At 39.1% G+C, this 288,358-nt stretch overlaps 2 protein-coding genes, 1 non-coding gene and 1 pseudogene across 3 annotated transcripts; 3 read left to right on the forward strand and 1 right to left on the reverse strand.

The window, feature by feature from the left end:
• Positions 1-8,253: 8,253 nt before the first annotated feature.
• On the reverse strand, positions 8,254-60,899 carry CERK (ceramide kinase). The gene is made up of 13 exons (XM_060777813.2): positions 60,533-60,899; positions 43,160-43,273; positions 42,550-42,672; positions 38,384-38,509; positions 36,265-36,328; positions 28,900-29,045; positions 24,692-24,766; positions 22,913-23,065; positions 21,880-21,985; positions 20,369-20,439; positions 19,583-19,791; positions 14,777-14,985; positions 8,254-13,347 (listed from the first exon to the last, which is right to left on the reverse strand). Exons 1-13 carry the CDS (start codon positions 60,723-60,725, stop codon positions 13,266-13,268), a joined length of 1,671 nt encoding a protein of 556 aa, XP_060633796.2. The 5' UTR covers positions 60,726-60,899; the 3' UTR covers positions 8,254-13,265.
• On the forward strand, positions 28,144-28,324 carry LOC137097221 (U2 spliceosomal RNA; annotated as a pseudogene).
• A 7,456-nt stretch (positions 60,900-68,355) lies between the features above and the next one.
• On the forward strand, positions 68,356-238,553 carry TBC1D22A (TBC1 domain family member 22A). The gene is made up of 13 exons (XM_060777812.2): positions 68,356-68,640; positions 101,625-101,681; positions 109,494-109,828; positions 110,911-111,090; positions 129,376-129,446; positions 135,364-135,492; positions 137,538-137,600; positions 141,709-141,823; positions 174,461-174,567; positions 176,659-176,734; positions 189,967-190,094; positions 203,659-203,754; positions 234,977-238,553. Exons 1-13 carry the CDS (start codon positions 68,579-68,581, stop codon positions 235,103-235,105), a joined length of 1,548 nt encoding a protein of 515 aa, XP_060633795.2. The 5' UTR covers positions 68,356-68,578; the 3' UTR covers positions 235,106-238,553.
• LOC132777412 (U6atac minor spliceosomal RNA) lies at positions 220,671-220,799 on the forward strand. The gene has a single exon (XR_009631693.2). It is a non-coding gene; the product is annotated as a U6atac minor spliceosomal RNA (small nuclear RNA).
• Positions 238,554-288,358: the final 49,805 nt, after the last annotated feature.

The following is a 288,358-nucleotide window of genomic DNA, read 5'->3' on the forward strand; positions in this document are numbered from 1 at the left end:
AAAACAAACAAACAAACAAAAACAGAACATTGAACATTGGTACTTCCTGTAAAGTTTCCCTTTGAGCATTTGTGGGAAGAGAATGCTTCAAGCTGAACTTGGCATTGCTTTTCACAGGCATGACATGTTATCTGTCAATCAATATTACCATTTCAAAGTGGAGAACCAGTTCCACTTGTTTGTAGAATGACAAACAAAACAAAAATATATTGGACAGTGTGGGAGCAATCTTTAAAGGATAGAATTAGACAAGCCATCACCACACTTAGGGTGGGCATTAATCTACTAGAAAAGCACAACCTATTGTAGAATATAGTTACCGAAGGATATGTCTGCTGAAGCAAATTTGTCAATCTAGCAGTGTCTGACAAAAAGACACAAGTGTCTGCTTTGCAAATCTCCAACAATGAAGTTGCCAAGCTCAAAGCACCTAAATGGCAGCACTACAAATGAAATATTCCCAAATCCTTCTGAAACCAGGTTGGGGCTATGCACATACACCAACTTAATACATTTATTGCAACCTACAAGACAAGGTAAAGGAAGATACTGATTGGCTCTTAGTTGACTCTTGAAAAGAGACAAAGTTATAGTCAGGTTCAGAAAACTCTTTAGTTCTGTCTAGCTAGAATTTCAAAGCCCTACAAACATCCAATCTGTGCCATTTTTTCTCCTGCGATGCCTTTGCAAGCTGGCAAAAACAAGACCAAACAATCTCCTGAGAATGATGGAAAACAAAACTCACTTTGGGAATATATGAAGGATCCAAACAAAGAACAACTGAATCTTTATGAAAAATATATAACTGACAGAGCCATCAATTTAGAAACTCTGCAAGCTGAAGAAAAAACTTAAACACCAAAGGAAATAAATTTCAAATCTACTCATCTCAGGGGTTCATAAGGAGCCTTCAATAAGGCATACAAAATCACATTTAGATTCCATGGAATATGATGGATAGTTCTCAGTTTAAACTGGGCTACACCCTTAAAAAAATGAACATGTGGATAAGAAGAAAGCCACTTACCTTGCTGACCCTTAAAGAAAGACTAGGGCCAACACATGTCTCTTAAGATTATTGAGGACCAGCCTGCAGAAAAGCCAAAGCAGACCCCACCAAAACTATTTTAGCGGCTGAACTGACATCATGTACAAAATTTCCTCCATGCAGTCATATACAAACATTTGGTATAAAATTTAATCACCAAAATGGTCTCAATGACATCATTCTTGTATCCTTCTGCAACTAACCTCTTCTGCCAATCCTCCAGCCATTTAACTAGCTTAGATTAAAATGTGACAGCCCTTTATGGTGGACTGTGTCTGACCAGAGTGGTAAAAGCCGATTCGCCTGAACCTGCGTGCTCAATATCTTGGAAAGCCATTGCTCATGAGGTCATCTGGGTGTTCTCAGAATTACCTCCACCCTGTCCATCTTTATCTTCCATAATACCTTGGACAACCTCATCAGCAGAGGAGAAGTGTAGCACAACACCCTGGGCCAGTTTATTGTGAGAGCAATGAAAGCCAATGGCCACTTTTGCCAAAATCTGGCCACAAATAGAGGCTATTTCTGGTTCTCATGAGAAGCAAAAAGATCCATCCATGGAGGGCTTTTGAATGAAATATGTTGTATAGCTCAAGTATCAGAGGATGCTATCTGACAGCAATTGACAAAATAAAGTGTCTCGTGTAAGAATGCTTGACTGGACTTTCCATCTGGTGTCAAGTGTAGTATTTCTATTGTCTGAGGACTGATGTGGCAGGGTGCTATTTTGATGAACTCCAATGTGATCTAAAGGCCTACAATTTCTCTGCTGAAATATGGGTCTATATCTATGAAAGAACTGAGCATTGTTCTGAAAGGACTCCCACTCCCTTTTTTGGCCAAATAAGGCAACACTTTTTAAACTCTTGTTATTATTTTATTGTATTATTTTGTTATTGTTTAGCATTTTATTTGATGCTGTATGGTTTTTGTTTTTTTTGTGTGGTCTTTTTGTAATTCTTGGGCTTGGCCTCTGGTTAGCCGCCCCATGTTCCTTCAGGAAGATGATGGTGGGATATAAATAAAGATTATTATTATTATTATTATTATTATTATTATTATTATTATTATTATCTCTTGACTTCCACCAACTCTGCAAACAAGTTATAGAGTAACATACAGCCAAATTACCTTTGGATTGTTACCTGCGTTCCAATTTTTTAAACATAACTGATATCCGGAAGCCTTATCAGCTGCCACTGCACATGAATAAAATCCAAACTGGTATCTGCCTTATCTAATTTATTAACCCCTTGGTGGAGATTAGTCTCTTCTTTAATAGTAAGTATTAGAAGATCCTTAAATGAACAAATCAAAGCTGTAGCAAACAGAAAAAATGGCAAAAGCTGATACCTCATGAACCCTCTCAGTTCTCTTATCTTCTGGATTCTTAATAGAATCACCTCAATTTCTTGGAAATAAAAAATCTAATCCAGTGATGAGAGCACAGATAAATGAGAGCTTTCATTTTACCATCGCATCTGGAGGCAATGATTAAAAGTACTCAGTAACAGTGGTGCCATCCTTGCCACCCTTGGATGAGACAACTGTCTTTCCATAACCCCATAAGCATTACAGGATGATCTTTTTTTAGCCTTTCACATTATCTTGGCCAACATTTCATTAGTTGGGCCAGCAGTTTTATTGTTAACTGACAACTCCAGTATCTTTTCCACCTTCCTAAGGATAGGGAACTTGAGTCCAGACTCAAGAAACCACGGAGTAGTATATTCAGAGAGAGAATCCCATCATTATGAGAAAATTCCCCCTCTTTAATTTGTCAGATGTATCAGGAGATACAAAGGACTCCACTCCGCCACAGCAGTGATAGTAGATATGTGTTTGGTCTTTCTTTTTCACTTTATTAGGGGAAGACAACACAGAATACAACTGATTGACACAGTCCACCCAACCCCTCCTGAGGGGAAGAGGACTTTGACAAATGACATATTTTACTGTTTTTTTTTTGCTTCTGACCACTAGAGTACATGAGTGACAGAAAGCTGTGAACTGTGTCTCTTTTCCTGCCTTTTTTATTGGCACACTGAATGTCTGCTTGGATAAGATCTCTCCAAAATAAGTCACAATTAGTGAAGCAAAAAAAGATTTAGCTGGAAAGCTAAAGCCCTTTTCTGAAATGAGCAGAAGTAGGACAGAACTGGGAAGGTAGTGCAAAATTGATCAAGAGATAATATGCCCTGTCTGTTGAGCACGAGGGAGGAGCCAGATCCAACTTGAAAGATTGCCTCTCCACAATAATTGTGCTTCTGATTTGTCCAAACATTTCTGTCTTTATTCTTCCTATTGTGCTCTTGCCATCAGCAGTTGTGCTCATCTTCCAACATTTAATGGTTAGTACAGTTGTTATACTGTGTCAAGTGTATGAACGAACACAATCATGATCACTCTATTTTTGTTCTGGAGTTCCAGATGGAAGCTTATTAGTACTGAGGGCTTGGCTAAATAGGTATGTATCAGTGCCAGAGGCAGCTCTTGCCACCAACTAAACCGAGGGCAGAGAGACAGAAAATTGAAAGCCGAACACAAATGGATCTGGATATACCTTAGAACATCAAAAGATCTTCTATGCAAGTCAGGCAACACAGTAAAAAGAAACATTAAGTAACTGCCTCAGCTAGATCTTATTCTTTTTGTAAGGAGGACTTGCTTTTTTGCTGCCAGAGACTCATGTGATGTGTACAGAAGGATATCAGGATTCACACTTGCACATGGCTTAATTTAGGTGAAGACCAACCGAAGTTATGCCTAATCCAGTGTTCCTGAACTCTGATCTTCTGGGTGTCTTAGAGTTCAACTTCCAAAATCCCCGATCATTGGCCAAGGCAGTTGAAGTTTCAAAGGATTCAAAACAGTTAGAGGACTAGAGTTGGTAAGGGAATGAGCTGTACAATTATTACATGTGAAACATCAACAATCCTCTACTAAAGGGATGGGGAAGTCCAGATGCTTTGGATTGTAAATCCCATATTTTTCTTCCAGCATGGGTGACAGTATAAGGGGTTGTAGATCTGCAGTCCAAAACATCTTGAAGGTCAATCCTTATTTTTTTTCTCTTTTGTGAGCCTTCCCAGACCTGTGTATCTCCCATCTATCCATTCTTCTTAGTTTCTTTTAAATTATATCTTAGGCTAGCTCCACATATTAAAACCCATTCAACCATTTTTCACTTAATGGGTTATCTTTTGTTCCATTATAATTCTACAGAATGGAATGTTATCAGGTTTCATTTTAGTACAGCTGATATTATACATCATTATATTAACCATTGAGTTCTGAACATGTGTAAAGCAGAGGTGAGCAACCTTGGATAGTCAATTTCTAACACTCAAAACCCTAATGGTTCTTTGGTCTAAACCTCCCACTGCCCCAAAACATGTTGTGCCAAGTATACATGTTTAAAGGCACACTGTGCCTTTAAACATGCAATTCTATATATTTTAACATTGGTTGTGTGTGGGAGGGCTCTGAAGACCAAAGAAATGGTTAGAAATTCCATGTGTGTATCCACTTAAGATACAGATATTGGACAGTATTCTAATCAGCTACTTATTTCAGTGGTGATCATGAATATGGAGCCATTATCTAGAGTTACTCATCTTCTGTTCTTTTCTGTGACAACCAGTATGATGTAGTGGTTTGAGTACTGGTTTACGGGTTCATCTAGGTCAGTGGTTCTCAACTTGTGGGTCCTCGGGGTTTTTGGCCAAAAACTCCCAGAAATCCGAGCAGATTACCAGCTGTTAGGATTTCTGGGAGTTGAAGGCCAAAACATCTGAGGACCCACAGGTTGAGAACCACAGATCTAGATTGTAGAATCAATGCAGTTTGATATCACTTTAACTGGAATAGTTCAATGTGATGGATTCATGGTATTAGTGATTTTCCAAAATCTTTAACCTTTCTGCCAATAAATGCTGGTGCCTCACCAAATTACAAATTTCAAGAGCTGATCAGGGCAAAAGCAGTATACTAAGTAGCTGTTGTAGAATATTTTCCCACCTTCTGGTTAACCTACGTCAGAATCCAGTGGACACTTACCTAAGAGCAAGGTCCAGTATGAGCCTTCTTTCAGAAGACATTTTCTTTCCTAAATATTTAATGAGGCAAAGTTGTTTTTTTCAGAGATTGTCAATCAATTACATATTTTCCTCTTAGAAATTAAATACTTTGTCTCTAGATGGGCTGGATACAGGAATGAATGAATGAGGTTATTTTTAGAGTGCCTTTATAACAATACATTCATGCTGCTCTGCCATCAAGTTTTCAGTTTTTCAAAATTATAGTGAAAGCTGATTTTAAAATATCTACGTTTCTAAATGAATTTTCATTCAAAAATACACATTTTAAAACTGAACTCAGCATATATTTTTAATGCAAAATTATTGATTGGTTGCTTTAATATGCCACCTTTTTCCTGGTATAAAACACCTTTATAATTACAAAATTTAGCAATAAATTAAGTTGTGGTTTCAGCTTTAATCCAGGAGTTGAAGATCAGGCCAGTAAGTATTATAGCGTGTAAAGATGGAATTGCTCAAACATCACAATGAGGAAATCTAGTTGCAATTGTGGTTACCTTGCTTGAGAAAAAGATTTCTCAAGCACTCATGTGTATTATGTCTATATTTCCACCCAAATGTTGTTTTCCATTCATACTGAAAAGACGATGGCCAAGAAACAATTTGGAGATCTATGTGTGCAAAGCCCTTCAAGGTGGATCCTCTAAACTCAATTTTAGTCACAATTAGGACAAAACCATCAAAATAATGAGGTTTACATAAGTGTTGGTATATTGTACAGCAGTTAAATGAGTGGGTCTAGTCTAGATAGGACTAGTAATTTGATGGACTGTTGTTCTCAACAAAATGTGATACTGGTTTCTGTGAATTACAAGACTGCTTGCCTATTTGAAGAATGAGTTTCCAGATAGTGAAGCAAAAACGCTGCAGGAAGGAAACCTAGTTAAAGACCTCCATGGTCAGAGACCAGGGAACCTTGTGTTACAGCACTAAGTGCCAAAAATGGGACTGCAGGTAACTTAAGGATTTCACATTTTGAATGCATCGCTTCGCCAGATCACCAGCTGTGATTTGTATTGATCTTTTTAAAGGGCTGGAGCCCAATGGACCATTGAATTGGCAGCATTGCGGGAGGCAGGTTACTCTTTATGGATTGGGTCAGGTGTTAGGAACCTGCGGCCTTTTGACTGGATCCACATTTTACAGAACAATTCCTTCCATTTCTGTTAATACATTTTTGCTCAACTTTTATGTTGTTTTATTTTTAAAATAAATGTATTCCAAATACCAAAGAATAAAATAAGTTTCAGATTGATCAGCACAATTAAAAACTTTAATATGCCACAAGGGCTAAATTGGCAGCTACTACGCTCATGACTTAGTTCTAACTTTCCCCGTCTACACAAGGGTTTATGGGGATTGAATACGTGGGTCTATTGGTCAGCTTTTGACAACAGTACACTGTGTTTTGATTTGAAGTGGAATTAGTGAATAGTAGTTCTGTCTGCTTAACAGCCCATCATGTCTAAAGAAAACCAAGAGAAAGCTGAAGGAAGAAAACAGATTGTTCTAATGAGGATTTGGAATTGAAATATTATCTTGTTTCTGCTAAAAAATGAGATGATTTGCTTGCTTTGTGATACTGCAAGATCATTTGCCTTGATGGGAAGGGCCATGGCCTTGTGGATCATGTGATTTTCATATTTATACTAGGTTGATTTTAATGCCTTGTCTGAATGTTTAAATTTTGTTTATGAGTTATGTTTAAATGGTTGTAATGATTTTAAGTTTTAGTTATATGTAGTAATTAGTTATTATGATTTTTTTAACTTTCTGTTGGCATTGAATTTTTGCCATTAGTATGCTGTAGACTGCCTTGAGTTGTTCCCCCCCCCCCCCCCCCCGGGTGAGAAAGGCGGCATATAAATACAGTAAATAAATAAATAAATAAATAAATAAATAAATAAATGGCTTGCTATGCACTATCCAGTTCACACTGACAGCTGGTTTCATGTCATTGTGACACATCACAATTTTGCACACCAGTCCAAATCCAATTCTCACCAGTATCACATGATTCACAGAGGAAGGGGCTCCTTTACCCAAATTAAGCTGGGATGACCATTGTAGGAAAGGGACAAAGTAGATGCATAGCAGGTAATAGGGAGAGAAGGGTTCAGTGTTAACTTTGGCAATAATTTTGGTGTAGGTGTATGGTAAGGCTCTGGAACAGAGGTGGTTGATTTTGAGGAACAGGGTACTTAAGGCAAACCTTGGAATTTGCTCCAATTTAGAAGCAGCTTTGGTGAGAGCTCATAAGGTTTACTTTCCAGTATGTGATTTGTCGGGGAGCAACTCAAATATTTCTCTGTTGATTCATCCAAGGGAAGTCTCCAACGGTTGTCTCAAAGTAAACAACTGATTCCATTTGGACCTGCATTAAGTTGCTTCCCCTTTTTGTTCCTTTCAGATCCTTCAAAATTTTCTCTTGTAATGTAGTTACAAAACATGTTTTAAAATTGAAGATTTTTTTAAAAAAACCCTCTCGTTCCTGTTTGTTTTGGACAGAAGCGGGAGGCAGTGGTTGAAATTTCAAGTGGCTCTCTATCATGGCTATGCGGGAAGCTTTAAATCCCAAGATATATGTACCCAACACTATCAATGCATCTAGGCAAGTGGTTTCCATCCTTTTCCTTTTACCAGGAACCACTTGACCAGGGATCACTCTCCTATATTAGTACCAAAAGCATTACAAATCAGTTTTTGATCAACTTTAGATTTGATTTGGTTATTTGGGGTACTGATTCATCAGATAGACCACATCAGCTCTAGTTTCTGATACAGAACATATGCCATCCAGTAGTTGCCATCTGCGCACCCACAGAAAACCATATTTACTAATCTAGAGATAATGTGGTAATAGTAATCTTTTGTGGGTAGTCAGCCTCTCCCCTCCCAACATCCCAGTTGCCTCGGCACTATAAGAGGGTTTTGCAAGACCAGTCACTCTTGTTGCCACGTGGTTTCAAGGCAACAATGTAGTAATGTTGAGGCCATGGACCACATTTTTGCTCTTGCGGACCACAAGATGAGAACCACTGATCTAGACCAATGTTATAAGCCAGGAGAGCATTCTGACCAAGAAAAACTTACGAGACAAATGCATTGCATCTGCAACATAATTTAAATGTTTATTTTTCAGAAGAATTCAGCACATAAGAATAAAACATTGCTTTTCAACCTTGAAGCCAGCAAGATTGATAAAAGAAAATAACCCCTTACAACAAGCGATCATAGAGCCCCCCACTGACAGTGTTCATGTTCAGGAGGTTCATTCTAGTTTCTCATTAAGCCTTTAGCATTCAGATGCAGTCTATCCTTTACACATTTCCTTGATAGCAAACCCCACTGAGTTCAAGGGGACAAACTCCCAAATAATCATGCAGCAGATTCCACAGCCTATAGTAAACAAAAAAAGGGAACGGACCAGTATAGTCTGTTCAATAAAAAGCAAATCTGATAAATACAAGTTTGAGAAAAGAGCATTCATTCTCAGGTGGCAAATTTTAGCCTTGCTTGCAGGAATGTGCTAAAGACAGAATGCTATTTAAAAGCTTACCTCCTGCTGGTTTTGATGAAATGTTTGGAAAGAGTTGAGGCTGCCTGATGTGTTTTTCTGGCTGCTTTATTTTATTTTACTGACCTTCTGCTTCACTTCCAGATAACTGGCCATGTGAAATGTGCTTAATTTTATATAGGCTGACATATGTGCAAGTCGGACTGATTTGTTCCTATTTCAGGGCACAATTACTTTTTGGGCTACAATTCACAGCTGTGCAGGGATTCTCAAAGTTGTTATCTAAAAAGTAACTTTTTAAAACTCAATTCCTGGGAAATCTCAAAACCTGTCAAACAAGCTCTACTTGATTTATTTCTTAATTAAAGGTCTTCTCCTGGGATATTTCACACCTTGTTAAATAAGCTCTTATTAATCAATACATTAATTTAATTAAACAAGGTCTATTCCTGGGATTGGCAACGACTTTTAAAACAAGCCCTTTCTGATTACCAGTTGATTTAAGTATGGCCAGTAGTATTTCTTAACATTTTTTGGGGTGGGGGGGAATGAGATATAGTGGATTTTTGCAATAGTAGAATTGCAAAAAACCCACTGGATAGTATAATGTGGTTTAACATTTAGAAACATATCTGAGAAGCTTGAAGAAATCACAATTTTATATCATAAAATAATTTAATTTAAAATTTTAACTGCAAATGTGGGGGCGGGGAAATACCTTCCAAATTCTCAACACACACATTCTGCAGTAAAACACATGTTATTCAGGGATTGTAGTTCATTTCATGGTCTCCTTATTCACAAGATTTCCTTATTCATCTTAAGCAATGGTTCCCAACCTTTTTTTGACCAGGGACCACTTTGACCTGGGACCACTCTCCAACTTTAGTACCAAAAGGGTTACAAAACAGTCTTTGGTCAACTTTAGATTTGGTTTGGTTATCTGGCATGCTGATTCAGAAAATTGCATTGGATAGTCCACATCAGCTCTAGTTTCAGATACAGAACATATGCCATCCAGTAGTCGCCCCACAGAAAACTGTATCTAATAATCTAGGGCTGATGTGGTAGTAGTAATATTTCATGGGTAGTCAGCCTCTCCTCTTCTGACATTCCCGTTGCCTCGGCACTATAAGAGGGTTTTGAAAGACCAGTTGCTCTTGTTGCCACGTGATTTCGAGGCAACGGTGTAATAATGGTGAGGCCATAGACATATTTTCATTCTTGTGGACCACTGGTGGTCCATGGACCACAGGTTGGGAACCACCAATCTTAAGGGAAGTGCCAGATAAGACCATGGAAACATCCCAAGGGGGTTTTGCCCCCAAATGTCTTCTAGGCTCAATGTGATTTGGGGGCTTTCTATGTACCTGAGGAGCATTTTTTAGCTTTTCTGGGGGGGGGGGATTGACTTGTCCTGGGGGAGCATAAAAACATTTGTGGAGGGGGTACAAGAAATTGTTTCAGTGTGAATACCGTTCTATACTAAATGGGATCTAGTTAATCACTGACTTGAAGTTATCTGCTTAGCACACAACAAACTTATCAAGCATTTGAATGTGTTTGGATGCAACAGAACTTTAAGGAAATATAAGAAAACTTAGGTCTGCTGCAGCATGTTTTTATGTATTTATCTGGAAGACAGGTCCAACTGAGTTCAATAGGTCTTGTTTTCTAGGAAATGTGTTTAAGGTTACAGCATGCTTGGAAAGGATGAAAGAGAACATTCTCAGGAAAAGCAGAAACTCAACATAGAAATAACGAATAAATATTACTAAATTAATTTCTAAGCCATACAAATTAAAGTCAAGACTAACAAAGCAGCATTTCCTCCAAACTCTATATGTGGGAATTAGTCCATTTCCGTTATAAATACAAGTCTTTAAAAGGAGCTGTAATTGCAAAAGGAAAAGATTCTGATCCACTGCTAATTTCATCCCACATTGTCATCTATCAAAATAAATATCCTCTTATTTATTTCTACACAGTTTCAGTAGTTACTAAACAGGCTGCGCTGGATAGCCAAGCCATGTCACTGGGTGATTGAATCTTGTTGTTCATTCGTTCAGTCATTTCCAACTCTTCATGACCTCATGGATTGAATTGACACATTCACAAACATACACTTTTTTCTGAACAGACATCACCTCCTACAAACAAATCTAGATGCAGATGCCATTGTCAATTTGAATGATCAGAAAATTTGAGAACCTACATTTTTCTTGGATAGTAGCTTTACAGGCCACGGGTGACAGATCGTATGTTTGAAAACTGGTATTTTGCTGCTGTCATTTCTACCATTCTATCAACATAAATTTGACAACATTCAGTGCATTTAAATAAAACTGCTGGTGCCTTGTTAATTTAACACATATATCCATATATCCTCCCTGACCTTCTCAGATACTATGTAATCTGAGCAGATCTGGGAAAGTTCCTTTTTGGACTACAATTCCCAGAATCCCCCAGCCAGCATGGCTATTTCCAAATAGCTGGCTGGGGAATTTGAAAAGTGTATTGTCAAAGGCTTTCATGGCCAGAATCACTGGGTTGTTGTAGGTTTTTTGGGCTGTATGGCCATGTTCTAGAAGTATTCTCTAGACCTCTGAGGATGCCTGCCATAGATGTAGGCAAAACGTCAGGAGAGAATACTTCTAGAACATAGCCATACAGCCCGAAAAACCTACAACAACCCAATCTGAGAAGTTGTATACAACAAAGTAATTTCAACAGGCTTTATCTGAGTTGCTCCAGCATTTATTAGGGATTGCTTTGGCCAAACGCACATGATGCTACATGTCGCTTTTGTATTGATACGTGCTCCAGAATATGCAGCTGTATTCCAGGAATGCTTGTTTTGATTGCATTGTTAAGTTGCAGAATGAAGTCAAGCTCAATTAACGAGTTATTTTTTTGGGGGAAGACTAAATGAATTATGCCATGACTCCAAATCGGGAGGAAGACAGGTTCAGAATCCTAAGTGCCCTTAACAAATTAGAGAGCTGGGCCAAAACTAACAAAATGAATTTCAACAAGGAACAATGTAGGATACTACACCTAGGTAGAAAAATGAAATGCACAGATGTAGGATGGGTGACGCCTGGCTCAACAATGCTCTATGTGAAAAATATCTTGGAGTCTTCATGGACAAGTTCAACATGAAGCACCAATGTGATGCAGCAACTAAAAAGGCCAATGGGATTTAGGGCTGCATCAAAATATGAATAATGTCTAGATCAAGGGAAGGAATGGTGCTTGTCTATTCTGCTTTGGTCAGACCTCACCTGGAATAATAGTGTGTCCACTTCTGGGCACCATAATTCAAGAGGGATATTGACAAGCTGAAACGTGCCCAGGGCAACTAAAATTATCAAAAGTCTAGAAACCATGCCCTATAAGGAACGGTTAAAAGAGCTGGGAATGTGTAGCCTGCAGAAGAGAAGGTTGAGAGGCTACATCCATGTCCAAATATTTTAAAGGCTTCATAAGGAAGAGGGAGTAGGCTTGTTTTCTGTTGCTCTGGAAACTATGACTTAGAGCAAAAAGTTCAAATGACAGGAAACAAAGATTCCACCTGAACATTAGGAAGAATCTCCTGACTGTAAAAGCTGTTCAACAGTGGAACTCTCTGTCTTGGAGTCTGGTGGAAACTCCTTCCTTGGAGGTTTTTAAACAGGCTGGATGGTCATCTGTCGGGGGTGCTTTGATTCCGTCTTTCCTGCATTGTAGACAGTTGGACTGGATGACTCATATGGTCTCTTCCAACTTTATGATTCTATGAGGACTTTATTATTGTAGAGTCTTCAAACCACAAGAGGATGCCAAGCAATCTTAATGAAATAGCACTTCTGAATATCAAGGTGTGAGATTAAAAGTTCAGTTTGCTTGATTATATCAAATATTCAAAACCACATTCCGTGGAAATCATTTACAATAGTCTATTAATTTTATTATAGTGATATTTTAACAAATTGCCACTAACCCAGTAGGTACTGGCAAGGAATGCATTTTATGACAATGAGTGCATGAAGTTGACTGAAGGCAAAGCTGGTGCAAGAGAGAAAGCCTTCCCCATCTCTCCTTTGCCAATTCACCTGATTTCCATACTGGCTGCAAAGCCATTCTCATCCTCTAATTCCAACTTGTTTGGTAGAAGGATTTTTAAATAAAAAAACGTATGAAAAGTCTGGTGTCACAGCTGTACAAGAAGAGGCTTCCTCTTCTCCAGGGCCAGCATGGAAATACAGAAAACTAGTCTCTTACTAAACAAAAAAAAGGGAAAAGGCATTATGCTCTAAGGAGTTACAAGTCTAGCTGAGTTTCCTAGAACTGCATGCTGAGTTGTCACTGCAAGACAGCTATAAAATTAGCTTGAAGGAAAGAAATGCGATCCAATTGCCATTCTTTGTAGCACACATTAAATTTCTGTAAAAAATAATGGTCTGATTTGCATAAAATCTAAACTCTTGCAAGACATTCACACAAAAGTAATATTACCATGATTCCATTTGAAAACATTTATTAATGTGCCCGAAATACTTATTTGTTGAGCCAGCTGTAATCTGTTGTTCTGTTTTCAGGGAGAGTTGACTTCAGTGAATTACTTCGCTTGCTTGTGAGCTGCTTCATGTTTGGATTTTTCGATTCCTCTTGCAAAGAGTTTTATTAATTGACAGTGAACCCTGCAAGATAAAGGAATGCTCCATGTGTTTAACAAGAAAGAGCCACATTAATTGTCAACTGCCTGCCACCAATGGGAGTGACCCCTCTAACAACAGCAGTCACCCTAGGAAAACCTGGTCAGGATCAGGACAGCATATGGAGCTCATTAAGGTTGCATGAATTGCATGCAGAAGGCCCCATCCTCACTATCTGGCATCTCCCCACCACAACTGGAAAGAGTGGAGAGACAATTCAGGTTCGCCAGAGATTACTGAATTAGAGTTGTTATCTGTCTTCACCAGCATTATCAATAGAGAGGGATGAAGGGAGACAGCCAATAGAAGGAGGCTACTGTAGAGTCAATGGCCACTCAGTGTTAATACTACTGGACTAATGATTTGACTAAATGTAGGGCAAACTTCTGCACACCATACATAATGACAATCCTGAGGGGGGGGGGGGGGAACTATTTTTTACAGCTGTTACCATTTGGAAAGACAGATGATATGAACGTTCTCTCTTGTGAAATGCATTGCAAAGGGATTTAAAATATCCTACTTTAGACATTTTCTGACTCTATACAAGGAAGCAAAGAAGAAAGGAACCAGGAAGGAAGCAAGGAGGGAGGAAGGAAATTGATGGTCTGATTACAAGACCAGTGTTCGAAATTAGTAAATTATTTATTATATAATCTACTAATTCTTTAATTCTATCTGATACTAACTTACCCAAACATTCATAATAATAATTATTTTAGTGCTTGAATGTATTTTAAATATGCTTTTGCAAGGTTGTTTTTAAGCTGACACATTGGGCTCAGTCTGGTATGAAAAACAAAAAGGTTGAAAGATTTTGGGTGTAACCACTACCATGGTGTTGTGCTTTGAGTGCTGGACTAAGACTCTGGAGACCAGGGCTTGAATCCCTACTCAGCCATGAAAAACCAATTGGGTGACGTTGGGTTAGCCGTACTTTCTCAGCCCCAGAAGAAGCCGAAGACAATCCCCTCTGAACAAAACTTGCAAAAAAACAAACAAACCAAAAACCCACATCTGTGAGAGTAACATTAGCGTTGCCATAAGTTAGAAATACACCCAATAGCAACAAAATATTGACTGCTGGCAAAAATGTTCAGCTGCACCTGGTCTTTGCTTTATTGAAGGCTTCTTTAGATCTGCTGCCACTAACCTTTTACAGTTATAGGTTCATGCCCAATTAATTTCCACATCTATTATGACTTCAGTGCTATAAAACTGGTTTTCTTGTACATTATTTATTAAAAATTTGGTAGATATATCAGAAATTGATTTTAAAAATGTATTTATTAATGCATGTGTGCACTCAAGTCTTTAGCTCCTGTGAATGTCCTTTTGCCAGTTTTGAACCCGTCAATGAGAGCTGTTATCAAACATATTATATCAATTCATCTCTCAAAAGAGTAATACTCACTTGAATTCAATTGCTGAGCTATCTAGAGTCTCTCCATCACAGTTCCAGGTGCTGTTAGGAAGGATGCAGCAACAAGCAGGATGGTCTCTGCAGAACTGGCCAAAGTGTTTTTTCTGCATATCATTGACATCGTTGTCCCCATCTTCAAAATGCTTTGATGTGAACTGGAAGTTTTTGATCCGATAAACTTCCACAAAGGAAAAATCAAACTGCAGACGAATGAGAGAAGGAAATTCTTAAAAGGTAAAAGTAAATGTTTCCCCGTGACATTAAGTCTAGTCATGTCTGACTCCGGTGGTGCTCATCTCCATTTCTAAGCCGAAGAGCCAGCGTTGGCCATAGATACCTCCAAAGTCATGTGGCCAGCATGACTGAATGGAGTACCATTACCTTCCTGCACATTGTGATCTATTCACATTTGCATGTTACTCACATTTGCATGTTTTCGAACTACTAGGTTGGCAGAAGCTGGGGCTAACAATAGGAGCTCACCCCATCTGCAGATTTGAACTGCTGACCTTCTGATAAGCAAATTCTGCAGCTTAGCGGATTAATCTGCTGTGCCACCATGACCCCTATTGTGTAATGTTTACACTTTTCTATCTGAAGAGATCAGGCAAGACACAGTATTATCTGTAACAGTTCTTGTTACATGCACATATTTCACATTCCAAGTTACAATCCTGCATAAAATGACATGCACTTAGACACTGGCTTTGAAGCCCAAGTCTGTACTGGATTTTGACAATTACCTTTAAAATACAAGCAACTTCATAGTCTTTTACGTTTCTGTAACAACCCCCCACCCCCCAAAAAACCAAAACAAAAACAAAACAAAAAACCCAAGAACGAATGCCAATAGAGTAGTGGTTCTCAACTTGTAGGTCCCCAGGTGTTTTAGCCTACAACTCCCAGAAATCCCAGCAAGTTTACCAGCTGTTAGGATTTCTGGGAGTTGAAGGCCAAAACATCTGGGGACCCACCAGTTGAGAACCACTGCAATAGAGGTTGTTAACTAGTTATGTATACACTTTGACCTGTGCCTTCCTCAAGGATTCAAAAAGGAGATCAATATTATCCCCATTTTAGATGGCAAGCTGCCTAACAGTACCCAGTGAGATTCATGTCAGGCTAAATCAGCTACTAAGTGATGTCATTATGGTATCTGCTTATATTCCCCAAGTCATTTAGAATGGTCATGATTTCCTAGTTTGTGTCAGTTTGCAGCCTAAATATCTTAAAGATGCCACCTGATCTTGAAAGCTAAGAAAAGTTAGGTGTGTTTAGGACTTAGGGCCCTTCCACACAGCCATATAACCCAGAATATCAAGGCAGAAAATCCCAGAATATCTGCTTAGAACTGGGATATATGGCAGTGTGGACTCAAATAATCCAGTTAAAAGCAGATATTGTGGGATTTTCTGCCTTGATATTCTGGGTTATATGGCTGTGTGGAAAGGCCTTAATCATTCTTAGGTAAAGGTTTTCCCGTGACATTAAGTCTGATTCTGGGGGTTGGGGCTCATCTCCATTTCTAAGCCGAAGAGCCAGCGTTGTCCGTAGACACCTCCAAGGTCATGTGGCCAGCATGACTTCATGGAGCGCTGTTACCTTCCTGCCGGAGCAGTACCTATTGATCTACTCATATTTGCATGTTTTCAAACTTCTAGGTTGGCAGAAGCTGGGGCTAAGAGCGGGAGATCACGCTGCTTCTCGGATTTGAACCTGCGACCTTTCGGTCTGCAAGTTCAGCAGTTCAGCGCTTTAAACCACTGTTAATCATTCTTGATTAACAACATTTCAGGATTTTTCACAAACTTCTACAGACGAAAAACAAAGTTAAAAGAAGGGAACTATAGTAAAAAACCAAATATATCACAAAATTAAGAATTAAATCTAGCAAGCACATGGTGAAACAAGTTTTTAAAAGGTGCTGGGAATGATCAAGATTTGTATTCAACTATGCTGCAGTGCAGAGGGAATTTCATAAGCAGAATGCCACAAGAGAAAAGCTCTCCCTTGTTTGCTGACACATGTATTTTCTAGGCAACTGAAGAGTCAGAAAGCAAAGAAGGGGGATGGAGACAACTGGCTTGGGGATCCAATAGATATTGGACTTCTTTTTAATTAATGTTAGAAAAGTGGGATGCAAAATGTATGCTGAGGGGTGATAGTCCTTTTCAGAGTTGTTTGACAAGGAAAGTGCAGCTCCCTTCTCGTACCAATGTAGTGGAGCGAGAAGAGAACTGTAAGGGTTAGGAGCCTGAGGGCCCTTCCACACAGCCCTATATCCTAGAATATCAAGGCAGGAAATCCCACATTATCTGAGTGTGGACTCAGATAACCCAGTTCAAAGTATATATTATGGGATTTTCTACCTTGATATTCTGGGATAAAGGGCTGGGTGGAAGGACTCTGAGACCTGTATGCAATGACCAAGCAGGGAGATGAGAAACAACAACAACAAAGAGATCGCTAGACAGATGGCAGTAAAGCTGGTCAGAAAGGACAGGTGTTTAGTAATCAGAGCTTGGAAAAGTTTTAGAATGCAGGCCTCACAATGTATTAGTACAAATGGCCAGTAGCCATGTTGGCCGAGGAGGGGGTGATCTGGAGATGCCATCCATTTTTTTAAAAAAAAGTTTCCAAGCTCTGCTAGTACCTTTGCCATGAACCGCTCCAAGTGAGGACTCAAGCCAAAGTCAGGAGCTTTTACTGGCCAGATGGAACTCAACCCTTCAGTTCTAGGATTCCTGCTGGGTAGCTAATATTGCCCTTTCAATATTCAAAGTGGTGGTACTAGAGCTGTATGCAAGCCACCTGCTTCCACTGGCCAACCACTGTGATTGAAGATAGTCAATGAAGCACTTGGTTCCCATTGCTAGAATTCCAGCTTTGAGACCGCCTGCATTTTACAAGAGCATTCACTTGCTATTTTTCCCTTTCTATGTGACTACTGATGTAGGATAAATGAGCTGCTGGCAACTCAGATGCTAAAGTGAGATGCTGGGCAAGCTGGGAACAACAAGCCAATCACAGCTTAAGGAATGCTGAGCTGGCGGGATGTAGTTGGACAAATATAGAAGCATAAAAAGTGGAGAGGTCCAGTTAAAAAAAGAGATAGGGCCAGGTAGAAGTGCAAAGTGTTTCAAAATGATGGACCCAATTTGAAATCGCTATATCTCTGCAACCCTGAACCACCCATGAATGAAACTATTCCCCTTGAAAGGGTAGAGCATAGGGTTTCAAATGATTCTCTCAGTGCACAAACAGCCCCTGTCTCAGTCATTTGCAAGATGGCAACCGTGATGGAATTGTATAACTCCCAGTTCCTTTTGTTACACTGACTCACCAACAGCTTGAGAGTAGCTATTTTTCTGTTAGCTTATGAGGGTAGAGTTTAAGGAAACCCTTCTGGTTTGGTTCAGTAAGTTTGCCCACCCCTTTGCCTGGGGAAAGGGAGTCATTTTAGATTAGAGTTGTTACCACCAGGGAATCTTGGAAGTAAGACGTGTCTATACTTGGTCACAGCAAGATCCAGGTTTGGCCAGGCCATTTCAAACCAATACTGATCACCACTATTCTGGGAACTCATTCAACTGTACTGATCTACCGCTGGTCAGTGGCAGCCTGTGGAGTTTCCAGCGCCTTCAGCAAGGTGCCAGGCCTCAATAGGAGAGACCTGCTCTCTCAGACTCCAGCCTGATTACCTTGGACATTGGGTGTTCCAGAGGTCCCTTTACTAGAAAAAGTGAGATGAAAACTTTCATATGTCCCTTGTTTCCAGAATCATCCACTAGCAATGACTTCAAGAACAACCAGTTAGCTTTAAACTTTAAGTATGGACTTTGTTGTGGGGAAACCATGATAGTGCCTTAGTGGAAATAGGTCCAAGACCAATTAAGAAATCATTGCAATTTCTTTAAAGCAATAGCGGGGATATTGGTTCTGTGGGATTCCTTGCTCAAACAGGAAGGCAAACCAGCATCCCCCGAGCTGATAGATAGTTAAGACCCGTTAGCACTAAAGACATTTTAAGTAGCTTGGGTGCGACAGCATAGCAACCCTGCAACATGAGGCCTAATGAGATATTCTCCATTTGGGGGGTTATTTTTAAAAGTTGTTTCTGGCTCAAAACTTGATAACTTGTTAACCTGTTTATAACTATTTCTGTAAATATAACATGCTGCCATTATGAAATATACTGCTTTGAAATTGGGTCCATCATTTTGAAACACCCTGTGAATACCAGTGCAAGCAGGAATGGGTTAAATGATCAGGATGGAGAGGACCAATTAGGAAGAAGAGAATGGTGGAAGGTTTTGGGAGCTGAGAGGGTGGGCAGAGATCTGTGAAATGGAGGTATTACTGTGTGTGGAACCAGCATAAAGCTAGATGTTTGTCATACAACGAACCTTTACTGTTTTATTTCCTGTCAGTCTGCCAGAAGATATAAAATTTAATAAGGAAGACCATACTGAACCCACTGGTCAACACATCCACTTTGTCCTTTACAGAGGTCACAGAGGGGCCTGAGAACCAAAACTAGGAAGGCATTTTAGGAGGAAAAGAGCAAGGTGTTCAAAGCTTCAGTGCTAAAAGCTGTAAGGGCTGGAAGTGCAGAATGAACACGAATGGGTGATTTGTCACAGTGCTATTATTAGAAAAGCATCCCATTAAAATGGAAATGTTAAAGTTTCCAAAAAGCTGTTACCAGAACATCTTGTCCATTTTACAAGAACATTAATCTACATTGGGTTGTACCATCCCACATACCCTTGAAAATATCACCAAGACAATACACACCTGGTCATCCTGGTTAGTATGCCTTACGAGGTACCTTAGAAAATTTAACCGAGAGCATTTCCGGACTAGAATGAGGTCTGCAGAGCCATCTGCCAAGTGAGCAGCTGGTGAAAGGCCTTTCGGGCTCCGTGGACAAGCACAACTGATGTTTGCGGCATTGATGGCTAGAAACTTTCCTCTAATAACCTTCCATTCTCCTTCTTCTTTCCCTTAAAACATAAGGAGATACACTTAAGAAGGTGGGGGACAAAAAGATGCTTCCTACAGTTTTCAACAGATGTTAAAACATTTCTGGTTTGATGAGATATGTACAGGAACTGGGTATATCACGTATAGTCATTACTGAGATACTAAAATTGAAAATATTTCACATTTGCAAACACTGACTCTCCTCAGTGTTGCTGTGTGATTTCAGTTTTCTTATTGAAAACAAAGCATTGATAGAAAGGAGCTGTTTTGTCACTTCAGTACATAGAGAAAACAATTTTATGGTGGAATTATCACACATTTCCTGTCTAGACAAGGAAGTGCTGAAAGATGGTTTGCTTCACAATCCCATACTTGTCCATTCAGTTTAAAGAAGAATCCACCAGTTTAAAGAAGAACCCACTGCAATGTTTTGTAGATTGGAAAAGCAGAACAAAGAAAACTGGTGAGACATTAAAACCAAACATCTTTAACATGTTCTATCATTCCCATTCATTGACAACTTCAAAGGGTGAAGGAAAATTTTGAAGGAGGTCTTTTTGTTACCTAGGGCTGGATTTGCATAAACTCTAAATTTACCTTTAATCCCCTTTTCATGGTTTCGCTGCTCCTTCTCCAGCCGTTGTTTACTTTGCTTGCAAATACGGCACCTGAAAGACACGAATTAACATGAATTTTCCACACCAGTCAGACTAGAATGCAGAATGGATAATGGAGTTAATGCAATGGTATATTAACATTTCATTCCTTTGGCTGCTACTGTTTGCAATATTGCAAACTGCTGCAAACAAGATAAATAAACAGGAAACCTCATGTCTCAATGAATTTTGTTTTAGAATCGACTGAGTTTGAGGACTGCATTTTTTGAATACTTAAGATTTTCCATTGGGGGGTCAACTAGAAAATTAACAACCTTTCTCTTTGTACTAGTTGCATTCAAGAATCTCAACTGCACACTGTGCTTAATCCTGCCAGTGTTATAAAGGGAGCATACCTTTATTTACAAAGGGCTTTGCAGATTTTGAGGAGACTCTCATGGCTGCCTAGGGCAAAATAAGAGTAGAATGGAGGTAGAGCTAAGTAGGGCAAGTCTGCAACCTTAAATGAATCTCCTCTACATTGTGTGGGATCCAAAAGGGGAATAGCATGCTCCATAATGGGAATCCATTAAACATGCCTGGGTAGAAGTCTAGACATAGAATTATACCATTGACCACAGGGGTTTAAATGTAATCAAATACCTAGAGATCGTGTTGCCTCTGTCACTTTAGGCCATAACAGGATCCTGTTGAAGATGCATTCCCAATCCCCTCAACTGAGAAGTGAAATTTGGAAGCCTCAGAAGAGGTCTTGCAGATTAATCCATTTTCTCATATTCTCCAGAAGAGGGGATCCTTACCATAAATAATAGTATACATATCTAAATAGCTGGATGAAATATTAAGATGGCTTGGGAACCACACACATTTATATATTCAAGAAACTCCAAGAGAATGTTGCTTGCTGGTTTTGTCTTATAAGGAGAGAGGCTAGCAGTGGTTCTCAACCTGTGGGTCCCCAGGTGTTTTGGCCTACAACTCCCAGAAATCCCAACCAGTTTACCAGCTGTTAGGATTTCTGGGAGTTGAAGGCCAAAACATCTGGGAAGCCACATGTTGAGAACCACTGGGCTAAAATATATTGCATGTCCCTGTCTCCAATACAGAGAAAGGATCCCTCAAAGTACACTGGCAAGAGGCTCCTATAAACAAAAATATAATCCAATAATCTAAACCATAAGAATGTTATTTATATATATGCTTTGGTCATAGAACATTCAATGTACAAACAATGCTTATTGAAGTTCATAGTATCCTTAACAAGGAATCAAAATACAAGTTCATAACCAAAAATTTTCTTACATGGGAAAGACAGATGATTCCTAAAGCAGAATCCAAAGGAATATGATCAATGTATTACAAACATACTCATAGAAATCATCTTTCTTAAATCAAGGTTTGTGAGTCCAATATCATGCAAAGTTCATGTTCAGAGGCATGAGGCAGCCATCCCTGCTTGTGAAAAAATATACCAAGTGTTACTTAGCCTACCCTGTTCTGCAGTATTTCTTATCTCTTGGAGACCCCACAGCGTGTGTTGCTGGTAGAAGGGAAACTGTTCCTTCATAGTAATGATGAGATAGAAAGGTCTTGAAACCTTTAAAAGAGAGAAAAATATTCAAAAATTAATTAGGTCTTGTAATTATTATTATTATTATTATTATTATTATTATTATTATTTCTAGACCACCCTCTCCCCACAGGTGGGTGGGCCGGGAGGGAGGGGGTTCTCCCCAAGTCTTCTCCCTGCGCTTTCCTCCCCTTCCTCTTCTCTTTCGGAGGCAGAAAGTGAAGGAAAGGAGGGAAATGTTTGGATCCCAAAAGGGTTGGCCTCGGTCAGGATGAGATGGTGGACAGGAGAGAAAATGTGTATATATTAGACCTCATATTGCCTACTCCTGATATTGAATCCTAGAATTCTAGAGCTGGAAGAGACCCCCAAGGGCTATCCACTCCAACCCCCTGCCAAGCAAGAAGGTACAATCAAAGCACTCCCGATAGACAGCCTCTGCGGAAAAGCCTCCAGAGAAGGAGACTCATCACACTCCGAGGCAGCCTATGACATTTTCCAGTAGCGATTACTCTCAGGAAGTTCTTCCTAATCTTTCAATTGAATGTCTTTTCTTTCAATTTGAAACCATTGCTCCTTTGTGCCCTGGCTCTAGGGCAGCAGACAATCTGATTTTCCCCACCCTCCTCAATGGGACACCCTTTTAAATCTTGAAACATGATTCTCGTGTTCCCTCTCTATCTTCTTTTCTCTCAGCTAAATATCCAGGAGGAAAGGAGGAAGGAAAAGGAGAAGGAAGAAAGGAAGAGGGGGAAGGGAGGGAGGGAGGAAGGAAGGAAGAGAAGGATGGAAGGAAGGGTGGGAGAGAGAATGGAGGGAGGGAGGAAAGAGAGAAGGAAGAGAAGACAAAAGGAATGAAGGAAGGAGAAAGAGAGGGAAGGAGGGAGGAAAGAGGGAAGGAAGGAAATATGGTTTGTATAGCAGAAGGCTGAAATAAACTTTCAAAAACTTTACCTGAGTAGTCATATCTGGCAGGGCCCATCCAGCGCTTTTCTTCGCTGTCTTTTAAAACGTCTCCATAAAAACCATAACCCAATAATGATACACAGTATTTCAGAAATGCATTATTGCGATGTACTGAAGAGACATCCAAAGGTTGTGTGTCTCCTGTTGACAAGAGACATGTGTGATGATGGGACCGCTTACATATTTTAAGCTGTAAATGCAGCAATCATTTGTGAAATGAAACTCTTCATAGCATGCATCTGTATCTGTAAAAATGCAAGAACAGTTTCTACACTAACTGAAAATAGGTTTCTACAGTATAGTTTTCAAGCAGATGCTGGAAACAGCAGATTAAGTACTAAACTAGCAAAGCTGATGTTTATCCGTACCGTGCCATGAATGTCAAAATGCGGAGTCCTATGCTCTGGTTATGCTTAGAGTGAAGCTATGGCACTGTTAAGATGCCAACTGTTTGTATTCTACATGAACCTGGACTAGGGAGGGGAAAGCAAAAAGCCACTGAGAAAATGCAAACTTAATAAAGAAAAATAAGAGGCATCCCTGGAATCTGTGCCAGAGGCCAGCAATCAATGATGATGGTTACAGGCCATTCTCATGTAGAAGGGGTCAATATATTTGCTATAGGGCAGCATTTCTCAACCTGGGGTTCAGGACCCCCAGGATGGGGGGGGGGGTCACGAGGGGGTGTCAGAGAGGTCGCCAAAGACCTCTCTTAATGTTTTCTGTTGGTCATGGGGGTTCTATGTGGGAAGTTTGGCCCAATTCCATCACTGGTGTGGTTCACAACGCTGTTTGATTGGAGGTGAACTATAAATCCAAGCAACTTCAACTCCCAAATATCAAGGTCTATTTTCCCCAAAGTCCACCAGTGTTCACATAGAAGTGGTGCTTATAGAATTTTTAATTTTATATTTTTATGGATAACCTGAGCCTGAGGCCCAGGACATTTTTAACAGTAAATGACCTATTTATTAAGCTTGTTTATATGGTTTATGTAATGGGGTATTTGTTTTATCTGTTTTATTTGAGGTCATGTTGTTGTGCTTTTGTGTCATGTAATTTTTATTCTTTTAACCACTGGGTTGGTTTGAGTTTTCTGGGCTGTATGGCCATATTCCAGAAGCATTCTCTCCTGACGTTTCACCCACATCTATGGCAGGCTTCCTTAGAGGTTGTGAGGTCTGTCAAAAACTAGGTAAGTGAGGCTTATATATCTATGGAATATCCAGGGTGGGAGAAAGAACTCTTGTCTGCTAGAGGCAGATGTGAATGTGACAACTGGCTGCCTTGATTAGCATTGAATGGCCTTGCAGCTTCAAAGACTGGCTGCTTCCTGCCTGGGGGAATCCTTTGTTGGGAGATGTTGGACAATTTCAACAGAAAGGAGGAAACCATGAAAATGAACAAAATCTGGCTACCAGTATTAGAAAACTCAAAAATCAAATAAAGAGGAAAACTAAAAAAACAGGGGAATTCCAGACAGGAAAAAATCAGGGCCAGCTAATATCTCCCAATAAAGGATTCCCCTGGGCATTGTTCGCTGCTTTGAATGCCATCCATGGGAGAAAAACAGGATATAAATAAATAAATAAATATAGATTCTGTCTTAGATAGAAGTACCATAAGTTTAGGTCAGCATGTCTCCTCCTTCACCCCAAACCCTCCTTCTGACAGTTCAGACTCTTCCAAATAAGGTTATTTAACAGCTATTGGAGCTCACAGGCTTCCAGCTCTGTCCTGCACTAACATCACATTCTGACAACTTACCAATGATGATATGTAATGTGGATGTTACTGGATCATTGATGCCAACTGTTGCATAGCATATGCAGTCTGTCGAACCTGGCAAAATGAGTAAATTTGTTACTTCTCCCACCTTAACAATATTGTGAAAATATATAAAAGGGAACAATGTAAAGCCTATTTCAAAGAGCTCAAATGCACTTCCTGAGCTACAACTTCTTACAACATTTCTAAGTATGTTATAAATTTTTAATCCCAGTATTTCAATAGGAAAAAGACACAGAAACAGTATGAAATGCTATGGCTATACAGTGAGTGCAGTTACCCTTAGAATTGTTTTAAGTGCTCAGATAGAAAATAAGTATTTTTTTTTACCTTTTCAGGCAAAAATTAATCCCATGGGCAGGCACACAATTGTTTATGCAGTCTAATAATCTAATCATCTAACAGTTTGTCTAGGCTTCTCTGCAGGGCTGGTACACTTCCCTTCAGCCTCTAACTTATTAACTGGCAATTCACAAGCTGACCTTGCATTTTGTATGATTTGAAAAACACCAAATTTAGCTGCCTGGTGTTGGAATCCTACACTGCAAAAACATAAAAAGGTAAACCAAGAAATAAAGAGATACCAATTTCTGAAATAGAAGTGGCAAGAAGACATGTATATTGTAATGAATATTTAGACTTATTGAATGTTGACATTCCTAGGAAATAGTTTGCTATCTTCAATCAATGTTATGAATGCCTGAAAACAGATGTATAGTCCTCCTCACGCCTTGAACATATATCAGAAAAGAGTGATTGTTATTAACATCATTGGTTGGCACTTCCTGAGAGCTTTCAGTGTTTCTGATAATTTATGACTCTGACTTAGGACTTTTGGCAACGGTATGTGTATGTGAACATTTCATATATAAATATTAGCATTGTCAAATTTGTGCCATTCAAAAACAAGGTGTTATGAACTAACAAATTTATTTTGACATTATGCTTTCTTTAAATGATCTTTCTTTCTTTCGTTCTTTCCTTTCCATCAGACAAGGACCCAAGGTGGCTTTCTCTTCTGATGCAAAATAATAATAATAATAATAATAATAATAATAATAATACTTTATTTATATTCTGCCCTTCTCACCCCAAAGGGGACGCAAAGCGGATCACAACACACATATACGGCAAACATTCAATGCTGCTTTGTATAGACAATACACAGACAGACAGCAAAAAGCATTGTCCCCAACTGGCAGAAATATATGTACAGTACTTGGTTAATGTTGAAAATTGCTGATGAAATAATTGTGAATCATAACATCACATAGAACTGTAATGCCTTGGGTTTAGATAGTGATAATTATTTTAATAGCATCCATGCACAAAACAGTATGTTGGATGGTGACATGGGCATTCCTTCATTGCTGCTTTTGTATGTGGTGTAGTAGACTCAGTCTAAGAAAGGTTAAGCCACAAATTACATATTTTAAGTTGGCAAGTTGTTACAAGACTTTGTCTTTGCTGCAGACCAAGATAGCTTTCTGTCAGGGTCTTCAAAGTAATATGCTGAAAATTGCTCAGGGCATGATAATAAGCTTGACAGAGCCAAACATAGATGGTTACTTTCAATCCAGCAAGAGACACACACTTTCCCTTCTCTTTCTCTAACCATTTTATGCAGCATGACAGGCAGAAGTAGTGGTGTTTGCTTTCCTCTAGTCCATTTGATAACAAAGGCAGAAGGGTCAGTGCAATGTTTCTAGAGAGGTGTAGAGAGAGATTGATCCATTGTTACAGAGACTGCAGTGAAAATCCTTTTGTCAAGCTGCTGCTATTTGCCAAGAGTGGAACAAAAGAATTAGACTTAGTGTGTGTTTAAGCAAAATTTTGATTTGCTTGGCAGACTGGAGAGATGAGTGCAGCTAAATGAGGAGTGTAGATTGAACCATTTGGGCCACTCTTTACACAGCACACCACTGAATCCTCTGCAAGTTAATTAACGGCAAAGTAGAGTCAAGCTGATGCTTTGAGCCCTGGTGGGACATGTTACTGGTACAGCATTACACCCCATCAAAAAGGCCATTAGTCTCTAATAAAAGCAATAATTCATGGCAGGGAACTGAACAATGTTTTCAGCATTTTGGAAAAGTTGTTTTTTGGATCGCAAAATGCATTTCCTTCCCTATATTGGGGAATAATATAAAGGGCCGGGCTTTAGCACAGCAGGTTAACTACCAGCTGAAATAAATCTTGCTAACCAGAAGGTTGACAGTTCGAAGCCCGGGTAAGAGTGAGCTCCTGATCTTAGCCCAGCTCTCTGCCAACCTAGCAGATTGAAAACAAATGTGAGCAGATAAATAGGTACAGTGTTAAAGTGGGTAGGTATTAAGGTACATTGTTTTGATCAGAAAAAGGAGGAAATTATGAATAAAATAAAGCTCTTTGGCAGGGAGATGGAGTCACAGCATCCCCCCCCCCTCCCGTGGCGGGAACCAAGCACAGCCTCCAAGATGCTGAAAGATGGGAAAGCCTATATATACCTCTACCTGTTGTCTGTCTTGTCACTGTATAATTAGGATTGAATGTTTGTCGTATATGTGTCCTGTGATCCGCCCTCAGTCCCTTCGGGGTGAGAAGGGAAGAATATAAATACTGTAAATAAAATAAATAAATATACTATCTACATTTGACAGTCTCCAGATTCCCAGTGTGTTTTATGAACAAATGACACATGAATCCAACTGCTAGTAACACCCCTGTCATTGGGGAACAAATGTATTCTAAGTTTTGGATTCTTTAAAGGAGCTGAAGATAAAATGTTTAGCAGGTTGGAGAGCCCTGCAAAGCTTGCAGTAAAACTTGGGAGACTCACCCCCTTATTTCCATCATTCCAATGCAGGACACATGAACCCAAGATGTACATGATTGCAACTACATAGGTGTGTCTGTACAACGGCATAGGTGTGTGTCTGTGGGCAACCAAATGTAGATATATGTATGAAAATAAATGTATGTGCATCAGATTGTAGAATTTGGGTGTTGAGCTATTTATATATTGATACATCCCCCACACCCTCTTTATTGTGGGAAAAAGAAAGGCTTCTTCCTGGAGAAATCATCTTCTGGTTCTCTGTAAAAAATACTTTGCTTCTATTATAACTCCTTATAGCCCCTTACTCATCAGGTAAGAAAAGTATTTCTTTTGTTAAACCTCTTGGGGGGGGGGGGGGGGAGTTACAGCGCTACCATTCGCTTATGTTTTGAAACTTGTTAATTAGTGGATGTAATCTTCTGTAAATTATTGGCTTGTGTTTGTTTTTCTTGCTCCCGACTGCTTTTAGACTGTTCTTCCATAGCATTGTGTGCTTTAATGTGTTTGTTTTCATTGGTCTTATCATAATTTAAATTGATTCAGTAAGACGTGTGAAGGACCTATTGAAATCCCAACCAGGGTTAAGTATCAGTACAATCCAGTATATGTCTGGATCGCTTCTCGGCCTTTTGGCTAAGATCAAGTGTATTAAGTATGTTTTCCAGTAAGCAGTTTTTACAAAAGGATCGCAACCTAAGTAAATTTAGGTTTAGACGGGCCCCTTTGAAGGATTTTTCTTCCTGTTTAGACGGGCCCCTTTGAAGGATTTTTCTTTCTGTTGAAAGGGAAATTGCCTAAATGTGTCAAAGGTTCATACTAGAGGAGTGAGGAAGTAGCAAAACAGTGTAAAATGTCACGTCAACATCCCAAGTTCTTTCTTTAGAGAAGTCCAACTGATGTTTAATTTCTTAAAACTGCATTTACTATATGCAAAAGTTTACATTCCCTAACTATAAACAGGTTCTTTTAAAAAGATATCACTGAAAGGGGCAAGGCATGTAGACAGAATGGATAGTTCTGGGAAATGTGTTTCATGGATGCTAACAAGGCATGAAAAATATGACATTCAGTTTTCATGAAAGGACAAAACAGAGAGCTTTTGGACAACAACCCGCATCAACCCTAGCCAACAGTGTTAATCAGAATATACAAAATGCAGCCCAAAATGTCTGGAAAGCTACTATTTTCACATATGCATTTCTAATGATACCAGTATTAGGATTCTATGTTTGTTGTTTTAATATTGGTTATGGTTCCTGTATAAATATGGTTGGTACTTTTTTCAAGAGGTCCATTTTGGCTCAAAGTTGATTAAGGAGTAACAATAACAACAATGGACAAATGACATTCATTGTGTTGCAATTCTTACCAGCAGGAATTATGCCAATCCTGATATTGCATTGGGCTAATGATGCTTTGGGATTATTTTGATCGATGGCAAAATCCTTCTGCGTTCTTCCAATCAGGCCATGCATCACTTCACTGAACATCCCATCCCCACCAACACAAACAACACTGCCAGAAAAACACATAAATTAAAACTCACGTTGACAGTAAATAAATGAATGTGTCAAAAGCTCCAATGTGTAAAAGACATTATTAATTTGATTAAGTCTTTGCTTTACATTGCTCTATCAACTTCCTCAGATTGGTTTAATGCAGATAATGTATCTTGGAAATATAATTCAAAATATAATTTCAAAAAATTAAATGGGGGAGAACGGCGCTTCTTGTTGCAATTTTAAATTATTATGTCTAGCTTCAATGGTTCTTATGCGAGGAGCATCACAAACATCAGGTGAAACAAACTGAGGAAGACAAGGCAAATACCCACTGTGCAATACTTTCTCTTTTAATGGGAGATTTTAAACAAATAGTTGTAATTGTCTCCAAATTCAGACAGCAGATGGAAACTTATATAGAGACCAAGACACTAAGACCCCTTCCACACTGTCATATAAAATCCAGATTATTTGCGTTGAACTGAATTATATGGCAATGTAGAGTCATACAATCCAGTTCAAAGCAGATAATATTATCTACTTTGATAATCAAGATTAGGTGGCAGTGTAAAAGGGGCCTAAACTAAAGGTAAATGTTTCCCCTTGACATTAAGTCTATTGTCCAACTATTGTCCAAATCTGGGGGGTGGTGCTCATCTCCATTTCTAAGCTAAAGAGTTACTGTTGTCCGTAGACACCTCCTAGGTCATGTGGCCAGCATAACTGCATGGAGAATGTTACCTTCCTGCTGAAGTACCTATTGATCTACTTACACTTGTGTGTTTTGAAACTGCTAGACTGGCAGAAGCTGGAGCTAACAGTGGGAGTTCACCCTGCCCCGTGGATTTGAACCACCAACCTTCTGATCAGCAAATTCAGCAGCTCAGCAGTTTAACCCACTGCAGCCCCTAAGAGGACTACAAAACTAGGATTACATAGGTCAGATCCTATATAGTATTAAATCATAAAACAAGCAAAATAAATTTCTTGGTGCCTTGGTTTTTAGGCCTGTTCCTGGAGTTATTTGGGGCACTGATTCAGAAAACTACATTGGATAGACCACATCAGTTCTAGTTTCTTAGATGCGGTTATCACAATTTTCTATGGATGAGCACATGAAGACTGATAAATGGCTATGTTCTGTATCTCAAAAATAGAGTGGAGAGGGGAAAAGTTGTGCCATTTTTGGAATCAGTAGATCAAATATACCCAGAAACAGGTCTAATATTTGATGCACCAAAAGGTGTGTTGGCCAGTGCAATAATTGTATATAATGGCTATTCCCATTCTTAGTATTCTTCATAAAAGCCTAGTTGCATATTTATGTACCTGTTTTACTATGCACAACTGGCAAATAAATAAATGTCACGTGCTGGGAACACAACACAATGGAGAAAAAGAAAGACATTTTCAATATTTCTCTAAAGGCAATGTTTGAGCTCGGCGGTGATCAATTACTAAGAGACGAGCACAAGAAAGTTGTGTTAGGTCTTAACATTCAATTCAGAGGGGATCCTAACTGCTCACTGAAAGCAGAAACCACGAGAAATGCCTTTCACAGGATAAAATCCCTCTGGGACTGTTTTTATTAAAGAGATATCACTTTCATTAAAGAGATACTAGGGGACAAGTGGGAAAGGGAGAAAATTTATCACCAGTAAAAAGAAAATCCCTCTACAATGGAGAAGTTATCATTTCTGAAACCTTTCAAGGAATGCTGAGCGGACAGGTTTACTTGGATCCATTTGAAAGCTGAGCACACTTGCTCTTCTTCAAACAGAAACTGGCTTGCTTTTCTGCTAGAGACTGCTGAATTCAGGAATTTGATAACCAGGCAAAGTATGTTGCCTTGAGAAGCAGTGATAAGAATATAGCTAATGTTTGGGGAAATTCCTTTTTGAAATAACAGCTACCAGAATTTCACATCCAGCATAGCCAATGACCATGCTGTTTGGGGTATTCCAGGAAACATGTTACAAAAATAAAACCTTTGGAATAATGTGTATCTTTGATTCTAAGATGCCATCAAGGGTAACTTGGTAGCAATGGTAGTAACTAGTTTGCAGTTATAGGTCCTGCAGACTACTTCAACCAGAGAAGTTAGCCACAGCAGAGCACTTGACGAACCAACCTGCAAACAGCATATTATTTGAGAACACAGAAATGATGGACCACTCTAACAACTACCATGCCAGACTACACAGAGAAGCAACTGAAATCCACAAGCATGTGGACAATTTCAACAGAAAGGAACCATGAAAATGAACAAAATCTGACTACCAGTATTAAAAAACTCAAAAATCAGGACAGTAAATAAATAACAACACTAAAAAATGGGAATTCCAGACAAGAAACAATCAGGACCAACTAATCACTTCTCAACAAAGGATTCCCCCAGGCAGTAAGAAGCCAGACCTTGAAACTGCTAGGCCATTAAATGCTAATCAAGGTGGCCAACTGAAACATTCACAGCTGCCTCAAACAGACAAGAGTTCTTTCTCCCACCTGGGACATTGCACAGATATATAAACCCATTTTTTTCTAGTTTCCTAACGACCTCACAACCTCTGAGGATGCCAGGCGAAACGTCAGGAGAAAATTCTTCTGGAACATGGTCATACAGCCCAGGAAACTCACAACAACCCAATGGTAACATGTACGCTAATTTTGGTACTACAAACAGAAAAAAAATTATATAAGAAAAGCACGTGTGATTCTAAGATGTACCCCAAATTCAGAGATTTTTATATGTGGGATGGGGATAGAATCAAAGAAATAGTGCACTGCTATAGGCTATATTCAGCTGGAGAAATCCCTCAGCTCTGGATACACAGCCTTATCTTCTAGTCTGAGGTCAGCCTGTCTGAAGGAGATAAACTGAAAGCCTTTTCCCAAATGTTGCTTGGAACCACCAGCCAATCTGTCTATAGCAACTACAGCATCTATATATTCTCTACCTCCGGAATGATACAAGATACCTGTCCCTTCCTGGACCATCTTTATACCAAGGGTAATTGGAATCTCAATACTATTTGACTCCCTGTTGTAGTAATTAGAGAAGGATTAATGGCCAAAGAACTGTGACTGTTAGAAACCTTTACATGAGCAGAGTAACTCAAGAGTTTAATTCATTCTGCACAAACAGACCTGCAGAAGTACATGAATTAACAAGTGTGGGTTTACTTCAGTGGTTCCAAACTTTTGGTCTTCCAGGTTTTTTGGATTTCAGCTCCCAGATTTTCTGACAATTGGCCAATCTGGCTGAAGTTTCTGGGAGTTGAAGTCCAAAATACTGGGAGGACCAACCATACTGGTTTAGAGTGTGGAATAAGAACTTTAGGCTTTAGGAGATTATTTGCTTTTTCATTCAAATGACAGGTGAGATTTGCTATACAGAAGGCTGTCCGGACCTTTCTGGCGAAATAATTACCGTATATTCTGGCATATAAGATGCCTGGGTGTATAAGACAACCCCCAACTTTTCAGTTAAAATAAAGAGTTTGGGATATACTCGCTGTATAAGACTACCCCTCTTCCAACACACACCAAATGAAAATTTTAAAAGCATCAGATTTTATTTCCTATTACTGTACCTCCTTCTCTGCCTCTCAGATCTTGCACCTGTGCACCTGCACCACTTCACTGCAGTCTTCAGGAGCGAGAACTGAGAGGCAGAGGAGGAGGTATGGTAACAGGATACAAGGGCAGGCCAGACAGGTAAAAGAGGTGTGTTTGTCTGGGCCCAGAGCCACTCTATCTCTTTTTTCCATACCCCGGGCACTCTGGAGGCCTGCAGCTTGCTCCACCCTTCACTTACACCATCCCAGTGAGGCACCTCTTCACCTCACCATCGGGATCGCATTAAGTCGATGAATCCTGATGAATTGATTTTTTTCTACCATACTTGTACAGCGTCACCCTTAATGCTTTCATAAAGTCGCTGCATACGGCAGGGATGCAGCCACTGCCATTTTTGAGCTACCCCACAATATGCAACAACCACAGATTCTCCAATCCGGATTGGAAGTTTCAGCACCCGCTCTATAAGATGACTCCCGGCGTATAAGACTACTCCCGTGTATAAGACGACCCCTGACTTTTGAGAAGATTTTCTTGGGTTAAAAAGTAGCTTTATATGCCAGAATATACGGGTACCTCACAAACAAAGTTGGAAATATTTAATTCAAAAACATGCAGTAGCAAACGCAACAAAGTTACAACTGACAGTTTATTTCCTCAAACCTCACTCTGGCCCCTCCCCTGCATTGCTCCCGTTTCCATGGCAACCTTCTCACAGATTTCAAATATACACTGGAAAGGTTATGTCATGGCCTTATTTCCCGGCTTCACACCAAACTAGGAAATAAGGTCATGACAAAGGCTCGGTTCAGATGATTAACATGTAGTTCTGGCAGTTTAGAAAAGTTGATGTTGGGTTCATGACTCCCAGAATTGGGGATGGTAGTTCGGGATTCTGGAAACTGTCATACAAGCAACTTTTCAAAGCTCCAAGAAGTTATAAACAGTATCAACACACTCGGATCAGAATGTAAATTAGTCTAAATGTCAGTTTGTGCAAGGTATATTATTTTTTCCTTTAAAAGAATATTTAAAAATTAATACATTTACTGAAAGTATACTACTGCATACTATAAACATGCAAATATTTCCTAACAGTAAGGAATTGACAGACATTGTACAGTTTTACTTTATTGGCTGAGAGAAACTTCTATTATTTTGTATTATTGTTGTTGTTGTTGTTGTTGTTGTTGTTGTTGTTGTTATTAAGCAATAATGAAGCCACCACTGTTTCACATAAATCTACCAAACAAGCAATGGCAGGATACATTTAACATAGCAGAAATGAAACTTTCACTCAATTTAGCTGTGCCTACTTTTGGCAGGTGTCTCAATGTCAACTCTAATGTGCAGGCTATAATTCTGGCTTTCAGCTTGGTTGGCTTTGTTTCCATTTTCTTTGCTTGCCCATTTGTTATATTTCTAGCCCACCCTGCTTCCCCCAAAACTTAAAAGTTCACATCTTTCCCATTTCCTTGCAACTATTCTGTGAAATTAATTAGGGCATGCTAATTTAACTACATCAAGGTGAATTTTGTGGCAAAGTGTGGATTTCATCCTGAGGCTCCTTTGGATAATTCTGAGGCTGAATCTACACTGTCATATAAAATACAGATTGTCTGCTTTGAATTGGATTATATGGCAGTGTAAACACATGTAATCCAGTTCAAATCAGATAATTTGAAATCAGATCTTGGAAAATAGGGTAGCGTAGATCTAGTCAATGGCTTAGCACTTTTGATGCTTCAATGATGATTCAGTGGTGGCCACAGATTTTCTTGAGAGGACCATCAAAACATAACACAATTGAAACAGCCCTCAATGATGCAGAAGGGTGCCAGAGTGTTCCTCTTGCTTGATGGTTTGTGCTACAATTGATTTTCAGCAATGTAGCTTTATAGTTGAAAATGTCAGGAAGTGAGGGGCTTAAAAAGGTGGCTGAGATATATGCTGTGGTATTGACTAATCTCACTATGTGACTACTATGACCTGTGAATGGCTTTCATCAACTTAGATAGAAGAGAGGATGGGAGAAATCAGGCAGTCAAGCAGATGTGTGGAGCTCTTGCTAATGCTAGTCCACTAGTCTTCTTGCTTTTGCCAGGGCCTCCCCTTGATATTTGTGGTTCCGACTTTTACAAATTTGATTATTCACAGATTGGATTAAAATGGTCTCTCTAGAAATCCCTAGGTTCCTCAGTATGACTCTATAGTCAACTTCTTCCAGCCATCTGGAGGATCTGGAGATTTTCAGAAAGAACAACTCTGTAGGAAGGTCTAGATCAGTGGTTCCCAACTTTTTTTTTGATCAGGGACAACTTTGATCAGGGGCCACTCTCCAACATTAGTACCAAAAGGGTTACAAATCAGTTTTTGGTCAACTTTAGATTCAGTTTGGTTATTTGATTCAGAAAATTGCATTGGATAGACCACATCAGCTCTAGTTTCTGAACATATGCCATCCAGTAGTCGCCATCTGCTCACCCACAGAAATCCATATTTAATAATCTAAAGTGGATGTGGTAATAGTAATCTTTCATGGGTAGTCAGCCTCTCCCCTCCCAACATCCCTGTTGCCTCGACACTATGATAGGTTTTGCAAGTCCAATCGCTCTCATTGCTTCATAATAGTGAGGCCATGGACCATATTTTTGTTCCTGCAGACCACTGCTGGTCTATGGACAACAGATTGGGCATTCACTCTGGCATGTTGCCATGCACTTCACAAGACCAGGACACATAGAGACAACAGAATATGTGCTTCTTCAATGCCTGTTATATAGAGATATTCAGTCCTGTGTCATTACGCCATGGCTATACAGGATGCTCTGGACAATTTTACATATCCCTGCTGCTTTCAGATACAAACTCGGCTATAACTTACAATGTCGCCAAGTTCTGCACAGCAGTTGATGAGTAATAACACCAGCTAGTACAAGTCAAGATTTCATACTAGCAGAAAATTGGGATTATAGTCTTTTAATTATAGTCTTTTAATTACAGTATGGATGCTGCTCCCTCCTCTGTCTGCCTGTCTGCCTGGATTTCCCTTCTCTGTGTCACATGAGCACCCCAATCCCCTCACTTCAGACTCCTTTCCCTTTAAATTTTATTAATTGTGTTGGGCTTTGATATACTCCTGTATATGGCTTTTGCCTTAGATTCTTGGCAAAAATTGATGTCCTGGCAATGATAAACTTATTTTAAAGTTTTAGAGTTTTAAAGTTTTAAATCTCTCAACCCTTAGACCTGATGTGTTTGTGTGGGACTGTGTTCTTTTTCTCATCAACTGGTCAATGACCATAATAAAGTGAACTTGAACACAGGTTGGAAACCACTGGTCTATATCCTCCAGTGCAATCCTATGCCCAGCTTTCAGCAGAAGTCAATCACAGAGTCATGCTGAAAGACTTAGAGATTCCTAGAGAGAGATAGTCTCTCAGGTAAAAAAAAAAATCAATTTCTTTATTCAAGTTTTTTCACTTTTATTTCAGCTTCTGCAAATGTCGAGGACCGACTATACTAGTCTGCTTGTATGGCCCATGACATAAATGAACTTGTCTTTATGGAGGGGAACACCCTCTTTTATATAATAAAAAACAGAGCACCTGCAATCTTTGTGTTCTCTCTGAAAGAAAGAAATTAAAACTTACCCATCATATTTATTTAGATTGACTTCAAATAAATCATCCTTAGCATGATTGGCATGTTCAGTAACTATGAGGGAGGAAAAGAAAATGAAGATAGAATATTCAATAAGCCGAAGTACTAAAATAACTATCAGATAGAGAATGATTTCCCCTCATTATCACGGGTTCAGTTCTTGTTGCCTTTTTTCAGAAAGTGTGGGTGCTCAAGGAAGAAAGCACATTAAGTAAATGGGCAATTATTGTGAGTTGGAAGCAGTCTGAAAAACCAAGGGCTCGTGTTGGATTGGATCATAGTCTTATTCAAGATGTAGTCACCTTATTCAATGTAGATATAATTTATCTATTTAATGGGCAACACAGAATCATACTCACATCCCATGGAAAACTATACTTATTATTCATTTAGCCAGAAATGTGGGGTGAGAGATGGTATTACAATTTTGGCTTTAATGAGCAGTGGGAAAGCTTTGGTCCTAGAGCTGCTCCAGCCCACAAGGCTCATCAGTTTCACCCAGCAAAACATGGACTAAAAGATGGTGGGAATTATAATTCCAATTACACTATGTAACATGATTTTTGTTCCTGCGTTATAAATGTCATTTCCAATGGTTCTATAATAAAAAACATGGAAAAAAGTTTATTAAATTGCAAAAGCTTTGTTCTTGCAAGACATCCTGCAGCACATTTTGCTATAGTTTTTCAATGAATATCTCATCAACCAATTCAACAAAGTTTGTGGCAACCACAAAAAACCCAAGTTTGTGGAATATAACAACTACTTTCAAAGTAAGTGCCGCGCAATTAAATAGGAATAACACCAGTTACTAAATGACAATCCATCCATTTATCCAAAGGATAAAACTACAACAACACTTGGATAGAGAGTGCACAATTGACTTGGAAAGTATTCAAGTGCCAAATATGAGAATTGGAATTTTTGCAGCTGCTTTCTAAAAGTAACCTCCTTTGTGCATAAATATAACTTGCTGGAAGCCCTTCAGTTATTTAATCTTTTAGCAACGTTTCTCAGCACAGTGAGAAAACAATAGGATTTGCATGAGAGAAGGAAAGACTGAAGTGCTGATCAGCCATGCTGAGTATTGTTTTGCATTGCATGAGCTTTAGTTTATGTCCAAATACAGACAAGGAAAACCACTCAAGTGGTGTTTTAAGGAAGATACTTATTGGACACACAACTGAGAAAGCATGATTTGTCCAAGATCATTCAGTGGGTTTTCATGATAAAGTGAGAATTTGAACCCTAGTCTTTAAAGCCCTAGTCCAACACCCAAACCCCTATACTATACTGGCTCCCCAGTTACAGATCAGTGAATCCTATTCACATATTCAGAATCAACACATTTAACATAAAGTGTGTGTGAAGAATTCTTAAAATGGTTTAAGGAACAACTTCAAAATACAGGTGTTCGTGTGAAGGAGGTGCAAGTTTGCAAGCTGTGTGGCACCATCTTACAAGCTCCCATGCAGACTGAATGGGAAATCATAGTAAAAACCCATGTTTGTATTACAGGGATGGAAAATGTGTGGGTCTCCAGTTTTCATTACATTATAACTCATTTCAATCTCTCCCCTCTTGGCACCAATATTATTTAAAGGTGCATGAGGTCTCTATGTTCCTCATCCTTGCTCTGTAATGTGTTGTGAATGCTCTGTGTAAATGGGAGCAGGTTCCCTTCCAAAAGCTGATAGTAATGGGAATTGGCTACAAGTGTCTGACCCTCAAGAGAATATTTGCCCTTCTTTTACAAGAGAAAATAACAGAATTTAAACTCTGTAAATGTATAGGCCACCATCTAGTACATGTATGCCCAATTTCATGCCAATGGATTCTTCCACGAAAAGGAACATGGGTTTACGCATATGTAAAGCAGACCCACTCAAGTTCATGTGACTTCCTTGATTTCAGTGGTCTTATTCTCCATCTTTATCCAGCCTTTACAGGTTCAATATATACATCTGGACATCACTTCCACAAACATTTTAATACAGTAAAATTATAAAGCTGACTTCAAGGCTGTTCCTTCTAAAGTACATACAGCATAAAGCTATATTAAATGCACTGTCTGCTATAAAGAAAAGTGAATCATTCCACACAACTCACCTGTGACATCAGTGGTGATGGAAGCCAGACTAAAGAGGGGAGCCACTTTTTCTTCATAAATCTTTTCTCCTTGTTTTTTCCCACCGAATGGATTAATATATACAAGCAAGTGCTTTGGTCTAGAGGCTGTCAAAGCAAAAAAGGGTACAACGCTTGCTTAAAATTGTATAGAATTTATTCACTTGCTATATACCAGAATTATAACATGATCAGAGCAATAACATGATCATTACAAATTAGACTTGGGCTTGAATCACTGTTAGCGAAAAGATTTGTTGTTTTTAGATGGCCGTTTTTGTTTAATTCCCAGAAACAGAAAGGGGAAGAGAGAGATGAAAAGACCAGTGAAATGGATTCAGAGAGACAATGTTTTCAGAAAGTGTTTAGTTCACAAAATACCTGAGGCAGGGAGATCTGTGGTGTCTCTTTCTCTCCCCGGCAGAAAACGCCTCCTCCATTTTTTCTTGGAAAGTTACCTCTTCCTCCAGAGAGGGCCCATAGAACTCACTTTCCCAGTGGCACTAGCATAGGGTGGCCACTAAAAGATCCTCTCTGAGCATGATGGGAGTTGAAGTTTTTCTCTCTATGTGTCTCTCAGCCAGTAAAAAGCCTGATGGAGTCCATGCTCTGATTGGCTGAGAATGGATACAAGCGGCGACTACAATTCCCAAATGTTATGGTTAAAACTTAAAATAATTCTAAAAACTTAGTAGTTCGGTTAATTGTTTTGAAACTTGGCAGGCCTGCAGTTGTAAATGAGATCTACAACTAAGGTAGGTTTCATGCAGATAGAACTTAAAATGGCTGCGGATTGAGCCTTTAAAGATTCCAGTTGTAGCCAATGGGCCGAATCTCTGCTGAATGAAACAGAAAACACCCCTCCCTCCCCTTTTGAGTAACCTTCTGGTAAACAAAATGAGGGGTCAGGTGGAAACGGATCTGAAAATGACATGCCTTTTGGCCCAAATGCACATGCCTATTACAAATGTTGTTAATATTTTGAGCAATTGCTTACATGGGATAAAAGCTGTTATTATGGGTACAAAATATTTATCACAAACTCTCTACCAGAGTTAAATCTTCTTGCATTTCAGTTTAGGGCCACCTCCAACTTTATGGCACAAGTTTTTGCCACCACCATTTGTAAACTAAATTCCTTCCTTGCTTTTGTTTCCAATGTAGTCCATTGCAATTTTCTCACCTAAGATTCAATATGTGGTCTTCTGATTTCTTCCTGCTGCTTTTGGGGACTTTATCTTGAATATTTGTAGTTCTGGCCTGTTTTTGATCTGAATTAATGATTCCTAGGCCTGGGTAACAACGGAAAAATTTGTTTCTAATATCGTTTCATTTTTAGGGTGCCTCAGCATTTTGTATTTAAAAATATATCCGAAATTTTCCATAAAAAAAAGTTTGGTATTTACGAAATTTTGTTAATATTTACAAAATGTTTTGTAAAGATGGCACCCGCGGTTGCACATGCGTAAAGCATAAAGCATCAACGAAATTTTTTTCCAATATTTTTTCAATATTTTTTTAATTTAATTATTAATTTTTTTAATAATAAAAAAATATTTGGCAGAAAATGCTTGCCAAAAAGAGCCACAGGGCAAACAGACTGAGCCTCCCCGCTGCTCCCAGCTCCGTCCCACCCTCCTGAGTCCTGCGGGCTCTCTCTTTCTCTCTTTCTCTCTCCACCAAGAGGAGGGAAAGGAGAAGAAAGAAAAGAGGAAGGGAAAGGAGGGAAGGCAGGCACTCACTCTGGCGGGCCCTCAAGCGCTGCCGCCGAGTCGGGCCCGGCTCCTCCGAAGCACACCCACCGCAAAGGTGAGGAAGGAGGGACGGGGCCGCCTTCCCGCTGAGGGTCGCTCGCCCTCTCGCTCGCTTGCTCAGCCGGCGCCTTCCCCACCCTCTCCTCCTCCTCCTCCTCTTTCAGGCTCTGACTGGCTAAGGAGAGGAGAGAGAGGAGAGCCAGCCTAATAATCCTCAGCAGGAGGCACTGCGGGCCCAATCAGGAGAACCCACAGGGCAATCAGCTCCGTGGGTTCTTCTGATTGGCTCCCGGAGCTCCCAGCAAGCATCTAGCCATCTTACGTATTTCCGAAATGGACGGAAATACAAAAATATTTGGCGCATGCTGTTTCGATTTTGAAAATACACTTCCGGGTTTGGAAAAAAGTTTGATATCGTTTCGTATATGGGAAATTAACGGAAAAAAAAGATATACAAAATTAACGAATGAAACCGCCCAGCCCTAATGATTCCCTATTCTGATCTTAGCATCGCTGTAGTTACTAATGACTCTCCTCCAGCTTTATATTCTTTTCAGAATGTAGAAAATTCTAGAGTAATGAAATTTACAGAAAGGTCCAATGCCCTACTTAGTAAAAAGATTAATCATAGTAGATGTAATGCACCAACACTTTCCAGGATGCTAATTGCAGAGCAGAATGAGGGAAAAATAGAAGTTTAATAATTCCCTGAATTATACTCTTGCTACTTTGTAAAAGTACTGATCATCACATCTACTAACTGCAATTGTAAAAACCCTAAGAACTCGTGGTTTCTGTTTTCTATACCTGTTACTGAAATTGCATGAAAAAAAACTCTGCAAGATTAAAAACTAAATCTCTCTAAAAGCACTTTATCTTTTATTGTTTTATTTAATGCTCGCAGCAAAAGGATTCCTTTTAGGTAGAAAAATGCATATAGGAAACAGTCAAAATATCATTGTGTATACAAGTGGGATTAATTTATACCAGTTATCTTGATATCAGTTTAGAACCAATGTTTTGAGCTATTGGTTGAAGAATCAGAGTTGGAGGAAGGCTGATAGAACATTTAGCCAGAAAGTGGTGAAGTGCAGAAAACAGTGGGCTGTCAGATCCTCCAGTTGTGGCCTCTTGTCCCTGATTTTCTAACCATATTAAACAGGTTTAAAATAACCCATGCTTCTTAGGTGTCCTTTCCTTTTTTCGGCATTTTAAATGGTATTTCCATGGCTCCATCAAGAGAGATGGAAGGGATAAATGTGGCAAACGGTCCACTCTATACTTTGTTGGGGACTCTTGGGTTTCTAAAAAACAGCCTTGGGAGTATATAGAACCTATATTTGCCCACCCCTGATTCGATTGAGCTCCATGCTCAGTGTAGTAAATCCAGAACTAAAGTATCTTGAATGGCTAAGAAGTAGAGCAAAACGGTAAATCTGAAAATCATAGCTTTTTATTATGAATTACAACCAGAGCAACAGCCATTCATGATGGAAATTTTGCAAATAAGCCTTTTTCTCTGAATTTTCTTACTCATATAAACATAATGGAGTTTAGTCTAATTTTAGTACATAACTGGCATTGTAGTAATTGTCCTGCACATGTTTTCCCCCCCTCTATATTATTAAAGCTATTTTGTGAACATGCTCCAGAGACTCTGACATGTAGAGTTTGGTTTTCCTTGTCTAAATGTTTAGTAGTAACGTTACAGCTGGTACTCTTAAGTTGTAGAGTCATATGGGGAGGAAACCAGAATGCATTTCTAAAATTTACTTTATCTGAGCTTGGTGTGTCTGGTCCTTCAGTAAAAAAGAAAAGAGGCTTCAGCTTGCTGAAAAGAAATTCCCCCCTTTCCCTGGAGCTGCTACTTGTAAGGCCCTAACTTAGGGGTGGCCCACCAGCCCTGAAAGTTACTGGTCCCATTAAACTTCTCTTGCTATCAAGATGGTTCACCTAAAATTCAGGCAAAATCTCCTTCTGTAATTTAGGCCATATCTACTCTGTCACATAATCCAGTTTCTGAATCCAAATTATCTGCTTAGAACTGGATTATATGGCAGTGTAAATCCAGCTATAGTTAAGACTAAAGAATATTAAGAATTGTACTTTCTGTATAGGGGAAGCCATAGGACAGAAATGATTTTCTTGGATATTCTAGCAAAGTGCATTCCTGGTAGAGTAGAAATTAATGAACACGTCTCACCGTGGAGAAATGTATATTGTTTCTTCCACTTTCCAACTTACATACCCCACCACATGTAGGCAGAAATGGTGTAAAGGTTTTGATGCTCTTGGTTGGTAATAGCCACATGGATTGAATACACCAACCTACTCCCGACCCTTTGTTGGCAAAGATTTATAAGCAGAAAAACCAATTCTGTTCCCTGATCTTACTCTGTAAATCAAGTAATTCTTTTAGTGCCAGGATCCACTGATTACAAAGATGTTCATCAATGCACCAGAATGTTATGTCATTGCACCGCCAGCGGTGATTTTGTGCCCTCTTCACGTGGTACACTGTAGTAAAAAGAAAAATTATGAACACAAAAGTGTCAGAGTTCTCTTTACAAAGGATTTTAAACACACTGTGAAATTAGCTCATAAAGACAATAGTACTTTGAATTTACACAAGATCTGACATTGTTCAAAGAACTTCTTATATATTAACTCAATAGTACATACACTCAGATATAAATTACACTGAATTAATTGAAACCTTTCCCCATCTCAATGGACTCAACCTTCTACCACTTCCAGAATATTATTTTTTAAATATTTTAATATAGTTTTCTCTGTAAAGTTTCTCTGTAATGCTAAACCATGGTGCGACTTGCTTACAACATTAAACGATACTGTAGTACTACATTTTAACTCGGCCAATTGGGCTGAGGTTTGTTTTGAACCATGCTGTACACATATTTTGCACCACATTGTACGCACCACCTTCTTTGTAAGCAATTAAAATCCTTTTGTAAAAAAAAAAATGATGGTGGAATTGTATTACCTGTGAATGCATGTGGTTTTGTCATTTTTTGCCATTTCACTGTTTTAGATTGTTTCGTATTGATTTCTGTTTCCTCGACAGCAATGATTTCAGATATGGGCACAGCACAACTCTCTGCAAAAGGACATCAACATTGTCAGAAAGGGATGTATATAGTATCAGTTGTTCCTTTCCTCTGACTCAGGAGTGGACAACTTTTGAGAATCCAGGAACCATTTCTACCCTTCCATGGATCTCAGCTAGTTTCCCTAACCAAAAAGTGATAGATCACATTCCTATTTCATGGGATACAATCTGACATTTACAGTTTGCCTTCTTCATTGCAGATCAGAAAAAAGCCTTTATTTTAAAGATGTAGAAGATTAACAAGATTTTTTTCAGATCCGGGGAGTTAAGAGTCGAACTATAGGATTACTGGTGGTCGAAAGGCTACTCTTTGTCCATTCCTGCTCTTAATGTGAAAGAAAATGTGAATAAGATGGATCATTTCAGAAACAATTTGGAAATCTGAAGTTTTCCAAATACATCAATATTTTGAAGTAGGTTCTCTCTTGTACCTTATACATTTAGAATAATGTTCTCAGAGGACTCTGTAAAAATGTTTAAAAAGTTTCCTAACATCATAATAATGAAATCTATCATAGATAAATATGTAATGCTAACTTAATCTTTCCTTTCTTTCCTCCCCTAAATGATTTTTACCATCTGTGTCACATGAGGATGCCATCTGGCACAACTAATGGAATACATTTTGCATCTTTTATTTGACCTAATAAAGGTATCATGATGTTGATTTTGTATTTTGCTGTAGGTCCAATGTGGTTATCACGAACAAAACAAAAACATGAGTTCTTTTACTTTTGGATTTAGGATTCTACATTCCAACCACTAGAAAGGAGGACTACTACCCTAAAGAGAGCTAACTGACTAGGACTTACCCTCTGAGGCTTTTACCTCCAACGTTAGGTAAAGCAATTTGAAACTGATTTTAACTGACATGTTTTAACACCGAATTAATCTCAAGAAATGGAAAGCAGAAGCAATTACAGTTGTCTCCACATATCTGCAGTTTTGACTTGTGGATTTGATCGCTCATGGATTTGATTAACAAACGTTCTCTCTAAAAACATCTAGATTCTCTGGTACAATGGTTCTTAACCTGCGGGTTCCCAGGTATTTTGGCCTACAATTTCCAGAAATCCCAGCCAATTTACCAGTTGCTAGGATTTCTGGAAGTTGAAGGCCAAAACATCTGGGCATCCACAGGCTGAGAATCACTGCTCTAGTATGACTTTGAGGTCACCTTCCTCCAATAATGGTGGAGGACCTAGAAATTTTTTTAGAGAGAACACCTCTCTAGAAATCTCAACATCCTCCAATAAGATTCTACATTCAGCTTCCGGAGAAAGTTGACCAAGAAGACCTAGAAATTCTTAGAGAGGTTTTCTCTCAGATCAAAAAATCGATGTCTCTTTATTGACTTTCACAGTGGTCATATGCCCTTAATTCCAGCAATTTTGGAGGTCTGACTGTACAGAAGTTCATTGTACTCTGCCTACAAAGTGGTTTTTGGTGCTGATAATTGAGATTTGATGCGGCTAATGGCAAAGGAAATTTTATATTTCTTTTACTGCCTTTCTTTCAAGTCTTTTTAAGCCAAGAAGGGCTGTGTTCTCTATCTGCGATAATCCTCTCTCATCTTAAGCAGCACCTGAATCAAACAAGTAAGAGGGAGTTATGAGAGACTGACATTGCAATGATTTTTACAGTCTATGCCTGATAAAGAACTCACTGTGCTATGAAAGCCTTTAAGCAGAGGCTGGATGGCTATCTGTCGAGAGTGCTTTGAATGTGATTTTCCTATTTCTTGGCAGGAAGTTGGACTGGATGGCCCACGAGGTCTCTTCCAACTGTATGGTTCTATGAGTCTCTGATTGTTACCTACAGGATAGTCTTCTGGGTTGTCACTTGTTTTACAAGTTATTTTCTGCAATGCAAAAGTGTGTTAACATGGGATGTGTGGTAACAAAGGGCCTTTTTTCATTCTTGGGAAATAATGCACTGTAGAGTCTTTAAATTAATCATTCATGGATCAAGCAGGGGTTTTTTTTCTCAGGCGTAATACACTGGTTGTTCACCATGCTAATGAAATCTGGGTTTTGTGAAACAGGACTTCTCTGTGTGCTTTCACTTCATCATCAGTTTTGAAATAAATAAATGGAGTGTAGCTAAATGCATTTTTTTTCTCCTTGAAAAGTTCAGCATTTGATTGCCATGCTGCATGCTTTTTGTACTGTATTCTGCTGGTATTAAGAAGTAAATTCATATTCCAAGATTTATTTGCCAAGACAGAAAAAGTAGGGGTTATCAATAGATATCCACTATTTACATCTTCTCGCTTCTTTGATGAAACCCATATCCAAATGAGCTTCTCAAATACAATAGTATTCTCACCAGTAATGATTTTCATTTTTCCCACAGCATATTTTTTCTCTTGGCATTACTATTAATTTGGCAGTAATAAACTTTTCCCTTGCAGTCAATAAACAAAATGTTTCCAACTATGGCCATGTAAAGATTATATTATGTGAATATATTTATGGATCCTCAGATATTTTTTTTCTCTTGGCCAACCCCACTAAACCCTTATGGTAAGCCTTAGACAAACCAGGCATGGGCAAAATTGGGCCTTCTAGGTGTTTTGAACTGCAACTCCCACAATTCCTAACAGCCTACTGACTGTTAGGAATTGTGGGAGTTGCAGTCCAAAGCACCTGGAGGGCCCAAGTTTCCTCTCCAGCATCAGTAGTATTAGTTGTGACACATTACAACCACTCTAGAGTTTTCAAATTGCTCCATAGGGCACATCTCACATGAAGCAGCTTCCTGAGTCACCACAAAACCACTCGAAGCAGCTTCTGCAAGGAAAGGTTTCAGTCTGGAAAAGCTGAAACTGTAGACACTGATCTCTTCTCCTCTTACGCAATACATTTTCCTTTCAAGTTGCTTACTACAGTTCTAAGAACAGCAATTTCTGTTGCATCTCAGTTGTTTTCTATAAGACTTGTCAAAAATTAAATTGGTTATGCTAGTGATCTTGCTTTTAGTTGTTTTCAATGTAAAAGACACTTAGGAATAGTTGCCACTGCCGGCTTCTGAGTACTACTAACGTATCCAGAATTAGCTAAATGGGTTGCTGCTGTTGTCTCTGAGAGATCTCTCTTGGTGTCACCACCCACTACTGTTGCTAGAACTAGGTAAGATCCTCAAGTGCAAATATATATCAGTAGATGCTAAAATCAAACTTCTACAGTACATGTTTCAAACTCAAGGCACATGGGACAAATCCAACCCACCATATCATTTTCTGTGGCCCTCCGGATGCCAGACTACAATTCTCGTATTCCTTGTCATTAGACATAATGACTAGAGCTGATGGCAGTTGTGATACAGGGACATTTGGATGGGTATCACTTGTTCTACTTAGTCAGGATAATGGGGTTCGAATTTACATACAAGGCTTGTAGATATGATGTCTGACTTAAAAATGCCCTTTAACCTTTCCCTAATTTCAGAGTTACAAGTGCTGTTGGGCTGCAATTTCCATTCCCAGTCTGCATGTCAGATAATCAAAAGTGATGGGAACTGTCATTCAATAACATTTGGGCAACAAATTAGATAAAAACTAAAGAGCACCAACCACTATATATATATATATATATATATATATATATATATATATATATATATATAGTGGACTCAATGGTCCTTTGAAGGCAACCTTAAAGTAGATGCAACCCTTGATAAAATGAATATGATACTCCATTCTATGCCATAACAAGTACGATTTGTATACTGCACAACATCCTAGTCCAGCAATTTGATATCCAGTTTCACTTATCAACATTTCAGAAATATTTTCTCTCTCCAATGTCATTCTATGGTATGCTTTCAACCCAGTATAGTCAAAATTGATGGTTCACTATTTTCCATGGTTTCATGTATCCACATTTGTATGTGATGCCAGAGAAGAGTGCTACAGATATCATGAACTGCCAAAAACAAACAAATGGATCATAAGGTAAGTCAAACCAGAACTGTTTCTAAAAGCCAATATTGACTATGCTGAGGCTATTGTAATTTGAATATATCATGAAATGATGTGACTTACTCCAAAAAATGATAAATTTCAGTGGAAGGCAGCAGTAAAAGTGGTAGATTGCATTATATGGGGATTGCATCAGACAAGAAAGTTACAGTCCTGAGTTTGCAAGACATGTTGCGAGGCAGTTGATGACTGGGGTTCTTGGAAGTCATTACAGACTGGAGTCCTTGGAAGTCGTTATAGATGACTGGCATTTTTGGAAATTGATATAGAATCATAGAATCTTTGTAAGTCATACCTTACAGAAAATAACAACACAAGCTCCCCTTTACTTTTGTTTTGCATCATTTTATATAGAGAGCATTAGTCTTAATGATTAACATGTAATTTAAGGTTGAAAAAAGTAAAACGTTGCTAATTAATGACAAAATTTTCACAAGTAAGACATATAGAAGTCCAAAGCAGGAAGGATGCTAAAATTATTATAGGGCAAGGCATAAAAACAAAGAGAAGAAATGATTGAGTGTGACTGAAAACAATGAGCCTAGAAAAAAAGCTCTCAAAATGCACTGGATTTTTTAAAAAACCAACTGCTTTCCAGCACCTCTATCTGTGGAACCAGAGAAGAAAGATTGGGAACCCGGGACTTTCCAGATATTAATGGATTATTACTCTCTTCATTCCTGATCACTGGTCATGAAGGCTAGGAAAGCAGGGGGGCAGCCTTTCCTCAATATAGAGCAAACTATTGAAATCACCAGAATTCACAATAATCAAATTAGCTCCAGTCAGTTTTTGCATCAAAAGTCTCTAAAGTGAACCTATACTATACAGCAGTGGTTCTCAACCTGTGGGTCCCCAGGTATTTTGGCCCAGAATTACCAACTATTTTACCAACTTGGCCCAGAATTACCAACTATTTTACCATCTGTTAGGATTTCTGGGAGTTGAAGGCCAAAACATATGGGGATCCACAGGTTGAGAACTACTGCCACAGAGACAAAAGTAAAGCTGAGCATTAGGTAGATGGGAAAAATTGGCAGACAAAGCACTCTAATTATAGTGTGGGGTCCTGATTATTATTAGCATAAAGCAACAATTTCACATCTAGCACTTTAGGAATGAACCGACCAAGCTGTTTCCCTCCTTTTTTTTTTCTCCTACCATGGCTGCAAAGAGAGGTCTCAAAATCTCAGTTTCCAACTAGAGTAACTACCTGGTTAGTCATTATATCGTAACTGGGTCAAACATTGCCTAGCAGGGATTATGAATATTGAAGCAAGCCAAGGTAAAACTATAAGTTCTGATCCTATCTTTTTTTTTAATAAACTGTAAACTAAATTGAGCAGTTTCTAGTCCATTTATAACAGGAAGCTATGGCCAGTTTGTGAAAGGAAGTATTTGAACGCAAACTCTGTATCAGACATTCTTTTAGACCTGAAAGCAATAATCTTTGTCCCTTTTGCATTCAATCCCAGGTTACGTGTTGATCTGGTCTGCAAGGTAAGAGGGTACACCTGGCACCAGACTCTCAGCCTGCTCTTTGGTGGGTAGCTGAATTTTGCTTTCAGAAGTTGAGATTTCTAATCTCCTCTTTGAAGCTTGCTGAAGTGGAGGGGAAGCAAAATGTGTGAGCTCAAGTCCTACCTAGTTTGTGGAGTGCTAACATTAGCATTAACAACCAAACTTAACCAATGTCTCACAGTGTGGCTATCTAACTTTGATAGGTTTCCCTGCCTGGGAACACTTAACCCCGTAGCAGTGACACAGAGGTTAATAGCAGCCGTGGTCTCTTACAACCGTCTTGACCTTCCATTTTGCTACCTGCCCAGATCTGTCTGTAACCAGAGACAAGAGCAAGGGCTTTATTGCCTGAAGATTCCCTGAAGTATCTGTACTTCTATGTCCCTCTCTCAGAGATCAAATAGAAGTGGAATAGAAGTTGAAGCTTTATGTTTGCTGATTCATCATATTTCATTCTGCAGATGGAAGACTAGATGTTTGAAATTCCTCTTGTATGAAATATTCTCTTTCATAAATAACCATTCACATGCCAGTTTTCTGAATAAGCTTGTTCTTCAAACAAACTGGCAAGGAAGCATTGTGTTTTCTTCCTTTCTCTGATGCCAGATATTACTGGGAAGCATAAGAAGAAGCAAAACTGGATACTCTCAGCCAGCGTTTGCTATCGCTCTTCCTTCCCGCAGTGGAAAAAGGAGCAAAGCCAAATTCCCAACTGAAGTACCAGTGGTATGAGGTTTTTCTAAGTCTTAAGAAGGAATCCAATGACATCAAAGGTCATGGCCATAGTCTCTGATGTCCTCTGACTTCCAAGAAGGCTGGGGAAGGAGAAATCTAGCCCTCCCTGTGATATGCTGCTTGGAAGCAACATACTGTATTAAAACGGATTTTGATCCTGATTTGTTGACACAGCTACATTTTATCACTTCATCTGTTTAACTTGTACATAAAACTACCCTATGTAAAGCAGGATTAGACTCAGAGGAAGGAAGCATGAAAATTGCAGGAAGCAACACCAAGAATTTAAGATATGCTGATGGCATCATACTCCTAGCAGAAAATCGCAAAGACTTGGAATGATTACTGAAGTAAGTCAAGGAACAGAGTGCAAAGGTAAGTTTAAGTTAAATATTAAGACAACAAAAATGATGACCATGAGTGATTTTACATAAGCTTAAAAGTAGGCAATAAAGACATTGAAATAGTCGAAGATTTTCCATACTTTGGCTCAATTATTAATCCAAATGGAGATAGCAGTCATGAAATGAGAAGGAGACTAGCACTTGGAAGGATAGCTATGAAAGAAACAGCTAGGATCCTGAAATGTAAAGATATATAATTAAAGTTAGGATTGTCCATGCCATACATCGTATTTCAATGTATGGCTGTGAAAGCTGAACAGTGAAGAAAGCTTTTAGGATCAAACCACTTGACACTTTTTAAAAGAGTCCAATGGATACTGTGTACTGCTGAAAAGACAAATAATAGGTATTAAAGCTATTATGGCATAGTGGTTTGAATACTGGACAAGAATCTTGGAAACCAGAGTTCAGATTCCCATGGAAAATCAGCAGGTGACTCTGGGCAAGTCACTCTCTCTGAGCTTCGAGGAATGCAAAGGCAAACTGCCTCTGAACAGATCTTACAAAGAAAACTCCATAGTAGGCTCATCTTAGGGTTGTCATAAATGGAAAATGACTTGATGGCAGCTAACAACAAGAAGAACGAATCGAGTCTGAAATCTTGCTAAAATCTAAGATGACTAAACTGAAACTGTAATACTTTGGATATATAAGAGATATCGTGACTCACAAAGACAGCAATGCTTGCTAAGAACACAGTAAAAAAAGAGGAAGACTGCTTTATGGATGGATAGACTCAAACAAGGCAACCATAACACTGAGTCAAAAGGACCTAAGAAGGGCTGTTGATAATACAGTAACTCAGATGTCTCATTTATAGGATTGCTATACATCAAAGTCAACTTGATGATAGTCTACAATAACAAAAACATTTCAAGAAAAATATTCTTCTTCATCATCTACTCTCCATTCGACCTCATAAGTAACTAACTACTTCCTTACACACTCATCATGTAATCATGGAATTTCAAGAACCAAGTTGTAGCCCAGTTTATTGTAGGACAAATTACAATCTTTCAAGATGGACCGATAATCCAACCTAACCCCCAACCCCAACCCCAACCCCCCCCCCCCCCGCATTTTTTCTTGGTGTCTTGATTTTTAGGCCTACTCTTTGGGGCACGGATTAGGAAAATTGCATTGGACAGACTGCATCAGCTCTGGTTTCTCAGAAATTGCTATCATGATTTTCTGTGGGTGAGCAGATAATGTAATGACTGATACATGGCATACATTCTGTACCTCAAAAACTAGAGCTGATAGGAGAAAATTGGTGCCATCTTTGTAATAAGCATGCCAAATGCATCCAGAAACACTTCTAACATTTGAGGCATCAAAATGTGTTGGCCAGTGAATACACTGAAAAACATTGGAAGTGAATTCAACATCCTTTGAGAGAAAACCAAGCATACAATCAAAAAGTGGGTGGATACTCCTTAATTACAGTTGAGATTTCTGCTGAAACTCTATGCTAGCATGATGATCCATTTTGCTTGTGGCTGCACTTTTGTCCAGGCTGTGAAGGAAGTAAGGCAGAGTCATCACTGGCTTCAAGAGAAGGCAAATGTCTGCTCTGAGTAGTCTGTCTCTTCAGTGGATGGTGGTTACTAAGTGCATCCTCAAAGCTAAAGGTGCTTTGGAATGGCTGGCTTGGAAAATACTCTGTTCTGTGGATTCTGTATTTCAGGAAAATATTTTTTAAAGTTTTAGCTTGACTTGGTTTGCTATTAGAGAAACTTCATATTTACTTCAAATATAGTCATGCTGGCTTTGAGAGTTTTGGTTCAAGAAGTAACCTTTCTAACTTCTAGGTAAAACTGTGTAATTAACAGTTTTTTCTTAGTAAAGAGGTGGTTAGTGTGTAATTCAGCTGTTCTACATACTAGGTAGCGTTGAAGGTGGAGAAGTTGTGCCAGGAAAAAAATACGTAGATCAAATAGGATAGTATTGCAACTAGTATTATGTTTCTTAATTGCACGTACCAAGCACAAAATATATCTCATTCCTAACCACATTAGTAACCTTTCTGCTCAAACCGTGATAACGCTACTGACATTTACATGACACCAAATATCCCAAATGTGCCTGATCCCTTCTTGGAAGCAAAGCAGGGTCAACACTTGGATGGGCAGCTACTAACAAATACTCGGTCTGGTAGAGTATACTTCAAAGGAAGGAATGGGCAAACCCACCTCTGAATAATCCATGCCTAAGAATACCCTATGAAATTCATGGGGGTCAACATAAGATGAGAGGCAACTTGAAGGTAGACACAAAGTTGAATTAATTCTGTGTAAATGTGCAAAGAACTTTTGATGGAAAAGCTGTGTTTATTTGATTGTGGGGAATCTGTAAGTTTTCCTTGGCTACATCTAATCCTTTATTTTATGGAAACTCTCACCAACTGGCGCTAGTCCACATACCAGCACTTTGAGTAGCATTACTGTAAAACATTATTACACACTTTTCTATCAGAGATGAATACACCCTCCCCCCTCTCATAAATAAGTAACTACTTCCTTACACACTCATCTTCTTCAAGTAAACAATAACCCAGTCTTGGAAATACAGGCAGTCCCCAAGTTACAAACAAGACAGGTTCTGTAGGTTTGTTCTTAAGTTGAATTTGTTTGCATATTTATTTTAGTCTTGGATAGCATAAGGAATACCCCTGAGTTCTTTGTTTTGCTGTCTGCACCCCCTGTTCAGAAGATTTCACCTCACTTTCTGTCCCTGTGATCATTGGATTTCAAGAAATTTGGCTTGAGATAGATAGACAGACAGACAGATATCAGTCAATGATCAGCACCAAAATTTTGGCTTGTGCAAACAAGGATTGGTGATAAAGCTTCAGTGGAGACATCTTCTCCCCATGATAACTTTCATTTCCCTTCCTTGGGGTAATTTCTCTCACTTCCTGTTGTCTCACCTGCTTTTAACTCTGAGTCATTTGTAAGTCAGATGTTTATAACTCGGGGACTGATTATAAGCATAACATTAAGCAGATTGTTTTACTGTTTTCAGATTTTGTCCTATCCTCAAACACAATGGAATTAGAGTTCTGCTTAAATAGCTATATTGCAAAATAAAAGCTACTTGTTTGCCACAATAGTTGGAGCAAATTGTTTGAGAAAAGCATCATGAACCCAGTTTAAAATATTTGGTTAAAAAACTTGAAGAATGGGTCAGATTTTGAACTGAATTGCCTTTTCAATAGTCTTGAAAACTTTAAATAAGGTTTGCAAGTATTTATATAGTGAGATAGTGAAGAGAACTGTAATTTGCAAGGAAGTTCTAGTGCAGAAAGATCAGAAATTAAGAAATTAGAAATTAAGAAAAACTACATAGAACAACCTGGTTCCCTTGCTTTTTTGAATTTTACTTTTCAAAAGTGTAGACTGTCTTTCAAAAGGTGTCATACAAATTTAATCTCTATTCTGACAACTTTAATGTTATATTATATTTCAGCATCAGTGTGGGTCTTGGGGGCAGTGAAGCCAAACAAGAGCCTCTTTTAAAAATACCATTATTGTGGCTAAAAGTCTATAGACAATAACACAATTCTGTAGAGCTGTCTTTAAATGCTTTTAAAGGTAGGAAGACTATAAGGAATCTTCAAATGAGTTTATCTATGGCCCTAAACAAGTTTGTCTAGAAACTAGTCTAGTATTTTCAATGGGACTTAGATCAAGGTAAATATGTTTAGCTTTGGAGCTGAGGCAAACCAGTTCTGCACCTCAATTCAGTCCACTAAACTATGCATACAGTAGACTTCACAGAGCTATCATGTATATGGTACTTTCCTTTGGAAAATCTACTTGAAATTCTAGTAGATTTAGTGGAATGGGTGTAAGTGGGCCCTCAGTATCCACTGGGGTTTGGGTTCCAGGGACTAGAAGGTAAAAACATAATCCAAGGAAGCTCAAATTATTTATCATTTTATGTCCTTACATAAAATGATAAAATTATTGACAATATTTCTATCCTGCCTTTCTCAAACCCGAAGGCAACTCAAGGCGGCTCACAAACTGGCAGCAATTTTAATGCTATAACAATTCACGATATAGATAAAATCCATACAAAAACCATTAAAATATATAATAACGAATTTCTTCCTATTAATCTCATTTTCCAGTAGCTTCGTCTAAGCTGTTCCATGTTTCAACCTTACATAATTCTGTGTTCAAAGTTTGCTTTTTGGATTTTTGAAAATAACATTTTCAAACCATGGATGGTGAAATCTGTGGATATAAAGGGCTGATTGTAATCACCTAGGTAGTGGTTCCCAACCTTTGGGCCTCCAGGTGTTTTGGACTTCAACTCCCAGAAATCCCAGCCACCTTACCAGCTGTTAGGAATTGTGGGAGCTGAGGTCCAAAACACCTAGAGGCCCAAAGGTTGGGAACCACTGAATCCTAGTAAAAAGCTAATTTATGATAAAAAGATCTGTCTCCAACATCAATAGTGATATCTGTAATGAGAAGAAATATCAGTATAGCAGATATGAGTGCTATAAAAAGACTCAGCTGTTTGCTTTCCTATTAAATTCTAGAAATTCCCCTGAACAAATATCTCCAATAGTTGGAAAGTAGGCCAGGATTTATCATTCTTTAGAATTATGCAGTAATTTTTAGAGTGGTTTATAATAGCTGCAATACTAAAATGGCAGCAAAGCATCAGCATGCCTATTATTTGCTAATAAAAAGGAAAAAGAAAGAAGGAGGGAGAAAAGGAATATAGGATCACTTTTAAGCCTGTTTTTTTTGTATTGGAATAGAATAGATCTGTATGTGGATATAAAACTACTTTTTCAGATGTAATACAAATTTCTGTTATCACAGAATTGAAATTTAATTAAAGATTGTATATCTCTTATCTAGAAATCTGAAATGCTCCAATATTATCCACACGGTTGTCTGAGATATTGATAACATTGCTTTTTGCTGGCTTAATGTATACAAACTCGTTTTCATGCTCGAAATTGTTTTTTTTAAATACTGTGTATAAGGTTTATTTGAAATTTAGATTCCATCTTCTAAGATATCTCAGTATGTATATGCAAATACTCCAAAATTAATTTATAAAACCACAACATTGAAAACATTTCTGGTCCCAAGTGTTTCAGATAGGGATATTCAACCTGTATCTATCTTTTATTATTCTTTATAATCAGGGGAGAACTACACACAATGTGAGCTGAGATGTAGAGTGTTTCCAGACAGACCCTTCCTAGCACTACCAGTCAAAAGACTCTCAGCCAATGTTGAGGACATAGGTAAGTGTTATAAATTGAAGATGACCCTGTTCCCCATTATTCCATGTCTAAGACATGGCATTTACAGAATAGATCCCTTCTGGAAGGGTGGGATCTGTAGTTTCATCTGATATTAATTCCGAAGGAAGACAATGGGTAAAGAGTACAGTTAAATTTGAGGTTATAGTTTCTCTAAAGTACATTCAAAATGACAAGACTCACTTCATCCAGTTTCAATCAATGGTGATGAATAATTGGCTCTCCAAATAACTTGGAGTACATTTCCCTATAATTTGCCACAGGTAAAGGACAGAGGTGATTGTAGTCCACAGAATTGGATGGGGGATAGTTTCTCCATTCCTAAGTCTGGTGCACTTCAAGCCAAGTCTACTGCTAGATAAAATAAATCAGAGGTAAAGTTGAGTTGGAATCTGCATAATAGCAGTCCTAATGGCTTAGAGCAGGAGTTCTCAGTAGTTGTTTTTGCTGGGTCTACACCAGTGGTTTAACCCACAACTCCCAGAAATCCTAGCCAGTTTACCAGCTGTTAGGATTTCTGGGAGTTGAAGACAACCCACAGGTTGAGAACCACTGATCTATACCATAGTCACAGATCAATGGACAGAAAATCCATCTCTGTGCTTATCAGAAGTACCTGAGTCCATCTATGCCATAGAATTAATGCTGATTGGCATCACTTTAACTGCCATGGCTCAATCCTATGGAATCATATGATACGATCTGAAGAGGGATCATGGGAGCTGTAGTTTTATATAGTTTCTTTTCTGCCCAAAAGCATTGGTGCCTGATCACACTACAAATCTCAGTATTCCTTTGTATAGAGCCAAGGCAGTTAAAGTAGTGACAAACTGCATTAATTTACAACGTAGATGGCTGTATCTAGTAAAACCTGATTCACAAACATAATCCTACGCACTAGCAATCATAGATACAGTCACCAGAAATCAGTTGCTGGTTCTGTAAGTAAATACTTGGTTTAAACTGGTTTCTCCAGGAATTATCAATGAAATTAACATAGATACAAACTTATGTTGCATGAAAAGTCGCTCAAAAAATCAGGCAGAAAAAGGTGGGATTTTCCTTATGTTCAGTATGTTTAAGGGACAGACTGAAAGGCCATTTCTGAAACTTATGTTGACCTTTTGTAAAAGACAAAAAATGATTCACTGCTGAAGATTGACTTAATCATAAAACTTTTATTAGCCGTTGTCCAAACATGCCACCTGTAGCAACGATTACAGAAATCTAATGTGTAGTTACATGCCCCTTTCTCTCTCTTTTCTTTTAAAACTATTAACACTTTGCAGGGGGAGGAGAACTAAACATGTGGTTTTCCTAATGGGCTTTGGAGCTGATAAGCTTGTAAAAGAGCTTTCAGGATGGTGGCAACTGATCTTATAGAACTCTAGACAAGGCTCCCCTGCTGTCAAAACCAGCAAAGAATATTTCACTGCAAGCCAGACAAACAAAGTTAAATAGACCGTAATATTGACAAAACACGACGGAGAAGGAAATGAAGGTGGCTTCCACCCACACACAGGGCTCTGCAAAAGAAAGACGTAGAAGAAAACAAAATTATGCTCCTAATTAATAATCTAGTTTGGCCTTAGAAAAGTGGTGGACACTGTGCATTTGGCCAGCAGACAAGAGGCCTTTGTATTAGTTGAGCATTTAAACAACTTTTTATGTAGACGCAGAGAGAGGCATACTGACAATACTTCTCTGATGGTTCTGTATTCGCTACCAGGGAGTTACTTTGTAAGAGCGAGATATCTTGATTTACCTGTTCATTGAGAGCTTTCCAAGCATTTCATGTGGGTGACATATTTGTTACACATGCATCATTTTGTGACACAGTAACTCAGCTTTGTAGCAAACCGGAAATTAAACCACTCCCTTATAAGATATATGGATTGGATACATTACATAAACTGTAATAATGAAAATGTATGGGAACATAGCTCATGAAAACATTTCAATTATATATATTTAAAATACATGATTTATTGCTTATTTTACAGTTTGGGCAAAACACCTAAAATGTTGCAACACAATTTGCAAAGCTCTGTTTTAGAGCTGTTTGGACTAAAGCTGCTGTCTGAATGCCAGATGTTCACTCTGCTCTTCTTGAACATAGAAAAAGAAATGTTTTCTCAATATAAGTCCTGCTTAACTTGAAAAGAAATGAGCCTCAAACCCCATTGAGGGCAAACCTGTTGACATGAGGGAGAAGATGATATAGGTTGGACATCCTTTATCTGGAATTCTGAAATCCAAAATACTCCAAAATATACATGGGCGGCTGAGATGCTTTCTGATGTACACAAACATGGTACACTGCACAACATTATTAAAAAAATATTGTATACAATGACCTTCGGGCCATGTGTGTAAGGCATGTATGAAACACCAATGAATGTCATGTTTTGATTTGGATCAACTATATTGTATATTGCATTGCTTTTACCACTGTTCACTACTTTGAGATTCTTTAAGAAACATGGTATAATAATAATAATATTAATAACAACAATATTCCAAGATATTTCATTGTGTATATGTAAGCAGTGTTGGATTGAGGACAAAATAGGTCATGTGCTAGTTAAGGCTCCTTCCACACAGCCATATAACCCAAAATATCAAGGCAGAAAATTCCACATTATCTGCTTTGAACTGGGTTATCTGAGTCCACACTGCCATACTGTATATTCCAGTTCAAAGCAGAAAATGTAGGATTTTATTCAGCTGTGTGGAAGGGGCCCAAGTGATGAGGCTCCTTCTTGGGCCATGAAAGGGGTAGGCCTGATAGGCCTACAGGCCTGCTTTGTAGTACAGTCCCATAGACTATCAACTCTGTCATCATGTCTGCAATTGCTCTGAAACAGAACACTTTCAAATTTGGAACTGCACCACATACTGTAAAGAAAATCCATTATGAAAAAATTATTTTGGCCATTATGAAAAAATTATTTTGGCAGGAAGATTAATGGGGCCCTGTGGTTAAACATACCTAAGTACAATGGTAAATCAGGCACTGTATTAGGCAAGTGTTCCAAAATCCAGGAAAAAAATCCAAAAATTGTCCACATGGATGGCTGAGAGAATGACACCTTTGCTTTCAATGACTCAGGCTGGATTTGCACTGCTCTATACATCAGGATTTGATCCCAAATATTCTGGTTATCCCACACAGCTCCCAATGCCATATCAGTGCAAAACCATAGAGTTCAACATAGCCAGCTCTGGCACTGTAGACTCATACAATCTAGTTCAAAGCAAATAATCTGGATCAGATCCTAGGTATAGAGTAATGTAGATCCGACATCATACTTCATACTTTAAATGTATGAAGTGAGGTTTATGCTACGTGGCGCAGCAGGTTAAAAACACTGATCTGCTGAACTTGCTGACCAAAAGGGCAGCGGTTTGAATCCAGGCAGCAGGGTGTGCTCCCACTGTTAGCCTCAGCTTCTGCCAACCTAGCAGTTTGAAAACATGCAAATGTGAGTAGATCAATAGGTACCGCTTCGGAGGGGAAGGTAATGGTGCTCCGTGCAGTCATGCTGGCCAAATGACCTTGGAGGCGTCTATGGACAATACCAGCTCTTTGGCATTTGAAACACCAATGAATTTCACATCAGTAATTGATTTTATTGAATATATGCTTTTACCATGTTTTTACTTTTGTATTTGTATTTTTAATGTTTGGGTTGTGCATTTACATGTTGTAAGACACCTTGGGTCAGCTTGCAGAGAAAGCCTTAAATAAATACCTTAAATAAATAAATAGATTTGGATCGCCAGTTTATCTTCTTCTGTAGATACGAGTTTTCTCAAATTTGGGGTGTGTGTGTGTGTGGGGGGGGGGGTGGATTTGAAACTTGGTACATTGCACAACATTATAGAAAAACATGGTAAAAGGTAAAGGTTGCCCCTTGACATTAAGTCTAGTCAAGTCCAACTCTGGGGGGTAATGTTCATCTCCATTTCTAAGCCGAAGAGCCAGCCTTGTCTGTAGACACCTCCAAGGTCATGTGGCCAACATGACCGCATGGAGTGCCGTTACCTTCCCACCGAAGCAGTACCTATTGATCTACTAACATTTGCATGTTTTTGAACTGCTAGGTTGGCAGAAGCTGAGGCTAACAGTGGGCGCACACCCTGGAGATGGTGGTAGGGTATAAATAAAGTTTATTATTATTATTAACCTTAATAAATGGGGCTACAAAGTGGAGAAGAGCAAACCACAGATCACCTACTGCAATGCAACCTGAGCCCTGCCACATGCACAATGGAGGACCTTCTTATAGCAACACCAGAGGCACTCCAGAGTGGCCAGTTACTGGTCAAAGGGCATTTAATCAACTACCAAGTCTGCAAACTTTGTGTTTTGTTTGTTTGTTTTTAATGCAATGCAACAATAAATAATAATATTAATCTACTCACATCTGCATGTTTTCAAACTGCTAGGTTGGCAGAAGCTAGGGCTAACAGCGGGAGCTCATCCCATCCATGGTTTCGAAACACTAGCCTTTCAGTCAGGAAGTTCAGCAGCTCAGTGGTTTAACCCGCTGTGCCACCAGGGAGCCCAAAACATGGTACAAAATGACTTTCTTTGCTATGTGCCTAGGCCGCATAGGAAACACCAACAAATTGAGTGTCTAGATGTGGATCCCCAAGTCGTCTCAGTACACTTTTTGTTCCTGGATCATAAATATCATTTCCTAATTGGTTCTATCATTAAAACATGGGGGGAAAGTGTATTAACCTGCAAAAAACGTTTTTGGGGAACATCCTGTGGAACGTTCTGTAATAGTTTTTCAATGAATATATCACTGAGCTTCAACCGATTCTATATAGTTGTCACCCACTAAAAAAAAGAGAAGTTCTTGGAGTATAACAAGTCACCTTCAAAGGAAGTACCGCACAATTAAACAGGAAATAACACTTTCAAACCAGGCACAGAACTTTTTGTTGAATTTTTGTTGTTATGTAGAGCAAGCATGGGCCAACTTGGGCCCTCTAGGTGTTTTGGACTTCAACTCCCACCATTCCTAACAGCCTCAGGCCCTTTCCTTTTCACCCTCAGCCGCTTAAGCGGCTGAGGGTGAAAAGGAAAGGGCCTGAGGCTGTTAGGAATGGTGGGAGTTGAAGTCCAAAACACCTAGAGGGCCCAAGCTGGCCCATACTTGATGAAGATGCAAGACTCCTGGATGCTTGGCCTGTTGGGGAAGGGAAAGCACTCTGCACATGCTCAGAGGCACGCTTTGTAGGCGATCGCCTTGGGCAGACAATGTCCCTGGGAAGCCAGCCATCCCGCCGCTTCTCACCTCTGCTGGCGGCCCGTCGCGGGCAGGGCTCCGGGTCCCTCCAGGACAAGAGGCCCCGCTCTCGGTCTAGGGCGACCTCCCAGAGGCGCTGCCCCAGGACCAGCCGGGAGGAGAGGCGCTCCCGCCGGCCAGCCGGGGGGGTTCCCCCGCCCCTGGCGGGCGCGCTCCCTTCAGAGGACCCGCGGCTGCTCATCCTGGGGCGGCATGGTCGGGGCCGGGCGGGCGGGCGGGCCCCGGGAGCCGGAGCGGTGGGCGGCCCAGCGGCAGCGCCCACGGAGCCCGTCCGGCTGCTGATGGGGATGGCTCCGAATCGGTTATCCTTCAGAATAGTGCAGCTCCGCTCCCAGGGCGCATGCGCGGGGAAGGCTCCCCGCGCATGCGCCCTGGGAGCGGGGCTGCCAATTCAGGGTGCCTTCCTTCTCTGCCCTCCTCTCTGGCAAGGAAAGGCATCTTCGCATGAAGACACTGGGCCCTTCCACACACCTATATAACCCAGAATATCAAGGCAGATCATCCACAATGTCTGCTTTGAATTATCTGAGGGCCCTTCCAGACACCTCTATATCCCAGAATATCAAGGCAAAAAATCCCACATTATCTGAGTGTGGAGTCAAATAACCCAGTTCAAAGCAGATATTGTGGGATTTTCTGCCTTGATATTCTGGGATATAGGGCTGTGTGGAAAGGTCCTCAGATAACTTAGGGCCCTTCCAACAGCCCTATAGCCCAGAATATCAAGGCAGAAAATCCCACAATATATGTTTTGAACTGGGTCATCTGAGAGACCTTTTACACAGCCCTATATCCCAGAATATCAAGGCAGAAAATCCCACAATATATGTTTTGAACTGGGTCATCTGAGAGACCTTTCACACAGCCCTATATCCCAGAATATCAAGGCAGAAAATCCCACATTATCTGCTTTGAATTGGGTTATGTGAGGGCCCTTCCAGACCGCCCCATAACCCAGAATATCAAGACAGATCATCCACAATGTCTGCTTTGAACTGGGTTATCTGAGGGCCCTTCCAGACAGCCCTATATCCCAGAATATCAAGGCAAAAAATCCCACATTATCTGAGTGTGGAGTCAAATAACCCAGTTCAAAGCAGATATTGTGGGATTTTCTGCCTTGATATTCTGGGATATAGGGCTGTGTGGAAAGGTCCTCAGATAACTTAGGGCCCTTCCAACAGCCCTATAGCCCAGAATATCAAGGCAGAAAATCCCACAATATATGTTTTGAACTGGGTCATCTGAGAGACCTTTTACACAGCCCTATATCCCAGAATATCAAGGCAGAAAATCCCACAATATATGTTTTGAACTGGGTCATCTGAGAGACCTTTCACACAGCCCTATATCCCAGAATATCAAGGCAGAAAATCCCACATTATCTGCTTTGAACTGGGTGATCTATGGTCCCTTCCACACAGCCCTATATCCCAGAATATCAAGGCAGACAATCCCACAATATCTGGTTTGAACTGGGTTATGTGAGTCCACACACAGTTAATGTGGAGATTTCTGCCTTGATATTCTGGGATATAGGACTGTCTGGAACAGGGGCAGCTCAATCCATTATGCAAAGTAAGCATTCGTAGTATAGTTGATTTTGCCCAGGGGCACTCTTGAGGCGCTCTTGGGGGAAATAGACCTTGACATATGCGAGTTGTAGTTACTGGGATGTATAGTTCACCTACAATCAAAGAGCATTCTGAACTCCACCAATGATGGAATTGAACCAAATATGGCACACAGAACTCCCATGACAAACAGAAAATATATATCAGTGATTTTTTTTGGGGGGGGGGGCGCCAAAATACTGTTTGCTTACCACTGAAAATTACCTAGGGCCGCCTCTGGTCTGGAAGGGCCCTATGTCTACACTGCCATATAATCCAGATCAATGTGGATTTTATACAGCTCTGCGGAAGGGGCCTTTGTTGCCGAGACCTTTCCCTCATTGGAGTCCTACTGCATGGAAAGGGGTTAGACTCAGGGCCCTTCCACACAGCCATATATCCCCAAATATCAAGGCAGATCACCCACAATATCTGCTTTGAACCGGGTTATCTGAGTCAACATTGTCATTTATTCCAGTTTAAAGCAGAAAATGTGAGAATTTATTCAGGTGTGTTGAAGGGGCCTCAGATAACCTAGTTCCCTTCCAGACAGGCCCTATATCCCAGGATCTGATCCCAGGCTTTCTGTTTATCCCAGATTATCTGGCAGTATGGACTGGGGGCTCTTCAACACAGCCCTATATCCCAGAATATCAAGGCAGGAAATCCCACATTATCCAAGTGTGGACTCAGATAACACAGTTCAAAGTAGATATTGTGGGATTTTCTGCCTTTATATTCTGGGATATAGGGCTGTGTGGAAGTGCCCTCATATCCAATTGGGATTACCTTGGATCAGATCCTGGGTTATAGGACTTTTCTGGAAGGGCCACCAGTTCAAATCAGATATTATGGATTATCTGCCTTGATATTCTAGGGCTCCTTCCACACAGCTGAATAAAACACCACATTTTCTGCTTTGAGCTGGAATATATGGCAGTGTGGACTCAGATAAGCCAGTTCAAAGCAGATATTGGGCAGGTTTCTGCCTTGATATTTCTGGGTTATGTGGCTGTATGGAAAGACCCAAAGGCCCCATCCACGTCATGAAAGCTGAATCTGCAGCCCCATCTACACTGCACGATAAACTCCGGATTATCTGCTTTGAACTAGATTATATGGCATTGTAGATTCATATAATCCAGTTCAAAGTGGATAATCTGGATTTTATCTTGCAGTGTAGATGTGGCCCGCATTACACCATATAACACGATTTTGTTCCCTGGGGTAATAAAAGTCATTTTCCTAATTGGTTCTGTCATAACAATCATGGAAAAGTTTTGTTAAACTGCATATTGTGCAGTCTGCAGATTAAAGGGTTTAAAATGGCATTATTTTCATTCAGGTGAATTCCAAACTTTTGCATTTTCAAGTAAAAGAAGGATACAAATTACCATTATATATCTAACCAACCCTATATTTGAACCCAAATGCTACAAATGGATAAAAAATAACCCAGTAATGTGTCGTTTTTGCGAGATATGCAAGTCTATGTCAGATCACTATCACAAATTAGTCCCCAAATGTGATCCTCCATCATGTTTTCATTGTCAGTTTCCCTGATGGCGACCATTGAAATGAAAGGATGTCTTGATGAAAGCACTGTCCTTGGTCCTCTGAACAGGCACCCTTGTTCTCTTTAAATCTGCCAAGATGAGCATCAAGGATATGTATTTTTAAAGACATTCTGCAGTCCATTTTGCTATAATCTTTTACCAGAGTCAGAAAAACAAAGTTTCTGGAGTATAATAACTACTTTCAAAGTAAGGATTGCACAATTAAGCAGGAATTAACACTTTCAAACCAATAATATTTTTCAGATTTTTTTAACGTTGTGTTATTATATGGTCAGAATCTGTACTGAACATATAATGCATTCAAACTGCATCATAAGATAGTGTAGATGGGGGCCAAGTCTCCCTTGTCTGAAATGCTCAGGACCGAAAATGTTTTGGATATAGATACTGTAGATATAAGGAGAATATCTTGGATATGGGACCCAAGTCCGAACTCAAAATTTATTTATGTTTCATATATATATATATATATATATACACACACATATAATGAAATAGCTAATCCATGTATTGTGAAAAAAGCTCTAAATTCACCCTTAGCCTAAAGTTCACTAGATATGTTTAAAATGCACATATATTGGGCTCTTGAATCTCCTGGGGTTTAGTTTGTGGACCATCTGTGGACGATCAAGTACCGTGATACACAATGGTGTAGTAACCACTGTCTATTACACTATGTAACAAAATTTGAAAAACAAATTCCTGGTTTGAAAGTATTATCTCCTGCTTAATTATGCAGAACTCACTTTAAGAGTAGTTGTTCTACTCCAGGAACTTCATTTTTGTGGTTGCCACAAACTATGTTGAATTGATTGAGACTCTATGAGATATTCATTGAAAAACTATATTATTATTATTATTATTATTATTATTATTATTATTATTAGTTTATTTATATCCCACTTTTTCTCTCCATAGAGAGACTCAAAGTGGCTTACAAGTAAAAGGATTTCAATACAACTTAAAATACACAAGTATACACATATTAAAACAGTATTAAAGGTAAAGGTAGTCCCCTGACATTAAGTCCAGTCATGTCTGACTCTGGGGTGTGGTGCTCATCTCCATTTCTAAGCCGAAGAGCCAGCGTTGTCCGTAGACACTTCCAAGGTCATGTGGCCGGCATGACTGCATGGAGCGCCGTTATTAAACAACATTAATATTAAAACATTCCAGGTTAAAACCATAAAAGCACATAAAGTCACATCACAAAGTCACAGCAGCCCTTGATGGTCTTAAATATCTTCATTTTTAAAAGCCTGCCTAAATAAAAAGGTTTTAGCCTTCAGCTGGAAGGACAGCAGGGAGGGGGCTATTCAGGCTTCTCCAGGCTGGGAGTTACAGAGTCGAGGGGCAGCCACTGAGAAGGCCCTCTCTCTCATTCCCATGAACTGAGCTTAAGATAGAGATAGGACTGAGTGAAGGGTCTCTCCTGAAAATCTCTGAGCCCGGGCAGGTTCGTACAAGGAGACAGGGGCAGGCATGTTGTCTGGACCCAGGCCTTATAGGGCTTTAAAGGTTATAATCAGCACTTTGAATTGTGCCTGGCAACAGACTGACAGCCAGTGGAGCTGCTGCAATTTGGGGGGGGGGGGTGTCCACTCCCTGTAGCCAGCCCTAGTTAGCAACCTGGCTGCAGCTCTTTGGACCAGCTGAAGTTTGTGAACACTCTTCAGAGGCAGTCTCACATACAGCAGGGGTCCCCTAGCAGCACCTTCTGGGTATAAAGCCCTAAACGGTTCCGGCACAGCTTACCTTTCTGTACTTATCTCCTCCTATGAACCATCATGGAGATTTAGATCTTCTGGGGAGGCTCTGATCCTGGTCCTGCCTCCTTCACAGGTGCATGTGATGGGAACGAGATAGGGCCTTCTCAGTGGTAGCCCCTCAGCTGCAAAACAGCCCCCCCTCAGTGATATTAGACCAGCTTCCTCCCTCCTGGCCTTCAGAAAGAAAGTGAAAATCAGGCTCTAGGGTCAAGCCTTTGGAGATTAATCTATAGTGCAATAGTAGCCTCAAAATATGTGCAATTGATCTTTGGAGCAGTCCCGGATTATTATTGAGAATTGTGTGATTTTAATATTGAATAATGAATGGTTTATATGTTTTAATGTGCATTTATTTTTAATTTTTAACTTAAGTGTATTCTAAATGTTTGTTGTCCAAATGCATTGAACAGCTGTCATATGTAAAACCGCCTTGAGTCCCCTTCAGTGTAGAGATAGGCGGGATACAAATAGAGTAAATAAATAAATCAATCAATAAATAATGTGGGATGCCATTCAGATGCCTCTGATCCATTGCCAGGCCTGAAACCAGATTGAAATGGCTCTAGAAAATCTGTCTTATTCAGAAATTCCTGGAGTTGGGAGCAAAATATCTTGCAGTTTGTCCCGTAAAAACAAAGTTTGTGCAGTTTAATAAACATTTCCCATGTTTTAATGTTAGAACCAATTAGGAAACAACATTTCTATCCCAGGAACAAAAAGCGTGTTACATAATGTTATGCAAAGTGGCAAAATCAAAGATAATATCAAAAATAGCCTGGTGATAGTATGATAGCTGGGTCCAGAAGCTCCGAGCGTTATGGAGAAGCCGCAAAGGTGGCTGTGAATAAGGGAAGCGAGGGGGCAGAGAGAGAGCGAGGAGAGTGAAGGAAGGATAGAAAGAAGGGGACGCTTAAGGTAAGGGTTAGGGCATGGGTTAGGGTTAGGATAAAGGTTAGGGGTTACGGTTAGGGTACGGTTTCGGTTTAGGATAAGGGTTAGGGTAAGGGGTTAGGCTTAGGCTTACGGTACGGTTCAGGGTTAGGGTTTCACCATTAAAGAACTCTTACATTCCTTCTATATTATCTGTCTCCGGCTTGTCTCTCTTGTGCAAACAGCGCTCCCGAAGGAGCGATGCAGCATCTCCATAATGCCTGGAGCTTCTGGACCCAGCTATCATACTATTACCAGTAGCAGTTCCAGGGCCAGAGAAGCAGATGGTGGAAACAGAAGAACGGCCTGCCTCAGGGGAGCGTGCTCGCTCCATCCATGTTCAACATCTACACAAATGACCAGCCACTGCCAGAGGGGACAGAGAGTTTCATCTATGCTGATGATTGTGCCATTACCGCTCAAGCAGGGAGCTTTGAGATGGTTGAACAGAAGCTCTCCGAAGCTCTAGGTGCTCTAACTGTCTATTACAGGGAAAACCAACTGATCCCTAATCCATTTAAAACACAGACATGTGTCTTTCACCTTAAGAACAGACAAGCATCCCTAGCTCTGAGGATTACCTGGGAAGGAATCCCACTGTAGCATTGCAGCGCACCCAAATACCTGGGAGTCACTCTGGACCGTTCACTGACCTAAAAGAAGCACTGCCTGAAAATCAAACAAAAAGTGGGTGCTAGAAACAATATCATACGAAAGCTGACTGGCACAACCTGGGGATCACAACCAGATACAGTGAAGACATCTGCCCTTGCGCTATGCTACTCTGCTGCTGAGTACGCATGCCCAGTGTGGAACACATCTCACCACACTAAAACAGTGGATGTGGCTCTTAATGAGACATGCCGCATTATCACAGGGTGTCTGCGCCCTACACCACTGGAGCAATTACACTGCTTAGCCGGTATTGCACCACCTGACATCCGCCGGGAAGTTGCAGCCAATAGTGAAAGGACCAAGACAGAGACATCTCCAGCTCATCCCTTGTTTGGGTATCAGCCAGCACGTCAACGACTTAAATCAAGAAAGAGTTTTCTTAGATCTACAGAGACACTCTCTGGAACACCTCAGCAAGCGAGAGCTCAAAAGTGGCAGGCTCAAACCCAGCACCTCAATCCGTGGGTGATACCAGATGAAAGACTCCCCCCTGGGCACACAGAAGACTGGGCGACTTGGAAGGCGCTGAACAGACTGTGCTCTGGCACCAATCTTAAGAAATGGGGTTACAGGGTGGAATTCTCAGCATGCGAGTGTGGAGAAGAGCAAACGACTGATCACCTGCTGCAATGCACCCTGAGCCCTGCCACATGCACAATGGAGGACCTTCTTGCGGCAACACCAGAGGCACTCCAAGTGGCCAGATACTGGTCAAAGGACATTTAATCAGCTACCAAGTTTGCAAAATTTGTGTTGTTGTTGTTTTTAATCTGTTGGTTTGTTTTGTTCGGTTAGAAATGTTATACAATGTTCTGGTTGTGAATGACACGATAAATAAAACCAGTAGCAGTTTCAGAATTTGGAAGGAATGTTTTCAAGTTGTGGGTAGTGGAATCCGTGTATGTAGAATCGGTGGATACGGAGGGCCGACTGTTCCTTGGACTGTCAAAAAGCAAAGGTGTCACTATCAGCGCCTATGTCGACAATATCGAAATCCGGAGTTCTTTTGGTTTGTTTATAACAGCGATTCCCTAACTTTCCCCCTTTTGGACTCCATCTCCCATAATTCCTGACTGTTGGACTCACTGGCCGGCGCTTCTGGGAGTTGAAGTCCAAAAATGTCTTAAGTGGCACAATCATGATGAAGCCTACTTCACCTTTAACTCGCCGGTCCTGATTGGGCCGCTTGTGGAATCCCTTCCGCAGTGTTCCCGTTTCCTATTGGCTGCAAGTCGCAGCCGAGTCTAGGCAGCCAATGGGGAGAGGGAGTGTTCGGGAGGTGCCAAGATGGCAGCGCGCTGCTCTCTGAGAGAGTGAAAGCAAGCCGAAGGGAGTAAATCCCTCCAAGTTCGGCCTCGGAGGGGAAGGAAGGGCGGCCTAGCTGCCTGAGGCGTCGGCCTCGTCGTCCTCCCCGCCCCGGACGGTGGCAGCTCCGCTTTGGGGAAGGAAGAGCGATGAAGTGATGGGAAGATGGCGAGCGAGAGCGGGAGGAAGCAGTTCTGGAAGCGGAATGCCTCCCGGGTACCGGGCAGGTAAGTGAGAGGAAAGGAAGGAAGTCACACTCTCTCAGCCTCAGAGGAGGCGATGGCAAACCTCTCCTGATCAATTCTTGCCAAGGAACCCTGTGGCAACGTCGTCATTCTCCAGAAATACCTCGATGGCAGGCCATAACAAATAAGAAGGGTGTTTCTGTGCGTGACACTGGCTTCTGTTAAGACTGGAGTTCTTTTTATCTAAACTCCATCTGATCATGGGGAGCATTCTAAGTATGAACTCACAGTTGTGGCATTTAACATTCCTCAGGTTGAATAAGGGTGGTTGGAAGCAGCTGGAAGGGTTGCTCATACTTTTGAAAGTGCTTCTTAACTTTTAACTGGCCTGATTTGATATGTACAGGTTGAACACTCCTTATCTCCACTCCCAGCATCACATAGGTGGCTGATAATCATTTTGCTTTCTGATGGTTCAGTGTACAAAATTATTGGAAATATTTTGTGATATTATCGATGAATTTAATCTTTAGACCCAGGCTCCATCTCCAAGATTTTCTTATTATAAACATGTATACAAATGCAAGTATTCCAAAAGCTAAAATAACTTTGATCCCACTTTGATAATGGTATAAATAGGTACAAAGTTCAATAAAGGGCAGTTTTTGCTGATCGTGTTTCTTTACTAGCCACTATTATTATTTGTGCGGGCTGTGGTGACACAGTGGATTAAACCACTAAGCTGCAAAACTTGCTGACTGGAAGGTAGGCAGTTTGAATTCGCAGGACAGGGTGAGCTTCCCGTTAGCCCCAGCGTCTGCCAACCTAGTGGTTCGAAACATGCAAATGTGAGTAGAGTAATAGGTACCGCTTTGGCAGGAAGGTAACGTCACTCCATGCAGTCATGCCAGCCACATGACCTAGGAGGTGTCTATGGACAACGCCGGCCCTTTGGCTTAGAAATGGAGGTGTGCACCACCCCCAGAGTCAGACTCAACTAGACTTAATGTCAAGGGGAAACCTTTACCCATGATTATTACTGAGATTAATTTTGTTATGAGTTAAAGAAAACCAGGTTGTGCTGTTGAAGGCTGTCATGGCCAGAATCACTTGGTTGCTTTGAGTTTTTTGGGATGTATGGCCATGTTCCAGTAGCATTCTCTCCTGACAGTTCACCAACATCTGTGGCTGACATCTTCAGCCTTCTAAACATGCTGGCCACAGATGCAGGTGAAATTTCAGGAGAGGGCATGCTACTGGAATATGGCCATACAGCCCGAAAAACTCACAGCAACCCATAATACAGGTTGCTTCAAAACGATGAACCCAATTTCAAAGCAGTATAATTCACCATGGCAACTGTTACAGTTACACAAGAAGTTACAAAGAATTTAATGAGTTATCAACTTTTACTATCCATTTTGAGCAATAAACAAATCTTAAAATTAACTCTGCAAATAGAGGATATCTCACTGGGCCTTATGTTGTGAGATCACCATCTCATGAATGACTTAGGCTAGGGGCAGTTTGTGTGCTGGAAGAAGCATCTAGTGGAAACCATTTGAAATCCCCCCCTTTCAAGATGTAATAGTTTCATTCATGGGCAATTTGTGGTTACAGAGAAATAGCTTTTTCAAGTTGAGTCCATCTTTTTGAAACACCCTGTAATGATCTGCGCCATGTGACAAATAAGTAGGGTGTGCTGCTGTTGTCAAGTAAACACTCAATTCCTGTTCTTATTTACTTCCACCTTCAACTCTAAACCACCACATTACACGCACTTCTTTGCCATTTAGGCAAAGTTCTTTTCTGCGTTATGAGTTTGGTTTTCTTCCAAGAGTCAGGGTTATCTGTTTTTAATAAGCTGAAGTTAGAGGAGAACTTTCATTTCTTGTATTTATCATATTTACTTCATGATTCATTGTTCAGATATTTAGTTGCCCTACAAGGTGTCGCAGGATTCCTTGTTCAGTCTGTTGGTATCCCCAAAAAATTGCCAATGTGTATTTCCATTAATCATGTCGAAAACAGTGCAATTAACAGAGTAATTCTAAAAACTAGTCCTGTCCTATCTTGCTAAATCAGAAGGCAGGTCTAGTATATTATCTCAGTGTTTGTGTGGACCTTCATAGTCTAATTTTACAGTGTTGTATTTCCCAGCTAATTATTCATATTTCTTTGTAAAATCTCTTTGTGTGGTCATACCATCTTCATTGGAGAAATGCAATAATTTTTGTTAACATAGAGCATGTTTAATGTATTGTCGAAGGCTTTCATGGCCGGAATTACTGGGTTGTTGTAGGTTTTTCGGGCTATATGGCCAAGCATTCTCTCTTGATGTTTCGCCTGTATCTATGGCAGGCAACCCCCAGTGGTTCAGTGGGTTAAACTGCTGGGCTGTTGAACTTGCTGATGAAAAGATCAGCAGTTCGAATCCAGGGAGTGGGTGAACTTTCACTGTTAGGCCCTGCTTCTGCCAACCTAGCAGTTCAAAAACATGCAAAGGTGAGTAGATCCATAAGTACCACTTCTATGGGAAAGTGACCGCTCTCCATGCAGTCATGCTGGCCACATGACCTTGTAGGCATCTATGGATGCCAGCTCTTTGGCTTAGAAATGGAGATGAGCACCCCCCCCCCCCCCCCGAGTCAGAAATGGCTAGACTTTATGATAAGGGGAAACCTTTATGTCTTATAAATGCATATAGGACCCTGCACTATAATGTCTTTTAAATCAGTGCTTTTCAGGCAATCTGATGATGAGCTGTTTTATTTCCTGATTTGTTTGTGCATGCTTTCCAAGCTTCCTGTTGACTTACGGTAACCCTACAATTTTCATACGGTTTTCTTAGGCAAGGTGTATTCAGAGATATGCAGTCTAGAGCACCTTATTTTCTCTGGCATTCCTCCCTCCAAGTACTAACTAAGCCTGACTGTTATCTTTTAAAATTAAATTGGATAAAGTTCTCTTCAGGCACTGGTAACAAGTTTGTGTCCACTGGCTACAAGTGTTTCTTTCTTTCCTGGTCCATGCAGTCCTGAAGTAATCAACTCCACTCCAAACACTATTTTTATGGTTATGTGCCTTCAAGTCCTTTCCAAGTTATGCTGAACTGAAGGCAAACTGATCACAGGCTTTCCTTGGCAAGATTATACTTAATGGTTTACCCACTGGCCTTTCACCAGGGATATACGTAAAATTGATGCTAAGGCTGTAATTTCATACCTGGGTGTTAGCTCCATTCAGAACAGTACACATGCTTCTATTTAAACATTTTTGGTATAGGATTGTTTTGCAAGTCTACGTCAATGATTACAGCTCAAATTCTTTCCCCTCACCAACTATCACACACCTGTAGAGCGGTTTAGTATAATTTTAAAATACAGTACAACATGGGCTGTATTAGGAGTTGGAAGTAAAATGAAGTACGCATGCCCCTTTTGAGGGATATATGTGTTGTGCACACTCATATAAATATACAGTATATTTCTGTTTAATAAAATTCAGATTTCACTATATGGTATTGGAATACTGTAAGTTTACAATTTAAATTTGAGGCTTTATAAGTTTTTCCATGATATCAAATTCAAGTTTGGGCAGACGGTGTTGCATAATAATTATGCCAGCCTGTTATTTATCATAGTGATTTATGTGTTCTTGAAATTCTGCCCAAATGCAAAAAACAAAAAACAAAAAACAAACAAAAAAAGAAAAAAGAAAAAAAAAAAGAAAAAAAGGCATTTTTATTAAGGCATATAGCAGGGCTCAAGGCAACAAAACTTCTGAAAGAGCAATCTTCATTTCACCTTTTGCAGGACATATTTTGGTAGGATGTTTTTGGCAGGATGTAGTTGGGAAATGTGTGATCCTCCAATATTGTTGACTTGCATCTTCCATTATCTCTCCATGTTGACTATACTGATGAGAATTGATGGGTGTTTCTGCCAGAAGGTGCCCATCCCTGCCTTCAAATATGATGCTCAACACAAATATTGATACATTGTCTAGCCCGGCGTGTTTGTTTGTGTCTTTATTTATTTATTTATTTATTTATGTCATTTCTACCCCGCCTTTCTTTACCCCGGAGGTAACTCAAGGCAGCTTACAAGTAGACAACCATATGAAGCCATAGAATATATACAATTACAAATATATAAACAGAATTATAAAATACATTAAAACAGTTTAAAAACGTATAAAACAATACATTAAGAGTTAATCACATGATCCATTAAACATAGTCCGGCCGTTCCAGATAGTCAGTGCACATCAGTTCCATATCTTTCTATTTCTCAAGTTCTCCCAATGCTTGGTCACAAATCAAGGTTTTTACTTTCTTATGGAAGGTCAGGAGAGAGGAGGCTAATCTGATGTCCCTGGGGAGGGAATTCCACAGCTGGGAGGAGGGCACTACTGAGAAGGCCCTGTCTCTCCTGCGAAGAAGGCGGGACCGAGAGCAGGGCCTCCCCAGGCAATCTTAAACTCTGAGATGGTTCATAGGATGAGATACGTTCAGACAGGTACACTGGGCCAGAACTGTTTAGGGCTTTATAGGCGGAAGCCAGCACTTTGAATTGTGCTCGGTAGCAGACCGGCAGCCAGTGGAGCTGACGTAACAGGGAGGTGGTTTGCTCCCAGTACGCCGCTCCAGTGAGCAACCTGGCTGCCACCGTTGGACCAATTGAAGCTTCAAACAGTCTTCAAAGGCAGCCCCACATAGAGTGCATTTTGCTTTTGCTGAGAACCCATTTACCTCTTTTGTGGTGCTTCTGTTTCTTGAGTCATGGCAAAATAACAGCAATTATTAATACCAAACTGCATTATAAGGAAATTCTTCGGTGGCACATCTTGGGTCAATAAAATATTTTAACTTGATCTCTCATAGACCAAACCACATTCCTTTTCTTCCACCTACACTTTGTGCTATTACTTACCTTAATGTTCTGGACATTTTCTCCTCAGCTCTGTCCAGGCTACAGCTATTGTTAGGATTGTGTGTATATAGAAAGTTCTTACTCTGTACTGATGATATTGTTATGATTATTTATCTATTATGTCTGTTCAGTTGGCCTTCCATATCCATGGATTCTGCATTCACTGATTCAATCATCCACCGCTTGAAAACACTCCCCCTAAAAATATACCACTTGATTTTGTCATTTGATATAAGAGACACCATTTTACTATGCCACTCTATGAATTGAACTTGCAGATCCCTGGATTTTGGTATCTACAGGGGATCCTTGAACCAAAGCCAAGCAGATATGAAGTGCCTCCTGTACTCTGTTTTTCCACCAAGTTGGCATATGTGGGTCTCCTCTTCACTAGATTATCTTCTGAACAGAATCTCTGTGAGGTAGATCAGACTGGAAGAGTGAGTTTGGGCCAAGGTCATTCAGTAGTTTTATAGATGAGCAGGGGAATTCAAAGCTGAATTTAAATCCCTAGTCCCACGTTCTATCCATTTGCCACAGTGTTCCTCCAGTGCTAAATTATTGTTTCTTTCTACAAATAATAGATGCACACTTCCTGCCCCTTTCAGAGTTGAGAGGGCAGCCCTAGACAACTGTTAAGAGTTCCATTAAAGTGAATTGTGGATATCTGTCCCATTTAGCAGGAAAATTCTTAGAAGTGTAGTCCAAAGATAGTAGTTTTCTTTTTCTCTGCTCTTTTAACTATTCCATGTTGGTATTCAGATGAATGATCAGTAGGTGGGTCTTGGTGCAGATATTTAAATTTCCAGTTTTTTTTCTTCATGTCAGGAGCGACTTGAGAAACTGCAAGTCACTTCTGGTGTGAGAGAATTGGCTGTCTGCGAGGACATTGCCCAGGGGATGCCCAGATATTTTGATGTTTTACCATCCTCGTGGGAGGCTTCTCTCATGTCCCCACATGAAGAGTTGGAGTTGTGCTGCATCAGGATGAATTATTGGAAGTTAGTCTTTTGAGTTTCCATCTGGAACAAACTGCTCTTCTTAGTTGCAGAGACAACCACTAGCTAAGGTCCTTGGGGCCCATTTTTAGGTTTTGTGCCTACCATTGACAATTCATATCTGCTTGATCAAACCCTAGACTGTGAGTCATACTTCTTATATGTTTAGCTTTTTTTAGAAGTAGATCTTCTGCAAATGGTGAAAAGACATATATTTGCCATAGGACATGGTTTTGCTTACATATGCATATTGTATTTAATATGCTTAGTTTTGCGATTGGTTCCTGTAGAGGAAACACAGACTTAAATAACAATTAGGCTTGTTCATTATCTCTCAGTGCACCTCATTGTGAGAAGGAAACGGCATTAATTTGAGGGAACACACATTCTCATAAATATGTTGGAATGAAACCCTCATCAAGCCTTCTAGCAATCTGTTTGCATATGATTTCATTGCTTACTGTTTCCTGTATGTATGGTCTGGTGTGCAGCTTCCTTTACTCTGTGGTTTCTGAGAAGTTATAAAAGGGGCTGCAGACCACGTGCTCTCTCTCTCTCTCCTTTTCATGATGTGAACTGCTGATAGCTATTTTGTTACAAGAGAGATGCCCCAGCCAGCTGGCACAGGGAACAACCTCAAATATATTTGAAACTGGACTAATAAGTTTTTGTACCTTTGTATGCTGAACACATGAAAGTTGTGAGCAAACCAAACATGTTATTTCCATCAAAGTGTACTTCATTTTTGTCTCTTTAGTGCATGATATGAAACAAGTTGTTTTATGGGACTTTTTGGGCGCTGATTAAAAAAAGATTCTAAAACTCTGCTGTTTTTATGCACTGGCAAATCTCTGTTTTCTAGACACATCGGAGATTGCCCGTTATTCAGTCTAACAACTGAAACCATTGCCTAGCATAATTATATTATAAATATATACAAGAGGAGATTCTGCTCTACGGGGTTTTTGATTCTTCTCTAAAAGGCTATATTCTCTAATAGAATATCTAGTTTGATGTTGATTCTGCCCATCTAGGCTTGGTACTGGATGTTATTGGTCAGAAAGGAGCATAAAGGATTTCTAGTTCAATTACTCGTGGCTCAGGGAACATGGTTTTCCTGAGTTCTGGTATAGTCTTCCATAGTTTTATCTTCACTGTTTACTTCTTTTATCCTGTTTCCTCATTCAGTCCTGAGTTCTGATATGTCCCATGATCTCTTTGCATATGGCACATGTGGACAGAGCAGTGCTTATTTATGTAAAAGTGGCACTTCGATGGGACTTTTACTCCTGTAATTGGCCTAGATACTTCCACCCCCTGAGTTTCTACACATGCCACTTGGCCTCATTTTTGGGTGCAATCAAGTTTAGAGAAATGACTCATAGAGAGAGATGATTGATGACATCCTCAGATATCAGCAATACATTGCAATATCCAGTTCAGATGTTTACAGGTCCAGTCTTATTATTTGGCCGGGTAAGACAATGGCCTCAAGCAGCACATGTGGATACATCAACTTGCACATCACCCCTTCCACTTGAGTCCTGCCACTCTTACCTGGTTTTGGAGGAGAGAGTTTTTGTACCACACTATTTGTGCTAACCTTTGGTTATGGTGAAGCATGCCATCCATTATTAAAGTCAAGATCATTTGACAGTCCAGTTGACCTCTGTGACTGGAATACAAGAGAACACCATATTGCTCATTGCTTCCAGTAGCAAAATGTATTTAGGTAGCCCTGGATGGAGAGGTGCTGGAGACTGTTCCTTCCCTAATAGATACTAAAACAGTGGTTTTTGGCCTACAACTCCCAGAAATCCCAGCCAGTTTACCAGCTGTTAGGATTTCTGGGAGTTGAAGGCCAAAAACACTGTACTAAAACAAGGCAAATCAGTGAATTATACAAGGACACAAAATAATACTCTTTTGGGAAATTGACATATTGGTCTCATAGGATCCTTGGCTCTATTATAATGAATTTTTGACTTTCAACATTTTAGTGTGAGGAGTTGCTGGGTTAGGTTATTGGTAGGGTTTCTCCAGCCTTGGCAGAAAAAGTATAAAATGAAAGAATGCTGGTGGTTCGCAACAGACACTTAGGAAGACTGCAGAGAGAAATTCATATTGTCTTCATATATTGAAAACAATTCTCAGTCCCTTCCTGCTGATCAACAGGCAGAAAATGTAAGTGCCTAAGAAAAATCCTTGGAGCAAGGAATGGCATCTTTCATACCGAAAGCTCTTTAGAACCATTTTTTTAGCCTTCCTTTAAAATAACATGATGATTATTGGAAATGGTCTCATCTAGGGAGGTGGAAAGCCCCTAAACACATTCTGATGGCTTGTCAAGAGGGATTCTTGGCTCCCAGCTTCTTATTTGTGCCATTCTCATTTTAAGTGAAAGGCAATTGAGGGAAAGTTATTGACATAACAGAGGTCTGGGAATGAATCCAGGAGATAATTTGCTTTCCTGTGGATGCAAATATCACACTCTGATATGATCCCCTGAGATTTAAGCAACAGCCTTTTTTCCTTTTCAAAGCATGCAAGTGCTCTAAAGAGGCAGAATGTAAAGGGAATCAATACAGAAGTAACTGCTTATGGATTTAACAGGACTTTTTTATTAGAATCAGATGCTGTTTTTTCAGTCTTCAAGAAGCCAAGTGCATCTAAATTAATGTAGCCATACAACTATTTCAGACTTACATTCAGAAATGTTTAATAGCCCATCTGTCTAACACATGCTTTAGCCCAACTTACCTATGTTGTCTGTTTGTGGATCCAAATAAAGAAAAGAGAAACAATAAACTTATGTGAAACTTACTTGGTCTGGCAGCCTGGAGATTATTCCCTGTTGACACACTTCTAACAACAACAACAACAACAACAACAACAACAACAACAAGCTTTATATTCTGCCCTTCTCCCCTAGGGGACTCAGAGTGAATTGCAACATTTACATACATAGGCAAACATTCAATGCCTTTACAATAATATACAATGAGACACACAAACCCAAACAAAGGCAGAGGCTTCTCCTTGCATTTCCGGCTTCTGAAGGCGATGCTCATCTTTGGCGCTGGGGAGGTGCTTTCTCCATTTTCAAGCCAAGGAGCCTACTGTCACCTCCAGGTTGTGTAGCTGGCAAGATTCTTTGGAGCGTCTCCTTACCTTTTTCTGCTGGAGTGATACTTATTTATCTACTCACATTTGCATGTTTTCAAACTGCAGGTTGGCAGGATCTGGAGCTGACAGATGAGAGTTCACTCTGTCTTGTGGATTTGAACTATCAACCTTCAGGCCAGTAGTTCAGCAGTACAAGGGTTTAACTCATTGTGCCACAGCAATAAAATGCCTTGAATTGCTGTGTCTATTGCTGCTACCTTTGTATCAATATATGTAAAAATAAAACCTTTAGAGGATATTATGCTGGAATTTGCTTCCATTATTTATAGGGCATTGCTTTTCTTCTATTAATACTTTGGAGATTCTTTACAATACCATAATAGAGCACTATGGTGTCCAACAAAGACTGTCTACACAGCTAAGATTATTCTGCATTGTATTTGCATGCCCTTTGACTATCCTGGGATGGCAAAGGCTGTCTGAATTAAAAATCTATTCTTCCCCTTGGTCAGCTATTTTTAAAATGTCCCAATTTCTCGTTCTTCTCCCCAACTTCCCTCTTTAACTCCAGCATGCTTCAGAGGCTGCAGGCTGAATTCAAAATGCAAAAATAGTTTGGTTTCAATCTGGGGAGGGAGGAGGGCAGGAAAAAGGAAATATGCCCTTCCCAGTAGGCATAGACAAAGGTAAACTGCTGCAGTCTGTCTTGGTTCTTCCTTGTTAATAACTTTAGCTATCTTGATCACACCCTGCTCTTACCTATGAATTGCTGAAGGTTTTGTGTTTGTCTATGGAAGGGTCATTCAGCAGACATGCTTTCCAGGAATTATTAAAATATTCCAATAGCCAGGAACCATTTGTTTTATTACTTCCTTTTGATTGTGGCAGAGCAATTTTGGAGATGTTGCCTCCAAATTGTTTTTGGCATAGTTTCTCTTGCAGCGCAATTCAAAAGTAAATCACAGTGTAGTCAGCAAAGCCGAGCCCTTGATAAGTACAGTACAACCTCTGCATGTGTAGGACTAGTGTCCACAGTTTTATGTATCCATATCCGACAAATATATATCCTTTCTAGGTACTTTCTAGGACCTCCAGCATGTCTGTATGGTATTATTAGCCCAGAGGCCATTCTTTCCAGTAGGGTTCACTATTATTTGTGGTTTCACATATCCATGGGAAGTTCAGGAACATATCCTCTGCAGATACAGAGGTAAGATTGTATCTCCAGGACTGCGGTCTTAATTGTTTCAGAGTAAGTTTGTATGAAGAATGAGAAAGCATTGGCTTCCTTTCATTTTTTTGTTTTGTACCACTATACAATTATTATAAAATTAAAAGAGGTGGAGAGAAAGAGGGAATGAATAATTTTAAAGCTTCTGCCCTCCTATCCCATCCCGAAAACTGATATTGGGATACTGAAGAAACACTGTTCAGAAGCCATGAAGAGGTTGTCACAAATTCTCCAGCCATGGAAATACGTTATATATTTTTAGTTCTCTACAGAACTGCATGAAATCATTAATGCAAATTTTGATAACAAGATTGATCTTGACATATTCTTAATGCCTCTAATTTTTTACATCAACAGCTGATTGGATTCAAATGTATTCTTCAAGTATCTCACCAGTATCAATTTACTGAAAGAATATATGATTAAATTCTCTTTTTAAAAATGCACTATGTAGAATTTGAGTGTCTTTGGGAAAGTATAAGAATCTAGGCTTCTCTTTGCTCACAGAAGGTTAGTTTGTTGTTACCTTGTTTTTAAAGACTGAAAAACTGAGTATGTATGTAGGAAGCATTGTTTGTTTCTATTTTCAGCAATCCTATTAGTCATGCAGCATTTGAAAAGCAATCTGAAAAATTACCTGATTGCTAAATGAATGGCATTCAAGGGAAATGCACATTTTCATGATTAAATTGTGATATATTTCAAACCAAAGGGAGGAATTGCAAGGCACTTTGGATGTTGTTGAATGAGAACTCCCATCAGACTTAGCCAGCATAGCCAATAATGAGACCTACTAGTTCACCATCATAGGGAGGGTGACAAAATCCCCATTCCTGATTTAAATGTTTTACCTTGCTGATGAAATGCAGAAAGAAAATGGAGTATTTTATCTCTTCGATGTCAAGTAACGATTGAGGTTGCAGGAATTATTATGTCTAGAATATGATTACAAGTAAAGTTGAACCTAAATGTTTTGAACGCATGCTGCTTACGCTAGAAATGAAGTACTGATGATTAAGTAGATCTCTTCACAGGATTAAAGAGCTAATCAATTGATCTTCGCGGGCTTTAGGTTTTCTGTGTGATTTGAGGTTGTACTAGAGGTGGCTAGTAAATATAGAGAAGATGCTAATGCTATTATCCATGGCTAATTCATACAATTTAATCCATTTATTCTATCTTTGCTTAGTCTGAGAATGTGCTTAATCTATTAGAGGCCTGTTTCTTTTCTCATTATTTTTTCTAGAATAAGCAACTTGATTAGGATTCAAGGGGATATCACTGAAGGTGTGAAGTGGCTGTGGTTCTGACAGCCCAGTGATAAACTAAATGCTTTACATTCTATGCAATTGATAATACAGGTAGGCTACTTACTTTCCTATCTAGACTTTATTGCTGCTTGTTATTTTCTTTCCAGTTAGGAGCTAAATATATGGGGAGACCAAGTATGGTCAAGTACACCAACATCTAAAATGTTGAAAACAATACATTCTGTAAAACAATGATTGAAACTCAGTGTCAAAACTTCAAACAGATTGTACATGCCTTCTTTTTATTTATTTTTTAAATAATGTGCCCGTTTCTGCTGTACTGAACTGTTAAATGTGTATTCTTTTGAAATTACATTCTTATAACCCATTCTATGTGTATTTGCTTTGATCTATACACGCATTATAATGTGAGTGGCTCACTGTAAACTTTGGTGATAAGTTGCAGTCATTTTCTAGAGAGATGAGATGTAGTTTATTGAGATATACCAGCCGTGCATTGCTTTTCTAAACAATATCTCTTATCTCTCAGTTCTTGTGGGTTTTTTCGGGCTATATGGCCATGTTCTAGAGGCATTTCTCCTGACATTTCGCCTGCATCTGTGGCAAGCTTCCTCAGAGGTGAGGTCTGCTGGAGCTGGGAAAAAGGGGTTTATATATCTGTGGAATGACCAGGGTGAGACAAAAGGCTTTTGTAAGTTGGGCTACATGTGAATCTTTTCAACTTGGACAATACAATATCTCTTATATCTCTGGGAATTCAGCATAAGGCTAAATAGTATTTCACCCTTGAGATACTAAAAAATCAGGACTATTCACTGGAAATGAAGAAAAGGATAATATATCTAGACTGTACAGGAAAATAGACTGTACAGGAAAACTGGTAATATTTTGGGGTTTTCTTAGAATATAATCTTTGTTGCCCTATGGTAGTGTATTTATATTTAGCATTTTGTATTGTTATTTTTGTTGAAGTAAAGTAATAAAAATAAGTATCAAGTTGACTATATTACTTACTCCCAATTGGTAAACATTTTATGCATTGGGACCCAATGGCTATTATGGTAGGTTTCCCTTCTGTTGCAATGTAACCATTGGTGTGGTGTTCTTGCCTTGTAGCTCGGCTTAAGCACTGTATCCATAGTTGCAGCGGAAAATAGATTGGCAGTGACAATATGGACCTCTGAGGCAAGATATTAGAGAACGGTAGAGCCTTATCCCCATGTGAGGACTGTGCCTTTCATGACTGACAGATACTCCATGAAAGTCTTGCACTGATTAGTTCATTATTTTTATTCCTTATACAGTGATAAGTGTATATTCGATTGTGATCAAGATTTGAAGGGATAAGTTGAGGGCAGGTTTTGGAATCAAAATGTCAGATTTGGATATGACCCCTGTATTAGTCTCCTTGTGGAGAGAAAAAGCAGGGTATAAATAAACATACATACATACATACATACTACTACTACTACTACTACTAATAATAATAATAATAATATGTTGAGGATCATTTTGTAAAGAGTGGACAGCTGCTTCAGGCATGTTACCACCACTGTCATTACCCTGTTCAGGCACATATAGACCAGAAGCAGTACTGCAGCAGAGATGAGGCAGGGGATGGGTGGGTGTGGGCTGGGTTCTGTGCTTTTTAAGGGTTTTTCAGGATGGAGTAAACTCTTGCCTTTCATCTCTCTATTCATAGAAGGCTATTGTTCCTTTTTTATAAGAGTTAAAGTATAGTACTTACATTTTTATTTTTTTATTTTTTATAATAATTCAAAATATTTGTTATACAGCAGACACGTAATCTTCAATAAAATCTACAATACATTTTTTTACATCTACTGTTATTTTCGCACTTATACATACTCTCTATCCCTTACCCCTGTGCTCCCCTCCCTTGAGCCATACATACTTACATAGACTCATGATAAGTCAACACAATTTTTGGGCTTGATTTTTTTTAACTAAAATTTCTAGATTTATGCATGGGGTAACATGTTTCAGCACTATTGACTTGTAACTTTATTACTTGTCTGTTAAATAAGTAAAAATAAGAATACATTCCCAGAACAGGCAAACCCTGTCATGTGAGACTGCCAGGTCCAACTCTGTGTTAAAGGGAAAGGGACCCTAAAGTGCCTCCTTTGTGTGCTTGTTCTCCCATTGGAGAGCCAGCATTATATTGTGGCAGATTAGGCTTGATAGTGCTGCAGCAGGAAGGGGGTATCCTTATCTCCCCCTCTCTCACGTTCAAGGGAGGAAGAGTGTGCATCATCTCATTCCCTCAACTTTCCTAGCATGGCTGAGTCTGGAGTCTCCAAGACAGCAACCACAGTGTGCCACCTGCTCAGTTGTTTACTCAATAACTTTACAGTTACCCTGGATGGAGGGTAACTAGTGATGCATTAATGCAAGGTTCTGGAATAAATGTGCCACCTTATCATTAGTTTGACCCTGCTAAAGTCATGCAAAACTTTTACTGTGTCTATTCTAAGGCTTTGAAACTCCTTACCACAGAAGGCTAGACTAGTTTGCTCTCTGGTGTCTTTCTGCCAGCTAGTCAAGATCTATTTTATTCACCGCTGGGGACTGTCCTTCCTTGCAGCAGAATTGGCTGGTAACTGGATAGGTGCTTTCTCTTATTCATTTTTAAATTGTGTGTTACATTTTTAATGCTTTTCTCATTTTATATTTTGGACTATTTATTGTAAGCTACCTGTTCATGAGAGAAGGGTAGGATACAAAATGAATTCATGAAGGAATAAAATGAGCAGTTAGTCATTTAGTACTCCCAAAGCTATATTAACATGTTGATTACAGAAATCTCTTTGGTTTTATATTATCATTTATGGTTTCATAATATATCCGATATCACAGCCTAAATGTTTGGACCATCAGTGATTTAGATTTTGTCCAAGAATCAAGGGACCAGTGAAGTATTGTCAGATAATGTGACACTTTCCAAGTAGGGCTGGGCAACCATGGAAAAATTTGTTTCTAAACTCGATTCGTTTTTTGGGGTTTTTTGCGTTTCGATATTTAAAAGAATTCCAAAATTTTTCTTTAAAAAAGTTCGATATTTACGAAATTTCGTAAATTACGAAGCAATTACGAAACGATTTTGAAACAAATACGAATCGATTCGTTAATGGCGGATGCGACCGCGCAATACGCTAAAAAACCTCCATATGGGACAGGGGGAACTTCTGAAGCTTCCCTCTCCCTCTGTTGTTGACTGTTGGTGTGATATTTATAATTTTTTTTCACTGATTAAACAAACAACAGCTATAAAACTTGCCCCAGACATGCGGAAATAATAACGAAACGATTTCGAAACGATTTCGAAACGAATACGAAACGAATACGAAGCAATTACGAAACAAATTGAAAAATTCGTTTCGTTTTTTAGATGCTCCTGAATAATTCAAAATCGCTTCGTTATAAAAAAATAACGAATTTTTAACGAATTACGAAATTACGAAACGAAACCGCCCAGCCCTATTTCCAAGCATTGACACTGTTTGCAGTTATGCTGTTCAGCTCTTGTCTATAATGATATCATTCATACGTTTTTTCAAGTTTGTTTGGATTATTAATGTTTTTGTAGGCATAATAATTCATTTGCATGAAAGTTGGATAATTTTATCTCACTCTTTCCATCTTCCCTGATGGGGATGAAAGGGGGATTAAAATTGGTTATAAATGCAATGAATGAATAATTATAGACAGTCGGATGTGGATATGAAGAAAAATACTTTAGTTGATAAATGTAACATAATAACCATGATCTCAGATGATGTTTATGAGAAATTTGTCTTTTGTTTCATTTGTTGAGCAAATGGGACCTGTAGAATGAAGAGTAACAATACACAAAAGTGCCCAGATTTTAAAATGGACACTAAACAGTTCATGGCTGCTGACAATTGAATGCTATGACTTTTCAAAGTTTTAAAAAGTCTAAGTGTTCTATCCTGGGGCTGGCGTAGTGTGGTGTATGCTAGATCGGCCTTAGGATGGATAACGCAGGCACCCCCTGCTGCAGTGGTGGGATGTATCCTTGATTGCTCTCCATGCTGAATGTGGTTCGACACTTCCAGATTACTACCCTTACTGTCTCCTCTCAATGTCGCTGTGGTCTCCAGGTATGACATGGGTCCTACTGCTCAACTGTCACCTGCAGTGATGTTGGGCAGAGAATTAGTTAGTGGGAAGAGGAGGAGTCACTCCCTCCTCTCCCTGTCCCTTCCCTGATCACCTTGTTCCCAGACCAACATCACTGTAGGCGAGGCCCAACTAGCAGGACTCATATCATGCCTAGAAACAGCAGTGACAGAGAGGATGGGAGGGGATGGTAAATGTTATCCTGTGTCCGCAGGCTGTTCAAACAGGCAAAACACTGCATGGCAGTGAAAACAGTTGCAACCAATTCTATCTCGGTATTGGCCCAAATATTTACATAGGCCCAAAGTAGGGGGATACTCCATATTCTCGCCCAGAATTGGAGTATCCTCCGACTTTGGTTAACATGGGTCAAGAGTGTGTTAATGTCGTGTTGCTCCACATTACCCTGGATCAACTTTCTGCAGTGTTTGGCTGCCACAGAGATGATCTGGGAGCCCCTTTGCATTAAAGGGTTAGTGTGGATCTGCTCTATTTTTTTTCTCCCTTGCAAATCTAATGAAGGCTTGAAATGAATAATCAGTACAGTGTAACTAACATACTGTAGTTATATCTTCCAGCTATGCTATCTATATGCTAACAGTGAACTTTTTCTTCATTGCTTATGCCTTCAAATTGGGCTGGGAGAAATATCTTAACTGAAACAAAGTTAAGTCAAAATTTATTTCTAAATTAATTGATTAAACTACTGATTAGTAGTTGTCAAATCCAAGTAATATGCTCTGTACTAATTTTCACCTTTTGCAGCTTGAACAGTCAGGTATTATAGAAATTAATAGAAATCATGTCGGAACTGAGTAACTTTCACTTTGATTATTGTTCAGTTCATATTGAAATAAAGAAGATGACAGCTGGCTATGAAGTTGTCGGAATGGCTGATACAAGAATGCAAATGAATTCAGTTTTGCATAAAATCTGCAGAGCTAGGCTATTTCTACCCTCTGCCTTTTGACATCTTAGCAGTATGCATGTTAGGCTGGTTTTCTTTCTAATTTCTTATAACAATCAGATGGATGTCTGAGGGCATTGGGTAGAGCATACACAATTAGCTGCAGTCAATTAAACTTACCTCAGAAGGATGAAGGGATGGAAGCATGTTGCAACTTGCCCTGAAAAAAGAATGGCCCTTCAGTTTGCTATTTCCTACTGGAGCCAGTCAACTTGATTTGGAAGGACAGAAGCCCAGCAGGAGGTCTTCTGTCATGTTATCTGTCACTAGCATCAGTATTCACAGGTATACTTTCCTGGAACATGGACATTTTGCTAAGCTTTGGGCACCTGCCCTGCTTTACAAACGAGAGACCTCTGTTTGAAGAGTTGTCAGAGGACAGACATGTTTGAAAAGTTGCACAGTCCTTGTATATCCTTCTTAAAATGAAGTACCCAAGATTGAATACTCCGGATGAAGCTTGACCAGTGCAGACAACAGTTGAACTATTACTTCCCTCAACTTGGAAATGATGATTCTACTAATGCTGGCATCTGCTGTCTTCATTATAGCATCACACTGCTGTTCAGTTTATAGTTACCAGTAATCCCAAGGTCATTTTCACATGTATGTCTGTTCATTTTATGGTCTAAATGGTTTATATTGAATATCAGTTTATTTATTTTTGCCCAAGTTTCCTGTTTATCTAGATATTCTAAAATAATAGTAAATAATAATAATAATAATAATAATAATAATAATACTTTATTTCTATACCTCCCTATCACCCCAAGGTAACTTAGGGTGGTTAACAATATGTAACAGCAGTCATTCAATGCCATAAATGGTAAACAACAAACAGATAAAACTTATTTCGACAGGGGAAAATAGAAATTTAAAAAATCTCATGAATACTAAAATCAAATAAATATAACTATACAAACACATATACCCAAAAAATTAGAGGACAAAATACATTAAAAGTGTCTACCAGTAATAATTTAAAATGAACCATGGCAGCCCAATGAGTAGTTTTGCCAGCGTGCATAAAGTATGCTAATCCTCCTTCTCTCCATATCCTAAAGTGCATAAGTGTGTCTTCAAAAGTTTTTTTTAAAGGAGATGAGGGTGGGAGCCATTTTTTTTCTTTGGGAAGGGAGTTCCAGAGGTGGGAAGCGATCACGGAGAAGACCCCCTCTCGTTCCAACCAACTGTGCTTGAGATGGGGGTGGGACTGAGAGCAGGGCCTCCTCCGCTGACCGCAGTGGGCAAGGTGGTCTATATAGGGAGATGCGATTTGACAGGTAGCCTAGACCTGAACCATTTAGGGCTCTATAGGTAACGACCAGTACTTTGTATTTTGCCCAGAAGCAGATGGATAGCCAGTGGAGCTTCTGCAACTTGGGAGTGATTCTCTCCCTGTAAAGAGCCCCAGTTACTAACCTGGCTGCAGATCGCTGAACTAGGAAAATTATCTTCCTATCTTCCAATGTTTTAGCCACCCCTCCCAGTTCTGTATCATCTGTGAACTTGATATAGATTCTCCCACTTTGTCATCTAAATCATTAATAAAACTGTTGAAGAGGAATGGATTTAGGACAGAAACCAGAGAAACACCACTCAAGACTGTTTCCAGTTTGCAGTGCGACCATTAATAATTTGAGCATGGTTTTTCACCCAATTGTGGAAGAATCTGATGGTGTTTCTTTCTATTCCATATTTAATCAGTTTAGTTAGCAAATTAAAATATTGCAGGAAACTTGTTGAATACTTTGCTGAAATATAGATAAATGATGTACAAAGCATTCCCATTCCCTACAAACTTGTGGTCTGCTCTAAAGCGATACAAGTTTGGCAAGATTTGTTCTTGACAAGGCCAATGTGGCTCCTACTGATCACTGAATTGTCATTAAGCTACTTACATCTGTATATCAGTTTTTGTGCAATATAAACAGGAAAGCACTATTTGCATTCACGGTATGCTTTGCTTACAGGCTTTTCATAAGCATCTGACTAGGCTAGATAAATATTTTGCTTGTCCCTGTACGACATTTCTTATATTCTGTTCCTGCAAACTCTGTCTCATATGGAATCACAGAAGAGGAACTCCTCAGAGATCAGTTAGTTCTTATTTTTAGAAACTACCTTCATGGCTATAAGTATGTTGTAAAAGTATTCTTTCTTAATTCAGAGAGTTAAAAGTGTGCTCTGTTTATCAGACCTTGTATCAGATTAAGTTATTTTGTTTCTGCTGCTAATTAGTTTTAGCCTTTCCAAAATGATAAAGATGCAGCAGTTCTCAGCCACAAGTGAATCTTATTAGTATCCCACTTACTTTAAAAGTTAGTGGAATGTCCACTGCCATTGCCATTTCAACTCTGGGTAAACCTGGAAAGGAATTTAGATGTATAGTTTGGATTTTTCCTACCAGAAGGATTGCAGTACTTTCTCCACTATTTTTATGTCTCCTCTTGTGTCTTAAAATTGCTTAGTAAAAGTGCTTCTGGTGGCTCCAGACAAAGCTTTTATCACCCTATTACCTTGCTTCATTCACTGAATTTTACTGGGACTCTAGGCAACATTGTCCTCTGTAATCCTTCCTTGTTTTTTCCACTATCTCTGTCTTTTTCTGGTACGCGAAAGGCCCATTAAAGAGAGAAAGATGGAATAGCTGCACAGTGCCTCCTAATTGCTTGCGTGTGGAGTCCTCCATCTGGAGCTACCTCTGTCACTGTAAATGACTCGAGAGAGCTTTTGTGGAGTTGGGGTAGTCATCAGCTCTCTACTGTAAAGTCTAGCACAAAAGACTGAACTGAAAACAGATAGTAATATAATAATGATGCAGATACCCTGTGAGTAAGTTCAAATCTAAGTACAACAGAAAGAAAAGGCCAGGGCACGTATGTTGCTCCTGTGTAGGAAAAGCACCCAAGAACATTTCAGATTTTTTTATATGAAAGGATGGGTCCTGTCTAGCAATATGATAGTAGGTGAGAATATAGGTGAGCTGTTCTGCAATATTTTATCAAGTGGCTGATAGTTAGATATCAGCTTATTGATTTTTCTTTAATTAGGCCTTTCTGAGCAAGTTGCCTTACTTTGCCTTATCTCACGTCTTACACTGTCTGCCTGTTTCCTAGTTTTTGCCATACACTGTATTTTGTATTTTTATTCACACTATTGCCATGATGAGGAATTTATGTTGCTATGGCTATTCAAATCTAAAGAGAGCAGTAGAGTCTTTCCCAAGCAAAGCTTCACTTGGAAGTGATTGAATAGGTACATTTGCAGCTACTTTCTCAACCAGTAGTACTTTGCTCCTGCAGTAACTTCTGCAAGAAAATATTGTACTGTCTGCTCTGCCAGCGCAGTAGGGAGTAACAGATGAGCTTGGTGCCTCAGCTCCTACTGAGATGGAAGTATTTTACTCTTGAACTTAGTGCTAGGTAAATTGTCAGGTGTGCCATGATAGGTATGAATGTAACATCTCCTTAGAGCGATGTCTAGTTTTTCTATGGCCTCATACTGTTGCCAGAAACTCTGAGTTTTGTGCATATCAGTGAACTTTTCACAGTTCCAAGTTAGAGATTATTGAACAGTGGTTGGATGGCCCCCTCACAGATTTTTAAGCTATGGATTTCTAGACTGGCAGGGAGTTGCACTAGATGATTCTGTGATTCACCAGTGTCCCAAAATCTAAATGTATTCAGAGGAACTAGCTCCAGCCCATAGAGTGCAAAGAAAAATTACAAGAAAAATTCATTTTGATTATTTACTTGAAGATTATTCTGAATTACGATGTTGTAATAAGCCTTTCTCTTTCAGAGTTTTCTCTAGCATACAAAGGGAACATGGCTGTTGCAAGCTCCCTTGGCCATTCTTCTGCTCTAGGAGACTTAATTGAATAACAAAGGAGCCTAGGTACTTCCTTGAATTGTTCAAAGCATGAGCATCTGATTCTTTCTGTGCTGTTGTTTATTCGTTCAGTCATTTCCTACTCTTTGTGACCTCATGGACCAGCCCACGCCAGAGAACCCTGTCAGCTGTCCACACCCAGCTCCTTCAAGATCAAGCCAGTCACTTGAAGGATAACATCCATCCATCTTTCCCTTGATTGGTTCCTCTTCCTTTGTTCATTTTCCCCAACATCACCGGCTTCTCCAATCTTTCCTGTCTTCATTCCAATTTATTTGTTGGTTATTAGTTTACCAAGAAATAAATTGACTTACAATAGAGGCTTGTCGCACTGTGCTGTAAGATACAGTTGAAGGACAGCAAATCTTCCCTTCCTGCATTGTCATTCCATTGTTCTAAATTATACATGCCCTTATAAGCTCAACGTATACTCAGAAATCCCCTTTGTATATTTATTGTAGCCTACATAGACTACATGTTTATAGAATAAATGGCACGCAGCCTCTGTTATTACAATCTGTTAGTTCAGTGAATGAATGAATCCACGTTCACATGCACAAATATACATACACACAATACAAATAGTGGAAGGCACAACATATCTATGCCTCCATTGCATATATATGGGTGAACGAAAACAGTGCTTCTTAATCTTACTGATGTGAGGGACTGGCAATTTTTCCCCAACTATCCCAGGGATGGTATCATATTTGTGCCAATTGACAATAGTTATTTCTTTCTTCCTTGGAATTTCTCCAGGGACCAGCAGCTGCTGGGTTGTATACTGGCACCATTCCGTGGGATACCATTTTGAATAAGTGAGCTAGACCAAACCATCTTCAAGGAATCGAAACTTAACCCACTTATGTAGTCAAGATACATTGTTGACAGCATTACTATTTGGAGAAGCAGGAGAGATGTTTGGGATTTTAAACATTTTTGCTGATGAAGAAGCCAGTGCACTTTCAAACACTTGCCTGATGCACTTTCTGCATTGTGATTGGCCAATATTACTCTTTTGTGTGTTTTGGATTATGCTGCATAGCCAACACAGCTACCTCTGAATATGTTCCCCAAGCTCTGTTCATCTCAGTATTACATTAACCTAATACATCACCCTTGAAGATCCACAAATCACTGTCTTGGATGATCTTCTAACCACCAGGCATAACAACATTGTTATAGATTTGTTTCGTAAACAAACATACTCATTTGCATTTGAACTGGAATTCTTATCATCCCAATCATATTGAAAAAATCAAAGTCATAGCCTCAGGACTCAATGCACATGCAAGAATGAGACTACTTTGCTAACAAAGAATCCAGGACAGGGGTCCCCAAACTCAGGCTGGGGGGGCTGGATGTGGCCCTCCAAGGTCATTTACCCGGCCCTCGCTCAGGGTCAACCTAAGTCTGAAACGACTTGAAAGCACACAACAACAACAATCCCATCTCATCAGCCAAAAGAGGCCCACACTTCCCATTGACATACTAATAAGTTTATATTAGTTAAAATTGTTCTTCATTTTAATTATTGTATTGTTTTTAAGTGTTTTGCACTACAAATAAGACATGAATAAATTCCTATGCACACTGCACACAATAAGATATGTGCAGTGTGCATAGGAATTTATTCATGTCTTTTTCAAATTATAATCCGGCCCTCCAACATTTTGAGGGTCCACAGATTCCATGCATCATAGTAACTATCTGGATTGTGAAAAATATTGAAATGTTTACAAAACTTCTAAAAGGAGCATGTGGCTCTGTAGAGATTGTTGGACATAATTTTCATAGTCTCCCAATTTGCTAAAGTTGATGCGAGTTGTCATCCACCAGTATCTGAAGATCCACACTACCCCCCCCCCCCCCCACACACACACCTCTGCTCCAAAATATTCAGATTATTCTGAGCTGGGCATTTTGGTGGCATGATATCTATAGACAACCAAATGTCCCAGAGCATACATTTGTACTATTTGATTACCATCCTATTTCTGTAAATAATTAGCATTCCTGTTTTTGTTTGGAGAATCCAATTCTGGTTTTGCAGTACTGGAAAGTGGCAAGACATGCTACCCAAATAAGGCTTCTGATTTCCAAGGAGGAGATTACTGAGATACTGCTTAGAAGTCCCATCTGCTGCTTCTTGTCAGCTGTCTGCTAGGAATCTCTATGAGCATCCCTCATTAGGATTTCATAATGAAGTAATAAGACTCTGGGGAAACCATTTGCTATTCTTTCTTCAAGAGGTAATCAAACCAACAACAGGCTCAAAGGAGTTTTTTTTTTTTTTTTGCCTTACTGCTAGATCAGCACCAGCTCATGTAAGAACACAAATAATTAATCATCTCCTCCATGGTTGCTAGGACTAAAGGGAAAGGTTTTTCTGGGGTCTTTTTCAGGCTGATGCTTCTTTGTCACACACCTTGCCACCTTTGCTGCCCCTTTGCCAACTTTAACAAGGAAAGCACTTGTTTCTATAAAATCTCTGTGAGCAGACATTGGTATACATGAAGAGTTTATTCCTCATTGCTTTGTCCAGGTTGCAATATCAAGAAGAGGAGAAAAGGAACATAGGACAAACATTAGCTAGGATTGTCAGTTTACAATGTCATAGTGTATTTACACATCTCAAATAGCAACAGTTGATACCAGCATTAAAGTATTTCATCTTGCTGGCTATGGGTGTACTCAAATGAAAAGATTAGCTGACTCCTGTTTAACTGGCAATGCAGACAAAACAGAATGGAAATGCTGCAGTGCTATTCTTTTGTATCAGTAGGTAACGTGACAAATGGCAACTGAAATGTGAGGAACCCGCACCTGCTCCCTTAACTGTGGGAAGCACCACACCATATGTTTCCTGTATATGGTCAGTGTTTGGAAGTAATGTTTTTGGACCACATAATCTAGAATTCCCCCAATCACTACCAAATGTTAGAATTAAACACTTTGAAGAAAATAGCAGATACTTGCAGGAACTGTGTTGGGTCTTTGGAGTTACAGGGACAAGAAAAAAAAATCAAGGAAGCAGCTAGAGCAGTGGTCCTCAACCTTTCTAATCCTGCAACCCCTCATGTTGTGGTGACCCCCAACCATAACATTTTCGTTGTGACTTCATAACTGTAATTTTGATACTGTAATTTTGATACTGTTATGAATCCGGTGGCGCAGTGGGTTAAAGCACTGAGCTGCTGAGCTTGTTGATCGAAAGGTCGCAGGTTCAATTCCGGGGAGCGGCATGAGCTTCCGCTGTCAGCCCTAGCTTCTTCCAACCTAGCAGTTCGAAAACATGCAAATGTGAGTAGATCAATAGGTACCACTCCGGCGGGAAGGTAACAGCACTCCATGCAGTCATGCTGGCCACATGACCTTGGAGGTGTCTATGGACAATGCTGGCTCTTCGGCTTAGAAATGGAGATGAGCACCACACCCCAGAGTCAGACATGAGTGGACTTAATGTCAGGGGACTACCTTTACCTTTTTACTATAAATCCTAATGTAAATATCTAATATGTAGGATGTATTTTCATTCAGTGGACCAAATTTGGCACAAATTCCCCAATATGCTCAAATTTGCGGGGAGGGTCAATTTTGGCATTTGGGAGTTATAGTTGCTGGGATTTATAGTTAACCTACAATCAAAGAGCATTCTGAACTCCACCAATTGTGAAATTGAACCAAACTTGACACACAGAACTCGCATGATGAACAGAAAATACTGCAAGGGTTTGGTGGGCATTGACCTTGAGTTTTGGAGTTGTGGTTCACCTACATACAGAGAGGACTGTGGACTCAAACAATGATGGATCTGGGCCAAGCTTGACACAAATATTCAATATGCCCAGATGTGAACACTGGTGGAAGTTGGGGAAAATAGCCCTTGACATTTGGGAGTTGTAGTTGCTGGGATTTATAGTTCACCTACAATCAAAGAGCATTCTGAACCCCACCAATGATAGAATTGGGCCACACTTCCCACACAGAACCCCCAAGACCAACAGAAAATACTGTTTTCTGATGGTCTTTGGTGACCCCTCTGACAGCCCTTCGCGACTCCACCAGGGGTCCCAACCCCCAGGTTGAGAAACGCTGAGCTAGAGTGAATGATCCCTGGATGTGCTTGTTTACATTTTTTGTTCCCAAGGAGGAGAAATAACACTTTCACTTTCCAGTGTCAACTTTCTGTCAGTTTCTTCATTTGTATCTGAATGTGGGAATGCATTGCTGGCAAAGGAAGGCATGTATCACATTGGAAGATGAGCACGTGAATGAGTTCCTGACAATATTAGATCCTATAATAGTTTTGTTAGTGTAGGCACAGGAGATAAAATTGCCTTCCAGATCTTGCAGCAGAAAGGATCTGGTCCCATATTAGGTTATATGTTGTAGTTTTATATCCTGAATTAAAGGTAATTCCCTGGAACTAAAGAAAAAATTGTGCCTATGGTAGTTGGAAGTAGACATTGCTGAGTAGGACTTTACTATAAGGCAAGGTCAGTCATTGTTTAAAGTATTGGACCAACATTAAAATATTATCTGATGATGAGGCACAAATTAGCACAGGGCTAGGAAACATGCAACCCTTTAAATGTTGAACTGGAACTCCCATTGCCTTGAGCCTTCACTGCAAATAGCAAGGGACCCTGCGTGTTATAATCCAACAACAGCTGGAAGGCCACATCTTTGCCCATTTTAATATAGCAGGAAATGCCTCTGTGTATTCTAAGAAAGAGTTGCACAGGAACACCTCAGAGTTTTTGAAGGGAAACCATGTATTTTTCATAGGTTTTGAACTAGAGAATGTCCTGTTGTTGTGCTTTATGTTGATCAGTGGAGCATCTGTTAAATTCTCCAACATGGACACTAAAGTATTTTGGACTGTCTACATCAAGATGCAGCCAAACCCCCAAATCCTTACCCCTGGAAAAGTTAGGGTTTTTTTTTTTTTAAAACTACATCTGTAAGGATTATGCTGTCTCATGGGATGGTAGTTGTTTTCCAAAAAAGTCATTTTGCTTAGCTGCTGACCAACAATAACTTCCCTGCAGCAATTGTTTCCCTTCCTGGCTACAACAAATGGAAATTGTGCTGTACTGCAAGGACAAATATGTAAGGAATGAGACTAAAGTGTTTAATATTTTGCAGACACTTCAGGAAGCAAATGGTGGGTCAGAAAAGAAAAAGAACTAAAGAACAGTGATATAAAATCCTTATTTGTATTTCGGCTATATCTCACTTCTCTGTTGCACTTTAGAGAAGTTTCTCAAAGATGATGATGAATGACACATTCATATCCTCTGGCTACTTGCAAAATCTCATTTTAATAATCATATATGCTGGAAACAGATTTACAGTACTTCAGTGTCTCACTCAAAAGGATTAATCCTTTGAGCCTTTTCCATTTAGAATGGTTCTGACTTCTGAGATATCCTGGTTGCCCCATCATTCCTCTGGCAGGAAGCGCAGACTCTCTGGTGGTCTTCTGTCAGTTTTCTAAGGACATTGCTTGTAATAAAATAGAAAGACCCTGAAGCAATTGTCAGGACCTTCCAAGTGGACTTGAAATTGAATTTTTCTGCAATTTAGAAACCAAGCTGATTTTGTATTTGCATTCTTTCCAGGCTGTGTTGGCAAGGGTATAAGGAAAGTTACCAAGTATCATATCTTTCAGTTCAGTTGCCTTCCCTCTGATGCTATCATGAGTTCCATTGCTTGCAGCATCTCATCGAGTAGAATTCAATGTTCAGGAGCAAAGCAGAAATGAAAACAATGAGGAGCTTAAATAACTAGGCCGATTATTCTTGGATTTGCTGTATAATCTCTCTTCACAGTATTGCATCTTGAAAGGGTCATCCTGTGTGCTGGAGGCCTCTTGGTTCCTCTTGAAAGAAAAATGGCCTTGTTCAGTACTAGCAATCTGATATTTTTTGTGTATGTCAGGAGCGACTTGAGAAACTGCAAGTCGCTTCTGGTGTGAGAGAATTGGCCATCTGCAAGGATGTTGCTCAGGGGTGCCTGGATGTTCTACCATCCTTGTGGGAGGCTTCTTATGTCCCCGCATGGGATGCTAGAGCTGAGATGGGAGCTCACCCCGTTCCTTGGATTCGAACCACCAACCTGTTGGTCAGCAGTCCTGCCAGCACAAGGGTTTAACCCACTGTACCACCAGGGGCTCCTAGCAATCTGATGTGGAGCTTTTATTTCCCACTGTGCCAGGTGCTGGTGCCAGCCCCTGAGCAATTGACTATGATTGTTTCCTTCCTTCCTTCCTTCCTTCCTTCCTTCCTTCCTTCCTTCCTTCCTTCGCTGTAATATGATACAGGAATCACCACTTCATTTGGCCTAGCACTCATTTTTGAGAAATCCTAAAGAATACATGTGTCACAGGACTTGACACATTCCACACTTTCCCTAGCTTTCCAAAAGAGGGGAAAGTACAGACTTGCACTGTGGCCTGGCTTAGTTTCACTCTGATACCAGGAAAGGGAGGAAAATAGAATTGATTATAGCTGGTGGGTTCTTTTGCAGCTATTCCTCTCTCCTGATTTTTCCCCTAGTAAGCAAAAGAAAAATATGCCCACCATGGGTAATACAATAAGAATGTAACATTCAATAGAGACAAAACTAAAGTTCTGCCTTTAGGCTTAAAACAAAGTACAAAGGAATAGTATATGAGATAGCTACTTTGGCAGGGCTACAAGCATTGTAACCAACTGCAAGTTGAATGTAAGTCACAAAGTGATGTGGCTGCAATAAAAAGTTAAGGTGATTTTCAGATGAACAAATACAAAACTTTATTTTATATTTGTCGATAGAATCACAGGCTTTGTAGTCAGATGAGGCGCTTGAATTCTCTGGCTGAAAATTCTCAATACTCGTCTCTAAAATGCAAGTCTCAGGATTCCACAGGATGCAACCATGGCGCTTGACACGGAATCATACTGCTATAATGTAATATGGCTGGTGGATTGAAAGTACATAAATGAAAATCCAATAATAAAAATATAAAAACTTAAATAAACTGCCAGATGAAAATATCACTTTTTAAAGAACAGTATTGAATAATGTAAAAACATGACAAGAACAATAAACATACATCTTACACACCCAGTTAAATGCCTTTTTGCACAGCTGCTTAGTTTAGCAAATGCTTGTTCACTTAAAAAGACTTTACCTTCTGTCAGGAGAGAAGAGAGGAGCAAACCTTCCTGTGCTTGTGATATAGGATCCCTGTCCTACTGCTGTTTTGGAAGCTGGTGTTACTTACAACTGAAAACTGTAAAAAAAAAAAATTAGAACCTGCTGTAACTTGTTGGCGTGCATTTAAATACATTTTAAAGGCTTCTGTTTCCAACAGGACTAGGAGATCCTTCTTTCTCTCCTTGTTTGAGTATCTATTGGATTAACTTCACAGTCCTCTAAAGGGTATGTAGTATGACATTGTAAGGGCCCTTCCACACTTCTCCTATATCCCAGGATCTGATTCCAGATTATCCGTTTATCTCAGGTTATCTGACAGTATGGGCTCATATATTCCAGTTTAAAGCAGATAATCTGGGATCCGATTCTGGGTTAAAGGGCAGTGTGGACGGCCCCTAACTTTCACTAAAAGGTTAATAATAAAAAGGCATATAAAAAAGATCTATAGCAGTGGTTCTCAACCTGTGGCTCCCCAGGTGTTTTGGCCCACAATTCCCAGAAATCCTTGCCAGTTTACCAGCTGTTAGGATTTCTAGGAGTTGAAAGCCAAGACATCTGGGGACCCACCGGTTGAGAACTACTGATCTATAGGAACACTTATAGTCTATATGGTCTGGGTCCATTTCCTTTTTTGTTATCTTTCAGTCCCTTGCACACAGTTTCTGTAGTGATTAAGAGAAAAGACTGCTTCATTGCAGTAATGCTCTTTAGAACATAATGGGCTACTATAGGCTACTATTAAAAATGATGTGTCAGCCATGCCACTTATCCATTGCAACAATATGAGTGAAATCATGAATCCTTTCCATGAAAAAAACAAACAAAACATGAACTGTGCTGTTCTTTTTAGGGACCATATTTTGGGGAAATTACTTGCTTTGATTACTTGTGTAAGGAGGACAACATGAAGCATTAATAGGCATTTGGCTAAAGGACAGCTCTTGTTTAAATGCTCATTCCCACTAGATTTTCCCTGTCCCACTTTTAAGAAAGGTAGAGTAAAATCCTGTACAGTTGGCTGATGGGTAAGGCAGGGCCTGGAGTGGCTTTGCTTTAACTTTTGTAGTGTATTTGTGTTGTCTCCTTTACTCAGAAGTAGCAACATCGCTGCATTAAAAAAACAAAAAACTCTTAGACTTGTGCTTTAGGGGAATTTTGCAGCCGTTGCCCCACTTTAGGAGATTCTCTTCAAAGCATTTGTCAGAAGAAAACCTCTAAGAATCCAGCATCTTCTTCCAGGAAAGTTGGAACTTCAACAAAGCTTTGAGAAACAACAAATTGATACTATTTTACGCCCACAAATTGCTGTAATATGATCTGCAGCTTGGAGCTGGGTTGAAATTCGTATGATGCTTCTGTGTTGCACTATTTTGGGAAGTTTACTCTGGGATTATAAAACAATTAACAATTCTTTCCCTTAACTTCTAGCACTAGGGTCTCCTTTGCTTCTCCATTTTTTTGTATCACCTAGTCTGATGAAGCAATGCATAATACAGAAGCTTGCACATCTTTGTTGCATTGTAGTTGATTGTGATAAAGGTATTCTCCAGATGAGAATCTTTAATTCAAATGAGAATCTTTAAAGGAGTTTTGTAAAGTTTTTAATCTATTTTGTGGGAAGGGTTTAGTCCCTTGGATACCTCCTCACATACTTAAGTTAAAAACAATAAAGGGGAAACAGGGTTTTTTTAAGGAATAGGGAAATGGGAAACCACATCTGTGCCCATCTTCTTGGATATAGGCCTGCGAATCATCTCTAATATTTTAGCCCATATGAATTATTTTATGTCATGACCCACAATAAAGGTATTAAATGAATGGGATCCCTATGGCAGAACCACACAATTTACCCAAGTCACAGTACATAATGTGACAGCCTTCTTACATTGATAACATCACAAATCAAAATGCAGTGTGTTTTATGAAAGTAGCATATACGAAATGAATATTTTATGTATTATTCTTTTACTGTCACTGTTTACTGTCAAATGTAGTTCAGGTCTTTGTGGATAGTGACACCTCCGGACTTAATTTCAATTTATCTAGTAAGACTCGATAACGATTTGTTCATGACCTTGTCACTCACTCTTAGTTACGTTCCCGCTTCTGTTACTGGAGGCAGTTCATATTTTATTAAACCTCTTGAATAACTCCTGTGAATCTGCTAATCGCAAAGGTCAGTAAACATTACAGTGAGCCTACAGAGCCAGAACAATAACTGAATATTCTGCTTGAAGGACAAAGGTGTAAACCACTGGATTTACCCGAGTTATGTGAAAATAACTCGGGTCTTAAGAGTCCCTTTCAGAAGAGACTCTAGCATTTGAACTCCCCACCAGTTTGTTCCTTCCCCCCAATACTCCAATATAGTTTTGTTCTGGCAAAATTGTACTAATTAATTATACTTTTAGGCTACCTAATAGCCACAGTTCCGTGGTTGGTTTTTAAGTTTGTTACTAATATAGTGAATAAAATTACACACAATAAAACAGGAAAGAAATAAGAACATGGCACCATGCTTCAAAATCACAATGCCATCAGCAAAGACATTTTTAAAAAGTAAAGATACCTAAGAAGGCTAGAATGATTTTTTAAAAAACAAACAAACTCCTGAGTGAATAAAATGAGATGACCACAATCCATCGGTATAAGATGCACTATTTTGGATGGAATTCCATCAATTTGATGGGGCAACTGGAAAGGCCCTTTCAGTACCCAATATCTACGATCATAGAGAGAGGCATTACAAATGGGTCACACCTAGAATTCTTACATTTGTTATGTTTTCTCTCTTGGTAACATTGCTTATCCCCCTTCTTTCATTGCTTATACTATTTCTAAATGTTCAACTGAAATTTCAAGTTATTGTAATGCTAGAAATATGATGACTGCAGGAAAATCTAATCGGGGGGGGGGGGCATCCATCTTGTTGGGGGAAGGATTGTATCATGATCCCAGCCACCCAAACTCTGTAGCTACACTCCAGCTGCTAGTTTCTAGGAAAGACAGAAAAGGCCATAGCCAGTTCCCAGGATATTGGATTAAAACACCACCCCAAACACCCCCCCCCCCCATACACACATTCTGCATGTCAACTAGCTAAGAAACCCTGACTTAAAACTTTATTGCCCAATAATCAATCAATACAGAGCACCCTGGGAGCCAAATTCAATTGCCGCTTTTCTATCTAGGAAAGCCAGCTGACAGGGTTTTTTTTTTAAATCTGGTGAGTAGATACAAGTTGTTTCTTCATTCATGTTGTGTCATTCATTGTTTTCTTGTAGTTTATATAAATAAAAATGTAATGTTTGTTTGTGGGATTACCATAACTCAATATTCACTGGACGAATTGACACCAAATTTGGACAGTATACACCTAACAAACCAATAAGTGATTATCACTTAATCCCCCCCCCCCAAAAAAAACAGTGAAAGGGGCTTTGAAACCCAAACAGTGCATGTGTGAAAATGACCCACTGCCCCCCCCCCCCTGCACAAGGGGAAAAAAACAAACAGCTGCAGGGAGTATTGACTGCTCCGGTGGGCTGGACAGGCAAACCCTTGGCTTTCCCAGGCCCCCAGTTTGGTGTCTCCCCCTCTCTCTTCCACTCACCACCCCCACGGGGTCCCTACCATCCTCGCCTTTGGGCCTACCCTCCCCCACCACGCTGGGGCCTCACATGGTCCTCCTTCCCCCCCTCCCAGTCTCCTTCCTCTCTTTGTCAGCCTCACCAACCATGGACCCCTCCTCCTTCTTTTCCCCCTGGTGAGGCAGGTGGGTGGCTACTCTGTGTGGGTGCTGCTTGCCAGGCTTCGCCTTTCCTTGCCTGGGTGCCGACTTGAAGGGAGCCTTGTAGCCCTCAGCCTTGCTGGGCCCGGTGGGGGCGGGAGGCATTTTAAGAGGTGGGCCTTGCTCACCCAGCACTGGCCTCTTCTTTCTGCTGCAGCCACATGGCACCTTTCATGTGACCCTGCCTGCTTGCCCATCCAGCCAACAGGTTCATTCAGATGAGTGGCTAGGGGATATTTCCCTTTCCAAATATTGGCAAATGTGTTTACTTGGATAAGTGTGTGAAGAAGGGGCCATATGTTTGGTCTGCGGTGATAAGAAGTCTTCATCGGTGTTCACATGGAAAAAAGGTTATCACTTGCAGCCTACAATGCTAGTGTCTAACTTTTGAAGACAAACTGTGAAGTATACATAGCTATTTTTGTCAATTTTGCTATTTTGTGGTGCAAATGTTGGAAACTTTGTAAGATTTGCTTTGGGTTATTGATCATCTAGATATCACACATTTATATCTTTAATCCTTAAAAGTCCATAGCTTGGTTTCGTAATTGATCCTCTCTTCACATTAGGAAAGCTTTTTATTTGTCTGATTTCTTTCTCTCATCCTCACAAGTGTCTTATCTTACAAGGAGGTGCAGAGGGAAGTAGTGCAGAATAAGAAGTTGGGATCTAGTTAGGATCTAAGCCAGTGTCTCATCTTGTAGTTTTGAAGAACAGATGTTGTCCTTTTTTGCCCAGCCTTGCTAGGAGATCTTGAAGGGTTGCACCTGCTCCTGTGCAAACAAGCAAGCAAGCAAAGAAACAAACAAACTCCTCTGTGGAGAGCATTACATTTTCTCCTTTAAATAATCCTCTCCTGGCCCTAAATTCACCTGGGGAACCAATCAGTGATGTGAAAACTGACTCCACCCTCGATCGCCAAATGGACAGTTTGAAGCATTTGGGAGCAAAAACTATTTTTTTTTTTAAAAAATGTGGAAACATTATTATTGAGCCTGTGGGGACTTCCAAAAGTGGTGGAAATGCTCTCTACACTGTCTAGAGTTAATTTGGGGACATTTATATATGCGTGTTTGTGTGTGCACGTATATGTGTATATGCATATATGCCCTACCCCATTAATAAAAGTACAGATTTTTTTTAAAAAAAAACCAAGAACAGTGAAACAACTGGAATGAGACCGTGCATTTGTCTTTCATTGTAAGAACAAAAGGCCAAGCAAATTAATATGGTCTTTGCATTCCATTGGATTCTCAGGAGAGATATAACCATTGTCTCACCTCCATTGGGAGAGACTTCCATAGGTGGGGTGCTGTGATGAATGCCAGCAGATCATCCATGTCTTAGATTTCAGGCAGGCACTGTGTGGGGAAGTCATCTTGATATTCTTGTCCCAAACTATTTTGGATTGTACTAAACATTATATTTCTCCTTCTGTTTTTTAGTATTCAACATGTATATGGAGCTCAGCATCCTCCTTTTGACCCGCTGTTGCATGGAACGTAAGTTTTTAAAAATGTGCAGGAAATGAAGAACTCTTGCCTAACATTTACTTGCTCCTGTTTATTTCGTGAAATCATGTTTTCGTTATTTTTCCTTTCTGATTCTTACCATGTCACTCTATTTTTCCTTATTCCTCCCCTAGTCCTGTCTTTCTGAATAATGTGACAAAATAATATGGAAAATATACCGTTAGCTGGGATTTTTTTCTTTCCAAAATGAGACCAAAGCCATAAGCAATGTTATGGAAAAATGTCTATGGACACAAGATGAGTGAGAGGAAAGCAGGAGACAGTGGGGGACAGTGGAGGGAACCGTCTTGCTCTGTTCTATCCCATTGAGGTCTTCTCCCTTCTGATGTCCTTTCCCTGTAGAGGTCAGTCTTTCCCCTACTTCTCAAAAGGCACTCTGAGCTCCATTTCTCTACGCTGCTGAAACAGAACCCACCTGAGTACTGCTGGAAGTTGCCTTGTTTCATGTGATGGACTTCATGGGATTCCATTTCAGCAGCATAGAAACATGGGGAGAAGATGTAGAGAAGATGGCATCTAATGAGGTCATATGTGACTCAATTCAAGTTTTCTGCCTTAATGATTTCAGTGAGTTGTTGTGGGTTTTTTCAGGCTATATGGCCATGTTCTAGAAGCATTCTCTCCTGACATTTCACCTGCATCTATGGCAGGCATCCTCAGAGGTTGTGAGATTTCACAACCTCTCAGGATGCCTGCCATAGATGGAGGCGAAACATCAGGAGAGAATGCTTCTAGAACAGTGGTTCTCAACCTGGGGTCCCCAGATGTTTTTGGCCTACAATTCCCAGAAATCCCAGCCAGTTTAACAGGTGTTAAGGATTTCAGGGGTCCCCAGGATGAGAACCACTGTTCTAGAACATGGGCACATAGCCTGAAAAACCTACAACAACCCAGTGATTCCGGCCATGAAAGCCTTTGACAATACATTAAGTGATTTCAGTTATCATATAGACATTTAGAAAATTATCAGTTTTCATTATCTTTTTGCGTGCTGATTGTCAATTATTTTGGGAGCAATAATTATTATGAATTACATATTTATGTAATGCTTATTGAAAGTTCCTTCTTTTTATTTGGCTTGCTGTGAATGAACAGAATGCTGCTGCATGCTGTCAATTAGTGATCAGTGATGTTGCATATCTAAATCTGGTTCTTTGATTGCTGTTTTTAAAGAAATGAGGATTATACAACAGCAAAAGACACAAAAACCACGCTATATAAAGTTAATAGTATAAGATGCATGAGTTCTATAAGCTTTCTGAAGAACTTAAGGAAGAATACTGTAAGCATTGTCAGATGTATAAGAAAGATGGAGTCCTGCTGGTAAACTGCTAGTCGGTTTCACTAGCCCTTGAACTCTTTGTGCGGGATTTTGAAGCATCAATATAACCAAACAGAGAAAGTTGTCATTGAAAGCAAAGAAAGGTGCTGGCATAGAGCAGCTTATTTTTTCAATATCTAGCCTCCTGATGGATTCTCAAAGCCAGGATGTTCTGGGAGGTGATTTTCCAAGTGAAATTTTCCAAGAAGTACTTGGCATTGAGGGCCACCACAAAAGCCAAGCATTGAAGGAAAGGGCTGTTTGAAGCTATAAGCTTCAAATGAGCAAAGTGAGCTGTTGGCAAAGCTCCAAAGGTTGCTGGTCCATATCTGGACCTTATTCCAGTGCAGGTTATGACTCCAAAGGTCCTAGATTATATGGGGACCAGGCGGTCTGAAGGATTGTACCTCCTTCTGTGACCCCATTAGAGCTCTAGGGTCTTCATGTGAAATTTGTTTGGTGGGAACAAGGAAAAGTTTTTCTCAGTGGCTGCTACCTAGCTTTGGAAGTCACTTTTGGAAGTCTCCTTTCATTGATAAGTCAAAGTTTTCTTATGCCACCAGGCTTTGAGAAACTGACTGGGATACACTTTTCAATGAGATGTTATCCCATTTTTGTTTGTTTGTTTATGGTTTTTAAAATAAATTTAAGTGGTTTAATGTTATTATTTGTGTATCTTTCAAATAACGTTCGTATTTATGCTTTTTAATTGACGTTTTCATATAGTTTTTTCATGGAATCATAGAATCCTAGAATTGGAAGAGACTGCAAGGAATGTCCAGTTCAACCCCTGTATTGTTTTTGATGTGTTGTAATTATCCTTGAATCCTATTGTCAAAACAAAGGCAGGATATAAATAAATACTTTACAAAATGATTTTGATTTTTGTTAAAGGGGAAAAAAGCAGCAACAAAAAGCTTTATTTTCCCCATCCTCCAGAAACTTTAAGGAGGAAACTTTTTTTCAGACTTGTATTGGTAAGGAGGAGTGACATTTTGCAGCGCTTTCTCTATAACAATGTTAAGTGATTATAGAACAAGCAGCTTCCAATTATAATGTCATTTAGTTGCTTACCAGGAATTTCAAATTAGTCTTTTCTCTATTGATGCCCAACATTGCTCATGCTTTTCATTCAACAAAACTGGTTTAAGTAGATGCAAATTGAGAAATAGCAGTAAGAGAATTATCCGAAAGATTTGTTTTTCATCATCTTGAGCAGAGAGCTCATTTTTAAGATGTCAAGAATATAACCTGTAAATGCAGTCTCAAGAATGTATATAGGGATGAAACCTCTTCCTCTTTATGATTTTGAACTATTAGAACTGACAATTAAACCATAAAATAATGTAAACCATAAAGCATGTGCACATTTGGATCAATTCAATTAGGTCCCAAAGGCTTTAATGAAATAAAATGTATTGGTTGGTTCTACAATGACAGCTGTGTTGGTGCCAATTGGGATCTAAGATATCAATTTTCTATAACAAGGTGTTACAGTAGAAAAAGCCCTCTTCTTTGTCCTCTCAATCTTGTCTCCACCAGTGGAACACAAAGGAGGGCATTCTCAGTAGTACACTTCATACAAGTTTCTTCAAGTGCTGAGATCACAAGCTCTTTAGATCTTTAAATGTTGTCACCAGCACCTTGAATTAAGACTTTTTTTTGTGTTGGGAGCGACTTGAGAAACTGCAAGCCACTTCTGGTGTGAGACAGTTGGCTGTCTGCAAGGATGTTGACCAGGAGATATCCAGATGTTTTACCATCCTGTGGGAGGCTTCTCGAATGTCACCGCATGAGAAGCTGGAGCTGACAGACAGGAGCTCACCCTGCTCCCCAGATTTGAACTACTGACCTTTCGATCAGCAGCCCTGCCGGTACAAGTCCACATAGTTCCACTGGCCCTACACCCCAAACCCCTCATCATCATCAGCAGCAGCTGGCTGAACTACAACAGATAGTTAAGTGATAGTTAACCCTTCTCCTTCCTCTTTCCTTTCCCATAAGAATACCATTATTTTATGAAGACACTCTGATTTCATGACTGTAATATAGGGCAATATACTTATGTTGTACATTAACCTTCATTTTAACATCACTTCATATCACTTGCTACTTAAAATTGTTTGAAGAACAAAATATCTAGCTTTAGCCTTCTCATCTTCAAATTAGATAACCTGCTAGTACTTATAGAATAAAATGGTTTCTTGAAGCCCCCTGTAAAACAACTGCTTCTACTCATAAAAATAACAGCAGTATTGTGTGCAGAGAAGAAAATGTCCTTGAACAACATGTTGAAAGTCACTTCAGCTGGTGTCATTCAGTGGAGTTAAAGTAAGAGGTTTCTTCAATTTTCTTCTCTAGCTCTTCTGTAACTTGATGGATTTAAAGGAATCCTGGAAACATTCAGAAAATAAAATAAAGTGCGTGTGTGCCTTCAAGTCTCCTGTTGACTTCTGGTAGCTCCATCAATTTCACAGGATTTTCTTAGGCAACTATTACTAAGAGGTGGCTTTGCTAGTTTCCTCCTCTGAAATATAGCCTAAAGCACATAGTGCTTATTGGAGAAAAAGAACTCAACAAGTTCCTGTATCACCTCAACATTATCCACGCAAACATCCAACTCATCATGGAAAACTGCCATTTCTAGACATCCTAGTTAGCCACAGACCCAATCAACAAGTGGACCACACAGTTTACAGAAAACCTACACACACAGATAGATACCTACATAAAACCCTCAACCACCACCCAGGTCAAAATAGATGGATGATTAAAGCTCTGGCAGACCATGCAAAAAGAATCTGTCAACCTCACGTCCTTTAAGGTGAAGCGAACCACCTAAACTGGACTCTACAGGCCAAATGGATACTCCATCACAGACATCAGAAAAGATGCAAGACCAAGAAAAAGCCATGACAGTAAAGACAAAAATTTACCCAGAGGAAAAATGTTCCTACCATCCATCAGGGGAACCATTGGCCACATCGGGAAGCTGATGAAGAAACATAACCTACAAACTATCTATGGACTCACTAAGAAAATCCAACAAATGCTACATTCAGCAAAGCACAAGAGGGATCATCTCACCTCTGCAGGAGTCTACCATATAACATGTATCTGTGGACAAGTCTACATAGGGACCACCAAATGCAGCATTGCCCAAACACGAATCAAGGAACATGAAAGGCACTGCAGACTACTTCACCAGAGAAGCCAGCCATAGCAGAGCAACTGATGAACCAACCTGGACACAGCATATTATTTGAGAACACAGAAATGCTGGACCACCTAACAACCACCATGTCAGTCTAAACAGAGAAGCCATTGAAATCCACAAGCATGCGGACAATTTCAACACAAAGGAGGAAACCATGAAAATGAACAAAATCTGGCTACCAGTATTAAAAAATTCTAAAATTATGACATAAATAAAGAGCAACACTGAAAAAACGGGAATCAATCAGGGCTAGCTAACACCTCCCAACAAAGGATCCCCAGGCAGCAGTCAGCCAGGTTTTGAAGCTACAAGGCCATCACATGCTAATCAAAGTAGCCAACTGCAACATTCACACCTGCGTCAAGCAGACAAGAGTTCTTTCTCCCACCCTGGACATTCCATAGATATATAAACCTCACTTGCTTGGTTTCTAACAGATCTCACAACCTCTGAGGATGCCTGCCATAGATGTGGGCAAAATGTCAGGAGGAAATGCTTCTAGAACATGGCCATATAGCCCGGAAAACTCACAGCAACCCATAGGGTTCATTGTTGGTTTCTCATTCAAGCACTAAAAAGATTTAGCTTTCATGATCAATAGGATCTGGTGCCTTAAGGGTATATGGCTGTATTCAGTATAAAATACCCAGAAAGCTGGAGCCAGATTCTTGACACCTGTGCCCGTTTGATATATGTTCCACATTCATATATTTGGGTTTGTATCTACCATATTTTATATGTGCCTCCAAAATGTTTCGAGTAATCCACGCAGGTGTCTCCTCTTCCCTGAATAGATGTCTTTGTGATTATTCCTATGCAATGTTTTCCAAGAGATCTCCTTAAAATATTCTTCGTGTATTTGTAAATCCTCTCCTGTGTGCTTCTTCTCTCATATCCAAAATATTTTGATTCATATATTAGATTCTTCAGAAGAGGAAGAACGGGCTACGTTGTTTACATATCACAGTCAGGATTTGTGTGCATGCTTACTTGGGACACAGCAGGTTGAACTTGAAAGTAAATTAGAAATAAGGCAGACCTGTTAAGTATTTTCAAATAAAATTCAGTTAGTAGCTGAAAGTGAACAGGATTACACTTGTTTCTCTGAATGTTCCCTGGCAGTCTTTTGAGATAAGCAGGCTCCTTCAGCTTTACAATCTTTGCTATTCAAACCATTTACAAGAAAGGTTTATATGCTCTTTAAAAGTGAATAGCTTATGGTTTCCTTTACCTACTCAGGCAAACACAGACAACACAGTGGTCATTTTTACTGTACAAAAACGTGTATTGGCAGATTATGAAACATCAAATCTATGGATGCTGCGGGAAGCAGTAAAGAACTAACAAACACCATTTGACCTACATACCTTCCTCCTCCGGTCTTTGCCTACCTCATAAAACCTGCCCTATTTTTGTGCCTTTATTCTATTAGCAAAACTTTCCTTATAACTTGACAGGGACTCACATATGTGACATTCTCCTGTAGAAGTGGATTTGGTCAATTCAATTAATTTTTTTTTAGGATTTGCATAGAAAGTATCAGAAGATTGGGCTCAGTCTGAACAAGCATTATGTGGTGTTATATGGAAGTGGAAAGGGCATTAGTAATATCAGAGTTTGAATAGAACAATTTTGTACTGAGTTGATGATAAAAACCAGAATGAAGTATTCTATGTCAAGCATTTCTGGAAAACAGATTAAGCTTCTAATAATGCTATTCTCATTTCAGTGTCAATTGAGCAACTAATTTGATCCTTGACTTTGAACTCCAGTGCTATCTGCTAAGCGATAGTGGCAGTCTAAAGTTTTCTTTTCTGCTGACATTTAATGTTTATGATTGGTATGATAGAAAATCCTGGTGAGAAGTAATATCACAGAATTTTTATCAGGCAAAATATTTGAGCAGGCCATGTTTTGGTCACTCGATTGCAGATGTTTTTGTAAAACTATTGTCCTAAAAATTGCATTCTCTTTCCATGATAAAATTAAATAGCTGCTTGTAGAAGTGAATGATAACAGTGGCCAACACACATTTTGTTGCCTCTGTTTCTGGGTGTATTTGACCTGTTGATTCAAAAAAAAAAAAAAGGCACCAGTTTCCCCCTATCAACTCTAGTTTTTCAGATACAGAACATATTCTGTATACCAGTCTTCTTCTGCTTACCCATGGAAAATTATGAGAGCCATATCTAAGAAACTAGAGCTCATGTGATGTATCATGTGATCAATGCGATTTTCTGAAGCAGCCAGCATCCCAAATAACCCCCGGAACAGTAATAAAAACAAAGATACCAAGAAAAAAATGTTTTTGTTGGGCTGTGTTGGTCATCAGCCTTTTAGGAAGGAGAGAATAACAGCAGCAACAAAAACAAGAACAACAAGAACTTATTTTTTATGCCCAGCTACCATCTCACCGAAGGGATTTGGGGTGGCTTACATATGGGACAGAAATTAGAACAGACATAAAATCAAACAATCAATTAAAACAAAACCACCACTAAAATAAAATAACATCATAAAACACAACAGTTCATATAAACACAATTACACGTAAGAGCAAAAAAACATCAGTATTGAGGGTCCATCAAACAGTGTTCAACAAAAACCAATTACCATAATTATAAAAATGGGCGTGAAAGGGTTGGGCATAGGATAGTTCTAAACAATGTACCAGAGGGCCAGGGAAATGAATGAGGTGCTGAGAACACAGTACTATCTGGCGACCTAGAGACTGGGTATTTATAATTAGGGACTAGAGTGAGAAGCTTGTGATATAAAGGCAGAACAAATGGATAAAAGGTTCACAAAATGTGCTTGTTAATTTTGTGAAGGATGGAAAAAATATTTTATGAAAACTACATCCTTGAAAGAACTATTCTTGGGGACCTGAATTGTACACATGAATGAAGATCTTTGGTTCCTGGGGAAAACTTCTGGCCAAAAAAGTTTTTACTATTATTTTTAGTATTATTTATGATACTTCTGTTTTTCAGCACTAGCTTGACATCTATTTTGACCTCTTTCTTTTTCTCAGTTTTTAAACAGCAGAAATTGAGCAGAATTGTAGCTAAAATGATAGTTTATAAGATAGCATGGAAACTAGCAAAAACTGCATGCTTATTGGATTTTATAAATAGTCACAATTCTTCTTTGATTAAAGTGGACATTTCTGCTTTAGACAGAATGCTGTATGGTTTACTGTTCTAGTAAGCATAAGTTATACATGTTTTCTTTCCACCTACAGCTTAAAACCTGGAGCCAAGCCACCCACAACTCCTGTGAAACTGAAGAAGGTCAGCACGTTTCAAGAGTTTGAAAGCAACACAAGTGATGCCTGGGATGCTGGGGATGATGACGATGAACTCCTTGCAATGGCTACAGAAAGCCTTAACACTGATGTAGTCATGGAAACAGCAAATAGAGTAATTCAGAATCATAGTAAATTACAAGAACAGCACAAATTGCAAGAGGAACATGTGGAAAGACAACAAGCACAGCAACCTTCAGACCTGCCTTCAGCATCTGGTGACAACAGATTGGTTAAATCTGTGAGTGAAAGCAATGCATCAACTTCTACAGGTACAGTAAATCTCAAACACTGCTACTATCTGGTTTCTGGTTGAATGATGTTGTGTGTGGATGGTTTCAAGAGCTTTTGAATGTTTGGAAGCCACTCAGAAGAGATCCCCTTTTCCTCTTAAACTGAACAATTTGAAGAGTCATGTTGTATGTTGAAAATAAGTTTCATCAAATATGTTTCTGGAACATGGCCATACAGCCCAGAAAACTCCCAGCAACCCAGTTTCACAGTAGTAGGAAAGTTTGTTGGATATCTTATCAGTCTGTGTACTCTGCATTTATCCCACTAATCTTTATGGGACTGCCTGTTATTTAACTATTAATAGAAACATATGTTTCATGTTGAAAACCACTGGCAAAGATTATTTGCAACAGATTACTTAACTTCGAAAAAAAATAGAAATGGGAGATAAATCAAGACACTAGAGAATTTACTTATTTATTGAAGGCAAGTTTTCTTACATTTCTAGAGAAATCATGTAACTGAAGCACTTATACTCTCATGATAAAATTCAGGAATGAGATATCAAAAGGCCATTAAAAGGATTTATCTGGTACTCCGGAGACATAATTTTAGATATCAACCTATGACTTCAAAGAAAGGCTTTCAGAACTAAGAACTCAGTTTTCTAGTTGCCTCCTGCTTCATTATGAATGTCAAATTCATATGACTGTAGGATCTCTGGTGATGTTTTTACAGGTTGATGTGAGAATAAGAGCTTCTTCTAGTAAATCACAAGTTGGGGTTAACAGCGGGAACTTACTCCACTCCCTGGATTCAAACCACTGACCTTTCGGTTAGCAAGTTCGGCAGCTCAGTAGTTTAACCCACTGCGCCACCAGGGCCTCCTAAATCTATATCAATAACCCATCATTTTCTCACCACCTCCCTGATAGACATAAAGTTTGATCGCCAGTATGATGACAGAGTAAATCAGCTTTTCTGTCCATTTTGGAGCCAGAATGAATGTGATGAAATTTGTGACTGGTACTTGTTTTCAGTATTCTCCTTTCTCTAAAAAAAATGTTTTCATTTATTGTCTTTGAAATTTGCACACCTTCCTACCTGTTTTATCTTTTAGAAAGTGCTAATGAAAATGCTTCCATGCCAAGATCTCAATCCCTTCCACAAACCTCAACAGTAACTATGGTAGGTGGAGTTGTGGACCACAATACCTCAGGTCTTCCAATACTATCGGAAAGAGAAGCATCGCGGTTAGATAAATTCAGACAACTTCTGGCGGGCCCCAATACAAACCTTGGTAAGTACAATAAAGTGCGAAGTTGATATCTAGTGTCTGTTGTTGGGAAAAGAGAGGAAAATAATTTTTCTGGTAACCCCTTCATTTTTGAGTTTACTCCTTGGTAAAGAGTGTATAGATGCACATTTCTCCAGTATGTATTTACATGCACTCTTAAAAACCTGCTCTAGAAGGTCTTCCAGAGTAGGTGTTCAAGTGTGATGGTGAATGCAGAAGCTTGCAGTGAGGATAAGGAGATGAGAAGCTATTCTTCTGTGAATCTCTTTTAATAAGGATCCAAGCCAATAAAAATATTTAAAAAGTACTGAAAGCATTTTTCTGCATAAACTATTTGCGACACAATTGACTTCAGAAAATATCCTTATTGAATAGAATCTCTATTTGGCAGAGTTAATGACATGCCAAGACCAAGTTGAGGTGCATGTATCAGCAGTCCATGTTTGCATTTAATTCGGAGACACAAAATCCGGAAACATTTTAAAGCCTTCTTTTGTAGTTCTACTTTACATATTTTATCTATCATTCTAACAGAAAATATTACACAATCCATTAATCTATTTTTCCTGGAAAAAAGCCCCCCCCCCCAATGTTTCCCTTTGGGTCTTTGTAGGGGTGCTACTTTAATATGGTGCATTGCAAAATGGGGGAATTGTGGTGCCAAGTATGTTGTGCAGCAAACCTTCAAATGCTACTAAACATCACTGCCAAAGCAGCATGCAGTGGCTTGTTGTTGGCACACATACTCATTATTTTATTTTTGAAAGAGAGGTTTGATTTTATTTGTTGTATGTGTGAACCCCCCATGTGTAATGCCTGACAAATGATTTTGCATAGTATACTGAGTAGTTCTATTTGTTTTCCACTGATGAAACAAGAAACTCACAAAATGATGCATGTCAGTTGCCTATCAGGTGCTCTGTAGGCATTATTGGAAATGGTGATCATTTTCATCCAGAAACATTTTCTGTAATACTCAGATAATTGTATTACTCAACACGGATCGTGGATATGTACTTAATGTAATAGACATTGAAAAGGTGAAACCTCCTATTGAAGCATTTATAATTTTTTTAAAAAAAAATAGGTTTTTTTCTATTGCTGATTTCTAAGAGTTTTGAATCGGCTATGTTTGAGTGTTCTCAACCTCTTTTGCTTTTCTAATGATAACATTTTGACTAGAAATTTCCTTTTGAATCTTTGAATAGCTGAAGTCTTTCATCCTACGCAGTACACCTTGTTTTTTCTTTGTCTTTTATGTATTTCTCACTTTAACGATGGCTGTTATATATTATTTGCCTTGAACTTGTATTTATCATTTCTTGCTCTTTCCATGTGAACAATGAGAATAGTTTGACTTATTTTTGGGTTTCTTTGCATTCTCCTCTTTTAGTTTTTCTTTCCCTTTCTTCCCTTTCTTCCTCTCCTTCTTAAAAAGCTATTTGTTCACACTGTCACCTCTGATCCCTTCCAAGCTTGGCAGTTTGTCTATGGGTAACAATCTGAAATTGATGTTTACCTTCCTACCAAGATAAATGCATGGCATCAATGTTTTTCATCTGTGTTTTTGATCCATTTAGCTGTATTTCATAGCATTCTCTCTCAGATTTCCCAAGTGTTACCTTTTCTACTTTCCTCCCTCAGATTCTTTTCTTTAGATCATTTTAGAACAAATGTAAAGCTAATTACCAAACCTGGACATATAATGAAAAGGCAGAGCTGGGGGAAAGATCAGGTCAATGTATTTCATACACATACCCTGGAAGGAAATTAGATTATGATGTTAATGCTTTTATTGTGTGTTTTCATTTCAGTTTTAATTGTTGCTTTTCACCTTAATAAAATATGTAGATACGCAAGTCTACAGCTTAATAAAAATTATTCCTTTGGCATACAATTCCCAGTGTCTCGAAGCCAGTGTGGTTCATATTTCTGCAGTTGATTCTTCGAATAACTTGGCACTAAACCATTTAGGGCAGCACTTCTCAACCTATGGCTCACAACCCCTTTGGGGGTCGAATGACCCTTTCACAAGGGTCACCTCAGACCATCAAAAAACACATATTTCCAATGGTCTTAAGAACCGAGACATTGCTAACTTTTCCCTGCCTCCTTCACTTCCCAGTGGCCTCGTCTTCTGCTCTGGAGGGAGGTGGTGACATCACTCAGCCCTGCCCCCTCTGCCATTTTAGGAGGAAGAGACAGGAGCAGCGGATGTGAGGTTTGCTTTGGAGCCAAGAGGGAGGAAGAGGAAGAGATTGGGGTGAGAAGGGAGAAGGTGGGGGCTAGGGAGGAAAAGCCTGTGGTGGATGGCAGGGCTTAGAGAGGGGTGGAGTGGCCCCTCCCTGGCCAAATGCTAGCGAGAAAGAGTAGTGACAATAAAAATACAAACGATATCAGATATTTACATTATGATTCATAACAATAGCAAAATTAAAGTTATGAAATAGCAACAAAAATCACCACAACATGAGGAACTGTATTAAAGGGCTGTGGCGTTAGGAAAATTGAGAACCACTGGTTTAGAGATTCAAAGACTAATACTGACATCCTAAATTGAACTCAGAGACTGAAAGATAACTAGTGCAGTTGAGAACAGTGTTAATTTCATATGTGCTGAACATTTAATATACACAGTAGCCCAGTTGCCCTATTTTATACTAATGATGGTAGTTTTAGATTTTCCTATTTCTAAGACATCTCAGAAATAATATTTTCTTTACTGTAGTTTCTTGGAAAGCTGTGCAACTTTCTCATGAAAGCTATGGAACCATTAAAAAGGATTTTGGGGGTGGGGAGAGAAAGCACAAATATAATGTTGTACAATGTTAAAGTTGTACAGTTTTGAATTCTGCACTTTTGGAAATATTCTTCTCCTAAAAGTGTGAGGAAAAAATGCAAAATTGAATTGTTCTTTGTCTCACATGTTTCATAGCTTGCAAATTGCACAACTCGGGGGTAAAAAAACATAAAATAGATGGTTTATGTAGCTCCAAAAGCTGTTGAGCTTTCCCAAAAGATGAAGAAGAAAAAAAAGCACAAACTAGAACATTTCACAGCTTCAAATATTGCACAACTTTAAATCAGGAAGTGGAATTATAGCTCAAAAGTCCAAGAAAGACTACATTATCCTCAGAACAAACAGACAAACAGTTCAGCCACTGAGATTTAATATATAATTCTCTGTATAGTTTTTTGTATCTTATGTAGTTTTCCCAAGTGTACATATAGCAACAAACAATGTAAGCTATCTTGCTTTGATATGATATGCAGTTTCTCAAATTATGCAGGTTTTGTTGTGCTGAGAATAACAAAAAGTTCTACAAGGCTGGAGGAACTTCTTGGGTGCTGTTTTTCTTCCCGCAAATGTTCCTGAGGGATTTCAAATTCGAAATTTGGACCCCAAATGATCAAATGCCTATTTCATCCCTATTCTGTGCCACTTTTAAAGGCAATCTGAAGAAGAGTGCATTTTAATAGTATAATCCATATATAATCCAGGTAAAATCTGGCTAAAGAGATAAAAGCTAAGTTTTGTAATTAGGAAATCAGTTTAAATGGGGGAAAAACCAAATGCACTTTTGGACACTAGCGTAATTTGTGCTTCCACAAAATGTGTAGATCACTGGAAAGTGCCCAAACTGGTTGCATCGTGTTTCAGAGGTTGTGAAATTCTATCTTAAACTGGTTGCATACCTGTATTGATATAATCAATCTCCTTAGTATGTCCTGATTAAACCTTACTTCAACTATTTCCAGAAATTGTTGTGGAATTTTACAGATGTCCACAAACTACCAGATGGGAAAAATGTAACACTGCTTTCCCATCTATGAAGAATATACTTCAAAAGTGTAATCTTCATAGTGATTATACTTTTGGCCAAACTTCTATATAACTTCTTCCAGTGAATTCATGTAGAGGTTCAAGTGTATGAGTGGAAAATATAACCATTGAGTCACCCTAACCTTGAACAAATGTTCACTAGCACCACCTACCCTACAGGATCTTTCTTAATAGGAATAGTGTTGCCACATAATATCATGCCTCAAGGAAACATAGCTCCAATGAACACATAGTAAATTGTACTGAAAACGGAAGGTCAAGCAAAACCAACGTGTTTATACAAATTTATCCATGGTTTAACAAAACTCATCTACAGTAGCCCTTCTCCTGAAACCTAGCTGGAAACCGGATTGAAATAGATAAAAGTATCACATCTACTGCAGAAATTAAATTGCAGTACCATTTTCACACTAGATCAGGCATGGGCAAACTTTGGCCCTCCAGGTGTTTTGGACTTCAACTCCTACAGTTTCTAATAGACGGTAGGCTGTTAGGAATTGTGGGAGTTGAATTCCAAAAAACCTGGAGGGTCGAAGTTTGCCCATTCCTGATCTAGATGAAGATGGATTATCACAATCTTATTTCATTTGCTAAATATTTCCAAGGAAGGAGGTGATAGAAATAACTCTTGCAGCATACCTTTTCTCTACTGGCATGGCTAGGGGTGGTATTCTGATTTTTTATAGGAGTTGTGAGATGGGGAAGAAAATGGCAACTGCAAAAAATAATTAACCAAACCAAAGTTCATAGAGCCTTATAGGTGACTGATTATTGAGTGTGGAGTACTTATTTCTGTTCTCTTTCCAGTTTCTAGAACAGAAAATAATTGGATACCACTACTCAAATGCAGGATACTGCTTTTTGTAGAAGTAATGAATTAAAAAAACTACTAATAATTTACAAAAACTTATTTTAAAATGCCTATCTTTGTGCCTTAAACTTTTGAGAAGGGGGAGATTTTGACCTACTTTTTCAAAATACAGTTTCTTCTTCAAGGGGCTTTTTCTCCCCATATATCTGCAATAGTGAATTCTTATGCTTCTTGCTGAAACATTCTGATTTTGTCTAGGCAAACAAAGTGTCTTTGAAGATATAAATCTTTACATCTTGAAAAGAGTCCTGCTTCCCCCAAATCTATTAATACTGCTGTAGTTGTATCATAGAGTACATTCTTCTTGTCTTTATAACCATTTGACAGATTACTTTTATCTGGAGTACATCATGTTCGGATACTAGAATAATGTTTAGAATATATTTTTGAAAGATGTTTAAAACTATTGCAGATAGCAAAACTGAACATTTTCTTGAATCCTCCCTGTATGTAACATTCATCATATCAGTACCTACCCTTGCCTTTTGAGAGCCCACTGGCAAAACACCAAGAAATGTAGAGATAGAAATAACAGGCAAACCAAGAGGAGGAGTAATTAATATCTTGGCTGCATTTCTCCATTTCTTATTAATGACCCCTTGTCCATAATACCTAAGAACAGTAGATAAAATTGCCTATTAACAAAGAAAGGAAAAGAATGAACAGAAGATCTCCATAATGGCACCTCTTTCACAGTGCACACTAAATCTAATGTTTTCTCTGCTTTTTAGTGTGAGAGTCCTCGGTAGTTTCAACAGCATGTGTGCACAGATACTCTAATGTGCATCCAGGCTTCAAGAAAGTAGCTGGACTGGATCCAGAATGCAGCAAGCATTATTAGGTCTTAACAGAGATGCCATCTTCTGTTCTTCTTCATGTTTGGAAGCCAACGTTTATAACACTTCAACGTTTATAGCATCTTCAAGTAATTTCCAACTTTCAGCAACCCTAAGGTGAACCTATCATGAGATTTTCTTGGCAAGATTTATTCAGATGGGGTTTCATTTTGTCTTCCTCTGGGGCTGAGAGAATGTGACTTCCCCACTGTCACCCAATAGGATTCAAATCCTGGTCTCCAGAGTCGTAGTCCAACATTAAAGTCACTACCCTATGCTGCCTCCATGCTAGTCCTCCCGTTTTTAACATAGTCATCTTAATTCCTTTTGGTGAACTTGGGATCACAACATTTTAGCAATGAGATTTGCTCTCAAGAAAAGAATCAGTGGCAAGGCTGTGTTGCCTGACCTGCCTAAGCTAAAGTGAGGGCTTTCCTAATTTTTGAAATTTGACCTGACACGTTAGTTTGTTCATTAAATGTACAACTATTTGTGATTGGAGAAACATGGTATATCACTTGAGAAGGAATGATATAGCCAGATGTCTCCTGTTTTTGTCAATCCTAGTAGCAAGCCCAAATTTGTGGTTGATAAATACCGCACTTCCATCCCTCTGTGCAATCTTATGCATATATAGGGAGAAATAACCCCTTAGTATCCACTGGGGTTTAGTTAGAGTTTTATTGTTAAGTTGCCACTTAATTGCCAGCTGCTAATGCATGTATTGTGGGAAAAGATCTAAATCAACACCTAATTTAAAATTCACTGATGTGTATGTTTTAAAACTCACGCACAGTGGACTCTTGGAATTTACTGGGGTTTGGCTGCAGGACTCCCTCTAGATACCAGAATCTGTGGATGTTCATTACATTAAATACAATGGCATAGTAAAATGGTATCCATTCTATAAAATAGCAAATTATACATTTGCCTTTTGGGTTAAAAAAAACTCAAGCCATGGATGGTTAAATCTGTGGGTGCGGAATCCATGGATATGGAGAACTGACTGTAGTACTGTTCCTTAGTCTTTGTGGTGAAGCTGTGACTTTGCAGAAAGTAGCTGGAAAAAATGGAGCTGAGTGGGAGAATCAGGCAGTCACTTTGCTGGTGGCATCAGAGGAGCTTATGGTGGTTTAGCAAGTGACAGATCTGCTCCTAAAAGGTCCAGTCTAAAACTGAAGCTGGACCTCATCACAACTATAGGAGTATACCATGCAGCTGTGGACAAGTCTACATAGGGACCACCAAACGCAGTGCCCAAACACGAATCAAGGAACATGAAAGGCACTGCAGACTACTTCAACCAGAGAAGTCAGCCATAGCAGAGCACCTGATGAACCAGCCTGGAAACAGCATATTATTTGAGAACACAGAAATGCTGGACCACTCTAACTACCACCATGACAGACTACACAGAGAAGCCATTGGAATCCACAAGCATGTGGACAATTTCAACAGAAAGGAGGAGACCGTGAAAATGAACAAAATCTGGCTACCAGTATTAAAAAACTCTAAAATTACAACAGCAAAACAGCAGAGAGGAAACAACCAGGCACATCTTAACACCTCTCAACAAAAGATTCCTCCAGGCTCAGCCAGGCCTTCAAATGCTAATGAAGGTGGTCAGCTGAAACATTCACACCTAGCTCCAGCAGAGAAGAGCTCTTTGCCCCACCCCAGTCATTCCACAGATATATAAACCCATTTTCCTAATTCCAACAGACCTCACTACCTTTGAGGATGCTTGCCATAGATGCAGGCGAAACGTCAGGAAAAATGCCTCTAGAACATGGCCATATAGCCCGAAAAAACCCACAAGAACCTAGTGATTCCAGCCATGAAAGCCTTCGAGAAAACTATAAGAGTGCTCCAGGTCCAAACTTTAATGGGAAACCAGCAATCCTCTAGCCACCTCTACAATAAGCTAAGAAGAATTGGTAAAAATGTGACCTGCTTGTGAAAGAGTGGGAATTTTTGAAATGTTACATCTGGGCAATTACTAAAAGAGTTATGTATGGAAACTTTCCTTTTCCCATTTTGCGTGGGTAGTTGCTTTATGAGGCACTAATATTATAAAGATCAAATTCTTCATTTATTTTGACAGCACCCATTAATTCGTATATGATTATTTATATCTAGCATTCCTTTTTAATGTTCGTTTAGCCATTCTGCACTGTCATTCACTTCTTAATCTGCTATTAATTTTGTTCTGTTGCTTTTGCATCACCTACTCATTTATTTTACTCAAAATTTTTCCAAATTTCTGCCCAAGTTGGCTAACCATGCTTTTGGTTGTTCTCACAGTTGTTGTGTGTGGTATAGTTATATTTTTGAATGGCTTTACTCATTCGACACATTGCTGTATGCGGCTGATTTATTTTCACTATCTGTGCACATTCAAATACCTCTTTTGTTTCATTGAAAAGATTAAGGGCAATGTTTACTTGGAGTTTTTTTTTTAAATGAAGCACCTAGTGGAGCTATTAGTCATTTTTTTTAAAAAAGTGATGGTTGAGGTTGCCATAGTGATATCAAACCTTTTATTAAAAACCATTGCCTCTGTGGGCTGTCTAACTTTCACGATACTGTTGGGGGAGCTGTAGTTCTATGAATCTGTATAGTCATGGAAGAATATTCTAGCTCTTTATAGTTAAATTATGCTGCAATTTTTTTTATTTGAATCTGAAGCTTATAAATCTAGTTTATCATGTCTATCATTTAATTGTTCATGCAAGCCGTTACTTCATGTAGCGATTTACAGTCATCTCAGTGAAATAACCGTTTTGTGTCTTGTGATGAATAATGCATGTTCAGAAATTGTGGGTCCACTTAAAATTATGGTGCCAGAAAATTATGCTTAAAGGGAAGTAATAAAATAATGTATATCTGTTTTGAGAAAAATATTGTGAATACTCTTTTTTTGTATGACTTCAAGCAGGCTTCTAAACCAGCTGTGGCTCCCAAATTGAAGCTAGCTTTCATTTTTGAAAGAGATTAAAGTTTTGCTGTACATCTATGTGGCAAAGACATCATTCTATGAAACAAACTGCAATTAGATAATATTGTGGTATTTATTTCATCATAAATGTACCACAAGAAGCAAGTAGTGCTGCAGGAACACATAATGAATATATATGTGTACTTAAACTTGGCCAAAACTTTTGGACTTTTGTTGGAAAAATTGTGTCCATTTTTAATTGGGTATTAACTAATGAGTTCAATGAGAGTTCAGCTCAGTGAATTCAGTTTCTATCCTAACATGAAGGAAGATCAGAGAGTGGTTTACTTCTCATTCTTTTGTGCTTTCCCAGAAACATAGTGCCATCATTGAAGATTACCTCCCTACTGTGTGAAGCAATTGTGCCATGTTCATTACTTTCAAATGTCTATTGTGTGTCCTTGAAAATAAGACACTGTCTTATATTTCTTCCCCTTGAGGACACACAATATCTGAAGCAGAGCATCCTGCTCCTCACTTCACTGAGAAGACTTCCCGGGGGACAGGCTGCCAACCACGACCACGTTGGAGCTGGTGACTCACTCCCTCTCACGCTCACTCAGGGAGAAAGCCTTGCCTTGCCTGGCCTGGCCTGGCCTGAAAGGAAGAAAGAACAGAAGAAGGAGAAAAGGGGGGAGGAAAAGAAGGAGGAGGAGGAGACAGGAAGTGAGAGGGAGGAAGGCCCAGATTCGGCTCCGTTGTTGCTTGCATTTCACTTTCTATGTCTCTCTCTATGCCTCAGCTTGTATCACTCTGTCTTATTTTTGGGATATGGCTTATATTGCGCAAATGAGTAGAAATCCTTCTACAGCTTATTTTATGGGTATGTCTTATTTTTGGGGAAACACAATAGTTTTTGTACATTTTGGGGAAGAAGCCAAGACAAGTTTGGGTCTTGACCAAGAGAAGAGTGCGACGTACAAATAAAGAAAGACAACAACAACATCAAAATCTTAGGAAAGGCTGAGCATATTCAGTGTGCATGGAATGATGTCTCACTACATGTGTGTGCATGTGTGCAGGAACATACTTTTATCAGAGGGATCGGAAGAAGGTGGAGCACAAGGCAGTCCACAAATTACAACATCTGACTTACATACAACACCAAGTTACAAAAGGAGGTGAGACAACAGGAATTGAGAGGAAATCTACCCCTAGGAAGAGAAATTCACTCCTAAAAGAGTTATCATGGGAAAAAGGTGTCTCCACTGGAGCTTTATTGCCAATCCTTGTTTCTACAAGAATCCAAACTTTTCAAAACAGAAAGTGAGGTCAAATTTTCTGACTAGGGCTCAGACAGCAGAGCCAATATTACAGGGGTGTTAAGCCTTCCCTATGCTATCCAAAACTAAAATAGTTTTATTAGCTGGAGTTACACTTAAAAGATATGCCTGTTCCGACTTACATACAAATTCAATTTAAGAACAATCCTACAGACCCTATCTTGTTTGTCACCTGGTAACTACATGTATCCTAGATGGGATATGACCGCCTTCTTCTCTGAGTAGGCACGCTGTCCACTGCAACTTCTTATTGCAGGTAATTTTGGAACACTGGGCATTACTTTCAGTACAGATCTTGACTATATTAATTCTCAGAGCTTGGTGAAAAAACATTTTCTTTTAGAATGCTTTCAGTTCCTCTTGATGTTTTTTTTAAAAGCTAATCCAACAACACATGGTGTTGTTTCAGTGCTACATAAGAGAAGCTGTCTATAATTTCTTTCTCTGTCCTTACAATTGTTTATTCTTCATCTTTTAAGTTGCTCAGTGCCTGGACTCATATAATGTGTTAAATTTAAAAGAAGGAAAGTGAGAAGAAAATGCATCCAGTTTTTCTCTGCCATTTCATTTTCACAAGAGAGAACAGATAGTCTGGTTCTGCTTAAAATGAGTGGAATATTGCACTTCCTCTTATGTATTGAGACCTCAAACTCTCTTTTTTAGACTTTTTTGATGCTTCTACGAATAGATTTTTTCCTTACAGAAGTTTATCACAATCTATTCAACTATATGTCTTGTATGGTAATATCCCTGTTGGACTTCTACATTTTCAACATCACCTGTACCTTGGAATGTTTTTCAACTCTATGGCTGTAGTTGATTTGTTGCTTCCCACACTAATACCCTTTCTGGTATGTTTTAATAATTACGAAATATGGTATTTGAGTGTTACAATAGATGGACCTAGGGCTGGAAAAACCCCAAAGAGAAGTGACCCTTGAGACAACCAAGCTCTCTAAATGCAGTATTCACTCCATCATGTTACATGGTGGTGCAAATTGCTTGCCTGCAGGAAAAACGAGGTTATGAATTACTTGATAATAGTGGATATGTCTAGCAGAAGACTTCATAGCTACTTTGAGTCCCCTTTGGGGAGATAAAGATAAAGCAGAGTATAATAATAATAATAATAATAATAATAATAATAATAATAATAATACATTTTGAACTATGCTTTCTCTCAAAATTCAGAGTCTTCTCTGAATTTTAGTCTTCCTATTTTGAAGAGCTAGCATTTGATATACTTGATTATCTCTTTTCAGGAATAATCTATAAGTAAATGATATGCTGATTATTTCATCTGCCTACAGTTTTGTATTGTACATTAGAAAATACCTAGACGTGGCTCTGCAAGGCACTGGTGAATGTATTCACCATGCTGTTTTGTATTAAGTTGAAATACCTTTGCAATTGTTAACTGCAATCAAGTTGACTTCGATTTATGGTGACCCTATGAATAAATGTTCTCTAAGTCACCCAATCATCAACAGTCCTGCTCAGGTTTTTCACATGAGCTTTTCCTTAGAACTAAACCTGGAAGGCCATGAGCACTCCCACCCCATCTCCCAAATTAGGGACAACAGCTAAAGGAGAGAAGAAAAATGGTGATAATGGTCTCAATACAAACTACTGCTTCTATGGTTGTGAATAAGTTGGAGGTGTCTTAACCTTAGCCTATCTTGTATCTTAGTCTTCTAAGAGACAAGATGGGGAGCGAGAGGCATAGAAATTATTATCAGTGGCTGAAATTTCAGTTTATGAAGTTTGTCTCTAATAAGTACATTGATTTTTTTTTTAGTACCCCAAGTTACGCACAAGATAGGATCTGTAGGTTTGTTCTAAAGTTGAATTTGCATGTGAGTTGAAACATTTTTTAAAGTGTATCTTTAGCCACACACACACATGCTTTGGATAGTACAGAGAAGGGTTTAATACTCCTGTGGTGTTTTCTTTGTTGTCTGTGTCCCTGTTCAGAAGATTTCACTTAACTTTCTGTCCCCATGATACTGGATTTTGAAAAATTTTGCTTGTTGTGCAAACAAGCCAAATTGGTGAAAAAGCTTCAGCATGTACAGCTTTTCCTTATGACAACTCTTTCAGGAGTGAATTTTCCTTCCGAGGGGAAGATTTCTATCACATCCTATTGTCTCATCTCCGTTCCTAACTATGAGCTGTTTGTAAGTTGGATATTTGTAACTTGGGGACTGCCTGTACCTGTATTGTACCAGCATATTTCAGTGTACCTATTATTCATCTGTTTTAATAGTTTAAAGGATCAGCCGGGTTTCATAATTGTCAAAGTTACAACTGGGCTGAATCTTGTTCCTATGGTGCTAGGCAAAAATTCTGCTAGCTGTGATCTTATATATACATATATATTGGCTTTTGTGAGATACATTTCTGAAAGAAAAGAAAACACAATTGTATGTCAAAGATAATGCTAATAATAGTGAACCTGAGGAAGGGGTGAGGGGAATTGGCATGATATCTCTCCTTCTTTTCTGCACAGTTTGGATGAAAATGTTTGAAATAAAAATATAAAAGGGGAACGAAATATTTGTAAGAAAATTCATCAGCACAGCCCCCTTTCAAAGAGAATTTATATATATGAACAGATTACATCAGTTAAACAATGCATATTCATAAATATTCTGTAATGACGAGCAGAGCAGTTGGAAAACACAGCAATCACTTGCATCAAAAGCTCTTGAGCAAATACTTGAATTTTAAAAACCTTTAGCTGATTATGTGACTGGAAGGAGACTAAAACAATTTAGTACATTTACTAAAACAATCTAGCTGCCTGCAGTAGAGAGAGATAGGAAGATGAGATGGAAAAGAGTTGCAAGAAAGTTTATCTGATTTCCATTTGGTTCTAGGGTAAAGTGAACTTTTAACCTTTTAAATTTTACTGGTACCTAGAGGGTGATTATTGTGGCTCAGTCTGAGCCTGAGCTTTCTGAGCCTGAGTTTCCTCAGGATGAGGAGGATGATGGGTTACAGATTTCTGAACATGTCCCTGTTGTTGATACAGACAGTGTTGATACTGAAGACAAGGCAGCGTTTCAGTTTCTCAGGGATAGGAATGTTGCTTTAGAAGATGGTCATGATTTGAGTGAAACTTCACAGCTGCAGGTGGAGGAGTCGATCGCTCCATCTGTGAGCTCAGTGCCTGTTGATTCCCAGGCTGGCCAGTCCCAGAATAATGAGTTAGTCGGCCTTGAAGGTGATGGGGATTTAGTTAGGGAGGACCGTTTGCAATTAAGGGTACGCTGAAGTGCTCGGCTTGCTAACAAACAAGAAGTTTGAGGTCAACACAATGCTTTCATGCTAGGAAAACATATTTAACCATCTGATTGAAGTCAACCCTTTGTCAGTACAACTTTGCTTTACACCCTGTTAACTTCTCTGGAATTGCCTCGGCTTTTGGGGAAAGCTTTTGGTTTTGATCCTGGTTTCTGGGAACTTTGTCATGCTGCCATGGATTCTTGTTTGACCAATTCTTGTGGATTATACTTCATGTTATTTGCCTTTGGACCTTGGAAACTTTGCCTTTGCATTTAAGACTCTGTTTTGGCTATTGAACTTTTGCAACCTTATTTTTATGTTTATGATTTTGCTTTTTCTTCAATAAACTACAAAACCTACAGCCTTGGTGTATGGTGGTGTTCTGAGCAAGGTGAATCTATCCTGAGTTGCTACAGTGATAAACTGTGTACTGAATGCACATCTGATTCGGTATAGACATAACATTGTAGTACCTTGTGGATTTCACTTTTTCTTTATCTTTCCCATTTTAGTAATTAAACAACTGTTTATTTGAAACAACACTTTAAAAAACTCCACGCTATGAAGCTGTGGTGGCACAATGGGTTAAAACCTTGTGCCAGCTGAACTGCTGACCTGTAGGTTGGCGGTTCAAATCCACGAGATGGGGTGATCTCCTGTCTGTCAGCTCCAGCTTCTCAGGCAGGGACATGAGAGAAGCCTCCTACAGGATGGTAACACATCCAAGCGTCCTCTGGGCAATGTCTCTGCAGATGACCAATTCGCTCACACCAGAAGTGACTTGCAGTTTCTCAGGTCGTTTTTGACACGATTAAAAAAAAGGCCTTAGTTCCTCATCAGTGGGGCAACTTTAATAAATATCAGCTTGCACGTAATGGTGACAAGAAGAAAAATATGGGATAGGTGAAAGCAAAGAGATAGTGCTTCCTACTTGAGATTGTTTATTGTTTTCGTTTTCGGTTTTATTCTGCTGTAATTTGTTGTCTGGGCTTGGCCTCATGTAAGCCACCCCGAGTCCCCAGCGGGGAGATGGTGGCCTGGTATAATAAAGATGATGATGATGATGATGATGATGATGATGATTATTATTATTGCATAGCCATTGCTAATATGTCCAGTACTACGTTAACCTTTAACAAGTAGTGCTAAACCACTAAGTTTGAGAAATATTCAGTTAAAACCAAAGGAAAACATCAGAATATTGTAGTTGGCTGGTTTTTAGCAGTTTTGATCTATTTAAATAAGATGCAGTTGAAAACACACAGTTTGCAATAGTTTCTTTCATGTATTTTCATTTAAAAAACAAACCATATCCAATGGTTTAAACAGAATAGTTGGCTTGTTCTATTTTAATGATATGCTTATTCAGATATATCATGATGAGGGGGGACCAGAGATGATGATGGTGGTGATGGTGATGATGGTGATTATTATTATATACTCTGCAAAAAGCAAGTGTCTCTCAAATGTCTTTATGACTTAGCTGTATTGGGTCAGATTGAAGCAGTCAAATATCAGGGAAACTGACTTCATCTTCTTGCTTTTCCATTCTCTAAATATAATTAATTTTTTTCTATCTCCAAGACTTTCCCCATGGGTTTGGTAGAATAGAGAATGACAGTTTTTTTGTGCGGCGAGGTAGTTTTCTTACATGTTTGAACTTCATTGATGGCCCCCACCTTTCCCCGCCGCTGGCAAATTGCCAATCCGACCTCTGAGCCCCCTTTTAAAATCAAGTTGTGGAGTTTAGCTGTTAAAATGAAAAGAAGAAAAATATTGGATGCAAAACCAGCCATGTACCTGATTCATTTGGCTTGTGGCTCTGTTCGTTTGGAAGTCACATGTCTGCAGACTGTGACTGGTCCTGCAGGGATTAGGGCAGAGGTCCTTTCTGGCTAACAGATGGAACCATGACACATCCGAAAGGTGAGCCACTGTCTAATTCAGATACAAGATGGCTTGCTGAGGAATTGGCTTACTGCCTTACAGTTCAAATATGTTTTCAGGCTTCCTTTTATAGCATTATTTTCTCAGCTTGCGGCAAAATAACCACTATGCTATGATTTACTCTCTTGGCTGTAGCTGACTGTTGATTTTCAGGGTTTATTTAGGACTGTTTGAGTTACTGTTACTAGGAACAAGTTCTACATTTGCAGTAAGATTAGCCTAAGGAGTAATATGGCAAGTCTACCAACTGCCATACACTTCAGTATATACATTGAATCATTATGAGTATTGTTGTTGAAGACTTTCATGACTGGAATCACTGGGTTGCTGTAAATTTTTCGGGCTGTATGGCCATGTTCCAGAAGCATTATCTCCTGCATCTATGGCAGGCATCCTCAGTGATTGTGAGTTCTGAATGTTGTTTGTAGTTGTTGTGATTGAATTAATTGTTTGGATTCTCTTAAATATATACCACAAAAATTAATTTAATATGCTGTTTGCTACAATTCTAGTTAAAGGCTAAGTGCTTCTTGACATAGGTAAAATAAGACGCAGTATGCCAAATGTGTTGAAATATTATCTTTGTATTGGGAATCAGTATGGAATTCATTTGGTGTATTGAAGAAGTAGCATTCAGAAATATCAGTGTCCCATGAAAATTTGCTATCAAATTCCTAAGGATTTTTTTTTTTTTTTTTTTTGCAGATGGGACAGAAAACAAAAAATGTAGACCTGTAAATTCTCCCCTCCCCAGTATTAAATCCATATCCATACTACCTTTCTGCTACTTTTGTTTACGGATTATTCTGAGTCTGGTGTTAGCATGAAATGAGCTGCATAGTTGGCAATAGAAGGGAGGGGTCTGAAAACAAAGTCCCTTTTTAAGTATCTTATGAGCTTACTAGAAATAAAAGTATGTGACTTTAAGAAATATATATCAAGAAATAGATCAGTAGTAGAGTGCTTACTTTGGATGCCAAAAATTCAGGTTTGGTCTCTAGCATCTCTAGCAGGAGAAGATTTCTCTGTAACACTCTGGAGAGTCACACTTATGACTGGAAATCAAGATTAAGCCTCCATTTGAGGCTCTTCATATGTCCTTCCTACAGATATTAGATCGGCTCCCTCCCTGTTAGCATTTTGGAGGAATGTGAAGAGCAGGCATTTGAAAAGGCAGTATAATGAACATAGGAATATGGACAACTGGATGATGGAACTGGATCTTGATTCTAACCATGAGACGCTAAAGAGATGTTTTATTGATGTATAATGATTGTTTATTATGCTACTGTTTTAATTGTTTGTATCCGTTTTATGAAGTTTCAAGCATTGAATTTTGTTACTGTTAACTCCTTTGAGTCACCCGTAGGCTGAGAAAAGCAGTATATAAATATAGTAAATAAAATAGTAAATAAATAACAACAACATATATATCTCGCCACCAGCTTCCTAAAAGGACTCGGGCGGCTTACAGAACAGCACAAAGTGCCTAAAAACAAACATAAAAGCAAACCACAATATAAAATACAATAAAATAAAACACATATGCATATAAAAACATCAACTCCGGCTCAATAAAATGGAGGTCATAAACCTGTGGCGGCAAGCTGCTGTAAATATGGCCAAGCTGTAAACAATAGGAATGGAATAAGTGCAAGCTTCAACAATGGGGAGAGGGCATAGTATAAAGTACAAGGATGTGCGATTGCTACGCAGAACAACTAGGGACTAGACATTCTCAAAGGCATGTTTCATTCCTTTAGTTATGGGATTTGATCTTGCAAGATCAGACTACATCTTATCAGAAGAATTGGAACGTTAGTAGTAAAGATCTGGAGACTGTAACCTCAATTGATAGTATTTAGATCACAATTCTCTTTATAAGGCTAAATAAGAGGGGGAAAGAGAACAATAGCCATGTTAAATAGGAGATTTTGACTTACACAGTGTAGTATGATCCTACTGTCATGAAGACATTTTTATACACACACACACACACACACACGCCACATTGCATGCACTTTTGTATTCTAGTATAGCATAACTTTTTGTGACCATTCAGTAGGAATAGAAATTGAATCCAAGTCTTAATACTGGGATTGTTCTTGCATTCCCAGTTTTCTTAAATGTATACTTTTCATCATCAACAATGCTCAGATTTGAAGAATTGGGAATATAGTCCACCAAAGCCTGCCCATTATCTGTTAATTATTCTTTGGGAATCAATGTTCTGGAACAATTTCAATTAAATGAAATTAATCAGTTCATTAAAAAATACCACAAAAACAATTAGTATGCATGCCAATTTTCAGGTATTTTGGTTTCACATGATGCAGACAGATGCACACATCTCTTTCTTTTATTAGTTTAGACTATTTGTGGGCTGTTTAAGCTTGACATATATTAATAGGAAATATTTTAATTCAATCATTCATATTTGTACATACATTCAGATGTTCTAATATCATGTAACCATGAATTACCTTTTAATTTTGGTATATTATCTACATTTTTTGGATGTTTTGACCATCCCAATTGGTGCAGTAACCGTAGTTGACTATGAAGAATTGGCATAGAAATACATTTATAGTGGCTGTATTGTTATTTTTTTTCCTTCCCTGTCATACTACTGTAGGATCAGGAACAGAAATTCCCAATGTAATTGAGGGTTGTGCATTTTTGATCCAAATGTGAATGTCTTCTGTGGATGATGGTGATGATGATGATGGTGATGGTGATGATGATGATGATGATTAGATTCACAACAAGATTAGTATACAGCAAGCAAGATCACTATGCTGGCTTTTGTATTCAGTCACATGTTGGACATTTACCAAGTGTCTAGGATTGTGTGATATATAGGTGAATAATGCGTGCAGGTCGGAGCAGGGTGGCCTTTTGCAGCTGTATTATTATTATTATTATTATTATTATTATTATTATTATTATTGTGTCCCACTTTATCTCTCTTAAAAAGAGACTCAGTTTGAACCGACATGTTTTCTGTATACTTTTTGTGCAATGCCTATCATAATATACACTTTGTACAATGCCTTGCATTATAATTGTATTCTCTATTTGCTTCTGGCACGATGAATAAAAAAAAATATACACTATTTTAACACAAAAATTGCACAAAAATTATGATGACATTAACCTGAAAGTATTTTAATACTATCTTCTCACTGTTGTTTGTTCTTTCTTCTTGGTGGTGAAAACAGAAGAATTACGAAAGCTGAGTTGGTCAGGAATTCCAAAACCTGTACGGCCAATTACTTGGAAGCTCCTCTCAGTAAGTAATGCAATAATTTTTGACGATGATAATGTTGTTGGTGCTGCCCCATATAATTTTGCTTGAGTCATAGCTAATCAGTCGCACTCCAAAACAGTGTGGCAAAAAGAACGCTGTTCTGTTCTCAATTTCAAGCTTGGCTTGTCATAAGAGAATAGAGTAGTAAATCATGACAAGTGCTAAATTTTTCTGCCCCCACCTCCATCAACTTCTGTGGAATTAAAAACTTGGTTTCTTACACAAAAGTTAAACATGTTTCATGTTGTGCATCTTATAATGAGATATTAAATTAAAAGTCTGATATATATTGATGTTGGGGCTTAACTAGGATCACTTCTTTGCTTGGGGCTAAAAAGCTCAGAGAAACATTTGCTTCTGTGTCTATACCTGTGCTGTGTACTCAAGATAACACTGATGCTGCTTCATAAGCAATTGTTCATGTTAGATATTTAATATTACTACGTTATACATCCAACAGTTTAATGTTGTTGAAATTTTCAGAGAAAACTGGCAGTGGCTTTCTTTACTTTTTCTTTCTTGCTTGAGAGGATAATTCTCAAGGGAATATGAAGTGCTCAGAAGAGGTCTGATTTTCAGAGTTTAAAAGATTCTCTCTTGCTAATGTGTCTAAGTAAATTTGCAGTTTTAGTACTTTCTATTCCAAAATTTGAATGCATCTCATAACGGTGAAACCTAATAAGTAGTCTCTTGCAATTAAAATTAAGTGTGCAGAAAGCAGTAGTTATTTTTTAATAGAAAACCATATATTTAAAATGCTGACATTTCACCTAAAGTTCAAGCTGAGTCTGATTACTCATTTTTCTTATCCTATTGGGTCAAAAGAAGAAAAATTGGTAAAAGTTTCATATTCCATTGTGATTTTCTATACCGATTGGGTGGGATAAATGCTTTATCGTGCCTTTCCCTACAAAAATGAGACTCAAGTTAGTGCTTATTTTATATTTATTGTATACAACTCATAGCTGTTCTTTCTTCTGAGGTGTGAGCCAAAGTGACTCAAGTTAATAACAAAATGCATTAAAACCTATTTGATACAACTTAAAAAAATACAAAAAACAAATAAGCAGTACTATTAAAAACACACTGAATTACTACAGTTGAAAACACATTAAATTATAGTAATATGCCCCATTATACCTCCTGTAAGATATTTTTGTTTAGCCCCTTCTTAGGTGAAGCCATATTTTTTCCTGCAAATTGAGATTTCTAAAATATATTTCTGTCATTTCCTATGTTGGACTTACCTTTTGGATGAATGTAATTTTGTCCACACTCCTTGAATATTGTCATGTTCTGTAGTCATCAGCACAAGTTTGGTCACTGTTCAGCTGTCTTAAAAATACAATGTACAGTCTGCAAGCAACCCGTACATACCTAACAGATTTTTATCTTTTAGTGAGTTAGGCACTACATCTAAAATGTTGATATGTCATTGATATGACATAAAAGTAATCAAAATAGATTTTCTCCATCTCAGTTTCTTCTGGCTTGTCCAAAGGCACAGGTGAGCTGTGAAGTATAATTATGAACAAGGCTCTGGTGTTTTCTGAAATATAAATGATTTGGACTCGCAGCTAATATTTTGTGTTCATTGTTGTGAAATTTTGGCTTGGGAGAAGAACAGGATATTGAACCTGTCCACAAGAAAAGGTGCCTCTATTAATCTTTAAAACCGATTAATAGAAAATACGACTCTGTTAAGGGAAGTATTGATGTTCCTGGGACAGTTACATTGGGGAATTATAAATTAAATTGTTTTCGAATGGGACTAAATAATATTCTACAGAAAATACAAACTACTTGACAAGAAGCGTAATTTAGGGTTCCATATTTAACTTCACACAATATTTTGAAAGAGGATATTAAATGTCAGATTGGATCTAAAGCCATAACTTCAACTCGTACAATTTAAAAGGCTTATGCATTTTATATGTATTAGTGCATGCCTTGAAATGCATTCACTTAATAGGAATGCTAAGCTAGTGGGGAAAATTAGAGGCCTACGGACTTGCTAATTCCAAGGTTACAGCCTTATGTCTTGGATGGAAATCTTTATTAATGCTCTTGTGGTACACTGAACAAAGTTATCAGAGTTACGTTATGGAGACATGGGCTCAAGCATCAGATGAGCCCTGAAACTCACTAGTTAATTTTGAGGAAACCATTGATCCAGTTCAAACATAAATAGCTCAAGCTCATAAGAAGTGTTATGTTTATGTACTCCTTCTGCATTCTACAATAGTTGAAGGAAGGAAGTGTTCAAAGATGCTTATGGCTGTTTCTCTCAATCTAGCCTTCCTAGCATATAAACTAATCTCTATTTACCACTTTTCAAGCTCATTGATATGACTCCACAATTATTGTATATTATAAACTGATGGGTGCATTAACCAGTATTCCACACATTTACAGTATATACCAGTGGTTCTTAACCTGTGGGCCACTAACCACCAATGGGCCATGAGGATGAAAATCTGGTCCGAGAGCCTCCTTCCTCTTTATTTTATTTTATTTTATTGTATTTTATTTTACTTATTTCTGCTCCTTCTATGCTGCCTGCCACCCTTTCCCTGTCTCTGACCATGGCATATTTTCTATATCACAAATAGAGCTGATGTAGCCTATCCAATGCAATATTCTGAATCAGCACCCCAAACCAAATCTAAAGTTCACCAAAAACCGATTTGTAACTCTTTTGGTACTAATGTTGGAGAGTGGGCCCTGGTCAAAGTGGTCACTGGTTAAGTGGTCCCTCATCAAGTGGTCTCTGGTCAAAGTGGTCCCTGGTCAAAAAAAAGGTTGGGAACCAGTGGTATATACTTTTATTTCCTTCATTTTTTCTTTAAATGAGTAGATTGAGAAAGTGTCTAACCGACTCCTTCATGTTCCCAAGCAAAGTTTGGATCTCCCTAATCTTACCCATATGAAATCCATTTTCTAAACCTATTGGATCCTTCTTTGACAGTCTTTAATCTGGGTATTCAGTTATGTGGGTTTAGCTTTGCAAGCTACAACATTTGATATGTTTTCGTACGTGACTTTAATTGATGTTTTAATAATTCGTGTTTTAATTGTTTGGTTTTAATTGTAATTGTTTATTTGATATATGTGTGTATGGCATCAAATTGCTGCCTGTTGTAAGGTCACCTTGAGTCCCCTCTGGGGTGAGAAAGGTATGGTATAAACATGGTAAATAACTAAAGAGACACACAAAATTTGTACACCAGGCTGAGTTTGCACCTCATCACCTTGACCCTTGAATCTCATGTTACAGATGCTGCTGATGGCTTTGTTGACATTAATCCTGTTTTGTGTATATCAAACACATCTGCAAAACTGCTGAATTTTAGATATGATTTCTGATATGTATCAGATGTTTAAAATTGTTTCCATAATTTGGAAAATTACACTTTTCTTAATTTGATTTTCTTTCCTTGGAAAGAGACGCACGCCCATGAGTATTTTTTAAAAGTAAGATTGGAGTTCTACAAAACATTTGTTTAATTCAAGTTATGTCTTCTGTCTTGCTGCAGTTTGTGGTATTTCAGTCTTACCAAAACTTCCTATGTCTTGTTTGACCACTAATTTATTTATAATATTTATATTAAAGAAAAAAATCAGTTTGTTTCCAAAAAGGGAAAGAATACTAACCCTAAATTGAAAATAATTAATGTATTGGATTTATGGCTCCAAAATTGTAGATAAAACAAATTATGGCCAGCATAGTTTTGATCATGTCTGGCTTCTTGGTTGTGAGTTAGACTGTATTAAAAAGACCCATAGCTGCTTTGCTCAAGCTCCTGTTTGTCTGCTAATTGTTCAGTTGCCTGTTCTTTGTGTCCAGCAATATTTATTTATTACTGTATCCTTTTCTGTATAGTGGAGGAATGTAGTTAGTCAAAGGTAGAAGAATTCTACATAAAGTTTTTAGAGTTGCTGCTTGTCAGAGTATGAATACCTGGGCTACATCTGCATTGTAGAATTAGTGCAGTTTGACTCTACTTTAACTGTCATGGCTCAGAGCTGTGGAATCATGGGTAGAAAAAGCTAAATACCTTGTCAAACTAGAACTCCCATTTTCCATAACATTGAACCCTGGCAGTTAAAGTGATGTCAAACACCATTAATTCTATAGAGTAGATGCAACCCTATATAGGCCAGTGGTCTTTATGATCAAGCAGTTTTATAGGATCACAGAATTGGAAAGTACTTTTGAGGTTGCTTAGTACAACCCAAGCATTCGGCCCATCATAGGAATATTTAAAGTTAAAGTTAAAGTTGAAAGTGCAATGACGCAGGACTGTTTATGGACAATGGCTATGTCTCTGTGTGATAGGTGATGTTATTTTATGTGATGTGTTTAGTAATGTTTAATGTTGTATTAGGGGAGGGTCAATTTTAATGTTTTATACTATTTTTATTGAGGGCAATGAATTGTTGCCAGCACTATGAACTACCTTGAGTTTCCTTTGGGGTCAGGCATGTGGTTCGCGAAAAGGCCTTACTGTTGCATTATTTAAACTGTTATGTTTATTCATATCATGATCTGATCACCATACTCAATATATCCCATATGCATGGGGGTATTGGAGTAATGATACAAAAGGTTTGCTAGACTAGACCCTCTTTCACTCAGACTCAGCCCCCCCGAACCCCCCCCCCGAAAAAAATTCAGCCCCCCCTGAAACGAAGTCCTGGCTACGGGCCTGTTTGGGGTTGAGAAGGGCAGTATACAAATATCGCAAATAAATAAATGAATAAATAAACAAATAAACCTACTATTTAGTGTAGGACTTGCAATACAAAGTGCAGTTACAGCATATCAGTCTAATGATTGCCTACCCTCTGTTTAAATACCATAGTGAAACAGAAACCACCATTTATTTGTTGTTTTATGTTGTCTAATAGTTCTTTATAGTTGAATGGCCATATTGATCTTAAGATACAGCCCCCAGAGCAAACTAATCTCCAACTTAATTCATGATCTGGAAACTTTGATTATGTTAATATAGGCTAAGATTGCAGTAGCTTTCCAAAGTAACTGCATCAACTGCTGGCTCGTATCTAGCTTACAATTCTCTAAGCCAACTAGATTATGTTTCTAAGCAGTATTCCCATGTGACGTTTCCCCAACTCTCTACTCATTTCTCTTGATTCGTTGGTTTGAAATACAAGATCGTACACTTCTCTCAGGAGTTTTATCTTGTTAGTTTCAGCACAATGTCCCAGTCTGTCAAAATCACTTTGATTCTTTATTTCTCTGTCTTGTTATCCACTATCTCTTTTTGTGTGCTTTGCAAACTTGATAAGCAGCTCTTCTACGCCCTTATCCAGGTCATTTGTAGTTGGAACAGTACCAAATTTAGGACCCACATTCCAGAGTTGTAATTCATCAGGCCCTGGAGACCTAAATGTATTTACAAGAGTTAGAGATTTCTGTGAATAGCTGGGAATTTATGTCTGAAATGAGCCATTGTCTGGAACAGTATACCAAGAGATGTGGGAGAAAGAGCAGTGACATTGACAGATTGGACAGTTCTGTTTTGCTTATATAGCAGTTAACTTGTGTGTTTGCACCTTTTTAATTGCCTATAAAATGAGAACCCTTTGTCCAATCCATCTAAAATTTGGCAGATCCAATGCCTTTGGGGAGTAGTAGAAGGCTTGAATATTTAATACTGTTTCTGTGAAAAATGCCAAAGTTACAGGTAGCACAGCATGGTCTGAAGTTTTGTTGAAGCCACTGGAAAAACAAGAAATAACTGAACTTCGAATGTAAGATGGATAAAATGGTTAAAACTACATTGAAAATTAAATATGTGAAAGAGTTATGCTAGATTATTTTCTTGAGTATCGGTTTGTAAAACTGTTAATTTAAATGAGGTTTTCTTCCTAGGGTTACCTCCCTGCAAATGTTGATCGGAGACAAGGCACTTTACAGAGAAAGCGGAAAGAATATTTTGCTTTTGTTGAACAATATTATGATTCAAGGAATGAAGAAACTCATCAGGATACATACCGGCAGGTGAAGGAATACAGAAGTGGTATAACGGCATCTTAATGCATATATTTCATATTTCTAGCCATTTTTTTCCAGATATGTCTTTTATCCCAGGCATGGCTATGTATGTCACACATTTAATAATGTGGTGGAACTAAATAACATATGCAGAACAGTATAATGCTGTTAACTTCTTCTGATCTTTATTCTATTCTGATGTGATGCTGAAATTCCACGTTATTCTTAATGCAAATAGGGCTTTTACATCATGGGAGCTCTTTAAAAGATTTTAATATTGAGCTTTTTAAGATCATGATTATCCATGGAACTTTCTTTTTGTATACAGATATTCTTTCAGTTGGGATAGAGATGTGGTTGTGGAATTATTGTTCAAATTCCAACAAAAAATGGCACATAAGAATTTTCAGAGGTTTCGGTTAGCATAAAAGGACATTTAATAGACTGTGCAACCTGACCCTTGTGACATTTCAAAATTAACTTCATTTGTCCTTCGTTTTCTTTCTCCATTGCAGTTAATCTTAGCTAAGGATAAGTCTTGCCCATTTTTGAGTAGTAGTAATTTCCAAATCACCTTTCAGATAATATTTCTCCCATTTACTGTGCAAGCACTGGTGGTAGATGAAAGATCATTGATATACTCCTAAAACTCACTGGCCAGGTCATTCAACCTTTTGTATTAACAGCATGAGCTGAAGTTTGCTCCTTAGAATGAGCTTCACACTCTCTAACATCTGATGAAAACCAGTAGTGATGGACAAGTTGTCTTTTAGGGATGCCTATATGCTGTTACTGATCTTCCTACCATGAAACCTCCTAGGACCTCGACGATTCCTAGAAACACAGCATGAAAACTGTTATTTGATGCAGTTGAAGGACATTGATAATTCAGGTTTCTGAAGTCTTTATTGAGGGAGTACCTTTCTATTTTGAAAGCCTGAGGAGCTAATGCACCTTTTATGTTCTGCAAAACGTATCCTATTAGCCAGAGGTTACTCTCTAAGCCTGATTTTCCATTTAATTTCTCTCTAAACCTGCTCTTCCATTCATCATTCTGGATATGTCCTTTATGTGTGTGTTATGCTTTTTCTTCATTTTGAAGTAGTTTGTGTAGACAGCAGCTTTTATTCCCTACATTAATAGATCAAAAAAGCAGATCAAAAGCATCCTCCTGCTTTCTGTTCTTGGTGAGCGGCAACAAACTGGGTTTAACACGGTTCAAGAATTGTAAACGCAGCAGAAAATAAATAGTATTTCCATAGCTTTGTACATGTTCAATCCGTGCAGATGGAGAAAGGATGGGGTATAAAGACAGGAGAAGCCTTAACCTGTAACTTTAACCTGTCTCATTTCCAATTTGAGGATAACCATTCACCTATTGAAGAAGATTAAGTCACAGTGTATTTACTTCACAGTCATATGTAATACATATGTATTAAAATCCATTTAAAAAGATAAAGTTTTAAAAGTCTTATGAAGATATCTAAAGAGATACAGGTAACATGACAGCTTTCATTATTTTTCTATAATAATAATAATAATAATAATAATAATAATAATAATTTGTTTATACCCCGCCACCCTAACCATCTCCCCAAGGGACTCGGAGCGGCTTACATGAGGCCAAGCCCAACAACAACACATCAATAAAAACAACAGGGAATAAGTAAAATAAACAATACAATTAATATAACTCACACATGGACAGTAACACACAAGGATTTTAAAACCTATGGCCGGGCCAGATGTAATAGTTAAAACTTTAAAATAAGTGCTGGACATGAACAGAGGGTGTATCTAGTAGGAGGGTTTTAAACGAAATGTAAAGAACAACCCAACAGATAATTAAAGTGCTTTTCAGGATATTTGCAGGGAATTGTTTCCTTTATTTAGGGAAGGCACACTGGAACAACCACATTTTCAGGCTTCTCTTAAAGACTGCCAATGTGGGGGCTTGTCTGATGTCCTTAGGGAGTGTGTTCCAGAGTCGGAATCTGAATTTGCTTAGATCTTTTGAAGGTTTTGGAATGTAAATGTTTTTTTTTTTTCAGATTCACATAGATATTCCTCGGATGAGTCCAGAAGCTTTAATTCTTCAACCCAAAGTAACAGAGGCAAGTATTGTTATCCAATAATAAATCTAACAGGGCGCTGGGAGAGATACTATGTGTGTTTGTGTATATATAAAATAATTCACGATAACAGTTACTTTGATGATGCTGAACTGGAAACTACCTATGTATAAGTCTAGAAATTTTAGTTAAAAATCACCCTAAAAACCTTGGTGACTTCTCCATGGGTCAATGTGAGTGCTCTATGTTAACAGTTATCAAATAACAAACCATCCCCTTTTCTTAATACAGTGTTGAAAGGCAAAAGCTTAGTCAGTCCTGGGAGAACATAAAAAAGCTCTTACACTCTCTCTTCCGTGGCATCACACCTGGCCTTTTTAAATGCCTTACTTGGGAAATAGTGGCAGTGGCCGGGGTGGCTCACTCCCGAAGGTGGAATTGTTGCTTTTCCCCTCTCAATATAATATTTCTTGACTTATCCATGGTTCATATTTTGACACCTAAACCTGCTCTCGATTTGTATATGAGGTCAGTTTGTACTGGACCATATATATAGTATGTTGTTTTGGTTAGCAGTGGTTATTATTCCTTTGTTTTGTGCAGAAAAGTATTATCATATTTAATGATATTACCTTTAGGTTATGGCCATACAATGTATATGAAACAAAATATTGATATCTGTAAACTAGTAACATTCTCTTAGTTTCTAAATTTCTTTAATGTGCACTGAATTTATTACCTGGATTTATTGAGTTTCCTGACCCATCATCCACATGCCTGTTGTGGAATTCTGCTATAGGGCTAGTGTGGCATGTGGAATTCAAGTTTATTCCACAGCATTTTAATTTAAAATTCAGGTTTCTCCCACAGCAATTTTATTTAAATTGTTTTTGTATAGTAAACTTTGATGTACAGGAGGATGACAGATTTGCACAAGTGATTGGAGTACTGCTGTGACTCACAGCAGACAATAGTGCTCTTACTTTGGAAAAGTACAGCACAGACCCCATATCCACAGGTATCTTCATGAAGTTAGTGTGGAAACAGGAAACCATAGATAATGGTAGTCTTTATTAAAATCAGTGACTTCTGCTGGCGGTTACTCTACAGTTGCCCTGGAGGACTCAGGGCCCTTCCACAGCCATATAACCAGAATATCAAGACAGAAAATCTCACAATATCTGCTTTGTTTATCTGAGTCCACACTGCCATATATTCCAGTTCAAAGCAGAAAATGTGGGTTTTATTCAGCTGTGTGGAAGGGACCTTAGAAGAAAGCTGTTAATGATAAGGGGACTTGGAAGTCTCTCATTCATGGGGACATCATAAGCTGAAGTGAACTTAATAGCACTTAACAACAAAAAAGGGGGATCACACGAACTATTCCTCTACTTACTTAATTCTGAGATAGATGGGAAAGCAGACTAAATGTGTTATTTCATATAACTTTTTTTGTTCTGTAAGGAAAGACTTTATTTCGTGTTCATATTATCAAGACTGCAATCCTATGAACATACATTCTACTGGTTTCAGTGAAGTATATTTCTGAATGGATAGATTGGGTTGCAGCATAAATAACCTACATAAACCAAATATATTTTCTCAAATCTAAACATTGATTAATGAAAATGCTCAATCTATTTGTGATATAATAACATACAGTTTAAAATTATACTTCTGCCAATTCAAATCAGCTTTTGCATAGAATGTGATGTTTTTTGTCCTATTTTGGAAGGAAAAGTACAGAAGGCATAAGAAATTATGACTGCTATCACTCTATAAAGCACAAACCCCAAACAGCAAGGAGCAAACCCTAATCAGCATTACACTGTTCCTTTTCCAAGGCCACTTCAGGCAGATTGTAGACACGAGAAACAGAACTTCTGTGACTGTCCAATTCCTGTTTTAGCTTGTGCTGCTGTGGCTGTTTTGGAGTTCAGTGAAGTAACTTTGCCAATAACCTTGTGATAGCATTCATCTAGTTGTTGACTAGGTTCCTCTCTTGAACTGATTTTATTGCCTCATTCTATGGGATGTAGTTCAGGTAGCATTCTAGGTTGAGAACTGTCTTTTGAAGAGGCCTCTGAAGAAAAATTCATTCTGAAACATGGTCATGAATAAACTTCTTCCTGTGTATTTCTAGATTTCATCACTGTATTTTCTTGCCAGTGGCTACTTTCCATTTGTGTTTTATTTCCCCCTTGCAGCAGAGCTTAGGAAACTACTGGAAGAAAAATGAATATAATGACATGCTGAAGCCATCCATAACTGTACATCCCAGAGCATCATCCCACCACTGATCAGTTATGGATGACTTCAGCATGTCATTATATTCATTCTTCTTCAAAGTAGCTTTCCAAACATTGCCCTACTTCATCCCATCTTGATATAAACGTTTTACACATCGGTCCTTACCTATTAGATGTCTGTGATATGCACATGACTATATTCTGCACAGCAGCAATGAATGAACTATTTGTTGAAGGTATTACATCTTCCCCAGGTGCAAAATACTGAGTTTTGGAGTTTGGTAACAGCAGTTCCCCTCTGCAGAAGCACAGCTTTGTGACTGCACACCAAAAGTGAATTTATTGCCCAATAAGCCACACAGAATGGCCTTAAGCTTAGCAGGAGCAATTTAATTTGTTCCTAAGTTTCTTATGGTGCAGAAAACAAGCATTGGAAATGTCAACCAAAAGTAAAATGGAAGCCTCTCTGTATTGGAAGCCATATTACAATCCAGAGGCTACAGCATGTATCACCATGGTCATACTGTTATCTAGCCTGCCTCTCATTCCATTGCAGCAGTTGAGAATGGTGTTAGGGTGAAGGATCAAGGTTTGCTCAGAATCAGGAGGTAACAACCCAAAGTAATTTTCCATCCAGAAAGGAGAAAGGGAGGGGAAATAAATAAATAAATAAATAAATAAATAAATGCAACTTTATTTGTATATCCCCCATCTTCCTAAAAGAACTCAGGCCAGTTTTCAACATGTAAGGCAAACATTCAATTGCCGGAAAGAAAACATACAGACAATTACATCAAGATGAACACATTTGACAATATAACATACGCTAATTAAACTTAACAGATAAAATAAACAACAACTAAAAACATAATAAAATACAAGTAATTCTACTAAAACACACTAAACTTTAAAATATTAAAGAACAATTTCATTGTAGCTACATCAGTAGAGCTTCAACAAAACCAATGGCCAGGATTAAAAATGGATGTGGCCAACTATAACAGGAATCAGGGGCCAACTATAACAGGAATCATAATTCTGCACCCTCCCAATGAAATTTATCATCAATCTCCACATTTCTAGCATTTCTATAACCTAATTTCTATAACCTAATTAGAAACTGAGGGCATTAAAAATAGAGTTCTGGCACCCAAAGAAAATGGCTAGCAAAATTACCATGAGGATGGTAACACAGCAAATATAAAAGTTCTTCATATGAACTATTTTCTTTGTTTCACTCTCCAGAACTCTAAACATTGAGGACTGAAGGAACAGTCTTAGTTGGTTTGGAGTTTCCTTATTTGCCCTCAACCCTGCACCCCACTTTTTCCTATATCTGGCAAACCACCAGAATCTCCATGGATGGATTCCAACCCTCTGTATCCAGAGGTCCGCCCACTTGCCCCAATGTAATGTTTCTTGTGTAACATGCTTCGAGTATTTTCTTTCATACGGGAATAAATCCCTCTTAAAGAAAACTTATTTCTATGGGTTAGAAACGGGGCTCTCTACAACAATGCTGGAGGAGGAAAAGGAGGAGGAAGTGTCTCAATTTTGATAGGCTTCTGAATAGCATTCTTGGCCCCTTATAAATAAGAACCTACTGTTCATTATGAAGGGATTGTGATAGTCCATTTGAAACATACTGTTTTTTTTTTTTTTTTTAAAAACCCACTATTGGTACACTTTAGGAAAGTTAGATCTGGGACATGAAATGTAAGAGGGAAAAATGAATTTGATTTAAGCGTAATACTAGTAACTCTTAATGTTGTATTTAAAGAACAAAGGGATTGCACTAGCACTACAAATTATTATATAAGCTGATGTTCACTTTTTTCTTATCCAAATCTTGATTGCTTCTGCTCTCATTCATTCATGGTTCTTTACATTTCTCCCCCCAGATCTTTGAAAGAATTTTATTTATCTGGGCAATACGTCATCCAGCCAGTGGATATGTCCAGGGCATTAATGATCTTGTTACTCCATTTTTTGTTGTCTTCACTTGTGAATATACAGGTAAGAAAAACTGCAATATGAACTTTGCTATAACATGGTATTTTAAGAATATCATAGTATTACATCTTGAAAGTTAGAGCTATTAAAAATTCATCTCTGTACGACAAATAGTCTTATCAGTTAAACTTTAAAGACTGAGATTGTTTCTTAACATTTTAAGTTGGGATAGGAGAGCTATGCATTCCAAGCATGGTTCATGTATTCTCATAACTGTGGTCAGTTTGTCACTAATTTCCATCCTCTTTTCCCTTTTCTCTCCATGTTGTGCGTTTATCTGTAATTTTGTTTGCTTCAACAATACAGTAAATTAGACTGATTCTATTTATTACATGACAGATTACCCTTGAGTGGATGATAGACTGTTCATTCATGACTTTGCACAGAGACCTCTCTTTTGCTTTGCTTCAGTTGATAGCAAGTTCTTTTTCCCATACTGAGCAACTAATGAGAATTACCGTTGCTTTCTCCCCTAATAATCGTTTAAGTAGGATAGGGGGCGACTCTAGAGAGTGCTTACAGTTTCTGCCTCTTGCTTCCTCATTTGTGACAGATAATGAAAATGTTCCTGATGGGCCTAGAACAGTAGTATCTGTGTCGGTATACTTTAGAGTTTGTTAATTGAAATAAGTTCAAATGAGATGTGATTAGAGAATTGATATTCCATGTTAAATAGACCATTTAATTAATATAGTAAATACATTTGTCTTAAATACTTCACCAGCGATTTAAATTGTGACTCCTAAATGAGTTTGTGTATTTTCTGAAATTTACTGTCAACATTGTGGACTCCTCATAGTTGGTGGCAGTGTCATTGAAAGGTTGTTACTGAGTTACTCTCAGAATAAAAACAATTGACATTTTTCTCTTTTAGTAAGGTATGTATCAGAGAATTTGGTTATTAAAAAACTAGTCATTCTATTATGCTGTGTATTTCATGGCTTCCATAAGTTTGATGCAATGATCTCAGTTGGTCTTTACTGCTCAGTGGATAAAAATAGATCTATCTGTATGGCTAATTGTGTTTCTGTGTATGTGCCTCCAAGATGCCTGTTGAGTTACAGTAATCCCATAGATTTCAGACGGTTTTCTTAGGGAAGAAACACTCAGAGACAGTTTTGCAGTTCTTTCTTCTGAAACATAGTCTATAGATTAATGATTACATTGGAAACCAGAAGGAGGTGTGAAACTTAATATTGTTCTAGAATTCCGTTAGAGATGGAATGTATACCTTCTTGTGTAGTGTATTTTGCTAAAACCATAGAAGTGTTTCTTTTCTTATTACTAGGCCAAAGTCCCTGAACCCCATTTATAAGGAAATGTCTCAAGAGATATTTACTCAAGATTATAGAACTGTAACTACTTGAAAATGTGATTGTATTTAGCATGCATAAGAAACAACCCAAATGCAGATTTGGTGGTTGAAATATCTTGGGAAATATACCACTTCATCATAATAGTTACCACACAGCACGTTGTGGAGCAGTCTTTGGCTGTTTCAAGCAGCTACTGACATGTGAAGCTGCATGTTGTCAAGGAGCCTTCATAAGAGGTGGCCTGGCAGAGGAGTGAGTGAAGAGGCAGTGCCAAGCCATATTTGTGCTTTAATGTGGCAGTGATGATCCTCCAAGTGGCTTAAATAAGTGCAAGGACTTCGGTCACAACTGAATGTATGTTTTCTTTACTCCATCAGTCTTTGGAATCTGGAAGGAAAGACCATTTTTAATAAGTTAATAAGTTAATGAATGTGTCAAACTTAGAACATTCTAGTAACTTGAATAGTTTTTCAGGTGAATTAAAATTTCTTTTACTACTTATGCCATTACATTCTATTTGGATAGAAGAAGCCCAGTTGAAATTCCTGCTCCTATGGGATCTTGTACAAGTCATCATTTTCAATGTAATCTATCTAACATAGCAATATTCAGGCTAAAGTGTTGCTTTGAATTATCCACAGGGAAAATAGAAGAAGAATAGGAAAATTATAAAATATGTTGTTCCATCTTTAAAAGTTAAGGCATACAAATTGCCTTCGCTGATATCACAAATGTTTATCACTCTTCAAGCTTGCAGAAGTAGTTTAGTTTTAGTGACATTACTGATGATCTAAATGGGTAGTGTACTTCCATAACATGAATAAAATGTTAAGAAATTTCAAAACAACCAGGTCAGGCTTATTTTCATAAGACTACTAATGTCAGCCATTCCTCAGACTTAGCCCTATAACCCATTTTCTTCCACAATTTATTCAAATACCAGATGTCATTTCCTTGTCCTTCAAATGCAAAACAATGTACTAATTTTCATTTTTGTAATGTTATGACTCTCATAATATCAGACTCAAACAGCATAACCATTATATTGTAATGATTTTCACATTCCGTACCAACATCGGAGAATTTTAGAGAGTGTTTCAGTCATCACTGATCAAACTATTCTGTTAATTATTGTTTAATTCTAATTGAAATATTCTTGTAAGCAAATTAAAATGAGCCTATTGGACATAGCAAGGCAGTAATGAACTGAATTTACTTAGATGTATTTCAGTAATATAGACATCTTTTTTCATATATGCCAATTATTAGAGCGTAAATTAAAACAAGATGACATTCACAGGAAGTAAAGCTGTAATAGTCACAGTGTTTGATGCATTAGATTTTTATGAAGCTGACCTTGTAACTATTTGCATTTAATTTGAACTAGATTGCTTTCCATTTTTTTTATGTTAAGTTGACTGCTCTGTTAAAACCTTATAGAATTTAACATAATTGTTTGACTTCGCAATTTGTGGTCAAGAGGTTTTCTGAATATTTTCAGCAGTTATATAAACTGTGTTATATTTTTCTTCATTCACATGCAAAGTGTAGTGAAAGTAGTCCAATGCTGTTGGATTCTTCCTTTGTTATGTGTTTTGCACTTCAGGCAGGATTCTTCTCTCTGGTTAGTTTTCTTCCTTCTCGTGCACAAATGATTATATCAGTTACTGAATACAGGAAAGAAAGATTAGTTCTGCCCCGTAAGAGAAAACACACATAAGACTGCTGGGCCAGAAATAAACAACATAGAATTCCATAGGAAGATCACAGGGTAAAACAGTCATTTTTAAAGATTTAATTCAACATTCACCTACTACTGCCATGTTCTTTATTTGCCTGTGAAACTTGTACTATGTGCATCTCTATTGTTGCACTCTAGGCCAGGAAACACTTTTGTACTTAACCACCACACTCCAATCCAAGTTAAATCAGCAAAGCAGTTTATTAAAGATTATATAAAGAGCACTAGCAAAATTAGTAAAAATTTCAAAGTCTATACATATAAAATAGTCCACAAAGTTCAAGGTACAAGAGTAATCCAAAATCTCAAAGCAACAGGACATCCAGCACAGGAATACAAGAAAACCAGGAAGTACAAGGCAGCATAGAATCCAATACAAAAATCCAGGAAGAATTCTTCAAACTGGGAAGCATGAAACAGAAGCAAAGGCATGGAACTAGAATTCCCCCAGAAAGATTGACTAGGACTTTGCAAGCTGTTGTATCAATTACCAACATTGATCAGACTGGCTGGAAAATCCTCCCGGCCTCTCTAATATACACATGAAATCACGCCTTCACCCATGACTTCCTGATATGGGTCTCTTCTCTAACAAGAACTGTGACCTTTGGAGATTCTGTTGATAGGAAACTGAGTCTCCTATTAACCAGCTCATTATCTTGCAACTCATTTTTATGTCCACCTGGGATATCAGCTTCTCAACCTGTTTCCCTAGAGAACGACTCTTCTGCACCATCATGGCACCTCTCTGGAATGTGATCTTCATTAACTGCTGGAGACACAGGCTGGTCATTTTCAGGACTTAAAATCTAATGTTGGTTTGCAGGCTCAGAGTTCCCATGATCCACTTCCTCATTTACATCGATATCAGCCGCAACCATGGACTGAGCTACAACACCTATCTTGTCTTTCTCTCTGTGTGCATTAGCAAGTGTGAATAAATTACATGTTATTAAAATCCCTGTAGTAGGTTTTTTTTTTTACATGAGATCTTTGAGAAGAGTGAAGGGGGACCATGACCGGTTTATATCCAGGCTAGATGAGTGCCTATATCTCCCCATGTGACCTTACCCAGATCCTGAGATCCACAGAAAAAGCATTTCTTTAATTCCCATGGTCTTTGCTGGTATGGTTGAACTCCCTCACTAGGAAAAATGACCTTCTCCTCACTATCCTTTTATTAGCAGTCAAAGATTTTATTCAGGTTGGACTACAGTATGGAAACCAATCTAAAATACGGAAATCTTTAAACTTCTACATTTAAAACAAAGAAAAATGTCTCTGTGCAATGTTATATTTAATCTTCTTATCCTAAAACTTAATATACATTTTTATCCGGCAAGTGATCCTACTTAGTTTTTTTCTTTTCTTTATGATATTAGAAGGATACTTAAAAGAAGTAGAGCTTTGGCAGTAATCTCATGGACTCTGCTCTATGGAGCAAGTCTGTTTCTTTTTCTCCTGTAAGGAAATTGTGTAAAATTCCATATTTTACACAACCTTCCGCTGGTTGATCTTCTGGTGAAATATTTAAGCATTTAAAAGAAATTCTTACTGCAGTATTCATAGAATCATAGAGTTGGAAGAGACCTCATGGGCCATCCAGTCCAACCCCCTGCCCAGAAGCAGGAAACTTATATACAAAGCACCCCCGACAGATGGCCATCCAACCTGTTTAAAAGCTTCCAAAGAAGGAGCCTCCACCACACTCTGGAGCAGAGAGTTCCACTGCTGAACTGCTCTCACAGTCAGGAAGTTCTTCCTAATGTTCAGATGTAATCTCCTTTCTTGTAGTTTGAAGCCATTGTTCCGCATCCTAGTCTCCAGGGCAGCAGAAAACAAGCTTGCTCCCTCCTCTCTATGACTTCCTCTCACCATATTTATACATGACTATCATGTCTCCTCTCAGCCTTCTCTTCTTCAGGCTAAACATGCCCAGCTCTTTAAGCGGCTCCTCATAGGGCTTGTTCTTCAGACCCTTGATCATTTTAGTCACCCTCCTCTGGACACATTCCAGCTTGTCAATATCTCTCTTCAATTGTGGTGCCCAGAATTGGACACAGTATTCCAGGTGTGGTCTAACCAAGGCAGAATAGAGAGGTAGTATGACTTCCCTGGATCTAGACACTATACTCCTATTGATGCAGGCCAGATTAATCTGCCCAGTGCAAACATGCCTAGTTGAAAATGTATATATGTGTTGTGATTTGTTGGTACTCACCAAGTTGATACAATGCAACACAGCTACATTATGTTAGCAGTCAAGCTGTTACTGTTACTGCAGTGCTAATAAACTCAGTAATTTTTATGTTGCTCTCTTGTTGTGACACCTCTAAACGTGTTCATTTCCCCCTGGAAGTAATGATTTCCTGTATCCATATGGTTAAAATCATATTGGCTAGCAAAGAACTTACTCATTTGGCAATCTTAAATTAAGGATTGGGTGCCTGTCTCTCCAGATGTTGTTGGATGTAATTACCATTATTCCCAGTCAGTATAAGAATGGGAGTCTAGGAATGACAAGAGGGCTTTGTGGGTAAGATGCTGAAGTCAGGAGAGGATTAAGGAGCCGGCCACTGAATTGAGTACCTCTGATATTTATAGTATGTAAGTAACTGTTTTTCTGTGTTTCCTCGTTTTTGTTACCCTCTCTGGTGAACTTGCTCTCCTTTGGTCTATCCAGATTTGTAGCAATCATAAACTTAGTTGGCGTAGAATTTTTTCTGTGCTATACATCCATACATCTAGATTTTTTCCCCCATGTAGTTAATTTTAATGTATTTTTCAGTGTATATGAGTACAGCCTTACATGAGCAACGAGGAGGCTTTTCCTTATTTCTATGACTTGTGTTCATACGGGGGTTGGGATACATATATTCTGAGTAAAATAGATTTCTTGGGGATGTCTGACATGCACCATACAATTTTTTAAACAAAACTTTTGAGCCATCCCGGATGGTGGTAGGAATTCAAGAAGCTAAAGTAGCTGACTTCTATTTTGAAACCGTGCACTCAAAAGTGCAGAGTCGAAAGCAGGTTTTTATTACCAATGAGAATAATTTCAAAAGCTGAAGCACCATGCTCTGCTTTCTAATGAACCTAATGTATAGCATCTATGAGACTTGTCTGGGAACACAGCTCTTCTGGGGCAGCAGTTTCTTTCTGTGGCCGTTCTGTGAGCCACATGAACCTATGGAGGGATAGCTTGAACTGAAACATCAGAAAGAGAAAACTGGGACTATAATTTGCTGAAGCATTAGTGTCTATGAATGCATGATGCTTAGATGATTTAAATTCACAGGCATACTAAATCTTTCTCTTTGAGCCTGGAAAGAATTCAGTAAACATATTTATAACACTGATGTGGCCTTCACAAAAGCAGTTGCTTCCAAATGACACTCTTGATCAGTGGGTCTTATTATGTTTGTTATTTTCTTTTCAGGGCTTCCACTGAAATGGTTTTTGATAGCCCTATTGTGAACATGATGCATGGGAGGTTATGGAAGGACAGTCCGTTGTTGCTAATAAAAAAGATGCTGACAAGGTATCTAGCAATAGCTGCCATTTTAAAAGGCTAGTTTATTGCAGAAGTGTCAAAATGGAGATGTTAAGAGAGAGGTTGCAAGAATTCCTTTGTTGTCTTTAAAATAGATTTCATGAAAGTGGTAGTGTGAGTTAGGCACCACCAAGGGAGCTGTGGACATAGATTTCAAAAATTCTTCCAGTGCCCTCATCTCATTTTAGTGCCTAATTAATTCATTGTGGGTGAGTGGAGCAGCATGGCAGCTGTGTACCAGGAGTTGCCTCATTAGAATTTGTTTAGGCACATTAAAAAGGAAAATGTAGAGAAGATAAGTTTGCCTATTGTTGCACACATAACTTCATAATAGGAGAATGCAATGATGCAGTAAAAAACGCCACCGAAATCAAAGATGCAAGTTTGAAATTTCAATTTTGCCTTTGAATTTAATAGTTTTTATTTCTTAGTTTGGGAGGGCCAGGCCAAGATGACTTAAGTTACTGGAAGGGTTTAGTTGAACAAGAAAGACTTTATTTGATGCCAAAAGACTTGTGAAGATGTTATCAGATAGACATTGCTGGTGAAGCTGTCCCATAACCAGAATGCCACTAAAATGCCCCCTCCCTTATAAATCAGCTATTTTATATCATGTGGTGAGTGTACATAAATGGATTGGGCTCAGGCTATCTAGAAAACTGCATCTCCTTGTACAAACCTGCATGAGTTCTTTGATCAACCAAGGAGGCCCTACTCTCAGTCCCACCCCTGTCTCAAGCACGGCTGGTGGGAACAAGAGAAGGAGCCTTCTCAGTGGTTGCCCCCCCCCCCCGGTCTTTGGAATGCCCTCCCCAAGGAGATAAAAATTACCCCCTTCTTTCTTGCTTTTAAAAAGCAACTTAAAACATTTCTATGCTCTCAAGCATATGACAGGAAGGAGGAATAGAGCTCATAACATTGATAAACATTGTTTATATTTTTACTTCTTTTTTATACAGCCATTGAATGTTTGCCTTTATTACGTTGGAAGCCGCCCTGAATCCCCTCGGGAGATAGGATGGGCTACAAATAAAGTGTTATTATTATTATTATTATTATTATTATTATTATTATTATTATTATTATTGATAGAGCCCTCAGTAATGCAGTGGGTTAAACCCTTGTGCTGGCAGGACTGTTGACCAACAGGTCAGTGGTTCGAATCCAGGGAGAGAGGGCTGATCTCCCTCTGTCAGCTCTAGCTCCCCATATGGGGGCATGAGAGAAGTCTCCCAGAAGGATGGTAGAACATCAAACATCCTGGCATCCCCTGGCCAACTTTCTTGCAGATGGCTAGTTCTCTCACACCAGAAGCTTGCAATTTCTTAAGTAGCTCCTGACACGAAAATATTATTATTATTATTATTATTATTATTGACACCAAAATACAGCAAATGAGATCAATATGCTAGATTTTGTTTCAGAAAATCACAAGCCGAACACTTCCCAATCATTATTATTATTATTATTATTATTACTATTACTATTACTATTATTTGAACCTGTGAACAAAAGCTTAGGTCTGGATGGAAACGGAAAACCCCTCAAAAAACAATAGCTTATAAAATAGACATCTTTCCTGTTTGTGAATTGTTTATATTTGCTTTTAATAAGATGTGAAGAATATATTTTAAGGTTTGTTGTTAGTACTTATTATAATGAATTATATAATTCTACAGGTTTATGCTTCAGGTTATTTCATTCCATCATATGTCTTAAGTGTATGATGCACTGTATATTTTGTTAACCTATAAGAACATTCAGTGATAAAAAAACATTCTAGTCTTCGAGTTTACACTATCTTCTGAGGATTCAAACACCCTTATGGTGGGACAGGATCAGATGGCAAGCACAATCTTAGGTAATTAGTAAAATAGCTAAAGTTTGTGAACAACTTTGAAAAATCTTCTCTATAAACAAGTATGTCATTTGCAGTATGTCATTTTGTGTTTCTAGAAAAATCAACCCTCCACCAATGTCCCCATCCTCATGTTAGTGTCATATAAATTAAGACATCTCCATTTAAACAGCACAGCAATTGATAAATGCAATTCTCAGAATCTAGATAATATTGTATATATATTAGCAGGCCCTTTTCATAATAATCCTATTAGCACCTCTAGGCAGAAGCATTATATGGAGCTCAGAAGAAAACTGCTCCTGAGAAGATGCTTGCATGACTCATTCCCAGCCATACTATAGAAAGCATCAACAGATTACGTTTGAAATCTGTGACATCAGAAATGTTCCTACAAGCATGAGCTGCTTACACACCACTTTGTGAATATGATCCATCTTCCTATTGATCTGAGTTGCCACTTTACATCTGTTGCATAGATGTACTAGTTCCAGTAGGATGGGTTAATCATAGTATTTTGAAAGTGAGTATACAATAATGCAGGATGCTTATCATTTTGTTTTTAGCTCCTTTCATGTCATCTGTGATATTTAATGGCCATCCTTCATTAATCTTCAACACTTGTTCTATGTTTTTTTTTAGCAGTATAGCAATATAGTGGTTGGTCTCCTCCACCCCCATTTCAGGGAAAATAATAAGATTCAGTTAGTATATGAAAAGACTAAGTAAGTTGGTCTAATTGTCCAAAATTTTATAAGAAAAATTCCTATGTGCCCTTTTTTTGCTGACTGTACTTTATATTGCTTATGAAGACATGTTTTATTATATGTTTACAGCATCTTAATCAGTGCTGAGAACATCCTATTGACGAAAACTCAGGCATGCCTTTATTCGAGCGATATCACTTTTCTCATTGCTGCCAAAATCCCCTCCTCTTTAGGAAATCCAATTAACAAAATTATGATGAATAGTGTTGTTGCTGTTCTTCTCTGTGGGCTTGTTTATTGCTTATGCGCTTATTTCCCAATCCATGGTATTGCACTGTGTATTTGGGAATAATTTTTCTATTTCAGTCCATTCATTCAATCCAAAGAATCCCCCCCCCTTCCACAAAATCCCCGTTGCTCAACTTTCATAGCATTAGCAACATCTTTTCCTTTTAATCTGATCAAGGTGGAGCTTTACTTGGATTACTGAAGTTTACCACCAAATACAAAAAAAATAAATAATGATGCATCTATTTCTGGTATTAACTCTTAATCTTTCCAACCAAGTAATTGGGCAAATGACCAAAATAGTTGTTTGTTAATAGCTCCCTCATGACTCTAGCCTAAACCTTTACCATCCACTACGAAATATTAGTATGATTGGAGCCAGATCATTGTCTACATTCTAGACTTTTTCTCCAAGCATTGGGGATGTCAGTGTTCGTTGTTATTTATTTATTTATTTATTTATTTCACAGTTTTGTATACCGAGCTTCTCAACCTCGTCGAGGGACTCAGCCCGGTTTACAGCCATAAAAACATATACATTCATTAAAATATCATATATCACAAATTACAAAACAACTTTAAAAACCCTAAATATAAAACTACAGTGGTCAGTCGTCCTAATAAGATGGATTTATATCCACTTCCATCCAGAGTCCTATGGTGTTGTCTCATTCCTCGAAGGCCTGACTCCACAGCCACGTCTTCACCCGTTTCCTAAATGTTAGGATGGATGGGGCGGTTCTGGCCTCCAGAGGGAGAGAGTTCCAGAGTCGTGGGGCCACCACCGAGAAGGCCCTGTCCCTCGTCCCCACCAGCCGCGCTTGCGAGGCTGGTGGGACCGAGAGCAGGGCCTCTCCAGATGATCTTAGTAATCTTGATGGTTCGTAGGGGAGAATACGTTCGGAGAGGTAAACAGGGCCGGAGTCGTTTAGGGCTTTATAGGTCAACACCAGCACTTTGAATTGTGCTCGGAAGCTAATTGGCAGCCAGTGGAGCTGGCGTAACAGCGGAGTGGTGTGCTCCCTGTACCCAGCCCCCGTTAGTAATCTGGCTGCCGCACGTTGGACTTGCTGCAGCTTCCGGGCAGTCTTCAAAGGCAACCCCACGTAGAGAGCATTGCAGTAATCTAAGCGGGATGTAACCAAAGCGTGTACTACCGTGGCCAAGTCAGCCCTCCCAAGGTACGGACGCAGCTGGCGCACAAGTTTTAATTGTGCGAAAGCTCCCCTGACCACCGCTGAGACCTGGGGTTCCAGGCTCAGCGATGAATCCAGGAGAACTCCCAGACTGCGTACCTGAGCTTTTAGGGGGAGTGTGACCCCGTCCAGCACAGGCTGTAACCCCGTACCCTGTTCGGTCTTACGACAGACCAGGAGTACCTCTGTCTTGTCTGGATTTAGTTTCAATCTGTTGTCCCTCATCCAGTCCGAGACAGCGGCCAAGCACCGGTTCATGACCTGAACAGCCTCCTTAGTGGTAGGTGGAAAAGAGTGATAGAGTTGGACATCATCTGCGTACAGATGACATCGCACCCCAAAACTCCGGATGATCTCTCCCAGCGGCTTCATGTAAATGTTAAACAACATAGGGGACAGTATTGAGCCCTGCGGGACTCCACAGTGCAATGGCCGAGGAGTCGAGCAGGAGTCCCCTAGTGACACCTTCTGGGAGCGACCCTCGAGAAAGGACCGGAGCCACTGCAAGGCAGTACCCCCGAGACCCATTCCCGCAAGGCGTCCCAGAAGGATACCATGGTCGACGGTATCGAAGGCCGAAGAGAGGTCCAGTAGAACCAACAGGGACACACTCCCCCTGTCCAGTTCCCAGCGCAGATCATCAACTAAGGCGACCAAGGCTGTCTCAGTACCATGTCCCGGTCTAAAGCCCGACTGTGCCGGATCTAGATAGTCCGTGTCCACCAGGAATTCCCGGAGTTGCGAGGCCACCACACGTTCCAAGACTTTGCCCAAGTAGGGGAGATTGGAAACTGGCCGAAAGTTGACGAATTGAGTGGGGTCTAGTGATGGTTTTTTCAACAGCGGTTTAATTACAGCTTGATTTAGGCTGGCTGGTATCTTGCCTTCCCGAAGTGAGGCATTAACCACCACCTTTACCCACTCTGCCAAACCCCCTCTGGCTTCTTTTACCAGCCAGGAAGGGCAGGGGTCTAGGATGCATGTGGTAGGTCTCGCCTCTCCCAGAACCCTGATGACCTCGTCGAGTTGAACAGATTGAAACGAATCCAACAAAACTGGACAAGCAGATGCTTGAGTTACATCCTCAGAGACCGCAGTTAATGTGGTGTCAAAGCCCGTGCGGATCAAAGCGACTTTGTCCGCAAAGTACTGAGCAAATGCTTCACAGCGCGCTGCCAAGTCGTCAGGGGACCCACTCGAGGTGGGATTCAACAACCCTCTGACTACTCGAAACAGTTCTGCCGGACGGTTCCTTGCGGACGCAATATTGGCCGAATAGAAAGCATTTTGCGCGGCCTCTATTGCCGCGCCATACGCCCTTAGATAAAGGCGTAGACGTGTTCGGTTTGGCTCGCTGGGCTCTTTCCTCCACACGCTCTCTAGCCATCTCTTTGTTCGCTTTAGCTCCACCAGCTCCGCGTTGAACCAAGGGGCAGGTTTCGCTCGGCGACTAAAGAGAGGGCGCTCCGGAGCAATCGTGTCTATTGCCCTAGTCAGCTCCCTATTCCAGTGAGCGACCAGGGCATCGACAGAATCACCATCCAAGGCAGCGGAAACATCCCCAAGAGCCATCAGGAATCCTTCTGGATCCATAAGCCTCCTGGGGCGGACCATCTTAATGGGTCCACCACCCCTGCGGAGGTTAGATGTTGCAATGAGTCTAAACCTGATCAGATGGTGGTCGGTCCATGGCAAAGGAGAGATTGACAACTCCTCCACACCGCCACCTTCTTCCCAGCCCTGACAGAAGACCAGGTCAAGTGTGTGTCCAGCACAGTGGGTAGGGCCAGATACTAGTTGGGACAGCCCCATAGTTGCCATGGTGGCCATGAAGTCCTGAGCCGCTCCTGAAAGAGTGGACTCCGCATGTACATTGAAGTCCCCCAGCACAACAAGCCGCTGGGACTCCAATGCCAGGCCTGAGACCAACTCTGCAAGCTCAGGTAGGGCTATTGAGGTGCAGCGGGGTGGTCGGTACACCAACAACAGCCCTATTCTGTCCCGGTCCCCTAGCCTCAGGTAGACACATTCAAACAAGGTCGACTGTAAGGCTGGGCCTCTGATCAAGGAGATGGAATCTTTATAGACTATTGCAACTCCGCCTCCCCGCCCCCCAGATCTCGGTTGGTGCTGCACAGCATAACCTGGTGGGCAAAGCTGGGTGAGATTCACCCCTCCAGCCTCGTCCAACCAGGTCTCCGTGATGCACGCCAGATCTGCCTTTTCCTCCAGTATCAAATCCTGGATGATTGATGTTTTCCCATTGACAGATCTGGCGTTCAACAGCACCACCTTCAATCCCGGAGGACCATCTACCTTGGAACCCACGTTTACCAAGTCAGGAGCACATTTTGGAATTTTCCTCAGCATTTGTTCACGAATTGGCCGAATTAATTTTTTATCTCTCCCTTTCCCGTATCTCCCCCTCCCCATCATAACTTCTATGGGGGCCCCCCCGAGAACTGGAACTCTCCCCCTCCCCACCTCCCCCTTTCTCTACATCATGACACTCTAGAATTGCACTGTTATATAGCATATCATTAACCCGGCCCGATTGCAAACTATCAATTTCATCGTTCCTATAGTTCCACTCCTCTGATTCATAGAACCATCTCCAATTTTCCCCAGCCATTTGACCGTTACTGAAGAAAATTATGAAGTGCGTGATGTAAAGTGTAAATGCAAGCTTAACACGACGGTCCACATATAACATTGCAATTAGCAGTCCACAGGAGTTCCTCCGTTAATTAAAGTGCTAGCCCGTTGTCCGTCGCTGAAACATGAGGAGGAGTAGGATTACAAAGGCCTTCACTTACAGTGCAATAACATTGGCAAGAGTTCGGCAATTAACAGTATCGAATCTGCAACCAAAAGGGTAAGGGCAGTGGAGGTGCAAATTGTAAAAACAAAGTAGTTTGGGAGGTACTAGCCACTACTAATGGCCTTCAGACAGCCTGCAGCTGTTGGTAATCTTCCAGTAGTTAGATGAATCAGAACCACCCCAGTCTACAATGACACTACACCCTATTAAATCCACTACCAATTTAAAAACGCAGAGATAATGCTAAAAAACAATAAGAGAGTCAGATAGATCTAATTCCCTAGTTGTTGTCTTCAATGCTGGGAATACTTTTATCCCATTCTTCCTTGCCTACTGAAAACTAGCAGGGAGGAAAAAAATAATCTTGCTTTATCATTGATGCTGGTTTTTCCTATACAAGAGGCAGTCTACAGACCTACGGACAGTCAACTATAACATCTGTGAGCTACCTGAATCTTGACATGGTCACTTATATTGATTGCTTTACGTAGGAGAGGAGGCAGTAGCACAGCTCTGATTCATCTTGCTTGGGTCCATATTTTTCTACTTTGTCCATGCATCCACACAAAAACAAGTTTAACAACAATGATTATTGTAGTTGGAAATGTTTGTTATGCAGCTTTAAAGAAGCAGAAACTCATTTGTTGGCTGCCGAAAACAGCTGGTAATGTGAAATGGATGGATTTCTATGTGAATCTAAAATAAGAGAGTCTATGGGACCAAAGAAACGCACTGCATTTTTGGTCTTTGCTATCCAAACAGAAGGAAATGGAGTGGGAGAGAATACATTTTATTGTAAATATGCTTTGATGTTTAGATCCTTGAAAGTTCCAGACACAGGGATGGGTGATAGATTAAGGTGGAAAACTGCCAAGGGGAAGAAAGAAAGTATTATATTTTAAGCTGTTCTCAGGAAAAGGTTTGGAGGAATATTCAAACACGCTATCTGCATTTCAAAGTGGAGCATTCCTAAGAGGGCTGAGCCTCATGCTTGTTCTGAATCAGCTTGGTGTTTAAAAAGCAAGCTACCGGTAAATCTTTTGCAATTATGTTTTAAATTAAATTACTTGCTTAAAATAGTTTAAATAACATAATATATTACTCAAGTGTTTTCTGCAAATAACTTTGTTTCGTTTTATAATGGCAGTGTTAATATTCAAGGAGGAAATTTGTTAGCATAATTTTTCAGTTCAATCTCTATCTTTTCTGTTGGTTGGAATAATTGTGTGTTGTGGGAGCAAATGAAAATAAGCATGTGAGTAATGGTGGCAGCAGTAAAATGGAGCTGAAGAATTGTCAAAGGAATATTTCAGGTGCCAGAATTTAAAGAATTATGTAGAGGTAGAAAGCTAATTGCAATTAATGTAATTATGAGAGAGAAATGTCCTCCAGAGGGAGTTGCATGCTTCAATTTTGGCATGTGCAGGCGTCTAACTTCCTTTTTCGTCTCTGTATAGTTATAATTGATTATATTTTTTCTGGAATAAAGAAGCAAAGAGGTATTTGCACGCTTTGAGCTTGAATCTCCTGAATGCACTTTGCTCTAAGGATAAAATGCAGCTCTAATTTGTTTTGGCAAATGACAGTCACTCTCTGGTACTTAATTAAAGTAGAACTAGAAGCAAAAGGCACATTTTTCTAGCATTGGAATGTATTCACATACTGTTGATGCTTTGAAGTAATATTCTTCGAATGTATTAAATACTAAAAGGTTTTATCTTAAAATAGAACAGTGGCCTCCATTACAAATGGGGAAAATTGAAGACTGTCAACCTTTTTTTAGTTATTAGAATGAATATTTAATTTCAATTCATCAGAATGAAATATGCATTTTGCCAAACAAGAATTGAGAAAAACAGAATATATTCTCTAGTAGTTCAGAGTTATTACTTTGATAAAGCTCTAATGATTGCATGCTACATGGCCAAATTTAGGGGTACAGCCTTTCTGTATTACATTTAATAATACACCATCATCTCTTAAAATTAAGAAATACATGTTACAATGGTTGTTGCAAGGTCCAGTTTCAAGGATGCAAAGTTTATTCTAGGGCAGTGGTTCTTAATCTGTGGGTCCCCAGATTTTTTGGTCTTCAACTCCCAGAAATTCTAACAGCTGGTAAACTAGCTGGGATTTCTGGGAGTTGTAGGCCAAAACACCTGGAGACCCACAGGTTGGGAACCACTGTTCTAGGAGCAAAAGGTTGGCTGAAGATTATTATCTGCTACAAGAAAAAGAAGCCACATTTGCCTTACGATTAATAAAATTTTATCTTGGTCTTCTTTAGAAGGACTCACTGTCACGATAAACAGAATTTACTCCTCTTTTATTGATTTTGATATACAGGGTCTGCTTGATAGTTTCCATGAAAGTGAAAAACTGCTAATTAAAAAAAATGTTATTTTTGTAGCTGAATCGACACCTCTCTAGGCATTTCTAGGTTCAATAGCACAACTTTATTGTCATCTTCCATTCTCACCTGGTCATAAAATCACAATGGAGGACCTTTAGTTTCTAGAGAGAACACATTAATCAAATCTGCTAATAACTGAATATGCAAAAGACAAATTCACAAATGTGGAGGGCCAACAGTGTAGTGATATTAATTTTTCATTCATGACATCGTGATTAAAGTAAAGTTCTGATTAATGTTTAGTAGTAGAACCTTATTTAACATTTTGTACACAGAATTTAGAGCCATGTGCTTCATCTTCCTTCCTTTCCGTTTGGCATGAAAAGGGGTTTGGGAACATTTGGTTCTCTTAAAGAAGCCATGGTTAGTTTATGTCGAGGTCCAGGCAAACTATGATTATTATGGTATTATAAAAGGCTTTCATGGCTGGAATCACTGGGTTGTTGTAGGTTTTTTGGGCTGTATGGCCATGTTTCAGAAGCATCTTCTCCTGATGTTTTTCCTGCATATATGACAGGCATCCTCAGAGGTGTGTAGTGGGTTTGTAGTACATGCTGGTAGAGACATGCGTAGTTTCCGCTCTCAACGGTTTCTCAACCAAGATTCTGCAAGATGCTACTAGGGTCTCTTCAACAGACCATGATTAAATATCAACAATAAACACCACTTTTTAAGAAGTTGCTGATATAATTTTATGCAGGGCTTCCTTGAAAATCCTTTCAAAGGTTCCCTCTATGGTCTAGAACAGTGGTTCGCAACTTGTGGGTCGCAAGATGTTTTGGCCTTCAACTCCCAGAATTCCTAACAGCTGGTAAACTGGCTGGGATTTCTGGGAGTTGTAGGCCAAAACACCTGGGGACCCACAGGTTGAAAATCACTGGTCTAGAGACTGTTAAATTCCCAGACTAATTTGTAAAAATAGAACTCTTGTGTTCTTAGGAAATAGGGCTGTGTACTCCGTAAATTCTGTTTGTAATTCCAAAAGTGATGGAATTGGGTATTGTTCCTATATTTCTTCCAATGATTAGATGTAAACACCATATTAGTGTCTTTACATTTTATGGAATACTGCTTATAAAAAATAACAGTATTTTTTTACTAAAAAAGTAAACTCCACAAATCCTTTTTGTCGTTATCGAAACATTTAGCGGACGGTCTCTTCATATAATTCCCCGATGATCATTTGGATATTCTCTCATTTTTGGATGTTTCAAATTTTAGCTTAATATGTTTTTTAGTGAAAACATTATGAACAAAACAAATATCCTTGAGGTATTAAGTTTTGGGGTTATTTTTATATTTTAACTTCACAGCAGTTTTAACACTGAAAAAATACTGAAGTTGTAAAACAGTGCAATATTTTGAAAGTTTGGGAAGCTAGTTATACATGCTGTTTATGCAGCTTGGCAAGACAAATCTTGGGGGTCAAAGCATCCAACTGGAGGAACTCCCAGATAAGATGCACATTTCTTGGATTAGCAGTCAAACCAGCTCAAGGGAGATCTGCCCCTGTAGTCATATTTAGATTCCAGCTGTTTTATAAACACAGTTGAGTACACACCATCCAACACACCGTTTCGGCTGTCTATTTTGTAGTCTGCATCTGCTGCAAATGGAAATGATTTATTCTCTAAACCATTCCTTTTCTTCTCTTGTGGCAAAACTGAGCAGTATTATGTGCAAAACAGAAAATGTAACAAGAAATTGTTTTATTAACTTTACATCTCGTTTTTTTGATAGCGTGTTCTATGGTTCTATGAGCATGTTTATTTTTAAAGTATATCATTATGAAAACAATTGTAGTTTGTTCAGTTGAGTTAAGTGGAACTTGACCCAAGTAAGAGAAATATAGTACTGCAGCCTGGATCTCCCAAAGAACATTTGATGAGAGTAGTCCCTTCTTTCTTCAGACTTAAATTGTAGATTTGATGGCACACACAAAACTTGGTATTTTAACCTCTCTAATCCTGCTTCCACCCAAGACCCAGTAATAGGCATCTCAGTTTCTTGTACTACAACATAGAACGTAATATTATAGTGATCAACATGTTTGCCAGTTCAGGTCCTGCATAGTTGAGGGTCATATGAAGCAAAGTATCCATGGATCAATGTGAATGCACTCCCAAGATTGGTTTGGCTTAGTTAGCCTCAAAAAACAATATAGGTTAAGCATCCCTTATCAAAGGTAAGTGTGTTGGATTTTGGATTTTTATGGATTTTTGAATACAGTACTTGTATTTACATATATGTATATAATGAGATATCTTGGAGATGGGACTCAAGTCTAAAAATGAAATTGATGTATGTTTCATATATACTTCATATGCATGAAGGTAATTTAATATAATATTTTAAATGCAATTATGCATGAAGCAAAGATGTACATTGAACTGACAGAAACCAAATATGTTACTATCTCAGTCGCCCTTGTTATGGACAGTTTTGGAATTCGAAATTCTGGATAAGAAATGCTCAGTCTGTAATAATAATAACAACAAAAACAACAATCAGGACAATATCTGTTAGATGGAAAAAAAATCAACACCCATTGTTAACATACACTGTATTCAAGAAACATGTATTTTAACATTCATTCCAAAGCTTTCCATCAAAAGGTTTAAGATTATCAATAGATTCTGTGCACTTTTATTGTTTTTGAGTAGTATAAGTATAACTGAAAAGTAGTAATGTAAAACTATTTTAACTATCAATTTACATTGTTCAATGTATTTTAATATGTGTATTTCACAGAAATGTGTTTTAATTTATGCATTTTACTGGATGTTTTTATGATGATGTGTTTTAACTGAGTTGTGCCTCACCTTGAGCCATGAAGAGAGGTGGGTAAGAAATACTGATAATAGCAATAATTATAAAAAACAGCCTCAGCTAAGGATAGCATGTCTCCTCTAAATGAATGCCTAGAGGGGGTAATGTTGCTGAAATCTGTCTGTCAAAGTCATTTGAGTGCAGCCGAAGGAAGAGAGATGAACAGCAGATTCGATTTCAACAAATAGGATGACAGGTCAGTTCTTGCTGAGAAAGGCACTGCCACACTTGGCTGTGGTGGCATTACAGTTTGTACTAGTTTACAAGCATGCGCCGAGAGCTAATTAACAATGGAATTTGCTGACTTCTGCAATCCTGTAATCTTCTCGGTGGTCCTCCCCCCCCCTCCCCCCCCGGTTCTGGAACTCCCTCTCCAGAGGGATTAGATTAGCACCCACTCTGTCCACTTTCCGGAAAGACCTGAAAATTTGGTTGTTCCATTGTGCCTTTGATTAATCAGTTAAACAATTGACTTGACCCTTCTAGCCCTGACTTACAGAATCTCCTTCTCTCTTACAATCCATCCCAAATACTAAGTTGCTTGCGGTGGGGGGGGGGGGGGGGTGGAGGTACTCCAGCCTGACAGATTCCAGCTGGTGACAATTACCCAGAGGACCTTTTCATTGACTGCCCCAAGACAGTGGAAAGACCTACCTGAAGTTGTCGGAATTTAAAAACCACCTGAAGACCTATCTCTCCCGGCAGGCCTACCTAGTCAGTTTTAGTCACAAATTTTAAACTTGCATCTTATGTTTATCTTTTGTTCTCTGTATTTCAATACATATTGTGTAGAAATATGTTTTAATATGTGTATTTTGTAGAATGTTTTAGATGGTTTTGCGTTTTTAGTGATATCGAATCTACCTCCAGCCATGTGGAGGGGTGGGTAAGAAATATTATTATTATTATTATTATTATTATTATTATTATTATTTCTACTACTACTATTACTACTACTTAAAGAAGTTCAGTAAACTGATGAAAGCAATATGCATGCTTAATACTTGTTACCAGAATTGGTAACAATTTGTTTTATTTTTCTGATGGAATGAAATCAGTCTATTTTAGGGGAGAAAAAAATAAGAATTAATTGTATCCTTGAAAGAGATAGCATTTTAGTATTTCAGTTTTAACCCCAAGTGCTGTTTATAACTTGTTGTGTTCAGTCGTAATTGCCACATTGATTACAGAAATATAATAGTTGTGGGTGGTGGTAAAATGCAATTCTTCATTGATTTCTTTTCCCCATCCCACTTCCACATTTTGTAAACATGTTTACAATCCTAGTAACAGTATTAACAGTGACTTGTGGAATAATGAGTTGCTATGTAATTAGGTTATGCTAATGAAACAGTCTGTTGCATGCTGTGTATTTCCTTATGAAAAATTGGAATACAAATTATGATTCTTTGATTCATTGTTCCTAACAAAGCAGCTTTGTCAATTTTCTTACACTTATCCATAGGTGCTTTAATTAGCTAAGCACTGACAGGTGAATAAATCCAATAGGTTTCTAGTGGTCAAGGGCATTTAGCATATGCCATTTGAAAATACATTCTTCATTATGCATTTTGTGTGCTGTTCAGAACCATCAGAACTTTCCTGTGACTTAGCATCTTAAAAATACAAATTCCTATTTTTTACCATATTGGTAGTTAGATTTTTAAAAGTGTTTTTACAGGTATTTTTGAAAATGAACTAAGGAATTTATTCAAAGTGTCATATTGTCCCATGTTGCATAGGATGAGTTCAGTTCTTTTCTAGTAGGTTCCACAATTATCCAGAGGCTTTCCTGCCTCATTAAATTGATAACAGACCATTACTGTTTAGCTGCCTCCAGCTCAGAAAAGTAATGCTTAATTTCTACTCAAATGCATCTACCCATATAACCTTGTTTTAATGTTTAAAAATGAAATAAAACTAAAATATGTTCACTCTTAGCTATTAATGTAATATTATGTGGGAAAACAACACTTGGCGTACAGGTTAATAGCAAAAGATAAAGGAAATTTATAGGTGGCTTCCACATTTAAACATTTCAAAAGCACTGATATGAATGATTTTTCAAATTCATTTCCTTTCATGCTAGTCCTCAAGCTTATGAAATATATTTGCTTTCTACGGAATATAGGACATTTGTCTTACTTCCTAACTTATTTTATTTTGCTCCCCTCCCCAACATTCAATTGTATCAGTTGTTATGAATAGAAGCAAAGAAACTTTAACACAGTATTAATGGTTGTTTTGGAAAACAACTCTGTTTGAACGGAATTCTTATTTAATCATAGTATTTCAATCAGAAAGGGAAAAATTTCTAAGGCCAGGAGGTTTATTGAGAACACCAAACCATCTCAGTGCTATTTGAAGTAAAGTCGTATCACTACACCCTTGGGAATCTAAGGAAGTTGATGTGGAAGAGTTGGATTGCAAGGGGTCCAAATGACAGCTCCCTCCTTGAATCTGAGAAGCTGGTAGCTGAAGCACCAAGAGATTCTCTTCTACAGCATTTGATGAATGCCGAAGAGATACCCCTATAGGGGCAATGGCTCACTGGCACCCCTCCAGCTCTCTGCACGTTGTTGGGAGTCCCCTGGGCTCCAGAGGGCAATGTAATGGAAGACACACCACAAGTTGAATCCCATCTACAGAAGCTGTTTATTGTGGGCCAAAGCAATAGGAACAGAATGCATAGAGAATAAAAAGGTCTGTCACACCCCCAAATGGGGTTGGAAGGCTTTTATCACTTTGACAGAGAATTAAAGACACATTCTCATTGGTGTACAGCAATCAATTATCTCATTGGTCTAAGCTGGCTATACAAATGTGTATTGCTTCTCCATAATTCTAACAGGCAGGAAGGCACACGTGGGATCTTAACAATGGCACAACTATAGTCTATTGTTCTTCGGACATGAACACTCAGTTGGAAAGTATAGGTCGATACTTCAAGCGGCTGGAAAATTAGAGGAATACAAGCTAACTAGTTCTGTCCTGATGTACTTTTATCCTTGAAAAGGAACTTCCTTTCCGCAGCAACATTTTCTCAAACTGTCAGCACCTTCTGCAAACAAAGGCCTCTGCAAATCAGGACATATGGGACTTGCAATCATTGAAAGCTTCCATGAAAATTCCTTTTTGAAATTACATCTCCCTCACCTATATCTTTTGAAGTGTGGCAAAGAAAGGGGGAAGTCAACTTCTGTTAAATATGAAACACTGATAATCAAGAATATACCATCCAGAGGTCAGTCATCTATAAATCTCCCAGTTACAACTGAGAGACCACATTTGTCACAATCAATTATTATTATTATTATTATTATTATTATTATTATTATTATTTGAAACACAACAAGATGAGACCACAGCAGACAAGATCACTCTGCTGGCTGTTATATTGGATCACACATCGGACACTTCCCAAGTGTCTAGGACTCTGTGATGTTTCGGCGAAAAATGCATGCAGATCCCAGTAAGGTGGCCGCCTGCAACTGGCAGATGGTAATTTTGTCAGCGCCGATTATATTTAAGTGCAGGCCAAGGTCTTTAGGCACTGTACCCAGTGTGCCGATCACCACTGGGATCACCACTGGGATCACATTATTATTATTTCACTTTTCCTCTTAAAGAGACTCAAAGCAATGAACAGTGGTAAAAACAATACAATATACAATTTAAACCTAAAGAAATAAACATTAAAATAGAATTCAACTTAGTACTATCTACAAATGAATAATTTAAAAAAAAACCAATTTAAAAAACATAAAACATCACAAAACACTCTTCACTCACTCTTAAAAACTTTATTCTTAAACAAAATTAGCTTACTACTGGAAGGACAGCAGGGAGTGAGACATTCTGGTTTTCCTAAGCGGAGTGTTTCAGAGACAAAGAGCAGCCACCGAGAATGCCCTCTCTTCCAACAGTTTTGTTTGTGATGATACCAACAGAAGAGCCTCCCCTGCTTATCTCATGGTCTGGACAGGTTAATATAGGGAGATATGGTCTGCCAAATAGCCTGGACCTGAGCCATTTAGGGTCTCTTTTCAGTTGGAAGTATGTTTCCTAACTGGGCTTACTCAGTACTTGTGTATTCCTTGGGATTCTTGATTTCTGGACTCACTATGCTTAGCATCTCCTTGTCTTACTCATTTTTGCATTGTGCATATGGATTTGTATAAGAGCTCCTAGACTAACTGAGACTTCCCTCTGTACCTTCATCTTTCATGAACCTCCTATATTATCTATGCACGTCCTGAATTGGTTTGGCTTATATCTTCTGCAAACATAAATGTTCTTTCTGGGCACCTATTGCATATAGACATAGGGCAGAAATACTTATTTAATCATACAATTTCAATCATGATTGGGCAACTTTCTGTGGTCATTGATGTGCATTAGAACCTATGGGAAGTACACTGTGATGAAGTAGCCACTCCTGCAGTAACTCTCTGTGGTGTCTAGAATCAAAAAGGAAGGAGGAGGAATGCAAGGAGGAAGAAGCATTGTTTTCATTGTATCTTGTGCACCACTGATTTAACATTATATTGTTCTGAAATAGAAGTATTTGAGTCTATAGCTACATATCTCGATTTCTGAGCTTGGCGGTTTGGTGACAATATTTATGGAAGAGAGCAATGTATTTCCTTAAGAATTCACAATTCTTTTTATACAGTGTTATTATCAAACTTTTCTTTTTGTTTTGCTAAGACACTATTGTTTCAAAAAACTCTGTTTTCCTTGTTTTTACAATACATTTGTTATGTTTTTCTGTATGAGAATTACACTTTTCTTTAATAAATGACTTCTATCAAAATATATAATGCTGACGGCTATATATTTGAAAGGAAGGCACTGACCAAACTACCTCTAAGTCTTTCTTTCCCAAGAAAACCCTATGAAATGAATTGGGTTGCCATAGATCAACAAGTGACTTGAAGGTGCACACACACATACGGATCAACATATAGTGACCACATTATCTTTTCCCAACCTTCCATAAATATATATATATCAAATAATTTGGAATACAAACTTCTCCTGCCTTTTTGACAACTCATTATTTATTCTTTCAACAATTGCAAATTATAGGCAAGTTCTATTAATTGATGGAGCTCCTGGTGGCACAATGGGTTAAACCCTTGTGCCGGCAGGACTGAAGTCTGACAGGCCGGAGGTTCGAATGCAGGGACAGCATGGATGAGCTCCCTCTGTCAACTCCAGCTCCCCTTGCGGGGACATGAGAGAAGCCTCCCACAAGGATGTAAAATGTCAAAACATCTGGGCGTCCTTGCAGATGGCCAATTCTCTCACACCAGAAGCGACTTGCAGTTTCTCAAGTTGCTCCTGACACACACACACACAAATAATTTGATGGGAAAGTAAGTCTTCTTGCCTGTGAAGCCTCACTTGCACACTGCTTGCAAGTGAGCTGAGAAAGGGGGAAAGGTGTCAAGCTGGCTGAGAGATTTTGCAAGTGATATGCATGTGTGTGCAGTCAGTCCTAAACAAGCCTTTACAATTCCCTTGTGTTCCTTATATGGGTTCTGCTTTTCAATCAATTCCACTCTCTGACAGTGTTGCAGTCCCTAACCAGTTGACTGAATGGGGGCTTTTTATACATTGGAACTGAAAAAGAAAAAAATATCAAGAGAAACATGGAAATGAATTTCCTGAAAATGAAGTGTTTAACAGAATACTCTTTATCTTCCCCTTTGGGGGGACATAAAGCAGACTATAAAATAATAAATATAATAATTAAAGAATTCAAAGGAAGCTAAAATTAGAATGCCAGGTATCTTCAGAGATACTTTTAATATGAAGATTATTGTTTTGTAAAAACATGTACACAGGAAGATGTGAGGAAAGGGTTCCCTGTTTATATGAATTGTATGGCCATGACCCCAGAAACTTTCATTTACACACAAGCATTTTAATGCTCAGTGTTCTTGAGATTAAAATAATTGTTTGTTTAGAATTTCACTTACACTGGAATGTGATCTGTGATGATGCTATGTATTTAAGTTTTTCAGTAACTTGTAACATTCATCCAGGGATCGTATTTTTTGAAGACTGTCAGATTTTTTTATCCAGAATATTGTCTTTTAATGCCAACATTGTGTTGTGTACTGAACTGCTAAAGTGGTTGTAAATTGTTCAATGTGGTTGTAAGTTGTTCAGTGAAAGCAGTTGGAAATTATGAACATAATATTCAGTGGCTTTTATCTGTATTGTGATTTGAGCTATGAAACATGGTATAGCATCTCCTCAGTCCAGACAGAGATGCTTTCACATAGAAAGCCCCTGCTTATATTAAGTATTCTGTTGTGTCTTCATGAATTTAAACATTAACCAAGTGAGTACCTTGTTTGATAAAATAAGATCACTGAACTCTGGAGTGGTCTTTAATTGTATACAGGTAATCTCTTCAGGGTGATGCTGAAAAGAAATGTTAAGTTTATCCGTGATGGTGACCATCGTGGAACTCGGGTGAAATTTGCAAAGCAAGGAATTGTGCAGTTGAATTGCTTTTAAAAGCAACCAAAAGACGATTACTTGACTAGCTCTTAATCTGGCCATTACTGTTTGAGTACAGCATTTTCAGGTGTGACAAACTGTAATTAATTTCCTTTTCATTTTGTTGTGTTGCTGCCGCCTGTGGAGAATGCATCTCGTTAGAGCCTTTCTAAATGAATTACTCCTTTTTGCTCAGAGGAGGTTTTCACGAGAATGGGATAATATGCTATGAAGGAGTAAACAGAAGCTAATAGCAATGCTTGCAGCATCCGCCTCACTTGGATCAGCATGTCACTTACTTACACGTCACAGCAGTTTTTCTTCAGGCAACTATTTTGCTATCTTCTACATTTATACAGAAAGCATGATGAGAATCACCACAGGAAACTGGAGAAAATGAGAGACGTAGCTGTGAGGCATAGTAATTGGGAGGTTTTGTACAGTGGTATCTTTCCCATCCATCCAAATACTGACAAAGATGCCTGTTGTCCTGATGCATAATTTTTTTTAAAGTCTGCATTCGGTATAACTGTATTTGGCTGCAGTATTTCTGGATTTAACTTATTGTCCATTCTTAAAAGCACCACTTACAATGGCCTACTTTCGAATAGGATTACATTGTACATGTACTTCTGGTATTAACTGTTAGCCATTCCACTCAGTTGTCTCTGCTTTTTTAAGAATGATTCCTTATCTTTAATGAAGAAATTACATACAGACTAGTTAGTGCTCATGCCATCTCTTATCCGGTAGGTTACACCTGCTTACTGTAGTTCTGGTATATAATATTCCAGAAAATAACTGGTAACTTTTTTTCACACCGTTGAATTGCTGTGTTTGAAGATGTAACACTTGCTTTTGCCCTTCGCGCACAAGTTAAAGACACGAGACCTACCAGTTAATCTTTCACCTTCAGCTGCTTATAATTACGCAGAAATACTTATCTTAGTAGAAAGGGTGAGAAAAAAACAAAATGAAAAATAACACAACCAGCTATTTTGAGCCAATGCATGCCACAGTATTGTATTTGATTGGATCATGGGTTTTTCTAGTTTCAAAGATTTGTTGGTTGGCTTTTTTGACAAACAGCAAACAGAGGGATGTTATTTGCTAAACTGTGGTGCTATTGCTAAATGAAAGCTAAGTACATCATCATTCTGGCTCCAGTTCTAAAGCCATTAGAAAGTTTTAATGTGCTCCTTACGTCCTTAATTTTGATCTTGATACCACCTCAGGGAGTATTTCTGCGTAATTATAAGCAGCTGAAGGCATGTTAAGGTTTTCATATTTGGTGATCTCTGCCTTTGTCAATTTCTTGGGCCATTTTATACATTTTCCTGGGGTTGTGATGCACAAGAACACATGAGTCCTGTTGGATCTTGTTTAATATCCTATTTCTGGCATTGGCTAACCAGTGGAAATAACAGTGTGGCCAATTCAGTGCAACTGATTTTTTTTTTTTGCATTTTTTTAATTATTTGATCATCTATAATACAGTTTGCTTTTTATGATATTCCATGGAACCAGGGAAAGGAATTGAAACCAAACTGTATGCCTGCAGGACCAGGCTTTTGTTGAGACAGTTAATGTACCACTTAAACTTACGCTATTGTGTTACTGAGGATAATTTTTAGAAAACTTGGGTAAGGTTTTGTATTGTCCATTGTATATAACTATGGCTAACTGCCACTCTATCATTTTATAAGACCAAATCTCAATCTTAATTAAAAAACTTCCTTTTTATGGCTTTGGAACTGCCAGAAAAGTACCCTGTGTGAGTGAAGCTGGAATTTTTTATTCCTAATTAGTAGCATATCAATTGTATTTTCCTTGGTATTCCAGAATTACATTTGTTACTTTATTATGATCATAGACCTGCATTTATTGTTAGAAATTAAACATGTGCAAAATGAATAGGCACTGATAACAAGTTCAGTACAAAAATTTAAAACATATAGGCATACTATGATGGCAGAAATAGAAGTATCTTTCAAAAAAAAATAAGTAATGTGCCCTTCTACTACTGATAAGATTAATAAAAGGGCTTAGCCAGCTTCTTCTAGTAGATGGTAGAACACATATGTTTTCTACCTTAAGAGTAATTTGATTAATAAAATCTGAAAGGACAGAGGTGCGATAAAAATTATTGTATTGGCCCTGAAAAGCAGCTAAAATTGGGATAATTTATAAAAAGCAGATGTAACACAGCAAGTATAGAAGCTTATGTTCAACAGTTTCTGCCATGATTGATTGACAAGGGCTGATATGTTGAAAACAAGGAATAAATGAGTATTCCCTCTCTTAAGTGTGCTAATCCTTAAAAAAAAAAAACAAAGTAAAAATTCTATGGCAATGAGGGACCTCTAGAACAGATGGACAATTGGATGGGGAAGAAACATAATAATTTACACATACCACTTTGTTTCAATTGCTTAATTTCCCCAAAGGTCTTGAATCCTTTGTTTATCTCTTTGGAGATCTGGAAAATTCCAGGTGAAGTAGAACTGATGGAGGAAAACTCTCATCGTTCTTGTTTCTCTCCAGCAGTTCACTCCCAGATGGATGAGAAAGTATCCAGTAATATAATGTTGTTAGGCCCAGTTAGCTGGAATTAGTTTGAATCAGTACCTAATGATATGGATCTAGACAAATGCTTTTATGGCAGTAGTTCTCAACCTGTGGGTCCCCAGGTGTTTTGGCCTACAACTCCCAGAAATCCTAGCAAGTTTACCAGCTGTTAGGATTTCTGGGAGTTAAAGGCCAAAATATCTGGGGACCCACAGGTTGAGAACCACTGTTTGAGGGGAACTCTTCTGGTTTCAACTCTAAGTAAAGCTAGTACCACATTGGTGTGTTAAAAATGATATGGCCTTCTGTCTGAAGCAGTATTTGGTAGGGTTGTGCAAAACAATCAGTGGTTAATATTCAACACTTTGATCTTTGTTCCTGGGTTATAAATGTCATTTCTTAATTGATTCCATCATAAAAAAAACATGGGGAAAGTTTATTAAACTGAAAAAAAACTTTGTCTTTGCGGGGGGGACATCGTGCTATAGCGCAATCATATTTCAATTAATCGAGTCTCAATCAATTTAACATAGTTTGTTCCACATAAAGTTTCTGGAGTAGAACAACTACTTTCAAAGTAAGGACTACACCATTAATCACGAAATAACGCTTTCAAACTCGGAACATATTTTCTTTATTATTAAAAAATATTGTTTATAAAAACTTTGAAAATTCCCCAAAAATTCACGGATAAATGAAACATTCCGAAATTTGGTTAGCTAACAACGGTAAATGTGTTCTACCATTGTAGCAGGATTCACCCCAATAGCTTTAAAAATGAGGGAGAAAGGGCCCCCTGAAGTTTCTCCAATTATAATAATTATGCACAATTACTATAATGAAAAGTAATGAAATTTCGTTACTCTCATTAAAGTAACTAATTTTTCACTAATGATACTTCTGAAAAAGTTTAGAAATAAAGTGTCAGTGCCTTATGTAATGACTTTTGAAAAAAATGTTTTATCGCTCACACATGCCTAATATCCTAATATCCAATATGTTTCTTTATTTACAGTTACTTGGGTCTTATATATGCAGTGCCCGAATTACAAACTTATATCTGGCTCCTAGTTACAAACGGGGGGAGACAACAGGAAATGAGAGGAAATTTACCCCTAGGAAGGGAAGTCACTCCTATGAAAGTTTCATGGGTAAAAGTGTCTCTACTCCAATCATTTCTATGACAAGCCAATTTTTCCCTAATCCAGACAGAAAGTGAGGTAAAATCTTCTGAACAGGGGCACAGACAGCAAAATAATAGTTACAGGGGTCTTAAACCTTCCCTGTAGTATCCAAAACTTTAAAAACTTTAAAAAATGGCTGTTCTAACTTACTTAGAAATTCAGCTTCAAGAATCAACCTACAGAATGTATTTTCTTTGCAACCTGGGAACTGCCTGAATTGGCAATGCTTTGTAACAATTGATTAGAATGTGACTTAAGAGAGATCATTTTTACCTATTGCTTTAGCTTCTCAATGTGAAAACAGACGTGACCATAAAACACATCTCAAATATTAAGGCAAGAGTTAGATGCATTTAAACCACTTAAAATCAATTAGGTATAAGTGTATTTAAAGCATAGGTTGTTTTATGATACCCATTTGGAAGGCCAGGTACAGCATAAATGGACTATTAACATTGCTTTTGACAACTTTTATTGAACTCTCATTAGTAAAAAAGCAAGTTTTAACAGCACACACACCAATTCACACAAGGCTTTTATTTTATTGTTTTTAGTTTTGGGTGAAGAGATCAGATTGCAGTTATTAGAGGGATGTAACTTGCTGTTCTGTTTCTCAGCAGTTGCCAAGAGAATAGGATCATGATAGGTTTCTCCAAAGCCAGATAAATTGCAGCTCTCCCAGCAGACTCTGGCTGATGGTCTGTCATGGCTTGGGGCAGAAAATGTAACCCGAACTTGCTGTGCTTCTGGAGCTTGCCAGCTGTTTGATCTGGAGAAACCAATTAATCTCTTCATAAGCTATCATGGACTTACACACATAAAATGAATCATGTTATTTCCTTGAAAACTCATTGACCTAGGCAGAAACCACAAAGCTCTTCTTATAGATATCCAAAGTATTTACTCTCACAGTAATGAGAGTTCTGATGGTGGCTATGTTTTCTTCAGCAAAGTTTCTGCCACTCCAATTTACCAAATTTGGGAGGGCTTCCAAACATGAAAAAGGTAAAGGTTTTCCCCTGGCATTAAGTCCAGTCATGTCCGACTCTGGGGATGAATGCTCATCTCCATTTCTAAGCCAAAGAGCCTGTAAACATCTGCAAAGTCATGTGACCGGCATGACTGCATGGAGTGCTATTACCTTCCCACTGGAACGGCACCTATTGATCTACTCACATTTGCATGTTTTTGAACTGCTATGCTGGCCAAAGCTGGGGCTAACAGCGGAGCTCAACCCGCTCCCTGGATTCGAACCACTGACCTTTCGGTCAGCAAGTTCAGCAGCTCATCTGTTTGACCCACTGCACCACCGGGGGCACATATATCCAAACATGATATGTATCACAATACTTTTTATCAGTGACAATAGAAAATCTTTAAGTAAGTAGTTTTCAAGTTATATATAGGAGTCTCTTTTCACATATGATACTTAATAGGAAAATGTATTGTCGGGTTAGGGCATGGCAACAAAACGTTACTGATTTATTTTGATTGGAACCCATGAAAGCATTCTTCCTGATGTCAGTGGATGTATTCTGGATGGAGGAAAATTGGAATCAGTTGCATAAATATTTTTATGCTGCCCTCCAATTGCATTCTTAGGGTGTTGTTGTTAAAAAGTTAATGTAACTGCGCTGTCCCTTTTATATAAAAAAGATTAAAATGATATCCAAAGCATTACATAGTGGTGAATGAAAAATAAGTAGCCAAAAGGCAAGCATTCTGTGGTGTGTATTGTGAAGATCCCTTACCTTGCCAGCTGGGGTGGCAGGGCCTAGAGGAGACAGGCTGGGTGGTTTCAGCTTAGAGGGCCTGGCAGGGAGCGGCAGGAGCCATTTTGGTTTAGGGAAAAGCTCCAGTTCAGAGAGGGGGAGTGGCCTAGGCCTGGGCCAGCCCTGAAACAGCCAGGATTGGTTTGTAGAAGGGGGCCGGAGTTAGACTGTTGGAGGGAAAAGTGAGAAGCTGCTTTTAGTTAGTTCAGTTCAGTTCTGGTTGATGTTAGAGTGGGAGCAAGATTATAGAAGGCTTTTAGGAGTTCCTGTTAGGAATAGGCAGCTTGCCTGTAGTTTGCACAGCAAAGTAGGCTGTGGCAGACTGGTTACAGCTATTTTAGAGAAGAAATAGCTGGGTTTTGTTTAGGAACTGTAACAAAGATAGAACCATTCTCTCATGCAACCGTTACGCTTTTAAGAACAAGAACACTTTAATTGTAGCAGCCAAGCTTATGAAACTGCATTCTCTTCATTCTGTAACTTTTATTCAATAAACCTTTCTTGTTATTTTTAAAACTTAAGCCTGAGTCACGTGCCATTTGTGGAGTTAGTCCCTTTTCTTTTTAATTCAACCTCATCTGTTTTCCTACACAGAAGCCCTTTCAATAGGCAGTACGTGGTGGTGTTTTAAACAACCTTTTTAACATTTTAAATAGCTAGAGGGTTCCTGTTCATTTATTTTTATGGTGGCAGCGAAGAGTTTAAATAAAGAGACATCCCCTCAAGTGTTATCTAAGTACCAAAGTGGTGTGAATTCCTTATTAAAGGTGGGACAGTGTTGGGATCTGTTTGCCCCGGTCCAGCTATTGTTTGGCCATAAAGCCTGCCTTTATAATTAGGGGTAGATGGTGGGGATTGTGTGACCCCCTGCCCAAATAGCATAGTAAAGGAGCCTTTATAATTTGGTGGCAGCGGTGGGATTCCTTGCCCCCCTGCCCAGACGGTCCTAGTGAGTCTTTATATGTATCACCACTAAGAAGGCCCCCTTTTGATATCTACCTGCCCCACCTTAGATGATAGGGGCACCTGTCTAGGTCCCATTCATATAACACTTATAATAAAGGTAAAGGTTTTCCCCTGACGTTAAGTCCAGTTGTGTCCGATTCTGGGGATCGTTGCTCATCTCCATTTCTAAGCTGAAGAGCCGGCATTGTCCATAGACACCTCCAAGGTCATGTGGCCGGCATGACTGCAAGGAGCGCTGTTACCTTTCTGCAGAAGCAGTACCTATTGATCTACTCACATTTGCATGTTTCCGAACTAATAGGCCAATTATTTTAGTTTAACCCCCATGGTTCCATCCTATGGAATTCTGAAAATTTTAATGTGGAGAGGGACAATTATCAGGCAGAAAACTAGTTCCTCACCAAAGTATAGGAATTCTATAGAATGGAATCTTGGCAATTAAAGTGGAATAATAATGCTATAATTATGTAGTGTCAATGGGCCACTGGTCTTATGCAATGTGAGGGGTTTTAAAGGTGAAAATCAGTCATTTAAATTGAATCTGGTAACAGACTGGGAAACAACGCAATGTCATAATACAAGCATAATATAATTAAAATGCCAATTTTCAATTATGGCATAAGACAACTAATAGATGATTTAGTTACAATGTCTGTAAAGTTGTCAAGGGTATCTTACATTAGTTCAACTTTATCTCTAGGCCAGATAGTTATTTTCTAGGTACAGTTACATCTAATGTACTAGTTTAAACTACATACAAGTCTAAGAACTATTTATGGGGGCATTTTTGACACCATAAAGCTCATGGGAAAAGTTATTACTAAATATGAGGCATTGATTACTTGTTCATTTTGTTTACTTCATCGACATGCCTTTTTCTCTCCCCTTTCTTTCTCTTTTACAAAACAGAAGAAGAAGTGGAAAATTTTGATGTTTCCAGCTTGCCTACTGAAGTACTGCAGAACATTGAAGCTGACAGTTTCTGGTGCATGAGTAAACTGCTTGATGGGATTCAGGTAGATTGATTTCCTTTTCTCTAACCAATGGAGATAACTGATTAGTGTTGTAGTCTATAACTGAATTAAAGATGTTAAAGAACACTTCTGACTAGGAGGAAGTAGTAGATGCCGCCATCCCTGTATTGGGAAATGGATGCACACTGATTGATATATCTTAAAGGGGAAAAACTAAGTCTTGTTCATAACAAAATATTCAATATTGCTTTAGCCCAAAATGAAATAAGGCTATTTTGAGGTGCATTATGAAAGGCAATGGCAAACCTATTCTGAACCAATCTTGCCAAGAAAACCCTGTGGTAGGTCAGAAATGACTTGAAGACCACAACAAATTAAGAAATTAGTCCTTCTTAAGAATATAATGGTATTAACATATAATTCTTTGAAACAGTAATGTTTCTTCTCCTGCTGGGAAACATTTTTAAATGAGTAAGGAAATAAGTAAGGAAAAAAGCAGTAATGTTGAGGAGAAGAGATGTACAAAAACAGGAAAATAAGAAGATAGCACCTTTTAAAACCTTTAGCCATGCTTCAATTTGTGATTATATATTGTGACCCCATTAGGGAAGAAGGACTGTGACTTCCAGTATTATTAACTTATTGACAGGTGTTTCTTTCCATCTTTGCTAAATGCTGTTCCTCTTCACTAACTGCATTAAAATTCTCTATTTGTTTTGTTGCCCTTTCTTTCATGACATTTTCTAAGCACTATAAAATGCATTCACTTGTCAAAAGGCTGCATTTAAGAATATATTCTGCAGAATTTGATGGTATTTTAAATAATAATTGGCCGTCATAAGTAGTTTGTAGAATAAAATATTTAATATAGCTCAAATATGTTTCTGTTCAGAAGCACAGCATCTACCTGGGAACTGAGTACAATTCACCCACCAACTGCTATCAGAGCTGCCAGTTCTTTTGCAGCCATTATTTCTTGTCAGAACATAAAAATGTTCAGCCATTCCATTTGTAAATAAAATATTTTATGTAATTATTTATTTTCTCATAAATAGGAGTTCTCAGAAAGCCAAGTAAAATGCCCAAAATATGAGAAATTTAAATTCAGTAGTAGTAGAAATAATGACAATAATTATATAATAGGTTGATTCTGGTCTGTCACCTGTCTGTCTATCTATCTATCTATGGGCCTATTAGAGTAGACCTACTGAATTGGTGAGACTTATCCATGTGTTGTCTCACTATTCAACATTTGGTTCTTTGAGTTTAATCTCATTAGAGCTCCTCTATAGGACTTTATCCATGCTTTAACCTGTCATAATCATTGGTATTGGTGATAGGAGTTGGAATCCAACAAAAACTGTAGAGTCACAATGTTTCTACACCTCTGTAGAGCAGTGGTTCTCAACCTGTGGGTCCCTAGGTGTTTTGACCTACAACTCCCAGAAATCCCAGCCAGTTTACCAGCTGTTAGGATTTCTGGAAGTTCAAGGCCAAAACATCTGGGGAGCCACAAGTTGAGACCACTACTATAGAGGGATTTCTGAAATAATAATAATAATAATTATTATTATTATTATTATTATTTGTATTCCACTTCTCTCTTAAAAGAGACTCAAATTAGCTAACAATGTTAAAAATAATAAATGAATAATTTCAAACGTTAAACATAAACACTAAAATATAATAAAACTTAATATCCTATCAATTCCTTTATTAAAACAAAACAGATGTGCTAGTATTTAACCTAATGTCCTGACCCTGTTTTTCTACACTTTTCCCAATCCTTAGTCTAATTCTGATTATAAATTTTCCGTTGAATAACATGACAGTTTATGACATGCATTTTTCTAATTATGGACATATGTGTGGCAGAATACATGTTACATTGAATACATTGGCTTGAGCCTCAGCTGAAACGACATTCTCTAAACAACATAGTAATTGTGCTTAAAACCATCAGACTTTCTACCATAGGTTTTTTCTCCTTGTTTGAATTGCAGTTTTTCTCTTAAAGGAATTAATTCAAGATACTCATTCATCAAAGTGTGCTTAGGTTTTATGAATAGCTGATTTTCTTATCCTTTTGATGACATATATATATATATAGATTTTAAAATCTTGTCTCCTCAGGATAACTACACTTTTGCACAGCCAGGTATTCAGAAGAAAGTGAAAATGCTGGAAGAACTTGTTAGCCGGATCGATGGTAAGTCTCAAAAGCTAAGTGAGACTAAATGGGGTGAAAGTTTAGTTAAAAGCGCTGTGAGCTGCTTTGCCAAAGCCTGTGCTACGATTTGTCCCCGCCATAATGCAGTCATTCGCAGGCAAGGTGTCGCCCTTAATCAGCTTGTGGCACAGTCACATTTTGCAAACTTACTGCAGTGTTTCATTTAAAGGAAAGCTACTAGAGCATGAGCCACTCTCATTATGGTTTATTAAGGCAAAGTAATCAAAATGCAATGCCAATCTCTCTGTTGCAGACTAATGGCTACGTACAAAAAGCAGCCAGCATTCATTTTGCATTAAGCTCAATGGTTGTAGTGATACAGAAAGTCACATTGGTTGTTTATAGTCGTCTTTTGGTGCTGTGTTTTGTGCCTATGTGTATCGTTTTGCTACCAGGAATGTGTGAATAATTTCTCTGTGGAATGCAATTAATTACAACTTTGGAAACAATGTCCTTAATATTAGAGATAAATTACAGGGGAGTGCAAGGGTAATTTTAGATTATGCTTTCATGTCTCAGGCTACTTTGAAACATTTTCTACCTTCATCCTTAAAACAATTCCCATCATGAAATGCTGACTGTCATATTCCTGGAGCAGAGTTTAATTAAATGAAATTCAAGAGATAGTGCTTGCCCATTCTAAACATATTCTCTTGATAGTTCGTTAAGTTAACGAGCAATGTGATGCCGAGCAGAACTAAGCACATATTTGTGACACTGCCTGTCAGTTATGGTTGTATGTGTGTCAAAGAAATCCTATTGCACAAACTGCTAAGTACAGAATAAGCTTCATGAATAGATGGATTCTATTGTTCCATTATATACAGTGTAAGCCTAGTTACACCAGCGCTTAACTGCAGCAAAATTTCTATTTGCTTGGCTGTGTTTTAGCACTCTGAATAGTTAACGCTGGCCTTGAATATGCTTAAAGGTTAACGGTGTCTTCATAGGAAGCTATTCAGTGTGTCTCGTTATTTGTAAGGTCAGAAGATCTTCATTTTATATAAATAACTAGTTAGGAAGTAGGCCTGTTTGATCAAGAAAAAATTTGTTTCTAAAATCGATTTGTAATTGGGGTGTTTTTTTGTTTCGATATTTAAAATATTTACAAAACTTTCCAAAAAAATGTTTTGTTATTTACGAAATTTCGTAAATATTTACAAAACATTTTGTAAGTGTGAATGTTGCAGTAATGGTCACCTTGATTAGCATTGAATGGCTTTCATTTCTCCCACCCTGGACATTCCATAGATAAACTCCATTTGCCTAGTTTCCAACAGACCTCTGAGGATGCCTGCCATAGATGTGGGCAAAATGTCAGGAGAGAATGCTTCTGGAACATGGTCTGAAACCATGCCCTGAAAACTCACACAACCGGCCTCCGCGCGCCATCCAATTGGCTCCGGCTCCTGCGCCCTCCTCCTCCTCCTCCTCCTCCTCCCAGCTGTGTTGCAGGAAGTGCCAGGAGGAGGAGGAGGAGGAGGAGGGCGCAGGAGCCGGAGCCGATTGGATGGCGCGCGCGCGCTCACCCTTACAACCGGCCTCCGCGCGCCATCCAATCGGCTCCGGCTCCTGCGCCCTCCTCCTCCTCCTCCTCCTCCTCCTGGCACTTCCTGCAACACAGCTGGGAGGAGGAGGAGGAGGAGGAGGAGGGCGCAGGAGCCGGAGCCAATTGGATGGCGCGCGCGCTCTCACCCTTACAACCGGCCTTTGCGCGCCATCCAATCGGCTCCGGCTCCTGCGCCCTCCTCCTCCTCCTCCTCCCAGCTGTGTTGCAGGAAGTGCCAGGAGGAGGAGGAGGAGGAGGAGGGCGCAGGAGCCGGAGCCGATTGGATGGCGCGCGCGCGCTCACCCTTACAACTGGCCTCCGCGCGCCATCCAATCGGCTCCGGCTCCTGCGCCCTCCTCCTCCTCCTCCTCCTCCTCCTGGCACTTCCTGCAACACAGCTGGGAGGAGGAGGAGGAGGAGGAGGAGGAGGAGGAGGAGGAGGGCGCAGGAGCCGGAGCCAATTGGATGGCGCGCGCGCTCTCACCCTTACAACCGGCCTTTGCGCGCCATCCAATCGGCTCCGGCTCCTGCGCCCTCCTCCTCCTCCTCCTCCCAGCTGTGTTGCAGGAAGTGCCAGGAGGAGGAGGAGGAGGAGGAGGGCGCAGGAGCCGGAGCCGATTGGATGGCACGCGGAGGCCGGTTGTAAGGGTGAGCGCGCGCGGGCCGGGCGCCCAACAGGCAGGGGCGGTGCACTGCTGGGGTGCTTGGGAGCGCCGGATTGGCTCCCAGGCACCAGCAGCACTCAGCAGCCTCCATCCCATTAACGACACGAGCTGAAGCTCGTAAAATATATGGGGCTGCTGTTTCGATATTTTTAAACCCTTCCGGGTTTGAAAATGTGTTTTGAAATCGCGTCGGATGTGGTAAAAATAACGAATTAATAACGAAATAACGAATTAACGAACGAAACCGCACAGGCCTATTAGGAAGCAATTGTTCTCTGAAGTCTCTGGTTGTGACTCTTCTCACATGAATCGTTCTTTCCCCTTTCTTAGTGTATGTATAAATTGCATGGGAAGGACCATAGTACATTAAAAAATTACACAGTTCCTAAAGAGATGGTCACTAGAAAACTGTTGCACTCCAAGACTTGGAATCACTTCTGTACTTGAGACACACTCCAGGCCACGGTAAAATAGCAAAGCAGTTTATTGAAGAATATATGAAAAGCAATTCAGCAAAATGGTATAAAAACCAAAGCCCAAATATCAGGATAAATCCACAGAAATCAAAGTACATGAGTAGCATCAAAAACCAGGAATATAAAAGCAGAATAAATCCAAAATATAAGATTCAGGAACAGTGCTCAAAAACTTGGAATCATAAACCATGAACAAAAAAGGATCATAGAACATGGAACTAGAAATCCCTTGACTTGACAGAAGTACTATACTCAAACACCAACATTGCCCCAACTGGCGAAACAGTCTGCGGGAGCTCAAAAACGGCCGCGGGTGCATCCCCACTGTGGTGATTGTATGAAAGCACCAAGGGCAGCGCTGTACAAGGGTAGAAGAAAATCCACTCACCAGGATTCGTGGAAAGGAGTGAGTTAATGTGGTCCTGATGACGAGATGAGGGGGTGTAAGTGAAGGGCGGAGCAAAGTGCAGGCATCTGGGATGCCTGGGGTATGGAAAAAGAGATAGAGTGGCTCTGTGCCCAGAAAAACACGGCTCTTTCATCCACCTGGCCCGCCCTTGTATCCTATTACCGTACCTTCTTCTCTGCCTCTCAGATCAAACTCCTGAGGACTCCAGTGAAGTGGCACAGGTGCACATGTGCAAAATCTGAAAGGCAGTGAAGGAGGTGCAATAATAGGAAAATTACCATATTGTAATCAAATCTGATATTTTTTTAATTTTTATTTGGTGTGCATTGGAAGAGGGGATAAGGTTCTTATACGGCGAGTATATCCCAAACTATATTTTAACTGGAAAAGTTGGGGGTCATCTTATACGCCCAGTCGTCTTATATGTCGGAAAATATGGGTAAATCAAATTACAAACATTTTGAGGAAATACATAATGTATGCAAAACACATTCAGAAAGTATCACAGTGAACCTCTTTTCCTCCAAGATCAGTATTTACATCCATCAGGGTGCAATCTTTGGCTTGAGATAAAACCAGACTCTGCTTTGGAGTGCAATGGCTAGCTAGAGAACCATAAACCTACAGGTTCTCTGTTATGAGTTAGCATGGTCAAGAAATCGGTATGGTAGGTTTGTATCTTGATGCAGTAGGGGGAAATAACCTCCACTTAATTGAAGTCCCATCTCCAAATGGAATAGCACTTTTGGATTCAGTGCTATCATTTTGTTTGCTTTTTGTTACTGTAAACAGGGAAGTAGTGCCATGTGAATACTACTTTAATTTCCATTTAATTTCCTAGACTCTTTCTTTTTAGCATTGTCCTTTGAATCCTTCATAAAAGATTCATTCTTTAAAAAACTGTAACTTTGCAATTTTGGAAGGGGCCACTAATAAACAGTTGGGGGTTCTGGAGTTTCTGACTTCTTGATTACAATTGATAGAACTGAAAATTTTGTTCACAATCCTCACTCTAGGTATTGCTGTTTCTTTTTTTTCAATCATGCAATATGGAGGATCACATGTGTGGTATATAAGAAATACAGGATCTTCAGAATAATCAGGTTTTGTCATCTTCTAAGGGGATTGTTTTCCGGCTCTGTGGATTAAGTTTTCAATTTTGAAGGATTTGTTATTTTACAATATTTCTAAGAAATATGATTACTGTAATTCGGCAAAGCTGTTTTAAATCTTATCCTAAGCATTACAAGGAGGGAAAAATCCATTTTAATTACTTTCCTAAGGTATTTTAACGTAGACTGATCCAGAGTCTTAAATGCTGCAGGTTCGAATTCCATTCCTTGCATAAAATAGTAAGCCTTGTTTCAAACTCTGTCTATATGTTTTATTATTTTTTCCCCCACATGCCTTATTGAATTCATTGGTTCTGGGATATTTAACCAGTTGGTAAAACCTGCAATGTATCAATTAAAAATAACTAATATAGGGAAACTGAATATACATTTAAAACATTATGTGGTGCTTGTTTGATAGTACCTTATGATAAGAATCATAAAGAGATCCCTATGAATTTGGGCTTTTGTTGGAAATATGAACTTGAATAATTAGGACCCTTTACCATCCACAATAAACCTGCATAATTTATTAGCTTGCAAAGAGGCTTATTTCTATATTGGCTAAAGAAGAGGCAAGAATCATTCACCATGACGTGCATGTGTAACATCTGCTGTTATTCTGCTGAATATATTCGTTGAAAATGAATGGAGTGACCCACCTCCATGTTTCCTGCTGTTATGTTTCTGTACTGTTTATGATTTCCTCTCCTTCCTGGCTAGCCTACAGAATTGGGATAGTGGTTAGACCAGGGCTTTCTAGACACTATATTGTGACACATTGCCGCGTCAGCTGCATTGTGTAGGTGTGCCACATGAACTTAACAATAAACCTCTGGGTTTATCTGAAATAAGCAATAAATCATATATTTCAAAAAATATCAAGGAAAGGTTTCCATGAAATATGTTATGTCCTTGTAATTTCATTATTGTAATATATGTATGTGAAGAGACCACCAATTTGTAAAGATGGCACCCAGTTTGTAATGATGCCACCAATTTGTAACGGTTTGTAAAGGAGCCACCACTTTGTAAGGACTTATTAAATTGATAACTAATAGCTTATAATGTTGATTTGGCCTTTCTTCAATGTGTAGCATGGCTTAACTTGAAAGTATTTGTAACAGAGACTTGGCTTTAGAAGAAACTGTAACAAGTTTATTGAAGTATAGAAGAAGCTTGATGGTTTCAATGTTTCTTAACTCTTAAAGGCACATTTCTTCAGAGGTTATATTTAATACATTTCAAAAAACAACTCTTACGGGGACTATTCCTTCCACTGAACAGGTTTCAAACTTATTTTCCTTCAAAATGTGTTTATTTCTTTAACGGATTACTTCAGGTACAAGCTTATTCTTTCCTTATGTTATTTCTGTTGCAGTAAAGATTCTTTATTTCTGTTGCAGTAAAGGTTCTCTCCCCCTTTTGCTCATACACTGACTAATAATATAAATAAGTCAACTCGACCTTTCCAAACTACACAGGCTAAAAGCCAAAACCTTCCTGATTCTCAACGCAGTAGAATCAGCCTTTTCCTTTAGTTCTTAGACTACAGACTACCTTCCTGGTTCTCAACACACAACAGATCCAGCCTTCCCTGTAGTTCGCTGACTACAGACTAACTGTTTTAAAATGGCTACCCAGCCAAGTGGCAGTTGGCTCCGCCCCTTTTTCCATGGCAACTCAGCTCAAAGTGAGTTGAGCTGGCTACCATCCCCCCAATTCTGCTAGTTTAAATACTTACCCTTTTAAACACTGTAGATTAAAATTCACACTTCACCACAATGTATGTGTCTGTATATTTTCTAAGCTGTTCATTTAACCTCCAGTTCGCTAATAAAGCTAAATTACTGTGTTACAAAATGATGCATATTTAAAAAGTGTATCACCAACATGAAATGTTTGGAAAGCTCTGGGTTAGAGGGATTGGGAACAATCCCTCTCCTACTAACCTCTTTATTTGTCTACATGGAAGTGTATATAGTAGTCATCCATCACCTGAACTCTTACAGCTGTGAATTGAGTTATTAAATACAAGGCTGATCCATATTAATCATCAAGTTTGAAGAAGATTTTGGTATTTTCTGATCTGTGCCCTAAGTGCTGGATTGGTAGCACAACTGGTTAATCGAGTGCAATAAATTACTGCTGACCTAAAGGTGGCAAGTTCGAAGCCTGAGTCAGGGTTGAGCGCTCAACAGTAAATAGCTGTTTTTTTTTTAAAAAAAAAATAGCTGTTAAAAGAAAAAGAAAAAAGAGAAATGCCCAGCTCCCTATCGACTTAAGCAGTTCGAAAACAGCTGTGAGCTGTGAGTAGAAAAACTAGGGACCGCTTAAAGCAGGGAGGCTAATTTATGACACCATAAAAATGCCAGAGAGCAAGGAGGAAAGGCTCGCCGTCATAGTGGACAAAACGACAGCTCCCCCTGTGGCCGAATCAAGCAACCTCCTGGATCCGGTGGAAGATCTGCTGAATGGCCTCTGTCTGTCTGTATGTCTTGTATGTCAAAAACGGCATCAAATGTTTGCCGTGTATATGTGTATTGTGATCCGCCCTGAGTCCCCTTCGGGGTGAGAAGGGCAGAATATAAATACTGTAAATAACATAAATAAAGTGGCCTTGGAATCCACACTTTATTTTTTTTATCACATAAGATACCAATGATCAAATGTAGTGTGAATGTTCTCCTCCCAAAGTAGTCAGTTTTTCAAGTCATACTGCCAAATGTTAAAGATTTTTTTTCTCTACCCATCAGGAATAGAAGTCGGAAAGACTAGTTAGGTTGCTCTATATAAGCGGTTCCCAACCTGTGGTCCGTGGACCACCAGTGGTCCGCAAGAACGAAAATATGGGCCGTGGCCTCACCATTACTACACCGTTGCCTCGAAATCATGAAAGCGAGTGGTCTCTTGAAATCCTCTTACAGTGCTGAGGCAATGGGGATGTCGGGAGGGAAAAGCTTTACTACTCATGAAAGGTTACTACTACCAAAACTCAAGATTATTAAATATGGGTTTCTGTGGGTGAGCAAATGGCAACTACTAGATGGCATATGTTCTGTATCAGAAACTAGAGCTGATACAGAACATATGCAGTTTACTGAATCAGCACCACAAACAACCAAACTAAATCTACAGTTGACCAAAAACTGATTTGTAACCCTTTTGGTACTAATGTTGGAGAGTGGTCCCTGGTCAAAGTCTTCCCTGGTCCTTGGTCAAACAAAGATTGGAAACCACTGCTCTATAGCAAATGACTTATCATTAAGGGCTTCCTGAATCCCCATGTCAGAGATATTCCCCGGCAGTACCATTAAGGAAAGGCTGAGTGTGATGTTATTAAATGAGACATTTTACTTATGCAGTTGAGGAATCATTTTGAAGCCAAGAACATCTTTTGCGCGGGAATTTATTGAAGCATTTGATACAGAGAATGAAACTTTTTCAGTGTTCAAGAGTATCATTTTTATTCTACCACATTTCTCTTCTGAGATTCTACTTAAGAATAAAACATGGAATGATTATGCTAATTGTTGATACAAACATATAGTGCGTTTTGCATATGCGTGTTATTAACTAATCTGAATGCAAATAAATCTATTGCATAACATTTGTATATATAACTTTAAGAAATAGCCTGTTTCAGCAACATTCCCAATAGGTTTATGGAAGTTTTAAAAGTGCTGAGAGGACTGTTGAAACAAATTCACTCATTATTTCATATTGATACAAGCACTATTATTTTTTGAAGATTTAGCATAATTTTATTATTGCAAACTGCCGTATAAGTATTGTATGAAAAAATACTTTAAGTCTGAAAGATGGCAATAATTACATCTGCCGAGTCATTCATTACATCTGCATGGTTACTACCAGTGAAACGGAAAATTTAAATTTAGAATTATTGCCAGCCAAATTACCTTTATCAGTGAAATAACATCTGTTCACAATTACTTATATGAAAAAAGAGGAATGAATCGCTTCAGTCTCTGTGTTTCCTTTTTGTCTTTCTGCATATATTATGAAATAAATTGCAGATAAAGTGATGTACTTAGTTGTATATTTTTCAATGTGTTGGGGCAAAATACAGACAAGGCTATGGGAAATTCAAAGTAGCTATATATATATTTTCTTTTAAAAATGGAGTTGAAAAACTGTGAGTAACTCCAGCTCACTGCTTCTCACTCTGTTCTGAGGCTTTCCAATAATTGTATATTAATATGTGCTAGTGTAGAAGTTATTGTTTGTGAATAGCCGTTGTATATATTTGTAAGTAAACACGGAAATTCGGTTGAAAAAACTAAAGTGATATAGTAAATTTGTCAACATAGCTAAAGGAACATTCAATCTAAGATATATGGCTAGCTTCATCAGCTACTTCTTTTAGGAAGTCCTACGCATGCTGTACAGTAGCGTCTAAATCTTAACTATTAGTCTGAATTAGCCTGAACCCAGTGAATCATTTAATGGATGCTAAAACCACATGTTATGCAAAACTTTTTGTTTCAGTGGATCTTCTTTAGCCAGAACTAGCAATTAGATTTAGTTCCTGCATGTAAGTTGACAGTCAGCTTGAACATATACATGTGAATTCTAGGCAAATATTATTTCACTATATCATAGCACATGCTACAAATGATGATCATGTTTGCTTTCCCCTTAACTGTGCCACTAATAGACAAAACACACCCCCATTAAAAGAAAAACTGTTATGCATGTTAGAAACTTGGAATCCAATCCCTGGAGTTGGCATGATAAATTATAGGATCTTGAATAGTAGTGTGGGAAAATGTTTGGTTTCATGTGTGTGTGTTATATGTTTGCCTTGTTCTATCAAGAAGCCTAGGAAAAAATAGGAATATCCCACACATAAAAAGTCTATAAAGATATACTACACTGAAATATACTAGTGGATCAGATGATTGCAGAAGTCCTGTTGGTTAATATTGAATGTAATGTTTTAAAATGTTTAATATTTTTTTATTTATATATTATTTGAACTTATATGCCACCACTCCCCTGGGGCTCGAAGCAGTTTACAAGAACAGGCTAATATGTATTAATTTTAATTTTTATTGGAATTGTATGTTGCTTTAAGGCATTGAATAATTGCCTTTATGTAAGCCACCTTGAGTCCCCTCTAAGGTTGAGAAAGGCAGGGTATAAATAGGGTATATAAATATATAAATCCCAATTAGGGTAGACCCATTGAATAACAAATGGGGAGTCATGTCAGAAAGTAGATCCAGTTGGTTCAATGGCTGTATTCTGGTCAGAACTAAAAATACGATTGTAGCCGGTGTGTGCTGTTTCTGCGTTTCCAGCTGAAATTTAGTACTTGGTCCTGTATAACCCACTGATTTTCTTCTGAGAGCAAGTTGGTATTAAGCCCAAGAAACATTTGAAAGTTGTTTTAGAAGCTTAGACTGTGTGTGTGTGAGTGAGACAAAATCATGGTCAGCTGAAATTTGTCTTGAGTAACAATGTGCTATTTTCGAAAAATATGTTATAAAATCACATATTACACATTATTTTGTATGTAAACCTCTTAAAATATAGCTGCTAAAATCCCTGTTTCTTAATAAAACTGTAATTGTGGCCACATTTTGTAATCAGAATAAAAATAAATCATTTACAACTATAGAAACAATAGTTGATAAATATCTGTTTTCTTCCACTTGTTTTTAATATCTTCTATCATAGTATGAGTGTGTGTGTGTACAACACCTGTTCAAGATATAGTATAGTCAAAATTACTCTATAATTAGTTTATAGGCTTTAATTGGTTTATTTTTTTTATTCCTGTCTTTCTTCTGGCACCGGCCCAAAGCAGTTTACAACAGATATTAAAACAAAATACACTCACAATAAGCAAGGCGAAATTACTTGTAAAAAGTACTTTTATTAAAACTTTCATTTAAAGCACTCAAAAACATATTTCATAGAATCCTAGAATTGGAAGAGATCTCATGGGCCATCCAATCCAACCCCCTGCCAAGATACAGAAAAATCACATTCAAAGCACCCCCGACAGATGGCCATCCATCCTCTGCTTAAAAGCCTCCAAAGAAGGCGCCTCCACCACACTCCAGGACAGAGAATTCCACTGCTGATTAGCTCTCACAGACAGGAAGTTCTTCCTAATGTTCAGGTGGAATCTCCTTTCCTCTTGTTTGAAGCCATTGTTCTGCATCTAGTTGCCAGGGCAGCAGAAAACAAGCTTGCTCCCTCCTCCCTATGACTTCCCCTCACATATTTATAACTGGCCATCATGTCTCCTCTCGGCCTTCTTTTCTGCAGGCTAAATATGCCCAGGTCTTTAAGCCGCTCCTCAGAGGGCTTCTTCTCCAGACCCTTGATCATTTTAGTTGCTCTCTTCTGGAAACATTCCAGTTTGTCAACATCTCTCTTCAATTATGGTTCCCAGAATTGGACACAGTATTTTAGGTGTGGTCTGACTAAGGCAGAATAGAGAGGTAGAATGACTTCCCTGGATCTAGACACTAGACTCCTATTTATGCAGGCCAAAATCCTATTGGTGTTTTTAGCCGCTGCATCACATTGTTGGCTGTTCATTCCTCTGAAATATTGATATAATCTTAAGCGGCCAGAGAAAAGGTACAGCATTATCAGTGTGAAAAACTGAATGCCAACAAATGAAAAGATGTTCAAACTACAATTTCTCAGTCAGACACTCTAAAATTAGGCCATCTTATGGCTTCTACTATGGAAACAACATGCACATGGTGTCATCATGTTGAGACAGACGGTATATATTTTACTGTAATTAGGATGTTCAGGCATCTGCTGACCTGAGATTTCCATGTTGTCATCAATTTGAGATTGAGTGGCTCCGCAGTTCATTTCATAATGGTATGCAGCCAAGTGCTTTCAGGAAAGCATGTTATGATTCGTTTTGCCATTCAACTTTCAACCCAGCTTCTGCAGAGAATGAAACTTCCCAGACAGCCCATCTTATCATTTAGTGATTTTTTCATATGTATAATGCCTTTGGCAGAAGAGTACATTCCCTGTGAAATTTCTCATATGGAACCTGTCCTCACAGTAGATCTTCTTTATCATGTTCATTCATACATATTGTGATATACTTTATACTGGTTCCCTGGACCTGTCATTTTCTACCCATGGTCATTGATTTCATACTATGTCTTGGTTGTATTTTCCATTGACACATTTATTTCAGAACAAACTGGATGTGACAGGACCTGTAATGAATGCTGTGCTTCCATCATGCTACTACCTCTTGCCAATTGGTCCTTGTTTAAACTTTTCATCAGTCCTTATTCTTTACCTTGATTGGATGAGACAATATCTGTCTGATTGTCATATGGCATGCAATATGTTTTCAAGTGAAGGCAAGAGTCTAGGATGTCTTTCTTCAAGTAGTAGTGCTTTGAAAACTACTTGCCTGGATTAATGCAGTTGCTGTGACTAGAGCTGAAAAATTAAAATGTTTATGAAACTGTGTTGTTGAAGGTTTTCATGGCCAGAATCACTGGGTTGCTGTGAGTTTTCAGGGCTGTATGGCCATGTTTCAGCAGCAGCAGCTTTGAAGCAGCAAGGCTATTGAGTGCTAATCAAAGTGGCCAACTGCAACATTCACACTTGCTTCGAGCAGGCAAGAGTTCTTTCTCCCACCCTGGACATTCTGCAGATATGTAGACCTCACTTGCCTATTTCCAACAGACTCACAACCTCTGAGGATGCCTCCATAGATGTGGGCAAAACATCAGAAGAGAATGCTTCTGGAACATGGTTATGCAGCCTGGAAAACTCACAGCAACCTAGTTTATGAAACTATTTCACCTTCTGCAGTCTGCTTAGAATGTATCAGAAGATGGATACCGGTTCTATATATTACATTCATGTTTGACAAAGGTGAATTAAATGTTGTCTCTCATCCCTTTTTGTTTTAGGAGTAGCCTGTTAGTGGTTTCTTGGCTGCATTTAGAAGGGAAACAGCTAAAGAAATTGTAAAACTAGAACACAAATGAATTTGAAAACAAATCAATAAAGAGTATTAAACTCACCCATTATAAGTTTCTTTTCAACAGCAAGACAAAAAAAAATTAGGTGCAAACGTTTCATTTGTTCAATGGTTGGGTACAAAATAACAACATTAACGAGAGCAAGGATGGTGCTATTTAATTGTGACAACAGTGAATAATTTCCAAGCAGTCCAGGGTAAATTTTGAGAGCCCCTTCTCAAAAATGTATTTTAGTGCCCTTTCACCTTTCAAAATAATGATTGTGGTAGACTTCACAAACAAAACAAAATCAACATGCAGAACTTCGCAGACTTCAAGTACATAAAGTACTGTTTTATGAATTCTTGTTGCTATATGCATCATTGTTCTAAGCTAAAGGAAAGGTCGGTCAAATACTAAATTTTCCTCAATGATTTACAAAACTTTTAAAAGTATTACTTGTCAGTAGTTTAAAATGAATGGAATTCCAAGTTCGTACCATATTTTTTGTAGCATTGAATAATGCTAAATTTCAAAGCTTTGCAGACAGTCCCCAGGTTGAATCTCAAAGCACAAAATACCTTCAGGCACCAAACACGGTATTATTATTCTTCATCAACACCACCATCTTCATCCTTTCACATAGAAATACTAAATTGTGTGTTCTTAATGAAATGTGAGAAATTGTGGTGATTTAATGGTAAAATTACTGCAGCATTAATATATATGGCAGTTGGAGTAATGTTGAACTCAGTGCCACACTATCACAGACAGTATCTGCCAACATTCTTTTACAATACGTCTGAAATGTTGGTCTACTTTGATTTGCAACCTTGCATTTTCGCCATTGTCATGTCCCATTTTATTTGCTGGTCAAATGAATATTATACAATGCTTAGCCTATGCATGCATGTGGACATTCATGTAGCCCACACATACAGGTCCTTTTTGTGATTCATTATAACTATATGGAGCTCACAGAACAAACTATGTGTCTTTTTTTTTCTTTCAGAGCAAGTACACAGACACTTAGAGCAACATGAAGTGAAGTATCTTCAGTTTGCTTTCCGCTGGATGAATAACTTGCTGATGAGAGAAGTTCCCCTGCGGTGCACCATAAGGCTTTGGGATACATACCAGGTGAACAACCATTGAGTATGCATTATATCGCACTGTGCTGTTTGAAACCTCATTCTTCATACCTTTGCCTATTTAAAGAAACTAGACTAGTTGATCTCTATTGAGTTGTAAGGTACTTGACATTTTTGATGTGTACAGATTGTAATATTTAAAGCCAACACAGACAAGCATGTTTGCCTATGGTTATTATTTATTTGGTAGATGGAGTGTTTATCTTTCTAAATTTCACAGCACTCATAATTCTCCAGTGATCATTGTGAGCAGGGCCTTGAAAATGTCAGCTCAATACATTGCAGCTACCAAAACAGTAAACTGGAGGATACAAGGGAAGGGTTTGGAGCAGACCTGCAAAACTTGTGATCTTCAAGGTGTTTTGGACTTCAGCTCCCAGAATTCTTGGAAATTGGATAAGCCGAATAGGACTTCTGGGAGTTGAAGGCCCAAACATCTGAAGGGCCACAGGTTGTGCAGGCCTGATTTAGAGCCTTGGATTCCAATGTGGGGCACACCCCCAGAAGGAGGCAATTTTATTTTAAGGAGGGCAATTTCAGAATGAATTATTGCAAGTGAATTTTTTGCATTTCTTATCTTTCTAGGGACTGCATATCCAATATATAAATATGTATGTTGTGACATATACACTTTAAAAATTAAAGTTAGAATGTGTACAGTGATCAGCTGATGACAGTGGAAAGAGAGAAGGCCCACTAACAGAGGGCATAGAGTTAATTAGAGAGTGCATGAGCACAGAAAAGTGAGGCAGCTTTCATTTCAAACACTCCACTCCTCTCAGTGTTATTTTAACATTACAAGCTATACAAAATATATACAAATGTATTTTTGTTCTGCATATGAATATAGAAATCTGTGAAAAAATCCAAAGCACAATTATTATTTTCATAGGTGAGTCAATATTTTTGTATGAAAAATAATAATAATCAGCTACAAGAAAATTTACATCAGGATACTCTCGCATATTTTCACTAAATACGCACAAAGAAATTATAATATAATATATAAACTTATATTTGTATACCGCTCTATCTCCCTGAGGGGATTCAGGGCAGTTTCCAGCATAGGTAAAGCATTCAATTACCAACACACAAAAAATATATAGACTAAATACAGCATAGACATAATACTATAAAACAGTCTTACATATTTAAAATTTAAAAACTAGTTCCAGAACTAATTTCTATCGGGCAAAAGTTCAGCTACCAATGGTCACAATTTCAGAGTGGGCCTAGGCAACTATGAGAGGCTGGGCTAGTACAAGTAGGCTAGGCCCAGGGGAGTGGGTAAAGTGCAAGCTATGTCTTGCCTGATGGTCAGGGTGGGACCTGGGGCTATTTATTTCCAAGGCCTGCTGGGCCAGTGGGGAAACCTAGGGCTGGGCAAGTGGGTAAAGTGCAGAAAAGGATCTTAATTAATGGCCAGGGTAAGGCCTGGGACTATTCATTTCCTGACCTGCTGAATAGCTATAACAGGACTGGGCCAGGGCTAGTACAGCGAAGTAGCAGAGCTCCCTGGAAGTGGGTAAAGTGCAGAGCAGTGACCTAACTATTGGCCAGAGTAAAGCCTCGGGCTACTCTAGTCATTCCCAGAAGCCTGCTGGTTTTCAGGTCCTTTCAGGGGGAGGATAGTGACGGAGCTTGGACACCTAAGTTACCCTGAATTCAATGCAGATTCCTCAATTCAATTTGTTCTTTTATTTTTTTTTCTTTCATGGATGCCATGTTCTTTGGAAGCTTGTTTAGACCAAGTTGATGGCCTTTTCATTCACTCGAGCAGTTGTCAGCTAGTAATTCAAACAGGTAGAGAACATGCTAAAAGGTACCAGTATCTTTTTGCTCTGGTCTTCATGCATAGCAGCATGAGACACTTACACAGTGCATGTAATAATCTCCCTGTTGGTCACTCCTTGAACTGGGCTTCGTAAAAGAAAGTGTTGGGGCATAGTATTGGAGAGAAAATGCCCTATAGGTAACTATTATCCATACAGTTACAGCAAAATTAATTAGAAACAATTGCTGGCTTCATTTGAATGTTGTAATGTGATTTTTATCTTATGAAAAAACACATCTAAGTTCAAAAAGTATTGCAGAAGGAATCTTACTTTAGTTTTCTTCCTTCAGAAAAACAGTAATTCTAAACACGGAAGAATCCTTTTTCTTCTTCTTCTATATCCTCTTTGTGTTTTATAGGAACATGCACTTTACCTTGGCATAAAACCTCTTAGCACAACAGGAACGAGCAAAAGTTATTTATTTTGGGCTTGCATTTCATCATTGGAATAACAACTTTGAGGTTTATAGTTGATCCTTATCGTTCTCTCAAGTATTTGTGCAGTTTTGATTGTATTGTTCAAAACTTCATTCCATCTTGTCTGTCTGATATTTTTTCCCTAGATGGTTCGTGACAGCTTCAATTTAAAGGAGTTAAAGTACTCATGGCTATGGCTACCCCCTTTTCTTCACTTCTCCCTTTTATTATTTGTAACTGCAATATGACCAAGTTCGTAAATTGAAGATAATTCTGCTGGTTTGCATCTTATTGCTATTGCATCTTGTTGCTCTCCCTGCCAGCTTGCATACTTTTGAGTTAGATTTCTTGTTGGGATGCAGAATAGTGTCTTTTTTCTCCTTTCCAGGAATTAGACTACAAACTAAATTCCTTTCCACCTTGCATGAAATATCTAACACAAGATAGTAAAGTTATGGTAGTCAATCCTAAATATGCAAATTCATGGTTAAAATTGAGTTGTAGTTGTATTTATCACTTTTCTGCCAAAGAAAAGTGATAAAGACCTCCTTTTGATGATAAAAATGTTCCTAAAATATTGTAAATACAGTACAGTGCATTCTTTTTTACACTATACAGTAAGAATCCTAATGTATCTAGTTTCAGAATATCTATACAAATTTTTAAAAGGCTATTATGACAAATGAATGTATTTTGAATACTGCAATCCCTTCCATTGGAGATCTTTTGCTGGCTGGCTATTGAGTATAAAGTGTCTCAAATTTTAAGATTTCATTTCTATTGCATGAGCAGTTAATAGATCTTCTTCTAAGGATAGGAAGGTTTCTATCTATAGCAGTCTGTAATATATAATTTAGGGGCTAAATAATAAGGTTAGTAGAATTGCTATTAAGGTGACATTGTTTGGGAACATGTATCCAAATAATGATTATCTTCCCCATACTCTTTAAGGTCCTGTCATCTTCCTCTTCAAAATTACTTGTAGTAGTATTTTGCCAATAATTCACTCTTTATCTTTTAGTCCCCTTTTCAGTGTTTCCTCCCTCACTGTGATTTACTGATGAATTCTCCTGGAGAAAACTCCTTTGCTTGCTCTCTGTACTCTCTTGTACAGAAAATATTTTTTAAATGTTATGGTTTACATGTAACTTGCTGAGCAAAGTTGTAGTGCTATAAAAATTTACAAATCAAAGAGATACGTGGATAATTCCAACTGACATAATGCACTTTCAAAGTAGCAGATGAATATAGACCTTTAAAATTTTATTTACATCTTAAGAAAAGAAACATTTTTTTAAAAAAAGGAATGATTACATAGGAATGCTTTCAGATCAGTTCTGTGGAAGCATCATTCAAACATGCCAGCTTGTTTTTCAGACTCTCTGGATCAATACATAGGATGGAGAAATGGAGAAGTTATGACAAAAAGGAGAATAACTGATATAATGTTAGAAAATCAAGTTATTTGCTAGTATTTATAGTGTATTTCTATTATCCAGTCTTCTTCATACCATTTCTCTGAGAAATGCTCCTTCCCTGTTTCTCGCCAGCCGGGTATATGTTTTGTTCCTGAAACATCCATGGGAAAAGAGGAGAGGGAGGAAACCGGTCTCACAGTGCAGTCTGTAGGGAAGACCTGCACAACATACAGATCACATGCCATACGTGGCTCCCCAAAAGAATTTCTCCCCTGCTGGCAGTCCTAGATGAGTTGAAGAGGAAAAAGGCAGCCCAGAGAAAAAAGTAGGGGAGGCAGCCCAACCCAGAGACACATCCCACCTTGCATTCCCTACACTCCGCGCCCCTTTACCAATGTTATCCATGCCTCAGGCCCGGAAATGCCACCTGCGCCTCAGTGAGGTCTGCTTGGGAAGACTGACAGGGATGTCGAGGGCTCTCTTGCCTTCACTGTCATCAGTGATTCCATCTGCCTGATACTTTGCCTCTGTGAGGGCAGGAAGAGCCATGTTGGCCTGTTTGGGAGATGGAGATGTGGGAGAGGTGATGGAGTGAGGAGATTACAATGGTGACTGCATGCATGAGGAAAGCTTCAGTTTCTTATGCTGAAGTCATCAGAGGCAGCTCAAGCTCAGGTGCAAAGCAAAAGGCACCCTGACCAGAGCCTTACATAGGTATAGAATCATAGAATCTAGAGTTGGAAGAGACCACAGAGGTCATCCATTTCAACCCCTATCAATTCTAATTAATATTAATTGAAATGTCTCTTTTTTATAATTTGGTTTATTTGCAAAATAGTTTAGCAATTAATTATTAAACTATTAAAAATCTGTCTGCAGCACAACAAAGTATAGACTTTTTAAATTTTGACCCCTTACTATTGCTGAGTTGTGCAGGCCTGCTGTAGAGAATTCCTGCTTTTCCCTTCCCTCCCTTCACTGTGCAGCCTGATGGAATGACTGCTTCTTTGTGACAGTTGACTAAGAGCCAAAGGGAGCTGGTCCCTCAGCATAGCTGATGGAATCTGTATATAATTGCAAAATTACAGTTTTAGGGTACACCTGAGCTTAGTTAAGTCAGGTTGGACTCATGCCATTTCAGTGGGATGACTACGTCCTTGTCTGCTTGAAGTTAGGTGACCTTTATTTCAAGAAGTTGAGCTGAAAAGGCATGATGATGCCACTTTTAATTTTATTTCATCTGTGAATGCTGCTGTCAGTCTTTCCCATGGCAACAAATGGTGCCAAAACAGATCTGTGTTAATTTAATCACACTGGAGTAGTACTCTCCTGCAACATTCTTCCCTCTGCCCCAATAAATTCCATTAAGGATTGGATTTGGTAAGTCAATGTGTGTGAGAGAGAGCACGCGTACACATTTCATAATGTAAAAGGCAACTATGGATTACTGTCACAATGCTAAGGGTTGTAAAAGAGTAATGGTCAGAAAGATGCAAGCAACAGGCAAGTAGTAAACTTTGGGAAAATATAAGGATAAAATTGCACAAGGACAGTGGTCCATCAGCGTAAGTGTAAGAATGACTATTGATCTCTGAGAGTTAGGAGGTTAGAGATGATTTACTACTACATGTTGTTTATTACTTATCTGAAATGCATGGTAACAGAAATGATTTGTATTGAGACTTTTTCTGGGTTTTGGAACATGTATTTATAAAGTCATGTATGTGTTATATATACCTTAGGCACATACCTTGAGTAATGTTTGTGTACTTTGAACTATCGGAAAGCAAAGTTATCACTATCTCAGACAACCTTACATTGAGCACAGGTCACTTACTCTATTCTTAGATTTGAAAAACACCAGTCTACAGACCCTCACCTTCATTGGGATCCTTCTCCAGTTGATTACCTCTCACAGAAGCCATTGCATCATCAAGTCACTTTGCTAGTACCTGTATCGACCGCCCCGACATAAAGCAAACTGAGTGGATAGCTAGGATCAGAATTAACATACTGGTGACATCCCACCTCCAGAATTCCCAGTGACCTCCACCAGAAGCTTCAGATAGATGTTGAATATCATGGGAAATGAACTAGAAATTCAGAAAATTCCATAGATTAATAACAGTGAGTCGCAAGAGGAACACCCCCCCCCCTCCCCCGGCTGTACTAGTCTCCGGAGCTGGTCTTATAGATAGGAAGAGAATGATTGCAATACCCCCTACTTCCATCTGATAGAGTTAGTCCAATAAAATACCATGATCTATGCCATTTGTCTTGGTTTCAAGGTAGAAACCATGAATGTTCTTGAGCTCATCAGATAACTTGAAAATGGAAGCATAGAATATTTCATATTTTAGCAAGTGTACACTTGAGTTGAAATCTAGGGCATGTCAGTGTTTAATATAATAAGGGTTTCCTCTCAGATTTTCCTCTATTCCTTTCCAATTGCAAAATAAGACTTGTCAATTTTATCTCTGTTATGATACTGTGTCATTTTTATTGACTCCAGACCCTTCTCTTTAAACTCTAAGACATGCTCTACTTGCTAGATTATTTATATTCTTATGTATCTGCTTCGGCATCTGCACCATTTTAGTATTTTATTATTTTTTACCTTTTTGCCATTCATGCATTTACTCTGAAAAAGCAAGGGAGTGTGAAAGGATGCCTTCAATAGAGTCTACTCATTGTTATTCCAACTGTGTGACTGTGCTTCCTTAGCAGGACTATTGAACCCTTGGCATTCATTCTCTCATGCGGATGTGATAACAGAATAAAGAAGCTGCTGTAGCAAGTAGCAAGGCCATTGTAAAAGCTCACAAAATCATTGATGAATGGCATTACTGTTGCAAGCAAGTTTAATAATTGGCAATATCTAATATTTTTTTCCTAGAGGGATGATCGGCAGATGTGTCCTTCTGAGACTTAAAGTGCTCTATAAATTGCAAGGTATACATTTCAATGGAATTTGCAAATGACAATGTAATATGTTTCAAAAAGTGAAGCAATAATACACAGAGATGTCATTTCTTCTCTGAACACTGGAGATAATGTTGCATTATCAATCTTTGCTGCTGCTTCAAAAAATGGTATATACTTGAATTCTTAAGTCATCATCATATTATCTGACAATCTGAATTCAGGGCACTGCTCTCTTTGTCAAAGTAGAAGAGGATTTTGGATCCTATTCAAGGAAGACGGAACCTTTTATTTTACGACTTTGAAAGGAACATTAAAAATATTTATTTTTTCTGAGTGAGCTTTAAGCAGGGCAGTGAAAAGCATTTTCCATCAACTAAATTTTATTGATGGTAAGTGAGCATGTAAGGATAGGGAATGGCCATTATTGATTTAACCAGAATAAGAATTGTACCCTTTGGCAGCATTCAGAAATGATTCATGAGTTCGTGGACCCTTTCTTTTACCCAGTGAACATGAAATGAGTCTATACTCTGGTTTCTTTTTAAATCGTATGTATATTCTTATGAAGAGAGGCCCTATTCCTGCACAGTGTTTCACATTTTTACAGATAGTTCATGTCAGTATTGACATAAACCATGTAATGGTGGTGGTGGGATTATGGTAGTGATGCACAGCAGTTTACATGTTGTGGAAAAAATATATAGATTGAACTTTTTCCCTCTCAAAATAATTGAAGCGTAAGCCATTCCAACTTAATGTTGAAAGATTGGGACCAATAAAACAAAGTACTGCACACAAGATTGAGGCTTCATCTACACCAGGGGTCCACAAACTTTTTAAACAGAGGGCCAGGTCACAGTCCCTCAGACTGTTGGAGGGTCGGATTATAATTTGAAGAAAAAAAAACCCAGAATGAATTCCTATGCACATTGCACATCTCTTATTTGTAGTGCAAAAAACACTTAAATGCAATATAATAATTAAAATGAAGAACAATTTAAACAAATATAAACTTATTAGTATTTCAATGGGAAGTGTGGCCCTGCTTTTGGCTGATGAGATGGGATTGTTGTTGTTGTGTGCTTTCAAGTCGTTTCAGACTTAGGTTGACCCTGAGCAAGGGCCGGGTAAATGACCTTGGGAGGGCCATATCTGGCCCCTGGGCCTTAGTTTGAAGACCCCTGATAAGATTCCCAACCTTTTTTTAAAAACCAGGGACCACTTGAACAGGGACCACTTTCCAACATTAGTACCAAAAGGGTTACAAATCTGTTTTTGGTCAACTTTAGATTCAATTTGATTAATGGGGTGCTGGTTCACAACATTGCGTTGCATCGACCACATCAGCTCTAGTTTCTGATACAGAACATATGCCATCTAGTAGTCACCATCTGCTCACCCCAGAAACCCTTATTTAATAATCTAGAGTTGATGTGGTACTAGTAATCTTTCTTGAGTAGTCAGCTTCTCCCCTCCCAACATCCCCATTGCCTCAGCACTATAAGAGGGTTTCGTGAAGCCACTCGCTCTCGTTACCATGTGGTTTCGAGGCAACGGTGTAGTAATGTTTAAGCCGCAGATCATATTTTCATTCTTGCGGACCACTGGTGGCTCATGGACCACAGGTTGCGAACCACTGATCTACATTGATTCTTTAATATAGTTTCAAACTGGTACTGAAGAACGTGGCTTCAATATACATCTGATTACATAGGAAATCCTGGAACTGGTTTGAGGCCTGGATGCTGATTGCACAAACCACAGAGAACTGATTATGGTCTTTATTGCTTGCTTTTGTTGCAGTTTGATGTCTGGTCACTGTAGTTTGAGGGTAGCTCCTAATTGTATTAAATGGTCAGTGTAGATGGGGTCCTGGTTAAACTTATATTCTGAATTCAGGATATACAGTAGTTAGAGCCACAAATTTGGAGAATTTCAGAACTGGATTGAACAAATCCTGTGCTTTTCCTGCATGGCAGGGGGTTGGACTAGATGGCCCATCTGGTCTCATCCAGTTCTAATGTTCTATGATTATATGAAATTCATGGAGGATAAGCTATCATTATGTATAAATAGGTAGAAATAGATGATTAATTTCTAGAAGCAGCATATCTATGTATATTAGTTGCTTAGAGCGTTCATATGAATGGTGACATTAATACTACATGTAAAAGTGATGGCAACAATTATAGTTGTTTTAAAATAATGTCTGTTTATTTTCTTTCATAATACTAAATTCGAAATGTTGTTTAATGAGCAAACATGTACAGGGCCATACTGCTGCACTTGTGTACATCCTGGGAGCTTCCCATAGATAATTGGTTGTTTATTCTGTGAACAGAATATAGGTCTAGATAGGTCTTTGGTATGAACCAGTATGGACTTTCTTACTCTCACACTCATTCACAACCTTTGGGTCCTGACATGTGATAATGTGACATTATAGGATGTGCACATTCAAACTGTGTGGATGCCTGCATATCAAAAACTAGTCTTTCATATATATATATATATATATATATATATATATTATGAATTGTTAGAAACCTTTTGAAAACTGAGGTCAACTTTCAGAGCTATGCAAGTGCTTCTGACAAATCTGAATTTCAAAACAAATCAGGCCCATTTGGACTGATCTGAATTCAGTCTAAAGTGGGTCAGCTCTACCAGTTTTGATCCACAGCACATCAGTCTGATCTGAAGCAATTCAATCTGATCTAGAAAGGAGCAGGGGGCAAGACAATATATATCCAACTATACTATGCAAGTAAAATTTCATAGTGTAGCGGTAGGGAAAAGAGCTTTTCCAGCTCTGAATTACAGTCTAGGAAAATAATTTCAGCCATGGGCATAATACTTGGGGGCAGAGAAGAAATGATGTGAAGCCGCTGAACTGTATTTATTCACTTCTCTTCTGCAGTTTGTGTTCTTTCTTTAGATTCAGCTGGCAGTAGCAAATCTCTGCCTGCCTGCCTACCATGCTCTATCTCAAAGCAGTATTTTATTTTACCTCATTATTTCTGGTCCTTAGCTCCACTCTTCAGTGCAACTCTACATGAACTTTGAACTTTGGGAAAGCTCTTGAGGGCTTTAGCCCGGTGCCTCCAATGCTCATATAGAAAGGGTGACTTTTGCTCCTCTTTATTTGTTCTTGTCTCTGTCTGAATGCTGTGTGTGAGAACTAGACACATACATCTTGTCCTGAATAAGCAGCAAGTAAGTATTGGAATATAGGAAGCATGAACTAGTAAAAAATGAACATTCAACTGACTGCACATGATTTTAAACTTTATATATAAAGTGGATTTAAAGTGGATACTACAAAATTCTGGGCCACTATTATTCTTCAGTTTGGCTACTGAGTTCAAAATCAGGCTTTTCTTCCCTCATACTTCTTTTTTAAAAAAACAACAACCTACATTTATAGCTGTTTGGATTTCCCAGTGGTGGTTATTGAGTAACCCAAATATTTGATTGCCTGAATTGATATTTGGGATCCAAAACAAATCAGATTGGTATAGAACTAGAGTCCAATTTGAACCTCTGATTCCTAAATCAAATTAGTCTTTTAACTCTACTATGTATTTGTGTATGTGCATATACATTTCTAAACAACATATGAATTATATAAATACACATTTTATTTAAATTCTTTATTATTTGTCTGTATTCGACATGACAACAACAATATTTTATTGCGGTCCATAGACCCATCAGTAAAACCAACCAACTTGACAGAATCTAGAGTATTCTGTGATAATGGTCTTGATTCCCTTTATTTTCCAGTTCTCCAAAAGTAAGTGAAAATTTGGGGGGGGGGGGGATCCAAATTGCTAACAATTATGCCGTAATGGTAGCTTGCATCCATCCTTCCTGCTGTTCCAATTTTAGAAAACTTATGATGGCTTTCCTTCCTCTGCAAGGAATATAATGACTGCTGTATACTATAAACAGCCAGTATATTCTGGAGAAGATAGAAAATTATGAACAGCTGAAATATTTGGTCATTACTAGAGATGGGAAGGCCTGGAAAAAACCCCAGAAAAAATGAAAAAAGCCCACCTTTTTCCTGTTCTCTCCCCCCCCCCCATTTCTCCCCAGTTTTTCCCCCTTTTAAACTAATTTTTCCCAATGTTTCTATTTTTTCCCCCAAGACTTCCCATCTCTAATCATTAACACGTAAAGGAATATCTGACACCTTATTACTGCGTCCAGGCTAAAGGGATTGTGATTCAGTTGCTCATAGCATTCAAACATATAATTCTAAACTCTGAAACTTCCCACAGAATTAAAATGTAGGAATTTCTCTATTAAGTTATGTGAATAGCTTTGAAGTGTGCCATGTGAAATATGAGAACGCACTCACTATATCATACAATATGTTAAGAGGGTATAGTGGAATAATGAAGATATTGTAGATCAAGATTGTCCAATCTTTTGGCTTCCCTAGGCCATATTGGAAAAGGAAAAAGACCTTGCATAATAATCCTAATTATGCACTGCCCTATTTGGAGAATTTTTAAAAATTGTTGAGCTGGTCTTCTGACTGTACTGTTTGCAATTATAATGTGAATTACAAATAATACTCAAATACTTGTAGACATGACATGCTGTGATTATTCCATTCTGTTGTTGTTTACAAAGCTTGCATTCAAGAATGCACAATTGAGTTACCCCCAAAAATCATAATGTTTTTAGAAAATGTATGATTTTGTGTTGGGATACATTAATGGGTATCTTGACAACTTGTGGCCCATGGGCTGCAGGTTAGATGAGCCTATTGTTGATTATTTCTAGTTGTCTAGTTGTACTTAAAATGAGCATAGTATTTCAGATGTTGATGTATAGCATTTTGAACCATCTTTTAGAGCTTAACTCAGCAGTCCATTAGCCCTTTCAGAATTTCTACCAGAATTTCTACCTTTTGAGGTCCACCAGACTTGGAACATCTAAATTGCTTAATTCCCTAATAAATAGAAAATGAGTTCAGTAAAGAAAGAGGAAAATAGTCAAGTAATGCAAATGTTTATGATGGCAAATATCTAAGTGAGATAGCAAAGTAGCCCACGGTAAGAGGTAAAGAAAGCTCCTTGTTGTTATTCCTTATTTCCGTGAAGCCCCTCTTTCCCATAACAAGTTTTCCCTAGCTTTTCTCTGGTTGAGATCATTTTTACTTGTAGAGTTCAGCTATATAGACAGGAGCTTAGGTATGGCCTGAGCTGGGGTTTTATTCTGCTCACCTGTGGATCCTCTGCAGTGATTGATCAAAATACGCAATGCCCTGCTTTTCAGATGCACATAACTGTTGCTATCATGTCTAGTCAAGTTTCAAGTTAACCTTCTAATTGTTTCAATTCAACTATACCTAAATGAGTCTTATAAAATTGCTTCCCCAGAAAATATTCAGTGTTCCTGCCTTCAGAGGATGGGAATTTTTGATGCTTAGAAATTATTCAGAGCTGGTAGTCTCTTAAATTTTTAATAACCACAATGGTGTGGTATTTTAAAAACAGTTGAAAGAATATTGTTAATATTTGATGCCTTTAAGATTCATATTGCTGGACTAGAAATGTTATTACTTAGAAGTTATTAGAAATAATCCAAAAGTAATGGTAAATTTGTACCCCTTCTAAAACTGGGAATTGACTTTTTGAAATTGTTTGATATAAATATCTGTTAGTGTGAGAGGAAAACAAGCTTGTGGGCAATTAAAAATAGAAACAATATTAAACCATATTCCATAGATAAGAGCATTTCCTTTTCAACTGATTTGTGTACTGTAACCAGAAAATATTTTCTGCTGGGCTACTTTAGCCAGCCTCTGACTAATTCATGAAGTTTTGTGGGCAAAGTCTGAAATAATGGCTCGATTTCATCCACAGACGTGATAAACTTCTTGCTAGGCAGTGTGATATTTGTGTGATGTTAACCGTCTAAATGATTTTTATTGATGATGACAGATGGCTCTGTGGTGATGCGCTCAGAGTCACGCCTAATATGTTGAGAATAAGTCTTCTGGAAGGCTGTACATCTGTTTTAAGATCTTTTGCTAAAATATTTAAATCAAGGTCATTGTTTATATTTGATTTTTAAGCAGCTTTTAGCTATTTGCCTCCCGTTTATACATTTAAAGATGAATCTGGTTGTAACTTGAAGGGCTGCAAATGGAAAGTTATAATAGGTAGCAGGTGTTAGGAAAGGCAATTATGCATTAGGTGCTTTGCTCAATTTCCAAAACTGTCCAAGACTATCCATTTGAAATACTTTGTGGCCTAGTTTTATCTCCGAACCATGATGAGTTCTTAAATCTAAAGGGAATATGCATTTTTCCTTTAATAAATTGAATACTTAAGCTTGTTTGATTTAATTTAAAAGTGCCTAGGAAAACAGTATTGGAAAGCAGTGCAAAAAGGGAAATATCAAGAATAAATTCAGATCTTTGGCTTCATTTGCAGTTTCCTTTTTTTTTTCTTTTTAGCTAGAACCTTTGGAGACAGCTTGTATCAGAATGTTTTTACGATTTTTTTCTAAAGTTGCTGGTGAACTTTGTGCTTAAGTTTTTTCACTTTTTCCAGACAGTACGGAATGATGGAGATTACCCAACAAGTATGGTCAACGCAGTTTCTTTCCCCCTATTAAAAACAAAGTCAGATAGCTTTATTTGATGGGTATTGCATTTGCTTACTTGATTCAGCATGCATTATATATAATTGGATTTCAGCTGCTGTGAAGCAGTATTCTTTGCTGGTAAGCATTTGGTTTTTTGCCAAATGAAGGTAAGAGTATATAAAATGTGATTCAGGAGTTGGATTTGCTAAGTAATTATTTAAGACAACAACAAAAGGTTTGGTTCTGGATTAATTTGAGGATACCTTGCAAAATGACAGGATATTATCTTAAATATCTTGCAGCATTCTTCTCAACTTCTAATCACATGTATAAATACTCTCTCTTTGCAGTCTGAGCCAGAGGGTTTTTCTCATTTCCACTTGTATGTTTGTGCTGCCTTCCTTGTTCGATGGAAGAAGGAGATTTTAGAAGAAAAAGACTTCCAGGTAAGTAAAGCATTAGTTTTAAAGATTATTTTTGAAATGTCATTAACAATGTAATAGTATCATGTATATTCGGTTCATCCTGTCGGCATTTAGGCATATTGGGAGAGGGGAATAAAGGTACTATTTCATGACTTCTTTCTATTTGTCAGTCATGATTTTATATGGGAAAGTATATGATGTTATGTGGTGACAGTGCAGCTGCTACTGTTGCATACAGGTTTCATTTGACAAAGTCCAAGCAGGATTTCTTTTAGGTGACAAGACAACTGAAAGGGAAAGTAGATCCTACATTGATGCCTGATAGAAAACTATCCACTTGGCTCACTGGATTTTCCAAGTTAGGACATGACAGGTGATGAATTGACTGATGAGATTAGCAACTTCCATTGTCCTCTCGAAACATTCCTGCTTACCTGTCTCCTAGCTATATAGAGCTACAGTTGAGTAGATCTTGCTAGCGCGTATACTGTAGCTGCTAATATATGTATCAACTCAGTGTAAAAGCAGGTCCAGTGAGTGAATGAATTGTCAAAAATCCAGTCCCAAATGATTAGATTCATAGAAGCAATGGATTATTGGCAAATCACAATTTAGTCATTAAATCTGTAGGCCTACTCCAGCAGGTGGTTTGGGGCCTGTTGTTGTTCAGTCGTCTCCGACTCTTCGTGACCTCATGAACCAGCCCACGCCAGAGCTCCCTGTCAGCCGTTACCATCCCCAGCTCCTTCAAGGTCAGTCCAGTCACTTCAAGGATGCCATCCATCCATCTTGCCCTTGGTCGGCCCCTCTTCCTTTTGCCTTCCACTTTCCCCAGCATAATGGTCTTCTCTAGGCTTTCCTGTCTCCTCATGATGTGGCCAAAGTACTTCAACTTTGTCTCTAGTATCTTTCCCTCCAGTGAGCAGTCGGGCTTTATTTCCTGGAGGATGGACTGGTTGGATCTTCTCGCAGTCCAAGGCACTCTCACAACTTTAGGTTTGGGGCCTAAAGTTCTTTTAAAAAATGGTTTTGACACATTGAAATCAAAATTCTGGGGAGGCCTGTCTAAAAAAAAAAATCTAAAACGTACCTGTTTTCCTCTGTGAGCTTATTGTTATGAGCATAGTTTGCACAAGCGGACATTTTCAATCTCAGTAGGCGATTCATTGACCTTAATACAGGTAAGTCTAGACCTTCAAGACCAAATGCCTTTTTTCTGGATTTCAGTGATTATACTGATCAAAATAAAATTAAACACTAGTAATTTAATCTTATATTTTAGCTGAAATATGTTCGATTTCATGCCCAATTGTTTTATAATTTGTCACTGCCAGGCATTTGCATCTGTTCTTCCCAGTTTTTTGAAATTCTTAAAATCATAGCTCTAGTTAAAGAACAATAAGTCAACATCACAGTTATGGGATGAATATGAAGGTAGTTAGTTTTTAAGTTCTGTGATCAACTAAGCATAGATGGTACAAATTAAATGAATTTTACATCTTGCACACAAAGCATGAGGCAGGTTTTACAGTACTTGAAAATGTTCTACATTTATCTACATTATATCTACTTTTTAAGAAACCTAATTAGAATCGACACAGCTGTTGTGTAGTCAAGGGAAGGATGTTCTGACTTAAACATCCATTTATTGATATGGCTGATGATGATAAAATGTTTATCAGTCTAATGTGAATCTGCATTTAAGAAGAGGTAGTAGGACAGCATCTTAATTTGAGTTCTGTGACCTGAATGTACACTAAAGATTACAAAAGTAGAGATGTGTATTTTTTGTAAGAAGCTCATAAGATGTGTTGGTTGTAATAAGATAGTAGTTGGAATTTAGGCACCAGCTGAGTTAGTTAAAGATATGATAAAGCCAATTATGTCCTTCGTGTTTATTTTTCTTCATGATCTGCAGTAATGCTATGGTGCTTTAACAGTGTATTTGTTATGGTAAGATTGCAATTTACTTTTTCCTTCTGATTCCAAGTCTCCCAAATGATGTATACATTAAGTAAGATGGTTAACTCAAACCTCCATACTACACTAACAATCACCTCAGATGGATTGAGTCAGACTTGGATATAGCAATATGATTGATAATAATGTTTTAAATTGATTTTAACGGAATGGTTTTATCTACTCTGTTATGTCATGTTTTATTGTGGTTTTGTATGTGTTGGCATCAAATTGTTGCCGTTGTAAGCCGCCCTGAGTCCCTCCTTGGTGGTTGAGAAGGAAGGGGCACAGATGTTTAAAATAAATAAATAAATAATTGCAGAGTATACCTTCAGTAATTTTTTTAAAAGAAGTAATGTGCTAGAGTATAAATTTTAGCAGTGGTCAGGTGTCAGTTTTACTTTAAACAGTTTCTAGAAATCACAGCCATTGCAGGCTTTTCGCTCATTTAGGTAAAGAGATTGATCATGTCATGCTGCTACTTCATGGAGCTATGTGTCCATGAGCCATAATAATCTGATTTCATGCACAGCATTCTTCAGCGGACACTAGCCTTGTTGTTTGTCCTGGCTTCTCCTGTACCTCCCAGTTGTTTTTGATACTATTTATCACAGACATTGACATATTTTTTTTTGCCCACAGGCCTCATTGTGGGGACAGGCCAAGGAGGGGGAGCACTTGGGAAAGGGCGGGATTGGGAGGGGTCGGGCAGGGCCTGGGTCATCCTCAGGTTGTCTTCCTGGAATAAGGATTGAGCTGCTCATTCCACCCTTTTATCGGGAGAAAAATTAGACATGTGGCAACTACTTCGATACTCCTCCCCTGATCTTTGGGCTGTCCTCTTGGCATTATGCTGAAAGGAAGACGAGACAGGCAATGGCCAAGAGCGCTCTGAAGGGCTCTCAGCTGTTACGTGCCTTCCTAGGGCATCCTGTTAGCATAAGGATAGGGTCGGTTGCACCATCCTTATGCCAGGAGAGGGTTGAACATGCAGTGACTGAGAGTGCTCTTCCTCCCTTGTCCTTTCTGCATAAGGATGCAGTGGACCACCACATCCTTATGCCAAAAGGAGAGGGAAAATGAGGAGGGCCTGAGGTAAGCACCTATGGGGCTGCATGCAGTCCCCAGGCCTTAGTTTACCCATGCCTGATTTATCACATAACCTTGCAGGTCTGACTAGATTAGAAGTAGGCAAGAGTGAAAACATGTTACAGCTACATAGTGCCTCTATGTAGCTATAGCATGTTTTCACTCTTGCATACTAGGACTCCAGAAGTATTGCTGGGTGACTAGTGTAGATCAATATTTTCACTTTTGCTTTATGCATGCGTTGTCCATGAATCTTGAGTGGTTTTCCATTTGCTGATGATATTTGTTTCAAGTTTTCCTGTCGCAGCAGAGCCACTTGAGACAATTTTATAAAAAGGTTCTGAATGAGGATGGATAAAAGTGAAGTTCAGTACATCCCTAAGAGATCTTTTGCTGATGGAGGTCCAGCGGCTGTTAGTATTTTGCTCTGAATAGGATTGGTTGCCCTCTTGAAAAATGTGGAATGCAAGTTGGCACTATTTCTGGATCTTGGATCTTAAGCTCTTGATGATAACTATAGTAAGGAATGTCTCTTTCCATCTCTGGTAGAAAAATGAAAGGCTGGTTGGTGAATTTATTTATTTACTACATTTAGTAAATTAATTCTGGTCCAGTCAGATAGATTTTTATTTCCAATGCTGACTACCTACATACATGTGACTTAACATATTATGAAACTGTTTATTTTACTTTATTAGCCACTATGATGCTCACAAGAGACTTTGTTAAATAGGACATTCTTCTCATCTAAATATAAAGCACTCTTCTGAGTTAAGTTAGACTTTGCTAATTCATTAGCCTTACACTTATTTTATTTCAAGTCTAACATTTAGCCTCCTAGAAAATGTATGATCACTGCATTTGCAGAGTTGTTGTCTTTTGTAGCTTACATTTGCTTTCAGAGGAGATGCAAAAACAGCATTAATGTTTTATTATACTAACATCATTTTAGCAATGCTTTCAGAGAATAGAACTTGCTTTCTAGACCAATTAAATGGGCTCACTTACAAAATTGTCTTACGTGTCAGCATTTACAGAGTACAAGTCCCGTGTGAAGCTACCCAAGCATATTTTTGAACAGTTGTTTTCTAACTTGGTATTTATAAAGCTCACATCCCCGCCTGCCAAAAACTGATTGAATGTATTTTATCGATTTGTCTAAATGCTGCCATTATTATTCACTTCAGGCAGGTAGCTAATTAGATAATCACTGTAACATAGCAACCTAAGAAGCATATCACCAACATATTACTTCACTTTGTTTCTAAAGAGTTGCAATTATAGCCATTTTGGAGTCAAAAGGTGGTCTGGAAAGAAAACAAAGGGTTGAAAGGGACCAAAGTTGTACGGTCTAATCTGTGCCCAAGGGCTTTGAGGATCATTCTTCTAACACCAGCTCATGTAAGATTTCATTTTCAAGATTTCTTCTATTTTACAGAGTCTCTGATCCTAACATTTTAATCCTCAAAGCATAGATTTATTATATAATACTGCCTTTCTGCAATGTTCAGCAGTTTAATAAAATGCAGATTCCAATAGACTCTTTCAAACATGAATATTTTTAATACAATTAGGTCAGCGCTATTAACCTAACAATGTCATTGGTCAGCTTTTGGTGTTTGCCCCAGTAATGCTTTCTGAATTCTTAAAATGAGAAAACGCAAAATGAAATTCATGCAAACTAAAAGGTTTTCTCTAGTTAATGTTTTTTTTAATTGAAGCAACATGCTTAATGTAGGTTAATATCCTTTATTTGATTGTATTTGGAAAAGGTTTCCTTGTGCTATTTGAATGTGGTGATTAAAGAAGCCAGGCAGACAATACTAAATGAAAGTTTTGAAAAAGTTACAAGAAGAGAAGGTGATGGATGCAGAATAAAGTTTGTTTTGGTATTCTGAAATATTTTGCCTTGAATAGCTGCAGCTGAATTTTTCTGACTCCCTTTCGTCAGTTACTTTCATGTGAATGCATTTACAAGAGAATGCCACATTCAGGTCATTCAGGGCTCAGCTGTTACATTTTGCTCAAGTGAACTCTGATGTAATTATACTCTCAGGGATTTACGTGTGTATTCTCTGTTTATAGAGAACATATTTACAACACTGTACTGATTAGTTATGCTATCTTGTAAAATGCCAAATAACTCCATAGTAATAAATCTCTTCACTGGTTGGTTAGGATGTGAGTATTAGTAAGTGGGCCTGTTCTAAAGCTTAACAATTTCACATTTTCACTTGTGTTACCATTCTCAGAATTGCTACTCTCAAATCATAATTTGTGGTGTTGTCTTTGCTTTTAAGTGCAGTATATTCTACCTAACGTGGCCAGATTATTTTACTAAGCGACAATTAAGGACAAATACAGATATTTTTAATATATATATATATATATTTGAAGACTATATCAGAGAGGTTTTGGAAATCAGCACTTTCAGCTGCCTGTTTGGAGAGATAGTAAGCTATTCCTCTTTCTTCATGTTCCTTGACTTCTGTTGGAATCAAGCAGTAAGGGTGATTGCCTGCTGTTTTGGGAAGAAGCTACTCATCTTCCCATCAGCCTGAATTTCCATGTCAGTGGCAACTTCACAGTTTGAGAATCACTGCAGTCAACCCACAGGTCCTGCATCCATGGATTTAAGCTACCATGACTCAGTAGTCTCAGTAAAATAGTCTCAGTAAAAAAAATCTCCAAAAGCAAACCTTGATTGTGTAGCTTGCTGAGCACTATATAGATGTAGATATGCCCTGCTGTAGCTACCAACCATTTCACAAATCCTCAGGCTCTCTCAGATTCTTGATTCAGTTGTTAGCCATTTTATACAGTATAAGGGATGCCATTTTACTATGCTATTTATATAATGAGACTTGAACATCTGCGGTTTTTGGAATTAATGGAACCAAACTCCAACGGATACCAAGCACCCACTTATCTGAAATTGCAGTCTCCTAATCAGGCAATGAAATATAAAGATGAACAGGTTGATCCCATATCTCTTGAGTCAGGCTTGCAGAACCTATAGCCCTCCAGGTGTTTTGGTCTTCAACTCCCAGAATTCCTGACCATTGGGCAAACTGGCTAGGGCTTATAGGACTTGGAACTTCAAACACCTAGAAAGCCACAGGATTCACAGGCCTGTTCTATGTACTTGAATGCCTGAAAATCTCTGTACGCAAAATCCTGAGCTGGGAAGCACCTACGAGAACTTGGTCAGAATGGTTGTGGGGGGGTTCCTGTCCATGGTTTGTCCCAATGTTAAGTCTTTAATTTTTTTTAACTGAATATACTTGGGTGAGTTTGGATTTTGGAAGGAATTAACTTGGTAGTGAATGCAGATTGCTTCAATATAACATGGTTACAAGGATGTAACTAGAAGATTGCTTTTGGCAGATGGAAAGGATTGAGATGGAACACAATGAAGGAAGCTATCAAGAAACAAGTGAAACATAATGTAGGTTTAGAAAGCAGTTCTGCATAAAACAAAAATCTAGTTTTTGTTCCTAATTAATCTGTTGTGTTTTTCTTTATGTGAAATTTTTAAAATAACACAAAATGAAGAATATTAGATGGTACTGCATGGTTCAAGAGAAACATCCTAATAAAATGATGTGTAGTATTGGATTGTTGAGTGGAATCAATGTCATTCCGGCTCCCATGCTTAGACACTTTCTTGAAAATAGCTTGTTTGGTCTTATGTATCACAATTCTGCCACTGAGAAATTGGAATTACTGGATGATTTCAAGCAGGGTTGTTAGTATGTAAAATGTAGGGATACTTTAGTTAACAATGTCTATGTGTTTCTGCATGTGACTTCTTTAACAGAAACTTTGATACCAGAGCAAAAGTAATATGAGAAGAACAGAGATAGATTCCCGCACCACAAAAAGATGAGCAGTTCAATGTGTTTCTGCAAAAAATTTATCCAAATACAACAATGTGGAAGTGGTAGGATCCTTAGGTGGGAGTGACCATGTTCCCTTGGAGTTTGTTCTATGGAGGAAAGAGGAAACTAAGCAAAGTCAGGCATGCATTCTAGACTTTAAGAGAGCTGACTTAAGTAAATGTAGAGAAATACTGAGTGTAATCCCATGGATAGGAAGGAACACTAAAAGAGAAAGGAGTTAATGATGTGAAAGTTTTTTTAAAAGTGAGATACTGAAAGCACAATTGCAAACAGTGCTAACAAGGAGAAAAATAAGAAGTCTAAGGAAACCCAAATCGACTCCAAAGAACCTTCAACTGAACTAAGATTTAAAAGGGACATGTACAAGAAATTGAAATCACCAAAACAGAATTCCATCAAATAACCAATGTATGTAGGGAAATGGTTGGAAAGGCTAAAGCAAGAACTGAGCTCATGGTTGCCAGAGAAATTAAAAACAATAAAAAGGAGGGGGTATATGAGTACAAAAGAGAAGAACAAGGAAACATGAAGAAAGTGGTGAAATGCTAACAAGAGATAGGGAAAAGGCAGAACTGCTCAACACTTTCTTTGCTTCAGTCTTCTCCCAGTATCAGAATTCAAAATTAGCTTAACAGATTTGAGAGTTGAGCCAAACTAACAAAATAAATTTCAACAAGGAGAAATGTAAGATATTACACTTAGGCAGAAAAAAATGAAATGCAAAGATACAGGATGGGTGACGTCTAGCTCGACACCATTACATGTGAAAAGGATATTGGAATATTCGTGGACAACAAGTTAAACATGAGCCAACAATATGATGCAGCAGCTAAAAAAGCCAGTTGGATTTTGGGTGTCTAGATCAAGGAAGTAATTGTACGCCTCTATTTTGCTTTGGTTAGATCTCACCTGGAATACTGTGTCCAATTGTAGGCCCCATAATTTAAAAGAGATATTGAAAATCTGGAACATGTCCAGAGGAGGTCATCTAAAATGATCAAAGGTCTGGAGAGGAAAAGAGATTCCACCTGAACATTAGAAAGAACTTCCTGTGAGAGCTGTTCAGCTGTGGAACTCTCTGCCTTGGATTGTGGTGGATGCTCCTTCCTTGGAGGCTTTTAAACAGAGGCTGGATGGTCGTCTGTCAGAGATACTTTGATTGTGCTTTTCCATCATGGCAGAGGGTTGGACTGGATGGTCCATGTGGTCTCTTTCAACTCTGTGATTCTATTATTCTATGTGAAAGGTAAAACCTTCTAAGTCAGAAGTAAGGAAAAAGATTTTGAACCTTCAAGAAACCAGCTGAAAGTTGGTTTCTTCCTAAATGCATGGGATTTTTTTTTAAAAAAATCTTTCATTAGCCTCTACTCTTTCATATGATTTTGTTTTCAGTAACTAAAGTTATACTTTACAGCAGGATTGGCTGGAGCAGAATACCATTTTTATCCAGCTCAAGCTTTTATTGCATTGTTTACTGCAAGCATGCTGCTAAACTTGACATGAAATGTCAGTGTTCCTCCAATCCTTCTTCAGCATCTTCCCAGTGACAACACTGGATACTGAAATGTCAAAGTAGACAAAGGACAAGGAAAAGGGGTTGGGACTGGATGAGCATAAAAAGAAGGCTTTTTTTTGCTTGAGGCTTTTTAAACTGAGGCATACCTGTATTAAAATATTCCTCACTTTATATTAACTTCTGATTATGCAGCTATGTATCTTATGAAAAGGAACTGCCTAATCAAAAAGATTTCACTTTTAAAGTTCATCTCACCCCCTCAAATGTCTGTCTTTAAAAGTTGGCATCCTTTTTTCTGGCTAGCCCTTTTGAACCCCCTTCTGTTTTATTGCCAGACATTTAAAAGTTCATCTGTAGTGATATTCAATAATTTTATTAGGAGAGCCATTCCCTTCCTTAATTTGACCACAATCATCATGCTTCTGTATATGCCCTTTCATAATTGTAACATCAAACCTTTCTAGAGAGGACATTTGTAACATACCATTTTTGTAATAACATTTTACAACAACAGCAGTACGGAGCCCCTGGTGGCTCAATGGGTTAAACCCTTGTGCCAGCAGGACTGATGACCAACAGGTTAGAGGTTCGAATCTGGGGAGAGTGCAACTGAGCCGTCAGGAATGGTTCCCCCAGTGGGGACATGAGAGAAGCCTCACACAAGGATGGTAAAACATCAAAACATCCAGGCGTCCCCTGGGCAGCGTCCTTGCAGACGCCAATTTTCTCACACCAGAAGCAACTTGCAGTTTCTCATGTTGCGCCTGACACGAAAAACAACAACAGTGTTGTTTTATTCTGCTTGTAGTAATAAGATTTGTCACCCAGCCTAAAACTGGTGAAATCCTGCATTAGTGTGCCAACAGAACAAACACTGGTAGTAGAATAGATTTCATCTCATGCTTTAACCTTCCCAAAATATCCAATATCTTTTTCCAAAACTTTTTTGGACTTTTTGAAGCGTATTTATAAGGATGACAGAGAGAGGAAGGGGAGCTCCTGCTGTGTAAGTAGAAATTGTGTATATAATATTGGGTATAATCCTTAGCAGCCGTGAGTGCTTCAGGACAAATATTACTGGAAGAAATGTTTTTCTATACCGAGGATCGAAAGGATTCCCCCCTCCCCACCTAAGTTGATCATGTTTATAATAATAAAAATGTCTATAGTTGTCCTGAATTGTTGCACACAATCCATCCAAATTAGAGAGATAAAGGTTTCCCCTGGCATTAAGTCTAGTTGTGTATGGGGGGTGGTGCTGATTTCACTTTCTAAGCCGATAAGCAGGTGTTGTCCTAGACACCTCCAAGATCATGTGGCCAGCATGACTGCATTGAGCGCTGTTACTTTCCCGCCAAGGCAGTACCTAGCTTCTCTGTCCCAATTTATATCTCACTATGAACCAGATTTAGCTGCCAGCCAAGCTCTTTTGGAGGGAACCTTTCTCCACCACTGTCAGAAAACTGATACAGAAAGAGAAAAGGGGACACAGCTTCAGATCCTGAGCTTCACTTATACCAATCCTCTTAGATTATGTAATTATATGTGCCAATGACAACGTGGTGTGCTTCTCACAAGATGACTGCTGGACAGACCAGCAGTCACCTTAATGGCCATCAAGATCATCTCCAAACGCAGACTCCAAGGAAGAAAGGTAAGGCGTAAAATGAACACCCAAGCCCTTCCAAAGCCCTCCAAACACTAAAGGATCGCCTACCCATAGAACACCCTGAAAATGTTGAGGAACATTGGAATAAACTGGAGACATCTATCATCACAGCCTGTAAAGAAACCACTGGATACCAAACTAAGCAACATCAAGACTGGTTTGATGAAAATGATAACGAGATCTAACAGGTAATTGACAAGAAAGGGAAAGCCTTTTCTTGTCAATTAACTCTTGTCAAAATGCAGAGAGACACCAACTGGGCTGCTAAGACAAAGATTTATGCCAGTTCAAAAGCTGAGTTCCAAAGAAGGACCAGAGAACTAAAGAACACCTGTGAACAAAAAAGACTCAAGAAATCCCAACACTTTGCATATGACTGTGATGCACGGGGATACTTGAATGCCACAAAGGTTACCTATGACCGAAGATAAAGTCAAAGCCCTCCCAACAGAAAGCCCTCCAGTCTCAGTTCAAAAACCCCGAGAGGGCATCTAGCCCAACCCCCTTCAGCCAGGCAGAAAGACAAAAAGAACAGGTAGCAATTGCTGTGACCCAGAGCAGGAAACTGGGCCCTCTTGACAACAATCCACCACACTTGACTGCAGGAATACAATCCTTTTTATTGAAGAACGTTGAATGCAAAGCAGAGGAAGATTCAGAGGTAAATACCATAGCAAAACAGCAATAAGCAATGTCCATGAACAAGTCCATATAAAACCACAGCAAACGATGAGTTACCCTTGATGAATCATGAAATCTGCTAGCTCCCAGCTAACGACACTTGGAACAACTTGAGAAACTACGAGAAACCCAGCCACTTGAATCAGGAGGCCTCCACAGGCTTGCACTTGGAACTGGAACAATGCCTGGTCTGAAGGCAGCTTCAGACCCGGCACTCCTAAAGGAGAGAAATCTATTACGAGACACGCCTGAAGTTTTTGTTTGCATTTCTCTCAATCTTTCTGACCTCCGTAAACTTTGTGCTTCTTCCCTGCTCTGCCGAATCTGCCCCCTCCTTCCCTCATTAGACTGACAAGGTGTCAGATTTTCTGGGGAACTAAGGCTGGGAGAAAAAGGGAGTGAAACTTCTCCGCAAGGGAGTGAAACTTCTCCGCTTGGTTCGGAATGAATGTTCTCATGGGAACTTTGATTTTCACTTTCCAAGGGTGTAGGATTTTCACTATTCAACCCATCATCAGTATTAACATCTACATTGGCCTCAGAATCAACACTGACATTTACATTGGCATCAGGAAATACAATCAAAGAATCAGGTACAGGGTCACACAGAGGCTGAACCACAACACTAATTTCATTCCAATGGTTATAGGACAGGATCAATACATCCCTCACTTATGATGTCATTCCCTTCTTGTCATGCATGATGTCATGGGTTTGATCTGGGAAGTGTTCTTGTATGTCTGATATGTCTTGGTCCCCTTCCACACAGATGAAGAAAATCCCACATTATCTACTTTGAACTGGAATATATGACAGTGTGGATTCAGATAACCTAATTCAAAGCAGATATTGTGGGATTTTTGGGCTTGATATTCTGGGTTATATGGGTGTGTGGAAGGGACCTTAGTCAGGAGGTCAGATGGGTAGGTAATGGAATTCTGGGAGGGTGATTGACAGCACATCAGAATAGAACAGAAGGCCGTTGCTGGTTGACAGTTAGTGCCATGACAGAGCAGAGAGATGGAGGTGTTGCACCTCAGAATAGATTCACCTTGCTGAAATCACCAGAATTGCACACAGACCGAAGTCTTTGTAGTTTATCAAAAAATAAAAGGTAAAAAGTTTAAAAAGCAAGTAATGTTCCATAGATCAATAAAACATAGCACTGTAAAGCAGGATTCCAAGAGGCACCAACGAAACAAAGTCCCATGAGAACATGATAAAATCCCAAGACCATGGATACAAGAACTGTAAGATAATTCAGGCACACGAGCACAAGCTGCTTGGTTGAGCGAGAAGTTGCTCTGACAAAGGTTTGTTTTCAAATACACTGCTTAATACCCTTTGCAATACATGAAAGCATTTCTTTGGCCTCTGATCTTCTTGTTGGCTATTCTCACACGCCTTCAAACTCTGAATTCCAAACGGTCAGCCTGATCTAAGTTTTCCGTTTCATCAAGGTCAGGCTGCTTGTTAGTGTCAGCCTGGTTCTCTTCCTGCCTGTTATCAGGCTGAGAACTGTCCTTTTCTGAGTCAATTTACACCTGGCTAGTTTCAGTATCAAAAACATCATTCCCTGCTGTGGGAAACTGAACTTGTACACCCTTTTCCACATTGTCTACAACAGGAACATTTTGAACCTGATTGTGAACCTGAATCCCATCATCCTCGTCAGAGTCACTCTGAGACCCCATCTGAGTCACAACACTATCAGTCTGTGTCTGTGGTTCCAGCTGAGTCACAATAGGAGGAAGGATTGAGCGAATACAGGGCTGTGGCAGTGCTTGAGGCCTGCCTTGAGTGAGCCTCCTTTCCTACCAGTGCGGCAATGTCTGTGAAATGACATTCAAGAGGGATGTCTGTCTTTTCTTCCCGCTTGGAGGAAGGACCATCGCAGGACGGCCACCAAACATCTTCCATGCAGCAGGGCCTCCCAGATCATCCCATCCTCTCTTTCTTCTTTCCTTTCTACATTGCTTGCTTGCTTTTCAGGCAAGGAAGAAAGCCCTCTTTGCAGCCTTGAGGAGGAGGCAGCTGAAGCTGGCAGGTCAGAGAAGGTGAGGGCCAAGGGTAGCTCCGTCATCCCTGGCTCCTCCTGAAGAACCAAAAGAAGGGAAGGATGCATGTGGGCCCTCTCCTTACTTTTGGCTGGACCAATGGGAGAAGAGTGCTAGAAGTCAGTTTTCCCAGGCTGGCTCTTGAACTCCGAGTGTTACCAGGACCCTGGTCTCTTCCTTGGTTAGGAGGAAGATGGATGGGAGGAGGCTGCTGAAGCTAGAGGAAGGGAGGGATCGGACAGGCACTCTTCAGTGGGCAGGAGGGCAGCTGAGCCTCTGGGAACATTTGGGTCTGTGAGTTGGAAAAGGTGGAAGTGTCACCGAACGAGTGTGCGGTGGTTGCTTCCTGGGATGCTCCTCCCACTTGCTTGACTGTGTCTCTTGGGCTCTTTGGCACAAGATGAAGAAGGGGAGGGAGAAGACAAAAAAGAAGAAGTGAATGATGTCACTTGAGAACCGCAAGAAGGACATGGCTTGGGCTGTATGCTCTGTTCAAGCCTAAAATAGGGTATTTGCTGCCTTTTAATCTCCAGTGAATCTTTTTTTTGTTTTTGTTTCAGTGTGTTTAAAATTAAAGTGTGCATTATACATGATGGTGCTGTAGACGTAGTTAAATAAAGGTATTATCTATGAAGTGCACATTACATTTTTGTCTTGAAATTATTATTATTATTATTATTATTATTATTATTATTATTATTATCCCCAAGAAAATAAATATTCATTTGCTTATAGCAAATTCCTCCTATTGTTGTGTACTAGAAAGCACACAACAACAAAAATCCTATCTCATCAGGCAAAAGCAGGCCCACACTTCCCATTACTAATAATACTAATAAGTTTATATTTGTTTAAATTGTTCTTAATTTTAATTATTGTATTATTTTTTCAGTGTTTTTTGCACTACAAATAAAATGTGTACAGTGTGCATAGCCATTCATTCATGGTTGTTTTTGTTTTTTTCAAATTATAATCCGGCCCTCCAACAGTTTGAGGGACTGTGACCTGGCCCTCTGTTTAAAAAGTTTGAGAACCCCTGCTCTATAAAAGTAGCAGATGGCAGAGGAATGAAAAATCCAAATGCATCCAAACCCCAGTGTTGGAAAGCACTGATGCCCAGGCAGTCCACACTGCACTTCCATGGTGGGGCAGGCGCCATGGAAATAGGGGGGGGGGGGGGGGGGCTTGAGAAAGATTCAGGCACAGAATGTGTAGTCAGCCCTCTTTACACTCATTCACCATGTATATACAAATACAAATATTCCAAAATAAAACAAAAAATCAAAAATTTGAAAAACCTTTTGTCCCAAACATTTCAGATAAGGGAAATTCAAGCTATATTAATTTGAGAAACACCACTTTCATCAACCAATACAGACATTTCATTTTTATTTATTCCAGTTATCCTGTTTCAAAAGTTAAGTTTTTAAGAGTGGAATAGATTGGCTACTAAAGTGATCTCATTTTAAAACATTTCTCCCCACATGAGTTGAGTCCAAATTCATTGTATTAACTTGCCAATAATTAGTGTGTCCCAGTTTCGTTGGATCTATTCACCATCTGTAGGTGGTTTGACACATTTCTTCAAAATGGCCTTGTCTAACAGCTGGGTTACTCTTTTTCCCCTTGAACATACAAGCTTCTGAATCCATGCTGCCAGGTTGTGAGAGAACCTCACTTTGCTTGCTCGCATAACAGGACATGTATGATCTCTCCAAGCATTAATTCCTTGTTTAACATTTTAAGAGAGGTTAGTGTCCTAATCACACTTTTATGTTTTCTTTTATATCCCTGAATTTTTTATCCATTTTTCTCTAAAACTCCTTTTTTTGTTAAAACAATTCACTTTGACTAAGGTGGCTCAGAAGCTTTCCCTCCTAAACCCTGTGCAGTTTTGAGCCTTTTGCACAACATCATCTTGAAGATGTAGAGAAGGAAAAGTCACAGTATAAGTAAAAGGCAAATTAATTAACTTTTGCATAGTTTTTACTCCTGACCAAATGCATGGAGTAATTCCCGTTAACCTTCCTTCTGCCTGACAAGTGTTGATGCCGTGCTCCAGTGGTTTTATTGTTAGACTGAGAGTCATATGTACTCCTTTATAGTAGTAAGTCATGATAAACTAGTTTTTACAAATGTTTGTTAAATATAACAAGGTGGATAGAAAGAACTCGTTCTTCCCCAGGCTATCCTCCAATATGCCCTAGATTTTCTTTGTAATCTATTTGTTTCAAGGACTTGCTTGCCTAAAAATGTTCCCTGCTTTTCATTGTGTGGGGCTGAAGGAGGCAGCGCAACAACCCTTGTCAAACAGTATTTCAACCCTCCCCCCGCCAGGGGTCACGATCCCCAGGTTGAGAACTACTGCTCAGATCCTCCAGCACAATTCTGTGATCAGCTTCTGGTTGAAGCTGACCATAGAGTCACATTGGAAGACCTAGAGATTGTTAGAGAGGGGTTTTAAAATACATCTTTACCCACTTTTGTCAGGTCCTTTTTTCCTAACCCTTTCAGAAGAGGAGGGCCTACTGTAAGTATTTCGAAAACTATGATATCTACAGGGCACACCATGCAGTCATGCTGGTCACACGATCTTGAAGGTGTCTACGGACAACACTTGCTCTTTGGCTTAGAAATGGAGATGAACACCATCCCCCAGGGTCGGACATGACTAGACTTAATGTCAAGGAAAACCTTTACCCAATGATATCTACCAGTTGTTCTTAAATCTGCAAAGACTAGATGTACCAGTATCCTTACATTGTTTGTGTTCACAGTTAGTTACTATATGGGATTCATTTAAAGGACATCAGCTTCTCCTGGCATGTGAAAGACTGTGGGCATCTTGGATTTCATTTATGCACAGAAAAAATTGCAACTTGAACTGTACTGTAGTGGATAAGATTCTATTTTATACTCTTTTCTTGGTGGTTAAGACTTTCAAACACCCAATTAATTTTGTGATTGAACTGGGAACATTACAGAACTGTTTTGGAGTGTTTATGGTAATTCAGGATTACTGGACAAAAATTTAGTTACGTTGAATTCATATGTAAATTGTTATTTTAAATTCCATAGTCACTATATTTACAGAGAAAAAAGAGAAAAATTTTGATCATTCAGTATGTATATAGAAGCCAGAATGCAAAAATAAATTGTGCCTCATGGCAGCTAATGAAAGAATCATGGGTTTTTTTAAGTCAAAAGAAATTCTAATATATTCAGGATAGCATTAAGCTAATGAAAGAAAGGTTATGAAAAAAATGGAAAGGCAAAAATGATGATTTGTTCCTATTTACTGTGGTAATAGTAATTCATACCAGTATACTGAGGGCATATTAGGACTACTATAAACATGGGTCTAATTTGAGAAATGGCCCAAGTGACCTGGAAATATTTAATTTGGCAGTCGTCATGAATTTAAAGTAGTTCATTGGGTAAATTGGACCCAATTGCAATGAGTAAAATGAATTCAGCAAGAAATCCTTTATTATAGACTGGATGTTTTCTTCTTCTGTTGAATTACTGCAGTATTTCATCTAGTAAACTGGGACATTATTTTTCATTAAAATACGGTATATGTTGTCTTTATGCTCTCTGTATATTTCTACATAGGTGTGCAGTGAGAAAAATTAAGAAAACTAGGAAATTTACTCTGCACTACCCACACAGATGTTGATGGGTTCACTTATGATCCCTTTATTTAAAGTCAGACTGGTAAAGACTGTAATTTATAAAATTGTTACGATTTGAATGAAATAAAATGTTGATTGTTAGGACCTAAAAGCCTTCACATTTATTTCATGCTAAGTTCCATACAAACTGGATCAAAACCAGCAATGGAAGGGGGAAAAAGCCAAAGCAAGCTGATTGCCCTTAACTTTAAAAGATATTCAAGATGTGAATTAGATAGAAATTTCAAGTTTTGTTGAAATTGATTCATAATGTGTTCCTAATCTAGGAAAGAAAAATAAGTATTTATTAAGAAAGTATGAGAAATTGGCAGCTCAGGGCCTAAACTTTCCTGCAGTGTTAATTCTGCCTCATTAGATAACCCAATAAATTTATTTTAAGAAAGGAGAGAAGATTAACACTTACTTCAATCCAGATAGAAGAGGCCATGGTGTGCTGTAAACACACGCATATGGTTAAGGCATTGCAGCTTACTTTGTGACAACAAATTTGGTGACTTTCTGATTGAGCATGTGGACTTGTAACACAGATATAATGATGATGATGGTGATTGTTGTTTCCTACCCACCTCTCCCAATCGATCAATTCCAGGTCCTCCATCTTCTCCTTTTTTCCTTTATATTGGTAAACAGTATAGATGTGTCAGTTCCATAGAAATAGACACGTGGGGTAGATACTTTGTTGTTTCTGCAATGCCATATTTCATGCTAACATGAACTATGTGATTTAGCAGATTATGTATCTGTGAGCCACATAAAATGATGCAATATTTTTAGCTCAAAATGGAAGGGACATGAAATGTGTTAATTCTTCTGTTGATGTTCTAAAGAGCTGCTGCCAAAAGAGTTGTTTAGTTATGTGCCTTTGAGTTGATGCTGAATTATAGCAATCCTATCATTGGGTTTTCTTGGCAAGATTTAAGCAGAAGAAGTATTCCTATAAGTCTGTGTAACTTGTTTGTTTGTTTATACTATTCCTGTATTAACACCCTGTCATCAGCACCATTCCGCCCACAAAGGCTCCAGAGACAAGGAACAAATAAAAACCAATGAAAAATACAAAGACAAAAACATTTTGAAGCAGATTAAAACTCCTAAAACAGTCTAAATGCAATCCTAGAATGATTTATGTCAAGTTACTCAATGCAGTTTAATGGCAAATTTGGGATTCAAACCTTAATGAGCACTCAATCTGCTGTTATTGTTATTATATTTATTTATACCCGCAGTTCCCAACCTGTGGTCCGTGGACCACCAGTGGTGCCTAAGAACTAAAATATGGTCCACGGCCTCACCGTTACTACACTGTTGCAACAAGAATGACTGGTCTTGCGAAATCCTCTTATAGTGCCAAGGCAATGAGGATGTCGAGAGAGGAGAGTCTGACTACCCACAAAAGGCGAGACAACAAGCCTCCTGACTGCTGCTGCTTCTCCTCCTCCTCCCTCCCCCTGAGCAGAGCCATTCCATGTTGCACCTAAAAGCAGGGGCACCTTGGTATCTTCATTTTTAGGACTGTTCCTGGGGTTATTTGGGGTGCCAATTCAGAAAATTACATTGAATAGACCACATTAGCTCTCGATTATTAAATATGGTTTTCTGTGGATGAGCAGATGGTGATTACTGGATGGCATATGTTCTGTATCAGAAACTAGAGAAACTGTAAGTGGTCTATCCAATGCAATTTTCTGAATCAGCACCCCATATAACCAAAGTATATCTAAAGTTGACCAAGAATTGATTCATAACCCTTTTGGTACTAATGTTGTCCCTGGTCAAAGTGGTCCCTGGTCAAAAAAAGGTTGGGCACCACTGATTGACACCCTGCTTTATCTCTCCTGAAGTAGACTCAAAGTGGCTTCACATAAACATATTAGCATACAATTTAAAATATACAAGTATGCAAACATTAAAACAGAATTAAATATAAAACAGTATTTTAAAATTTCACAGTTGAAAACTATTAAAACATTTTCAAAGTTAAAAGCCACAGCACGCCCTGAATTGATCTTAAAAACCTTCTTCTTTAAAAGCATGTCTGAATAAAAAGGTTTTAGCCTGCTATGTGACATTTTCTGCACCTCTGCCGGTCTGGGACTGGGGTGGAGGTTCAGGACAAGGCCAATGCTATTTTGATATATTCTGATCTCCTTTTCTTCACCTTCTCCAGAAGCAGCACACAAAGTTTTATCAAAGTTGTAAGTCGGCTATCAGTGATACCAAATGTGATAGGGCTATCAACGTTTTCAGATTGTTCAAATCCATATTGTCATGTTTTATACTAAAAGTTTCTGTTTTCAGCATGCTTGTTTCCGGCATATATTTCCATCTTATCGTACTCAGTATCTTGCATAGTTTTAAATCCAGCCCTCCATGGTTTTTTTCAATGTTTGCTGAGGACTCTTAACTGCTATGTTGTAACTCACCTCGAGCCATGAGGAGAGGTGGGTAAAAATAAAATTATTGCTATTATCATTATTATTAACTGCAGAAGGCAGGATTTTCATCTTTTCCTGATGCAATGATCCGCGTCACAAGTGCGGTTGGTGGGGATGAGGGAGAAGGCCTTCTCGATGGTGGTCCCCCAGCCTTGGAATACTCTCCCTAGGGAGATTAGGCAGGCCCCCACACTGTCCTCCTTCTGGAAAGAACTGAAGACTTGGATGTTTGGACAATCTTTTGAGAATGTCTAGCCAATGGTCCACAATTAATGACACAACGCTGCACTTTTGTCCCATGCCCTAGATTATGAGTGACAACTTTTTCTATCCTATTCCCTTGTTCCTGTATGCAGTTGGCTGTGTTTTATGACAGTACTCACCATAGGTTATTGGCCACTGTTTTGAGCTTAAATTATTGTTTGATATGCTATTGGTTTTATCTTTTATTGTATTGTGTATTTATTTTGTGCGCTGTTTTAGGCACATTGTGCCATATGTAAGCTGCCTGAGTCCCTTCAGGGAGATGGAGGTGGGGTACAAAAATAAAGTAGTAGTAGTAGTTGTTGTTGTTGTCATTGTCATTGTCGTTGTTGTTGTTATTTTGTGGTTTCCCCCTGCAAGGGAATAAAGAGTAGCAAACATTCCAGATTTCTGGAAATCATTCTGTAATCTTCTCTTTAATATTGTTTCATAGAATGGTTGAAGAGCAACCATAAGAAGTCCTAAGAAAAATATGTAAGCTATTGTCCACAAAAATGTTATGGTATAAAGATATGGAAAATGAAGCTGAAGAAAGAATTTCTATACAATTAGTTCTAAAGATAGAGTAAATAGTAGCTGTAGGTTTCATGTGATGGTGCCTAATATAATCCCTGATAGATATATTACATTTGTATTATTCTTTGGTTGATTGAATTGCTGTTGAACCCTTAGATAGGAATGCCAGGAAGAAAGTGTTGTTTTCTTGATGTATAGTTTATCTTCTACATTTCTGTACTTGCTTTGGCTATAATGAAGGCTCCATCATAAAATAATGTGACAGCAACTTGAATGCAGCAGAGTAGCAGCATGAATTACCAGCATGACACAGCAAGTGAACAATTTTGGCTTGCCAGCTCGGTATTGTAACCCTCCAAATTTTGTAGAAGGTCCAAATATAAATGAGATGGTGTGATGTTTGGAGTGATTCCAGATCAACCTAAATAGACTGAATTCATGCTCTACCAATGATACAGGCATGTTACCTTGTCTTCCTGCTTGTGATACACACAAACAGACACCTTGTGCTGGCATATTTCTTCAGCAGTATCTGATATATTACTGACTCCTGCTCACAAAATGAACTGTACCATTAAAAGAATCTGACACTTTTCCTTCATTGTTTTATTTGGTTCTTAAGACAGAATTTATTCATAACCCTGAGATCATGCCTTGTTACAATTTTGAACACTAGTTTTTTCCCCCCAGCTTTTACCTAGCTATTTCATATAGAGACAGTTTCTTAATGCACGGAGACTTTCCTTTAAACAATCCAAAATGAACAACACATTGAGGAAAAGAAGCAAACTAGAAATTACGATGAGCAGAGACGGAAACTTCCCCCTAGTGTTTGGAAATAATGAAGTAGACAATCTCTTAAGTAGAAAACCTTATTACTTCACAACAAGCATATCAGAAATTCATCAAAGAAGAAGAACACTGCATGTCATTTTTTAAAAATGGAAGAATTGCGTTTCTTGGAAATTGCCTTGTATGGACTTCTGATTGCCTCTAATAGTGATATATTCAAACTTCCATAGACATTACGACCCACATATTCCTTCGCATTGTTGTGTGTAACAACCATGTATCTTATATTAAAGAGTCACTTATTTCCAGTATTTGCTAATGTTATCTTACCAAATACCTTAGACAGTATGCTTCAGCATTACTTAGTTGTATGAAGTTTTGGTAGCATTAATGGAATGTAGGCTTAGTAAGAACAAAAAATCATAAGTGCTGTGCCGAGTTTTATGTAATGCCTTGTAGTAATGTACTTATTACAAATTTCTCTGCTGTATGCATGCAAGGCAGGCTAGACTGTGTTGATTAGCTAAAACATAATTGATTTAATAAATCCCACTTGTTGCTCCAATGCACTCCCACAACCTCAGAGTCTTGTGCAGTTGTACAGAATCACAATCCGTTCTGGTTTGTTTCATTCGTACAGCCCTGTTTTAATTTTCAAGCATCTTTCCCGAAATAGATGCCTTTCCTAATGAGCTTTTTTGTCCAAGGTCCAAAAAAATTGGATATTTTCAGTCCATTGGCGACAAAGCGCCAGGGCCTACAGCCGAGTGCGCTGAGCACCTGGCGCACTCAGCTGTAGACCCTGGCAGGCCCTGGCAGGCCCTACAGCCAAGCTCAAAAAATTAGTCAACCAAGCAGTTGCTGTTCCCACTTAATTTACATTTCACCAATATTTCAGTACAGAAGGGGGGGTGTACCATTCTGTACTACCGAATGAACAGTACGAAACTAAGACATGAAAGAGACAAATGAGATAAATACCCATGACTACAACCTCATAGTGTGGGCTCCTCCATCCTCATCTGAAGACATATTTAGAGGTGAATGGGACTGGTATACTCACAATAATTTTAGTAATTTTAAAAGCCATGGGATGTGGCCCCTTAACACCAACAGCCTTTTTCCTATATCTCCAGAAATGGACTCTATTCTAGGCAAGAAAGCATATGAGTTGAGCTTTCAATATTTGTTTGAGGCATAAACTAGAGAAAAGACATCAACACCCCCCTCCAACCAGTCTTTACCAGATAGTGGGAAAGTATTTTTGAACACTTTATGATGCCAAGGGGGAAGAAGCAGTGGGGCAGAAAACAGGGGAAAAATTCTCTATCATTCTGCCCTGGTCCTTTGTGGCCAGCTCGCTTTGCTATGGCAGTTGAGGTGAAAGCTTTTAAAGAAAGGGATGGGGGAGATCCTCTTGTTCTTTTCTTAACCTACCACACCTTTTAAATATTGCACCAGTGATTTTGTTAGTTGACCATTCATAACTATTACAAGAGATGCATCTTTGTAAAATAGTTTCCCCCACATTTTTCTTCAGTAGAAATTGAGTAACAATGTCAGCTATTGGCTTTATCAGTGTGTAGTTCCCCCCCCCCCCCCAAGAAAATCCTGTACATGTAACTACCAAATTCAATCAGAGCTGTTGATAAGAGGATAAACCCAAAAAGGTTGGAGTACGAAGTGGAGGATATCAAATAAGGCAACATATGCCTCTCTTTTCAGACAAGCTGATGTAAGATGATTTATTTATTTATTGTTTTTGTCTAGTCTCTCATGAGTCACTAAGTGCTTGTGCATATAGATGTTCTTATCTTACATCAAAATTGTCACACTGAAGCAGCCAGACTGAAAAATAATCAGAATTATAAATGCCTTGTTCTGACACAAATAAGATTTAAAATTTCTTCCGGGAATAGTATTGGTAACAGTCTATTGTTATCAATCCTGGTTAGCTTTTGTAATCATGACAAAAAATGAAGTTGTCTTCTTCCACAGATATCTGATTGTTCCTCTTAGAACTTGTCTACACTGGCCCTATGTCCTGGTTTCAACCAAATGTTGCTCCTGGACAGTTATTTCTAATTGGTAATGTGGGGGTAAAACTGGTTGATTTAGTTTTATCTTGCATAAGGAGAAATCAGTCATCCCATTGAATCAATGAGATTTACGTATATGTTGATTTACCATTCAATTATTGTTGTTGTTGTTGTTGCTATTATTTTTTAAAAAAAACTTTATTTATACCTCGTCCCATCTCCCAAGAAGGGACTCAAAGTGCCTTACAGTAATAAAAACACAGTAAACATAAAACAAAATACGTAGCATATCAAATTATTATACAAAACAATTATATATTGCATGTTCCAGAGTAGGGAAACCAGACAATCTCCACATCAACACTGACATAGAAACAACAAGGAATGGCTCTTCGTCAGGAGGGCTTTGATTACGTTTGATTACGTTTTCTTGCCCTGGTGAAAGGAGTTGGACAGCATGGCCTTAAGTATGGTGGTTCTGTGTGGGAAGTTTGCCCCAATTTTGTTATTGGTTGGGTTCAGCATGCTCTTTGATTGTAGGTGAACTATAAATCCCAGTAACTACAACTCTCAAATGTCAAGCTCTTTTTCCCCCAAACCCGCATCTGTGTTCATATTTGGGCATATGGAATATTCGTGCCAAGTTTGGTCCAGATCCATCATGGTTTGAGTCCATGGTACTCTCTGGATATAGGTGAACTACAACTCCCAAACTCAAGGTCAATGCTCACCAAACCCTTCTGGTGTTTTCTGTTGATCATGGGAGTCCTGTATGCCCCATTTGGTTCAATTCTATCATGTAGGTGAACTATAAATCCCAGCAACTACAACTCCCAAAAGACAAAATCAAATTTTGTGAGTGAAGGACATACATTGGGTTGTTAGGTGTATGCTGTCCAAATTTGGTGTCAATTTGTCTAGTGGTTTATGAGTTATGTTAATCCCACAAATGAACATTTCACTTTTATTTATATAGATTCAGATTGTAATACACAAAATGAAAAAATCAAGGGGATTTTTTTCAACAAGGCACTACATGCTTTTGCGTAAAAGTGTGGGTCCATGAGCCCCACACCGTTTTAAGTTACATTGAAATCATTTATTATATGAGAGTAGAATGGTCTTACCTGATAGTTTACTTGCAAATATAAGAATATAAATTTAAAACAAAGTTTTAAATTTCTTCTAAATGGATTCCTGTTCCTATCTATTGTTTTAAAAACAATTCTGGGTGCATCCCTGGAAATCTGTTCCTTCGTATACCATTTGAAATATAAAAGGGGACAAAACAGCCCCTCAATTTGTTACATTTATTTTCTGTGACTTCAGGCACTTCCTTCCATGAAATTGTTTCTCCTGAAAAATTTGAAATTAATCACATGGACAATATCTCCCCCTATGTTATCAAAAGATTAATGGAAGATTGTTCTGTCAAATTGTCACCTTCTCAGTTTCACCTTGTTGAGAACTGTCAGTCCTTGTTGACCAATTTTAAAAGGTGGCAGTTGCGTCCGATATAACTATCACTTATTTTTCTATTTTTAGAGGCTTCTTCCAGAACTTGACAGGGTTTTTTTCAGGCTAATAACAGAATTGTCAGAGAAATCAGCTCTAAGAGAGTGCATTTACTGATTCGTTCAGGGTTGAAGCTTGGGATATTTGTGGGACCATGCCTACGAGATCAGAGATAATTTTGAGGGTGATGGATAAAAGTCATACGGCAAAGGCTCGGTTCAGAATCCTCAAGTGTGCGAAAAAGTGGAAACAGTTTAAAGGCATCCCAGGTGTGCTGCACAAAAATAAAGGAAAATAGGTTTTGTGAAAATAAAGGATTGCTTGTTAAATGTGATGTGATAGCATAGACATTTTGGTTTTTTACGATGCATTAGACTGTGTATTTCTGTGTCTCAGAGAGAGAAACATATCCACCTTCAGATCTAGCTATCCTCATTGGTGTGCGGATTGACCTTTTTTTTTGTCTACACATAGTTTAATCTTTTCTATGAAGCACACTTGTGTTCTGTGTTTGATCCACTGGTTAAAAGGTCATGGAATGTGAAAGAAAGGTTAAAAATAAGATAAAAATGTTCTTTTTATAGGCACCGTTTGCAAGAAACGTTCAGACTCAGTTGAAAGTCTAACAATTAGGACAAATAAACCAAAAGTCAAGCTTTATGAAGAAAAGCATTAAATCAGATTGCCAAAATTCAATAATCTGAAGCATGTATTGATTGATTTCTTTGAAGCTCTGTGCCTGTATGTATTGGGGGGGGGGGGCATTAACACTGTTAAATGAACAGAAAGAATGTGTAAGAGACACTGATTTATGGCATAGTTAAAATATGCTGCTCCCCATCTTCTGAATTTAACTCAACTTTGAAATCTTGAAGTGTCTCATGAATATGCATTGCATTTTCACCAAAAAGATCTGCTTCCTTCACACTTTTAAGGGTGTATCATTTATGGTCTCATATGATACTGGTATTGCTGGAGTACTAAAAAAACAGGGTAATAATTTTTTTATATCTTAATATCAAACAATAGGCACAGTGTGCATATTTGATGTAGCGCCGATGTTGCCCACAATCCATATAGTATATGTGTTCATTCATTTTTAAGATGTTCAGAAAGTGGCAGAAATAACTTCTGTAGTTGATCAGATTATAGCTCCTCGTACATGAACTGCCACTGAACTTCAATTGAATCTATGCGATGACTTTTTGAGCCATTAACAGAGTATGATTCCTAACATAATGATAATAACATACAATTATCAATTAAATCATAAAACGCAACATCATTTAACATGAAAACGTGGAATTAAAAACATACCAATATAAACATTTAAATCACACAATGCAACAATCGTAGTCCAGGTAGTTCCAATTATCATATCTATTGCACATAGTCCCAGATCATTCCTTATACTGCTTACTGCCCAAAGGCTTGGTCCCATAGCCAAGTTTTCATTTTTCTTCTGAAGGCCAGGAGGGAGGGTGCTGATCTAATTTTGTTGGGGAGGGAGTTCCATAGCTGAGGAGCCACCACTGAGAAGGCCCTGTCTGGCTTCCCCACCAATCACACTTGTGAGAGAGGTGGAACCGAGAGCAGGGACTCCCCAGATGATCTTAATCTCTGAGGTGGTTCATAGAGGGAGATACATTCGGACAGGTACTGCTTTCCCAGTGTCCTAGTCCAACACCCAAACCACTGTACCACACTGATTCTTGACATACCCAGACCTTGTGTAAAATTCAGCATTTAAGAAAAGCAGTTGTATCAGATTGTATCAGAAACAGAAAACTCAAATTTACTTATTTATTTAGGATATTTGTATCCCACTTTTCTCCACAACATGGACCGTAGGTGGCTTACTAACTGAATACAAACATTAAAATCCTTCAATCAGGAGAACAAAATAGATAAAACTATGATTAAACAACAATCAATAAAATCCCACATTTCAGTTAAAACCATAACCTCCTCCCCCATGTATCCCTCCTTCATCCCAGTCATAAAATCTCCAATTCCTGCCATGGCTCAATTAAAGGCCTTGTTAAATAAGAAGGTCTTTACCACCTTCATAAAGCTGAGCAAAGATGGAGCAGCACTTAGTTCTTTGGGGAGGGAGTTCCAGAGGGCCAGGGTTGCACCCGAGAAGGAACCTTCTTTAGTTATGCTTAAACACATACTGGTGGGGACTCAGACATTGATTCGAGTTTCTCTGCTTATTCTAAGTTTGCGCACTGAGATGTATCGGGGAACATGACTCTTCAAGTATCTCTAAATAGAATGCTTTCGTGGGCTCACTACATTACCGTCAACAGTTTGTGCAAATCAGCCCTGATAAATGTTACACATAATTTTCAAACCCATAGCTTTCAATCATTTCAATTAGGATTAATCGGAGAAATTTGAAATGTGAATGTTAAGTACCAAAGTTTCATAAAGGAAATGAAGCAATGCGACACATATGATTGATAATAGTGACTCTCTTGATAGCAAGAATTGCAATGATTGTATAAAGTACATGGCTTGTTATCAGATGTCTTATTGCTTCTGCCATCCGATACTCAGCAAGGAGTAATGAACTTGTTCAAGCTGCTGTGTTGCTTTTAGGGTCTTTGATAGTAAGTCTGCAATATTTCCATAGCCTTAAGCCTAAGATTTTCAAGAAGGTGATTATTGGCCATTCATTATTGAGGACCATCACATACTTCAGTAAAATTATTTCAACCACGGAGTCTCTTCGCTGTGTTGCTGTTCCTCCTTACTTTTGCTACCTGTCCTCTTGCTTGTCTGAGCTTGCATACAGGAACCAGAGTGAGAAGACAGAAGCAGCTTCCTTGCTTTAAACTCTATTTCCTGGTGGCATTGTATCCAGGAGAGGGCAATTGAGTGGGCAGCAGGCACAGGAGTAGCAGGAGGTCATATCTGAGAGTTGATATAGAACTCTTCTATTTTTAAATTTTGTGTGCATTCTTTGTATAGCCTATACTGTTACTGCCTGTGGCTTCTTAGTCAGCCAATATTTCTTCTTCCAAAGCATCCCATCATTTAACATGTTTCAGTGGGAGGACACATTTTACATACATCTGGTTTTGAAATTGTCTCTCTCAGTTCATGCAAACTTCATCATTTGCAATCCAAACTATGGGGCTACTAATTTAAACAGCTGGATAGTTTAAGCGGCTCTTAAGGGATTTCTATGTACAAAATTTTGAAACTTAATTCCTACCTGTAGTGTAATAAAGCTGCAATAATGTATGCTCTAACTTCTACAATGTTCTTAGAAATAAAAGAGATAAACAATATCCTATTATAGGAGTGGTTTCCAACCTTTTTTTTGACCAGGGACCACTCTCCAACATTAGTACCAAAAGGGTTACAAATCAGTTTTTGGTCAACTTTAGGTTCAGTTTGGTTATTTGGGATGCTGATTCAGAAAACTGCATTGGATCGACCACATCAGCCCTAGTTTCTGAAACAGAACATATGCCATCCACTAGTTACCATCTGCTCGCCCTCAAAAAACCATTATTTAATAATCTAGAGCTATTGTGATCTATGCAATGCAATTTTCTGAATCAGCACCCCAAATAACCCCAGAAGCAGGTTTGGGCTATGTTATTATCCATGGATTTTGTTAAGACTTGTGTTAAAATAAAAAAGAACTGGAGGGTGCTGAGACTGAAAATAAATACAAAAAGCAGAGCTTGAGATCCAAGAAACTGTCCCTAATGGCTTGAAGAAGAAGAAGGAGAAGGAGAAGAACTTACAAAGGGCTATTTTCCCATTACAACTCTTGTGTATGGCAATGAGAGATGATGATGATAATAATAATAATAATAATAATAATAATAATAATAATAATAATAATATAACAACAACAACATTGGAGGACTCTCCTTTTCTCTCCCGCTCTCCTCCAGCAGCGCTAAGGAAACCATGAGAACGACGCTGGCCTCCTTCTTTCTTTCCTTCCTCTCTTTCTCTCCTTTCCCCCCCCCTCCCTCCCCCCCTCTCTCTTCTCCAGTGGCACCAGGGAAGCTGCGAAAGAGCAAGGGCAACAGCGCTGACCTCCTTCCTTCCTTCTCTTCCTCTTCTCTCTCTCTTCTCCAACAGTGTTGGGGAAGCCACGAGAGGGCGAGGGCCACAGCGCTTGCTTGCTTGCTTGCTTCCTTCCTTCCTTCCTTCCTTCCTTCCCCTCCCTCTCCTTCTCTTTCTCGCTCTCCTCCAACGGCGCCGAGGAAGCTGCAAGAGGGCAAGGACAATGGTGCTGGCCTTCTTCCTTCCCTCCATCTCCTTCTCTCTCACACTCTTCTCCAATAGCGGAACTCACCCCCTACAGCCGACCTTATTTTAGGTCTCGTGACCCACCAGTGGGTCGCGGCCCACAGTTTGAAAACTGTATCATAGTAAGGATGGGAATACAGCTCTTTGATCCTTAATCAGTTTGGACAGTTTTGGGAGGTTTCTAGGCCAAAAATTACCTGGAAATTGTCCTCATATTAATAAAAATGTTGCTTTTGATTGCCTAAGTGGAGGCTCCATTTGTTTTGCTTCAATATTCACTTCATAATACTTTAATACTTGCACTATTTTGAGAGCGGCTACACACTTTGTGAGATAACTGCTTCTGTGGCAGAGTTACTTTATTATCCACATTGCTGCAAGCATTTTTAAATCTGACTCATCTCGTTTGAGGTCCTTGTCACAGAGGTTTGAAACAATTACTGACTTAAGATTAAAAGGTAGCTTTATTATACTTTGGAGCTTCCTTGAAACACCATTTTAGACTATCTGCACCCCCTTCAAGTCTTTTCCAACTAATGAAATCTCTAAGGTGAGGCTTTCTTTCTTGGCACAAAATATTCATAAGGGGGTTTCCCTTTGCCTCCCTCTAAGGCTGAGAGGGTGGAACTTGACTAAAGGCACCCAGTGGGTTTCCATGACGGAGCAGGGATTTGAACTTGGATCTCTAGAGTCTTAAGCCAGTGTTCAAACCACTATACCACACTGCTTCATTAAAAAGCTCTATATTAAAACTAATAATGAAAGGGGAGTATTAAAAGGCATTGAGGAGAGTATCAGGAGTAAAATAAATATATGCATAAGATAACTTAATCTCTTTTTATTTTTCTTTCACTGTTCTATGGTAATAATAATGTAATAATAATATAATATAATAATAATAATAATAATAATAATAATAATAATAATACAGACTTTACCTGCCCAGAAAATCAGGAGGCAAAGGGCTTCTGCAAGTGAAACAAATGATAGAAGAAGAGAAACATGCACTGGCAGATTATGTGAAAGGCAGTCAAGAACCAACATTGAGGGAAGTCAATAGTAGTAAACTGTTTAAAGTGCAAAAGAAAAAGAGGGAATACCGTAAAAACGTAATCCAGAGCAGAAGAGAAAACTGGCAAAAGAAGGCTCTCCATGGACAGTTTCTGGCAAAAATTGAGAACCAAATTGACAAAGAAAAAACATGGCTGTGGCTCACAAATGGAACTCCGAAAAAGGAGATGGGAGGCCCGATTCTGGCAGCCCAAGAGCAAGCCATTCGAACTAATGCCATCAAAACTAGAATTGAAAAGTCAGCAACAGATCCCAAATGTAGACTCTGCAAGGAAGCAGATGAAACAATGGATCACATCCTCAGCTGCTTCAAGAAGATTGCGCAGACAGACTACAAGCAGAGGCATAACACCATTGCTCAGATGATGCATTGGAACTTGTGCCACAAATACCATCTGCCTGCAACAAAGAACTGGTGGAATCACAAGCCGGAAAGAGTTACAGAGAATGAACATGCCAAACTCCTCTGGGACTTCCGGATTCAGAGTTTTGGAGCATAATACTCCTGACCTCAAAATCGTATTAAAAAACAAAGTATGGATCATAGATGTTGCAATCCCAGGTGACAGCAGGATTGCAGAGAAACAATTCGAAAAGCTGACATGATATGAGGATTTAAATATCAAACTGCAAAGACTCTGGCACAAGCCAGTAAAGGTGGTCCCAGTGGTGATCGGTACATTGGGTGCAGTGCTTAAAGACCTTGGCCTGCACTTAAACACAATCGGCGCTGACAAAATTACCATCTGCCAGCTGCAGAAGGCCACCTTACTGGGATCTGCACGCATTATTCGCCGATACATCACACAGTCCTAGACACTTGGGAAGTGTCTGACAAGTGATCCAATTCAACAGCCAGCAGAGTGTCTGCTGTGGACTCATCCTGTTGTGTTTCAAATAATAATAATAAACTTTATTTGTATTCCACTCTATCTCCCCAAGGGAACTCAGGGCAGATTCCAACATAACAGTGGCAAACATTCAGTGCCTAGTAAATACACGATACCAACATAAAATCCCAGAAAAACCCACATATAAAAGTAACATTAAAACCTAACATAAAATTAAAACCTAACATCAGTTAATTCAACCTGACATCAATACATTAAACTTCATGTAATCAGACAAAATTCTATAATAACATAAAATCTAAACAAAACATCCATATTAGTGTACAAAAGCTAGCTAGAATTCGCAAAATGGTGTGGGTTGGTTATGTAGTCAAATGAGGTCATTGGGCTGGTGTGACCAGAGAAGGCCAAATATGAATAGTTCTCAATCAGAGGCCCGACAGTGATATCTCGACCATCTAATCCTCCTTCTTTCCATATGCTAGTGAGCAAAAATAGGTCTTCAGTTGTTTTTTAAAGGAGAGGAGGGAGGGGAGCAGCTTTATTTCTTTAGGGAGGGAGTTCCAGAGCTTATCTCCTGAATGATTCTCCCAGGTTTACTCATCTTGGGAATACTGTTTTTTAATTGCTGTATTTCTATATACATGTTGCATGGCAAGTATTTCTGGGCATCTCAAACAATTGTTATGAATGTTTGCTCTATAATAAATATAAAACATATTTTACCTGTGATGTATAAGTTCATTTCAAACAGAACCATTTTCAAAATAAATCAGAATAACATGTAGTTCTAGTGTTGATGGAAAGTTCTAGTTGCTTTTTCTAAACAAACCTTCACCAACCTAATGAGACCTGAGACGGTGACAAAATATCTCTAGTTCTAATTCTCTTCTTTTTCTTTTCTCTTTAAGGAACTACTAATCTTTTTACAGAACCTACCCACAATGCATTGGGGAAATGAAGAGATCAGTGTTCTCCTCGCAGAAGCCTACAGGCTGAAGTTTGCATTTGCAGATGCTCCCAACCATTACAAGAGATGAAAGAACAAAAGAAATAAATGTATACTGCTGTTGTGGCATCATTTTTCATTATTCTTGTTGTGTGAAACACCGTTACCCACCCAATTATTCATGTGAAGCGTTCCAGTATAGTTCTGCAAGAACCTATGTGATCATTGGATTACCAAAGAAATGGACAACACAGAAGACCATGTTGGTTTCAAAGGGAACATTTTTGTTCAATGCCTACAGAAAAGTTGGAAGCTCCCTTTTCTTATTATCATGCTTCCGTTTTCCTTCAGTAATTGACTTATTATGTTAATGAAGAAAGTGTTTTATGTTCATTGGTATCTAATGACTGATTGTCTTGTCTCCATGAGCTTTATTCCTAGTTGATTGTGTTCATTATTTTGATGGAAATATTTCTGGTGTCTGGTGTGCTTGGGAGCTAATAGGAATAATCAGTCTTGCATTGAAAATGAGGACAAATGAATTGGGTGGTAAGGTCACATAGGAGTTGTATGGGCTTGTTTTTATTTTAGTTTGAAACACAAAATATTTAAATACCTTTAGTGTTATCTTTGTTTACACAAATAAACCAAGTTAACAGATTTCAGTGGAACACAATGTTGAGAACTTGAAAACTATGCCACATACATGAACACAAGAAATCCCCAGATGTTATACACTGTGAAGGGCAAATAGTGTTAATAACTTATTTCACTTTACTTTCTGCAGTGTGTTGGCTGTACATTAAGAAATGGCTCTCTTCTGCCATAACAATGTACACATAACTTAATGCTTAAAGCTATCAAATATTTTCAGTATGTAGACTTCTAATCGTCAAGGATTTTTTTAAAAAATGAGAACCTTAATTTACAGTAAAGGATATATTTTAATGTGTGATTGCCTTATGATGAATTTCTAACATGATTGGAACAATTAAAAAATGGATCTTTATCTGATGCATTTTATGTCTAACTCCACCAAACATAGGCTGCTTTGATTGTGGAGGAAACACAGAAATAGTTAGTTGCTCTCCCAGCCAACAACCAAGTTTCTGCTTCACCCTTTCACATGGATTTTTAATTGTGTTAAGCAAATTTTGGAACACAAGATAGATGGTGATTCTGCTATTCGAGTCTCCCTGTTTGCCATTTCAATTTGCTTTACTTACCAATTATGTTGGCTAAAAAAAGAAGTTTGCCAGAGGAATTTGCCTGTATAAGATATGCATTTGAGGACTAATGCACAAGTTGATTGAAAATTTTGTCTCACCTGAAAACATCTAACAAATCAAACTATGATTTTGGTAACTTAAGTTGCTGCACTTTATAGAAGGCTCTAGCAAACATTAATAGTTATTAACCTACTTTAAGGGCCTATTTATCCAAATAGTACACTTGTAGTATCCAATGTTAAAAGTTATCCCTGCACTGGACAATTTTGGGCGAAATAGATGGGGTTTGGATATTTTTTACATAAATGTGCATAGGAAGCCAGCATACCATCGAGAAGGTGATGCTGCACTTTTCGTCCATCTGTCCCAACTAGCCTCGCTGTCCCCAAATGAGATGGGATGATGAAAATAGTATTTTATCAACACCTGCAGGGGAATGGGTCCCCTAGCCCTCATTTTGGAAACATTTTTTCTTAATTGGATTAGCCCTAAACTCTGTAGATCTTAATTTCAAGAGCTCTTCAAATGTGCCTTTTGGTTTTGCTTTGTATGTCTTTCAGTTTAGCTGTACTTGTTATATTGCTGCCTAACAGAAGTGTAGAAGCCTCAATATATAAGAAGAGTTGTTTACTGTCCCACAGCCCCACACACACTTTGGAGGATTGGCTTTAAAGTGCGATAGATTCGTGTTCTTTAGAGGCTATAAAGATACCTTAAGGGTATTTTAAATATATATATATATATTGAAAAATTATTTACAAGTGTCTTACTATTTAGCCATGCATATTTTGGGGACGCTGGGTGTGAAATCCAGGCTTCCCCTAGTTTAAATCCTCATTTTCCCGAACACATGGCTGTTTAATAGCTTTATTGAATTAATACAATTGTTCTGTGATTTTCTGGATTGATGGGTATGACCACTTTCATGGGGATGGAGAGCTTCCAAGACAACAATAAAGGGGGAGCTGGTAGTGTTGCCTTACCTAAGCAATCACAATACAACATTGCTTAAAGGAGAAGACATATACTGCTACAACACCTATCCTTCCAGAAAGTAATATAATGTGCATGGAAGGTTGGGTCTAGCATAGTATTAGCAGATACTGCCATAGGAGGTTTTCATCTTGTCATGAAGATATTACATAGTAGTACATGTTATGGAGATGGAATTGATTTCTGTGGCATAGTTCAACATTTCTACAGAGCACGGGGTATGTGTCTTACTCAAACACCAGATAACTGCTAACTTTTATGTTCATATATGATTTCTCTGCCATGTTTGTCTCTTAAGTTTACAAAGTGTCATGTTGTGCCTAACAAAACTTCTTCCAGTAGCAGAATACAAAACTAAAATAGCAAAAACATAATACCTGTTAATGACGAGGAACATTTTTAAAAAGGAAAAAAGTGCAATTTCCGTACACATGGGATTTTTAGAAATGCAATTATAAGGAGTCTGTGATATTATATTGGGGGGGGGGGGGGATATTTGAGGAACAAGAATAATAAGCTTCCTTTATAAGTTCTATTTGTGATCTGACTCATCGCAGCTTCCAAGCTCCATTAGGAGTTAAATTGCTTCCTATTGAAAAATTAAGAAATATATCATAGTGGGGGAAAAACCTGGAAAAGCTAGAAAAAGCAGGTTAAGCACATCAGATTTTCCTAAATGCAGAACGTGCATTCTTGTTTTATACAAATGGGGTATTTTGCAGATGACTGATATAATTTCATGCACATCTTTCCCTATATATATGGTATGTATTCCCTATATACCTTTCTTTTAAAAGGGAATTAATCTTAGTTTTTGATAGTTTTTTGTATCTCAGGTAAAGTGCCATCCCAACCAAATGTTACGTGGAAGACATATTTCTGCCATTTCTACATCCCTTTACTAGAACAAGAAAAGTAACAATTAAATTGGTATTTAATGTAGCTATTCTTCTGTTAATATTTTCAGCATAGAAAAGATATCAGGACATCCAGTAATGTAACCTGATGTGTAGTTTCCTAAAAGTTCATCAGGAAAATGCTGAAGATGCTGTTGTCATAAATGCAATACTAATTAATCTCTGTAACAAAAAATTGTACAGTGCAAATAACCAATTTATATCTATGGCATATGCTTTGTAAATAGTAAACAATATATTGAAATGTGTAAATATAATACAAGGAGGAATATTAACTATCAATCATCTGTACATCTTAAATATAACAAACTAGTTGCACTAGTCTTTAATTTGATATGGAAGAACCCCATAGATTTGTATTTAACTTGAGAACTCTACAATAAAATGTAAGTACCTAAAACTGATGCTGAGATATGTAGTTTTTGGGGAACATTTCTGGCTACTTCCTATATTGGAATCTTTCTTTAAACATAGAAATACTCCTGGGAAACAACAACTAGGTGATGACTGCATCAAGTGTGTGTGTGTGAAAAGACCAATTTGATCTGTGTTTGGAAGTAGGCATTGCGTTTAATACATGACTATGGGATTGCAACACTAAACTTTTTTTTCAGACTTTGTTGCATACTGCTTCCAACAATTTGTCATGCCATGAATGGTGAGAGGAATGAGATACTAGATGTTTCCTTTGTGAAAACTAGAAGACCTTTCTTTTATTAGTAACAGTCAAACTACATTGTCCTATAGCAGCAATATGTGGCACTAAGAACTGGTAGAGATAGGTTCAGTTTATTCTTTGAAAATACTTTCCACGTTTGTTTATTTGTATTTGAGTGTTAATATATATATTTTAAAAATACCCAGAGGAAAATAGGAAGAAAGGATGTACTGGCAAACATTCTTTGCCTTACTGTGTTTTGGAATGTGTAACATGTAAGCAAATCAAGGATGTAAACCTTGACCTAAATTAACGTGCTAGTCCTGACTAAAGTACCTATTGAATCAATCACTAAATGTCATGTCAACATTTATCGAAATCTCATTGGTTCAGTGATATGTACTCTGCAGTTAGCTGTCCACATTCAAGGGAGTTAGGAACAGAGGACTCCCATAGGTATGGAAAACATGCAGATATCTCTGGGATGTTCTCAGGGTTGGCAAGGGGCCAGGAAGGGAACACAGGGCACTGCTGCTACCACTATTATCCCCAGGAGTGCACTAACCCTTACCTGGCCTTCCTCCTTCTCTCTCCACTCACATTCCCTCCCTGTCTCTCTCTCTGTTGATCAGGGTTAATGTGGCGACACTGAGTGCAATGTAAAGGAGCCCAGAAGGGTAGTGATGGACAGGGAGGCCATAATGAGTATGTGGGAAGCGGAGCCGCTTCCTCCTCTACTTGCTCCCCTTCCTGCCTCTTTCTCTGCCACCTTCCCTTTCTGCCTTTCCCCTTCAACTGAGGCTCATGCAGAGTCAGAGTGCGGTGTGAAGGAATCTGGAAGGGCAGTGAAGGACAGAGGGGCAATAACATGGGGAGAGGAGCCACATGCCCCCCTTCATACCTCTTTCTCTGCCACTTTCCCTCCCTGCCTCTACTTCAATTTAAGGTCTTGTGGGGGCATAGAGTGCAGTGTGAAGGAATCTGGGCCGTGATGAACAGGGAGACCATAATGAGCACATGAGGAGTGCTCTCCTTTCTGCCTTTTTCTCTGCCACCTTTTCTCCTGCCTCCCTCTCACCCCCATAATCAGGGTACATATGGGGGTGCCAGGCACAGTGGGAAGAAGGAGTCCAGGAAGGTGGCTAAGGCAATGGCCAAGGAGGGCATGGAGAGCATTCACTGAGCAGAACCTTTTCGTTCTTTGCCCACAGAGCAGTCAGCTTCAGGGGTGGTTGGTGGTAGTTAAGATGCTTACTGGTGTGCCCCCTCCTATAGCCCAAGGTTATAGGAACACAGCAGCCTTGGGTTTTAGGAGGGGGGAGAGGGTTTAGAGGCCAAGTGGCTGTAGATAAAATTAGAAAAACTAATTAGGCCTTTATTGCCTAATTATGAGAAGAGGTCTGACATCAGTGATGGATATTAAGCAAAAGGTTAGCTAAAGACCCCAAAGGTACCAGTTCCCTTTTGATCTTGGAAGTCAAGCAGGATTGGGGCATATATGGCAAAAGCACCTCTGTATTCCTTGCCTATTAAATCCATGGGGCTGTTATAAGTCGATTGGTGACTTGAAGACATAGACACAAGCTTTTCACAAAGATAGAAAAATATTCAAAGCTGGCCTCTTTCTTCTCTCTCTACAAAAAGGCCATTTTATAGAAATAATAATGTTAATCCAGCTTTGTACGAAGCCCCACAGAGAAGCATCAAAGGAGATATATAGGTTTATCAAATTCTAAGAAGAAAATAATAACATTAATCATTTATATTTGTCTCCTCATGCATATGTTGATTTATTATTTCACTCTGTAAACCTTGTTTATTAGGAATTGGTGTAGAGATAGCAAAAGCGTCTGTGTGTAAGATAATGACAGTAGTCTTTCAATTTCAAATTATCTCAAACTCATTAACCAGCAGGGTCACATCAAGGAGACCCCAAAAAACTCCACAGATTTAGTGCAAAGGATTATTGGGAAGACAGTTATTTTTCATTTTCTGTGACAGTTAAAGGGATTTCTGAAGAAGCTACTATGACATGTTTCATTTAGCTGTTTATTGGTTTTGGTAATGTATATTCACTGCATTTTATTTTTTCTCCGAGACGTGATATAGAAGTTAGATCTGAAAGGAGGAAATCCAACATCAAATAAATAATTCTGCAGGGAACTGATATATTTTAAAAACTAGCAGAAAACTAAATTTTGTGGGGAAAAAGAGAATAGGTTTTCCCCTAAAATGATGACATCTCAAGCAATGTCCAGACTAAAAGTTTTCACAATATTCAAATACTTCTTGGAGAAAATGTTTCTGAGCACAGAATCAAGAATATTCTGTAACATCTGAAGCCAGGGCACATCTACACTGCACTTGAATTGTCCTGGCTCAATGCTGTGGAATTCTACAGAGTTGTCGTTTTATAAGGTCTTTAGATTTCTCTTCCAAAGAGGTGTGCAATTTGGCCAAAAGGTATCCTGTTTCGGGATCCACTGTTGACCGACTCCTCATTCTGTTTATTGGGAAGTTACTCTAAAGGGAAGGGGTGTTGCCGTTTTCATTCGGCAAAGATTTGACTCATTGGCTACAGTGGGAAATTTAAAGGCTCAAACCTCAGGTCTTATTTAAAGATCTATCTGCATGAAACCTACCTTGGTTGTAGACCCCATTTACAACTGCAGGCCTGCCAGGTTTCAAAACAATTCATCAGTCTACTGTTTTGTTAGAATTATTTTAAGTTTTAACCATAACATTTTTAAAAATAAGACAATAAGAGAGTTCTGGGAAACATAGTCACCGGTTGTGTCCATTCTCAGCCAATCAGCGCATGGGTACAACCAGGCTTTTTATTGGCTGAGAAACACACAGAGAGAGAAACTTCAACTCCCATCAGGCTCCAGGAGGAGACTTTTCAATGCCCACTCTATGCAAGTGCTGCTGGGAAAGCAAGTTCCTAGCAGGGCACTCTCTGGAGAAGGAGCCTAGGAAACTCAAAAAAGAAATGGAAGGACAATGCTGCTGCTGGGAGAGGAAGAAAAGAAGGGGCAGATCCCTGCCTTAGGTATATTTCAGATTTAACTAATTCCTATCCAGAAACCGGATAAAATCCTGCTCCCTTAATATGTTTTGTTAGGCTTTTTGGCTCCCTTCTCCCTGGTCTGTTTTTGGAGATTAGATAAAACGACCCACTAAATACTACAAATCATTTTCATTCAAGCTGATTCGGTCCCAAGCTTACTGGTGTCCCACCAAACTACAACTCCCAGTTAAAGTGGTGTTAGTCTGCATTAATTCTATTGTGTAGATGCAGTCCCAGAAAATATGTTACATGAGGATAAGAGAAATCTTCTCCAAAGAGGGGTATTCTCTGTGCCAGCCACCTCTCAGACAACCAAATTGTGTCACAATGACCACGGATATTTCAGTTGTCATTTTAAGCAAATTCCCTACACTTAATATGTAATTTACTAGGATTTCTCATCTTCCGCTTTATTCCTAAAGTAAAAACAGGGTTGTGGATAGGGGTTTGTTATATTTTGTTGAATGATTCCAATTTAGATTAGATTTAAGTGATATTTGTCTTTACTGTTCTAATGTAGCACAAATCCTATGTAAAATCATACTACGTATTTTTGACAACCACAATTGAACATTTTGGGGGTGGGGGGCATCAGTATATATCCAGAAACAGTGTTTTGTGTTTCATTGATAATTTCATTAATCTATTGTATTTCCTTAATGCTTAGATAATTTTAATATTTCTGTCTTATTCTTGCATCATATCTTGGAAAAGCCACTTCCTTTTAATACAGTATGGCTTCCAGATTTATTATCGATAGCGATGCTGGTCATTGACCGTAAATAAATGTATATATTGTTAGGGAACATTACAGATAATAGTGAACTCTGTTGAATGAATTAACTCCAGCAGAGTCATCCTGGAGAATCTAGGAAAAGCCTAGAAGTACCGGTCCTGCAGATGCGGTCCTGTGGATACGGCGATCATACTCTATATCTCCCAGTTGTATGAGTTCCAGAATCACCCAGCCAACATAGCAAGAAATAATCTAAAATTTCAACTTCTGAAATGAAGTAGAAATTTTAGCTAATGTTAATTCCGCAATTTTTATTCGGTGTTTCTGGCTCTCAAAGCCTCTTGCCCCTGTTAGTCTCGGCTCTTTTGTATGTAGCAGCTGTGTAGCTCAGAAAGGCAAAGTGCAAATCTTATTAGTGTGGTTTCTCTGTACTTCACACTAATCCTGCCTGGCATCTCTCCATTTTATTTAAGTTTTGGTCATTGCTTTATGATTTCCTAGGATGTTGTATTAGAGCCAGACGAACATTCAAGGCCACTTGCGGTGGCATGATCAAAAGGTGGGAGAGGTTGCCAAGGCTAGAGGGAAATTACCCCTTGCGTGGTCCTTAGGGCCACCCTCAGGGTTCTAGTAATGAGTCTTGAGAACAATAAAGCAGTATTTCATGCTTGGCAAAGTTCAGCGTTCTCGACAAAGAGCCCAGGTTCCCAATTGCGAAGCACAGGAAACCCTGCCAAAGCATCATGTGTGCCTGCTACATGGAATAATTAAAATAACTTAATTGGAGCAATTTCCACCTTTCATTTTCTGGCTTCAAGCTTTCATTTTACAAAGTTTCACTGAGCAGAAAACTGGTCTCTGCTCCCATGAAAGCCATTTGTATTAACTAAGTAACCTTTTCAAAGTCACAGAACTTTTTTTTACACATAGGATCTTGTCAAAATAAGCTGTAGGATTTTTCAAACATGATTTGTGAGTAGCAGCCACAGATAACAAAATTACAGTTTAATGTTTTCCTCTTTTCTCTGGAAAGAGATGGTATGGTAAGACGCATTTAATTCAAGATGTTTTTGTTCTTTTTTTTAAGGCCTGGATTGTCCTTCAGTTTGAAGATCTCTTATGTAGGCTATATCTGTAAGAGAATATTGTCAGGAAGGAAGTTTTTGGAGTTGGTGATTGCCAGTCTTAAAGCAGCAGTGAGAATTTGATTTACTGTAAAGGTCTTCTTTTCTATTTTGCTTCCTGGCACTTATTTATTGTCATTGTTCAGCTGTGAATAAGAGACCTCCAAGAACTCGGGTCATCAACTGCTCTGTTCAAGTCTTGCAATCTTAAGAGTCCTGGCTTCCTTGGCTGAGTCTATCCACTTGAACCTCAGCCTTTTTCTTTTCCTGTTGTCTTCCACATTATTGAGAATTAAGAGTGTTTGACTCAGTCCACCTCCAATAATAAAATAGTTAATGGAACATGCCAGTTTTTGTATTGTTTTTCACCTCTACCACCATTTGGGTTAAGAAACCTTATAGTATTAAAATCAGCACATGTAGGCTTGGCCCAAGCCATTTTGATGTTGATAGTCCCCACATTTCAAGTACTGAAGACTTTTTTATATATATTGGAAGGAAGACAGTGTTTTCCCACTATCGCTATAACAGAGGGCATCCTAGGAGTTGCAGGTCAGATTGTCTGGCTCACAAAATCTGTTCTACAATACTTTCTTATCTTCCTGTGCTCATTCATGTACTGTCTCAAGTAGCCACTTGCTCAGTTCTACAACTGATAACTGAAAACAACATGGAAGAGACAATGGTAGGGGAGAACTCCAGAATGGGGCACTCAAGATTTTTTATCCAATACCCAATAGAATTGAGTTCTAAACCAGGGGAAGATATATACAAGGAAAGCAACAGTTTAACAGAACAGACACCCCAACACAACATACTAATTGCAAACGTACTGCCATTCTCATCTAAATTCTAATCATTTTTGCTGTTTGTTGTGTGCATTCAAGTTGTGACGGCTTTAAGGCAACACTATCTGGGGCTTTCATGGCAAGATTTGTTCAAAGGGACTTTGCCTTTACCAAAGGCCATTAAATGGAAGTACATTTTATGACACTGACAGGCTTATCTGATGACTATAAAGGATCCTTCTTTTTTATCCTTCCCAAACCAATTTATTCGACTCCCTAAAGGAAAGTTGTCCTTTCTCTTTTAATACAGTCTTGGTTGTTAATCTTTCCAGAGTCCGGTTTGGAGAACAAATTATACCTGCATATTAGTTGCGATGATATATTTATCATATATTTATAATACCTAAGAAAAGGCTCAAAAGAATGTTTGAATTCATATATTCGAATACTAGTCCTTAATGGGACATTTAGCAATGAGCATATTTAACTAAACTTGGCCCGTGGATCGCTTCCATCAAGAGTGGCAAGTTTGCTTTGAATTTTATGACTCCTTCCCCCTCTAATTAATATAATAACCATGGGGCGGGGGGCGGGCGGCTGGATAGTTGTTTTGGAATTAAATTTTATAGTCCATCCTCTATGTTTTATTTGAGATTTTCTACTTAGAAGTCCCGTGGTTCAAGGTGGTCACTTAGCGAATACCACCTGGCATAGTGTTGATGTTGCATAATTGTAATGATAATAATGGTCCTCTGTTAGTCATCTGGTGATCATACAGATACCATTGGACATGAATGACCTAAAGGAAAAATGGTTGGATTGGATGTGGCTGAAGGTGCTTGGTTGCTCTCATCAACAAGTTGAATATAGACACCAATGGGAAAGAATAGACATTGCATTATGGTGTAGTATCTCACTGCTTTCAGCACAGCTTCCATAGGGAGAGCCACTAACACATAGGTAGAAGTCCTTTATGACAAAGACAAAGGCGGGGCTGGGTAAGCAGTGGTCCCTATAACTAAACATTTGGTAGTGTTCCATTATCTGAGTGGAGTCCACTAGGGGTCGCTAGGGAGAGGAGGATACTTCATTTTATTTGGGGGGGGGGGTTGAAGGAGGAAAACCATTTCCCCCATTTTCACTGGTTATTCCCCCTCCCCCTTCCCATATTATGAAGGAGGGTTGTTTCCACAATTGGGACATGGATGGGGGGAATAACAGGAAAATGCAGGAAAGTGGTTTTACTCCTTCAACTCACCCTCCACCCCCATAAAATGTACTATCCTTTTCTCTCTAGCAACCTCCAGTGGTCTCTGCCAAGATAATGGAACAGTACCCAATATTTTTCATATTTCTCACTATTCCTTTAATACTTATATTTAATCTAGGAACATAAATAACAAAAGATTTTCTTATTCTCTCTATAAAAACAAAACAAAAACTATCCATCCAACAACAACTCTTTCCCCATCTTCTGTCCTGCTTCCCTTTTAAATTTAATTTTCTCTTCCTACTTTCTCAACAATATCAAGCTGTTTATGATTCACAGCTTTCCCTTCCCAGGACAGGTATTGTAGAACAGATTTACCTTCTCTTGCTGGTGCTTTGCTCTTTCACATCTTTCTAGAAATTCCAGTATTTCAGTATTTCCGGTAGTGATTCATTTTTAATAAATACCTAAAGGTCATTCTAAATGGCACATCCTATCGATGACTTACACAGTTTATTTCAAACTTGCTTGTTAAGAATTTCAGATCTCTTCACTTTTTCACGATGGGCTGGTGGTAAATTTGTCAGCACTATTTATGATCTAGGTTTATTCCCCAGGCAATTGCATTAATCAATCCATCATATGTAATTTCCAAATATCTAACTGAATTTTTCATTCCCTTATCATTTTTCTTCTCTGCTTTAGTATTGTGGGCAAATTTTAATCAAAGAAGTAAACAAAAATAGAGATTAGATGCAATACATTCTCAAAACCCTCCATGGTTCGTGTTCTCTCTCTCTCTCTCTCATATATATGTGTGTGTGTGTGTATGTATGTGTGTGTGTGTGTGTATATATATATATATATATATATATATATATGAAAGCATGGCTATTCATTATGATTAGGTATTCTTCAACCCACTTTTAGACCACACAACTAAAAATCTGAATTTTCTGTAAAACATCAGGGTAAAAAGCAAAGTTTCAAGCCAAAAGAAACACAGTATAAATTAATCATCATAGATGTCATGTGTCGGGATCAGAGCACCTACAAGGTGGGAAATTACACTGTATCACCATTTTGAGAGGGACTGCAGATGAAAATGGAGGGATTTGAGTTTGCTATTTATGCAGGTAGGATGGTCTAAGCGAGATTTAACCCTGGACCCATGCAGTTGCCCTGTCTGCTTTAGGTTAAACCAGTTGCATTTCAGCAGGCAGGAGAACGCAGAATGCTAGTTGACCACTATATTGACCCAAATTATGAATATAAACCCAAATTAAAATGAATTTGGTTTCAACACTGCAGCTGAGCAGGCTTATTCACATTGCCTTATCAAATATTTTCAAGCTCCGGTTCCACCCAGACTGAAGCCTCCATGTTTCTCATACTTCAGAGTTTTTGATGTTGTGCCTCCAACATTTTTTCATCCCACCGGGATATGAATATTTTAAAATGTATTTTAATAAATGGCTCCTTGGGTGCTGCTTTGCTAGAATATTAATTTTTCATTTAACCCGTCATATTATCATGCAAATGTTTTGTTTAGCTTCAGGGTATGTTGAAATAAACCTGTCTATCCAGCAATCTGTGAGGAGTTCTTGGGCTTTTTAGATTAATTTTTGAAATTTCTTCTAATCCTGATCTGACTTTTTTATAAGCAAAATAATTTGCACAATCTAACATCTCCTCTTCCTCTTTTATCTCTTCTGAATGTGTAGCCACACCTCCCTTTCAATGCTTATTGCAGTTGTTGACAAGTTTGTGCCACAGTCAATTTTAAGCACAACTAAGTAAACTACAGTTTAAGGCTTCAGATTGTAAAGTGGCCCTAATACTAAAAACTTTGAATATTGCAATAGTTGGAATACTCCTAATTTAATTCTCAGCAAGAAGTGTGGTGAACCTGTTGCCCCACACCCCACATTGCCTGACTTACCACTGGCCCATCCCATGGGGGGGAAATATCTGCCACCCTGCTTCTCCATTGTTGCATAATAATAATAATAATAATAAGAAGAAGAAGAAGAAGAAGAAGTATCAACTGCTGGGGAGACTCTAAGGGTTAACTGGATCCTCTCCCAAAATGTACTATCATTCGGCCTGCAAGAACAGGAGAGGGTCGGCGTCCTGGCTGCCTCGCCTCCACACTGGTGAGATAAGCAAGCCAGGAAAGGAGGCTTTAAAACCTCTGCCTCCCAGCTGCACCTTACTATCATCCTGCCTGCTTCTTGAGAACTTGAGAACTCAGTGCTTGGAGCTACTCCTGCGAAGTTGCTCCTTCGATATCTATTGGTGTAGCTGCTTCTGGAGAACTCAGTGCTTGGAGCTACTCCTACGAAGTTGCTCCTTTGACATCTATTTGTGTAGCTACTTCTTGAGAACTCAGTGCTGGAGACCGAGAGGAGATAGACAGACAGACCGCTGTTGTTGCCGCTGCTGTGGTCGCCCTTGCCGCAGCGAAATTGCTGCCAGAGTCCATCCCCTCCTCAGAGTGCTGAGGAGGGACGTGTCAGGGCCTGTGCTGTTGCCAAAGCCGCCTCTGAGGCCGCCGCCGCGAGCGCCGCGTGTTCCAGCTGGGCCTTTACCGCCACTCTGCCATCCGATTGGGCCGCGGCAGAGCTGCCCCCGGGAGGGGACAAGCAACTGGGTGAGAGCTGCTGCCGCCATTGCTGCTGACACTGCCACCACCATCATCGCAGCTAAGGCCACGGTGGGAGCCTTCCCCTTCTCAGGGAGCTGTGAAGGGTGAGTAGCCCCCTGCCCGGCCGGTGCTGCTACCGCAGCAATTGACGCGACCCTTCAATAACCCCAGCCGGCGTTTGGCCTCGATTCCATCGGCCGCTAGTGCCTCTGGCCTGGTGTCCTGCAGGGCCTCCGTTGTGGAACTGTTGCTGTGGTCCTTGGCGCGCCTGCCCCGCCAACCCTTCGCGGCCCCAGTTGCTGCCGTTCGACTTGGCGCTTGGTTGGGCCTCCGGCGCATCGATCTCTGGCGCGCCAGTCTCCCGTGTGCTTGCTGCCTGCCGTGGCCCGACGCGTTGGCCCCGGCTCTGCCGGACACTTGGTCGTCCCTTCCTGTCACCCACCCGGTGCTCGGTCATCAGCCCGGCGTTCCGGCTCCGGCTCCGGCCCAACAATTAAGGACGTCCGGCCTGGCGTTCGAGGGAGTTCTTCATTGCGCCGGTTCGCTGATCTGCCGTTTTCCAGCACCCCAGCTCCTCCATCCCTCTGGGAGTAATCCGCCGCCATTGCTCGAGTTTTTATCATCTCGCCGGGCAACCCACCAAATCCGGAAAACCGTGTGGGCCATCCTTGTTTTGGTTTAATTATTGCCATCTTCCGGCATCTCATTGTCTCCAATTTTGTGGGTTACTAGCATTTATACTATCAGCACCTTAACCTATTACATCAGTGGACTATTATTTTATATGAGCTTTAGCACCTTAATCTTTCTTAACCTTGCTATCTATTTTTGAGTGTGCTAATCATTCTTGACGGTGCTATTACCTCTGCTTTTATTGACTATTATTGTAGTCTATGTTGACCATCTTAATTTGTGCTGACCGTTCCTGATGGTTGCTAACTAATCTTGATTCCATGACCAGTTGGTTACATCGTGTATTTTATTAATTGTTGTGATCTTGCACTTTATGCCATTAGCACTTTAAACTACTTCTTTGTGCACTTAACCAACTATAGCACTTTAATTCGATTGATACAGCTAGTGTTGAATCAGGCCTCCATGACGCACTTTAGTTAACACCTTGGGTTAATTTAAGCCATCGCATTTATTTGTTGTTCTACTGTGTTGCGCTGAAATAAGTTTCCATCTGTATTTTAACAGCTTAACCCTGCCCTGACTGTGCTTAACAATTACTATTCATGCCACCATCTACTTCTTGGCATCTGTTAATTTGGTTGCTAATTGCATATGTGGGTAAGAAGAAATGGAATAGCACGAGGGAACTCGAATACAGCCTAACAGGACCGAAGACCACTTGGAAGGCAAAGCTATGGCAAACTGAAACTGTAACATGGCATGCAAACCGCAATGATCCTTGGTTTATTATTATAAGCATCAAATGCGTCATGGAGGAGGGAGAGGCTTCCGTTAACCGAGGAGCCCCCATAGAAGTCGTGGTGGGGAAGGGGAGATACGGGAAAAGGAGACCTTTAATTCGGCCTAGGGAACGTGGAACAACATTAGTAATCCCAAATCGGTCTCCTGATACGGTAAGTAGGTGTAACCAGGATGGCGGTCCCTCAGGATTGAAAGTGGTGCTGTTGAACGCCAGATCTGTCAATGGTAAAACAACTTTCATCCAGGATTTAATCCTGGATGAACGGGCAGATCTGGCGTGCATCACAGAGACCTGGCTGGACGAAGCTGGAGGTGTAAACTTGACCCAGCTTTGTCCACCCGGGTTCTCTGTGCAGCATCAACCGAGATCCGGAGGGCGGGGAGGCGGGGTTGCAGTAGTCTATAGAGATCCCATTTCTCTGACCAGGACCCCCATCCCGCAGTCAACAAATTTTGAATGCGCCCACCTGAGGGTGGGTGACCGGGACAGATTAGGGATTCTGCTAGTGTACCGTCCACCTCGCTGCACTACAGTCTCCCTACCTGAGCTAGCGGGGGTAGTCTCGGACCTGGCATTGGAGTCCCAACGGCTGCTTGTGCTGGGGGACTTCAACGTCCACGCCGAGGCTGCCCTAACGGGAGCGGCTCAGGACTTCATGTCTACCATGGCGACCATGGGTCTGTCCCAACAAGTATCTGGCCCCACCCACAGTGCTGGACATACATTGGACTTGGTTTTCTGCCAGGGATGGGAGGAAGGTGGCGGTGTTGAGGAGTTATCCATCTCTCCGTTGCCATGGACCGACCACCACCTGGTCAGCTTTAGACTTACTGCGCCCCCTAACCTCCGCAGAGGTGGAGGACCTATTAAATTGGTCCGCCCCAGGAGGCTTATGGATCCGGAAGGATTCCTGATGGCTCTTGGGGATTTCCCCGCCACCTCGGTTGGTGATCCTGTTGATGCCCTGGTCGCTCTCTGGAATGGGGAGATGACCAGGGCAATAGACACGATCGCTCCAGAACGTCCCCTCTCAAGTAGCCGAACTAAACCAGCTCCTTGGTTTACTGAGGAGCTGGTGGTGTTGAAGCGAAAGAAGAGGGAACTAGAGAGCGTGTGGCGTTCGGATCCGAGCGAGCCAAACCGAACACGGTTTGTGTCCTTTTTAAGGTCATATGCCGCGGCAATAAGAGCCGCAAAGAAAACTTTCTTTGCGGCCACTATTGCGTCTGCAAAGAACCGTCCGGCTGAACTGTTCCGAGTTGTCAGAGGCCTTTTAAAACCCACCATTCAGGATGGGTGCCCTGATGACGCGGCAGCTCGCTGTGAAGCTTTTGCTCGGTTCTTTACAGACAAAGTCGCTTTGATCCGCTCTGGACTGGACACCATATTAACGGCAGTCTCTGAGGATGTAACACGAGCATCTGCTTGTCCGATTTTGATGGATTCATTTCAATTGGTTCAAACCGAGGATGTGGACAAGGTGCTTGGAGGAATGAGAGCTACCACATGCATCCTAGACCCCTGCCCATCCTGGCTTCTAAAGGAGGCCAGAGGGGGATTGGCCGAGTGGGTTAAGGTGGTGGTTAATGCCTCCCTTCGGGAAGGCATTTTTCCAGCCAGCTTAAAGCAAACTGTGATAAAACCGCTGTTGAAGAAACCATCACTGGACCCCACTCAATTGGTAAACTATCGGCCTGTTTCCAATCTTCCCTTTTTGGGCAAAGTCATGGAACGTGTGGTGGCCTCACAACTCCAGGCATTCTTGGTAGACACGGATTATCTAGACCCGGCACAGTCTGGCTTTAGGCCGGGACATGGTACCGAGACAGCCTTGGTCGCCTTAGTGGATGATCTCCGTCGGGAGCTCGACAGGGGGAGTGTGTCCCTGTTGGTGCTACTCGACCTCTCAGCGGCCTTCGATACCGTCGACCACGGTATCCTTCTGGGACGCCTCGCGGGAATGGGTCTCGGAGGTACTGCTCTGCAGTGGCTCCGGTCATTCCTCGAGGGTCGGTCTCAGAAGGTGTCACTGGGGGACTCCTGTTCTACCCCACAACCTTTGTTTTGTGGGGTTCCTCAGGGTTCAATACTGTCCCCCATGTTGTTTAACATCTACATGAAGCCGCTGGGCGAGATCATCCGGAGTTTCGGGGTGCGGTGTCATCTGTACGCAGATGATGTCCAGCTCTGTCACTCCTTCCCACCCGCTACTAAGGAGGCTGTCGAGGTCCTGAACCGGTGCTTGGCCGCTGTGACGGTCTGGATGGGGGCGAACAAATTGAAATTGAATCCAGACAAGACAGAGGTACTCCTGGTCAGTCGCAGGGCCGAATAGGGTATAGGGTTACAGCCTGTGTTAGACGGGGTCGCACTCCCCCTGAAGACACAGGTTCGCAGTTTGGGTGTGATCCTGGACTCATCGCTGAGCCTGGATCCCCAGGTTTCGGCGGTGACCAGGGGAGCATTCGCACAGTTAAGACTCGTGCGCCAACTGCGACCGTACCTTGGGAAGTCTGACTTGGCCACGGTAGTCCACGCTCTGGTTACATCCCGCCTTGACTACTGCAACGCTCTCTACGTGGGGTTGCCTTTGAAGACGGCCCGGAAGCTCCAATTAGTCCAACGGGCGGCAGCCATGGTATTAACAGGAGCAGGGCGCAGGGAGCATACAACTCCTCTGCTGTACCAGCTCCACTGGCTACCGATTAGCTACCGAGCCCAATTCAAAGTGCTGGCTTTGACCTTTAAAGCCCTAAACGGTTCTGGCCCTACATACCTATCCGAACGTATCTCGGCCTATCAGCCCACCAGGACCCTAAGATCTTCAGGAGAAGCCCTTCTCTCCATCCCGCCTGCTTCACAAGTGCGGCTTGCGGGAACGAGAGATAGGGCCTTTTCTGTGGTGGCCCCCCGGCTTTGGAATGCCCTCCCTACTGAAATAAGATCAGCCACCTCGCTAATGGCATTTCGGAAAAAACTGAAAACTTGGATGTTCGAGCAAGTTTTCAACTAATTCCGATGTGATGATGTTTTGATCATGGACTAGCAATCAAGGATAACGAATTGGACTACGACTTTAACTATGAGATGTTCCGGTCTGTATTGGTGGCCCAATACTATGTATGTATATGTATGTATTTTTATATTTTATTTTATATTTTTAAAGTGAATATTGTATTTTTAAATATGTTGTAAACCGCAATGAGTCGCCGCACAGGCTGAGATATTAGCGGTATATAAGTGTACTAAATAAATAAATAAATAAATACTTTAATTATTGTTAACTCGCGTTGTTTTTAGTCTTTGTGGGAGCATGATTATAGTTTCTGTTTAGCATCTTTGGTGCCTGTTGCTCCGAGGATATTATTGCACGCATGTGGTACTTTCTGTCATGGCCTTGGGCCTGTACAATAAACTATTTTGATTGAAATAATAATAATAATAATAATAATAATAATAATAATAATAAAACTCACAAGTCAGTAAATGTGGTCCCAGTGATGATCGGCACACTGGGTGCAGTGCCTAAAGACCTTGTCCTGCACTTAAACACAATCAGTGCTGACAAAATTACTACCTGTCAGCTGCAGAAGGCCACCTTACTGGGATCTGCATGCATTATTTACCGATACATCACACAGTCCTAGACACTTGGAAAGTGCCTGACGTGTGATGCAATACAACAGCCAGCAGAATGATCTTATCTGCTGTTGATTCATCTTGTTGTGTTTCTAACAACAACAACAACAACAACAACTTAATTTTTGTACCCTGCCTCCATCTCCCCAAAGGAACTTGGAGTGGCTTACATATGACACAAGGTGCCTTTAAAAAAGTATAAAATAAACACACAGTACAATACAAAAAAAGTAACATGGGAAGTTTCCCATGTCGCCATGGCAGTGGCATATGCCGCTTGCTCTCCCCTTTGCCATGGAGCCCCACCAGAAGTAGCTGTATGTTGTGTAATGGGCTCCGTGGCAAAAGGGGAGCAAGCAGTGTACACGTGGCAAATTAGCCCGTATGTTGAGATTGTTAGTCTGAATTTAGAAGAATACCAATTCAAGGTGTCTGGCAAAATGGGTTCAGCACATAGCATTAGCTCATTTCAAGTTCAGTTTGAAACTCAGAATGGATCCACCACCCCAAAACATGGGAGCCATCAGCCTGTGCCAACCACTGTCAGACAAACCCTAACCCTTCTGACATGGGTCATGTGATCAGTGAGTTCTGACCACAATGCTTTGAATGCATAAGTGCAATCTAAACTCCAAATTCAAAAGGCAGGAAAATAGTCCACAGTTGCATCTAAAATCCCAAAGGCCATCTGCTCCAATGTCACCTCCATTCATATTCAGAACTCATTGTCCAAATGGCTGGGGTTAATGCATAAAAATATATCTGGAGGTACTGCGTACGAAAGCTGTGTCAGAGACAGCTCTTTCAGGGAATGCATTCTCAGGCATCCTATTGTGTCGACGGCGTGAGCCAAACAGTTTTAAATAAAACTCACAAAAAGCTTTTGTTAAATTTAGAAGGAACTGCATGCATCTTGTTACCATTTTGAATCACAGCTGTCTTATTTCCGCTTGCTTTTTGTTTTGAGTCTGCATGCCAACAGTTTGCCAACTCCCCTGTTTCCCAATTGTTTCCTTTCAAACAGAACAAAGCAAATTCAGCTTTCTTTCCAGAACAGAGCTTGTTAAATTGTCTGATGGGGCAACGATGTTGAGACTCTTTAGAGAGGGGAAGCATCATTTGAAGCCCATGGCCTTCATTTTTATTATCAAGGATATTGCCCCTCTGTGTCCTCCATTCCCCTTTTTAGTGGTATATAAGAGAGATGACCTCTTTATGAAGGCTCAGAAGCTTCCCAGACAAAAGCGGCTGAGACAGCAATATGGGGATATTCAGTTATGTGGATAATGAAAATATTTTACACAGACCAGTGAAACCTACTACAAATTTGCCTTTTTGGACTCTTGTGAAGCAGTACTACAACTACAATTTTGCACAGCCTTGAACTACATGTTGGAAAAGTTTGTTTTAGATTACAATTCCCAGAGTCATCCGCATGACCCAATTGGCCCCATCTTGGCTAGGGATCTGCCACCGAAAAATATCATTTTTTTAAAAACTTGGTTGGATAGCTTCTGCAGCATCTAAACTCATCTCCATTTGAACAAATAAATATCACCAAATATTTCTTTCTCTGTCTGCCTTAAGAGGCAATGTTGTTCTTTTAAAAATATTTTCAGAATGAGAATAGCCATGGTTATTTTGCTCCAATGTTTTGTGACCTTTTGCACCAAATACAATCTAAATTTAGCTTGGATCAGTCACCAGTAGTAGGATGCAGTTTCTGACTTCTCCCATGCCAATATATTTTTCTTTCTTCTTTCTCTCTCAGCATCAGGCCTGAGGCAGTGTTCTTTAAACTTCAAAAACAAGCTTGTTCTTAAGTGATTACTTTTAACTGGGAACTAATAAAATTTTAATAGAGGTTTCTTTCTCTTATTTTGGATTTTTTCCCTTCCAAAAAAGGAATTTGTATCAAAATTGACATTTGGAAAGTTGTCATTGTTATGTGCCTTCAAGTCAACATCAACTTATGATAACCCTGTCATAGGATTTTCTTGGCCAGATTTATTCAGAGGAGGTTTGCCATTGCCTTCATCTTTGGCATTTATTTATTTATTTATTTATTTATTTATTTCATGCATTTCTACCCCACCCTTCTCCCCACAAAGAGGGACTCATATAACTTGCTCAAGGTCACACTGTAGGTTTCTATAGGGTTTAATCACTACCACTCCCATTGAGCATATTATAGTGGCAATGAAAATCACAATCTCTACACTTCCTGGGAGACTGGTATTGATCAGATGAGAATTGGAGAACTTGCATTTTTTATCTTTATTATAGATTTCTGGTTGGGGTGGTTTATATTGTACCATTCATGATAGGGAGCCTTCCTTGACTGATACATATACTGGATGGCTGCGTGCCAGCAGGTTGAGGGTGAATCCAGCAAACACGGAGATCCTATGGCTGGGTCAACCGGGCAGTGGGGACATCCAGCTGCCTACCCTGGATGGCGAGGCACTATGCCCGTCATCATTGGTAAAGAGTCTGGGAGTCCTTTTGGACCCTATGCTGATGATGGTGGCCCAGGTCTCTGTAGTTAGCAGAACCGCCTTTTTTCATCTGCGGCAGGCTAGACGGCTGGCCCCCTACCTGTCCAGGGACGACCTAGCTACGGTGATCCAGGCCACAGTCATCTCACGACTGGACTACTGTAACGCCCTCTACATTGGCCTTCCTCTGTCGGTGATCCGGAAGCTCAAGTTGGTACAAAATGCAGCTTCTCAGCTTCTTGCAGGAATTCCGATGAGATGCCACATAACCCCAATCTTACTACAGCTGCATTGGTTACCAATTGAGCACCAGATCACTTTCAAAGTGATAGTACTTACCTTTAAGGCCTTGCATGGTCTGGGGCTGATGTACCTGAGGGACCGCCTCACCCCCTACAAACCCCAGAAATCCCTCCGTTCTGAGGACCAAGATCTATTGGAAATTCCCAGTGTCAAGACCTTGTGTCTAACAGCAACCAGACACAGAGCCTTTACAGCAGTGGCACCATCACTCTGGAATACTCTGCCACCTGAAGTCCGTGCCTTGCGGGACCTATCAGCTTTCCACAGGGATGTAAGACATATCTGTTTCGACAGGACTTTGATCTCCGATATTGTTGTTTTTAAATTGTTTTTAAATTATTTTAAATTGATTTTAAATTGTGTTAGATTTTAACCTGTTCTTGTAAGCCGCTCCGAGCCCCAGGGGAGTGGCGGCATATAAGTTTGAATTATAAATAAATATACATCAATAGAGATGTCAGGGAACTGGAAGTTGTTGTATGTGTGTTTGTGAGAGAGCAAACCTGTGTGTTTGTGTGTATTAGCTCTTAAAGGCAGTAAATTTCTTGTTTGGGATATTTTTCATTTTAGCCAATGGAAAGCGTAGCGAAAGGGTGGGTTGCCATATGGATTTGGAAAGAGACCCATCCTCTTTGCACACTGTTAATTCTATATCTATTTAGTAATCTGTCTTTCTGACTACAAAAGGAGCAGGACTGAGCGTTATGGAGGATAAAGAGATTTCAGAGAAGTTAAATGAATTCTTTTCATATATCTTTGCTGCAGAATATGTCCCGAAAATGTCCAAGCCTGAACTGAGATTTACAGAAAGCATTACAAAAAAAATCACTGAGTTCAGATAGTATTCACTTGAGATTTCTTAGAGTCCAAATGTGAAATTGCTAATCCTCTAACAAAACGATTGGACATTCATTTTAAATGTAACATAAGAAAGGAAAGCTAAACACCCAAATGCTGCTTTACATGTGGCAGCTTTAGGGATATAATCAACCAGATGTTCATTGCAGAGTTGTACAATATCTCCATTTGGAACACAAGAGATTTGAAATCAACGATCTGTTTTGTATTTACAACTTAGATTCTAGGAGAGATTTCAAACATGTCACCAATTTCAGTCTTGGTATTTCTATTAGAATTGGCCCAAAAACCTGCTTTTTCACACACACACACCCTGCCCAGGATGGCTTCTATTCTGTAGTCATTCCACCAATAATGACAAATGGCTGTCCTGTCCGAGAAGTGGGGAATCCTCCCCAGGTTTCTGCCCAAAATGTAAAGGAGTCATCCAAGGTCCCTTAGTTGGCTTAAAGTCTTGGATAGTTCAGTTGGGGATTGGGCTAAAACTAGAATTTTTCACCCCACTGACATGGAAGCCATCAGTGGTCACTGGCTTATGGGGAAAGTATAACTGGTTCGGATCCTCTCTAATGAAGTTACTTTTATTCATTTCCTTCTTTCCTCCCTTGACTTCTCTTTCTTTTAGATTGCAAGGTATTCCAAGAGGGCCTGTCTGTTTTGCTTTCTAGTACCATGAATAGTTGAATTTTAAGCACTTAACTGTAATATTTTCTCTTGAATGTCACTCCCACTTTTGCAAATCAACTTATGGGCCATTTGGAAACGGCTATCTTTCACTTCAGAGATTTCTGGGAACCGAGAGGCTTAAAGTAAGGTAATAATTTATGAGAAGTTAAAAGACTAAAAGAAGAACTCTTAAGGAAAAAAAGTCTCTCAGTGGTGATTTTCAAATCAAAGAGGTATACACTTTGCAAAAGGACTTTAAAACACTTCTGTGCCAAAGTAATGGTAGGAGCAAATACAATGAGAATTGGAAGTAGATCAAGAGGATAAAAATTGCTTTTATTCACCAACAGAACAATTTCAGTCAGATCTTGAACAAAACAGGAGAAAAGAAAAGGTGACAAGGGGAAATAGGGGGAATGGGGACAAAGGGGAGGAGAACTGTGAGGTGAATTTTGAACAGAGCTGCTAGAGCAAGGAGCAGTGTTAGAAATGGTAATGCAGGGAGGTGGCACAGTTTAGTCTGCTGTTACTGGTAATAAAGATTTGAATCCAACATAAGCTGGGGTGCAGCAACTGTGGAAGGGTGGGAAAGATGGTATCACACTCCTTAAGAATTCCGTTTTGCTTAGTAAATCCTCCCCATGTTCACAAATATCTAGCATTGCAGAAAACGAGATGCTGAATTTTATTTACATGCAGAAATCTTAGAATTCCTGTGTTTCATTCCTTTTTCTTTTTGAATGCAGTAACTGTTTCTAAATGCCCAACTCAGCTTTTACAAAGATACCTGGGAACAGAGGGTAAATGTCATTCTGAGGGGCATAATTCTTCTTGGGGAGATTGTCCTCCTTGGGCCCGTCCAGACAAGACCTTTATTGCGGGAACTCCTGCAATAAACGAGGGGCTGTCCAGACAACGTTCTGGACAGTTCCGAATAAATTCACTACAAACCAGGAAAACCCTGGTTTGTAACAAATTAATTTGATAGTGGATTTATTCTGCACCTTCTTGGAAGGCATGGGATAAATCCCCTATTTCTGGGTCTGGACTGCAGAATACTGCAGTCCAGACAGTATTCACACAGTTTACCAGGCTACATAAACCTAGTAAACTGTGGGAATACCTACTCTCCTTCCCCCAAGCCCCCTGGACCCCTTAGAAAAGTAAGAAAAACTACATAGCATCCATTAGAAGCCTCAGACGGCTCTCCCATAACATAGGAATGATGCGCCAGGAGAGCGGGGGGTAAAAGGGAAGAAAATTGCTCCCCCCCCCCTGCTCTCCTGGTATGTCATTTCTATGCGTTGGGATAGCCGGCCGAGGCTTCTAATGGACGCCACAGAAGGGTTTTTTACTTTTCTAAAGGGTCTGGGGGCTTGGGGGGAGGGGGTACAGCATCTGGATGTTCTCTCGGCCTAGTCCTAACAGAATGTCTGGACAACCCACCCCAGAAAGCATGCACTTTCTGGGGTGGGTATGGACAGATCTCCAGCAACATCCGCATTATTTTAACACAGATGTTTCTGGGATAAAGGCCTGTCTAGATCTGGCCATTTACCCTCCTAGATACCTCACTTCGGCCCTGAAGATAATGGAACATCCTTTTCTTTTCCCTGCAATTCTTGCAAGTGTTTTGGAGCATACCAGAGTTTGCATTCCTCCTGTTTCTATGTGCTTCTATCAGGGAAATTCCAACCCTAAATGATGTTTCATGTTTACAATACTTGAATGGAAGCATGTCAGAAGGACATGGATGCAACTGAACCTGGATCTTTTGTTTTTCAGCAACTGATAGAAAGACATCCCTCCATGATACTAGAAATTGTGTACAACCAATCAAACTAATCTCCAATGAGAACCCCATTTTACATGAATTTACCCAAGCTTCCTTTAAACTGTTGTTCTCAACCTGTGGGTCCCTGCGTGTTTTGGCCTACAACTCCCAGAAATCCCAGCCATTTTACCAGCTGTTAGGATTTCTGGGAATTGAATGCCAAAACATCTGGGGACCCACAGGTTGAGAACCACTGCTTTGAAGTCATCCAACTTGGTAGCCACAACTACATCTTGCACAATTTAACTATTTGTTGTGCAAAAGACATACTTATTTAAATTAGTCTTCTTCTGTGTCCTTTTTGAACCCAGTTTTTGATAATGCGTTTCCACTTTTATTGGTGATTCATAAGTGGCAATCCTGTAAAAATACCATTGGCACTGAATATTATTTCCAAATTCTGATCCTATACAGATCCTATATTTTCTGTATGAATAACTGTATGTAAGAGACATATCCTGCCCTAACTGTGCAAAACACTTTTTTATTGGATGATGTGATACCTAATTCATGAAGGTTATAACAAAATAGGTTCTCTAACCCTAAAAAGTTTTCATACTCAATTAACTTTTATGGTTCTATGACTTCCGTGGATAGATGTTCTTAGAAATTTGTGTTGCATATAGAAATGTTGCTGGTCTGTGTTCAGAAAATTGGACTGTTTTTACTTATTTTAGTGGCATCCAGAAATGGAAACTGGAGGCAGGTAGAAAAGGGCCATATTAGTTCTAGAATCTGTTTTGTGGGACTACTGCCCTTAAGTTGCTTTCATACAATGTGTATCCTGGATAAAGTTTCCATGTAAGAGAGGAAAGAAACTATCTCTTTATTCATTTTCTTTGTGCTGGCGGAGAGGCATGGATTGCTTTTTAATTGTGTTGTCGAAGGCTTTCATGGCCTGAATCACTGGGTTGCTGAGAGTTTTCCGGGCTGTATGGCCATGTTCCAGAAGCATTCTCTCCTGATGTTTTGCCCACATCTATGTGAGGTCTGTTGGAAACTAGGCAAGTGAGATTTATATATCTGTGGAATGTCCAGGGTTGGAGAAAGAACGCTTGTCTGCTTGAAACAAGTGTGAATGCTGGAATTGGCCACCTTGATTAGCACTGAATGGCCTTGCAGCTTTTTAAAATTGTTACCATTTGCATTTTCTTTCCCTAATTCTTTTTTTAATTTGTGATATCAGTGTCTATATTATCTTGTGCCACTTTGCTGTTGATTTTTCCTGCAGCAAATAGGTTCCCAGGTAACTGACCTGTTTGGGGGGGGGGGGGAAACGAAGTGATTAGCGTAACCATCTTCTCTCTTCCACTGATCACTGTAGAAAAATAATTGCTTCCCTGTTTGGCACCTTTGCAGTTTGGCCTTGTCACTACTAATATGGACTTGAACTCATCATTTTGATTTGGATAAGTGTATGATGATGAAGATGGTGTTCTTTTTCTGTGCAGCAGACTAATGGTTTTGTTTACTCTTTAGCAGCCTCATTTTCAGCCAATGACTGATCTCCTTCCCTTTGAAATTATGGCTCAGTAATGATTTTTGAAGCTCAGAGGCAGAAAATGCCCTTCGATGGGATCTCTAATGTTTATGTGCCATTTTAGTTCAGCTTTATGTGTTTTACAATTGAGGGTAGAGTTGTCAGTTAATGGATCTTATCAAAATGTTGTGAACAAACTGCATTTTGAAAATTGATGTATTAGGAAAGGAGGGGCAGGGAAAACAGACCGCTCTAAGCTTTTTATCTATAGAAATGCATATTCAGATGACATTATCTTGGTATGATGATTCTGAACATATATTTTCCATGACTCATGTGAACAGAAAATGTATAGGTGTAGTACTTTCGCCCCTTCATCTGGTTCATATACCTGTTTAGTAATATGATACAATATCCTTGGTGAATGCCTGTGGCCCCTTCCACGCAGCTGAATGAAATCCCACATTTTCTGCTTTGAACTGGGATATAGGGCAGTGTAGACTCAAATAACCTAGTTCAAAGCAGATATTGTGAGATTTTCTGCCTTGATATTCTGGAGGGATCACAAGCCTGAAAAGGTTACAGAAAACGAACACGTAAAACTACTTTGGGACTTCCGAATTCAGACTGACAGAGTTTTGGAGCACAATACTCCTGACTTCACAATTGTGGGGAAAAAAACAAAGTATGGATTGTCAATGTTGCAATCCCAGGTGACAGCAGATTTGACAAGAAGCAACTGGAAAAGCTTACACGTTACGGGGATTTAAAAATAGAACTGCAAAGACTCTGGCACAAGCCAGTAAAGGTGGTCCCAGTGGTGACTGACATACTAGGTGCAGTGCTTAAAGACCTTGGCCTGCACTTAAAAACAATAGGCACTGACAAAAATACCATCTGTCAGCTGCAAAAATACCATCTGTCAGCTACAAAAGGCCACCCTACTCGAATCTGCACACATTATTTCCCGATACATCACATAGTCTGAGACACTTGGGAAGTGTGTGAAGTATGATCAAATACAAAAGCCAGCATAATGATCCTGTTTGCTGTGTACTAATCTTAAAATTTATCTAATAATAATAATAATAATAATAATAATAATAATAATGAAAAGAAAAAAGTCTGGATTATTGATGTCGCCATACCAGGTGACAGCTTCATTGAGGAAAAAAAACAACAGGAAAAACTCAGCCATTATCAAGACCTCAAAATCAAATTGCAAAGGCTCTGGCATAAACCAGTACAGGTGGTCCCAATGGTCATCAGCACATAGGGTGCCATGCCAAAAGATCTCAGCCAGCATTTGGAAACAATAAACATTGACAAAATCATGATCTGTCAATTGCAAAAGGCCACCTTACTTGGATCTACGCACATCATTTGAAAATACATCACACAGCCCTAGACGCTTGGGAAGTGTTCGACTTGTGATTTTGTGATACGAAATCCAGCATGTAGATCTCGTTTGCTGTGACATACTGTGCTTTTGTGTCATAATAATAATAATAATAATAATAATAATAATAATAATAATTTTATTTCTTACCCATCTCTCCTCATGGCTCGAGGCAGACGACAGTATAGTTAAAACACATAAACATTGTAAAGATTCTATGAACTAAAATATTAAAATATATTTTATAAAGATACATATTAAAATGTAATTCGATAAAATGCATATTAAAATACACAGAACAGAGATTAAAACACAGGATACAAGTTTAAAATTAATGATTATAACTGACTGGGTAGGCCTGCTGGAAGAGATAGGACTTTACATGGTTTTTAAATTCTGACAGCTCATTTAGCTGTTGGATCTCTTCTGGCAGGTCATTCCACAGATGCTCTTGTGCTCACGGTTGCGTGGTTTTCATGCCTTTGTGTCCTGGTGAGATTTGATACCTATTAACAGGGTTAATGTGTGTCTTTAAACAGAATTGCATGGTCTTTAGAATGAGTTCCTAATAATGGTAGTAGTGGTGACAATGAAAATGATGTTGCTTTACTGCAAACAAACTTCACCATTTCTAGGTACCTTTTTCTTGTGTTTGCGCATTCCTGATCTAAATCCTCACAAATGTTGTATATTTTTGCCAGCTTGGTCAGTTAATAATAATAATAATAATAATAATAATAATAACAACACTTTATTTGTACCCCGCTACCATCTCCTCAAGGGACTCGGTGCGGCTTACATGAGGCCGAGCCCAAAATACAACAATACAAGCAATAACAATAACAATACAAGCAATTTAAAACAACAAAACAATAAAACAATAACATATGCATTATCAATAGGACAACACACTTTAAAATCTATGGGTAGGCCAAATGTAATTAAAATTTAAAAGATTAAAAAATAATGCTGGACATGGACGAAAAAGGTGGGGCGGTTTGTGAGAACACACAAGCAGACCTAAAACAATATAAAGTGCTTTGGAGGACGAAGTGCTATGGGATCATTATTCTGGGAAGGCACACTGGAACAACCACGTCTTCAAGTTACAATCCAATTTTCTCTGTATTCACTTACCAGGCAGTCTTATTGAGGTCAATGGGTTTTGCTCCCCAGTAAATGTAGGTAGGATTTGCTGTCTTAGGGCCTTTCCACACAGTCCTATATCTCAGAATATCAAGGCAGAAAATCCCACATTATCTGAGTGTGGACGGAGGGCGGTTCCAGACAGGCCTTTATCCCAGAACCATCCACGTTTTTAAAAATGCAGATGTTTCTGGGGGCCTGTCTACACACACTCCAGAAAGCATGAACTTTCTTAGGTGGGTGTCTAGATGCCCTTGCAGGACTGGCCCACGAGAACATCTGGAGGCCCTACCACTCTTCCCCAAAGCCCCCAAACTCCTTTGAAAAGTAAGGAAAACTTACCTGGCCTCCAGTAGACTGTAGCCGGAACTCTCCCAGCACATAAAAATGATGTGCCAGGAGAGCGGGGGGGGGGGGGGGGGGGGGGGGGAGGAGGAGGGAACTCATCCCACCTGCTCTCCTGGCATGTCATTTCTATCTGCCAGGAGAGCTCTGGCTGCAGTCTACTGGAGGCCAGGTAAATTTTCCTTACTTTTCAAAGGGGTTTGGGGGCTGTGCGGGAGGGGAGTAGGTATTCCCACAGTTTTCCAGACTAAATTAGTCCAGAAAATGTGGGAATGGTGCCTGGACTGCAGTCCAGACATAGAAAGTACTGGGTTTATCCTGCACCTTCCAATAAGGTGTAGAATAAATCCACTATCTAATTAATTTTCTACAAACCAGAGTTTTCCTGGTTTGTGGCAAATTAATTCGGGATTGTCCAGGATGTCATCTGGACAGCCCTTTCTTTATTGCCGGAGTTACTGCAATAAAGGGGCTGTCTGTATGCACCCTAAGATAATCCAGTTCAAAGCAGATATTGTGGGATTTTCTGCCTTGATGTTCTGGGATATAGGGCGGTGTGGAGGGGCCCTCAGACTCATATTGAAGCGGTTGCATTTCTTTCTTACCTGCACAAAATAACATCTAAACATTTCTCTCTTTCAGCAGCACAGACTGCTTGTTGTTATTCCTTTACTGCCATAATAGAATTTTTCTCCTCCTTATTCTTACTTGTGAGGATTTTTATATGCACCAATACCCTCAGGCTCTTGCAGCAATACACAAGAGAGCTACTTTTCCCACCAATTTATTTCTATGAGTCTTGACAGCTTTCATTTACAAAAGTAGATGGTGTTTTCAACATTACCCGTCCTGCTCTTCTCATACCACCCGTACCTCTGGAGTCGGTTTCCGTAATTCCATTCCATTGACTGGCAGCAAAGGCATTACAAACTTCAGGCACCATATGTTGTTTTATATCAAAACCTTGTTTATCACAGAAACATCCAGAGAGACCAGCTGGAGACAACTAACTTTATAAACCAAATTGGTTTATTCCAACCAGAGTCGGTCAGCTTCTCTAGTTTTTCCTCCACCTCCTCCAGATGTGCTTTTTTTGCATTCTGAACAGAAACTCACTCAACTTTTCATGTGGCAGATAACTGCTTTCTGAACTAGCATGAAGAGATATATCTCTGCGTGATGTTTTGTGTCAACCATGGTGTTTCAGTGCAGGATTTTTGGAGGAATTCAGTCTTGATACATCCCAAGACCTCCAGGACTTATCTATAAATTGGAACTAATGTGTGGATTGGAATTTATCCTACAGATTTCACACTTCTCTGAATTTTGCAATAAAGTTTCCTGACTCAAAACCTTTGAAAATGGGATTAATGTGAATATTTTAGCATAAAATACATCTAGAGATGTAGAAATTTCAGAGCTAGCAGTATTTGCATGCCTAAACTCACTAAAGGCTAGTTTGCATGCTGCCCCTAAGGAATTCAGGCAGAGTAAATATTTACAGTGACTTCCCCCATATTCTTTCTTTTTTTTCTATCTCTCTTAGCTACAGCCATTTTCTTCTTTCCTCTCTTTCCCCCATTAGAATGCAAGATTCATTATGAACTAGTATTTGCACGACACAGAAGATTAAGTTCCTTTCACTGCTAAGGCCAGGTGAGGAACAAGCTGTTGTTCAGCTTCTGCTTTGCCTATTGTTTAAGATAAGTGCTCCTTGTATTTAAGGTACAAGTGAAGACTTATCTCTTCCAGCAGGCCTACCCAGACAGTTTTACTGGTGGATTTTAAACTCCACTGCATGCCTTGTTTATGTTTTGTGTACTTTGATATATATTTCATGGAGGTAGGTTTTAATATGTGTATTTTATGGAGTGTTTTAAAATGATTGTGTTTGTTTATGTTTTAGTAATGTTGTAACCCGCCTTGAGCCGTGAGGAGAGGCAGGCAAGAAATAAAACTATTATTATTATTATTTGAAACACAACAAGATTAGTACACAGAAAACAAGATCATTATGTTGGTTGTTGTATTGGATCACATGTCGGACACTTCCTAAGTTCCTAGGAAGTATTGGCAAATAATGTGTGCAGATCCGAGTAGCGTGGCCTTTTGCAACTGTTAGGTGGTAATTTTGTCAGCACTGATGTGTTTAAGTGCAGGCCAAGGTCTTTAGGCACTGCTCCCAGTGTGCCGATCACCACTGGGATCACCTTGACTGGCTTGTGCCAGAGTCTTTGCAGTTCTATCTTTAAATCCTCGTATCATGTCAACTTTTCCAGTTGTTTCTCTTCAGTCCTGCTGTCACCTGGGATTGCAACATCGATGATCCATATATCATCATCATTATTGCTCACATTTTAAAACACTTGGGAAATGGTCCTGGGACTCTGGGGGGAAAGCATTATGGTACTGTAGACATGGTAGATGCCTTTATGAGAAGATACAAGTATAACCTCATGGTTTCAATGAAAACTCACATTTATGTTCCTTACAAGTAACACTACTCAGATGTGGTAATGCCATGATTGGTTCTATAGGGTTAGTAATTTTGGTATGGTAGAGTTTTAATTTGTGGAAAGTGTTGACAGACCTACAGAGAGTCATAATAGGATATGAATCCAAGTGGAGTTTTATCTGCAATACTAATGCTGCAGTGAGTTTTTGAATTTTTTAAAAGCCGCCAAATGTAAGAAACCAACTAGCCTTTAATTTTAGCATTTTGCAAAATGGATAAAAAACCCCAGAGAATTGTTTCCTTGTGTACCACAAATTTGTAGCCGTGTGTATTTACATAAAAACTCTGTTGGTTAGCTATAAAAAAACAGCATTGCATCATTATAGAACAACTCTACTATATATGTTCATCAAGACAAAATTCCAGATAAGAAGAAATTAACATAAAATTAGGCGTGAATATTTGTATGTAATGAAAACTTTAAGACTTTTTCTGGTTTTTTTTCCCTAACTGCTTTGTACCAGGCACAACAAAGGAACATCTTATCATCTTGGCTCATGTATCTTGACAGTTTGAGAAAACAGCTTTCTTTTCTCTTTGATTTCTTAATTGTCTTTCTTTTGTTGTTTTTTTTAAAGGAAACCCCATGGGGCCATCTAGTCTCACCCTCTTTTTACCAAGTAGAAATGTAAAATCACAGCCATATTACTTTTCTCACTTTTCTCTCTCCCCAGTAACAGAAAAGTTCCCTAGGTTCCTCCACTAGAGAAGACCTTGCTGAGAACTTTCTTTCCCAGCAGCACTTGCATGGGGAGGGCATTGAAAAATCTTTGAGTTCCTCTCAAAGCATGATGGGAGTTGAAGTTTTTCCTCTCTCTGTTTCTCACCCAATAATAGGCCTAGTTGTCTCCATGCTCTGATTGGCTGAGAATGGGCACAACCAGTGACTACAATTCCCAGAACCCTCTCTTGTGGTTTGTCTTACTTTAAAAATGTTATGGTAATTTTTTTAAATAATTCTAAAAAAATCAGTAGATTGGTGAATTGTTCTGAAACTTGGCAGACCTGCAATTGTAAATGGGGTCTAAAACTGAGTTACGTTTCATGCAGCTAGGCCTTAAAATGACTGAGAATTGAGCCTTTAAAGTTTTCCTTTATAGCCAATAGTCTGAATATTTGCCAAATGAAAGCAGCAACACCCCTTCCCTTTTGAGTAACTTCCTGGTAAACAGAACGAGGGTCAACCAACAATGGGCACTGAAACAGGGTGCCTTTTGGCTGAATTGCACACCTCTAGACATCAGTATTCTCTGGCAGAGAAGTCTAAACACCTTAATAAAATTATAACTCTACAATATTCCATACCATGGCAATTCAAGTGCAGTGTAGATGTGCCTTGGCTCTAGGCATGCTTTTTGGCCGAATTGCACAAGCCTACAGGTCAGTATTATGAACTGGAGTAGTTTAATAGCTGCTCTACCTAGAAAGAGCTCTGGAAAGGAAAAAAAAAGTTGTGGTTGGAAGGAATAAGACACTTCCCACTTCAAAGTAGATAATAAAACTTTTAAAGTATGGGTTTAGGAGGCAATGGAATAGCAAATTCCTCATTGTAAATTTTGTTTTATTTGTTTGTATCTGGTGTGTGTCTTATGTAGAGTTGGCTACTGTGAACAACAATATTTCTGGCAGCAAGACCCACTTTGTGGGGAACATGAAACTTTGGGAAGTGCTGGATTCAGTATGAAATATATACTATTGTTGCTAGGTGCTTTGATTTTTTTAAAGTTCATTTAAATTTGTGTATAATTTAAACTTTTGTTATTTTTTTTACAATATTCATTTGTAAGTGGTCCCATAAATCCCAAGGACATGGTATGGTGGCAAAGGAATAAAATCAATATTTGCTTGGCTCGAAACATTCTATATCAATGTATTGTTGAAGGCTTTCATGGCTGGAATCACTGGGTTGTTGTACGTTTTTTTGGGCTATATGACCATGTTCTAGAGGCATTCTCTCCTGACGTTTCACCTGCATCTATGTCAAGCATCCTAAGAGGTTGTGAGGTCTATATCAACATTTCTTTCACAGTTACTATACCTCTAGTCCAGGATGCTTCAACTTTTTCCACTTGTGACTTCTGTACACCTGAGAATTGTTTATGTGAACCCAGGTATATGATTATATAGAAACAAAACATCTACTGAATTTATTCATGCTTTTTTCAACTATAGTCTAGGGACCGTAAACTGCCTCTTGGCTTAAAACGTTTGAGGACTCCTGCTCTAGACCATTCCTTCCATGATCTATGTGAGTGCAAAGACCCCAGTGCAGTGTACAGTGGTTGATCTCACCCACCATCTGCCAATTACATGACTATATAACTTCGCTGCCACCAGTCTAAATGTATTGGTCTATGACTATACAGTTCACTCTTCCCTGTTCCACAGGCCCACCAACCACCAGAGTAAGTTCACAGAGCCACCAAAAAATGGAGGGAAACTCTGACTTAAAGAGTGATGTCATAGAATCATAGAATCAAAGAGTTGGAAGAGACCTCATGGGCCATCCAGTCCAACCCCCTGCCAAGAAGCAGGAATATTGCATTCAAATCACCCCTGACAGATGGCCATCCAGCCTCTGTTTAAAAGCTTCCAAAGAAGGAGCCTCCACCACACTCCGGGGCAGAGAGGTCCACTGCTGAACGGCTCTCACAGTCAGCAGTCTGACTTAAAGTCACAGTCTGACTTAAAGACTTAAAGTTACAGTCTGACTTAAAGAGACCCCATTCTTATGTTGATGCACAGAAAAATACACTGAATACTTGTGGTGAAGTCTAAACAGATTTGTGAAGTTTATTTGAACTTGAACAAGAAGGCTTCTCAGATATTAGGAGAGGTTCAGAGGCTTAGTGGTTTCAGAAGATTATCCAGCTGTTTCCTTAAAAGAAAATGGTTCCTTAACTTGTCTTCTACAGAACTGTGTTCACTCACAGGTGAATGAACTGGGCTTTTCAAAATTCCTCAGTCCTCCCTTCCAGAGGCTCCTAATATATGAGCGCTCTGTCCCTTAGAGGTGCTCTAAAAATGTAGCACTTCTCCCCGGAGGCTATTTTTTAATCCCCCCTCGAGAGGTTTTTCCCTCCGACCTCTAAAGACTTCTTTTATCCTCCTCAGATGTCTCCCAGTTCCCCCCAGATTACAGCTCTCTCTGGTGCCCTCTACCTTCTGTAGCTAGACAACACTCTCTAACTCCCCCACCAATAAGGCACCACTACCATATAAAAAGTGGGCTGTTCCCTCCTCCTTTAGCTTGGATAGGACTTATTCTCCAAAGGCCTAAAAATTTCCTATACACTAACCTGGCAAGGTAGGCCCATTCCGTTACATAGTGCAATCACAGAAATCTGGCCATTGCTATTTAGAGATATATTCTGTGGCAAAATGAATTTATAAATGCAGATTTTGCAAAAAAAAAAAAAAAAAAAAAAGAAAGAAAGAAAAAAAAGGGACATTCAGTGATAACATGAATCTTCTTGTTGAATTTTTAAAATCACATATCCATATTGATACATGGCAATGGGCTACTTAATGATTACATGCAAAACTGACAGAGATTGAAAGTGGACTTATCCATTCATCCTGACTGAGATGCCGACTGGCACATTGTTATATACTGATGCACAGCTTTCCTAATTGTTGGTATTAAAAAGAAAACATGGTGCATTTATTTTGAAAAAGACTGGGAGATTATTTCTTTTTAAATGTGCATTGAAAGAAAAATAACTATATTTAAATTCACATGCATTTTTAAAACTATGATTTAATTAAGCGTTTCAGAACAGACCTCTAAAGTGAAGCATTTAAAGACAAAAAAAAAAAAAACCCGAAACTCATTTAGCCATAATTAGTTTCTGGAAGAAATCCTCCATATTTCAAGAGGAAGAAAATTTTCACATCCTTTACTCTTGGCCTATGGAGCTCATTGCCAGGGGAAATTATAAAGGCCACCGCGTCGTTCTATCAACATTTTAAAGGTTGTATGCACAACCCACCCACCCATTGATTTCCCCCTTCTCTTCCACATTTTCGCTCTCTTTTCAAAGCAAGTGTTGATGCTTTGTCGTCTAATGCTCAAATGCAACTTTGTTCTTTTAACAAAAAAAATGAAAATATGGCTTTTAAGGAACAGGAAACAGACAGGGCAGGAAGAAATGGCCTCCCCCTCTCCCCTTCTCTGAAAAATAAAACCCAATAGCCATGTTAACCTTCATTTTTTATTGATTTTTACTTATTTGTTTAAAATGGTGTATCTTGACATTTCCGCCCTAAATGGCACCCGTGGTGACTCACAGCACAATAAAAAATCGCAGACAACCATAAAATAAATAAAAACCAATAACATAAATACAAGTACAATAAAGACTACAAGGAGTGGAGAGCTATCTCTTGGACTGCTATCTTTGTCTTCCTCACAAGCTCATGGGGTGGAGTGGGGGGATGTTGCTTGCCTCTAAAAGGGGAGGGAGGGCTGGCCTGGGTCACTGGAACCTTTGCTGAGCAAAAGTGCCATAAAGATAGTGTGTGGTGAGGTTGAAATCATCAATAGCTGTCACACACTCAGTATCAGAGGCACGACATCTCTGAATACCATCACTGTGAAACAAAAACAGAAGATTGTTATATGTATATATGTATATAATCCGCTTTAATTCCAGAACAGGACTCAAAACAGATCTCAGGACAATTTATAATAGAACATATTGATACCTGCTGTTTTCTAGTTTGATAGTTTTTGTTATCCTTAAAACCTGAGTTCATTATTAGTAACATATTTACTCAAGTCTAACACTCACTTTTTCTGGTTAAATTGCATTGCTAAAATTGAGGTGCACATTAGATTCAATAGCACATTGGAATCATGCACCTGAAGTGGTCTGCAATTGGACAAGAGATCCTGGCTGGTCCAGAGGAGGAAGAGGCAGCAATGCTCGTAAAAAGGCTAGTGGAAAGCTGGTACTGGCTACAAAAAGGTTGGTGAGAGGGCCAAATGGAGGCATACGGCTTCTCATTAGCTTTTTCATGACCATCACTGCCTCTCTTTACATTTGACATCAAATCTTTTTCTTGTAATGAACACCTTCAAAAGTGAGGTGTGGATTACATTAAATGGTGCATTATATTTGGGTAATATTTATTTATTTGCGGTATTTGTATACTGCCCTTCTCAACCCTGAAGGGGACTCAGGGCGGTTCACGGTGTTGGCAACAATTCAATGCCATCGATAAAAAACAGTATAAAACATCAAAATTAGCCCTTCTCTGATAAAACATTATACATTATTAAACACATCACATAAAATAACATCACAAATCACAGAAAGACATAGCTATTGTCCGTAAACAGTCCAAGGTCACTGCTCTTTCAACTTTCACTTTAACTATTCATATGATGGGCAACCCTTGTTTCCACAGCCAAGTCTTTAGCTGTCTCCTAAAGATCAGGAGGGAGGGGGCCAACCTGATTTCACTCAGGAGGGAGTTCCATAGCCGTGGGGCCATCACCGAGAAGGCCCTGTCCCTTGTCCCTATCAACCGGTGGGGCCAAGAGCAGGAACTCTATGGTAGATTTTAACTATGGGATATACAAATGATGTCCTGCCAATTTTTTTTATGTGTATATTGATTTTCTAGCATCTCCTCCACTAGCTTTTTTTTCAGATAGAACCTGCCGTATCTACCCAGGCTAACTGTACTTTGAGATATGTTACCAGTGGATCAGAGCCACAATAATCTCCATGCCTCCTAAGTCTTGTTCTCCAAGTTATTCAGAGAGTTTCCACAATCAACACAGGTTGAATATTCTTTATCTGAATATTGGGGTGAGCAATGTTTTGGATCTGGACTTTTAAAAAAGATTTTGGGATACCTATTGTTTCATATGTGGTTATTCTCTCTGAAGATCCCAATTTCTTCAGGGAGAATGTAATCACATCCAGCAAAGGGTTATTTTCCATTAGTTGACCTACCTGTTCTTTGAACAGGACAACCTTTAGTCTGTATTAAGATTTTCCCTCACCCAATCCCTCAGACAAAATAGCTTCTTTACTTTCAAGATTGCACTGAACCACAGCACAACCAAGGCACTGAACAGGAATCCCATAAGAACACCATCTGAGTTGATAGTCATTTTGATTCATGACTGAAAAGAATTACACATATTGTTCTCAACAGATGTTGGAGGAGCTTACATGGTTTCATCAGGCCTTCGATAATGACTAGTCTCAAGTCTCAAGCCCTTGGTCCAAGACTTAGGACTTGACCTTGTACCCCGTCCATTCCCCAGTTCCCTGTCATCTGAGGGCACCTTTTCTTCTGGCCCAGATCTTTTCTATAGTCTTTTAATTGGCCCTGGAATTGAGTGGCCCCGGTCCCCTAGTAGGGCCATTGCTGAGACCGATTCTTCCACTGTAGCATTCAGCCATCCCCATTTTCCCCTTCTCCTTGCACTAGCCTTGGCCCAGTCCATTCCAAATAGTCCAGGCCTCTTATTGAAATCTTTGTCCCTGGCAGTTTACCTGGCATGAAGAAGAGAGCAGAACTGGTTTTCAATTGATTTTAATGTATATGTTGTGTTAACAGTTTATGCCTATGTTTTTGTTTTATATTGTATGTTTTTGTATTATTTTGCATATGTGGAAACTGCTCTGAGTCCCCTAGGGGAGATAGGGCGGTATATAAATAAAGTTTTATTATATTATTATTATTTTTTCATAGAACCTTAGCTTACATTTCTTTGTGGTCAGCATGACTATAGAATTGGCTGTTAGATAGACTCTAACCCAGACATGGGCAAACTTCAGCCCTCTAGGTCTTTCGGAGTCCCAAACACCTGGAGGGCCAAAGTTTGCCCATGCCTGCTCTAATCTGTGTTTGTTGAGAAACCTTCTGAATTATCAGTCAGTATCACTCTCAATTATTTCACTGCTTCCACCTCCTTCGAAAACCAAGTGGCCGATTTAGCTCCAACCTATGCAGATGATATATGGGCTCATCACCTGGCATTTTTCCCATTCCAGAGTCCAACTGAATCTACACCGAAATTGCCATTCAAGGTGATAAGAAATTCCAAAGAACCATCAGAAAACAATCCACATCCATGAACAGTCTGGGATGGGCCATGGCTGCTGTTTTCCACTCCAAGAGGCTTTCATTATATGAGCTGGGATTTGTGTCTCTGTGACGTATTTATAATCATCTATTAAAGAGCGCTTACTATCAGAGTAAGCTCTTAGCTACAAGTTTCCTCATAGAGCTTTTGCAAGGACTAATGTGTATTTTCAATCTTGATTCTGTTAAGAAAAGGTGGGGTTATGAATATCCATACCCTCTCTATTCCTATTGAGCTTGTTCCCTACTTTCATTCATCACAGGCCAAAATTGAAAGGCATTCAGGAGATGAAACATGGACTTCAATGTAAGAACATTGGGATGGGGGCGGGGGGCAGAGAGAGAATAAATGCTGGGTTTTTAATTTTTTTAATTTTTATCTTCTTAGAATCCCTTCATCTGCACACAAAGACCATGTCTTAGGTCAATGTTGTAAGTATTAAAATAAATGAATAAAGCACTTTATGAGTGATGAATCCCTGATGGGCCCTTGATTATTAGCTTTATTTTTTATTTTTTGCTTTAAAGGAGTAGTGTGCTTAAGGGGAGGAGGAATTCACCCAAAATAGAAAGTTTGCCATGAAGCATGCTATTAAAATAATTGCACATCTTTTAATGGTATGAACAGGAAGTGGCTTCCAGTATGCATTATATCCACTTTGTTTCCATAGTAATTTGTAGTGGAGGTGGGAACTTCACAAATAAGTTGCTAAGTAATACTGGGAATAATTTCATATATGTGTGTACGTGTGTGTGTGCACACGCTTCACATACACTCTCATACACTCTCATAAACAAATGAGTGGTTTAATGTATAACAATACTCCATATCATATAATTGCATCTCATAACAAATGTAACCTATACATCATCATCATCATCATCATGGAGCCCCTGGTTGCGCAGTGGGTTAAACCCCTGTGCCGGCAGGATTGAAGACTGACAGGTCGCAGGTTCGAATTCGGGGAGAGGCAGATGAGATCCCTCTATCAGCTCCAGCTCCTCATGCGGGGACATGAGAGAAGCCTCCCATAAGGATGATAAAATATCAAATCATCCAGGCATCCCCTGGGCAACGTCCTTGCAGACGGCCAATTCTCTCACACCAGAAGCGACTTGCTCCTGACACGACAAAGAAATCATCATCCTCATCATCCTTATCTAAAAGGTGCCATCTAGAGCAGCAGGGACCCCTAGAGAGGTCACGAGGGGTGTGTCAGAGGGGTCGCCAAAGACCACCAGAAAAAGTGCTGTCTATTGGTCATGTGGGTTCTGTGTGGGAAGTTTGGTCCAATTCTATCATTGGTGAGGTTCAGAATGCTCTTGGGTTGTAGATTAACTACATATCCCAGCAACTACAACTCCCAAATGTCAAGGTCTATTTTCCCCAAATTCCACCAGTGTTCACATTTGGGCATATTGAGTATTCATGCCAAATTAGGTCCAGATCTGTTGTGACTCAGCTGGAATCACAGAGTGATAGTTTCAGATGAGGGCCGGGGCACACCGCTGCCTCCAGTACTGTGTGATGGGGAACTGGAGTTTGAGATAGCGGACATTCTGGACTCTCGCCGACACCATCGTGGGCTGCAATACTTGGTGGACTGAGTGGGGTATGGGCCTGACGAACACTGTTGGATAGATGCGTGGGATGTGCATGCTCCAGATCTGGTGGCTCAGTTTCATCGGGCTTACCCTGCCAAGCCTCAGCCACTGCGAGGGCAGAAGGGGCTTGGAGGGGGGGATAGTGTTGCGACTCAGCTGGAATCACAGAGTGATAGTGTCAATGATTCTGATGAGGATGATGGGATTCAATTTCACAATCAGATGCAAAGTGATGTCCCTGTAATAGACGATGAAGAACAGGGTGCAGAAGTTCAGTTTCCCACAGCAAGGGATGACGCAGTTGATAGTGAAACTAGCCAGAGCCAGGTGCGTGCTGATTCAGGAAGGGAGTACACTTGTTCTCAGTCAGATAATGAGCAAGAAAGCACTAACGAACAGATTGACCTTGATGAGGAAGAAACTTTAGATCGAGCTGACCGTTTAGAATTCAAGGTCTGAAGGAGTGTGAGAATTGCAAACAAGCGGTAAGCTAAGGGCCAGAGAAACGCCTTCATGTTTTGCAAAGGGTATTAAACAGGCGGTTTGAAAATATCCCAGTGTCAGAGCAACTTCATGTTTCAGTCAAGAGGCTTCCATTGTTTGCCTGGATTTATCTTACAGTTTTCATGTTCAAGGTTTCAGGACTTTGTCATGTTTTCATGGGACTTTTCTTTGCTGGTGCTTTCGTGGATCTTGCTTTCAAGTGTTACCTTGTTTTGATCTTTGAAACATTACTTTTGCTTTTATGAACTTTTTATCTTTTACTTTTAATAAACCATAAAGACTATAGGCTGTGTGCTGTTTGGTGTCTTAAGCAAGGTGATTCTACTCTGAGGTGCGACAAGATCCATAATTGTTTGAGTCCACAGTGCTCTCTGGATGTAGGTGAACTACAACTCCAAAACTCAAGGTCAATGCCCACCAAACCCTTCCAGTATTTTCTGTTGGTCATGGGAGTTCATGTGCCAAGATTGGTTCAATTCCATCATTGGCGGATTTCAGAATTCTCTTTGATTGTAGGTGAACTATACATCCCAGCAACTCCAACTCCCAAATGAAAAAAAACCAATCCCCCCTCAACCCCACCACTATTCAAATTTGGGCATATTGGGTATTTGGTCCAGTGGATGAAAATACATACTGCGTATCAGATATTTACATTATGATTCATAAGAGTAGCAAAATTACAGTTATGAAGTAGCAACAAAAATAATGTTCTGGTTGGGGGTCACTACAACATTAGGAACTGTACTAAGGGGTTGTGGCATTAGGAAGGTTGAGAAACCTGACTTAAAGTTAGGTACTTCCCCACATGATGACCTTCTGGTATTTTGGACTTGTCTCCCATGATTCCGCATCATGGGCAATGTTAACTGGAGATAACAGGAACTGTAGTTGAAGCCATTTGGAAGGTACCATATTGGGCTACAAACTTTGGTGCATATGCAGTGAGTGAAATCTTACCTATTTTCAAACAAGAACTTCATATGTGCTGGTCAAGTGTTTTCTGGGATTACCATAAGATGTGCCAGAAATAGTGGAAATCAAGAAATTGGTGTGACTTTATACTACCTATTTAAGAACTAAGCAGCAAAAATAAAATTACTTTCTCTTCATTTTCAAGACTAGCAATATCATTTGAGGAAGCTGGATTTTAATTTAAATTGAAATATGGACAGAAAGTGCCTTTACGATCTGTTTATCATACTGCTTATCTTCCTCAACATTATTTGTCGAAGGAAAATGAGACCAATGAAGTGGTATGTATGTTTTGAAGTGGACAGAGGGTGGAAATTCGTATATGACAAAGAAGATTTGAGAAAAGTTTTAGAGGCTGTTTATCCATTGCTACCAGTCAGATCAAATTTATTTCATTGCCACTTCAGTGATGAATATTATAGTTCATCAAGTTAGATAGTGCTCTTGTCAGCATTATAGCAAGGTTATATCTTTATATTGGAATTATTCACAAACTTTGTGGAAACTTCAAGGGCTGCAGATGCCCCTCATTTGAAAGTTGCCATTTGATTCTTCTCAACAAGACCAGTGTTTAAAAGATGGGACAAAATAATAAGTACAAAAAGCATACCCTTTCATCAGTTTTGCAATATCCATAGCTGTTGGGTTGTTCATGTGTGTTGCCATTAGGATGAGGTGGAAGAGGCAAGATTCCTTAGCAGTTTGAGAATCATATGTTGTGTGATTCATGTATTTGTTCCACTACAATTTGTATGTGTTTGACTTGTTTTTTGGGTGACAGCTCCCTTGTTAGGTGGCCAGAAGCATCTTCCAGAAACTGTACAGTCAGCTCTCCACATTTGCTGGGATTAAGGGCACAGAATCCTCATACGAGTGAAAAACCGCAAATAAATTACTATTTTTTATGAGAGAACACATCTCCAGGATCTTCCAGCATAACTAGGTCTTCCAGCATAACTCTATGGTCTACATTCACTGGAAGCTGACCATGAATTGTATTGGATAACCTACTACCTCATTAGATGGGGTAATTTTAGCATCCTAGGATGCTTTCACCCCATCTGGGGGATGGAGACCGACATCTGACATTCAACGGAGGCACTGCTTCAGAGAGGAGATTGGCAGTCTTCTTCAGCCACATGGATTTTTTTACTACATTGCAAGGGAAGGTGAACCTTGATTGGAAGGCCTTGCTCATATCTCTCTTCTCTCTGATGGACATTGGCTTCAGACCAGTTGCGCTGGTGGTAAGCTGCAATCTTTGAAAAGCAAAATGGCAAAGCAGTCTACTACCGACAATTCTACTTAATTTGCCAAATTAATGTTTTAGATCACCATGCAGTGGTAGATATAATTAAATGTCAGAGAGAGGGGGAACGAGGACTAAGTGCATGAATAAAATATCTTTTTATTTTATCATTACATTTTAATAATAAAATTTACTTGTCATCCTAATGTAATAATGTAGCTAACAAGATAATTTATTTCTGAATATAATTGAGATGTACAGAATGAGGAAGCAAGGCCCTCTGAGAAGTCTAATTCACTCTGTTGGAGAAAGCTTCTCTATGGAGACTTGTAAAAATTTTAAAACAAACCCACTGGGAAAAAAAGTTGAAGTCAAACTGAAGTGATGGGACAAGAAGAAAAGAGCATGGGGAGAGCCATGTTTACCTTGGACCAATTCTAAGCATCTTGGAGTCTGAATCCAAATCTTTATTTGGAAATTAGATTGCCTTGGAAAAGCAGTGTTGTGGAATCAGAGGCGGCCCTAGGTAATTTTCAACCGTAAGCAAACAGTATTTTGCCCCCCCCCCCCAACCAATCACTGATATATATTTTCTGTTTGTCGTGGGAGTTCTCTGTGCCATATTTGGTTCAATTCCATCATTGGTGGAGTTTAGAATGCTCTTTGATTGTAGGTGAACTATACATCCCAGTAACTACAACTCGCATATGTCAAGGTCTATTTTCCACCAGGAGTGCCTCAAGAGCACCCCTGGGCAAAATCAACTATACTGAAAATGCTTACTTTGCGTAATGGGTTGAGCTGCCCCTGTGTGGAATGTTTTCAATATTGGAGAAGGACTCTGGAGACCAAGATTCGAATCCTTGCTTGGCCATGGAAACCCACTGGGTGACCTTGGGAAAGTTACACTCTCTGCGTTTCAGAGGAAAACAACTGAACAAATGTTGCCAAGAAAATCCTGTGATAGGTTCAGTTTAGGTCACCATAAATCAGAAATGACTTGAAGACACACAACGACAAGCCATCCCTTTACAAGACTCATTATATCATCTTACCTCACTTGCTGTCTGAAGGGCTTTGGTGGAATCTGTAGGTGGAAGAGTCCCTTATAAACGCCGTTAAGCTTCTAACAATCGGATAAAGGAGCCTTTGTACTAAGTACCTTTCAATTTTCTGCTATTTTTCAAACAAAGGAAACTCTAGGCAATTTTTAAAAAATTCCAGTCCTTACTGATATCTGCAGCCATGATTGCTCCCTCCAGTGGAATCATACCTGCTGTTTTTCAGAAGATTAGGGACATGGGCTTTGGTGGAAGAGCACTCTTTGAAGAGTTTTCAACAAAAGATGCTCAAAACTGCCAATGTTTGTGAGGAATTGTTACAAAAATGTCTCATGATATAGAGGATATAGAGGATAACCTACCTAAGAAACTTGCACTACTTAAGAACGGTTTGTCCAGCAGAATTTGTGGGTATGTGTGTTTGTGTGAGAGTGAGATTCAAACTTAATTCTTCTTCTCTATGTTCACAGGGTTTGCTGTACTATTTTGTAATTTGTATATATTTATTTGTCGTGTCAGAAGTGAATTGAGAATATAGTTATAATGTATAGAAAAACCACAAACAAAGTTAAAAACTTGGCATTATTCTAAATTTCATTTGACCAGAAGCTGGCCATTTGGAGTGCCTCTGGTATGGCTGTAAGAATGTCTTTCATTGTGCATGTGGCGGGGCTCAGACTGCATTATAGTAAGTGGTCTGTGGTTTGCTCTTCTCCACACTTGCATGTTGTGGACTCCACTTTGTAGCCCCATCTCACTTAAGGTTAGCTCTGCATCTTGTGGTGCCAGAGTGCAGTCTCTTCTGTGCCTTCTAAGTCACCGAGTCTTCTGTGTGCCCAGGGGGGAGTTTCTCATCTGGTATCAGCCACTGATTGAGATTCCAGGTTTTAACCTGTCACTTTTGGACTCGCACTTGCTAAGATGTTGCTGTGAATATCTTTGTAGATCAAGAAGCTGTTTCTTGAGTTAAGGCATTGGCTTGCTGGCTGATATCCGAACAGAGGATGGACTGGAGATGTCAATGCCTTGGTCCTTTCATTACAGGCTACTACTTCCCAGTGGATATCAGATGGTTCAATACTGGATAAGAGTATAATTTCTCCAGTGTAAGTTGTATGAAAACATTATAAATCTTAATAGTCGCATAGGCAAGAAACCTTTAAAAAAGGAGATGAAGATCGCAGTCTTTATTTGTTTTGTTTTGTTTTTCTACTGTTTCCTTTTCCCAAATGCAGACCTGAAACCATCTACTCACAGGGCCCTTTCACACAGCCCTATATCCCAGATTCTCAAGACAGGAAATCCCACATTCAAAGCAGATATTGTAGGATTTTATGTGTAATTTGTATGAAATATCCGGTGTAATTTTTATGAAAACATCATAAATTGTAACAGTTTCATAGACAAGAGTTTCATAGACACTAAAAGGAGATGAAGATTGCAGTCTTTAGGCATCTTATTCTTAATAAATAAATAAAATTAAGTAATAAGAATTGATTTAGTTTTTACTTTAAGGGGATGGGTAGTAGTCATACCAGGTATTCTTAATTAGTTTCTATATGGTAAAATAATTTTGTGAAATCCACTGGAAAGGATGCGGTCATAGAATTAATTGATAGAAGAGGGTATTTGGTTTTTTTTTCATTATGTCTATTTTCGTTTTCATCTTGATTTGATGAGCACTTGGGGTGATATGAAGATTGGGTTGAGAGTTTAGTTTAAATCAAAATAAGGAGCTCTCTTTTTCTGTAGCTGTGTTATATATAGCATGTAGCTATGGAGTATGTTGTGTACTTCATGCAATTACACCACACCGACACCCCCGTGACATAAATTAAGACTTGAAGTGCAGGGCTGCACATCAATTATTTTTAATGCTGGCACTGTCTCTCATGCACAATTGCTATACTTTGGTGTATTATTCAGAGAGCACAACAGTACCTGTAAATTCTATTTTGTTTGTTCCTTGCAGCTACCAGATGGTGTGGAACTCTGTACACCATCTCTCAGTGTTGATGAATTTTAAGCAGGCAAATATAATGTTATACAATGCTTTCTCTGTTGCTCTTCTTCTTCCCCATGTGTTCACCTTGTTTGATCATCACATGAATTAATAATTTGTACTCTCCCTGCCCCATTTTGCATCCTCACTGCTTATGTTCCTTGCAACTGTGTTAATCTGCCTGCTGTATAAAAGTGATTGACATTAGGACCAGACCTGTTTCCCTGGATTATCTGCTTACAGATATGGGAGTTTTGGATGACAGTGTTGGTGCACAGTCTGAAACACGGCATGTTCTATAAATGCTACATTTGACTGGGAGCTTGACTCATTTGAAGTTACATGCATGCGATGAAGAAACAAAGAAATTATTATGAAGTAGACAAATCTTTTAAAGCTATTTTTGTTCATGTATTCTGTTGGAAATAACAACCTTCTCAAGATTGGGAGTTGCAGTTTGGTGAGGCACAGACTATAGTCTTTGTAAAACTAATATTCCATAGCATTTAGACTTGGCAGTTAAAGTAATGTCAAACTGAATTCATTGCACACTGAAGATCAGGTATGGGCAAACCCAGGCCCAGGATTCGGATGCAACTCCTTGGGCTCTTTTCTCAGGCCCTCCTCTCTCACACCATCATATCCTTCCTTTCTTCTCTCTTTCCTTCCTCCTTTCATCCTGGGGAATGTTTAGCTGGAAGATGGGAAGGTAGAGATTGAAAATAAGAGCCATGTCCCATTGAAGAGGAGAGGGAAAACTGACTTTCTGCTGCTCTAGAGACCAGGGCACAAGGGAGAAATAGTTTCAAATGTCAGGGAAAGAGTCGACTGAAAAGATTGAGAAGAACTTCCTGAGGGTAAGAGTTGTTGGAGAGTGGCATAGGCTGCCTCGGCATGTGGAGGAGTCTTCTTCTCTGGAGGCTTTTCCTCAGAGGCTGTCTATCGGGAGTGCTTTGATTGTGCCTTATTGCATGGCAGGGGTTTGGACTAGATGGCCCTTGGGGGTCTCTTCCAGCTTTAGGATTCTAGGATTATATATTAGGAGTAAGCAATACGGAGTCTAATGGATACACTTTTTCCTCTCGTGTCCACTATCTCATCCTCACAAAGACTACCCCTTTTGGGATCTAAATGTTTCCTGTCTTTGCTTCACTGTCTGTTTCCAAAAGGGAAGAGAAAGGCTAGGAATTAGGGTAGGAAGGGGACTTGGGGAGAACACCCCTCCCTCCTGGCCCACCCACTCTGGCCTGCCATGAGGCCCCCAAGTTAGAAAGTTTGCCCATGCATGCTGTAGCTGCACTCTATAGGTGAGGACTGTGGATTCCTAAAAGGAATCTTCATCTTCAATCCAAACAAGAAATAATTGGGAGCATTGTTCATGCAGAACAGTGGTTCTCAACTCGTGGGTCCTCAAATGTTTTGGCCTTCAATTCCCAGAAATCCTAACAGCTGGAAAACTTACTGGGATTTCTGGGAGTTGTAGGCCAAAACACCTCAAGGACCACTGATGTAGAATTATACAGAGCTCTTTGCCTGTTTTTGCATAGAGAAGGCAACCTGTGGAACATGTGTTATTGGAGAAACTGGATGGACCTTGAGGAAGATCCCCATTAGTTACAAAGTTAACCAGCACATTGACTTGATCCCAGTAGACCATTTAGCTCATGTGTTACGAATGACTAAAGAGGTCATTTGGTTTTATTCGGTTCCAGCAAAGGAAGTCATTATTCATTCATATCACATGTGGGAATAAATATCACAACCTCTTTTAGCACTTATGAATACAGATTATTCATTCTGCATACTGCATATTCCAGTATGGTTTTCTGTGAGTATTTTGGGCTGTATGGCTACATTCCAATAGTATTCTTTCCTGAAGATGCCAGCCACAGATGCAGGCAAAATGACAGGAGAGAATGCTACTGGAACATGGCCATACAGTGTCAAAAGAAACCCTCACAGCAACCCATTGATTTTGGCCATGATAGCCTTTGACAAGTATGGATCCTGAGAGGTGAGTATTGTGCTTGTGTTTATATCTTTTTCTCATGTAAAACCATTACTCCTGATCTGCTGTTATGATTAGAGCATTTATGTCAAATGCCAAAAAAACCTGTCCACAGGACAAGTTAAAAGCAGGTAGCCCTAACAATAGTCACACAAGAATTCGGGCCCAATGCATGCAGTGTTATTTTCTTTGAGATAACATCAAAAACCACACAGTATGATAGCCATATGACAATGCCATCACACATGGAGCGTTTCTCGCTCTTTTATGAATACATTCTAGAACATTCTGTTTATGTTTGCTTAATTCTGGGTTTTGTGAAAAAAAAGCAAGTGCATTAATAGGCATAAAAATACGGGTATGTTTGAGAATGCTTTAGAAAAGATAAATTAAAATCTTTTAATAATGTGCATAAGTGTTGTGAGTATTTTTTCTGTTCATAGCAATAGTGTGCTTGCCCCATAACTTCTTTTCAGAAGAAAGTTGGTTGCAAAAAAGTGTGCCCATTCATAAATATTGCATGAATTAGCACCATTTGAAATATGCATGATGTTAGCTATAATGGTGTTCTACAGATACCATTAGTGAAGAAACGGTCATTTTTGCTTCTCAAATAAGTAATTTGGCCTTGTAGAGCGTTATAATAAATCATGTTTAAAAGTTATGTGAGTTATATTTTCAGAGCAATGCTGATGGCTACTTATTGTAGGCTGGGATCCAGCCGGATTGCTTAGCAATTACTATAGGCTGGAATCCAAAGAATTACACTGTGGACATGTCCAAAAGTTTGGACATGACCACTAGAATTTCTGAACTATTATTTTTCATTGACAAACTCCCATGCACCAATACAAATCCCTTTCTCCCCTAAAGCAAAGAATGTAGAGGTTAGGATTTTATTTGGAAAATCCTGAATAGAAGTTGAATGCAATGTTTAATAACAGGAATTAATCTTTCATACTTCCACATAGCTACAGTGGAAAGTTTTTTTTCTTTGTTACTTCTCAACATGTGAAAAACAAACAAACAAACATATTTTTATACTTAGATATTAGGCCTGGGTAACAACGGAAAATTTTGTTTCTAAAATCGATTCGTTTTTTGGGGGTTTTTGCATTTCGATTTTAAAAAGAATTCCGAAATTTTTCTTTTATAAAAGTTCGATATTTATGAAATTTCGTAAATGTTAAAAAAAATACGAAACAATAATGAATCGATTTCGAAACAATAACGAATCGATTCGTTAATGGCGGACGCGACCGCGAAATACGCTAAAAAACCTCCAAATGGGACAGGGGGAACTTTTGAAGCTTCCCTCTCCCTCTGTTGTTGACTGTTGGTGTGATATTATAATTTTTTTTCACTAATTAAACAAAAAGCAACTATAAAACTTGCCCCAGACATGCGGAAATAATAACGAAACGACTTCAAAACGATAACTAAACGAATACATAACGAATCCGAAACAATTACGAAACGAATTTAAAAATTCATTTCGTTTTTAAGTTGCTCCAGAATGGTTTGTTATCGCTTCGTTATAAAAAAAATAACAAAATTTTAACGAATTACGAATTAACGAAACGAAACTGCCCAGCCCTATTAGATATCTTCTCAGAACCCTCCTGACTTTCTGAAAAAAAATAAAAACCTGGCTTTTTGTACAAGCCTTTGGAAATGCAGCGTAATAGATAATCATGGAACTATGAAAAAATGAAACATGGAACGGCTTAGATGATGCTACTGGAAAATGAGATTAACAGGAAGACATTGGTGATAATATGCTTTTAATGATTTTGTATGTATTTTATAATGTTTTCTAAATGTTTTTAATTGTATTTATGACTGTTGTGGCATCAAATTGCTGCCAGTTTGTAAGCCGCCTTGAGTCGCCTTCGGGCTGAGAAAGGCAGGATAAAAATATCGTAAATAAATAAATAAACAAACAGTTAAAAAGTGCTATCGTGGGATAGATGAAAAAAGCCCCCCTCTCCAGCTCATCTAGGAGTAATGACCAATTACTTTTTTTGTTCTCATGAATAATTTTGTTTTTTTCTTGTGCTATTCTACTACGTTTACTTTTTGCATTGTCTATCGCAGCTGTTCTCAAAGTGTGCTCCACGGATCCTTTGGGGCTCCACTAAGCATACTTAGGGACTCTGTGCTTCCTTCCTCCTCCTCCCTCCTTCCCTTCCTCCAAGCTTTCCGTCCTCTTTCCTGCTCCTCCCCGTCCCCTCGCTTCCCTTGTCACCAAAAGCCTTTTTTCCACACCTCTCTTGCTGCCAAAATCTTTTTTCCTCAAGTAGCTCACAACCTAGATTTTTTTCCCCTATGTGCTTTTCCTGCATGGCAGAATGGGACTAGATTGGATGGCCCCTGGGGTCTTCCACTGAAGTACTATTACGTTTATGTTGGTCAAATAGTTTGCACATGCCTGATATTATATATAATACTAGCTTGGGTACCCGGCATTGCCCAGTTATATGAAAAAATATTTTTTTAAAAAAATTACAAAACGCATAAGGTTGTGGGTGAACTACAACTTACATCATGCCAGGTTAACCCCCAGAAATTCCATCAGCACTTAAAGTTTGTTATGTTGGGCAAGTTTGCTCTAGATGTATCATCTGTGGGGTTCAGTGTGCTCTCTGGCTGCAGGGTAAACTACAACTCCTACTATGGTGAGTTAGTTATGGGGGTTCTGTGCCAAGTTTGATCCAGGTCCATCATTGGTGGGGGTCACAGTGTCTGGTTGTAGGTGAACTACAACTCCCCCAAATCAAGGCAAATTTTTCCCAAAGACCTCAAGTATTTTTGTTGGGCATGGGGGCTCTGTGCTAAATTTGGTATAATTCCATCTTTGGTGGCATTCAGAATGCTCGTTGATTTCAGGTGAGCTATAAATCCCATGTACCTATGATTCCAAAATAGCCAGGGCAATTCCGCTTAAAACCCGCCAGTATCCAAGTTTGAGCATATTGTGTATGCATGTCAAGTTTGGTCCAAATCCATCATTGTTTCAGTTCACAGTACTCTCAAGATGTAGGTGAACTACAACTCCTATAAATCCCTCCAAAGACCTCCAATATTTTTGTTAGTCATGGAGGTTGTGTGTTCTAAGTTAGTTCCATCATTGTTGGTGTTCAGAGTGCTCTTAGATTGCAGGTGAACTGTGAATCCCAGGATCTACAACTTCTGTAAATCAAAGTGAGTTCCCCCAAAACCTTTTTAGTATGTTCAGTTGCTGATCAATTCTTCTGTTTGCTGTATGCCACAGTAAAGAATAGGAAAGGGTTAAGAGAGAGGCAGTGGGCAGGGTCATGCAAATTCCACACCAACAGAGAGAGAGCAAGAAACACTGAGATGTCTGTGGTGGAGGAAAGACATAAACTCTCAGATGAAATTGGGTGGTGGACAGTATTGTGTTGGGTGGAGGACATTGGCAGGGCTCTTGTACATATTCATGGCACTCCCTATAACCTGAAATTTCCTGAGTCCTGGGAATTAAAGCTGTTTGTGGAAGAGGGAGCCTGTCTGTGTAATGGGAACCCCAGCCCCACACATACACACATTTTTCACTTTTATTTTGTAGATAGATAATATGTAAACATTTCCTGGGACTCCATGAGAAACTTTTGCTTCAGAAAGGTCTCCGTGTCTGAAAAAGTTTGAGAACCTCTGGTCTATAGAATGGTAAGATATTTTTAAAGATCTTCCAGGAACCCTTAAATGTGATCAAACCCACCTTGAACCAACTGGAGGCAGCATTCCAACTGAATGTTCAGTTACTTCTTCCACAATTAGTGATAGTAGAAAACAACATTAAGTCATATTTCAATTAAGGCTTATGGGGAATATGTGCCTCTTTCTGGATCTGAATTGTGCTTCTGGAAATGCTTTTCAGCTTGAAAACCAGGCATGTGTTCCTTATGTGCTTTAAAGGTAAATTATGGGTTTTACCACCCCATTGAACTTCAGTGAGGCTGGGGGGGGGAGGGGGGCTACTTTGGCAGCCAGATTAGAGTGTCCCCTTATCAAAGTTGCTTTTGTTGTCACTTCCTGAAGTGAGTTGAATTAGATGGCCTTTGAGGCGCCTTCCAGTCTATGATTTTGTAGTGGAGCCTGAAGGATGCCATGCAAAACCTTCAGTCTGAAGTTCAAGTCTGAAGGACTAGTACATCCTTGAATGTTTCCTCTGCACTGTCAAATAGCATCCTCATCACCCCAACACTTGAAAGGAGAAAAGACTTTGTACTTTCTTTTACTGACCACCTTAATGTTGTTCACTTTTAAAGAGCCCTCAAGCATATTTGAAAAGCCACTCTTCTACGCGCCAGAGCAAGCCGTTGAACCTCCTGGTAAATACCTCTGTCTGCCAGGCTCTGTATTTATATGTGTACATATATAAGAGAGAGAAAAGCTGCCTGCGTGAACGCGGATAGATGCCAGGTGAATAACATCAAATGAAGATTATTGATTTTTTCCCTGAGCATTGATGGTGTGCATCCGAGAGAGAGGAAGCTTCATTTAAACACTTTGGCATAGCAGTAATTAAAGGAGGCCTGGGACAGTTTACGGAAATAGCCGTACATGACTGCCTGGGGACAGGGAAAAAAACAAAGACACAATTTAGTGTAAAGAAAGCAAAATAACAATGAAGCAAAGGGCACTATTCTTGCCTTTTAACAAAGCAGCAGGTTCCTGTTTTGATGAATACAAACATGCCTCTGCAGATATTTTTCCAGTCCTTCTGAAAAGGGTAGATCAATTTTTCTCCTCCTCCTCCGATACAAAGTGTGGTGCTTCACAGTGTGACTTGGTGCCTGGACATTTAGATGCTGGTATTTATCATGCTTGCCCTTCTTTTTTAGAGTGGGGGTGGGGGTGGGGGTGGAGTGGGAACAAAATGATCACAGTGGCATTTCTCCAATGCTGTGGAAAGATAAATAAATCCACGGAGCAGGATGTAAGGGATCGGCTGACTTTATTTATACAAGGTGGAGGGTGCATCAGCCACCATAGGCTTTTTAATGGAGCAATTGTTGAGAGAGCCTTGGGGGTGGGGTGGGGGAGAAGGATCTCTTCTCTATCCCTCCTGCAATACCAGTGGCATTCAAACAGCAGCTACATAATTTCATTTCTCGAGTCAGGGGCAGTGCCAAGTGAAGCTGACTTCACAGAATGCCTCCGAACTTGGAGACTTTTCTCAGTAGATGGAGCTCTTCCCTCAAAGTCTGTATTTGAGTCAATTACCCAACATGGGGCGAGGGGAGGCTGAGAGGCAGGAGATGCTGGCTCCCTGGGGGGAAATATAAACAATGCCTTCAACGACATGCCCCTCAT

The sequence above is a fragment of the Anolis sagrei genome, chromosome 5 (assembly GCF_037176765.1).
Source record: "Anolis sagrei isolate rAnoSag1 chromosome 5, rAnoSag1.mat, whole genome shotgun sequence".
NCBI classification, from domain to species: Eukaryota; Metazoa; Chordata; class Lepidosauria; order Squamata; family Dactyloidae; genus Anolis; species Anolis sagrei.

Excerpts from the sequence above, each read along its gene's own strand:
- CERK (XM_060777813.2), bottom strand. The coding sequence starts at position 60,725 with ATGAGCAGCCGCGGGTCCTCTGAAGGGAGCGCGCCCGCCAGGGGCGGG. Across the intron at positions 21,986-22,912 it reads TGCCAGATATGACTACTCAG|GTTTCAAGACCTTTCTATCT; the intron begins GTAAAGTTTTTG and ends TCTCTTTTAAAG. Across the intron at positions 20,440-21,879 it reads AAGAAATACTGCAGAACAGG|GTGCCGTATTTGCAAGCAAA; the intron begins GTAGGCTAAGTA and ends CGTGTCTTTCAG.
- TBC1D22A (XM_060777812.2), top strand. The coding sequence starts at position 68,579 with ATGGCGAGCGAGAGCGGGAGGAAGCAGTTCTGGAAGCGGAATGCCTCC. Across the intron at positions 135,493-137,537 it reads ATCAGGATACATACCGGCAG|ATTCACATAGATATTCCTCG; the intron begins GTGAAGGAATAC and ends TTTTTTTTTCAG. Across the intron at positions 141,824-174,460 it reads CTTCACTTGTGAATATACAG|AAGAAGAAGTGGAAAATTTT; the intron begins GTAAGAAAAACT and ends TTTACAAAACAG.